At 45.2% G+C, this 288,358-nt stretch overlaps 2 protein-coding genes and 2 long non-coding RNA genes across 5 annotated transcripts in view; 2 read left to right on the forward strand and 2 right to left on the reverse strand.

Annotated features, from left to right (window-relative positions):
- Positions 1-13,264: 13,264 nt before the first annotated feature.
- On the forward strand, positions 13,265-61,278 carry FABP2 (fatty acid binding protein 2). 2 transcript variants are annotated; one of them, XM_068270366.1, is made up of 4 exons: positions 13,265-13,324; positions 51,945-52,117; positions 55,578-55,685; positions 61,064-61,278. In XM_068270366.1, the coding sequence occupies exons 2-4, from the start codon at positions 51,956-51,958 to the stop codon at positions 61,115-61,117; spliced, it is 324 nt and encodes a 107-aa protein (XP_068126467.1). In that variant the 5' UTR covers positions 13,265-13,324; positions 51,945-51,955; the 3' UTR covers positions 61,118-61,278. The 2 variants fall into 2 exon arrangements, with proteins under 2 accessions (XP_068126467.1, XP_068126460.1); XM_068270359.1 differs by lacking the exon at positions 13,265-13,324 and adding an exon at positions 51,383-51,673.
- On the reverse strand, positions 48,844-110,622 carry LOC137547136 (uncharacterized). Its single transcript, XR_011026500.1, has 3 exons — positions 110,592-110,622; positions 61,001-61,082; positions 48,844-48,907 (listed from the first exon to the last, which is right to left on the reverse strand). It is a non-coding gene; the product is annotated as an uncharacterized lncRNA (long non-coding RNA).
- A 6-nt stretch (positions 110,623-110,628) lies between these two features.
- Positions 110,629-137,212, forward strand: LOC137547140 (uncharacterized). The gene is made up of 2 exons (XR_011026502.1): positions 110,629-110,953; positions 136,915-137,212. It is a non-coding gene; the product is annotated as an uncharacterized lncRNA (long non-coding RNA).
- A 71,285-nt stretch (positions 137,213-208,497) lies between these two features.
- Positions 208,498-288,358, reverse strand: part of USP53 (ubiquitin specific peptidase 53) — an 83,016-nt gene continuing 3,155 nt past the window's right edge. The window contains exons 2-15 of the mRNA XM_068280505.1: positions 263,890-263,982; positions 262,327-262,461; positions 256,410-256,523; positions 256,237-256,319; positions 247,484-247,589; positions 245,957-246,103; positions 244,174-244,323; positions 239,214-239,397; positions 236,871-237,020; positions 235,991-236,131; positions 234,367-235,117; positions 224,502-224,566; positions 217,434-217,530; positions 208,498-212,892 (exon numbers count right to left, since the gene is read on the reverse strand). Of these exons, the coding sequence (XP_068136606.1) occupies positions 211,998-212,892; positions 217,434-217,530; positions 224,502-224,566; positions 234,367-235,117; positions 235,991-236,131; positions 236,871-237,020; positions 239,214-239,397; positions 244,174-244,323; positions 245,957-246,103; positions 247,484-247,589; positions 256,237-256,319; positions 256,410-256,523; positions 262,327-262,461; positions 263,890-263,982 (3,111 nt within the window). The 3' untranslated portion in view covers positions 208,498-211,997. The remainder of the gene's footprint in view (positions 212,893-217,433; positions 217,531-224,501; positions 224,567-234,366; positions 235,118-235,990; positions 236,132-236,870; positions 237,021-239,213; positions 239,398-244,173; positions 244,324-245,956; positions 246,104-247,483; positions 247,590-256,236; positions 256,320-256,409; positions 256,524-262,326; positions 262,462-263,889; positions 263,983-288,358) is intronic.

A 288,358-nucleotide genomic window follows, 5' to 3' on the forward strand; every position in this document is an offset into this window, starting at 1 on the left:
CTCCTTGGGATGAGTTGGAAGGTTAGGTAGGGACTGCAGGTCGGCTACCTGAAGCTGCTGTAACACGCTGGGTGGGCTGGGACGCCGGGATGGGATGGGGGTTTTGGCTGGGCTGGGGTAGCCGGGATGAATGGGGTGGATGGATGGGACTCACAGGGGCCGCCTGACGCTGGGTGGGAGAGAGGCCTGGCGAGCCCGGGATCAGCTTAGTATGAGATGAGGGGGGCTAGTTAGGCACTGCAGGTCGCTGACTGCAGCTATCCACCGGAGGAAAAGGCTGCTGTTGTTTGGGCCTGATGCTGGGAGATGGCTGGGGAGGAATTTCTGGCTAAGGCCTAGTAAGAAAAACTGCACTTACCCCAGCCTGAGCTCCAGCGAAGTTTGCTGTATCCACACGATCCCAAAAGGAAGGCTGCCTGGCCAGCCCCCTGGTCTTATAGTGTCCTGGCCCTGGCCAGGACACTCCACCTTTCCTTCACACCTGGCGACCCTATTGTTCTTGGACAGTCCAGCTCAGAGCCCACCCGGTCACGCCCCTTCTCGCCCTAGCTTCGCCCAGCTCTCAGGTTACTCTACTTGTGATGGAAGTTGCTGGTGAGCGGTTAATATTGCGGGAGAGTCTGCTGTGTTGACACATTGCTTGAATCACGCATGCATCACTTTTCACCCCGGGAGTGTGGTCAATTGTTTATTTGCAGTAATGCACTATGTGCAGTATGTTTGAATTTTGCAGATACAAAGATTTTTAGAAGAGGAGAGCCATTCATCATTATATATGTGATTCCTGTAGGACTTACGATAGCAAAAAATCGGAGTAATATGAACTTTTAGGTGTGATTTTGAGTAGGGCAGGCATTTTCCAAGATAATCACATCATTAGCTTTCCTATAAATTTTACCTAAAACTGTAGTTTGCAGGATTTTTAATTTCCTGATCTGGCCAGTACAATACTGTTCACAATTGTGATTTACTCAGTTCCACTGAGCTGTAGAACAGTGGTAAACACTAGAGGGCATCAGTAATCCAGCAAACCTAGATTCGATTTGCAAAAAAAAGTGTTTGCTATCAGGTGGGAAACATTGGTATTGTAATTAATGTGCATACTGTTGCATGAGTACATGCTCAGCACAAGCTCAGTAAGAACTTATTTTTAATAACTTTAAGACATACAGAATTTTTTTTTTAAGTTCTCTGACATTGTTCATTTAGTAACCTTTCAGACAACTAGGAAAGCAAATTATCACACTGGTTTGCAAGATTACTGATGTTCTCCACTGCTCTCCATCGTAGAAGAAATAGTGAATGAACATATCTCTGCCTCCAGAGGTCTGACCCAGATACCTTGCTTAATGGCATGTTGCTCCAGTGAAGGTGCAGTGCAATGAACGGAAAGATCCTATGATCAGGTTGAGATTTGGAAGATTTGTATTGTAGGGATCTCATGAGCTCCTCAAAAACTGTTCAGTACAAAACTGATGGTACATATGGCACCATTATGCATTCCAGTCCCTCCCAACATTTAAAAATAAAAAGATGGGTCATCTCTGTTTTGTGCCTGAACCTGTCTGTTCCTCACCTAGTCTAGCTGATTCCTCATTGGACAATTCTCAATAAATTCCTGTGGTAAATAAGCCATTAAAGTTGCTTGTTCATACCATTTAATTAAATCAAAACAACAAGTAGATATTTCTAGCATGTGACCACCAAAGACATTAACTAGCCAATAGCCTAGGGCTGGGCAAACTTTGCTGCGGACCACGGGCCACGTTCCTTAAATTCCTTTCCCCTCCCTCCCTGCAGAGTCGCGAGCAGGCGAAAACAGGGGAACTTAAAGAGACTCCGTAACAAAAATTGCATCCTGTTTTTTATCATCCTACAAGTTCCAAAAGCTATTCTAATGTGTTCTGGCTTACTGCAGCACTTTCTACTATCATAGTCTCTGTAATAAATCAATGTATCTTTCCCCTGTCAGACTTGTCAGCCTGTGTCTGGAAGGCTGCCAAGTTCTTCAGTGTTGTGGTTCTGCTATGAACTCCCCTTTCCAGGCCCCTCTATGCACACTGCCTGTGTATTATTTAGATTAGGACAGCTTCTCTCTTCTCTCTTATCTTTTACAAGCTGGATAAATCGTCCTCTGAGCTGGCTGGGCTTTCACATACTGAGGAATTACAGACACAGGCAAAGCTGTTTGCAGGAAGAAACGAGCAGCCTGAAACTTCAGTGCATGAGAACTGCAGGGGGAAAGAAACACACAAATGATCTCTTGAGATTCAAAAGGAAGGGTGTATACAGCCTGCTTGTGTATGGATGTATTTTCTATGTGTGGACATACTGTACATCAACCTACTTCCTGTTTTGGTGGCCATTTTGTTTGTTTATAAACAAACTTTTTAACAACTTTTAATGCGGCGAGGAGCGGCGAAATTGTGACAGAGGGAAATAGGAGATGTCCCCTAACGCACTGGTATTTTTACTTTTGTGCGATTTTAACAATACAGATTCTCTTTAAAACTCACCTGAATACTGAATCCAGCGTTGCATCTCCATAGCAACAGGGCATCACATAACACGACCTGTCAGCGGGCCAAATTAACAGCACCCACATGCTGTAGTTTGCCCAGCGCTGCAATAGCCCATCATCCAACTACGGTTTGTTTGTTTGTTATGTACGCTGAATGTTCAGCATATGAATGATAGTAACCTCCCCTACAATATAAATGCATTAATCACCTGAAATAGTAAAACAACAGTAGCTTGGAATGTGGTGATCTAGAATTGTAGCCATGTGTATAATTAATTGTTATCCATCATTTCAAGGGCACACTTTACAACGCTGTGACACTATGAAGCCTCTGTCTAGTAGATGTCTTTAGGCAAACCATGTGATGCCTGGCCTCAGGTCTCACCAACTGTGAATGTTTTGTTGATCTCCATACAAGAAAGTCTACTTTAAGCGGATCCGAGATGAAAAACTAACTATAACAAGTAACTTGTCTATATATCTTATGTGCAGTTTAGATGGTTTAAACAGCAAATCTGTCTGCATACAGTTTTAATAGAATATGATTATTTCTTCCTGTGATACAATGACAGCAGCCATGTTGTTTGTAAACATTACACACAGCCAAGCTTATCTGCACCATCAGCACTCAGCCTAATCCCCCCTCCTCCTCCCTCCTCCCCTCTGCCTCTGAAATCTCTGGCTAGTAACCTCCTCCTCCTGTCCAGACTGAGCTCCCATGAGCCCTTGCTGTTGCCAAGGCTCTCTGAAAACTGTGAGCTGGGCTTGTTTAGTTTACAGGGAATTAGAGTATTAAAACAAAAACAAAAAAGTATTTGGCTTGAGGAATGCTCTATAAACAATAGGAAAGGAACTATGTAATGAGTAAAAGTTCATCTCGGATCCACTTTAAATAATTAAATCATTTATAACCTCCTCTGTGTTCCTAAAGAAAATCCTCAAAGCATGCATTTTCCTCCCTGTAGTGCACTCTACTAAGAATGATGTTTGAAAGACAGCCAGAACTAATTTAATTTATGTCACTAGCTGAACCACCTTCTACATTACACTCAACAATTTAGGTGGAGCTGTCCTGATGGCCACCGCTCCCCATGTTTTCCACTGACACCCCTTTCTCACCTAAAGACACCTCTCCACTCCCCGCGGAAATGTACTTTATATAGAACTTTGTTGATAACTTATCACTTAAAGAAGATAAAGACAACTTTATTCAAGAATGGTGCATTTTACACTTGGAACAATAAGCATGACCAACAACCCAACAATAGCATTTGATTGAGAGGTTGTAATACATAAGATGTGTGGATTTTTTATAGTATATATTTAGAACATTTTTGTAATAAAATGCTCCTTTTATATTAAGTGAAATAAACCCATAACCAAATCATGTAAATATTCCCCAGGACATAACTACGCCAGCGCAAACTAAAATGGAGAGCAGTTACCGTACATTATCTGCCAGTCTGTAGGTAAAAGCATATTCATGTATATTTATGAGTTCTTGCACTTTTTTTATCTAGCCAAGCAGACACCTGCACATTCTGCTTGTTTCAGAGATACTATATTTCATGCTTCTGTATGGTTTATTACATGGGCTGAAGATTGCTGGATTAGGAGCAAACATAGTGCTAGCTGGTATATAAGCCACATACACACCACAGTGTTATCAGCAGTATTCCTTAACTGTATGGTGAGAAAAACACAGTTCCATCTCTTATGTCATGGTGATCAGGAGAAACTTTATTAACAAGGTCAACATTTACTGTAAACACCTTGTATATTTTAAGCAACTGGTATATTTAAAACATTTGGGTGCATTTTGAACTATGCGTTAGTTGCATTGGTTACTTTTCTATAAGGTCAGGTTTTCCCTTTATTTAGATTTTTGTAAGAATAAAAAATAATAATAATTTGTATTTAACACATTTCTCTGGGTTGCAGTTTTGTAAGGAGTTTACCATATGGATTTTTGCCCATAACTTTTTAAGGCTTTTGTTAAAATGGCACCTTCGTGATCTTTTTTGGTATTTGACTTTTTCTAAGATTTATTTTCCCTTCTTGTCCTAATGGGCCCAGATAGGCGCTAACTCTCCTAAATATTTTTGACCACCAAAAAGTAGTGGTGGCACTCCTTTGTGTCATGCACTTCCTGTGTTTCATGCACTTCCTGTGTTTTATACAATTACACAGACCTGGGAAATAGGGCATGATGCACCATAGCTGCCTATGGAAGGAAGTTGTCTTGTGACCATACTTTGCTGGAAAAACATATTCTGTGTCCAAATAAGTTCTTGAAACTTTTGCAAGATTGTTTAGTTTGTCCTGCATCATTACATACTCTCAGTTCTTCTAATACTATACTACTGGAAGGCCTTTTTATGGTAATATAGATCTCCTACGAATTGCAGTGCCTAGACCTCAGGTAGAATGGCAGAATCAGCCTAATGGTGCCTACTTAGTAAGAATGGTCATTAATATGCTAACAATTCTGAGGAGATTCAGATTTAATGCAGATGGGTGCAGCTTGGAAATCAATCAATCAAATGCAACAGCAAAAGCCATGTATGTTTACATAAAATTAGCATCCACTCATAATTATTAGCATCTCAATGATCATCCCTACTCTGTATATTCTTGTAGGGAAACCAATAGGAAGTTAGTGAGTGGTGTAGGCTCTAGTGGATTCTAACCACTTTACAATTGAATCAAAGCATTACACAGATAATGCACTTCAAAAAAAAGAAACAGGAAGTTCAACCCAAAGCAGTGCCTTCTGGGGGAAGAAAGTGAGAGGAAATCGGCACAGTCACAACAGATGATTGTACAAACTGATAGAGATTCTTAAGGCAAATCTGAAGATAAAAAACACTTTTAACTAATAGTATGTGTGGTACAGATAATGAATTAAACATTAGTGGCAAAGGAAAGAGCCTCATATTTTTATTTTCAGTTGTATAGCTTTTTAATAACTTTGCATCATTCTGTCATATTTGCAGTTTAGAAACCACACTCTGTATTTTAAAGGGGCACTATGGTGAAAATTATGCTGTTCCATTATTCCCACATTGGTTATTTAATATGGACAGCATAAATTTCACCATAGACCATGTGTTAAAAATATAGCTCCTAACACTAATTCTGCCCTCCTACAGAGCTGAGCTGCATCATTACCATGCTCTTTGAGATGGACTACACTGCTAATAGACACTCTAAACAGCTAATTATAACTTGGCTGGCTCACATACACACTACAGAGCTGCTATTGTTTTCACATATAATTAGCTAAGTAAATAAATAGGCTGCTAAGTAGGTAACCATTTAGCAGCCTGTTTGTTTGATTATTTGTTTACTTAGTTAGTTAACATATGAAAAGCAACAGCACAGGGCTCTGTAGTGTGTGAGCTAGCCATGTTACAATCAGCTGTTTAGAGTGTCTGTTAGCAGAGAGCAGTCCCATGCTTTCTTATCAGGAGATCTGCTATAACTACACAGCTCAGCTCTGTTGGAGGGTAGAATTAGTGTTGGGAGATATATTTTTAACACAAGGTCTATGGTGAAATGTATGCTGTTCGTTTTAAATAACTGATGTAGGGATAATGGAAGAGCATAATTTTCACCGTAATGCCCCTTTATACTATAAAACAAAGCAGAGCTAATGACCCTTTGAACTTTCCTGCAGTAAAACTGTATCTGAAGCTGCCTCTGACTGTTTCTTGGCTGTTTAAGTATTTTAGAAAACAGGAATGTATTTGACCCAGTGGGTCGAAATAGCTCAGAGAAGCTCTTTTGCATAGATAACAACTGAAGTGTTTAACTCTTCCTGCACTGTAAAATAACAGGAGCCTCTTTCCTTTGCTGCTAATGTTCTATTTCTTAGCTGTACTACACATACAATTCATTATCTCATAAGTTTATTTCCGCTTCAGGTTTGCTTTAAATCATTCTGCCATAGACTAAAAAAATAGTTTTAGATGAAGGTCCATCTTATTGTAGCCTGTGCATTTTACATTCCACATCCTGCCATGACAAATGTTGCAGTCTAAAGCCATACAATGCGTAATGCAAGTCAGAAGTCGCAGTCTGCCCAGCTTCTGGACTGTTGTCAGATGAACACAGAAAATGCTTTTGTGTCAGATAGAGTTTATGATAATAACATTAATAAAAACAATGCATTCCTGTCCTTTCCATGTTTACCTTATTTCTCCAATCTAAATGCACACTTATATTTTGTACATAATGTCCAATGACTGTTTATTTAATGATTTATTGCATTAAACTTTTATAGCCTGTTTTATGTTTTACATCCCTGTACTATACATCCTTTTGGGAGTTATTTGCACAAACACAGTTTTTGTCACTTTTATTTCTGTTTTGTGTGACAGATTTGAGAGTGGAGAGTAACTGCACACACACTCACACTAACGCACACACACTTACAGTGATACTGTTTGTAGAACTGATACGACAATAGTCTTATTTTAGCCTTTGCTGTATATTTTATGATTTTTGACTCTGTAAATAAAGAAACATGGCAATGAGTACTACACTGTGTATGCATTTTATTCTGTTTGTAGCTTCAGCATTACAGTCAAGAGGACAGAGCAAGTTGTATTGTAATCCAGTGTTTTTCAACATTATTACAGGATATATCCCTTCCTGCATGATGATATTTACCGAGCACCCCTTCTGGGGTAACATCTCAAGTATGCAGAAATAAAAGAGGAGCTGATTTCTGTCTAAAGAGCCATGGTGTATTGTTGCAGCAAAACCAGCAAGTGCATGCTGTCAGAGCAGGCACGGTGTCAGTTGATGACACAGAAGCGGTGTGATTTAGGGTTGGGCACCAAACACAAGGTGGGCCACCACAATGGCCATTTTGCGCCAAAAGACACTTACTCACATGTATTTTGGGTCGGTCATTTGAGGATTATACTGAAATCTTTGTAATGAAGATGTGACATGCATTAAATTTGAAAATTTTCTCACCATCATGTCGGCCATAACGGTGCATGGATGTAAAATTATTGTGCACACACAGCTGTGCTACTTGCGCAATGCCCACTTCGTCAGTGTCATAAATAGCAATAAAAGTACCATGTGCTGTGTGTGCATGGTAAGTTTACAGTCACTTACTGAATATGCTCCATTATGTCTTTAAATTTCAATCCTAGAGACCAAGCATGCTGTCTCCTCCCATTGCTCTGTGCCCAATAACCCACCTGATACCACCAGGTGCTGAGAAATGGTCAGCACATCCCCTTTGACATTTATGCAGCCTTTCACCAGATCAGTCTCTTAGTACAGATATATGGGCACGGTCTACACCTCCACCAATCAGTGTCTTTTTAATGTGGCTTCTGTGAAACTGATAGTCCATAAATCTTTGTAGTTATCATTCACCAGTGCACCACCAAAGAACTTGTGAACCACCAGTTTATAAGGACATACTGGTTTTCTGGAGTGATGGTAATCGGGAGATTAAAAGTCCATAGTGGAAGTCAACTGCAACTGGGAGAACTGTCACTAGCCAAGCTGATAGCAAAATGTATTGCTTTTTGAAATTCTTAGCAATCCTAGGAACCTATTTTCCTTGCCAGAACAAGAAAAGTAACTGACACACACAACTTTGCTGTGACCTGCACAGCCCGAAACCCACTACCCGCAAACTGACACACCACCGTTTAATGTATGAACCCACAACTCAACCTACAACCTGAATCTGCTTTTGTCTTTTTTTACTAATATACAGTCTGAAAGTCTAATGGGAAAGCTACAAATTGGACATGTATCAGTCCTCAAATAATTCACACTCAAACAAGGCATCCACATCCCTGTCCCTCTCTGCTTCAAGGTGTGGTGAGCAGAATTAAAGCCTAAGTAATCCCTATAATGAAAACAAGTTAGCTTCTGCAATGCTCATCCCTTGCAGTGGCTCTATAAATCATCTGGCCAGGGAAAAGCCTCCTCTTTGCCACATGAGCAGCTTTCTGTGTGAGTCGGACCACAGCCAGGAGCAACAGGTAAAAAAGTGCTGCATATTTTTGTACTACATCAACCAGTATGTAGATAGTAATTGGACACTTTTTATAAATTTTTAATAAGATTTTTTTTCTGAATTATGGCAGACATCAAGTAGTACAAGTTAGTACACTTGGGCGTCAATTCATCAAGTGTTACCGCATTCAGTAATGCTGAAAACAGCTGAGTTTACAGACCTTTTAGTAAAATGTCAATTCATCAAGGCTGTTAAAGCATGGCAAGTTGAAATTACCGAGCAGTGAGGTAAATTACCGACAGTAAACACCTCCAACACATGACAGCAAATGTCAATTCATGAAGATCAGAGCATGTGGTAAAGCCCAGGAGCATGTTCTCTAATTACCGGCAGCTCTTATCTGTTGAAAACCAGCTTAGAATGCCTTCTGTGTTGATATCCCCATGAGTGACAGGAGCGGAGAGCCAAGGAACAGCTTCTGTCTCCCGCAAGTCCCAGTGATAGGACACAATGCCCTCTCTGGAGGGTCCAGCGTTTCTACCCCCCAGGCAGCGAGCAGAGAAATTGGAACAAAAGAGGTTTCCCCTGCGACCGTTCGGTCATTTAACCCCTTAGGTTCCTGTTTGAAGATGCAGAGGAGCTAGTGGGGCAATCACCTAAGCATGGCATGTGTCATGTCTCTTGGAGTGCATCTAAGCTATGGCAATTAAATACAATGTTAAGAAAGACTAATGGACAGATTCATAGGGAGCAGAGGCAGTATAACAAACATGTACATTCTAAAGGGATGTAGAGATGCCTGTTACTGTTATAATGCCCTCACTGCACAGAACAGCTTGTAACAAAACAGAGACAGCTCCACACTCTTCTGTTGTTACTAAACAGGTTTTTGTGAATTGAAGAATAGTATTTTGGCAAATTACTGAACTTCTATCGCACCTGTGAAAATATTGATGAATTAGCAAAAAAGTCTAAAATACCGAATGCAGTATTTGACCGACTTCTTTTTTTTTATTTTATCGTACTGCCTTTGATGAATTGACGCCTTGATCTGGCAAATGATACAGATGCAATTTTTTAATCTTTCTTCGCGAAGATATTGAATGCCAGGCAGGGGCGGACTGACAACTCATGGGGCCCCCGGGCAATAGGAGATTATAGGGCCCCCACACCAGTGTTTCCCACATTTCACGTTATATTTTTACAGACTAAGATATAATAATTTACTGTAAATATTTTATATTGTGATATTTTATACTGATAAAAACCCGGCACGCCAAAAAATGGGTGTGGTAACGCAACAGAATGTGGGCGTGGTCATGGGGGGACAAAATATACATGACCTTTGCAGTAGTGTAAAAGGTCTGCCGGGGAAGTTTGAACTCTGCCATAGTGTTTCCCCCAAAATACATGTAATCTGACAGCATTTCACCAAAAATCCATGCAATTTTGTAGCGGTTCCTCCAAAACACAGATAATATGGCAGTCGTTCCCCAAAAATAGATGTTAATTGGCAGCAGCGGTTCCCCCAAATACATATAATTTGGCAGCGGCTCCCAAAATATGCGTTATCTGGCAGCAGATCACCAAAAATACATGTAGCAGCATTGGTTCCCCCAAAATACACAGAATCTGGAAGCTGCGGTTCCCCCATTATACACAATCTGGCAGTTATTCCCCAAAAATACACACAATCTGGCAGTTATTCCCCAAAAATACACATAATCTGGCAGCTGTTTCCCAAAATACACTTAATCTGGCAGCAGCAGTTCCCCAAAAATAGTTAATCTGGCAGCAGTTCCCTCGAAATAGATGCCCCCAGTATAGGTAACCAGGTCAAAAGGTATCCCCAGTGGAAGTAACCAGGTCTATAGGTTTTCCCAGTGCAGGTATCCAGGTCTATAGATGTCCCCAGTTAAGATAGCCAGGTATATAGGTGTCCCCAGAATAGGTAGCCAGGACTATAGGTGTCCCCAGAATAGGTAGCCAGGTCAATGGGTGTCCCCAGTATAGGTAGCAAGGTCTACAGGTGTATCCAGAATAGGTAACCAGGACTATAGGTGTCCTTAGTACAGATAGCCAGGTCTATAGGTGTCTCCTGTATAGATAGCCAGGTCTTTAGGTGTCCCCAGTATATGAAGCCAGGTGTATAGGTGTTCCCAGTATAGCCAGGTCTATAGGTGTCCCCAGTATATGTAGCCAGGTGGATAGGTGTCCCCAATATATGTAGCCAGGTCTATAGGTGTCCTCAGTATATATATCCAGCTGTATAGGTGTTCTCAGTATATGCAGCCAGGTGTATAGGTGTCCCCAGTATATGCAGCCAGGTGTATAGGTGTCCCCAGTATAGCCAGGTCTATAGGTGCCCTCAGTATATGTAGCTAGGTCTATAAGTGCTCCCAGTATATGTAGCTAGGTCTGTAGGTGTCCCCAATATATGTAGCCAGGTCTATAGGTGTCCTCAGTATATATATCCAGCTGTATAGGTGTTCTCAGTATATGCAGCCAGGTGTATAGGTGTCCCCAGTATATGCAGCCAGGTGTATAGGTGTCCCCAGTATAGCCAGGTCTATAGGTGCCCTCAGTATATGTAGCTAGGTCTATAAGTGCTCCCAGTATATGTAGCTAGGTCTGTAGGTGTCCCCAGGAGGGGAGGCAGCCAGTGAAAGAGGGCGATGGGTATAGCAGCAGAGAAGGGGGGAAGTCTCCCCCCCTTCCCTCACCTTGGGGCCCCCCTTCCTGGCTCTCCCATCCGGAATGTGTAAGTGTCGCACAGCGGCTGACAGCGGGCGGGGACTTACCGCTGTTACAGTCACCGGAGGGAGCGCTGATCTGTGTGCCGCTAGTCTGGTCTACTCAAGACCAGACTAGCGGCACACAGATCAGCGCCTCCTTCAGTGGCTGTAACAGCGGTGAGTCCCCGCCAACTGTCAGCCGCTGTGCTACACTTACACATTCTGGAGGGGAGAGCCACGAAGGGGGGCCCCAAGGTGAGGGAAGCCCTTCTCCGCTGCTATGCCCATCACCCTCTTTCACTGGCTGCCTCCCCTCCTGCTCAGGGTTCTCTGGCGGGCCCTCGGTCCGTGCCCGAGGGCCCGAATGGTCAGTCCGCCCCTGATGCCAGGTCAAGTGTATGATTCATAGTACCGTGGATATAAAAATGTACAGACACCTGTTAAAGTGCCAGGATTTTGTAAAGTACAAATAGACCACAGTGAATATGCCATCCCAAACTATTCCCACCTTTAATGCGACCTCAGCCTGTCTCTAGACTCTGCCTAGCTTGCTGCCAGGCCTAACCTCACCTTGTGACATTGGCTTCCCTGTGCTATATTCTCATTGCAATGTAAGCTGTCCTCCCTGTCTCCAATGGGCCAACCTGTTAAGGTGCCAATGGACTATGTGATATTCCTCTGCAGTTTCAATCACTATGATCAAATCTGCTGAGGACTAATACGCCTGCATGACGCCCGATAGTAATTTCGATCGATTTCTGTCTGAAAATGACCAATTGTCGCTTTGATATCTCTGTGGCACTAAGGTATCTGATATTATAGCATCTTTGGCGAGTCTATAGACCAGGCCAGTGTGGTCCCTTGCCAGAGCGCAGGGCCGGATTTACCATTAGGCACTGTAGGTTTGTGCCTGATGATTGGAAAGGCAGCACAATCACCTTGAGTGCCTCCCACCTTCCCTATGCAGAGTCCCAAGTGGAGCATAAATGAAAGGTTACTCTATCTGATCTCGGCATTCCACTGATGAAATCTCTCTTCTGTCGTGGGTACCTCTAGCTATCTAATACCAAGGGAAACCTCTAGCTACTTAGGTAGCCAGACGTACACTCAGTATTAAGGGACAGCGGCTACCTACACCGGGCAGGGGAAGTAAGGGAGAAGTGACAGCAGTGCCAGTTAGCACATTTGGGGTGCAGCTCTGCAGGGGTTTTCGTGTTTGTGGAGGGCCAAGTGTAGGGTGCCTATAGGCTCTTGCGATGTAAATCCGGGCCTGCCAGAGCGCACAGGTATGTTAGAGGAAGCCAACCACAACTTAGGACATTAGAGTACATTGACATTAATGTGCCAACTTGCCAACAACACAAATTGCGCTAACTGCACAACATGTGCTACTTGACTGTCGTAAGTACCAGTAAAATTTCTGTCTGTGGCCTGCACACAGCAATTTTAACATACTTTTGTAAATCAACCCATTGTCCTTTGGCCATTTTTTCTTATTCCTGAAGGCATTTACCTGGATGTGGTGAGAACTACAAAACGATGGTGTGCACTTAGACCAGACTGATGTATGAGATGAACCAGACTAAACTAAACTCCTGGACATCTGCTTCTGGACAAACATACCCACCAATGATTACATGCAAATTGTGGCAACCTATAGCAACCAAAAATTACTTTTTAGCTGATCTGTCTTCAGTGCATGGAAATCTGGTTGGTGTTTACAGATCACTACCCTTTACTTATCTTTTGTCTTCTCGACAGTATTTATAAAATAAAGCATAAATGTGTGTAAGGTCTGGTTCACACTACTAGTGCTTTTTAAGCGGCAGTGTTTTGAAAAGCTCTTGCTTGCTATGATGATTTTTAAAAATAATAATATTTCTAAAGTGAGAAGTGAGAACACGCACATTGCATTACATTACATTAGCAAGAGCTTTTAAAATCACTGGTGCTTAGAAAAGCGGTTGCCGTGGGAACCACCAGCCTAAGTGTGCTGTCTTTTATTCTTTGCACTACCAGATCTGAAAGTAGAAGGAGCAGGAAGCACCTCTTGAACATTCCTGGAATTCAGCTGTAAGAAGCCTATGCTGTATTTTTGAACACCCATTTGAGTGCAAACAGCATTATTTGATGTGTAGTAAGCCACAGCAATTGCGCACAATGGATTTATTAACTGAACATTACGTCACATGAAAAATATGGTTGCTATGGGCTACTGAAATGTGCAAATTATCATTGCTTTTTCTGTTGCTTTATTTAATCTAAGTATGTAGGTTTATGCAGTGTTAACTACATTATGCTACCACTTTTCTAGAAACCAGATAGTGACCTCTATACAACTTTATCGCACTTCAAAGTCCAAGGTTCTAGCAGACAAGTATACCACTCACAAATTTATAGTACCTGATAAAACTAAAAGCTGTACTAAAACGGCCTTCAGAAACGCAGATATCATGCTATATGAGATAAATAATTATCTGACGGATCAATGTTCATCTGGTAATTTGGTTAAAGTGCTTTGATAATGTTAGTTAAAAATGACCTTTTATTGCAGGTGCTTTTTTATTTTACAAGTATCTTGTGGACATTTCAGAATCTTTAGTTAAAGGACAACTACAGGAACAAAAATGTACCTAGTCCCCTCTAGGCACTCAGTAGTGGAGATTGTACTAAAAAGGGTACAAGATCCTTGATTAACCAACATCATGAGCATGCGCTCCCCCATCCTCCAAAAAGATTAGCCCTTATCAGCACAGCAGTGGGAACACGGCTCCTAAATGGAATCATAGCTTGGTGGGCACTGCTGTGCTCACAAACCCACTGGTTCGGTTGGTTGCCTAATAGGCAGGGTTGCTCTCCAGGACTCCCGAATGCGAATTTACCCGTTGCCGAAGCCGAATGCGCCGGACCCAAAGCCGAAGGCGGCCGAATATGCGCATTTGAATTCGGCCGGATGACGCGTTGGGTTCGGCTTCGGGATTCGGGAGTGACGCGGGCCAATCAGAATTCATCCTGCCGAGTCCCTGGCAACGGTAGCAACCAATCAGAGGAGGGGAGCCTGGCCCTCCCCTCCTCTATATTAGGCGGTGGCCATTTTGCGGAGCTACGCACTTGTGTGACTGAGCTGGTACTGAGAGCATCTCCAGTGCTGTGTTGCGTGTCTGATCAAGTGTATTCTGTGCTAAACCTAGCGTTTTGCTTCCTAAACACCTCCTAAACACATTGATTGTACTGTTGTATAGATAGATAGTAATTTGATTGTTTGTAGTCAGCTAATGTGTACTGTATACTGTGCTAGGCTAGTGTTAGTCTGTGTGCAGGCTAGGGGCTTGATTCACAAAGCGGTGCTAACCTACTTAGCACGTCTAAAGTCTTTAGACGCGCTAACCAGGGTGCTAAGTAGGTTAGCACCGGATCTCTCAATCAGATCACGCGCTAACTTTGCGCGCGTAAAGTTTTACGCACGCAAAGTTTTACGCGCGCTAAGTCCCATAGGCTTTAATGGGCACTTCGCGCGGTGCGCCCTGCGCTCTGTGCAGTACGCACGTAAAGTTTTACGCGCATAAAGTTTTGCGCGCGTAAAGTTTTATGCACGAAAAGCTTGTTTAGACGTGCTAAGGGGGTTTTCACAGGCATGCTAACAGTTAGCACCGCTTTGTGAATCAAGCCCTAGGCCTGCTAGCCTAGGGCAGCCTTAGCCTACTACTAGCTTAGGTAGGTTAGAGATTCTAGTTAGTTGTGTACTATAGTAGTTTAGTTAAATTGTACTGCTGCTGTTTGCTGTAGTCTGTTAGTTTATAGCTTCAGTACTGTTAGTTAATACTAGTTAGTTACTGATTGACTGTGTACAGGCCAGCATCCCTTGTTGTCACCTGCTGTGACTGTCATTTGCTGGCGCACCCTATTGATTGCGTCTGACCGTGTGTGTGACCGACCGACTGTAATTGGTCACCCACTGTCTGGCCGTTAGTTATATTGTTAAGGAAGAGATCTGCCCTTGAGATATTTAAAACCCATGACCAAGTCGCTGATTCATTGGTTGTTCTTCTTTGGACCACATTTCATAGGTACCAACTCCTGCATGCTGGACACACCCCATACAACCGATATCTTCTGACCCAGTTGTTTAGCAATCACAATATGACCCTTGTTAGAATCTCTCAGATCCTTATCCTTTTACATTTTCCTGCTTCCAACACATCACCTTCAAGAGCAGACTGTTTACTGGCTGTCTGATATAGCTCACATTTTCATAGGTGCCATCGTAACAAGATAATCAATGTTATTCCTGTTACCTGTTGTAGGTATTAATATTGGGGCTGATTCAACAGATGTATGCACATGGGGTGTATGCAATAAACTGCATCAAGCAGAATTATGTGCGTAAAATCTTAGGCATGATGAGGAGAGCATAATGCATTGCATGTAATGTATTTCATTCTGCTCTACTAATGTGCGATAAAACTCTGTGCATGTTACATAGTTACATAGTTATTTTGGTTGAAAAAAGACATACGTCCATCGAGTTCAACCAGTACAAAGTACAACTCCAGCCTGCTCCCTCACATACCCCTGTTGATCCAGAGGAAGGCGAAAAAACCCCCACAAGGCATGGTCCAATTAGCCCCAAAAGGGAAAAATTCCTTCCCGACTCCAGATGGCAATCAGATAAAATCCCTGGATCAACATCATTAGGCATAACCTAGTAATTGTAGCCATGGATGTCTTTCAACGCAAGGAAAACATCTAAGCCCCCTTTAAATGCAGGTATAGAGTTTGCCATAATGACTTCCTGTGGCAATGCATTCCACATCTTAATCACTCTTACTGTAAAGAACCCTTTCCTAAATAAATGGCTAAAACGTTTTTCCTCCATGTGCAGATCATGTCCTCTAGTCCTTTGAGAAGGCCTAGGGACAAAAAGCTCATCCGCCATGCTATTATATTGCCCTCTGATGTATTTATACATGTTAATTAGATCTCCTCTAAGGCGTCTTTTCTCTAGACTAAATAAACCCAGTTTATCTAACCTTTATGGTAAGTGAGACCTTCCATCCCACGGATCAATTTTGTAGCTCGTCTCTGCACCTGCTCTAAAACTGCAATATCTTTTTTGTAATGTGGTGCCCAGAACTGAATTCCATGTTCCAGATGTGGCCTTACTAGAGAGTTAAACAGGGGCAATATTATGCTAGCATCTCGAATTTTTATTTCCCTTTTAATGCATCCCAAAATTTTGTTCGCTTTAGCTGCAGCGGCTTGGCATTGAGTACGATTATTTAACTTGTTGTCGATGAGTACTCCTAAGTCCTTCTCCAAGTTTGATGTCCCCAACTGTATCCCATTTATTTTGTATGGTGCTAGACCATTGGTATGACCAAAATGCATGACTTTACATTTGTCAACATTGAACTTCATCTGCCATGTATGTGCCCATATAGCCATCCTATCCAGATCCTGTTGCAATATGACACTATCTTCCTGAGAGTTGATGATTCTGCACAATTGTGTATCATCTGCAAAAATAGCAACATTGCTCACTACTGCATCTACTAGGTCATTAATAAATACATTGAAGAGCACTGGACCCAGTACAGACCCCTGTGGGACCCCACTGCTAACAGTCTCCCATTTTGAGTACGATCCATTGACCACAACTCTTTGTTTTCTGTCCATTAGCCAGTTCCCTATCCATGCACACAAACTCTTCCATGTAATTTTGCTCAACGCAGTTTATTACATACACCCCATAGTAGCAATCCAACTACAACCATAGTAAGAGGAAAACAGGTTGACACGTAATTGAACATTTAACAAAGCAAATTCAGCCAATGTTTCAAGACCACAAAGTGCGCTTAGCAGTTCGTCATACTCCACATTGCTTATGGCAAGTGCATTGATGCAAGATGCTTTTCCATGTTTTGCATTGAAAAGGAGACCCAAGCAGTGTCGAAACATTGACTAGATTTTCCTTAATTACAATAAATATTAAATAAAGTGCCAACTTGTTTTCCTCTTTTATTTTTTAGAGGGGCATCATCCACTTGAAGTGCCTTAAGCACCCATAACACTAGTCTTATGGCCACAGTCAGTTGATTCTGTGAAGCTACCTGCTACATATTAGGGATTTGTGTCATACAATTGTCACAAAAACCAAATACCACCACATACTGACTACTACTTAGTACAGCCTACCTTTAAGTACACACACAACAACAACAAACAAATAACATCGAGCTTTTCTCCTCCCGGACTCAAAGCGCCAGGGCCATTAGGACGTGCTCTTTAGGCAGTAGCAGTGTTAGGGACACTTGCCTAGGATCTCCTACTGAATAGGTGCTGGCTTACTGAACAGGCAGAGCCAAGATTCAAACCCTGGTCTCCTGTGTCAGAGGCAGAGCCCTTAACCATTACACCTTCCAGCCACCAGCCAAGTACCACCAGCCAAGTACCATTATACTATTTAGTATACTGGTAGATACAACAGTAAAGCTAAATAAAGATAAGGCAGTTTGTAGGCTAAATTGCACCCAGGGCAAGGGTGTAAAAATTGTGCCCCCTTCCCTCCACCCCTGTGGACATGCGAACCCTTACTCTTTAGGGACAGTCACACAGTGACCAGCCGCTCATCCAGGAGGAAGCAGGGACCTGGAAGAGAGCCCGGAAAGCTGACTCCTCCATGGGTGCTGTGCAATGACAGCCTGCAGTACCGCTACAAGACATCAGGTGTCATCATGCGGTGGTGATATGATGATGACTAGACGTCGTACGCAGGCAGCCCAGGAGGAGTCAAGGAAGGTGATTGTGCTGGTAATCTTCCTTCTTCTTCCATTTGGCTGCACCACGTGTCACCAGCTCCCTAGTGGTTATGTCCTTCTGCCTGTGCCTAGAGATGGCTTGATCCTCCCATTTTCGGTTTACGGACCGCGAACTTCCACAAAAGTTCGCGAACCGGCAAAGTTTGCGAACTGCAATCATGGGCAGGCGAACTTGAAAAATTACAAACACTGTTTTGTCCATAAAAGTGATGGAAAAGATGCTTTAAGGGGTCTAACACCTGAAGGGGGGCATGGCGGAGTGGGATACACGCCAAAAGTCCCGGGGAAAATTACAGATTTGACGCAGAGCAGGGTTATAATCCCTAAAAGGCAGAAATCACATTGCATTCCTAAATTGGAGGCCTAAAGTGCTTGAATACATCTTGCGTGTGTATACATGGATGAGGTAGTGTAATTAGTGTACTGCTTCCCACTGACAGACCAAACTCACTGTGTAACGCACTGCAAACAGATGGCCGTGCTGGTGCACATGTTGGAGAGAGTGCAGGTGATGGCGGCTTTCCAGCCCAAATGGTCGGGCTGAGGTAGCTCAATGACAGAACAACAGTGACTGTCCAGCTGATAGAACTTGGTCTGTCCACGATGAAGCAACAACCTTATTTTCTTGGGTGTGCCCCCCAACACACTCATATAGGTCATTGCTTCATTGTGATACGCAAGCCCCTTCACTGCGGCAAGGTAACAATCACGAAGGGGAATTGACACATGTACATGCCTTTTGTTTTGTTGTTGCAGCCGCAGTTCAGACAGAAAAATTAGGCATGTACACGCACCAGAAAAATTATTATTTTTGTTAGCGGCTGCTGCTAGCAGCGGCCTTAAAAATTCAGGAATCCACCTGAAATCCTGGACCCTGTTGGTGGTGGTGGAGAAGGCAGTCAAGCGGCCTGCAGGCAGAGATGCTGTGTGGGGACTGACTTAGTCTTGGGGCAGGCAGCAGTGGCTGGCAGGCAGACAGGCAGAGATGCTGTGTGGGGACTGAGTCTTCAGCCAGGCAGTCACACGGCCTGCAAGCAGAGATGCTGTGTGTGGGGACTGACTTAGTCTTCGGGCAGGCAGTCACACAGCCTGCAGGCCGAGATGCTGTGTGTGGGGACTTACTTCTTCAGGCAGGCAGTAGCCCTCCGGGATCCATGCCTCATTCATTTTGATAAAGGTGAGGTACTGAACACTTTTTTTACATAGGCGACTTCTCTTCTCACTGACAATGCCTCCAGCTGTGCTGAAGGTCCTTTCTGACAGGACACTTGAGGCAGGGCAAGCCAGCAGTTGGATGGCAAATTGTGACAGCTCTGGCCACAGGTCAAGCCTGCGCACCCAGTAGTCCAAGGGTTCATCGCTGCTCAGAGTGTCTATATCCACACTTAAGGCCAGGTAGAGGCATTGGTGGAGGGTGGATCCGGAAGGGCTAAGGCGAGGCGTTGGAGTAAAGAATGTCCGCATGTCCGACATGACCATGACATCGCCAGAGCGTCCTGTCCTTGCCTGCGTGGACATGGGAGGAGAAGGAAGATTACTGGCAGTGGCACCTTTATTCCATTATGCTGTGACATCACCCTTAAACGCACTGCAAAGTATACTTGCCAGCTTGTTGTGCAAGTGCTGCATCCTTTCTGCCTTCTGGTAATTTGGTAACATCTCCGCTAAGTTGTGCTTATACTGAGGGTCTAGTAGCGGTGCCACCCAGTACATGTCATTTCCCTTGAGTTTTTTATATGGCGGTCCCTCAACAGGCTGAACAGGATGAAAGACCCCATCTGCACAAAGTTGGATACCGACCTACTAGCCATCTCCTCTTGCTCTTCCTCCGTGATGTCAGGCAAGTTCTCCTCCTCCCCCCAGCCACGAACAATACCACAGGAAACGTGAGCAGCACAAGCCCCCTGCGACGCCTACTGCAGTTGTTCTTCTGCCTCCTCCTCAAAGCCACCTTCCTCCTCTGACTCCTCTTCCACAGACGACTCCTCCTCCCTCCTCCTCTGTGATGCCACAGGTGTTGAAGAAGCCGCAGGTGATGTTTCCAACAAATATTTCTCCTCCTCCTGTTCACGCTCCTCTACAGCTTGATCCACCACTCTACGCACAGCACACTCCAGGAAGAACGCATGTGGAAAAAAGAGAGAATTTATTTTTTTCCTACATCGCTTGTCTCTCTTCCAAATTAATTTATCCTAGGTGATGCAGAGGTTTTTCCATATCATCCACATAAAGTTGTTATACTCGTCCTACTATGTTAAATGTTCTCTAGGTTTTATTGTAAGATGGATAATACCCCCATGTTTATCTGTGCAACACGGGGCGGCGGAGCCCGTTCTTGGCCTCCCTCTCATTACAGGGACACCACAAGTTAGTTTAGGTACTGGTGTCTCTGTTACTCAAGTTTAGTAGGGTGTAGACACCTATAACGTCATTTGACGTATGGTGTAGGGTGGGGGGTTTGGAATAAAGACTGTATGTTTTATACTGCCTGTATGATCTTTTGGGATTTTTTAACGGCAATGCAACTAGACATTGCACGCAACTTCTCTTCTGTGCTCTCTCTTTTTTTTTTCTTTTCTTTCTCCCTTCCTCTCCTTATTTCTCTTTTCCTCCCTTCTCCGGTGTCTCCTTCATCAACCGCAATGTATCTGATGTTATTCTTACGTTTCTACAATCATGACAACCCTTAAATGCTTGTCTTGGAATGTGAGAGGCCTTGGTTCCAAAATTAAAAGATCCTTAATTTTTAATCATCTTAAAAAATACAATCCACACATTTGTATCCTCTTAGAGACCCACCTAATTGGTAATAAGGTTATGGCGCTTAAACGCCCTTGGGTTCTTCATCACTCCCACGCCACCTATTCCACATACTCAAGGGGTGTCTCGGTACTTGTACACAAATCCCTTCCAATAATAATAATATTAAACACTATTACTGATGATAAGGGAAGATATGTACTGATGCGCTTCCAGTTATATGGATTAGAATATGTTTTGATAGGCCTATACCTCCCTCCCCCTGCAGACAAACAATTACTTTATAATATTCTCCTTAAAGCTGCAAATTGGCATTTTGATAAAATATTGATAATGGGGGATTTTAATATGGTATTAGACCCATCTAAAGATAGATCGACCTCTAATCCTAGGGATAATAGAGACCTGGCTAATTGGGCAGATTGCCACCAGTTGCAAGACTTGAGGCGGTGGAAATGCCCAACACTTTCTAACTTTACTTACTACTCGGCCGCTTATAGGTCAATGTCCAGAATAGATATGGCTTTTGGATCTCCCTCAATACTACCGTGTGTACAATCAGTTGAAATCTGTCCCCTTGGTATTTCCGACCATTCACCTATACTTGTTAACCTACTGTCGCACCCAACTCCAAAAGATAAACTCTGGCGTGTGTCTAGATACTATATTCAGGAACCCAACATACAAACGAAAATAAGTCAACAAATTACTGAATACTGGAATCAGAATATAAACTCAACCTCAAATGCTATGATATGGGATGCTGGGAAAGCGGTAGTTAGGGGTTATTATATGTCAGCAATTAAAGAACACAAAGCTGAATCTAGGAAAAAATTAAATGACCTTGAGTTAGAAACCTCAAAATATAAACAGATCTTTAACCAAACTCGTACGATGGAGGCTTGGCGCTCCTGGCAGTGTGCCCTGAGACAGTGGAAACTGGCCCTGATAGATAATACAAAAAATACACTTCTTTGCCAATCTCAGAGAAACTTTGAATATGGGGACAAAAATAGCCGGCTACTAGCTTGGCTGGCTAGAGACAACAATAGTGCTCCTGCTATTCCTAGCATAATGAATGACAATGGGGTTCTCTTAGTAGAGCCGGAGGAGATCAATAACACATTTGTTTCCTACTATAAAAACCTATACTCATCTAAAGCAGACTATGATTTTAATCTTTTAACAGACTACCAACATAACATTGACCTTCCTTCCCTATCAGAAAAGAGTAGTAAAATGTTAAATGCCCGCATTACACTAGAGGAAGTCCAAGACGCTATTTCTGAACTCAAGCCAAATAAAACTCCAGGTCCTGATGGGCTTCCAGCTGAATATTTTCAAACATACTCTAATCAAATCGCGGACAAACTTTGCTCCTTATTCAACAAAGTACTTGAAGGGGAAACCCTACCGCCTACTTTTAGTGAAGCCATTATAATTGTTATATTAAAACCTAATTAAGCTCCGGAGTATTGCGGCTCTTACAGACCGATCTCACTCTTAAATGCTGATGCTGCAAAGATTTTAGCAAAAATACTAGCAAATAGACTTAAAAAAGTAATTGCAGAAATAGTACACTGTGACCAAACTGGTTTTATGCCAGGACGTAGTACTTAGAAGGCTCTTTACCAATATTTCTATCCCTCCTCAGGACTCCGGAAGACGTACGGTGGCCTCCCTAGACACGGAGAAGGCCTTCGATTCAGTCGAATGGCAATACTTATGGCAACTGTTACAATTATATGGCTTGGGCAACAACTTTGTTTCTTGGATACAGGCTCTTTATCGTACACCAGTTGCCAGAATTAAAACAGGGAATAACATATCGCATCCATTTCCGCTGTCAAGGGGCACACGCCAGGGCTGTCCGCTATCACCATATCTATTTGCTCTTGCCATCGAGCCATTAGATATACAAATACGGGAGGCTGGGAATATTAAGGGAATACTGGTGGGCTCTTTAATCGAAAAAGTTTCTATGTATGCAGATGATACTTTACTTTACTTGGGAAATCCTGAAGCCTCTCTATCGGAGGCGTTAACTCTTATTTCCACCTTTGGCAAGTACTCCGGTCTCAAAGTTAACTGGGACAAGTCGGTCCTAATGCCGTTAGATCATTTTGATGTTTCTAAATACCCCTCTGCTTTGAAATGGGTTAAACAGTTTAAGTACCTAGGTATTAACGTAACCAACAATCCAGCAGATTTCCACCGCCTCAATATACAACCTGCGGTCGATGTTCTTAAAACTAAATTAATAATTTGGAAAACGCTACCCCTAACTCTTATAGGCAGAATAAATATATTTAAAATGCTTTTTCTGCCCAAATTTTTGTATATCTTTCGACAGACTCCGATTATCATCCCCAAAGCCTTTTTCAAAAAAGTGCACTCACTAATATCTGGCTTTCTCTGGGGTGACCAGGTTCTGAAGGTGGGTCTTCCCACTTTGCAACTACCTGCTGACCAGGGAGGCTTGGCTTTACCTGACCTATATCTATATTATTGTGCGGCGGTTCTGGTGTCAGTGAGATGGTGGTTCTCTCAAGATAAATCTAATGCTGCGGTGGCAGTTGAAGCAGCAAGACTAGGTTCATACGAAAGACTAACACTATTGCCTTTTCGTGGAGCCAGATCCAAGAATAGATGCACTATTCCTATGGTCACTACGGTTAAAGTATGGAAAGACATGATTAAATATACAGGAGACAACGATAAAATGTCACCCTATACTCCTTTATGGGACAACCCACTGCTGCCACACTTTTCGCAGATACCAGACCCTTTGGGCCAGACACGATATTAAAGCACTTCATCACATAACAAGCAGCGATGGCCTCTTATCATTTAATCTCCTTAAACATACATATAACCTACCCAACAAGATGTTCTTTCGATACCTACAACTGCGCCACGCATATAATGTACAGTTTGAACGCAATACCCCAACTTTGGTGTCTCCTGATCTTGAAAAAACATTAATGGTAGCGCGGTTAGACAAACCATTGTCAGTAATCTACTTCGCACTAATGAATAATAATTCACACAGCTTATCCAGATGCAAAGCCTGCTGGAACAAAGATATTGAGGGATTGGATGATACAGATTGGCAGGAAATTTTGGAAGAATTTGTTAAAACCCCTATTTCAGCAAAAGAAAGGCTAATCCAATTTAAGTTTCTACATAGAACATACCTAACACCCCTCCGTATGTGTAAAATATCAAACACAAATAGCCCTAACTGCCCAAGATGCATAGTTAATCAAGGTACCTTTCTTCATATGTTTTGGGACTGTCCCAAGGTACATACATTTTGGCAAGAGATTATTTCATTAATTAATGAAATTTTAGAAACTCATTTGATACTTTCTCCCAGATTAGTTCTGTTAAGTCTCCTGGATGGCACTCCTGCAAATAAACATGCCCAATACTTAGTTAAAATCCTATGTTTTTATGCACGAAAAGAGATACTGAGAACGTGGACATTTTTTTCCCTCTTTCAATTTTTGGAAAAGGACTATTATTAAAACTTTACCTCTGTACCGACTAACTTATAAGAGCAGGAATTGCCCTCAACGGTTCGATAAAATCTGGGCCCCCTGGTACAACAATGTAGACGCCCTCCCTACTGGTCCTGATGATTGAGCTCTAACCTTAAGTGACCTCTCACTAAAGACTTCAAGACGATCTGAATTAATAGGTTGCCTTATATAACGCGTGATAAAGACTTAGGTGCTGGAGACACTGGAGAATTTCTCCCCCCTTTTTCTGCCTTTCTCTTCTTTCTTTTCTTCTACTCTTCTTTCTCTTTTCTGTTTCCTCCCCTTTCAGGTTTAATACAGCGATCTAATACTTAATCCGTTTAATGCTGCCTGAACAATATCCAAACTTTACATACCCCATTAGCAGTATGTATAGCCTCCGGATTTACATCCACATATTTGTATAGGTATGTCTTCATATGTTACCCTGTTCTACACAAGTTAGATATATATGGTGCATTCTAATTCATATGTGTATCTATTTCTGATACGTATTTGGAAGTGTATGATCTTATGTAACCATGATTCCTGTTTGATCACTGTATTCTTCACTCTTGTTTGTACTGCATGTGTTAAAAAACAATAAAGTGATTTGTTAAAAAAAAAAAAGAAAGCATGTGGGATCAAGTCGCTAATGGCGCCTTCATTGCGACTCACCAGGTTTGTCACCTCCTCAAACGAACGCATGAGCCTGCAGGAATTACGCATAAGTGTCCAGTACTTCGGCCAGAAAATGCCCAGCTCCCCAGAGCCTGCCCTAGCACTGTAGCTGTACAGATACTCATTGACGGCTTTCTCCTGTTGTAGCAGGTGGTCAACCATGAGGAGCGTTGAATTCCAGCGAGTCGGGCTATCGCAAATCAAGTGCCTCACCGACAAGTTGTTTCTCCACTGAATATCAGCCAAGCGCGCCATGGCCATGTAGGAACACCTAAAATGCTCACACACCTTCCTGGACTGTTTCAGGACCTCCTGTAAGCCTGGGTACTTACACACAAATCTTTGGATTATAAGATTGAGCACATGTGCCATGCAGGGTACATGTGTCAACTTCCCCAAACTCAAAGCTGACAAGAGATTGCTGCCGTTGTCACACACCACTTTGCTAATCTCCAGTTGTTGCGTGGTCAGCCACTGATCCACCTGTTTGTTCAGAGCAGCTAGGAGAACTGCTCCAGTGTGACTCTCGGCTTTGAGGCAAGACATGTCCAAGATGGCGTAACACTGTCATACCTGGCATGCGGCATAGACCCTGAGGAGCTGAGGATGTGTCGTTGAAGTGGAGATCGCAGCACCAGTAGAGTGGCAACGCCACTCAGCCGAGGAGGAGGAGGACGACAGTGAAGAGGATGTAGAAGGAGGAGTAGGAGGAGAAGTAGAGGTGGCAGCAGGCCTGCCTGCAAGCCGTGGAGGTGTCACAACTAGGTCCGCTGCACAGCCACGTACTCCCTGCTTGCCAGCGTTCACCAGGTTGACCCAATGAGCTGTATAAGTAATGTACTATTCAAGCTTGGCAGTGAAAAATTCTAAGCGGTGGGACATACACTCCCAGAGACCAATCTGAATGACAACTCAAGGAAAATATCAAAATGTATTTATTGAATCCACAATCGGTACTAATAAAAAGTGTATATATTAAAAATCACATGGGATGGCCACCCCGTTACGACTCACCCATTCAAACCACCATACCACGCCAACAGACACACGCCGGCATCTAGCACTAATGGCAGACCTACAAACATATGCCACATCTAATATTGTAATCACGGTAAGCAATGTCCCTACAGCAAATAGGGAAAAAAAGGGGACAAAAAAGCAAGAGGGCTGATGTCATGCACAGTCCAGCATCATATATGTGCGCAAGCCTTGAAGTTAATATTGCAGAGTGACATACAGAAAAAAAGCAGTTCATCCATCAGCAGCAGCATAGCAAGGAAGATAGTGATAGGTCACCTCAGCCAGGTTAGTTCATCAAACAGGCGTTTCCATAGACATAATCACAAAGCTTCACAGCATCAGAATCAAGTACAGTGAAAGTTCATCTCACCGGATCATGACAGGGCTTTATTGAATACCTCACCATGCTCTCAGGCTGCATGAAAACTGCCACTCCAGACTCACTGGCTGTATCGACTGTGGGGTGATGATTTGTACATCCAGTATGGGATGAAGTGCAGGATGCTGTAGGCTGATGTATTTGCCCAGGCTGTGTTCAGCCACCATCAGCGCTGAGGTTGTCCTGAGTGTGGAGCCGGGTGGTTGGGGGAGGCTGATGGCAAAAGCCTCATATCAGTGTCAGAGCGGGGGTCGGGGTGGCGTGGCGTCCCATGCAGAGGCAGAAGGCTTCCCCGACGTTTCGCCGGCTTCCGGCTTTCTCAAGGGGCGTTGCCAGCATTGCCTACAACTTCCTCTACTTCTACAGAGTTGCAGCCAATCATACGCATGCTTCACTCCACCCATCTTCAAACCACAACAAAGTCACATGTGTGCAGAGTCTGAGGGCGGGGCCATACATCATGACGGGGACTGAGGAGGCGGCATCCAGACGGGAACACGGGAGGGGAGGTCAACAGAAACAACAAAGATCCTAAACGATAGCACCCAACAGCAGTGCTTGGTCGCATACCATATGAGCGACCGCACCAGCGCAAAACAGCGCACTTGCCCTAAAGGTGAGCTTAATCACTGCTGTCAGGGGTTCATGACCCCCCCCCCCACACACACACACGAAATGGCCCCATCATCACCACCGTAGACCCATCAGATGTATATGTCAAAAAAAGGTACTCCAAACACTGCACACATAAAACAAAATGTATAACTACTTAAATAAGTGTATATATTAAACATTGACTAAAGAAAAAACGGCCCATTATCAAAATATAATACTGTGACCTCGTGGGTAAAACCGCTCCAAGGAAAACAAAGAGGATCAGACCTCCTAAAAAAAGAAATACTTTATTACTACTAAATAGGGCTGATTTGACCAAAGAATGCTCAGGGTGCAACGGGGGCACAGGCCGAGGCCCGGCGACAGTACTACGGGCTGCTGGGTGCCCGGCGGCGACCCCTACACAGGCAGGAAATGGGCATAACTTGTCTGCTCATTAAGGCCAGGCGCCTCACAAGCTTGCAAGTTATAAATCCACCTTGACTCACAACGGAGGAGGAGTCTATCCAGATTCTCTCCCCTTATCGTGGGATGGATGCGATCCAGCACCATGAATCTGACCCCATTGGTGCTGCTGTCATGTTCAAGGGAGAAATGTCTAGCGACAGGGGTGCCCAAGTCCCCCTTCTCAATACTCTTAATATGCTCTGACATCCGCTCTTTGAGAGGTCGCTTTGTTTTGCCCACATAGAAGGAACCACAATGGCATAGCAGTATACAGTATAGACAACTAAAGTCGTCTTACAATTGCCAAAATGGGACAATGTAACCCTCCTGCCGCAAGACAAGGTAAAAGCCTTACCCACCCGAATGTATTGACAGAAATCGCACCCCCCACATGTATAAGTCCCTGTTGTAACACAATGTCTCTTGGGGGCAACATCGTTAAAGTGACTCCTTACCAGTCCATCACGCAAAGACCTTGCTCGACGGAAGGTGAGGTCAGGTCTGGTCGGTACCACTGGTCCGACGACCGGGTCATTTTGCAACAGATAGCAATGTCTGTTTAAAATTCCCCTTAGTGCAGGATGCTGCGCACAATATCTAGTCAAAAAACGCAGGGACCCAGTATCTTTAGTGGTAGTCCCGATCCGTGGCCGGAGCAGATCCTCTCTTCTGCTTCGCCATGCTCTATTAAATGCCTTACGCAAACATTCATCTCCATAACCTCTTTCCCTAAATCTATCACGCAGATCAACTGCTTCACGCAAAAACGTATTGTCGTCTGAACAATTACGACGGGCCCTCAAATATTGGCCAAAAGGAATGCCCCTGATTGTGTGCGGAGGGTGGAAACTGTCCGCACACAACAGGGCGTTTGTCGCTGTCGTTTTGCGATATAACGTCGTGGCTAGATGCCCACCGGAAGTAATTAAAATACTGATGTCTAAAAAGGAGATGGATATAGGTTGTACTTCTACCGTAAATTTCAAATTACGGTCATTGTGATTAAGTGCTGACACGAATTCAGTCACCTGCGTCACAGGCCCCGTCCACAAAATCAAGATGTCATCTATGTACCTGTGCCACGATAAAACGTGGCACAGGTACATAGAGAGGGTATCGTCCGAAAACAAAAATCTCTCCCAGTCCCCCAGGTACAGGTTAGCGTACGACGGGGCACACGTAGTCCCCATTGCCGCCCCCTGCACCTGGAGGTACCGGTCCCCATCGAACGTGAAAACATTGTTTGTCAACAAAAAAAACAATAAATCCAAAATGAAACCATTATGCGCAGCATCCTGCACACCTAGTTCTCCCAAAAAACTCGCCACTGCCTGAACCCCCAAGTCATGGGGGATGCATGAATATAGGGACTCGACGTCGAGGGATACAAGCAACGTGCCAGGTGGGACCACAACATCCTCGAGTACCCTCAAAAGGTGTGTGGTATCCTTAATAAAAGAAGGCAACCCCTGTACATGGGGTTGCAGATGTTTATCCACATATACGCTAATTTTTTCCGTCAGAGCACCCCTACCCGAAACAATGGGGCGTCCAGGTGGTCTCTGAAGGCGTTTATGCACTTTAGGTAATGCGTAAAAAGTAGGCAAGACTGGATCTGCAACCCTCAGATAAGATGAGACCTCTTCATCAATGATACCCTTTAATCTGGCCACTTCAATCAGGGAAAATAATTCACTCTGGCACCTCTCCGCCCTCGACGCCGAGACCCTCAGGTCCGCTGCACAGCCACGTACTCCCTGCTTGCCAGCGTTCACCAGGTTGACCCAATGAGCTGTATAAGTAATGTACCTGCCCTGACCGTGCTTTGCAGACCAGGCATCCGTGGTCAGATGGACCCTTGACCCAATGCTGTGTGCCAGGGATGACACCACTTGCCTTTCAACATCACGGTACAGTTTGGGTATCACCTTTTAAGAAAAATAATTGCGGCCTGGTATCTTCCACTGCGGTGTCCTAATCGCCACAAATTTTCGGAAGGCCTCAGAGTCCTCCAGCTGGTATGGTAACAGCTGGCGAGCTAACAGTTCCGCCAAGCCAGCTGTCAGATGCTGGGCAAGGGGGTGACTGGCAGACATTGGCTTCTTCCGCTCAAAGATTTCCTTAATGGACACCTGGCTGCTGTGGGCAGAGGAGCAGGAACCGCTCAAGGTGAGAGGTGGAGTATAGGAGGGTGGCTGTGAAGGTGCAAGGGATAAAGTGGCTGAAGATGCTGCACCTGAAGGAGGAAGAGGAGGTGGAAGGTGGCTTTGCGTATGTGTGCTGCTTTTCCTCAGGTGGTCATCCCATTGCTGTTTGTGCTTCTTCATCATGTGCCTTCGTAAGGCAGTTGTCCCTACGTGGGTCTTGGTCTTTCCATGACTCAATTTTTTGTGGCAGAGAGTACAGATGGCATTGCTCTCATCTGAGGAAGACACACACAAAAAATTCCACACCGCTGAGCCCTGGGATAATGGCACTTTGGTGGTGGTGGCAGCAGCAGCTGACCTTGAAGGGCATGTTGGCTGGCTGTCCATAGGTGGCGATACATTCCGCCGGACACTGCCACGAGCTGTTTCTGATGACGAGCTCCCCCTGCTTCTTTCAGAAACTCGTCTCCTCCTACTTCTCTCTGACTCTCCCTCTGAACTGTCCCCCTGTTCATCTTGTTTATTGGGAACCCACGTGACATTCATGGCAGTATCATCATCATCAGTATCATCATAATCATCCTCCACAGCTTTGCTTGTATCAGACACCTCCAAAACTGCACCAACAACAGGTACTTCATCATCCTCACATCATATGTCCATACTGACGCCTAACTCAGACATATGAGGTGGTGTAACATGCTTAGCGCTTTCATCTTGTAACAATAATGGCTGTGAATCAGTTAATTCTTCACCAAATAACTCCTGCGAACTGTCAAATGAAAAGGATGTGGTGCTAATAGTAGCAGTGGTGGCTGCCAGCTGGGAGTTAAGTGGGGTGCCAGAATCAGAGCAGGAGGAGGAAGATATGTCATGGTTCCGTGCAGAAACTGAGGAAGATGAAGTGTTCTGTGTTAAATAGTCAACTACGTCTTGACAATCTTGGGAGTTGATGGCACGTGCCTTCTGAGCACTGTACTTTGGTCGAGGGCCACACGAAATCACGTCAGCACGACCTCGAACAGACCTGCCGGGTGGCCTGCCTCTGGCTCTGCCTGTTGTTATGTCCATATTGGGGGGGGGGGGGGGAGTGAAAGGTATGCACTGACTTGACTAATACAATGTTCAGTCACAGATGCAGTGAAAGGTATGCACTGACTGCTGGTATAATACAATGTGCAGTCACACAGATGCATAGAAAGATACTGACTGCTGGTATAATACAATGTGCAGTCACACAGATGCAGTGAAAGGTATACACTGACTGCTGGTATAATACAATGTGCAGTCACACAGGTGCAGTGAAAGGTATACACTGACTCCTGGTATAATACAACGTGAAATCACACAGATGCAGTGAAAGGTATACACTGACTGCTGGTATAATACAATGTGCAGTCACACAGATGCAGTGAAAGGTATGCATTGACTGGTGGTATAATACAATGTGCAATCACACAGATGCAGTGAAAGGTACAGTATACACTGACTGCTGGTATAATACAATGTGCAGTCACAAAGATGCAGTGAAAGCTATTGACTGCTGGTATAATACAATGTGCAGTCACAGAGATGCAGTGAAATGGTATGCACTGACTGGTGGTATAATACAATGTGCAGTCACACAGATGCAGTGAAAGGTATGCAGTGACTGGTGGTACAATACAATGTGCAGTCACACAGGTGCAGTGAAAAGGTATGCACCGACTGGTATATAAAACAGTGTGCAGTCACACAGATGCAGTGAAAGGTATGCATTGACTGGTGGTATAATACAATGTGCAGTCACACAGGTGCAGTGAAAAGCACTGACTGGTATATAAAACAGTGTGCAGTCACACAGATGCAGTGAAAGGTATGCATTGACTGGTGGCATAATACAATGTGTAGTCACACAGGTGTAGTGAAAAGGTATGCACTGACTGGTATATAAAACAGTGTGCAGTCACTCAGATGCAGTGAAAGGTATGCAGTGACTGCTGGTATTATACAATGTGCAGTCAAACAGGTGCAGTGAAAAGGTATACACTGACTGGTATATAAGTCACACAGATGCAGTGAAAGGTATGCAGTGACTGGTGGCATAATGCAATGTGCAGTCACACAGGTGCAGTGAAAAGGTATACACTGACTGGTAGATAAAACAGTGTGCAGTCACAGAGATGCAGTGAAAGGTATGCAGTGACAGGTGATATAATACAATGTGCAGTCACACAGGTGCAGTAAAAAGGTATGCACTGACTGGTAGATAAAACAGTATGCAATCACACAGATGCAGTGAAAGGTATGCAGTGTGTGCAGTCACACAGGTGTAGTGAAAAGGTATGCACTGACTGGTATATAAGTCACACAGATGCAGTGAAAGGGATGCAGTGACTGGTGGTATAATACAATGTGCAGTCACACAGGTTCAGTGAAAAGGTATGCACTGACTGGTATATAAGTTACACAGATGCAGTGAAAGGTATGCAGTGACTGGTGGTATAATACAATGTGCAGTCACACAGGTAGAGTAAAAAGGTATGCACTGACTGGTATATAAAACAGTGTGCAGTCACACAGATGCAGTGAAAGGTATGCAGTGACTGGTGGCATAATACAATTTGCAGTCACATACTGTAGGTGCAGTGAAAAGGTATGCACTGGCTGGTATATAAGTCACACAGATGCAGTGAAGGGTATGCAGTGACTGGTGGTATAATACAATGTGCAGTTACACAGGTGCAGTGAAAAGGTATGCACTGACTGGCATATAAAACAGTGTTCAGTCACACAGATGCAGTAAAAGGTATGCAGTGACTGGTGGTATAATACAAGGTGAAGTCACACAAGTGCAGTGAAAAGGTATGTACTGACTGGTATATAAGTCACACAGATGCAGTGAAAGGTATGCATTGACTGGTGGTATAATACAATGTGCAATCACACAGATGCAGTGAAAGGTATACACTGACTGCTGGTATAATACAATGTGCAGTCACAGAGATGCAGTGAAAAGGTATGCACTGACTGGTGGTATAATACAATGTGCAGTCACACAGATGCAGTGAAAGGTATGCAGTGACTGGTGGTACAATACAATGTGCAGTCACACAGGTGCAGTGAAAAGGTATGCACTGACTGGTATATAAAACAGTGTGCAGTCACACAGATGCAGTGAAAGGTATGCAGTGACTGCTGGTATTATACAATGTGCAGTCACACAGGTGCAGTGAAAAGGTATGCACTGACTGGTATATAAGTCACACAGATGCAGTGAAAGGTATGCAGTGACTGGTGGCATAATACAATGTGCAGTCACACAGGTGCAGTGAAAAGGTATACACTGACTGGTAGATAAAACAGTATGCAATCACACAGATGCAGTGAAAGGTATGCAGTGACTGGTGGTATAATACAATGTGCAGTCACACAGGTTCAGTGAAAAGGTATGCACTGACTGGTATATAAGTTACACAGATGCAGTGAAAGGTATGCAGTGACTGGTGGTATAATACAATGTGCAGTCACACAGGTGCAGTGAAAAGGTATGCACTGACTGGTATATAAAACAGTGTGCAGTCACACAGATGCAGTGAAAGGTATGCAGTGACTGGTGGCATAATACAATGTGCAGTCACATACTGTAGGTGCAGTGAAAAGGTATGCACTGGCTGGTATATAAGTCACACAGATGCAGTGAAAGGTATGCAGTGACTGGTGGTATAATACAATGTGCAGTCACACAGGTGCAGTGAAAAGGTATGCACTGACTGGCATATAAAACAGTGTTCAGTCACACAGATGCAGTAAAAGGTATGCAGTGACTGGTGGTATAATACAAGGTGAAGTCACACAGGTGCAGTGAAAAGGTATGTACTGACTGGTATATAAGTCACACAGATGCAGTGAAAGGTATGCAGTGACTGGTAAATAAAACAGTGTGCAGTCACACAGATGCAGTAAAAGGTATGCAGTGACTGGTGGTATAATACAATGTGCAGTCACAGAAGTGCATTGAAAAGGTATGCACTGACTAATAGGCAGATAAAATGTGTGGGTTTTATGTATAGTAGCAGTGTTTATATTAAAACCATAGGGGATGAAATTGGAGAAATTGTATTTCCCTTTAAAATGCATAGAAAATAAAGTAGTCAACCCCAAAAAGCCCAATTGGTAGTGAAAAAAAACAAGATATAGATCATTTCATTGTGATTAGTAGTGATTAAGCTATAGGCAAATGAAAGGGATGAGCACTAAAAGGTGAAAATCGCTATTGTCTGTTAGGGTAAAAAACGCCCTGGGGCGAAGTGGTTAAATATCTCATTCCCCCAGAGGATCTTCAAACCTTAGTTCACGCCTTCATCACATCACGGCTGGACTACTGCAATGACCTCTATGCAGGCCTCCCAAACAAAGACCTGCACCGCCTGCAACTAGTACAGAATGCTGTTACCAGATTATTGACAAACCAGCCCCGCCACTGTTAAAGTACACCGATTCTTCACTCACTGCACAGGCTACCAGTGAAATGGAGAATACTCTTCAAGATTGGAATGTTGACATTTAAACCCTAACATAATTTGGGCCCTGTATATGTGCTTTGAGTTGTTGCTTTCACTTTCCTCCTTTCCCCAGCATCTTTTAATAGCTTCCAGACCTCGTTGGTTGAAATTTACGCCCTGTAGGTGGCTGCGCAGGTTTGACAGGACATAGATTTCACCTTCTTCACCTCGTGCTCCGGACGCTTCCGCCGATCTCGATGCTGTGCACCCACCACAGTTCACTCGCCCTGCCATCTATATGACAGCAGAGCTCTGTGAGTCAGTCAGAAGCCGCTTTCATTGGCTCCTGACTGTGTGATCATTGTGAGGTAATCACATTGGCTTGGCTTGCATTAATGGACAGGGTCAGGAGCCAATGAAAGTGGCTCCTGACTGGCGCACAGAGCTCTGCCGTCATAGCACTGGCAGAGAGAGGGGCCTGCGGTGATGGCAGAGCATTGTTGAGGGGCGAGAGTGGCGGGTATGTGTGGTGATTCATTAGTAAGGGGCCAGAGATTGCTGGTATGCAAGGGGTTAAAGCCTCAGTAGACATTCATTTATGCCTTCTTAATCTTGTGATGTCTGTGTGGGAAGTCTTCTAATTTGTTGTTGAAATAAGGTATTTGTTATGACCAACGAGCTGTCTTAGCAAAATTCTATTTGTCTCTGCCCTGCTTGTTACACTTTCCAAAGCCAAGCTTGCCTGTTATCCCATCTGTTTTTTCACTGCCAACTTCATGCATGTGGTGTCTTTCTTGGTTTTGTATCTAGAATCTGTTGCAAATCATCATAAAACTGTACCACTTCCTTTTCATCAGCTTCAGTTGTTGGGGCATAAACCTGAATCACTGTAATGTTGAATGGCTTACCCAGTGGTACACACAGCCAACACTGGGCCTCTGGGCCCCATGCGGTAAACAGTGGCTGTAGTTATAACAGGCCATGGGTGGAGCAAATTAATGGCTATAACATAAGTTACATAATAAGTAGGTGAACACAGGCTACCTGCTGTAGGCACTGTATTAATGTGGCACCATTGTTTTACTCATACATTATGTCCCATGCATGACTGAGCCACAAGAAAGCATCACTGTTCCTTATGTAACACATGTAACAGTGTTACACATGCTATTAAAGAAAAAATACACAGTTTACTAAGCAAGCAGATATTACCATATAAACAGTGGCGTAACAATAGCCCCCCTCAGAGGCCTGGTAGCTGAAAGGGGGGGCGGTGTCGGAGGCAGTGCTGGAGGGAGTCTAATACCTCAACATAATGCAGAAAGTGCAGCGAAAGCATTATACATTACCTACTCTGGCAATCACGTTTCCTCCTCTTCCTGGTTAGTTAGCAAGTGCCGTGCAGTCAGCCAAACATTATGCGGCTTCAGTCCCTACATGGTGATTGGCTGGCTGCACTGAACTTGCTAACTAACCAGGAAGTGGAGGAGTTGCGATCGCCGTAGCAGGTAACGCATAAGATTTCTGGCTTCCACTGTGCTTTCTGCAAAGTTATAGTGGGCACAAGACCAGCCCCCCCAGCTCCCCCTAGATCCTGGCCCGTGTCACCCCCGGGGAAGGGGCTGGGCACTGACAAATCTCTGCAGGGGGCCCAGCGATAGATAGCTATAGTTATGCCCCTGCATATGAAGGCAAATGTTCAAAATATAACAGAAAAAAGTGAATATAGTAAGTACAAACTATACAATGGGTGCGTCTCAGTTTATATGTTTACATATTCACCAACCATCTATGCAAAGGTGCCAAAAGGCAATATAAACAGAGTCCAAGACTGAACTGCACAGTTTTAGTCCTATGTTCCAGAGACCAAAGGTTGATCTATAAGACTTTAAGTCTTAGAATCAACTCTTTTCAGTAAAGATTATTGTAACAGGTACAGAAATGGAGGCTGCAAAGGAGGAGTCCACCAGACACTGATCCACATGAATTGGTTCAAATTGGATTTATTAAACCCAAACGGGTTGGAAGAATTAAAAGTAAATGAACAAGATAAATCTACAATATCAATAAACAACCCTCAATAACACTCTTCTTAGCTTTCTTCTTCTTCGTTACAATCAATCTTAAATAGTGCTGTGAGGGTAAAAAGGTTAATTCACAGTAATAATACACTACATTCTTCTGCCTGTGAATTAAAATGGGGTTAATAAAGATCCTTCTCCAACATTATTATTTATGTACACCCTTCTATTCTTGAATCCAAACAAGAACCAAATGGATTGTACCAGGGAAAAATAGCTCAAACACTGATATCTCAGTATCGGCTCTCCGCCTTGGAGATAGGCGGAAATAGCCGATCGCTGTCGGGCCACTCTACTGTGCAGGCCCAAGTCTCCTAACGGAGATTGGCTATTTTCACCTACTTCCATGCTAAGAGCCGCAACAGCGCCCCTGCTGGAGCCAGGAAAGGTAAATAAATCAGCGCTTATCAGCGCTTGTCAGGCTTGTCGAGGGATGATTCCGGAACACTTCTGGGAGCCAGCGCTGGACTGCCTGCAGCTACAGGGGTGGGGGAAGCCTCTTTGAGACCCTGAGGCTGTCCCCTCCCGAGGTGAGTACCCCCCAGGGGAACTTTTTTTTGTTCCAGATTCTCTTTAAGATTCCTGACAATGTTGGCATTTCATCTGTGTTGCTATTGATTAACCACTTGAGGACCGTGGGCTTTACCCCCCTTAAGGACCAGGCACTTTTTTTCCATTCAGACCACTGCAGCTTTCACGGTTTATTGCTCGCTCATACAACCTACCACCTAAATGAATTTTGGCTCCTTTTCTTGTCACTAATAAAGATTTCTTTTGGTGCTATTTGATTGCTGCTGCGATTTTTACTTTTTATTATATTCATCAAAAAAGACATGAATTTTGTCAAAAAAAATGATTTTATTAAATTTCTGTGCTGACATTTTTCAAATAAAGTAAAATTTCTGTATACATGCAGCACGAAAAATGTGGACAAACATGTTTTTGATAAAAAAAAAAACCCATTCAGCCTATATTTATTGGTTTGGGTAAAAGTTATAGCGTTTACAAACTATGGTGCAAAAAGTGAATTTTCCCATTTTCCAGCATCTCTGATGTTTCTGAGCACCTGACATGTTTCATGAGGGGCTAGAATTCCAGGATAGTATAAATACCCCCCAAATGACCCCATTTTGGAAAGAAGACATCCCAAAGTATTCACTGAGAGGCATAGTGAGTTCATAGAAGATATTATTTTTTGTCACAAGTAAGCGGAAAATGACAAAAAATAAAATCTTCTATGAACTCACCATACTCGGAATACTAACGGAATACCTTTGGGTGTCTTCTTTCTAGAATGGGGTCATTTGTGGGGTTCCTATACTGCCCTGGCATTTTAGGGGCCCTAAACCGTGAGGAGTAGTCTTGAAACCAAATGTCGCAAAATGACCTGTGAAATCCTAAAGGTACTCATTGGACTTTGGGCCCCTTAGCGTACTTAGGGTGTAAAAAAGTGCCACACATGTGGTACCGCCGTACTCAGGAGAAGTAGTATAATGTGTTTTGGGGTGTATTTTTACACATACCCATGCTGGGTGGGAGAAATATCTCTGTAAATGACAATTGTTTGATTTTTTTTTACACACAATTGTCCATTTACAGAGAGATTTCTCCCACCCAGTATGGGTATGTGTAAAAATACACCCCAAAACACATTATACTACTTTTCCTGAGTACGGCAGTACCACATGTGTGACACTTTTTTGCAGCCTAGGTGCGCTAAGGGGCCCAACGTCCTATTCACAGGTCATTTTGAGGCATTTGTTTTCTAGACTACTCCTCACGGTTTAGGGCCCCTAAAATGCCAGGGCAGTATAGGAACCCCACAAGTGACCCCATTTTAGAAAGAAGACACCCCAAGGTATTCCGTTAGGTGTATGGCGAGTTCATAGAAGATTTTATTTTTTGTCACAAGTTAGTGAAAAATGACACTTTGTGAAAAAAAAAACAATAAAAATCAATTTCCGCTAACTTTTGACAAAAAATAAAATCTTCTATGAACTCGTCATACACCTAACAGAATACATTGGGGTGTCTTTTTTCTAAAATGAGGTCACTTTGTGGGGTTCCTATACCGCCCTGGCATTTTACAGGCCCAAAACCGTGAGTAGTCTGGAAACCAAATGTCTCAAAATGACTGTTCAAGGGTATAAGCATCTGCAAATTTTGATGACAGGTGGTCTATGAGGGGGCGAATTTTGTGGAACCGGTCATAAGCAGGGTGGCCTTTTAGATGACAGGTTGTATTGGGCCTGATCTGATGGATAGGAGTGCTAGGGGGGTGACAGGAGGTGATTGATGGGTGTCTCAGGGGGTGGTTAGAGGGGAAAATAGATGCAATCAATGCACTGGGGAGGTGATCGGAAGGGGGTCTGAGGGGGATCTGAGGGTTTGGCCGAGTGATCAGGAGCCCACACGGGGCAAATTAGGGCCTGATCTGATGGGTAGGTGTGCTAGGGGGTGACAGGAGGTGATTGATGGGTATTCCAAGGTGTGATTAGAGGGGGGAATAGATGCAAGAAATGCACTGGCTAGGTGATCAGGGCTGGGGTCTGAGGGCGTTCTGAGAGTGTGGGCGGGTGATTGAGTGCCCTAGGGGCAGATTGGGGTCTAATCTGATAGGTAGCAGTGACAGGGTGTGATTGATGGGTAATTAGTGGGTGCAAGGGGCAGGTTAGAGGCTGATTGATGGGTGGCAGTGACAGGGGGCTGATTGATGGGTGGCAGTGACAGGGGGTGATTGATGGGTGATTGACAGGTGATCAGTGGGTTATTACAGGGAAGAACAGATGTAAATATTGCACTGGCGAATTGATAAGGGGGGGTCTGAGGACAATCTGAGCGTGTAGGCGGGTGATTTGGTGCCAGCAAGGGGCAGATTAGGGTCTGATCTGATGGGTAACAGTGACAGGTGGTGATAGGGGGTGATTGATGGGTTATTAGTGGGTGTTTAGGGTAGAGAACAGATGTAAACACTGCACTTGGGAGGTGATCTGACGTCGGATCTGCGGGCGATCTATTGGTGTGGGTGGGTGATCAGATTGCCCGCAAGGGGCAGGTTAGGGGCTGATTGATGGGTGGCAGTGACAGGGGGTGATTGATGGGTGATTGACAGGTGATCAGGGGGATAGATGCATACAGTACACAGGGGGGGTCTGGGGGGGGGGTCTGGGGAGAATCTGAGGGGTGGGGGGGATCAGGAGGGGGCAGGGGGCAGGGGGGGGGGATAAAAAAAAATAGCGTTGACAGATAGTGACAGGGAGTGATTGATGGGTGATTAGGGGGGTGATTGGGTGCAAACAGGGGTCTGGAGGGTGGGCAGGGGGGAGTCTGAAGGGTGCTGTGGGCGATCTGAGGCAGGGGGAGGAAAATCAGTGTGCTTGGGTGCGACATAGGGTGGCTGCAGCCTGCCCTGGTGGTCCCTCGGACATTGGGACCAACAGGGCAGGAGGCAGCCTGTATAATACACTTTGTAAACATTACAAAGTGTATTATACACTTTGTATGCGGCGATCCGGGTGCTAGTAACCCACCGGCACTTCCGAACGGCCGGCGGGTTACAGCGCGAGGTGGGCGGAGCCAGTCCCCGGCGGCCGATCGCGTCACGAAAGACGTGATTGCGCCGCCCATGCCCGTAAAAGAACCGCCGCCATTTGTCAATACGGCGGTCCTTGCGGGGTCCACTTCCCGGCCGCCAATTGTCTATACGGCGGTCGGGAAGTGGTTAAGCAATAACTTTTTAGTACTTATGCCATCAAAGTGATACATTTATTGTTTTTATTTCATGGCCTTTGTGCCCACAGATATCAGTATGGGTGACCTCTGTACCCCCTCCCCCAGATATTGGTATTATGTACAGTGAGGGAAAGAAGTATTTGATCCCGTACTGATTTTGCTTGTTTGCCCTCTGACCAAGAAATGACAAGTCTACAATTGTAATGGTAGGTTTATTGTGATTTGAGAGACAGAAAAACAAAATAACCCTCAAAAACCCAGTGCTACAAAGTCAGAGCTTGATGTGCATTGTAATGAGTGAAATAAGTATATGATCCTCTTTCCACCAGAAGGATTTCTGGCTCCCAGGTGTATGCTGGTAATGAGCTGAGTTTAAGAGCACCCTTAGTAAGGCAGAGCTTCTAGTCAAAGCTTCTTACAGGACCTATATAAAAAAAAAATACCTGACCACAGAAGCAATCAATCAGACTTTAAACTAGCCACCATGACCAAGAGCTGTCCAAGGATATCAGGGAAAGATTTTAGACCTGTACAAGGCTGGACTGGGTTATAAGACACCAAGAAGCTTGGTGAGTTTGTCCTACAGCTGGTGCGATAAATTGCAAATGGAAGAAGCATAAAATAATCATCAATCTCTTGTTCTCGGACTAAATGAAAGACTTTAGCTCCTGGACTTTATCTCTAGGAAGCTGGGACCATAATCACCAAGAAAACAATTGGTAACCCACTATGCCATGAAGGACTCAAATCTTGCAGAAACTGCAAGACAGGCCTGCTCAAGACAGCACATGTACAGGCCTGTCTGCACGTTGCCAATGCACATCTAAATGTTCCATCAAAGGGACAGTGGCTGGCGCCATGTACCGTCAAATCTATCAGTCAAATCGTTGAATGAGCATGCTTGTTGCGATACCGATTTTCATCCAATTCAATTATAATAATCGAATCGAATGTCCGACTGGCCGCAAAATCAACAGATATGTATGGCCACCTTAAGCATTGGAAATTTGTATCTCTCGTCCTCCACTTACCCTGCACTTTAGATATTTTAAGGGTGCTATTTTCACTTGCACTTTTTTCATTGGCTAATAGCCTTAGGACTCCCTAACTCATACGTAATGTCTCACAATTGAAACCTTATCATACTAGAATTAACATATGAACATTCCTAACATGTGACCAGACTCCTGCCTAGTGATTGGTGGAATGTCTTACGCAGGGAGGTGGAGACCTACCATCCACAGCCAGGAAATGGACTAACAGATCCCACATGATGCCAAACGAGACATCAAACTGGATAAGTTAATGTTACAATGAGCATGTTATGATGCCTTCTGTATTTTCTGCAGCTACTATAACTCATTTTTCTATTTATAATCACATCAAACAGAATATTCTTCACAAGCATGTACTATGGTATACATTATTTTTATACAGTCCTGTTGGATAGGTAATAATTATGTACATTCATGTCATACTATGGCACATGGGCATAGCAATCACCCCTGAGACCCCTGCCATCCCAGGGAGGGCCAGAGGCCCCTTCTCCCTCTCCCCCAACCCCAAGTGCTGCCAATTAGCAATAAAAACCTCCCATTTGCTCGCAAAAAAACATCCCTGCCATCTCCTCCCACCATGCAGAGTAGCAAGTACCGGAAGCGTCTGTAATTTTATCCTGCTTCACAGCAGAACACTCTCTGCTGCCATTCTCCGGCTCCCAATCATGTACTCTCATGGGGTTCAGGGACAAAGGGGGCCCCATGCTATCATTTTTGCAGGGGGGGGGGGCTATTAAGTCTAGTTACGCCACTGCTGCGGCAGCATGATTTTAGCAAGCTGGACACTTCTAACCTTTCTCACAACTAACCTGTCTGTTCTTTTTACTGGTGCAATATTTGCAAAGAAGTTGCTTAATTCAACCTGCAATATACTGATATCTCCCAGACAACTATTAATCTGTCCTCCAGATGGTTTTATTGCTCTGTCTCTCTGGACTTGGACCTACATCGCTACCAGTCTCTGATGATGACAGAGTTCACTAAAGGATGAGTTCCTTTTAAATAAACATGGCTGCACTGCAATTTTCATATGCTCTCATACATGTGTAGATTCATTCTCAGTTTACTAAATAGGCGTAAAATGATAAAGTATATGAATATTACGAACAAAGCAAAAATCTTTGATCAACCAAAGTCTTTCTTTACATCGGTGTCCTCACTAATTTTTAAAAAAGAGGAGATGGGTTAACTATAGACCCCTTAAAGGGATACTGTAGGGGGGTCGGGGGAAAATGAGCTGAACTTACCCGGGGCTTCTAATGGTCCCCCGCAGACATCCTATGTTGGCGCAGCCACTCCTCAATGCTCCGGCCCCGCCTCCGGTTCACTTCTGGAATTTCTGACTTTAAAGTCAGAAAACCACTGCACCTGCGTTACCATGTCCTCGATCCCGCTGATGTCATCGAGAGCGCACAGCGCAGGTCCAGTATGGTCTGTGTCTGCGCAGTACACTCCTGGTGACATCAGCGGGAGTGAGGACACGGCAACGCAGGCGCAGTGGTTTTCAGACTTTAAAGTCAGAAATTCCAGAAGTGAACCGGAGGCGGGGCCGGAGCATTGAGGAGTGGCTGCGCCAACATAGGATGTCTGCGGGGGACCGTTAGAAGCCCCGGGTAAGTTCAGCTCATTTTCCCCCGACCCCCCTACAGTATCCCTTTAAATTCTGCATATTAAAATATATACACAATACAATAATAGTATAATAACATTTGTAAAGGGCTTTTCTCCCATAGCACTCAAAGTGCATAAATATGTCTCAGATCAATACATACTGTAGTTGCAGGGTGGACTGTGTTACACAGGAAATAGTCAAGTGTTTATAAATGCCAGATTAAACAGGTGGCTTTTCCATTTGGACTTAATAGCTTCCAGGAATGGGGATATCCTGATGGGGTATGGCAGGTTGTTACAAAGTGTAGGGACAGCATGACAGAAGGCTCTGGCTCTAAAGGTTCCGAAGTGGACTCTGGGGTGATCAAGTCCACTTAGTACATTAGTACACTAAGTTTCTAAGTAGGACAATGTTTGTAGTATATTTCCACCTCCACAGAAGTGCCTTTTACAGGCAGGGTCTGATTTAGGCCATGGCCTAGGGCGCCACAGGAGCTAGGGCACCAAAGCAGCAGGCTAAAAAGCTTTCAAATGCTGCAATGCAGGGAGATCAGGCGAGCGCCTGACCGCGGTACTCTGCTACCAGCCGCCTGTGCAGCAGCCACCTTGATCTCTGTGCACGTTTGCATTGTGGCCGGCGGCTGTGGACTTGTCAGCATTGGAGACAGAGGGGAAGAGGAAGCTTCGGCACTGGAGATGAGCTGAGAAATGTCTGCTGTGATGTGAAGGCAAGCTGGCTACCTATACTGAAAGGGGGGGAGTGAGCAAAGGAGGGATTAAGGGAGTCATCTGGCTACCTATACTGGAGGGAAAGGAGGAAGGGGTCATCTGGCAACATATACTGAAGGGGGGGTCATCAGGTTACCTATACTAGAGGGAAGAGTCATCTAGCTACCTATACTGAAGGGGGCGGCCTGGTGGCAGTGGTCTTGGGCGGTAAAGAGTACAAATATGGCCGTTTACAGGAGTGTAATGCTGCCCTACTTGCTCCTGTCCATATGTTGCATTCCTACAACAGCCCATATAACCCCATGGGGTCGGCAGTTTGGTTATTCCCCTGACATTACTTCTGGGCTCAAGGAAAACTGAGAAGGGGGGCTGTTATGAACAGTTTTAAAGGTAATTTAAAATGTGATTAATTCAATTCTTGAAAAAATAAAACAAAACCATGCATGCAATATTTACCTATGAGATCCAGAGCCATACAAACACTACTCTAACCTTTGAGATCCAGAGCCATACGCACACTAATTTAACCTCTAAAATCCAGTCATACACATACTACTTTAACCCATGAGATCCAGAGCAATACACACACTACTCTAACATCTGAGATCCAGAGCAATACACCTACAGTACTACTCTAACCTCTGAGATCTAGAGCCATGCACACCATACGCTAACCTCTGGGATCCAAAGCCATACACACACTACTCTAACCTCTAAGATGTTAAGCCATGCACACACTACTCTAACCTCTGAAATCCGGAGCCATACACACACTACTCTAACCACTAAGATCCAGAGCCATGCACTCACTACTCTAACCGCTGAGATCCAGAGCCATGCACACATTACTCTAACTTCTGAGATCCAGAGCCATGCACGCACTACTCTAACCTCTGAGATCCCTAGCCATGCACACTCTGCTCAAACCTCTGAGATCTAGAGCCATGCACACACTACTCTAACCTCCAAGATCTAGAACTATGCACACACTACCCTAACCTCTGAGATCCAGAGCCATACACATACTACTTTAACCTCTGAGATCCAGAGCCATGTACACACTACTCAAACCTCTAAGATCTAGAGCCATGCACATACTACTCTAACCTCTGAGATCTAAAGCCATGCACTCACTACTCTAACCACTGAGATCCAGAACCATGCACACACTACTCTAACCTCCGAGATCTAGAACTATGCACACACTACCCTAACCTCTGAGATCCAGAGCCATACACATACTACTTTAACCTCTGAGATCCAGAGCCATGTACACACTACTCAAACCTCTGAGATCTAGAGCCATGCACATACTACTCTAACCTCTGAGATCTAAAGCCATGCACTCACTACTCTAACCACTGAGATCCAGAGCCATGCACACACTACTCTAACCACTAAGATCCAGAGCCATGCACTCACTACTCTAACCGCTGAGATCCAGAGCCATGCACACACTACTCTAACTTCTGAGATCCAGAGCCATGCACGCACTACTCTAACCTCTGAGATCCCTAGCCATGCACACTCTGCTCAAACCTCTGAGATCCAGAGCCATGTACACACTACTCAAACCTCTGAAATCTAGAGCCATGCACATACTACTCTAACCTCTGAGATCCAAAGCCATGCACTCACTACTCTAACCACTGAGATCCAAAACCATGCACACACTACTCTAACCTCCGAGATCTAGAACTATGCACACACTACCCTAACCTCTGAGATCCAGAGCCATACACATACTACTTTAACCTCTGAGATCCAGAGCCATGTACACACTACTCAAACCTCTGAGATCTAGAGCCATGCACATACTACTCTAACCTCTGAGATCTAAAGCCATGCACTCACTACTCTAACCACTGAGATCCAGAGCCATGCACACACTACTCTAACCACTAAGATCCAGAGCCATGCACTCACTACTCTAACCGCTGAGATCCAGAGCCATGCACACACTACTCTAACTTCTGAGATCCAGAGCCATGCACGCACTACTCTAACCTCTGAGATCCCTAGCCATGCACACTCTGCTCAAACCTCTGAGATCCAGAGCCATGCACATACTACTCTAACCTCTGAGATCCAAAGCCATGCACTCACTACTCTAACCACTGAGATCCAAAACCATGCACACACTACTCTAACCTCCGAGATCTAGAACTATGCACACACTACCCTAACCTCTGAGATCCAGAGCCATACACATACTACTTTAACCTCTGAGATCTAGAGCCATGCACACCATACGCTAACCTCTGGGATCCAAAGCCATACACACACTACTCTAACCTCTAAGATGTTAAGCCATGCACACACTACTCTAACCTCTGAAATCCGGAGCCATACACACACTACTCTAACCACTAAGATCCAGAGCCATGCACTCACTACTCTAACCGCTGAGATCCAGAGCCATGCACACATTACTCTAACTTCTGAGATCCAGAGCCATGCACGCACTACTCTAACCTCTGAGATCCCTAGCCATGCACACTCTGCTCAAACCTCTGAGATCTAGAGCCATGCACACACTACTCTAACCTCCAAGATCTAGAACTATGCACACACTACCCTAACCTCTGAGATCCAGAGCCATACACATACTACTTTAACCTCTGAGATCCAGAGCCATGTACACACTACTCAAACCTCTAAGATCTAGAGCCATGCACATACTACTCTAACCTCTGAGATCTAAAGCCATGCACTCACTACTCTAACCACTGAGATCCAGAACCATGCACACACTACTCTAACCTCCGAGATCTAGAACTATGCACACACTACCCTAACCTCTGAGATCCAGAGCCATACACATACTACTTTAACCTCTGAGATCCAGAGCCATGTACACACTACTCAAACCTCTGAGATCTAGAGCCATGCACATACTACTCTAACCTCTGAGATCTAAAGCCATGCACTCACTACTCTAACCACTGAGATCCAGAGCCATGCACACACTACTCTAACCACTAAGATCCAGAGCCATGCACTCACTACTCTAACCGCTGAGATCCAGAGCCATGCACACACTACTCTAACTTCTGAGATCCAGAGCCATGCACGCACTACTCTAACCTCTGAGATCCCTAGCCATGCACACTCTGCTCAAACCTCTGAGATCCAGAGCCATGTACACACTACTCAAACCTCTGAAATCTAGAGCCATGCACATACTACTCTAACCTCTGAGATCCAAAGCCATGCACTCACTACTCTAACCACTGAGATCCAAAACCATGCACACACTACTCTAACCTCCGAGATCTAGAACTATGCACACACTACCCTAACCTCTGAGATCCAGAGCCATACACATACTACTTTAACCTCTGAGATCCAGAGCCATGTACACACTACTCAAACCTCTGAGATCTAGAGCCATGCACATACTACTCTAACCTCTGAGATCTAAAGCCATGCACTCACTACTCTAACCACTGAGATCCAGAGCCATGCACACACTACTCTAACCACTAAGATCCAGAGCCATGCACTCACTACTCTAACCGCTGAGATCCAGAGCCATGCACACACTACTCTAACTTCTGAGATCCAGAGCCATGCACGCACTACTCTAACCTCTGAGATCCCTAGCCATGCACACTCTGCTCAAACCTCTGAGATCCAGAGCCATGCACATACTACTCTAACCTCTGAGATCCAAAGCCATGCACTCACTACTCTAACCACTGAGATCCAAAACCATGCACACACTACTCTAACCTCCGAGATCTAGAACTATGCACACACTACCCTAACCTCTGAGATCCAGAGCCATACACATACTACTTTAACCTCTGAGATCTAGAGCCATGCACATACTACTCTAACCTCTGAGATCTAAAGCCATGCACTCACTACTCTAACCACTGAGACCCAGAGCCATGCACACACTACTCTAACCACTAAGATCCAGAGCCATACACATACTACTTTAACCTCTGAGATCCAGAGCCATGTACACACTACTCAAACCTCTGAGATCTAGAGCCATGCACATACTACTCTAACCTCTGAGATCTAAAGCCATGCACTCACTACTCTAACCACTGAGATCCAGAGCCATGCACACACTACTCTAACCTCCGAGATCTAGAACTATGCACACACTACCCTAACCTCTGAGATCCAGAGCCATACACATACTACTTTAACCTCTGAGATCCAGAGCCATGTACACACTACTCAAACCTCTGAGATCTAGAGCCATGCACATACTACTCTAACCTCTGAGATCTAAAGCCATGCACTCACTACTCTAACCACTGAGATCCAGAGCCATGCACACACTACTCTAACCACTAAGATACAGAGCCATGCACTCACTACTCTAACCGCTGAGATCCAGAGCCATGCACACACTACTCTAACTTCTGAGATCCAGAGCCATGCACGCACTACTCTAACCTCTGAGATCCCTAGCCATGCACACTCTGCTCAAACCTCTGAGATCCAGAGCCATGTACACACTACTCAAACCTCTGAAATCTAGAGCCATGCACATACTACTCTAACCTCTGAGATCCAGAGCCATGTACACACTACTCAAACCTCTGAGATCTAGAGCCATGCACATACTACTCTAACCTCTGAGATCTAAAGCCATGCACTCACTACTCTAACCACTGAGATCCAGAGCCATGCACACACTACTCTAACCTCCGAGATCTAGAACTATGCACACACTACCCTAACCTCTGAGATCCAGAGCCATACACATACTACTTTAACCTCTGAGATCCAGAGCCATGTACACACTACTCAAACCTCTGAGATCTAGAGCCATGCACATACTACTCTAACCTCTGAGATCTAAAGCCATGCACTCACTACTCTAACCACTGAGATCCAGAGCCATGCACACACTACTCTAACCACTAAGATACAGAGCCATGCACTCACTACTCTAACCGCTGAGATCCAGAGACATGCACACACTACTCTAACCTCTGAGATCCAGAGACATGCACACACTACTCTAACCTCTGAGATCCAGAGACATACACACACTACCCTTGTTGATGTACCCTGCTGGCCACAGTTAACGTCCAAGGAGTGGGACATTAGGCATGTGAGATACACTTGCAATTTCTTGAGATCTTGTACGTCCATTTATTTAGCAATTTGCACACTGAATTAAAGGTATTGTACCATAGAACTGTACAGAAGTGATGTTTACTTCAGAATTTCCTTCTGCATGCCTCTCCTTTCAGTATTTCACTAATTTCTTCAGACACTGTGAAATGGCTAAAAGTTTTTGCACTTGAAAACTGAGTGTCAAAATGTTTCATTTTTTGCATTTGTCATTCTCTTAAATAGTTATTTTACTTTGTTCTCTGTTTGTTGTCCTTAGTCCAAACTTTGTTCTTTTATCTACTGTGTTGGTCAATCTTTGCTTGGAATAGAAGTGAAAAAGAAAAAACACAGGCACAAACACCAATAGATAAAACTGAGTAATGGAGGCAGCAGACACTAAAATATATACGGTACTTAAAGCATGGGAGTGATACAATCACATAAGTAGTGGTAATGGAGACAAATCCAGGTATCGCCGTGGCCTGTGGCAGATAATAAAGTTACCAGTTAGCATGATACAAGCAGACCGCCAATGATGTCCACGCTCCCTCTGTATTTCCTGTACCATGTCATCACTTCCACTTATGTGTTTCCGGGGTCCCACCCCCTTCCTCAGAGTGTGAGCTCAGGGAGTCTGAAGTGAAAATAAAAACAAAAAACAGATACTCACCTAAGGATAGGGAAGGCTCTGGGTCCTATAGAGCCGTCCCATTCTCCTCACGGTCCCCGTGTTCCAGCTTTCTCCACCACTGCCGAAGCTTCAGAAGTCTTTGGGAGCCCGAGTGCTCCTGAAGATGGGCCGCTTCATACTGCGCATGCGCAAGCACTCTGTCTTGTGCACTTGCATTAAAGAGGAGCTGTTAGGTATAAGGTCTCAGAGAAAATAAACACATATATCAGTAGCTAAAGATTGGCTGTACTTACATTACATATGCATTTCACTGTCCACGTTTGGATTGCACAGAATTTGTATATAGTATATGCAGAGATAGATGCTCCTGACAGCTCATGGCAGGCTCCATGTTTTTCTGTCAAATGTGTCGTCATGTCCTGCCTGCTTCCTGATCACAGATAAGCTGGTACTAAATAACACAGTGTGCAGTGAATATTAATGAGCCATGTGGCTAGGAACAATAGCTGACTCCTGCAGTGTACTCTGCCCGAGATTTATCAGTGCTACACGATTACAAGCTGCTGTAACGTCTCATTAGCAGCCGAGGGGAGAGCCCCAGAATGCTTTGCAGTATGGTATGCGGCTTGCGTCTTCTTAAGAATAACAGACTTGCTGATAAGCACACATCAAAGGTAACTGAGATTTTTATCTTCACTAATTGCTTTTGGGCTTCCTTCTAAACTGTTTAACACAGGAGAATAGAGGTTTAAATTAGCTTCTGCAGCCTGACAGTTACTCTTTAACTCAGTACGGAACTGCCATCATTGGGAACATGCGGGCTCCCGAAGACTTCCAAAGCATCCAGCAGCGGGGGATTTGAACCAGAAATCCAGAGATGGAACGTAGGGACCGTGAGGAGAATGGAAAGCTTCTATAGGACCCAGAGCTTTCCCTCTCCTTAGGTGATTATCTGTTTTTTGTTTTTTTCGCTACAGATTTACTTTAAACAAATAAATACTGCACACCTATACTTGTGCAGCTGCACTGCTGCGCTCGTGCCAGAAGAGCAGTGTGGCCCTGAAGAAGGGTCTGCGCGTCGCAATGGGGGACCAGAGGATGCCATGGAAAGCTTAACCCCCTTGCCGTTACAATTCTGGCGGCAAGGGGGCAGCACAGTACTTGAAAAAAAAATTTTTTTAAATCATGTAGCGAGCCCAGGGCTCGCTACATGATAGCCACTGACAAGCGGCATCCCCCTATCCACTCCAATCGCCTTCGGCGATCAGAGTAAGCAGGAAATCCCGTTCAGAACGGGATTTCCTGCTGGGCTTCCCCGGCCGCCATGGCGACCGGGCGGGATGACGTCATCGACGTCATGGATGTCGGGACGTCACAGGGAATCCCGATCCACCCCTCAGTGCTGCCTAGCACTGATTGGCCAGGCTGCGCAAAGGGTCTGGAGGGGGGGGGGGCGGGCGGCGGGTAGCTGCAATTCGGCGGCGAGCGGCGGCGATCGGAAACTGCACGCAGCTAGCAAAGTGCTAGCTGTGTGCAGTAAAAAAAAATTTTTTAAATTGGACCAGCGGGGCCTGAGAAATCCTCCTACGCAGGTTACCCCGAGCTGAGCTCGGGATAACCGGCAAGGAGGTTAAAGAGACACTGAAGCGGAAAAAAAATGATATAATGAATTGGTTGTGTAATGTGGATAATTACTAGAACATTAGTAGCAAAGAAAATATTCTCATATTTTTATTTTCAGCTATATAGGTTTTTTTTTTTATAACATTGCATCATTCACTAAAATTTACAGTTTACACACTACTCAGCATTCTAAATGATTTTACAGAGCAGGCTAGTGAACTTTCGAACTGTCCTCTGCAGGGAAAAAAACAATACAGTGACTGACACTTGAGATAATAAGCTTCAGAAGACAGAGCTCTCTGCGACTTTGAAAGTCGTGGAGCTCAGTGACTCTTTTGCATAGATAACAACTGGAGTTTCTTAACTCTTCCTGTACTGGAAACAATATTAGACTTATGTCTCTGCTCCTAATGTTTTATTTCTTAGCTGTACTACACATACAAATCATTATATCATAATCTTTTTTTTTAGCTTCAGTGTCTCTTTAAATAGGATCTAGCGGCTTTTGCTCTCCTTAGGTAAGTATTTACTTTTTGATACTGAAAATGCCTCATGTTCTCTTTAAGTAACAAAGCCTATGTTTGGATTAGGTTTTCAACTGCCTACCAGCAAATGAATATTGTATGTCATAAAACACTTATAAACAAATAGCTTTTACAAGTGTAAAACCTAATGTACTTTTTTCTTTAGGCAAGCAGTTCCTCACTGTGTATAAGAAAAGGGGCAAAGTTTAACTCTAACAGGGCGAGTCATTTTGGGAGGAGAGTATTGCTAACAACTTGCTCTTGGAACAGACTTTAGACAGCCACATCACATGGAGATCGGATTCTAGATAATGAAAGAAAATAAATTGGACTGAGCTCTCCAGCCGGGCATCTTAGGTTGACCAGTCTGTGCTACCTTACATTTCACCACACAGCGGACATCATGGCATTCAATGGGGGCTGGAAAGTTGACAGAAGCGACAACTATGACACATTTATGGAAGTTATGGGTATGTTTACTTGCATTTGTACACTACTTCTAGGCTTTCACTCTAAATTTAAAATTGTCACTGTGATGCCATCCAAGCTGGTCAACATGATCAGATGTAACTGAATTTGTACATGTCTCAAAGCAGACCTTGATTTAACAGTTTTAAATAATTTGTTACTCGGTAACAGAGATGAATAGTGCGGTTTCACATGTCATGGAATTGATTGTGGAGTGTCATGTGTTTGTTGGCAGTCTACTCTCCTAACAAAGAATTCCTCTTTCTCCTGCAGGTGTGAATATAATGAAACGTAAGCTAGCTGCACATGACAACCTAAAGATCACAATCGAACAAGATGGGAACAACTTCACTGTAAAGGAATCCAGCACTTTCAGGAGCATTGAAATCAAGTTTACCCTTGGAGTCACATTTGACTATTCCCTTGCAGATGGGACAGAACTGACTGTAAGTTTGATAAAGCTGTTGCACAATGTATTGTTTGTGAATATGGTATGCAGAACAAGGTAGTTAGGTAAAGCGATTGGACAGAACTGTCTGTAAGTTGATAAAGTTGCTGCACAATGTTTTTTTTACCTATGGTAAGGTAGTCAGCTCTAGTGTTTTAGAAGTTGTGAGAAATCACCATATGGGCTCTTATTCCATTCACTTGTTTTCTCCCAGGAGATCATTTTTCATCTTCTGTTTAAAATAACTCTTCAGCACCAGTAGGTTAAAGTGTACCTGAGCCAAAGCAAAATTAGATATTTACCTTATTACAGGAAAGCCTCAGGATCCTATTGAGGCTTCCCTCAGGGCTGTAATGTGAAGTAGCTGTGCAAACGCACCCATGCAGGCTTATTAAGCCGGAGGCGCTTATACAAGCATACGCAAGTGCAGCCGTACTCAAGCGGCTACTGCATTCCCGTGTAATAAGAGAGGAGTGTGTGTGCCCGGATGTGGAGGGGGGCCATGCCAACTAAGGAGGAACATCAGAGCACAGACTCAATAGAATCCTAAAGTTTCCCTCTGTTTAGGTAAATATCTCTTTTTGAACCCCGAGCTTCTGGTTGGGTTTGCTTTAAAAGTACTATCAAAATTATTTTAAGCATTTTCTTGCTAGCTGGTGGTTTAAAAGTCATTTTTGGTCAAACTGTAAAACTATCACATAGGAGAAACCTCAAGAGAAAAGGTCAATTGCACATGGGCTTTGTTTCTTTTGCAGAGAAAACATTTTATTGGGTATCATATATATAAAAGGAATTTCTCATTTTCTCTGGGGAGAAAAGAACAATTAACCTGCTGCCATAAATACTCTCTATTAGGGCTTTTTTACACTACATGCGATTCCGATTTCTGTGATTTTATACGTGATTCCGATTTTTGATGCAATAAAAAAAAGTCCCGCATGCTCAGTTTTTTTGAAAATCGCGAATCAGAATTGTGATTTGCAGTGTAAAAGAAGCCTTACAGATGCAAATCTTTGTGACCAAAGTTGCAGGCTTGTTTTTTCTATTGTCTCTATCTGTCATCTACCACAAGAGATGGGCATTGCATGACTATCAAGTCAAGTGCCAGGTTAATATTTGAAAAAAGCTTCAGTAATGTTGTTGGAAGCCGCTCATTGCAAAATGAGAGCAGAATTCAACAGATTTCCTATAGCCAAGCAGCTCCATTTATAAATCTCTGCCCTGTCTGCCTGCTATGGCCCACATGCATTAAAGTAAGTGTCCAAGCAAAAAAAAAAAAAGATCCACTTACCTGGGGCTTCCTCCAGCCCGTGGCAGCCGTTCTGTGCCCTCGCCGCAGCTCCGGAATCTTCTCCACTGCAGAACCCGACCTCGCCAGGTCGGCATCTTCTGCGCTCCACCGCACATGGTCTGGCCGACATCATCTGGTCTGTACTGCGCAGGCACAGTAGCTCTGCGCCTGCGCAGTACAGACTTGATGACGTCGGCGGGACCGCGTGACCGGCGCCGTGGAGCGCGGAAGACGCCGACCTGGAAGCCGACCTGGCGAGGTCAGCTTCTGCAGCGAAGAACACCGGGAGCCACCGGAGCTGCAGCGAGGGCACAGGACTGCTGCCAGGGGCTGGAGGAAGCCCTAGGTAAGTGGATTTTGATTTTATTATTTGCTTGGATGTTTCCTTTAAGGCCAAGCTGCAAGGCCGCACAAGACACCACACAAGTTATTCCCCCCCCCCTTTTCTCCCCACCAACAGAGCTTTCTGTTGGTGGGGTCTGATCGCCCCCCAGTTGTTTATTTTATTTTTTTTTACAAATATTTATTCTCATTTTTTTTTAAATAAATAAAAACATTTTTTTTTGCAAGTTTAAAAGTGGCATTAAGGTAATGACACATAAACATGCAGTCAGGGTGGTAACTAGAAATCACCGGGCCCCACTGCAAAAGTTTGGATGGGGCCCCCCCCTTCAGGTATCCAATTAGGTGCCCAGGGGATGCAGCACATGAGGTGGGAGCAATGCAAGCATACAGCAGCGAGGAGGGGGGCCCCCTCCCCCCCTCCCTCACCTTTAGCTCCCCGTCAGCGCTTCCTCCTCTACTCTAGCAATGTACAGCAGCAGCGGGCATAGAAAAGAGAACGCAGACACTTACGTCTGCGTTCCACTCACTGGAGGTTCTGCTTCTATCAGTGCCTGAGCTCCTGAAAAAACGGAAGTAGCTTCAGGCACTGATAGAAGCAGAACCTCCAGTGAGTGGAATGCAGAAGTACCGTAAGTGTCTGCATTCTCTTTTCTATGCCCACTGCTGCTGCCCATTGCTAGAGTAGAGGAGGAAGCTCTGCCGGGGGATCTGAAGGTGAGGGGGGGGGACGGGGCCCCCTCTCCCCGCCGATGTGTGCTTGCATTGCTCCCCTCTCATGCGCTGCGTCCCCTCCTTTCCCCCAAAATGGCCCTGGGCTGGCACCAGGGTGGCCCCGGGCCCCCCTGCGGGTGTAGGGGCTGCAGCCCCGAATGTTACGCCCCTGCATGCAGTTAATTAATACTTACTAAAAAGTTCCTATTGTGTTGCTAAATAACCCTAACAAAACTGCAGATTATGGAGGAATAATCAAATAGATGAAAACATAAAAAACAACTTTCATATTGCTTAAAGGACAACTGTAACAAGAGGGATATGGAGGCTGCCATATTTATTTCCTTTTAATCAATCCCAGTTACCAAGCAGTCCTGCTGATCTATTTGGCTGCAGTAGTGTCTGAATAACACCAGAAACAAGCATGCAGCTAATCTGACAATAATGTCAGCAACACCTGATTTGCTGTAAAGCATACAGGTGTCTGTGGCTAGAAGTATTAGAGGCAGAGGATTGGCAGGAGAGGAGAGCCAGGCAATTGGTATTGCTCAAAAGGAAATAAATATGACAGCCTCCATATCCCTCTTATACAGTTGTCCTTTAAATTCCAAATCATTATGGTCTATATAGTACACTCATGAGTACAGCTAAATATTCAGCAGTACAAAGATTAATGAACTGCAATAACTCATAATAAAAAAAGGGCTAGACTTTAGAGTCAGAAAAAATACTAACAATAAAGCAATTAGCTTGATTTATACCAATTTCAGAATGATTAATCCTCATATGACATATGTACTTGTAATGACCCTTAAGGCCCATACACACGTCGGATTTCCGTGAACGACGGGTTGTTTGAACGTTCAGTCGTTCGCCTGCTAAATCGGGCGTGTGTACAGACTGTCGTTCGCTTGATAAGAGTGAGTTTGAGCGATCCGCCGGGCGGATCGCTCAAACTCACTCTTATCAAGCGAACGACAGTCTGTACACACGCCCGATTCAGCGGGCAAACGACTGAACGACGGGACGTTCAAACGACCCGCCGTTCACGGAAATCCGACGTGTGTATGGGCCTTAAGTGTAATGATTTCTCTCTCTTCCATCCTCTTAGGGCTCCTGGGCTATGGAGGGAGATAAGCTTGTAGGGACATTTAAGAGAAAGGACAATGGAAAAGAACTGAAGACACACAGAGTAATAGTAAACGATGAGCTTGTACAGGTGAGTCTTACTTCTTCAGCTGTGAATTTTTTTGTATCACAATGCATTCTCTATTCCAATATATTACCTCGAAAAGGAATCTTGGGCTATGTTCACAAATATGCAGTAAGATTTTGCACAGGCAGCGCACTGCAACTTCACCGGTAATCAAGCAAGTCATTATTATTATTGATTTATAAAGTTCCAACATATTCCGTGGCGCTGCACAAAGTAAGAAAACAACAAGGGGTACATAATGATAAAGACAATGATATACCAATGTATATGTAATGTAAACGCACATTCCACTAATAGCGCAATCTGCATAGCGTGCATTATAGTAGCAACATGTGTGTTGCATGCATATTGGCAGTTGGGCTATGTACGCAACGTGCACTAGATCATTTACTAAAGTACCATGCACCATGTGAATGGCAGTCTTGTGAATGTGCCCCACTGTTCCATTTAACAGCTGCTCTGAGGAACTGCTCAAATTGTGACCCAGTGTTCGTTGTATAGCTGGATCAGATATGCTCAATGAGATGCAGAAAAATTCTACAGTAGAGTCCCGGTTATCCAGAACTCTTCTAACCAGCAGTCTCAACCAACCAGGACAAATTGCCTGCAGTACTCACAGTGGCCAACTTCTTAAGCTGTTTGTAGGCTCTGCTGTACTTGAAGACGGGGTTCCAAGGCTCCCACAATTTAATATACTTTCAATTACTGTTATTTTAACATTTAATACAGAGTTCATGGTATGTACAGTATATAGAGTGGTGTATACTGCTGTATTAGCTGGACCTATTTTTAACATTGAGTCTAAAGCAACCAGTAAGCACACGTATACGGCATCAGCTGATCCCCATAGGTACCGGATAACTGAGACTCTGCTGTACTAGCATTCAAATGTCATGCATATTGTATGCAGCCTGAACTTGTACCGATCAAAACAGACAGGAAGTTATTATGATTGGTCCAGTATCGAGCTGCATACAATTTACATGACATTTGAATGCACCATATAAGGCAAGACTTCAGCAGAAGTTGTTCAATATTAATAGTGCCACTTCCACCACTAGCGTTGTACTGCTTGATGTAGGACACTGTTATGAGAACCTTGCCCAGTAATGCTGCAGCCCAAGGCCCATAACGAACCCATCCCCCCAATTGTTGTTGTGTTTCTTGTTTTTTTTCCCCCCAATATTTTGATGAAATATTAGGCCATATGTACTAAATATTGGAAAAGTTGCCATGCACAGGTATCGCACAGCTTTTTACCATAACTTACACCGACTACGTATCGGGCTGTACAATTCATAATGCTGCCCTAGCAATGCACACGTTGCCTAGGTAACATGGCTTGTGCTAACTGAGCAATGTGTGCTACAAAGTCAGTGGTAATGCACAGCAATGTTACCCATATTTAATGAATATGGAGTATTGATAGAGAAGTACAACATTTTCAAAGAATTTCATTAAATTTTATGTTTTTAAAAGTTTTTTATGAACTGGGGGACTTTTTTTTTATATATTTGTTTCTCTTTTTTTTTTTTTTCAAAGACTACACATATGCAAAGTGGCTAGACATCAAGAAATGGATTTAGTGTATGAGAGAACAGTTAGGCCTCTTTCACATTACAACGCGTGCAGGAGCCGTTCTCCTGCACGCGTTGATAGCCTGCGGTGTGTCGTCTGGAATCTGCGGTGCGACACTGAGTAGCGGCGGTAGTAATTAATTAACCCGACGGGGAAACGCCGATTCCCGATGTTAAAATGCTCCCGAGTGCGTCATACTGCAACGCATCGAAATGCAGCGTGTGAAAGGTAAAATAAAAATCTATGGACTTTCATTTTATCTTGGTCAACGCAAAGTTTTGACTTGAAACGCTTAAAAAGGGCTGTAGTGTGAAAGAGCCCTTAGGGTTAGGTGATCATCAGGGGAGTTGAGTAAACAGTAACACCACTCTACTCAACGGGGTATCGGGCACCCAAAAAATTCACCATATCCATACACACTGCTACTCTTCAGTCACTGTATGGGCGCGTACACACATCCAATTCTGCAATCATGAGGCAATGGCTAGAAGCAGGGCCACCATCAGAAATTTTGGGGCCCCTCATACATCATCAGGCGTGGCCCCCCTAGGCCCACCCACTGGTTGCTGTTCCCGCCCACTAGCCACCCCACCCCCATGTCCGTGCGTGAAGTGCACTGCGGCAAAAAATGTGCATGGTTTGGAGACTGAATAAAGTGGCATGTTGTAGGTGGAGCCAAATACTAACAAAATACAGGTAGTCCCTGGTTAACCAATAAGATAGGGACTTGTAGGTCTGTTCTTATACTTTATCTGTTCTCTTTTGTGCCTCTCTTTTTCCCTGTGCCTCTTTTGTCCTCCTTTGTGTCACCTCAGTTTGTGCCTCTTTTGAGTCCCTCTGTGTGACCTCATGTTCCCATCTCATCTCTTTTCTCCCTGTGCGTCTTTAGTCCACCTCTGTTTCCCCTGTGCCTCTTTTATCCCCCTGTGTTACCTCTTGTCCCCTTCTGTCTCAGCTCGTAACCCTGCCCTAGTCAGGTATAGGTGCCCCCAGTATAGGTATCCAGGCATGGGTGCCCCCAGTATAGGTAGAGAGGTATAGGTTCCCCCAGTATAAGTAGCCAGCTAGAGGTGGTGCCCCAGTATAGGTAGCCTGGTGTAGATGCCCCCAGTATAGGTAGCCTGGTATAGTTGGTGCCCCAGTATAGGCCAGCAAGATACAGGTGCTCGCAGTATAGGTATTCAACTATAGGTGATGCCCCGGTATAGGTAGCCTGGTATAGTTGCCCCCAGTATAGGTAGCATGGTATGGGTGGTGCACCAGTGTAGGTTAGCCAGGTACAGGTGCCCCCAGTATAGGTAGCAAGCTATAGGCACCCCAGTATAGGTAGCCAGGTATAGGTGGTGCCCCAGTATAGGTAGCTAGGAAAAGGTGGTTCCAGCCCCAGTATAGGTAGCCAGATATAGGTGGTGGCCCAGTGTAGGTAACCTGTAGCCGGATATAGGTGGTGCCCCAGTATAGAAAGTCCGCTGTAGTGGACTCACTCATCTGCTCCCCACGTTCAAGCGCTGATGTCACTCTTCTCTCAGTGCTGGAATGCAGTGTGCTGGTTAGTGAGCCACAGGCCCGCAGCAAGCACATGCGGCCCTTCCAATGGTTTGGGGAGGGGGAGGGTCAGGGCCCCTAGAAGCCCTGGGCCCCTCACTGCAGAGTCAGTTGTCGTCCCCCCCCCCCCCCCCCCCCCGATGGCTGCCCTGGCTAGAAGTACAGATTGTCCTGTGCTGGGCAACAGTGCTAGAGAGTTGATAACTGTAAGTGGATAGCAGTGTGAGATCCAAGGATCAGGAAATCTATCAGCTGTCAGGATATTTACTACTCTTCACCTCTACAATTTTTTAAAGTGCCCAGTGGCCTTTAAGCTTGATTAGTATTTAAAGTGAACCTTAAACGAGAGGGAAAAAAAGTTTCACTTTCCTGGGGCTTCCACCAGCCCCTTGGAGACGTCCTGTGCCCGTGCCATCTCTGAACAATCCTCTGGCGCACAGCCAGCCCAGAAAGTTTCTTTTTGGCAACTGGCCAGTTGCCGGGCCAGTACACCTTCGCGGCCCTAAATTGCACTTTTGTCGCTGTGACCATCCGGCGCATGCACAGTATGCCTGCGCATGCGCAGGACGGCTATGGCGATGGGAGCTCAATCGAGAGACGTTCGAGGCCAGGCCAAAAACTAGCTGACTGCGAGGGGTCGGATGATCGTTCAGATACGGCGCGGGCACGGGATGTCTCCGGGGGGCTGGTGGAAGCACCAGGTAAGTGAGACTTTTTTCCCCTCACAGTTAAGGTACACTTTAAGCTTAATCAGTATTTGGTCAATCAAAAAATGACAGAGCCTGGGCTGAATGCTTATAGCAAATTAGAAATTCCTCTCTGCTCTAAAAGATAAGCAACAGTATAATAACCTTTAAAGAAAAAACATTTCTTTGTTACAGTTGATACAAATCTTGCAATAAATCTGCAGCGTGTCTACTTCCTGCTTTCATGGTTAACATCCTGCTTTTAAAAATTAGCTGCTCTGCTGAGGCAGCCAGCTGACATTGTTGAGAGATCAAATTACAGTTGTAACTATTCAGAAATGAGGGGGAATTAGATAGGTCAGTGATGGCTAACCTTGGCACTCCAGCTGTAGAGGAACTACAAGTCCCATGAGGCACTACAATACTCTACTAGCTGTAAGCATAACTTGGGGAGGCAAAGGCATGATGGGATTTGTAGTTTTGTCACAGCTGGAGTGCCAAGGTTAGCCATCACTGAGATAGGTTAAACTCTCTAAATAGATTCAGAGTGCATTTCTTCACGGCATAGATGACACTCCGCCCCCCTCCTCAGCAGTGCAGTTGTGGCCACGTTTCCAAAGCCTGCTAAAAGCTCTTTGGAAATCTCTGCTTGTGTTGCCATGGCCCACCCCCAGATCAGCAGCCACCAATTAGGCAGTGGCTGATGAGCTGGGGGCAGGCCACGGTAACGCAGATAGGGGTGGCCAGAGCTTCGCCAGGGCCCATCCTCCAAGGAGGGGGGGGCGAAGTGATCACCTTCCTGCAGGGATGACGCCAGAACAGGTAAGTGTTTAACTTTGCGACCCCCCCACCCCCATTAAGAAAGAACCTGTCGTGGCTGGCTCTGTCATTTTTAAAAAGTCTGTATCAAAATTGCTACATGGGAATGCCAGCCTGCTTTAAACACTTGATCACTGCCAAGAATGTAAAAAGTAAAGACAATCTAAAGGTGGCGCAACACGATACAATAAAATGATCCAATTTTACAGTAATTCGCTAAAAACGATCGGATCTCCCAAACAAATCGAAAGGTTTCTTTTCATTCAACTGAAAAATCCGATCGGATTTCCCATTTTTTTAGATTTTTATTGATCCGGAATGCCAGATATTTTTTTTCAATCTTTCTAAAGATTGTATGGTGTATGTTAGATTGTCAATTTATTAATATACACAACCTAGCAATTTTGTCAGAGTTTCCAATCATTGTTATCATAATTGGGGAAAAATTGAACATACGTGTGCGGTACATTGTTCATATTTTTGAAATGTTACAATCAGTCAGAAAAATTGATTGCAATTCTTAAATTGAACAGATATTTAAAAAATTGTATGGTGTGTGGCCACCTTAAGGTGTGTACATAGTTTACAGTTAAATTTCTGAAATCTATTTTTCAGACAAATATGATGTACACAGTACAGTCATCCTTGTGTGCCATCGCATTCTAGCCATTTGGTACAGATCATACATACCTTAAATATGTTAACCGTTACAGCTCAGGCATTTAAATCCATTTTTCATTTGGTCTTTTTCAGACATACCTCTATGAAGGAACTGAAGCAAAGAGAATTTTTAAGAGAATTGCATAAAAATAAAAGAATTCCCTGTGACAAGTTACTGATGTTCCAGCTGCATTACAACTGAACAGTAATACACACAACCAACAAAAGCAAACGCCTATTCACAACTGTACATAGCAGATACTGTAGTTTATCTAAGACTCATATTATTGTTTTTCATTTTGTCAATAAAACACTTGTTCAGTGCTGCTTATCATGTGAGTTTCAGCATCTTTATTATGGTAGTAATTATTTCATCTAGCTCAATAGAAATCTTGCAACATATTAAACAGTCAGTGAGTGGGCACGTATATGCAAATTGGGCGCTGGGGAAATAGCCACTAGTAGAATATTGGTAATTAATACTGATATTTTACTATCACTAAACTTAACCCTATTCTCATACAGAGCCCTTACTCTACCGATGCCTAATCCTAACCTACCCCACCCCACCCCACGATGCCTAATCATAATTGTCCCTCCCCCCCTCCCCTTGTGCAAACCTGTTAAGCGCTAGTAATGGTAAAATTTCTGTGCGCATCCAGTGCATGGCCCCTTTACCACAGTTTATTGCATCAGTCCCCATATGTAAGGCACTTGAAAGTGCCCCTGTGGTGAATTTGAGTTATAAGCTCTGAATATGGAAATGTACATGATCAGATCATGATCTATTCAGACCTTACCATCAGTGAAAGCTGTATGGCAATGTTTGTGTTCTAGAGCTACACCCAGGAGAAACATATGCAACTGTTACTGTTGCTAGGAGTATCAGAAGGAAGTCATGCAGTGTTGGGAAGAACTCCCACCATTTAACATTTCAGATCCCCCCTATCTGACCATGAATTTATTGTTTGGCTTCGATGACCAGCATGCCTCCCAACTTTTTGAGATAAGAAAAAGGGACACACCCCTCATAACGCCCCCGACAAACCCCTAGTCACGCATACCATAGCAACTTAGTTATAAGTAAAATATATTATTTTATAATTCAAACCACACTGGTCCTTTATATCCTAGTTCATTTTTCTTCATATTAACACATAAAAATAAGAAATATATCAATTTAAAGGATAAGTTTAGAGTCAATTAAACACATTTCCAGTAGAAAAATACATATATTTACCTAGATCAGTACATCAGTCCTGAAAGAGGAACAAATGAGGAAGAAAGAGGGATGGAGGGATTGGGTCACCAAAGAGGGACAGTCCTTCCAAAAGAGGGACAATTAGGAGCTATGGACAGGTATATGTTTTAGATTTGATTTTATCTGTATAAAATGAAGCAGTGTGTGCACTTGTACTTAGCTTTACGACCAAGTCTAAATAATTGATAGAACCGTTATAGTGCAAATATCAAATCTAATTTAACATTAGCTATAGTAACATTACTACTCAAATATAGTAGATGTAAAAATGGGGTACAGGTCTACAACCTAATATTATCCAAGTGAAAAAGACACAAAGACAAAGAGGACTCCGATAATGATTTGTAAAAGTAATACAAACATCCGCTATGCTGATTAGAACATTCTTTATTTAAACAACCTGATTCCAAACTAAAAACAATGTCCTGTAAAGCCAGAAGATGGCGCTAAATCACTTGAATATGCATGATCTGGTAATATCATAATACTCTCAGAAATAATGGCACAATTACAGTATATATAATGTGCAACTAAATCTGAATGTGTTACCAAGAAGTGACCAATAAGTGTATGGCCCTGTACCAAAAAACATTAAAAAATTTCTGTGTCAATAATATACAAACGATCTTAAAGTGAACCATAGATGAACGACATCTCAGGTCATATACTTACCTGTGGCTTCCTTAACCCCCTCCCCGAGTGAACAGGCTATTTTTTACAATTAAGTGCTCTGCAGCTTTAAGTTTTTGCTGCAGAGCCATACAATGAATCCTCCTCCCCCCCCCCCCCCCCCTTTTCTGCTGGTGGGCTCTGATCACTGCTGGCAGTGTTTTGTTTTACATAGTTACATAGTTATTTTGGTTGAAAAAAGACATGTTGGGTTTTTTTTCCATAAAAAAATTGCTATTTTTTTATTTACAGTATTTATTTTCCCCTCCTCACTCCCTCCCTCCCCCCGCCAGCCAATCAGGGCCATCCTCTCTCATAGGCATTAGCCTATGAGAGGGGATCGCGATTGGAGCCTCTCCACGGGACAGCCGAGTGATACGGCTGTCCCCAGTACAGTGCTGCTTTAGATCGCAACGCTGTACAATGTAAATAGATGCGTTTTCTCTGTCTAACAGTCTCCTAGCGGCGATCGCCACAGGTAGACTCAAGCGGGGATGCGTGCGCATCGGCGCGCAATCCCCTGTAAAACCCCGCCCCAGGACTTGACCCCTTTCGGTGTTAGGTGGTCCTGGGGCTGTCACCTTCCCAACACCTATCGGCGTTAAGCAGTTGGGAAGGGGATAAGGCCCCTTGGTTCCTTGCCATCTCCACGGGTGGCTGCTGTCCCCCGCAGTACGGCCCAATCGCCTGGCCGAGTCGCGCACGTGCAGCCCGGCAATGTACGCTCCCCGCCGTGTTCTGCGCCTGCGCAAGCATGGAATGTTCCTAGTCTCAGGAGTGCGCGCAGTCGGGCCGTGCATGCGCGACAAAGCACAACTCGACCAGGCTACCAGGCTGTACTTCGGGAGACAGGAGCCACCCTTGTAGATGGCGAGGGACCAAGTGGGCTCAAGGGGGCTTAAGGAAGCCCCAGGTAAGTATGGTACCTGAGATGTCTTTCATCTCAGGTACACTTTAAGTCAAGTAAGCTTAATAAATCAAAACATAACCAGCAGCAAGATAGTATCAAAAATGTATAGTTACAATACTATATATTGGCAGTAAACATTGGAAATAAAGGGCAGCATGCATAGGCTTGTATTCAATGAAAGTCCCCATTTATTGCACAAAAGTGCAATCATGCATCAGAGCAGCTACTCAGCCCCAGTCTGCCCCTAAACGCAGAGTGAGGCAGGTTCCTCAGGCGGCGGAAGTCTGGGGGCGGCACTAGGCAGGACCAGGAAGTGTGCCACCCAGCTTAACGCCTGACCGTTGGGGGGCCCTCCGTGAGGTAAACCGGAGGGGGGTAGCAGCCAGGAAGGGGGGTGGTGGTGGGCACAGTGGTATCCCCCCCATCCACACTCCGCCTCCAGATAGCAGGCCAGGCCGCGCGATCTCTGATGCAGCAGCGGGCAGGGAATTAACACACCTCCTCTTCCGTACGTCCCAGGCTTTGGAGCGCAGACGCTACAACCCACAAGTCTCCTCTTTCTTTAATGCCCCCACCGAGACAAGAGGTGGTCACCACCATAGCATAAACATCAAAAACAATGTATATAATCATATAAAGGTGGGTTATGGACCTGTCCTGGAGGTTACTGAAAAGAATGTCACTGGGTAACTACAGGCAACTAACATTGTTTTTCCCAGTAACCTCCAGGACATATCCACCATGAGAAGATAAGCAAGAATCTTACCAACCTTAGGGTGAGCTAGCTGCCTGCAGAACATTTCTTCCAAAGGACTGTTTTTTTGCAGACATCTGATTCACCATGTAGTGTCTTGCAAAGGTATTGGGGCTCGTCCATGTTGCTGCTCTACAGATTTCTTCTGGCGTAGCTCCCGCTCTGTAGGCCTAAGACGTTGTTGATACACTGGTAGAATGGTGCCAGCTAACTTGGAACCTGACACTTTATAAGCCTCTTCTATACACATTTTGATCCCCTTTGCTATAGTTCTTTTGCACATTGTCATACCCTTAGTAGCACCTGAGGAATTCACAAATGAAGCCCTAGATTTTCTATATTCTCCTACCCTCTCTAAGTAGGCTACAAAACACCCAGAGAACGTTCTAAAGTATATGTTGGTAATATTATCTCCTGTGTACGGTGGAAATTTGTGGCAACTTTAGAAAGAAAATCTTCACATGTTCTTAGTATAACTTTATCTTCATGAATTAGATAAAACTAGCCGACCCGCGGCGTAGCATACGCCGCATAAGAGGGTAGAGGGCAGGAAGGGGGTATTGGGCACAGCAGTGGGGAGGGGGGTTGGACCCCCCCTCAACTGGGTCCCCCATGTGTGCTCTACCTCCAGCTTAAGCTCGGCAGGAACCCCCCCTCACCTTGGACCTCCATGTGCACTCCCCCTCCAGCTTAAGCTCAGCAGGAACACCCCCCCCCCCGCACCTTGGTCCCCCATATGCACTCCCCCTCCTGCTTAAGCACAGTAGAAGCTGCCACTATTAGTAAGAGGTAGTGTTGTCCAGATCATGAACGATTCGGATCTTTGATCCGAATCTCTTTTGTGAGTCGAATCATCCGAATCATCAAAATGAGTGATTTGGATCGCAAAAGGGGTGGGGCCAGGAGTGACACGCCCCCTCTCAGCGGGCTGCGGGGTCCTGGAAGCAGGGCAGAGATGGATCGCTCTGTTGGAGGGGAGCCAGGGACAGGTAGATGAGAGAGAGAGGGGACATCGGTGCCACTGCCAGATATGTGTAGAGCACACATACTGGCTATAACGTGCTGCTCATTATAGGCTGTCTGTTCCGTAGTTGTGCACAGTGAACACATTGGAAGCTTTTGGCTCAGTAACTTTGCAGGCACTGTGATTGCAGGGCAATATGATCCTCCTGCACTGCTCTAAACAGCTGCACTTTACTTCCGGGATTGCTTTGGGGAATGCTTTATTTAACTGTGCGACGTTTGATTTCAAAGTATACAGATGAACATATAGGTGAAATATATGTAAAGCATATGATTGCAGCAGCATGTGGGTATTGTGTGCAAACAAACATTTCTGCTCTCTGCTCGTCCCTCCTTTTTTCTCTGTCCACTCCCTGCCCTCTGTCCATCTTCTCCCCTTCTCTGTGTATCCACCCCCCTCCCCTTCTCTGTCCACCGCAGGGAAAGTCCTGTCCTGCTATTCATTTCACCCCGAATGCTTCCTTAGTAAAATGATCCGAGATTTGGATCAAAGATCCGGTTCTTTTCAATGATCCGATTCAAATCATCCGGATCATTGAAAAGATCCGAACTTCACATCTCTAGTAAGAGGCAGCAGGCGGGGATGACTCACCTCTACCGTATTCCATCGTGCGTTCCACTGTCGTCACTTCCTGCAATGCCGCACACTGTATTGGTGTAATTTGCCTTTTTAAAACAGAAGGAAATCTGCAATAATTCAGCTATAAATGAACATTTGTGGTTACCCACAATGCACTGCTACTAAATATGAAAATTACCCCTTTTTCCCCTTGGTAAGCCAAGCAAGAATCCAGAGCCGTTGGTGTATAGCAAGCATATAGCTTTAAATTTTACACAGTCATATCAAACCCACATTAGACAGGCTGTTTCAGACTTTTGGTCCTCATCAGTACATGGCAGGGATTGTTACGGCTGTATGAGATAGGGCTTGGACCAGTACAACAGAGTAACCAAGTAGCTCAGGGTAATCCAAACCACTCGTAATGTATAGGGGGATAAAAGGGACCAAAAAGACCTCCTACTAAAAAAAGCAAAGCTTGGTGTAATTTGCCTTCCTAAAACAGAAAGAAATATGCAATTATTCAGCTATAAGTAAACATTTGTGGTTACCCACAATGCACTGCTACTAAATATGCAAATAATTTATTTTTCCCCTTAGTAAGCCAAGCAAGCATCCAGAACCACTGGTGCATAGCAAGCCTATAGCTTTAAATTTTACACAGCCATATCAAACCCACATGTGACAGCCTGTTTCAGACTTTTGTTCCTCATTAGTACATGGCAGAGATTGATACAGCATTATGAGATAGGGCTTGGACCAGCACAACAGAGTAACCAAGCAGCTCAGGGTGACCCAAACCACTCTGAATGTATAGGTGGATAAAAGGGACCAAAAAGACCTCCTACTAAAAAAATCAAAGCTTGGTGTAATTTGCCTTCTTAAAGGACTTCCGAGGCCAAAATCTGCCCCCAAAACGTAAAAAAAGTTAACTACCTGCATGACTTTGTAAGGCACGGAGGACGCCGTCCGCGCCCTCCATGCCGTTCCGCCTGGTCCCCTCTGCTCAATAGCCCCCCGAAAGGCTGTGACCCCACGGTCCGGGTCGGTATCTGCAGCCTGCATAAAGATGGCCACCGGAGCTGGCCATGGCTGCGCAGTCCGCCTAGCCGCTACTGCGGCTGCGCAGCTCTAGGGCCAACCCCCGATCCATGTAACAGGCAGCGTGGATCGGAGGGTTGCAGATACCGACCCGGACCGTGGGGTCACAATCTTTCGGGGGGCTATTGAGCAGATATCAGGCAGAACGGCACGGAGGGCGCGGACGGCGTCCTCCGTGCCTTACAAAGTCACGTAGGTAGTTAACTTTTTTTACGTTTTGGGGGCAGATTTTGGCCTCGGAAGTCCTTTAAAACAGAAGAAAATCTGCAATAATTCAGCTATAAGTGAACATTTGTGATTACCCACAATGCACTGCTACTAAATTTGCAAATTAATCCTTTTCACCCTTAGTAAGCCAAGCAAGCTTATAGCTTTAAGTTTTACACAGTCATATCAAACCCACATGTGCCAGCCTATTTCAGACCTTTGGTTCTCATCAGTACATAGCAGGGATTGATATGGCTGTATGAGATTGGGCTTGGACCAGTGCAACAGAGTAACCAAGCAGCTCAGGGTGACCCAAACTACTAAGAATGTATAGGGGCATAAAATAGACCAAAAATCCCTCCTACTAAAAAAAGCAAAGCTTGGTGTAATTTTCCTTCTTAAAACAGAAGCAAATCTGCAATAATGCCGCTATAAGTGAACATTTGTGGTTACCCACAATGCACTGCTACTGAATATGCAAATTATCCCTCTTTGCCCTTGGTTTGATAGGACACTACTTCTTCTTCTTGCTTGGACCAGCCCCTTCTTCTTGCTTGTACCGGCCCTGGGGGCAGGGCGCTACTTCTTCTTCTTGTTTGAAGGTTGAGGCACTTACTCTATTATATATATAGATGGCTCATCACAGGCAGCATAACACTTCTTATCCACTCACTTTTTTGGCTGAAGTCACCACCACCTAAAATATTATCTTCATGGTCAACCACCATAACTGAATCTCTGAAATAGGCTCAAATGGCCCTCTCTTTAAACTTTTCAAAGCTAAAGATAAATCCCAACTCTGAATTCTTTTTACTATTAATGGGCTTCTTTCTTTCAATGGCTTATTAATTGAATAGTAAGGGGTTCCCCTACTAACCTTATATTCAAAAAAGTAAATAATGCTGATACTTGCACTTGCATCGTTTTTGCAATACCAGAGGTATTAGTTGTATTGGTGGAAATGCAGATGCCTTTTTGAACATCCAGCCTCTTCTCCTTCCCTGGGATTAGGGGAGTAGAACCTTCTGCACTTGGTGTTTGCTTTGCCCATGAAAAGATCTATCTATGGTCTTCTATTTTATCTTTTTGAAAACCATGTCTGACATTTCCAACTCTGCGTTGGCCAGTTTAGGTCTGCTCAGGAAATCTGCCATGGTATTTAAGGAACCCCTTAGATGTACCACCGATAATGAAAGTATAGTCTCTTCTGACATCCTTAGAATTTCCATCGACAGGTCCAGTAAACTTTTTCATCTTGTTTCTCCTTGTCGGTTCAAATAAGCCACTGCTATCATGTTGTCGCTCCTAACCTGAATATGATGGCCTCTCAGAAGAGCCTGACTTTGAATCATGGTTTCCTTTATTGCTCTTAACTCTTGGGAGTTGGATAATTGAATTTTTATTTGTCTGGACCAGAATCCTTGAAATGTTACTCCATCCACATGAGCTCTCCATCCCAGCAGACTCTCATCTGTTGGTATTAGTTTTAGCGTTGGGGTCGTCCAAAGTTGACCCTCCATCAAGATCTGTTCTGATAGCCATCATTCCAATGACTCAAGGATCTGTTATGGGACTTTTAACACCATCTCCAGATCTTGCTGATCCTTGCTCCAATTTTCTATCATCCAAAATTGAAGCTGTCTTGTATGCATCAATTCCCACTGAACTGCCAGGGTTGTGGATGCGAGAAGTCCCAGAATCTTCATGAATTTTCTTATCAATTAGAATCTGACCTTTGAGACAATTCAGAACGATAGGTTTTGCCTTTTGTATTCTTTCCTCTGTCAAATACAATCTCTGCGCCTCTGAGTCTATCCAAAAGCCCAGAAATGGTATCTTCTGTGATGCTTGTAGTACTGACTTGTCCCAATTTATTATCCAACCTAAGGCTTTCAGTTGTTCCAGTACCTTCATCGTATTGGTTGTTTTTTTTCCTGGTGGGTCTCTGCCAACACAAGCATTTCGTCCAGGTAGGGAATTGCTATGATCCCCTGGGAGTGTAGATTCATAATAACCTTCAAAAAATACGTGGGGCTGATGATATGCCGTGGGGAGAACATTGAATTGAAGATGCTGAATCGATTTCTTTCTCCTTATTGCAAATCTTAGGAACTTCTGAGATGTTTTTCTTATGGGTATGTGCCAATAGGCATCCCTTAAATCGATATTCATCATGTAGCATTTGAGGGTTAACAAGTTTCTGACAGAGACGATTAATTCCATCCTAAATTTTAGATAGGTTACAAATGGGTTTAACGGTTTTAGGTTCAGTATCAATCTGAACTTTCCCATCGGTTTCTTTACAATAAAGATCGCAAAATAGAATCCCTTGCCATTTTGACCATGAGGAACAGGTAATACTACCTTTTCCTAGATCATGCCCTGAATTATATTTTTCAAGGCTTGATTTCTGTCGTTCTTTTGTCTTGGCCACGGAGTCATGATGAATCTTTTCTTTGGCAACGACTGAAATAGAATTTTGGATCCTTTCTCTATAAGGTTGAGGATGAAATTGTTTTTGCATATCTTTTTCCATTGACTGTAAAATCTTGTCAGCCTTCCTCATCTTTCTCTCTGGTGTTATTTCTTTTCCTGAAATTCTGTGTTCCGAAAAAAAAGAAAACTTTACTTTCTGCCTTCTCTATTGATAGCCCAAGGCTCCCTTTTTGTGTTAATCTATTTCTATTATCCTGTCTATTCTAACAGAATTTTTTTTCGTTCTGGACAAACTTTTGTTTCTGTGGAAAAATCTTCTTCCTGTTGGAAGTTCTTTCCAAGATTTCATCCAGCTGGGCTCCAAAATGTAATTCCCAATCAAATGGAATGTTACATACCCTGGCTTTGGAGGCTTGGCACCATGCCAATTTTGTATCCATACATTTCTTCTGGCTGTATTTATTAAAGCAGGTGTTCTAGGGTTTACTCTAATATTCTCTGAAGCTGCATCTGTAATATATGCTGATGCTTTTGATACTACATTTAGTGACTCTAATATCTTTTCTTTTGGTGCCCCTCTCTCTACTATTATCCTTCTTTATCCATAGAGTGAGTTTTCTGTATACACAGGTTGTGGCAGCTGCTGAATGGAAGTTTGCTCCTGCAGAAGACCAGGCCTTTTTCAGGGCAAATTCTACCTTTTGAGCTTGTGGATCCTTAAGATATCCTAAGTCCTCAAAGGCTAGCTCTTTATCCCTGTAAACCTGTGAGACAGCTGCATCTAATTATGGACAACGATCCCAGACCTTAACATCTTCCTCTGCAAAAGGAAATCTTTTCATGGAACATTTAGACATAAACAATTTTCTGTCTAGATACATCCACTGACTCAGAATTGTGTTTTTTGTTAATTTGTGTATGGGGAAGACTAACGGCTCCGTAGGTTCCATCCCCTGGTATAATTTGTCATGTATAGACACCTCTTCCGTTTTTTAGGTTCAATTTTAAGTGTATTATTTATGGCCAGGATTAAATCCTCAATTTTGTCAGCCAAAATTCTAAACCTAGATATCTTTTTGTTACTATATAGAAGATGATACATCAGAATCATATTCACATTCCTCTTCATCTTCAGAAGATGATGCAATACATCTTTTAGCAGGTTTAGACTTTTTTTTTTATTAATTTCTGCGCTAGTAGAAGCAGATGCATTAGTCGTAGCTGTAATAGCCTCTGCCACTGGAGCTGGCGCAGCAGACAATACATCTTTAAATGATGTAATACTATCTGCCATTTCATGTCTCATGATTAACATTAATTCTTTTTGCAAGCCTCCCGACTGTTTATGAATCATTTTAGTTATGCAGGGTTGACTTAGAATTGTTTAGTGGAAGTTTGGGATAGTTTAGTTTCACAGAGAGGGCAACGCCTTCTAGGCTTTGTAGCATCCGAAGGCTCCACGCCCTAAAAATAAGTATACAAGAATCATCAATCAGAATCTTTCTGACAGTATATGCAAAGAAATCACCCTGGTGCAACACTCTTTATATTGGCATATGATTGGCAATAGAGCTACTCTTAAAACACTGTGAAAGATAGTCTAGCACCAACATATTATCAACTTACACCATCTGAAAAATATATAGTCAACATAATTCAGTAGGTAAGGTCGAAGCAGGTTATTTAGGCGCGCTTCGCTGGGCGCCGTCATAGCAGCAATTCTATGGTGTGTGCCACGCATAACGGTAATTCAGTGAAATTCGGGGCTGTGGTGGTTGCCAGACCACGAATTACATCTCCCTCCGAGTAGCGACAACTCGGAGGGGGAATAGTATTTAATGCCACTGGGGAGTTTAGCGGCAGCAGGGAGAGCCATCATTCAGCTCTACCTGCACCGAACTGAGCGACACCCAGATGACCTGCACTCATGTAAGGTGTGGATGTATATATAATGCAACAATACCATCCATAGATCCTTTGCAACCTGAGTAGTATGCCCAAAACATAATGCATATAATCACAATATCAGCCAGCATATATTATTATTTATTGGATGTATATAGCGCCAACATATTACGCAGCGCTGTACAATACATAAGATTACAGACAATGATAACAGGGGTAACTGACAACACAATACGGGTAATAAGCAATAAGATACAACAACACAGTACAGGTAATAAGCAATAAGATACAACAACACAATACAAGTAATAAGCAATAAGATACAACAACACAATACAGGTAATAATACAATGCCAGATCATATACCGTATTTTTCTGAATATAAGACACTCCGGAATATAAGACGCACCTGGGTTTACAGGGCAAAAATCTGGGAAAAAAATATATACACTAAACCTGGTGCGTCCATGTTCTAGGAGCGTCTTATACATGTCCCCTCCCCCAATGTCCTCCTATGTTCACTATGTAACCCCTTCTGCCCCCCTGTGTAGTCCTTCTGACCCCATGTGTCCCCTCATGTCCTGTGTGTGTGTGCGTGTCCCCTTCAGCCTATCTGTGTGGTCCTCCAATCCCTGTGTCACCTCCTATGTGTGTCTGTGTCTCCTCCTGCTCCCCTGTGTGTTTCTGTGCCCCATTTAGCCCCCATGTTGTCCTCCTCTATGTCTGTTCTACCCCCCCCCCCCATGTCTCCGCTCCAGCCCCCTCCTAGCATGTCTCCACTCCAGCCCCCTTCCCCCCCTCCCTCCCCGCATGTCTTCACTCCAGCCCCCTCACTCCCCCTCCCCACATGTCTCTGCTCCAGCCCCCTCCCCCCACATGTCTCCGCTCCCTCGGGTAATAATAAATGCAGAGCGACTCACCTCCCTAAGGATTCCTGCGCTGGGTGCTCCTCTCTGTGTCCATCTTGTCAGCGCTACACCTGTAAAAAAAATCGTTAGTGGCAGAGCGGCTCACCTTCCTCCAGCAGCACCGATCTGCAGTCATCTTGCATACTGCGCAGGTCCCCCTAATGACGGCTCATGTTAATGAGTCATGGGGAATGACTCATTGAATCATTAACATGAGCTGTCACTAGGGGGAGCAGCGCGTCTCCCCCTAGTGACGGCTCATGTTAATGATTCAATGAGTCATTCCCCATGACTCAGTGAGTCATTAACATGAGCCGTCATTAGGGGGAGCTGCGCGGTACACAAGATGACTGCAGATCGCTGATGGAGGAAGGTGAGCTGCTCTGCCACTAACGATTTTTTTTTTACAGGTGTAGCACTGACAAGATGGATGCAGAGAGGACCACCTAGCGCTGGAATCCTTAGGGAGGTGAGTCGCTCTGCATTTATTATTACCCGAGGGAGCGGGGGCCGGCAGACCACACAGGGGGACAAGGCAGGGAGTCCCCGACATAGCAGCGGGTCGGCGGTTCATATCGGCAGGCGTTTTTAATTTGGGGATTCCCTGCCTTTGGAATATAAGACGCAGGGACTTATTCTCCCCATTTTTTGGGGAGAAAAAGTGCATCTTATGTTCTGAAAAATACGGTACATGGGATAAACATAGGATCTTGATGCTGATTCTGAAGTGTATTGAGAAGTCGTGGAGACAGAACAGTAGGATGAGTAGATTAGCCTGGCTGCTGCGTTCATGATGGATTGTAGGGAATTGATGGGGTTCTGAGGGAGGCCTGACAGGAGGGTGTTGCAGTAGTCCATGTGGGAGATGATGAGGGCATAGACTAGGAGTTTAGCAGTGTCAATGGTCAGGAACAGTGGCGGCGCTACACTGGGGCTTGCCGGGGCTGAAGCCCCAGCTGAGAAACTGTAAGCCCCTCAGAAAGCCCCCCCTGAATCAAGGGCCGGTGTTCCAACACCGGCTCTAGCGTGGGGCGAGAGACTTATCATTCCCTCACCTCAGGGAATGATAAAAAAGAGGGGTCCTTTTATGCGCGGCGCCGAGCGGGAGATACAGCTAGCTATATTCTCCGGGAGTCCGGGCTGCAGCAGACACTAGAGCTTCAGCCGCCTGGTCCACTCCTGTCTCCTTCTCAGCAATACCGCTCGCACTACTTCCTGATTCAGTGCGTGCAGAGCGGTATTGCTGAGGAGGAGACAGAAGTGGACCAGTCGGCTGAAGCTCTAGTGTCTGCTGCAGCCCGGACTCCCGGAGACTATAGCTAGCTGTATCTCCCGCTCGGCGCCGCGCATAAAAGGAGGGGGGTCCACTGAGGTGAGGGCATGATGGGGCCCCCCTCCCCAGCCTCTGCAAATAGTCCCCCACCCTCCTGACCAGGTATAATATTATGTGCATTTACTGGGGTAACGCTGTCACTTATGTACATTTACTGGGGTAACGCTGTCACTTATACTGGGGTAACGCTGTCACTTATGTGCATTTACTGGGGTAACGCTGTCACTTATACTGGGGTAACGCTGTCACTTAAGTGCATTTACTGGTGTAACGCTGTCACTTATACTGGGGTAACGCTGTCACTTATGTACATTTACTGGGGTAACGCTGTCACTTATACTGGGGTAACGCTGTCACTTATGTACATTTACTGGGGTAACGCTGTCACTTATACTGGGGTAACGCTGTCACTTATGTGCATTTACTGGGGTAACGCTGTCACTTATACTGGGGTAACGCTGTCACTTATGTGCATTTACTGGGGTAACGCTGTCACTTATACTGGGGTAACGCTGTCACTTATACTGGGGTAACGCTGTCACTTATACTGAGGTAACGCTGTCACTTATACTGGGGTAACGCTGTCACTTATACTGGGGTAACGGTGTCACTTATGTGCATTTACTGGTGTAAAGCTGTCACTTATACTGGGGTAACGCTGTCACTTATGTACATTTACTGGGGTAACGCTGTCACTTATACTGGGGTAAAGCTGTCACTTATGTGCATTTACTGGGGTAACGCTGTCACTTATACTGGGGTAACGCTGTCACTTGTACTGGGGTAACGCTGTCACTTATACTGGGGTAACGCTGTCACTTATGTGCATTTACTGGTGTAACGCTGTCACTTATACTGGGGTAACGCTGTCACTTATGTACATTTACTGGGGTAACGCTGTCACTTATACTGGGGTAAAGCTGTCACTTATGTGCATTTACTGGGGTAACGCTGTCACTTATACTGGGGTAACGCTGTCACGTATACTGGGGTAACGCTGTCACTTATACTGGGGTAACGCTGTCACTTATGTGCATTTACTGGTGTAACGCTGTCACTTATACTGGGGTAACGCTGTCACTTATGTACATTTACTGGGGTAACGCTGTCACTTATACTGGGGTAAAGCTGTCACTTATGTGCATTTACTGGGGTAACGCTGTCACTTATACTGGGGTAACGCTGTCACTTATGTGCATTTACTGGGGTAACGCTGTCACTTATACTGGGATAACGCTGTCACTTATACTGGGGTAACGCTGTCACTTATGTGCATTTACTGGTGAAAGGCTGTCTGTCATTACGTGCGTTAGCTGGTGAAAAGCTGTCTCTTATGTGCATTTACTGGTGAAAAGCTGTCTCTTATGGGCATTAACTGGTGAAAGGCTGTCTCTTATGGGCATTAACTGGTGAAAGGCTGTCTGTCATGTGCATTAACTGGTGAAAAGCTGTCTCTTATGTGCATTTACTGGGGAAATGCTGTCTGTCATTATGTGCATGAACTGGTGAAAAGTTGTCCCTTATGTGCATTTACTGCGGAAACGCAGTCTGTCATTATGTGAATTAACTGGTGAAAAGCTGTCTCTTATGTGCATTTAATGGGGAAACTGTCTGTCATTACATGCTTTAACTGGTGAAAAGCAGGCTCTTATGTGCATTTACTGCAGAAACGCAGTCTGTCATTACGTGCATTAACTGCTGAAAAGCTGATTCTTATGTGCATTTACTGGTGAAAGGCTACCTGTCATTATGTGCGTTTACTTCATTTTTTTTTCCATGTAACTACGTTAGCTGGTACAACTACATTACAGTTAGCCCCGCCCACATGACATCATGACCACGCCCAATTTTTCGCCGCGGCGCAAATTCCCCCCCCCCCCAAGCCCGGCCTGCCAGCCCTCGTGCCCCCTTTGAGCCCCCCCAAAAATCTGAAGCTGGAGCCGCCACTGGTCAGGAAGGGCAGGATTGTAGACAGGATGTGTAAATAGAAGATGCAGGTCATAGCAATGGTTTGAATGTGAGGGGTGAAGGAGAAGACCGAGTCCAGGGTGACACCCAGGCAGCAGGTTTGTGTGGTTGGGCGGATGATTGTAATGTTGACAGTGAAACAGATATCCGTGGGGGTGAGACTGCACGGGGCAGGAAAATTAGGAGGTCTGTTTTATCCAGGGTTAACTTTAGAAACCTGGCTGATATCCAGGTCCAGGATGAGATAGCTAATGAGATGGCTGAGAGGCAGGAGGATACGTATATACTGTATGCATGAAAGTCATTCATATAATAATATAATCAGCCTCAGATCAGCATGGTGTGAGCTGCATAATAAAATAATATCATACCAGGTGAAACATCTGCAACTATGGCGGCTGCGGACACGCAGGGTATACCCGCAGCCGCCTTTGTTCCCTGTTCTCAGGCCTCATCCGTTCCGTCGGCGTCTAGCACGCCGGGAACGGTACTGTCTTGTGCTGATAGGGTCGCTGTATCGCACGGGCGCGCGCGGAGACAGGATCTTTATGGTGGAAGAAGGCGTGTCAGCTGACCTGCCAGTCGGCTGACGTCAGAGGTGACTCACGCCGCTCGGATTGGCTGATTGGTAAGGGGCGTGGCTGTGAGCTCTCCTCGGCTTCTTAAGCCTTCACTGGTCATTTGCAACTTGTCTGCTGTTGCGAATACACTCGTGTTAGCGCTCAGACCTTAGACTAGTATCCGGTGTGCTTTGATCTGGGAGGAAACCAGGGATTTCACACAAGACTGGGACTATTGTTATATTGTATTACTGATTACCTCTGTATGATTCTGGCTATTGCTATTGCTCATCGATTCTGTACTTCTGCCTATCTGACCTTAGTTGCTGAACCTCTGCCTGATAACTCACTATTCTTCTGCCTCACGTTTCTGTACTGTATTCGCCTCTCAGTTGCCAAACCTACTGGGCCCTTGCCACCGGTGAGGTGCTCTTTTGATTAACCAGCTCCTCTGGTGAGGTTTAGTTTATGTTATACAGCTCCTGTGACTGATAGTACCTTACCAGCTCCTCTGGTAAGGTCTAGTTAAACTATTCAGTCGCTTGTGCTGATAGTACCTTACCAGCTCCCCTGGTAAGGTTTAACCAAGCTTTGTTGTCACTCCTGTTGTTAGTACTTTACCAGCTCCTCTGGTAAGACCTATTATTTATACTACTGTTGTTGCAGCTAGTACCCACCAGCTCCCCTGGTGAGGTCTAGCACTGTTGTTTCAGATAGTACTCACCAGCTTCTCTGGCAGCTTCTCTGGTGAGATCTATCCATTTAATCTACTGTTGCACCAAACACTTTACACCTCTTTTTCTCAGCCGTCTATACTTGCATTATTGGTGATACTGCAGATCACCACATAATCGGGTATAGAGTCTGTATTATTGGTTATTCTGCAGATCACACAATAATCAGACATCTGTGTGCTACACCAATCATTACACCAGGATAGTGTAAATACAAATAAAAGAATGCTTCAACTTATCCAAATAACAGGCCGGTTTCACACTGAAAACTGGCGGTGCGGCAGCTGCGCCGATCCGCACCACCAAAAAACAGGTCTTCGGGGAGTTTCAGGCAATACCCTGTTACTACACCATATTCCAAAACTGGCATTAGGCAAAGCAGGAAGTGACATACGCTTGCGGTCACTTCCTGCTTTGTGGTATGTGGAAGTGCATGGAAGCAAATTGTAAAAATACGCTTTCTCGCATGCGTGCTATGACGTCGAGTCAATAATTATTTTAAAATCCACACGTCACCATAGACTAACATGACTTCCGGACCAAAGCAGATCACCACAGCTCACCGCAGAAGATATGCAGTAATGTAGTTGTGGACCTGTGTCAGGGGTTCGGTGAAAACGTCACTCCGCCGTACCTCGGCGCACCGTCCAGCCAACCCTTTGGAGTCCGTGGGACTGCCCACAAATGTCACTCCCAGTGCGCAAATGGCCTCAGGCACGTGGGGAGTCATGGACACTGCCTGTTTCCATCGGGATCCACCAACGAACAGAGTGGCCATGGAAGCAACGTGAAGGTAGCAATCCTCCACTTCTGGGACACAGATCCACACTCTCCAGGCTGGTTCACCATGCGTCGCCAACCCAGTCACTGGCACATCTGGCCTGACGGACTGGTGAATGACATACAGCACTCTGGTTCCCTGGAATAGGAAATGGCAACTGGTAAGTGGAGATGTCTATGTTTAATCTATAGAATACTCTACCTGAACGTTTCCTGTTCCTGGAAGGAGCCTATGTCATCTCATGGTGGACTTTTCCTGGAGGTTACTGGTTACTAGAAAAACACTGCCCATACAAAAATGAAAGGAGTCCATAGGCTGCAAGAGTAAAGGTAGACTGTCAACCAAAGGAGACCGAGTGGAGAGTGCCTGGTGGCCCTACCCAGGAGAGCAACTCTAAATAATTGTTTTGCTTATTTTTAAACACTGATGTTAAGGAAATCCACAAAAGCAGTGTCACAATTTATCATTTGATATTAAACTCTTCATGGTCTTCATGGTGTGCAGTGTATAACTGGAGGTTTGGTGGGGGAGGGATTGAAGATGTGATGGGGACATGACTAGAAGGTGTGGCCACAACTGATGATGTGATAAAGGCCTGACTGGAACTGTGATATTGGCATGGCTGGTGGTTAGAGTTGGGCCGAACGGTTCGCCTGCGAACGGTTCCATGCAAACTTCAGTGGTTCGCGTTCGCGTCCCGCAGGCGAAGTTTTGCGGAAGTTCGGTTCGCCCCATAATGCACCATGAGGGTCAACTTTGACCCTCTACATCACAGTCAGCAGGCCCAGTGTAGCCAATTAGGCTACACTAGCCCCTGGAGCCACTCCCCCCCTAATAAAAGGCAGGCAGCGGCGGCCATTAAGCTCACTCGTGTGCCTGCATTAGTGAGAGTAGGGCGAGCTGCTGCAGACTGTCTCTCATAGGGAAAAATTAGTTAGGCTTAGCTTGTTCCTTCCTGGCTGCATACCTGTTCTGTTCAGTGAGCCCACCATACCTGTTCTGTTCAGTGAGCCCACTGCATACCTGTTCAGTGAACCTGCCACTGCATACCTGTTCTGTGAACCCACCACTGCATACCTGTACTGTGAACCCACCACTGCATACCTGTTCAGTGAACCCACTACTGCATACCTGTTCAGTGAACCCACCACTGCATACCTGTTCAGTGAACCTGCCACTGCATACCTGTTCTGTGAACCCACCACTGCATACCTGTACTGTGAACCCACCACTGCATACCTGTTCAGTGAACCCACCACTGCATACCTGTTCAGTGAACCCACCACTGCATACCTGTTCAGTGAACCTGCCACTGCATACCTGTTCTGTGAACCCACCACTGCATACCTGTTCAGTGAACCCACCACTGCATACCTGTTCAGTGAACCCACCACTGCATACCTGTTCAGTGAACCCACCACTGCATACCTGTTCAGTGAACCCGCCACTGCATACCTGTTGTGTTCAGTGAACCCGCCACTGTATACCTGTTCTGTTCAGTGAACCTGCCACTGTATACCTGTTCTGTTCAGTGAACCCGCCACTGTATACCTGTTCTGTTCAGTGAACCTGCCACTGTATACCTGTTCAGTGAACCCGCCACTGCATACCTGTTGTGTTCAGTGAACCTGCCACTGTATACCTGTTCAGTGAACCTGCCACTGTATACCTGTTCTGTTCAGTGAACCCGCCACTGTATACCTGTTCTGTTCAGTGAACCTGCCACTGTATACCTGTTCAGTGAACCCGCCACTGCATACCTGTTGTGTTCAGTGAACCTGCCACTGTATACCTGTTCAGTGAACCTGCCACTGCATACCTGTACTGTTCTGTGAACCCGCCACTGCATACCTGTTCTGTTCAGTGAACCCGCCACTGTATTCCTGTTCAGTGAACCTGCCACTGCATACCTGTTCTGTGAACCCGCCACTGTATACCTGTTCTGTTCAGTGAACCCGCCACTGTATACCTGTTCTGTTCAGTGAACCTGCCACTGTATACCTGTTCAGTGAACCCGCCACTGCATACCTGTTGTGTTCAGTGGACCCGCCACTGTATACCTGTTCTGTTCAGTGAACCCGCCACTGCATACCTGTTCTGTTCAGTGAACCAGCCACTGTATACCTGTTCAGTGAACCCGCCACTGCATACCTGTTGTGTTCAGTGAACCCACCACTGTATACCTGTTCTGTTCAGTGAACCCGCCACTGTATACCTGTTCTGTTCAGTGAACCCGCCACTGCATACCTGTTCTGTTCAGTGAACCCGCCACTGTATACCTGTTCTGTTCAGTGAACCTGCCACTGTATACCTGTTCTGTTCAGTGAACCAGCCACTGCATACCTGTTCTGTGAACCCGCCACTGTATACCTGTTCTGTTCAGTGAACCCGCCACTGTATACCTGTTCTGTTCAGTGAACCCGCCACTGCATACCTGTTCTGTGAACCCGCCACTGTATACCTGTTCTGTTCAGTGAACCCGCCACTGTATACCTGTTCTGTTCAGTGAACCCGCCACTGCATACCTGTTCTGTGAACCCGCCACTGGATACCTGTTCTGTTCAGTGAACCCGCCACTGTATACCTGTTCTGTTCAGTGAACCCGCCACTGCATACCTGTTCAGTGAACCCGCCACTGCATACCTGTTCTGTTCAGTGAACCCGCCACTGTATACCTGTTCTGTTCAGTGAACCTGCCACTGTATACCTGTTCTGTTCAGTGAACCCGCCACTGCATACCTGTTCTGTTCAGTGAACCCGCCACTGCATACCTGTATCACAATGAAGCAATGACCGGCGCCTAGATGAGTGTCTCTGGGGGCACACATAAGATAATAAGGTCGTTGCTTCATTGTGGTCAGACCAAATTTGATCAGCTGGACAGTCACTGTTCTGTCATTCAGCTACATCAGCCAGGCGACCATATGGGCTGTAAAACCACCAAAACCTGCACTCTCGCCATGGTGCGCACCAGTCCAGCACGGCCGTCACTACACAAACAGCTGTTTGCGGTGCGTTACACGGTGAGTTTGGTGAGTCAGTGTGAAGCAGTACCTTAATTACAGTACCTGATTGATGTATACACATGCAAGATGTTTTAAAGCACTTTAGGCCTGTCATTTACCATTCAATGTGATTTCTGCCCTTAAAACGCTGCTTTGCGTCAAATCCAGATTTTTCCCGGGGACTTTTGCCGTGTATTCCACTCCGCCATGCCCCCCTCCAGGTGTTAGACCCCTTGAAACATCTTTTCCATCATTTTTGTGGCCAGCATTTTTTTTTTTCAAAGTTCGCATCCCCATTGAAGTCTATTGCGGTTCGCGAACTTTAACGCGAACCAAACCTTCCGCGGAAGTTCGCAAACCCGGTTCGCGAACCTAAAATCAGAGCTCCAACTCTACTGGTGGTGTGATGGGGCCCAATTGAAGATGTGATGGAGTGAGACAGGAGGCCTGATGTGATGGGGCATGACAAGAGATGTGTTGAAAGGAGGTTTGGTGTAGGTGCGACTGGAGCTGTGGTAAGGTGACTGAAGGTATGGCAATGGCATGACTAGAAGTGTTATGAGGCATATCTAGAGGTGTGATAGGGTGACAGAAGGAATTGAGGAGGGACTGAATCTGTTATGGGGAGACTGAAGGTATGGCAATTGCATGACTGGAAGTTTTATGAGGTGAGATGGGGGTGACTGTAGGCATGACAGTGGCATGAATGGAGGCATATCTAGAGGTCCGAAGGGGGCGATTGGAGGCATGATAATGGCATGACTGGAGGTGTTATGAGGTGTGACTGGAGGCATGGCAATGGCTTGACAAGGAATGTTATGCGGCATGACTGGAGGTGTGGTGGGGGAATATCTTTTACTCATACACATTTATTTTTTACTAAACAGTATGGAAATGTTGCGCAGTTGTCAGTGCTATATATATATATATATATATATATATATATATATATATATATATATATATATATATATACATAATAATTTGGTAGGACACTAGACAGCAAATAAAAGGGGTGTGGCCATGCACTGGAACATGGGGTCATGATCGGTCATGGGCCGATCCAAAAATACATGAAATAAGTAGCGGTGCTATCCACAGAGTGTGGGTCTGCCCAGATAAACTTTAGATAAAATAACCAAGTAGATACATGCTTAAGATAATTCATCAAGTAGTCACATGCCGCTAAATAAAAATATTAAGTAGTCACACACCTGCAGATAAAATAATTAAAGTAGGGGCCGCACATGCGCAGAAGAGCCGATTGGCCTGACTGAGCCAGATTACCGGCACTGATATCAGGCAAACGGAGCACCTTGGGAGGAAGGCAAGGGTCGCATCGCTGCTTATGGGACTGGAGGAAGCCCCAGGTAAGTAAAAAAATCTTTTTATTTGCCCATCTCAGGTTTACTATAAGTAGCCATGTGCCTTTCAATGAACAAACTAAATAGACAGGCGCAACAAAATAAAATAATTAAGTAGCCAAGTGGGCCTTGTATTCATAAATTAAGTCGCCAATTTCCTCAGAAAACAGAATTAAGTAGCCAGCTGCCCATGTATATCAGTATTAGGTAGCCAGTGTTGACTGGGGAGGACTGGGTGCTTCCCTGGGTGCTGGACTGGGCGCTTTGCTGGGTGCTACTGCCTGCTATGCTGGGTGTTCCCTGGGTGCTGGGCTGGGAAGGATGGGCGCTTTACTGGGTGCTACTGCCTGGGGGCTTTGCTGGGTGCTGGGCTGGAGGCTTTGCTGGGTGCTGGGCTGAAAGCTTTGCTGGACGATTTGCTAGGTGCTGGTGCCTTGGCAACTGGCATCTGCTCCATTTTAAAAGAACAACAGTGCCCACCAGGGATCTTCCCATCTACCCGGCGGTCCAGTCTGACCCTGCAAGTGCTGAATGGGCTGTGATTTGTTACACTAAAAGTTAAAGTTATGAGGCACACAGGTGACTGAATTTTACAGCAGGGCATCCAAAGCTACAAGGAACCCACTCACCAATGTCTGGTATTATCTATTGCTTTGTGGAGTAATTAGTAATTATGGGCTATTTATAAAAATACCGGAAAAGGAAAAGACTTCCGGTTCCGGCGCCCGGATGGTGGTTGGGTAGGAGAAGAGCTCCGCAAGCCGATCCCTCCCTGCACGGCTGAGGCGCAGATAAAGCACCCCTGACTCACCCACATCAGAGAGGGAAGAGACCGGAGCACGTCGCCGCAAACACCGCCGCATATGGAGCGGTACCTGCTGAGATCGGTCCCACGGAAGAAACAGCAGGCGGACCCAGAGCAGGCAAAGATGGCCGGCGCGGCCTCCCCTGAAAAAATGACGCAGTCTCAGTCTCTCTCAGAGGACAATGCATCACAGCAGGAGGCAGACTGGGGCTCAGAGGAGACAACGACAATCCAGCAGTCAGGTGAGGGAGAGCGGCTGGCAATAGATTATAAACTATTAGCCACAGAAGTGGCAAGGCAACTAGCCCCAGAGCTACAGGCCACGCTGCAGGCAACACTTGATAAATCAATACAGGCCATCAACAGCAACATTCAGGCCCATGCCCAGAGACTGACACATGCAGAGCACAGAATTCAATCTTTGGAGGACGATATGGCAAAGGGGGGCCCAGGGTACAACAAGCTCCTGGAAGAGAACAAAAGCATTAAAGATAAATTACAGGATCTGGAGAATAGATCACGCAGGAATAATCTGAGAGTAGTGGGGGTCCCCGAAAACATATCAGCTACAGCACTCCGAGAGTTATGTATGGTTACCATACCCAAGATGTTAGGTTTCAAAAGGGCCTTAAAAGTGGAGCGAGCCCACAGAGTCGGACCACCCCGCCCTGATCAGAGCTCAAAACCCCCCCGTCTAGTGCTAGCACGGTATCTGGATTTTGCCGAAAAGACGGATCTGCTGCGGGCCTTTAGGGAACTGGGACATCCGATGGATTACCAAGGGGCAAAAGTCCGTCTGTTTAATGACTATTCGGTGGAAGTATCCAAAAAAAGGCAGTCATTTAAATTGGCTTGCGAGATGTGCATTAATAGGAAGTGGAAGTTTGCCCTACAGTACCCAGCTACCATGAGGATCACAGATGACAAGAATGAGGATCATATATTCACTTCAGCTTCGGAAGCCGTGTCATACTTAAAATCAATCCCTGATAATGAAGAGGGATAACTTTCAAGATTTTACATGATGCTCTATTACGCATCTGATCCAGTAGGGGGTGCTGCTATACAAGCATGGGAATTAGAACTTAATTCAAAGCAGAAAGTCACTTACAAATGACTGATGTATTATATTTGAGATATAGAGTGAATTTGGTTATATTCTGTGCAAATTTGGTTCATTTTATAAGCCGGTATAAGTAGGGGGGGGGAATCGTCTTTGAAGACTGAAGGAGGTCATCCGGGAAAGAAGTGGAGTCACATTATGACATGATGGGACGCTTAAGGTTTCTATATTGCATTCTGTTTGTTGCGGGGATAAGGTTTGGGTGGGGGAGGGAAAGGGTGGAGGGAGAGTTTTTTCTGCCATTTCTGACCATATATTACTACACGTATAAGGTTTTAAAGCTGTCAAGTGTTCTTTTACCTGATGATCAATGGCCTTGAGAATAACGACGTGGAATGTTAAGGGACTTCGATCACCGGGCAAACGATCCATAATATTACGACATTTAAAGAAAATAAAAACTGACATCGCGCTACTACAGGAATGCCACCTAACGAGGGATCAATTTAATTTTATGCGAAAATCCTGGGTGGGGCAGGTGTTTGGCTCGCCGGCTAAGGGAAAGAAAGCAGGGGTTTTAATACTGATACACAAACAACTCCAGGGCAAGATTTTAGAGGAAAAATGTGATGGGGATGGGAGATGGGTGAGGATCAGATTGCAGTTAGCAGGCGAAGAATTGTCGATTTCAAGTGTCTATGGGCCTAATGAGGAGGATAAAACTTTTTTTACGGATTTGTTGTCCAATACTTTGAGCACAGGTGCTAATAAAATAATACAAGGCGGAGACTTTAATGCTATGGCCAGTCTCTGTAAAGATAGATCTAAGAAAAACAGAGCCAGTGCCCATACAGCAACCAAATCTCTATTATTTCAAGATTATATGCAAATGTCCCAGCTATGTGATGGTTGGAGGTCTCTAAATCCAGACACAGAGGAGTATACTTTTTACTCACGCCCCCACGATGTTTGGTCTAGGTTAGACTATTTTCTGCTATCTCAACATATCATGCCCCAAGTCACATCTATTGATATCCTAGATCTGATGATTTCTGATCATGCACCTGTTCAAATGGTGTTTTCCCCGTCCATCCCTAGAGGGACCGATATTATCTGGCGATTCCCAACGTTCTTATATGGAGATGAAGGCTTTGCTAGCCTACTCCAACAGTGGTGGTGGGAATATAAAGACGATAACCGAGCTCACATGAAAGATATATTCCTTTTCTGGGAAGCAGCTAAACCTACCCTAAGGGGAAAAATCATCGGTTACCTAGCATCCAAGCGAAAAACATCCCATGACCATTATATGAAGTCGGTAGATATCCTGCGGAAAGCACATAAGAGCTTTTTAGATAAACCCTCCCCCGAGACAAAATTACTCTGGCTTAAGGCAAAAGGGGAAATGGAAACCAAATTGAAATCCAGAGATATGTACCTAAAATCCTACAAAGATTTATATTTCTATAGACATGGCAACAAGGTGGGCACCTTACTGTCAAGGATGTCGAGACCTCCATTCCATAACACAATTATTACCTCACTTAGGACATCGTCGGGCCAGATCCAACATAATCCCAAAGATATTAATTCTATTTTTAAGGATTACTATAAACAACTGTATGCGGATCCTATTACACCTAGCTCCAAGGGAAAGATACAGAGCTGGCTAGCCAAAATATCTCTTCCAATTCTCTCGGAAGATGATCTAGCAGAGCTGAACTCTCCAATAACTGAAAATGAAATCCATACTACAATAAAGGGTCTAGCTAATGGTAAGGCACCGGGTCCAGACGGCTTGTCTCCCGAATTTTTTAAGATGATACGACAAGACCTGGTGCCTCACCTACTATCGCTGTTTAATAAGATACTAAAAGAAGGAAGATACCCGGCGTCAGCAAACATGGCCTATATTAAACTACTCCCTAAAGTGGGGAAAGATACCACGCAACCGGGCTTATTTCGGCCGATATCACTGATTAATCAGGATATAAAGATACTATCCAAGATAATGGCAGACCGACTGGCTAACTTACTACCTCAATTGGTTAGTCCCAATCAAGTGGGGTTCATAAGAAATCGCTCTGCGGTTTCCAACATCCGTAAATTGCTCCTAGTTCAAGATTATGTAAAAGCCTATCCCAAGACGTGCAAAAATTATGCAATCTTAATGATCGATGCTGAAAAAGCTTTCGATAACGTGTCTTGGGAGTGGCTTGAGGGGGTACTGGACAAAATGAACATCACGGGTCCCTTAAGGAAATTAATTAACGCTATGCATACTGATCCGCGGGCCCGCATATTCACCCCAGGCTTCCTATCAGAACCCTTTACGTTAGAAAAGGGAACGAGACAAGGATGCCCGCTGTCCCCCCTGTTGTTTAATTTAGCCCTGGAACCCATGACTCGCTATCTAGAAGCGAATATACAAGGCATAGAGGTTGGTGAAAGCAGAGTTTCTCAGGCCATGTTTGCGGACGACATTTTACTATTTCTAAAAGACCCATTGATCCAGTTGGAACAGGTACTAAAAATAGTTAAAGAAGTTGGCAGCCTAAGCGGATTTAAAATTAACATCGCAAAATGCGAACTAATGTATCTATCTACACAGGCCCCTCCACAAAACTTGACTCATCTTCAGGTAAAAGTTTGTTCACAGGTGACTTACCTGGGAGTAAAATTCCATAAAGACCCGGCTCTCTTGTATTAAAAAAATTACTACCCACTAATAACAGACATTAAACGTCAATTAGCTAACTGGGAAAAGTTACCTATAAATCTGGTGGGGCGGGCAGCACTAATAAAGTCAGTGTCGTTTGGTAGATTGTTGTACCCTCTGCAGACAATTCCAGTGCTTTTAAAACACTCAGATATAAAAGATCTTTACAAGGCATTTTCCCGCTTTCTCTGGAAGGGGGGGAAGACAAGAATAGCTCTTTCCAGGTTACAATTACCCAAAATTCTGGGAGGCCTAGCTATACCTGATATAAGAAGATACAATTTGGCTTGCATTACGCGCCACATACGAGACTGGCTTAATCAATCAAATATTTATTCAAATTATGGGCTTGAGTCCTCGTTCTCGGAACCATGGGCACTTCCTGGCCTGTTACATACATCTCGTAAGCACCTTCCTCCCAAGGTTAGAAGCAGCAAAATAATTAATGACACCATAGTAACCTGGAGAGAGCTATGTAAAATCTTTAATAAGCCTTACACGGTTTCCAAATACATGCCACTATGTGGTCTGCCCGAATTTCGAGCAAGTTTAGCCCACGGGGGTTTTATTGACTGGCGGGAAAAGGGGATCAAATGCCTGGGACAATTGATAGACCTGAACAAGGGTAAATTGTTAACATTTTCGGAAGTGAGATGCAAGTTTCGCGTTCCACAACAGCATTTTCTGTATTATGGCCAACTGAGGTCCTTTGTAAAAAGCAAGAGTGAGCAATTCAAGAAGATAGCCTTCTTGAATAACTTAGATGAGTTTCTAGCACCGCATGTCCCTAAAATATCACTGTCAATGATCCAGACAGACCTCCAAAAACTGTCGGCCCCTAGAAAAGCATCTATCAACTTATCGAACTGGTCCAAACATATACCAGGGGAAGATATACCCAATAAGATCCTAGAAGGCCACAAGAAATTTCAAAAATTAGTAATTGGGGAAAACTGGAGGGAATCTCACCTTAAATTAATACATAAAGCAAAATATGCTTTTAACATTAAATACAAGACTCCCCCGGTATATTACACACCAAATTGTCCCAAATGTGCATACCCTAATGCGGATTTATTTCATTGTATTTGGGCCTGTCCAGTAATAATTGATTTTTGGAAAGGAATACTGCTCTATATTAAACAAATGTGTAAAACACAATTAGAAATGCTCCCCCTGCTATTATTGTTCAACTATGAAGAACCTAAATTGGAAGCAGGGGGAGAATCTCATTCAGTAGCGAAAGGCATAAGTAATCTAGCCCATTTAGTACTGATAGCGTCCCGGAAAACAATATTCAATAAATGGATCTATCAGAGTCCACCAACAACCTGGGATGTGAAGGAGGAACTTACACATTTATTTCAATTGGACAAATTGGATGCGATTATTCATAAGGACAAAAAAACAAAGTCCTTTTTCAAAAAATGGAAGCTTTTTATTTTGATGACATATACAGGACAGGAAATTAGAGATTTGATAGAGCATTTCAAATACACTAAGTGGTACCTTACAGAACATCTATTGGGTACTCTAGGAAAACTAGATATAACAGAAAGACAGTGAAAAGCAAATGGTCGGAAATGGCAAGGGGAGGGGGGAGGAGGGTGGGTTTTGAGGGTGGGTCACAAAGAAAAGAGTATTCACTCAGAAGTAATTATGTACAGCTTGAATATCATTAATGTATCATACCATTCTGAATGTTCATATACCACAAAATGTCATTCTTCTACTTTGTGAACTTGGGGTGTTAATGTGTAAAAAACAATAAAAATTTGTTGGAAAAAAAAAAATACCGGAAAACAAGCCAGATAACTAAGCTGACCTAGAATCACGGCTGTCTGCCTGGCCCATGACCGCAAAACTTGCTTCCTGTATGTTATAGGATGTTATTTTATTTTTTAACCATATTTTATTAGGTTGTTAATTTTAAACAAAAATAACAGTGTTTCCAAGCAGCCAGCTTAGATATAAAAAACAATGCACATTGTTGTGGCAGTGGCATAGGGAAACCTTATGGAGTCCCATAGCAAAGCTTTCATAGGGCATTCTTGAGCAATGCCACCTGCACCTACTTTATGAATAAGAGTTAATTGAGCAATTTACATTCTCATGCAATGAACACTGCATATAGTTAATGTGCACTGAGACAAAGCCAGAGGGTGGAGGAACACAAGAAAGTTAATAGTCATTACATCAAGTACCACCTACTCCCAGGGCCCCATGGCAGCTGTTCTGGCTATTGCTAGCTAGGCTAGATTACCTCCACCTGAGTTTCCAGATGCTTCTCATTGTCCTCAGGGTCCCTCCCATTCCACTTGCCTGGTCCTCTTATCTCTGCAGCCTCCCATAGTTTAGAACTTGCACCTGCGTAGTTCTGAATCATGCAGTGCAGCTTGAGGGAACTTCAGGGAAACTATTCCACAGAAGGTTCCTGTCTAAAAATACTTAGAGGACTGGGTGCAGGGAACAGTAAGGACTCGAGGACAATGAGCAGCATCTGGACACGCAGGAGGAGGTAATCTGGACCACCATGAGGAAACAAAAAGAGAAAACGAGAGCCCCAATGGTGTGATATCGCAATTGTTTTATGTAATGATAATATTATGAGGAATGTTACTCACAAATATGGGTTGCCGATTCCAGGCAACCACTATTCGCGCAGTCGGGGAGTTTAGGCCTGTCCCCGCTCAGGCTAAAAGGTCGCTCTCCGTAGATAGAAAGAGGTGTTCACAAACATCCAGCCAGTGGATACAATTATATTCGAAATTGTTACAGAGGCGTCCAAAGATTTAAATCACTATAGCTTAAAAAACTTAAAAATGGGGGGTACTGGATGACTTACCTCCCCAAAGAAAACAGTTTGTACTCGTTCAAAAACGACATAATTTATTCTTACTTCACAACAACACTTTGCAACGCGTTTATCGGGTCTACTGCCCGCTTCCTCAGGCAACATAAAATTGGGAGCGCTAAAAACAAAACCATATATACATAGTTCATAAAAACCCTCTGTTTCTTTAGATTGGAACATAATATAAGTGTATAAGAGTTTTAACATATATATCTCTATACATTGCACTATAAGCATTCTACACCAAAAACACCTCATAGTCAATGCAATCACTAATACCTATCAATCATTAATACCATAAAAAAGCATTAAAACATTATATGAAAAAAAAAATCATAAAGAAAATCTTAGACCATGATAAACAAGGGTCCTCTCAACCTATGAATCAATCCCAGCATGAGCCATACGATTAATATACATCTGAGGGTGCCATCCTACCCATAATACATGTCACCCCTTAACAGTGTTTTATAATAGCATATTTCTGAGCTATAGCTTATCACTGGGCTATAGCTGCCATCCATGCATCACATCATTGGTGCAGAATGACTGTCTGACAGTCCGCATGTGATGATCCGCTCAGCTGGCTGCACAGGCAGACAGCTGTTTGTCCATTCCTCTAGTCTGTGGGCTGCAGGTCTCTGGAACAGAGACCTGTCTTTACATTGCAAGTTTCTGGTCTGTTCTCTTGCTGGGGAATTTGCATTCATTCGTTATGCAAATCCCCTACCTGCCTTCTTTGATGACTGGCACTATAAGAGCTTTATGTTTCCCAGAAGGCTTTGCTGGTCATTTCCTTTCCATGGTCTGTTCCTGATGGACACTGCTGGAGTGTCAGCCATTGCTATCTAGTATAGTTAATTCCTGGGGGTTGCTTTAGGCTCCCCTTCTAGCCCAGTCAGGTTGTATTATCTGTATTGCCTGTTCTGTCTTGTCTTGCCTGTTGCCATTGTCCTGCCCCAATGGTGGTCGACAGGAAATGGTTCTGATCTCTGTTCTTGGAGTATAGCTGGTGCAGCGGTTGCTACCAGCTATCTCTTCTGTTCTGTCTCCTGGGATCGCGCTAGCTACTTTTCGCTAGCGCTGTGGATCCTCCTGTTCTGTCTTCTAGGATCGCGCTAGCCACTTTTCGCTAGCGCTGGGGATCCTTCTGTTCTGTCTTCTGGGATCGCGCTAGCCACTTTTCGCTAGCGCTGGGGATCCTTCTGTTCTGCTACTCTGTACCTGGATCACGCTAGCCACTTTTCGCTAGTGCTGTGGATCCTACCTCTCGTTTGTCCCTGTTTTCATGTGTCTGTCTTGTCCGCTAAGCTTGCTGGAGGCTCGGTGAGGTAACCGTTAAGCAAGCGCTCGTGTCCTCTGTTTCATGTTTGTCTGTTAATGGTTAGTTAGGTGTGCTTGTCTCTATTGTGCTTATCACGTGGAGATCGCGCATAACCGCGTGCACTGTTGCGAATGAGTGCGGTGTTCGCGGTTAGCTAGCGTTTGTTATTTTCCGTATCTCCTTATTGTATTATTTGCTGTGCCTTTGCTACCCTCGTATTCTATTCTGATCTGCCTTGTGTCACGTCTGGCGATCGCACCTCTCGCGATCGCGTTCCTATTTCGTATCTGCTGTTGTGTGTGTGTGCGCGGTCGCGGGGTGGCGACTGGATTGGCGCACACACATACAACCTGTCCCTTTGCTCAATCTCATTCGCAATCGCCTCTCTTGCGATTGCGTTCTGCGCTTCGTACAATTCCTGTCTGGCACTTATGGAGGTACAGAGGATTGGTTCCTCTGCACTCCCCAGCGCCATCTGCCGACAGGAATTTCCCTCTACAGGTGCGTAGCACCTTTTGCTGGGTGCCTGCAAATATACGCTTGTGGAGGATTTCCGCCGTGTCAGCGCACGCGTTGTGCGCTGATCATGGAGAAAGTTCCACAATCGTTACAGAATGACCAGCCAAACCCAAAACCCCAGTGTAGACGGAATTTCCGATTTGTACGATTTTGTCGAATATGGCTCTTGTACCTTTAAGAGATTTAAAAAACTTGAACCTGAATCAGCAGACGAATTTTTGTCTGAGTGTACGAAACTGTTAGCGAACCCGGAATTCCAATGCACCCCAGTGTCTACCTGGGCCCCCCAAATGGTCTACATTCTGTTGGGGGGCGAAATGTCAATGTGGGCTTATGATGTGTTAGATCATACCACCCTGAGTCAAAGACCCCTGGAATTCTTGGCCTTTTTAATTCACAATTGGCTGAGATTACTTCAATTACCATACCCCCTTAATGAGTTGTTGTCAGCAGCTCAATCAGCTGTTCCATCTACTCTTTCATCCATAAAGCAGCCATCCAAAGCCTCTAAGTCTAAACGTAAAAGATCTAGGAAGGCTTCCCAGCGGAAAGATCCGTTGCCCATGGCAACCACAGATAGAGAGGTTATTTCTGTCAAGTCTGAAATGGGCAAAACCATGCAGTATGATAATGATGTTTATAATGCATCTGCTGATCAGTTTCCAGGTTTTTTGCCCCCATCCAAAGCTTATGTGGATCCTGCTATAGGTAGGATCGCACACTACATTAAAGCAGTTAAAAAATCTGTTCTTGTTCCTGAACTCCACCCCTATGGAGATTATCTGGATACTGGCCTGTTTGAACCCCATTTGCTTCCTGGGATGTTGGGGCCTTGCTGGAGGAATTCGATTTTGATTGGAAAGCCTTTTGCGATTTTTACATCGCAAAAAGCGAAGATGTCTTGAATGCTTGTCTTGATTCTATGTACCTTCTGATTGATTCCGATGAATGTGACAAGGATGATGTGGATCTGGTGATCTATGTATGGCAAACGATTTTGGATGAGTTGCACAAACACCAACCAATTGATTCCAATAAAGAGACATCGTTGTCGGATGATTGTTCCTGCCTTTCTGGGGTAAAGCATGAGAGTCTTGACTTTGTGCAATCTGAAATGAATGAGTGTGACGCTGTGGTTGATTCCTGTGCGAATCCTGAAGGATTCTCTCCTGACAGTGTGCAGTTTGAATCTGTGCGATCTGATGCCTGTTTCTCGGATGTTCCTGCAGATTGTGATCGGCATGAGTCTGCCGGTTTCCTCAAGGATGTGTGGGATCCTTTGTCATTTAGTAACAGATCTTTGAGATCTTCCGTCTGTGACCCTGCTATGGGGAAAAGTTCTCGACTATGCAGCGTCAAAAGTAAAATTAATATGCCTAATAAAGTTTGTCCTGTTGATGTCACTATTTCTTCTGCAGATGAGTCTCTGTCTCACCCTGTTCACACCTGTAAGGGCCCGTTGCCTGGGGACAGTTGCTCCAGTGTTTCGGTCCTAGATGCTTGCAGTCTGCTCCGCAGATCGCGGAGGTTTGCGCTATAGAAGCGTCAGTTTCACAACCTAAAGTGAATTTTGATTCGCAGGTTTTGCGTTCTGATTCCTCGGATTCAACATTGTTAGCCGAATCTAAGAGTGAGACAGCGCTTCGGTTTTGCGAATCTGATGCTGAACCCTCTTTGCCTTATTCAGAGACGCTTTCTCTGAACCTGCCCTGTACCATGAATAAAAACATGTTGTCCTTTCACACTGACGTTTGTGAGCCCCTTTCTTGCTCTGAGGGAAGTTCTGACTCTCCACCCTGTACTCTGGATGAGTCAATATTGCCTTGTACAATATCTCCTGCCCTGCCCCTAGAGGCTCGTCTAGGTATTGCTGCTATTTTTACCTGTTTTTCTGCAGTTTTGGAATTGCAAGCTAGTTTGACTGCTATGCAGAATTCCGGGTGCAGTGAGATTGAAGTTAGGGAGTCAGTGTGTGTTCCAATAAATATACCTGTACATTCCCCTCATGATGATGAGATCCAGTCTCAGTTTGTGGTGGAATCTTCCCTGGGACATCTGCCCTGTTCACAAAATAAAGTTCCAGTTTTGCCCTGTAACATGGATAGTACAGAATCCTTCTTAGAAAACATGAAAAATGATGTTCTGGAGGTCTCCGAGTTCCTCCCAAAGGGTGCAGAACTTGTAGGAGATGTCTCCTGCCCCCCAAGTCCTTCTGAAGTGTTGCCCTCTTCCGTAGGCATTGCTGCCTTGCTGGCTACCTTTTCAGCTCTGATGGAGCTTCACTCATATGTAGTCAATGATGATATTATTGTCACAGAAATTTCTGAATTAGTATCCGAGTCTTCTTTTGAAAGTCCAGTGCCTGTGACCTCCACTCATGATGATTCTCTGCCCGGTACTGGTTTTGGTCTTGTCGTGCCGGACTCTGAGGTTGGCAGTTCCCCGACATGTCCTGAGGTTTCTCCTGTACTAGTGTACCCCGATGTGCTCTGTGACCCAGAAAGCCCAAGTGTGCCTCGGTTAACAGCGTACTCAGATGCTTCCTCAGTGGAGACATGTTCCGATATAGCCTGCCTGCTCATGCCCAGAAGTGGTCCCTGAAAGTCCTGATCTTGATAGGTGTCCTGCTAATTTTGAGTCTGGAATGATCATAGGTTCCATAGGGGTTCTTGGTGGTTCTCCATGTGAGCCTGATGAGCGTTCTGGCTTCTTGGGATCTCTGCGGAGCTTCAAGGCGTTCTGGGAGATTCCGGGAAAGGTTTTGCTTGGTGCCCTGAATACGATCAGCAATGGCTTTGGTGTTGTAAGGGACACTTCGAACAGGTATTGCGGCAGGTTTGGTATTCTTGGACGCTCCTTGGAAGGTGGTGGGTATTGTCTGGAGGGTGTCGATGGCTTCTTCTCTGGTGTCCACAGTCCTGATGGGTGTTACGCTGAGACTTGTCGTGCTGATGGGCATGTTTCGGTGGCTTCTGCTTCCGATGAGGTCGGTTTCGGATGGACTGACTCTGGAATTGGGCCTTGTCGGGCTGCCCCGACCTTCATGAGTCTTCAGTTAGAGTTTTGTGATGATACCAGTTTTGAGGGATGTCTGGAATCCATCCCTAGAGGGGGGGGGGGGTACTGTGATGATCCGCTCAGCTGGCTGCACAGGCAGACAGCTGTTTGTCCATTCCTCTAGTCTGTGGGCTGCAGGTCTCTGGAACAGAGACCTGTCTTTCCATTGCAAGTTTCTGGTCTGTTCTCTTGCTGGGGAATTTGCATACATTCGTTATGCAAATCCCCTACCTGCCTTCTATGATGACTGGCACTATAAGAGCTTTATGTTTCCCAGAAGGCTTTGCTGGTCATTTCCTTTCCATGGTCTGTTCCTGATGGACACTGCTGGAGTGTCAGCCATTGCTATCTAGTATAGTTAATTCCTGGGGGTTGCTTTAGGCTCCCCTTCTAGCCCAGTCAGGTTGTATTATCTGTATTGCCTGTTCTGTCTTGTCTTGCCTGTTGCCATTGTCCTGTCCCAGCGGTGGTGGACAGGAAATGGTTCTGATCTCTGTTCTTGGAGTATAGCTGGTGCAGCGGTTGCTACCAGCTATCTCTTCTGTTCTGTCTCCTGGGATCGCGCTAGCTACTTTTCGCTAGCGCTGTGGATCCTTCTGTTCTGTCTCCTGGGATCGCGCTAGCCACTTTTCGCTAGCGCTGGGGATCCTTCTGTTCTGTCTTCTGGGATCGCGCCAGCCACTTTTCGCTAGCGCTGGGGATCCTTCTGTTCTGCTACTCTGTACCTGGATCACGCTAGCCACTTTTCGCTAGTGCTGTGGATCCTATCTCTCATTTGTCGCTGTTTTCGTGTGTCTGTCTTGTCCGCTAAGCTTGCTGGAGGCTCGGTGAGGTAACCGTTAAGCAAGCGCTCGCGTCCTCTGTTTCATGTTTGTCTGTTAATGGTTAGTTAGGTGTGCTTGTCTCTATTGTGCTTATCACGTGGAGATCGCGCATAACCGCGTGCACTGTTGCGAATGAGTGCGGTGTTCGCGGTTAGCTAGCGTTTGTTATTTTCCGTATCTCCTTATTGTATTATTTGCTGTGCTTTTACTACCCTCGTATTCTATTCTGATCTGCCTTGTGTCACGTCTGGCGATCGCACCTCTCGCGATCGCGTTCCTATTTTGTATCTGCTGTTGTGTGTGTGTGCGCGGTCGCGGGGTGGCGACTGGATTGGCGCACACACATACAACCTGTCCCTTTGCTCAATCTCATTCGCAATCGCCTCTCTTGCGATTGCGTTCTGCGCTTCGTACAATTCCTGTCTGGCACTTGTGGAGGTACAGAGGATTGGTTCCTCTGCACTCCCCAGCGCCATCTGCCGACAGGAATTTCCCTCTACAGGTGCGTAGCACCTTTTGCTGGGTGCCTGCAAATATACGCTTGTGGAGGATTTCCGCCGTGTCAGCGCACGCGTTGTGCGCTGATCACGGAGAAAGTTCCACAATCGTTACACCGCATCCATAAATCTACCATGGCTTACCTTAAACAGTCCAGGAGTGGGTTTGGCGCCTCTGTAGCTTGTCTGCGCCCAACCTCGCTCCTTATGTTCATTGCGGGACTGCGGGGAATGGTCAGTGGGGCGTGCATGTGTTCCCACGCTGGAGGTTGCGTTCTTCCAGCAGATGTAACGCGTACGTCACAATCGCGCCGTCACGCGTTCCCATAGCAACCTCCCGTCACAGTGACTCTCTGCGCTCCAGAGTCCAAACACTAGCTGGAGCGCAGAGGTACGGTGGCCCTGTGCAGTGGGGGCTGGCTCTACTTTAGGAAAGAAAAAGAAAGAAAGAAAAAAAGAGAGAAAAAAAAGAGAGAAAAAAAGGAAGAAGAAGAAAATAAAAACAAGAAAAAAACAGGAGGGGGGAAGAAGATAGATGGAGACAATAACCCATAAGAATGAAAATGAAAATAATAATAAATTAAACTAATATAATGAAAATGATAATAGTAATAGTAATAGTGATGAATAATAAAGAAGTTAATAAACTCGAAAAATAATAAGTAAATAATCAATCATAATAATAATAATAAATAGTGATTATACATAAAAGTTCACTTGAAGGGTTTTCAAACCCAATTCAGACATAATTCCTCTCAGTCAAAGGGAGAGTCAAAGGGAAAAATAAATAATAAAGGAATGAACTATGAATCTAAAATACTAGTCTAATAGTAGTCTAATAGCCACAATAATAATAATTATAATTCCTTTATTATTTATTTTTCCCTTTGACTCTCCCCGCCCATCCCCCTGTCCCTTCCCTTCTTTTCCCTCCTCCTCTCTCTAAATATACCCCCCAAATACATCCACACACAGCAAAATAGGAAATAGGGATTATATATGAGTGTGTAGGTTTAAGAAAAAGGATGCACATATCTTATATGTATTTTATGGCCTAATGATCATTGCAGATTGTACCCTGATGTATTGTTTTTAAAAATAGTGTAGAGGAATTATGTCTGAATTGGGTTTGAAAACACTTCAAGTGAACTTTTATGTATAATCACTATTTATTATTATTATTATTATTATTATTATTGATTATTTACTTATTATTTTTCGAGTTTATTAACTTCTTTATTATTCATCACTATTAGGCCTGGAACCCACTGAAAACCGCAAACGCAAAACGCAACCGCTAGCGTTTTGTCTGAGCGGTTTGCAAGCGGATTCATGCGCGTTTTTAGTCGTGTTTTGCAACATTGTATTTTTTTCCCCAGCGGGTGCCTAGCGTTTTGCGTTTTGCGTTTTTATCCTGATTGGTCCTGTGAATTATTTTTCATTTTGTTACAGTGTGCTTAACCGCAAAACGCTAGCAAAACCGCTCAGTTTAGGTTTTGCTGAGCGTTTCTGCTAGCGTTTCAATACTTTACATTGAAGCGCTAACGCTCCCAAAATGCTGCAGGTCCTGCGTTTGCGTTTCTGGGAAACGCAAACGCTCCTGTGGAAGTTGCCCCATCCATTAACATTAGCCCAGCGTTTTGGCAAACTGCTAGCGTATCGCAGTGCTGCCAAAACGCTGCCAAAAGCGCTCCTGTGGGTTCCAGCCCTGACTATTACTATTATCATTTTCATTACATTAGTTTAATTTATTATTATTTTCATTTTCATTCTTATGGGTTATTGTCTCCATCTATCTTCTTCCCCCCATCCTGTTTTTTTTTCTTGTTTTTATTTTCTTCTTCTTCCTTTTTTTTTTTCTCTCTTTTTTTCCCCTTTCTTTCTTTTTCTTTCCTAAAGTAGAGCCAGCCCCCACTGCACAGGGCCACCGTACCTCTGCGCTCCAGCTAGTGTTTGGACTCTGGAGCACAGAGAGTCACTGTGACGGGAGGTTGCTATGGGAACGCGTGACGGCGCGATTGTGACGTACGCGTTACATCCGCTGGAAGAACGCAACCTCCAGCGTGGGAACACACGCATGCCCCACTGACCATTCCCCGCAGTCCCGCAATGAACATAAGGAGCGAGGTTGGGCGCAGACAAACTACAGAGGCGCCAAACCCGCTCCTGGGCTGTTTAAAGGGATACTGTAGGGGGGTCGGGGGAAAATGAGCTGAACTTACCCGGGGCTTCTAATGGTCCCCCGCAGACATCCTGTGTTGGCGCAGCCACTCCCCAATGCTCCGCCCCCGCCTCCGGTTCACTTCTGGAATTTCTGACTTTAAAGTCAGAAAACCACTGCGCCTGCGTTGCCGTGTCCTCGCTCCCGCTGATGTCACCAGGAGTGTACTGCGCAGACACAGACCATACTGGGCCTGCGCTGTGCGCTTTTGATGACATCAGAGGGATCGAGGACACGGCAACGCAGGCGCAGTGGTTTTCTGACTTTAAAGTCAGAAATTCCAGAAGTGAACCGGAGGCGGGACCGGAGCATCGGTGAGCGGCTGCGCAGGCACAGGATGTCTGCGGGAGACCATTAGAAGCCCCGGGTAAGTTCAGCTCATTTTCTCCCGACCCCCCTACAGTATCCCTTTAAGGTAAGCCATGGTAGATTTATGGATGCGGACTGTCAGACAGTCATTCTGCACCAATGATGTGATGCATGGATGGCAGCTATAGCCCAGTGATAAGCTATAGCTCAGGAATATGCTATTATAAAACACTGTTAAGGGGTGACATGTAGAGTTGGGCCGAACCTCCGATTTTAGGTTCGCGAACCGGGTTCGCGAACTTTCGCGGAACGTTCGGTTCGCGTTAAAGTTCGCGAACCGCAATAGACTTCAATGGGGATGCGAACTTTGAAAAAAAAAAATAATTATGCTGGCCACAAAAGTGATGGAAAAGATGTTTCAAGGGGTCTAACACCTGGAGGGGGGCATGGCGGAGTGGGATACACGCCAAAAGTCCCCGGGAAAAATCTGGATTTGACGCAAAGCAGCGTTTTAAGGGCAGAAATCACATTGAATGCTAAATGACAGGCCTAAAGTGCTTTAAAACATCTTGCATGTGTATACATCAATCAGGTAGTGTAATTAAGGTACTGCTTCACACTGACACACCAAACTCACCGTGTAACGCACCGCAAACAGCTGTTTGTACTAGTGACGGCCGTGCTGGAGTGGTGCGCACCATGGCGAGAGTGCAGGTTTTTGTGGCTTTACAGCCCATATGGTCGGCCTGGCTGATGTAGCTGAATGACAGAACAGTGACTGTCCAGCTGATCAAATTTGGTCTGACCACAATGAAGCAACGACCTTATTATCTTTTGTGTGCCCCCCGAGACACTCATCTAGGCGCCGGTCATTGCTTCATTGTGATACGCAAGCCCCTTCACCACGGCAAGGTAATGATCACGAAGGGGAATGGGCGCATGTACATGCCTTTTCTTTTGTTGTTGCAGCTGCCCTCAGTGCAGCCAGAAAAATTAGGCAGTCATGTACACGCACCATAAAAATTATTACAGCGGCCGCTGCTAGCAGCGGCCTAAAAAATTCAGCAATCCGCCTGGAGTCCCGGACCCTGTTGGTGGTGGCGGAGAAGGTAGTGAAGCGGCCTGCAGGCAGACATGCTGTGTGGAGGGACTGGGAGCGACTTAGTCTTTTTGGGGCAGGCCAGGCAGCCAGTCACACGGCGTGCAGGCAGAGATGCTGTGTGTGCGGGGACTGACTTAGTCTTGGGGCGGGCAGCAGCCCTCCGGGATCCATGCCTCATTCATTTTGATAAAGGTGAGGTACTTAACACTTTTGTGACTTAGGCGACTTCTCTTCTCTGTGACAATGCCTCCAGCTGCGCTGAAGGTCCTCTCTGACAGGACGCTTGCGGCAGGGCAGGAGAGAAGTTGGATGGCAAATTGGGACAGCTCTGGCCACAGGTCAAGCCTGCGCACCCAGTAGTTCAAGGGTTCCTCATCGCTGTTCACAGCAGTGTCTACATCCACACTTAAGGCCAGGTAGTCGGCTACCTGCCGGTCGAGGCGTTGGTGGAGGGTGGATCCGGAAGGGCTACGGCGAGGCGTTGGACTAAAGAACGTCCGCATGTCCGACATCACCATGAGATCGCTGGAGCGTCCTGTCTTTGACTGCGTGGACACGGGAGGAGGATTAGTGGCAGTGGTACCTTGCTGGCGTTGTGCCGTCACATCACCCTTAAAGGCATTGTAAAGCATAGTTGACAGCTGGTTCTGCATATGCTGCATCCTTTCCACCTTCCGGTGAGTTGGTAACAGGTCCGCCACTTTGTGCCTGTACCGAGGGTCTAGTAGTGTGGCCACCCAGTACAGCTCATTCCCCTTGAGGTTTTTTATACGGGGGTCCCTCAACAGGCAGGACAGCATAAAAGACGACATCTGCACAAAGTCGGATCCAGTACCCTCCATCTCCTCTTGCTCTTCCTCAGTGACGTCAGGTAAGTCAACCTCCTCCCCCCAGCCGCGAACAATACCACGGGAAGGTTGAGCAGCACAAGCCCCCTGCGACGCCTGCTGCGGTTGTTGTCCTGCCGCTGTCCCCTCCTCCTCCTCCTCCTCCTCCCCCAAAGAAACACCTTGCTCATCATCCTCTGAGTCTGACTCGTCTTCTGCACACGACCTCTCTTCTTCCTCCTCCTCCCCCCTCTGTGCTGCCGCAGGTGTTGAGGAAACAGCTGGGTCTGATGAAAATTGGTCCCATGCCTGTTCCTGCCGTAACGGTTCCTGGTCACGCTCATTCGCAGCTTCATCCGCCACTCTACGCACAGCACGCTCCAAGAAGTACGCGTAGGGAATTAAGTCGCTGATGGTGCCCTCACTGCGGCTCACCAGGTTGGTCACCTCCTCAAACGGCCGCATGAGCCTGCATGCATTTTTCATCAGTGTCCAGTTGTCGGGCCAGAACATCCCCATCTTCCCAGACTGTTTCGTTCTACTCCAGTTGTAGAGGTACTGGGTGACGGCTTTCTTCTGTTCTAGCAGGCGGGAGAACATGAGCAGGGTCGAGTTCCATCGAGTGGGGCTATCGCAAATGAGGCGTCTCACCGGCATGTTGTTTTTACGCTGAATTTCTGCAAATCGTGCCATGGCTGTGTAAGAGCGCCTCAAATGCCCACAGAACTTCCTGGCCTGCTTCAGGACATCCGCTAAGCCAGGGTACTTTGCCACAAATCTTTGAACCACTAGATTCATGACATGTGCCATGCAGGGTATGTGTGTCAGCTTCCCCATATGCAAAGCGGCAAGCAGATTGCTGCCGTTGTCGCACACCACGTTGCCTATCTCCAGGTGGTGCGGGGTCAGCCACTCATCCACCTGTTTCTTAAGAGCAGCCAGGAGAGCTGCTCCAGTGTGACTCTCCGCTTTGAGACAAGCCATGTCTAAGATGGCGTGACACCGTCGTACCTGGCATGCAGCATAGGCCCTGCGGAGCTGGGGCTGTGTAGCTGGAGAGGAGAACTGCCACTCAGCCAAGGAGGAGGAGGAGGACAGCGAAGAGCATGTAGCAGGAGGAGAGGAGGTGGCAGGAGGCCTGCCTGCAAGCCGTGGAGGTGTCACAATTTGGTCCGCCGCTTTCTGCTTGCCATCGTTCACCACCAGGTTCACCCAATGGGCTGTGTAGGTAATGTAGCGGCCCTGCCCGTGCTTGGCAGACCAGCCATCCGTGGTCAGGTGTACCCTTGACCCAACGCTCTTCGCAAGAGATGACACCACTTGCCTCTCAACTTCACGGTGCAGTTGGGGTATGGCCTTTCTCGAAAAATAAGTGCGGCCTGGCATCTTCCACTGCGGTGTTCCGATGGCCACAAATTTACGGAAGGCCTCAGAGTCCACCAGCCGGTATGGTAACAGCTGGCGAGCTAACAGTTCCGCCACGCCAGCTGTCAGACGCCGGGCAAGGGGGTGACTGGCCAAAAGTGGCTTCTTCCGCTCAAACATTTCCTTCACGGACACCTGACTGCTGCTGTGGGCAGAGGAGCAGGAACCGCTCAAGGGCAGAGGCGGAGTGGAGGAGGGTGCCTGTGAAGGTGCAAAGGAGAAAGCGGCAGAAGCAGATGATGCACCTGAAGGAGGAAGAGGAGAAGGAGGGTGACTTTTCTTTTGTGTGCTGCTGCTGCTTTTGCTCAGGTGGCCATCCCATTGCTGTTTGTGCCTTTTCTCCAGGTGCCTTCGTAAGGCACTTGTCCCTACGTGAGTGTTGGCCTTTCCACGGCTCAATTTTTGTTGGCAGAGCGAACAGATGGCTTTGGTCCGATCTGAGGCACACACATTAAAAAATTTCCACACCGCTGAGCCACCCTGGGATGTGGGCACTATGGGGACCTCAGCAGCTGATGCTGAAGGGCAAGTTGGCTGGCTGTACATAGGTGGCGATACATGGTGCCGGACTCTGCCACCAGCTGTTTCTGACGAAGAGCTGCCCCAGCTTCTTTCAGCAACTTCTCTCCTCCTACTACTCTCTGACTCCCCCTCTGAACTGTCCCCCTCTTCATCTCCTCTATTGGGAACATACAGAGGATCCCTATTACCGTCATCATCGTAGTCATCCTGCCCAGCTTCGCTTGCCTCAGACAAATCCAAACTTGCACCATCAGTAGGTCCTTCATCCTCCTGACACGTTACATCCATAGTGTTGCCGCGTAACTCAGACATATTAGCTGGTGAAAATTCATCTGGCTGTAACAACAATGGCTGTGCATCAGTGATTTCAACACTAAATAATTCTTGCGAAGTGTCAAATGCAGCGGAAGTGGTGCTAGTAGTAGCGCTGGTGGCTGAGCAAGATGAGGTGTTCTGTGTCGCTAAATACTCAACCACGTCCTGACAATCTTGGGAGGTGATGGGACGTGCCTTCTTCCGAGCACTGTACTGTGGGCCAGATCCACACGAAATTACATTTACACGACCTCGCGCAGACCTGCCGGGTGGCCTTCCTCTGCCTCTGCCACTACCTCTTCCTCTTCCTCTACCTGTTTTGTCCATATTGGGTATGCACGGAGTGGTATATCACACTGCGTGCACTCACGTAGGTAGGTGGGTTCACTTAACTGCACAGGTATGCGCACTGATGCGGTGGGTTCACTGAACAGAACAGGTATACAGTGGCGGGTTCACAGAACAGGTATACAGTGGCGGGTCCACTGAACAGAACAGGTATACAGTGGCGGGTTCACAGAACAGGTATGCAGTGGCAGGATCACTGAACACAATAGGTATGCAGTGGCGTGTTCACTAAACAGGTATACAGTGGCGGGTCCACTGAACAGAACAGGTATACAGTGGCGGGTCCACTGAACAGAACAGGTATACAGTGGCGGGTCCACTGAACAGAACAGGTATACAGTGGCGGGTTCACAGAACAGGTATACAGTGGCGGGTCCACTGAACAGAACAGGTATACAGTGGCGGGTTCACAGAACAGGTATGCAGTGGCAGGATCACTGAACACAATAGGTATGCAGTGGCGTGTTCACTAAACAGGTATACAGTGGCGGGTCCACTGAACAGAACAGGTATACAGTGGCGGGTCCACTGAACAGAACAGGTATACAGTGGCGGGTCCACTGAACAGAACAGGTATACAGTGGCGGGTTCACAGAACAGGTATACAGTGGCGGGTCCACTGAACAGAACAGGTATACAGTGGCGGGTTCACAGAACAGGTATGCAGTGGCAGGATCACTGAACACAATAGGTATGCAGTGGCGTGTTCACTAAACAGGTATACAGTGGCGGGTCCACTGAACAGAACAGGTATACAGTGGCGGGTCCACTGAACAGAACAGGTATACAGTGGCGGGTCCACTGAACAGAACAGGTATACAGTGGCGGGTTCACAGAACAGGTATACAGTGGCGGGTCCACTGAACAGAACAGGTATACAGTGGCGGGTTCACAGAACAGGTATGCAGTGGCAGGATCACTGAACACAATAGGTATGCAGTGGCGTGTTCACTAAACAGGTATACAGTGGCGGGTCCACTGAACAGAACAGGTATACAGTGGCGGGTCCACTGAACAGAACAGGTATACAGTGGCGGGTTCACAGAACAGGTATACAGTGGCGGGTCCACTGAACAGAACAGGTATACAGTGGCGGGTTCACAGAACAGGTATGCAGTGGCAGGATCACTGAACACAATAGGTATGCAGTGGCGTGTTCACTAAACAGGTATACAGTGGCGGGTCCACTGAACAGAACAGGTATACAGTGGCGGGTCCACTGAACAGAACAGGTATACAGTGGCGGGTCCACTGAACAGAACAGGTATACAGTGGCGGGTTCACAGAACAGGTATACAGTGGCGGGTCCACTGAACAGAACAGGTATACAGTGGCGGGTTCACAGAACAGGTATGCAGTGGCAGGATCACTGAACACAATAGGTATGCAGTGGCGTGTTCACTAAACAGGTATACAGTGGCGGGTCCACTGAACAGAACAGGTATACAGTGGCGGGTCCACTGAACAGAACAGGTATACAGTGGCGGGTCCACTGAACAGAACAGGTATACAGTGGCGGGTCCACTGAACAGAACAGGTATACAGTGGCGGGTTCACAGAACAGGTATACAGTGGCGGGTCCACTGAACAGAACAGGTATACAGTGGCGGGTTCACAGAACAGGTATGCAGTGGCAGGATCACTGAACACAATAGGTATGCAGTGGCGTGTTCACTAAACAGGTATACAGTGGCGGGTCCACTGAACAGAACAGGTATACAGTGGCGGGTCCACTGAACAGAACAGGTATACAGTGGCGGGTCCACTGAACAGAACAGGTATACAGTGGCGGGTTCACAGAACAGGTATACAGTGGCGGGTCCACTGAACAGAACAGGTATACAGTGGCGGGTTCACAGAACAGGTATGCAGTGGCAGGATCACTGAACACAATAGGTATGCAGTGGCGTGTTCACTAAACAGGTATACAGTGGCGGGTCCACTGAACAGAACAGGTATACAGTGGCGGGTCCACTGAACAGAACAGGTATACAGTGGCGGGTCCACTGAACAGAACAGGTATACAGTGGCGGGTCCACTGAACAGAACAGGTATACAGTGGCGGGTTCACAGAACAGGTATACAGTGGCGGGTCCACTGAACAGAACAGGTATACAGTGGCGGGTTCACAGAACAGGTATGCAGTGGCAGGATCACTGAACACAATAGGTATGCAGTGGCGTGTTCACTAAACAGGTATACAGTGGCGGGTCCACTGAACAGAACAGGTATACAGTGGCGGGTCCACTGAACAGAACAGGTATACAGTGGCGGGTCCACTGAACAGAACAGGTATACAGTGGCGGGTTCACAGAACAGGTATACAGTGGCGGGTCCACTGAACAGAACAGGTATACAGTGGCGGGTTCACAGAACAGGTATGCAGTGGCAGGATCACTGAACACAATAGGTATGCAGTGGCGTGTTCACTAAACAGGTATACAGTGGCGGGTCCACTGAACAGAACAGGTATACAGTGGCGGGTCCACTGAACAGAACAGGTATACAGTGGCGGGTCCACTGAACAGAACAGGTATACAGTGGCGGGTCCACTGAACAGAACAGGTATACAGTGGCGGGTTCACAGAACAGGTATACAGTGGCGGGTCCACTGAACAGAACAGGTATACAGTGGCGGGTTCACAGAACAGGTATGCAGTGGCAGGATCACTGAACACAATAGGTATGCAGTGGCGTGTTCACTAAACAGGTATACAGTGGCGGGTCCACTGAACAGAACAGGTATACAGTGGCGGGTCCACTGAACAGAACAGGTATACAGTGGCGGGTCCACTGAACAGAACAGGTATACAGTGGCGGGTTCACAGAACAGGTATACAGTGGCGGGTCCACTGAACAGAACAGGTATACAGTGGCGGGTTCACAGAACAGGTATGCAGTGGCAGGATCACTGAACACAATAGGTATGCAGTGGCGTGTTCACTAAACAGGTATACAGTGGCGGGTCCACTGAAGAGAACAGGTATACAGTGGCGGGTCCACTGAACAGAACAGGTATACAGTGGCGGGTTCACTGAACAGGTATACAGTGGCGGGTCCACTGAACAGAACAGGTATACAGTGGCGGGTTCACTAAACAGGTATGCAGTGGCAGGTTCACTGAACACAACAGGTATGCAGTGGCAGGTTCACTGAACACAACAGGTATGCAGTGGCGGGTTCACTGAACAGGTATACAGTGGCGGGTCCACTGAACAGAACAGGTATACAGTGGCGGGTCCACTGAACAGAACAGGTATACAGTGGCGGGTCCACTGAACAGAACAGGTATACAGTGGCGGGTTCACAGAACAGGTATACAGTGGCGGGTCCACTGAACAGAACAGGTATACAGTGGCGGGTCCACAGAACAGGTATGCAGTGGCAGGATCACTGAACAGGTATGCAGTGGCAGGATCACTGAACAGGTATGGAGTGGCAGGATCACAGTACAGGTATGCAGTGGGCTGAGGGCTCACTGAACAGAACAGGTATGCAGTGGCAGGATCACTGAACAGGTATGGAGTGGCAGGATCACAGTACAGGTATGCAGTGGGCTGAGGGCTCACTGAACAGAACAGGTATGCAGTGGCAGGATCACTGAACAGGTATGCAGTGGCAGGATCACTGAACAGGTATGCAGTGGCAGGATCACAGTACAGGTATGCAGTGGGCTGAGGGCTCACTGAACAGAACAGGTATGCAGTGGCAGGATCACTGAACAGGTATGGAGTGGCAGGATCACAGTACAGGTATGCAGTGGGCTGAGGGCTCACTGAACAGAATAGGTATGCAGTGGCAGGATCACTGAACAGGTATGCAGTGGCAGGATCACTGAACAGGTATGCAGTGGCAGGATCACAGTACAGGTATGCAGTGGCAGGATCACAGTACAGGTATGCAGTGGGCTGAGGGCTCACTGAACAGAACAGGTATGCAGCCAGGAAGAAGTTAAGCCTAACTAATCTTTCCCTATATGAGAGACTGCAGCAGCTCGCCCTACTCTCACTAATGCAGGCACACGAGTGGCCGTAATGGCCGCCGCTGCCTGCCTTATATAAGGGGGGGTGGGGCTCCAGGGGCTAGTGTAGCCTAATTGGCTACACTGGGCCTGCTGACTGTGATGTAGAGGGTCAAAGTTGACCCTCAGTGCATTATGGGGCGAACCGAACTTCTTCCGCAAAAGGTTCGCGTGCGGTACCCGCACGCGAACCACCTACGTTCGCGCGAACCACGTTCGCCGGCGAACCGTTCGGCCCAACTCTAGTGACATGTATTATGGGTAGGATGGCACCCTCAGATGTATATTAATCGTATGGCTCATGCTGGGATTGATTCATAGGTTGAGAGGACCCTTGTTTATCATGGTCTAAAATTTTCTTTATTATTTTCTTTTTTCATATAATGTTTTAATGCTTTTTTATGGTATTAATGATTGATAGGTATTAGTGATTGCATTGACTATGAGGTGTTTTTGGTGTAGAATGCTTATAGTGCAATGTATAGAGATATATATGTTAAAACTCTTATACACTTATATTATGTTCCAATCTAAAGAAACAGAGGGTTTTTATGAACTATGTATATATGGTTTTGTTTTTAGTGCTCCCAATTTTATGTTGCCTGAGGAAGCGGGCAGTAGACCTGTGAAACGCGTTGCAAAGTGTTGTTGTGAAGTAAGAATAAATTATGTCGTTTTTGAACGAGTACAAACTGTTTTCTTTGGGGAGGTAAGTCATCCAGTACCCCCCATTTTTAAGTTTTTTAAGCTATAGTGATTTTAATCTATGGACCACCATGAGCTTCATTAATTTTTGTACTGATTCAAGGTACTTAAAGGACTCCCAAGATCAAAGATGAAATCTATCTTTACTTACCTGGGGCCTCTTCCAGCCCCTAGAAGTCTTCTGGGTCCCTAGCCGCAGCTTTGGTGATACCAGAGTGAGTACTGCACCTGAGCAGTAGTCTGCACAGATGCAGTACGCGCCTGATGATGTGGGCACGTTTGCGCACATGCAGCAGACCCACCGGTGAGCTTTACGGGTGGCCAGCGAGACACTGGGGAGCACCAGGGCTGCGGCAATGGTCCCAGAAGAATTCTAGGAGCTCAGCTCGGGATAACCGGCAAGGAGGTTAAATAGATCATCAGTGGGGTTTGTATGGCTAATATACTGGTGAAACCCCTCCCACAGTATGATGTCATGACCACAGTCCTGACAGTTTGCTGTGTGTGAACCTTATTGCATTGTGGGAAATAATGGCTTTTCCCAACTGCCAAGCAAGCCACATCTCCCTCTGTGAATAGAACTCTCAGTAAATGAACATTCTCCACCAGAACTGCGAGGCATAGGAACTCCTCCCCCCTCGCTGTCAACCTCTTGAACTTCCTTTAGGCCATTCCACTGCCAGTGCCCACCTGCTTCACTTTACACCCCCCCCAAAGCTGCAGCTGTTGCTCAATGGATCAACCTATGTACACTGTGTTTCGAACTGTAATCTGTTTATTTTGTTTTAATTTGAACTACTGTTTATAACTATTATTTTGCACACCTGTCGGACAGGATTGACTTATCCAGCATTACTATGTATTCAGAACTGTACCGTTTACATAATTTAATTTTATTTTGCACTCCTGTTATAATAAGTCATTTGCAATGCTGTTTATGCTTGTTCTGTTATCTACATTTCCTATCCTTACTCTTAGTAATTGCATGTGCCAAACCTAATTCTGTGCACGATGCAGTCATACTTGGCGTTGGCGATTACAATACTCCTGATTCTGATCAGATCACCTGGCAGAACTAAAGTTGTGGCCACCAGTGATACATTTCAGAATGCAAATCAGGAAGAGGAAAGATTTTACAATGGGCAAACACCGACTAATTAATCTACCAGGCCCCATTCCATAGCTCCCAACTGTCCCTTTTTCGGAAGGACAGTCCCTTTTTGGGAGCTCTGCACCTCTGTCCTCCTCATTTGTCCCTCTTTCAGGACTTTGTCCCTCTTTCTATGTAAATATATGTATTTCTATACTAAAAATGTGTTTGATTGACTCTAAACTTTATTCCCAACCTTTAAATTGATATATTACTAATTTTAAAATGTTACTATGAAGGAAAATGAACCAGGATAGAAAGGACCAGTGTGGTTTGAATTATAAAACAACATATGTTTCTTATAAAAATCTTTATGGTATGCGTGACTAGAGGCGTGGTGAGGGTGTGGCCAGGGTTGTGGCAGGGCGTGGCTTAAGTATCCCTTTTTCTCATCTCAAAAAGTTGGAAGGTATGCCATTCACACCTAAAACTGTTTTTTCCCGCCCTCCCGGCGCCCTACAGTGTGCTGCGTTTTTGTAAAAAGTGCTTTTCTAAGTGCTTTTTAGAGCGGATTTATAAATCACTCCTAACGCAAGTCAGGAAGTGAACTCTTTGACCCGGAAAAGAATAAATACAATGTATTTATTCTTAAAAACGCTCACGCAATCACTGCACAAAGCGATTTTGAGAGCTTTTTGCGTTTTTATTATACCTTCCATTATAGCAAAAACGCCTCAAAAATGGTACAGGCACCACTTTTCTGAGCGGATTGGAACTGTTCAGCTGTGAACTCTCTCATAGGGGATCCCGTGGGCGATTTAAAAAAACGCCCCTAGTGTGAACTGGCCCTCAATTAATATTGTAAAGTATAAGCAATTGTATTCAATAGGTTATTTTCACGGAGCTAGTCTACTTTAGGGGACCCACCGCAAATCCCCATAGACACTTTCAGCTGGTCTGCAGAAACGGAACAAATGTCCGCTTTCACCTTGTTTAAACCCCCACAAGCCTTATACCCACGGATAGGTAAGCATATCCTGTAACGAACTGTGAGGTTTTCGGTCAAAAAAAAGTTGAAATGGGCTGTGTAGGAGCCGCCGAACGGCCTTCATCTCGGTTCCGTCGGCCATCTTCCTTCTGCTGTGCAGGTCCTTTCTTTCTCCTCATTGGAGGGTTCGTTAGCTGCCGACAGAAGCTGGCACGCCCCCACCTAACAATTCCCTCCAATGAGGAGGAAGAAACGACCTGCAGAGCAGAACAAAGATGGCTGACGGACCCGAAATTGCGGCCGTTCGGCGGCTCCTGTACAGTCAGTTCCAACTTTTTTTTTGACCGAAACCGCAAAATTCGTTAGAGGACCTGCTTAGCTACCCAGGGATATAAGGCTTGTGGAGGTTTAAACAAGCAAACGGAAGACATTTGTTCCGTTTTGCAGCCCAGGTGAAATTGTCTATGGGGATTTGCGGTGGGTCCCCTAAAGTAGACTAGCTCCATTTTCACTACAGTTCCTCTTTAAAAATTACTGTATATCTATCATCTGACAGTAGTGACCCCCAGCGGCCAAGCCAGAATTTGCGCTTAGTCACCAGAACACACCATCCTGTGACGCGTCCTCTTCCCGTCTGACTCTGCAGCAGCGCTGAGAATTGTTGTCACGCCGCTCACCGTAGAGATAAGTCACATGATAAGGCGAATCCCGTCACATGACACTTCCTTGATCACGTCATGCCAGCCACCGCCTAGCCGTCACAGTAGCATTGCGGGTCATGGAGAGCCGACAGAGGACACAGCCGGGGGAGAGCGGCAGCAGTAGCCCGGTTCCAGCAGATCTGGTGGAGCGGAGGAGGGAGGCGAAGGGCTGCCTTGAAGCTCTGTCCCACCATTCATACTGGTTCGACCTGTGGATCTTCTTACTATTTGACCTGGTGCTGCTGGTCTTCATCTATCTGCTACCCTGAGTGAGTAATACAGTATCGTCAGACATCTTCCAGCCAGCTAGTGCACATAGCTGTGTACTGAGGGAGCTGGGCTCCTGTATGCGCCTAGTTTTTTTGCGATAAGAAAGACACAGCAGTGAAACTTGACAAAGTTATAACAAAAGTTTTTACTGTTGCTTACTCTAGTGCCTAAAAGCACTAATTAAGAAATCTGGGAGGTGACATACTTTTTTGTTGTACTGTAATTTGGTTTTAACCACCCTGGCGTTCTATTAAGATCGCCAGGGCAGCTGCATGAGGGTTTTTTTTAAATAAAAAAAAAACTATTTCATGCAGCCAACTGAAAGTTGGCTGCATGAAAGCCCACTAGATGGCGCTCCGGAGGCATTCTTCTGATCGCCTCCGGCGGCCAAAAGTAACACGGAAGGCCGCAATGAGCAGCCTTCCGTGTTTGGCTTCCATGGCGACGAGCGGAGTGACGTCATGGACGTCAGCTGACGTCAGCCGCCTCCGATCCAGCCATTAGCACTAAACTATTTGTTCCGGCTGCGCAGGGCTCAGGCGGCTGGGGGGACCCTCTTTCGCCGCTGCTCGCGGCGGATCGCCGCAGAGCGGCGGCGGTCGGGCAGCACACGCGGCTGGCAAAGTGCCGGCTGCGTGTGCTGCTCTTTATTTGATCAAAATCGGCCCAGCAGGGCCTGAGCGGCACCCTCTGGCGGTAATGGACGAGCTGAGCTCGTCCATACCGCTAAGGTAGCTCACAATACATTTTGCCAGTCACAGCCGGCTTCTTCAGGATATCACTGTATTTATATAAAGTGTATCAAGTGCATTCCTAAAGTAGTAAAAAAAAAAAAAAATCAGTATAACTTGCCTATGGCTTCTACTGCCCCCCTGCAGCTGCCATTTCCCTGCGCTCACTTTGGATTTCCCACAGCGACTCACTTTGGTTTTTGGGAACTTAGCCAGTCAATGGCCATTGCGCCTGGCCATGTGCATCCTTGACTTTGATCATGCTTCCATTGCCGGGAGTGTCCTGTGCAGCGCAGTATGAGATTTTCTTGTACTGCACATGCGCAGGACGCTCCCTGAAATGGGAGCATGATCGAGGATCTGTGAGGGAAGTGATGCAATGGAGGGGACCAGGAGGATGCCTGGGGACCTGATAGACTACAGGGGTACTGGAAGGAGCCTAAATAAAAAAAAAATGTATTTTGTTTTTGGTCAATTTAATATTATTAGGTGCTTTAAGGCCTCGTTCACATCATACGCGCTTCCGTGCGCATTAGGAAGAGCATATGACATGGTGACACAGGATAAGGGCATAGACAGCCCTTCTGCCCTTCACACCTACTGCGCTGCGCAGCAGTACGATGTGCTATGATGCGCTTGTGTACCGCTGCCTGCATTTTGCCCGCAAGCGCAGAGCTGACCCATTCACTGTCAGTGGATGGAATCAGCAGCTCAGCGGGTAGCAGCTAGTGTTGCAACGGTATGAAATTCCATGGTGTTAAACAATAATTTGGACCCGCCCCCCCTTACATTAATGTCCCCCCCCACCCCAGTAGTAGGTGGCTGCAGCATATGTAGTCAGGGATAGGTGTAGCCAGAATTGGTGCCCGCAGTATAGAGAGCCAGGGATAGGTGTAGCCAGGATTGGTGCCCGCAGTATAGAGAGCCAGGGATAGGTGTAGCCAGGAATAGGTGCCTGCAGCATAGGTAGCCAGGATTGGTGCCTGCAGTATAGAGAGCCAGGTATAGGTGTAGCCAGGATAGGTGTCTGCAGCATAGCTAGCAGTGTTCTCCCCAGAATTATTTTCCAGCCGGGTGGCATGAAAAAGTAGCCGGGTGGCATGAAAAAGTAGCCGGGTGGGGCGAGATGAAAATGCAGGGCAACTCTGCTTACAGCATAGGAGGAGGTGAAAAGGTGAGCCGATGACAGCCGTGTGGTCACCAAATCTAGCCGGGTGGAGCACCCGGCTAAAAGAGCCTGGAGAGAACACTGAGCTAGCCAGGGATAGTTGTAGCCAGGATTGGTGCCCGCAGTAGAGAAAGCCAGGGATAGGTGTAGCCAGGATTAGTGCCCACAGCAGAGAGAGCCAGGGCGAGGGGTAACCAGGATAGGTGGATGCAGCATAGGTAGCCAGGAATACAGTGGCTTGCAAAAGTATTCAGCCCCCTTGAAGGTTTCCACATTTTGTCACATTACTGCTACAAACATGAATCAATTTTATTGGAATTCCACGTGAAAGACCAATACAAAGTGGTGTACGCGTGAGAAGTGGAACGAAACTCATACATGATTCCAAACATTTTTTTACAAATTAATAACTGTAAAGTGGGGTGTGCGTAATTATTCAGGCCCCCTGAGTCAATACTTTGTAGAACCACCGTTTGCAGCAATTACAGCTGCCAGTCTTTTAGGGTATGTCTCTACCAGCTTTGCACATCTAGAGACTGAAATCCTTGCCCATTCTTCTTTGCAAAACAGCTCCAGCTCAGTCAGATTAGATGAACAGCAATTTTCAGATCTTGCCACAGATTCTCGATTGGATTTAGATCTGGACTTTGACTGGGCCATTCTAACACATGGATATGTTTTGTTTTAAACCATTCCATTGTTGCCCTGGCTTTATGTTTAGGGTCATTGTCCTGCTGGAAGGTGAACCTCTGCCCCAGTCTCAAGTCTTTTGCAGTCTCCAAGAGGTTTTCTTCCAAGTTTGCCCTGTATTTGGCTCCATCCATCTTACCATCAACTCTGACCAGCTTCCCTGTCCCTGCTGAAGAGATGCACCCCCAAGCATGATGCTGCCACCACCATATTTGACAGTGGGGATGGTGTGTTCAGAATGATGTGCAGTGTTAGTTTTCCGCCACACATAGCGTTTTGCATTTTGGTCAAAAAGTTCCATTTTGGTCTCATCTGACCAGAGCCCCTTCTTCCACATGTTTGCTGTGTCCCCCACATGGCTTGGCTTAGGTTTACATTTGTGCCATACTCCTTCCATTTCTGAATGATCGCTTGAACAGTGCTCCGTGTGATGTTCAAGGCTTTGGAAATCTTTTTTTGCAGCCTAAGCCTGCTTTAAATTTCTCAATAACTTTATCCCTGACCTGTCTGGTATGTTATTTGGACTTCATGGTGTTGTTGCTCCAAATATTCTCTTAGGCCTAGTGCACACCAGAGCAGTTCGGCTGCGTTTTGCGATCCGCTTGCGGCTGCGGATACGCTTGGGTAATGTATTTCAATGGGGTGGTTCACACCAGAGCGGGAGGTGTTTTGCAGAAACGCATACTCCCGGGGTGAGGCATTTTTTTGGATTGTGGATGCGTTTCTGCCTCAATGTTAAGTATAGGAAAAACGCAAACCGCTCTGAAAAACGCCTGTTCAGAGCGGTTTTGCCGGCGTTTTTGTTACAGAAGCTGTTCAGTAACAGCTTTACTGTAACAATATATGAAATCTACTACACCAAAACCGCTACACAAAACCGCAAAACGCTAGCTGAAACGCTACAGAAAAAGAAGAAAAAGCGTTTCAAAATCTGCTTGCTTTTTGCGGATCTGCTATCGGTTTTTGGTGTGCACCAGGCCTAAGACAACCTCTGAGGCCGTCACAGAGCAGCTGTATTTGTACTGACATTAGATTACACACAGGTGCACTTTATTTAGTCATTACCACTCATCAGGCAATGTCTATGGGCAACTTACTGCACTCAGACCAAAGGGGGCTGAATAATTACGCACACCCCACTTTGCAGTTATTGATTTGTAAAAAATGTTTGGAATCATGGGACAACTATTAGTCATGCACTGTACAAAGTTGGGCTTTATGGAAGAGTGGCAAGAAGAAAGGCATTGTTAACAGAAAGCTTAAGAAGTTCCGTTTGCAGTTTGCCACAAGCCATGTGGGGGACACAGCAACCATGCGGAAGAAGGTGCTCTGGTCAGATGAGACCAAAATGGAACTTTTTGGCCAAAATGCAAAACGCTATGTGTGGCAGAAAACTAACACTGCACATCACATCACTCTGAACACACCATCCCCACTGTCAAATATGGTGGTGGCAGCACCATGCTCGGGGGGGGGGGGGGGGGGGCATCTCTTCAGCAGGGACAGGGAAGCTTGTCAGAGTTGATGGAAAGATGGATGGAGCCAAATACAGGGCAAACTTGGAAGAAAACCTCTTGGAGACTGCAAAAGCCTTGAGACTGGGGCGGAGGTTCACCTTCCAGCAGGACAATGACCCTAAACATAAAGCCAGGGCAACAATGGAATGGTTTAAAACAAAACATATCCATGTGTTAGAATGGCCCAGTCAAAGTCCAGATCTATATCCAATCAAGAATCTGTGTCAAGATCTGAAAACTGCTGTTCACAAACACTGTCCATCTAATCTGACTGAGCTGGAGCTGTTTTGCAAAGAAGAATGGGCAAGGATTTCAGTCTCTAGATGTGCAAAGCTGGTAGAGACATACCCTAAAAGACTGGCAGCTGTAATTGCAGCAAAAGGTGGTTCTACAAAGTATTGACTCAGGGGGCCCGAATGATTACGCACATCCCACTTTGCAGCTATTTATTTGTAAAAAATGTTTGTAATGATGTATGATTTTCGATCCACTTCTCACATGTACACCACTTTGTATTGGTCTTTCAAGTGGAATTCCGATAAAATTGATTCATGTTTGTGGCAGTAATATGACAAAATGTGGAAAACTTCAAGGGGGCCGAATACTTTTGCATGCCACTGTAAGTGTAGCCAGGATTGGTGCCCACAGTATAGAGAGCTAGGGATAGGTGTAGCCAGGATAGGTGGATGCAGCATAGGTAGCCAGGGATAGGTGTAGCCAGGATTGGTGCCCGCAGTAGAGCCAGGGATAGGTGTAGCCAGGATTGGTGCCCGCAGTAGAGAGAACCAGGGATAGGCATAGCCAGGATTGGTGCCCACAGAAGAGAGCCAGGGGGATGCAGCAGCAGGGGGTACAAAACAAATACATGTTGGCAGCTGGGTTGTCCTGCAGGCTGTACTAGCTTCATTCTACTTTTTGTTCTTGCATCATCTCCTTGTAATAGCGCCCAGGGGGCATTGTTTCATGGAAATAGGACAAGAACAGGAAGTAGAATGAAGCTAGTACAGCTTGCAGGACGACCCGGGTGCCTGCAAGTGAGTATTTGCTTATTCTCCGCCGCTGCTCGTTCGCCCGTCGCTACGTCGCATCCCAGCCGCTAAGTCGCTCCGCCCCCCCCCCTAAAAACCGGTAAAACGAGATTGTGCATGGTATGATCACTAAGGTGACACTGTATAGGTACTGGGGTACGGAGGCTATAAAAGCACAAGGCAGTTAACAGAAAGTGAACACAAAACAGGCAAGAAAAGGAAAATGTACTATTTCAGAAAGCTGCATCTGTGGTTCAGCTGAGATTGAAGCTGTTGGTGCAAGGTGACGCAAAGCTGTTCTGTTAAATTCCTACTTCAACTTGTGCACAATACAGCCACAGGACATCAGAGATGCTCGTAGGATTGCTCACTCACACACTGGATCAATGGGCGGAGTCACAAGTCCTAAGAAGACGAGAGCGAGCACTGACTCGCATGCTCCCCTGCACACTGATCCCTTTGCTCACTCACTGCACTGCATATGTAGACTGGCAGATCCTCAGTGGTGCCGGTGGCTGACAGTGGTGAGAGCGAGCCGTGCCCAGTGACTGCGCCATGTAGTTCAAATACAGAAAGTGAGAAGTGATGTCCCTTCATGTATATGGCGTGGTCACTGGGCACTGATCGCTCTCGCCACTGTGAGCCATCTGCTGGTCTGCTTGTGCAGCGAATGAGGGGATCATTGTGGAGGAGAGCATGGCTCTCATTAACATTGTGTGCGTGCAGGTGAAATGGAGCGGGCAGGCAGCAGTGTAGCTCCACACACAGAGGGGTAATAATGAAACAGCTGACTACCTGCAACAGGGCCCCAGACAATTTGCCATCAAAGGCCACGGCCTTTGCGGCCTGCCCTAAGTCCTTCCATCGGTGACCATTTATCTAGCGATACATGGGCAGATCAACCAAGAGACAGATATCTCTCTGGCCCAGTGCACACCAAAAATCTCTAGCAGATCTGCAAAACACTAGAGGTTTTTGAAGCAGGTTTCACAGCGATTCTAGGCATGTTTAAAGACGTTTTCTAAACATGCCTAGTGTTTTTTGGAGTGTTTTTGTGTAGCACATTTCAAATATTGTTACAGTGAAGCTGTTACTGAACAGCTTCTGTAACAAAAACGCCTGGAAAAAACGACCTGCTCTGGTGTGCACCATCCTATTCACTTTCATTTGCCAAGCGGTTTTCCCCCTGCAAGCGTTTTGAAAAACGCTCCAGAACCGCTTTGGTGTGCACCAGCCCTCTCTCTGATCAGAGAGAACTGTAGACTGCCCATATCCTGCAGGCTGAAGGAATTAGCCCCATGATGGAGCCTAGCTGCTGTCCACGTCGCGATATCGCATGCACTTACCGCCGTGCACCCTATTGACCACGTTTTAACTGAGATTTTCCAGCCTGCTCAACTGATACATTTGATGGACTTTGGCCTGAAATTGATTGAATCATCAATCGGCACACTTGTTGCACACTTGTTGCAGCACAGATTTTGATTAGATTTGATAATAATTCGATTTTGATCAGTTTTGGTAATCGGCTGCAAAGTCGCCAGATATATATTTAAGGAAATTCTTTACCAAAAAAAAAAAAGTTCCACTGGGGGATACTCACCTCGGGTGGGGGAAGCCTCCGGATCCTATCGAGGCTTCCCCGTCCTCCTCTGTCCCACGACGGCAGCGATAAAGCTCCCCGAACAGCAGGGATGTAAATATTTACCTCCCGGGCTCCAGGTCAGGCGCATTATCGGCTCTCCAGTCGGAGGTAGGCTGAAATAGCCGATCAGTGTCGGTCTGCTTTTACTGCGTAGGCACAAGTCTCCTGCACCTGCGTAGTAGAACGGACCCGACAGAGATTGGCTATGTTCGCCTATTTCCGAGCGGAGAGCCGCAACAGCGCCCCCGCTGGAGCAAGAAAGGTTAAGTATTGCACAGCCTGACAAATTGTCGGCTGTGTGTTCCGTGGGCTGCAGCGAGACCACCGTGGGATGGAGGAGGACAGGGGAAGCCTCGATGGGATCCAGAGGCTTCCCCCTACTGAGGTGAGTACCCCCCAGGGGAACTTTTTTCGTTAGTCTCTTTAAAGGGGAACTGAAGTGAGAGGTGTACGGAGGCTGCCATATTTATTTCCTTTTAAGCAATACCAGTTGCCTGGCAGCCCTGCTGGTCTATTTATCTGCAGTAGTATCTGAATAACACCAGAAACAAGCATACAGCTAGTCTTGTCAGATCTGACTTAAAAGTCTGAAACACCTGATCTGCTGCATGCTTGTTCAGGGGCTATGGCTAATAGTATTAGAGGCAGAGGATCAGCAGGGCTGCCAGGCAATTGGTATTGCTTAAAAGGAAATAAACATGGCAGCCCCCATATACCTCTCTCTCTCTTCAGTTCCCCTTTAAGTGTGCATTTTAATACTATTGTACAATCACTGCGTGATCCAAGTAATATTTTTTCAGTAACCCTGCAGGACAGGTACATTTTGAGACTTGACTTCTCCCAGCAAACATCCAATGGCCTCTGTGACGGACGAGCCGTCAGTGCGCAGAAAACGCAGCCGCAATCGACTTCCTGCCTCGGTTGTCGTTGCGCTGCCCAATCAGAATCTCATGTGGACACCAGGCAGTCCAGCCTGGGGGGTCTCTGCTGTCTTTAGGGGAGTAGTTAGCAGAGTTCTTTTCATGAAGCCTGTGCCCTGTGACTTGCTAATGAAGCCAGAGGGGTAACACTCAGGTGTTAATTAACAAACCAGGAGTCTTTTCAGAGCCAAGGAAGCTAATCACAGCGGGGGGCTATTCAAAAACCTGCTTTGCTCTAGACTGGCCGGAGCCATATAGGCAGAATAAGAAAGCATGGAGTTTAGGATTTTTAGCATATTTAAGCAATACCGTTCAGGTCAGAAATGTGAAAGTTATATCATTCTGCTGGTCCGGATCTTGGAGTATTTTGATATTAAATTTGGGCCACTGGCATAACCAGAACTCTGGGAATTCCACCGGTTTTTAACCGGGCATGCAAACATGCCCAAGTTTGGTATCATATGAACTGGCCTAGTCTGAGAAATATGAATATATGATGGTCATGTGTGTGAGGAAAGCGTAAGCCGAGATATGACAAATGTCATATTTGGTGGGCAGAGAGCACCCAGCCAGGGGGCTCACCGCCCCTGTCTAACCCCTGGGCTGTACTTGAGGCTCCACCCAAAGGTGGGCATTGTTCAAAAGTGTTTGGAAGGAACCACTCAGGCATTCCTCCATTTTACATCTTCATGAACACACGGCCACCGTGAGGAACAAGTGGTGGCCATCTTGCCGGAGCTGAAACAAAGGGCACATGGCTAGCGGCCATCTTGTCTGAATTGAAACAAAGGACATCCTCCATTTTGTTTGGATTTTAAAACTTGCTGAACTTTGGATGTATCTCTGGAACAAAGAACTTTGCAGAACTTGAAACCGTTTTGCTTGGACTTGATGATTTTCCTACAAAAGGACATATTTCCACAAACCCTAAGTATTTTCTCCCTTTTATTTTTCATACTGGCTATTACTGTTTTAATAATTGTTGATTTTAATAATTGTCTGTATATATTATTTATATTGCTTTCAATAAACCGACGCTATCGTCAGTTGTTGTTCTAGCTACCCTACTATTCAGCACGCACACAACTGAACCAGACCTCTGAAGAGACGTTACTATTGGTTGTTTTTGGCTAGACAGAATACAGCGTGTTTTAACCGTTTTTATTCGCAGGATCAGTCAGGCAGTCGGGTCCACGGGCCCCTACCTGTGGTGGTGGCAGTTATACCCTGAATCGTGTGTGAGTTGTAATTACCCGTATCTCACAGGCTCCCTTCTGGTTTGTCTGCGGCTAATTCCCAACGGTTCCTGCGCATTGACTGCGACCAGAGTTCGCACGATCCGTGCGCTGACACCATTTGGAAGGCCATTTGCGGTCTGACCACCAGGGCTCCTGTGACAGCCTCTCTATAAATAACAGCCAACAGATGCAGTATGGATGTTTCCTGTTTTAGGGACAGGTCTCTCTATACTTGACACTTTAGTCCTGGAGAGCCTGGGAGGCTAGAGGCTGGTGGCGCTGTGGGGCATGAGGACATTAGACAATGATCCCTGGATGTTATCAGTCTTGCCTCAATTTGTGGGGCTTGGCTGGTGGTTCTGGTGGCCCTGGAGAGGGAGGGTTGTGGCTGCATTTTCTTTGTGGTTGTAGTATTGTGGAAGTAGTGTGCTGGACAGAGCAAGAGTGGATAGAGGTCGGAGACCGCCGCACGCTCGCATTCCAGATTCCAAGATTGCAGCACGGACGTATCCGGTTGCTGCGTGATGTCACTTCCAGGTGCCGGAATGAAAGAGCTGTGACATCCCATGGTCTTAGCATTTTGTGGCTGGGGCAGCATGGAGGGGGCAAAGAGTGCGGGTAAGCCAGAAATCAATGTATGTACATAAAAATTGGGTATAATCCTTTATAGAGTTAAAGGGAACCTTAACTGGCGAGCAAAAAAAAATTCACTTACCTGGGGGCTTTCCCAAGCCTCCCGCAGCCGTCCGGTGCCCGCGCCGGTCCTTCGGTGCCCTCCGGTCTCCCTCCGCCGCTAAGTTTCGTTTTCGGACGACTGCCAGTCGTCCTCGGGCCACTTCCGCATTCCTCGTCGTAAACTGCAGTAAAGCGCGCCGCATGACGCGTTTGGCGTCATGCACATGACGCGTTCGGCGTCATGCGGACGCGCTTTACTGCAGTTTACGACGAGGAGTGCGGAAGAGGCCCGAGGACGACTGGCAGTCGTCCGAAAACGAAACTTAGCGGCGGAGGGAGACCGGAGGGCACCGAAGGACCGGCGCGGGCACCGGACGGCTGCGGGAGGCTTGGGAAAGCCCCCAGGTAAGTGAATTTTTTTTTGCTCGCCAGTTAAGGTTCCCTTTAAGGACCTCCACCATAGCAGCGTTCTTCAGTTTATTACGCCTTGGGAGAGCTGTGGTGTGCATCTGGTGAGCTCAGATGCCCATTCTATTTTCCTGGCTATTATATATGCTTTTTGACTTGAGCCATACAGAATTTTGTGTTATGGCCTGATGAAGGGCACATATGTTATGTAAAGAGCCCGAAACGAACATGTGTCGTAGCCTTTTTAAGACACCTCTATTAAAGATTACGATCAAGTCAAGCCAGAATACAGCACTCATTAGTTCCATTAGCCTCAGTCATTGGTGTTTTTGATATATCACCGATTATGTGGAAATTTATTATATGGAATTGAAGAAACTACTTTTTAACGAGTCTTTTTGATGTATGTGTTAATAAAGTTTTTTTCTAAAGTTTTTGATACCATAAGATTGCACTCCAGTTCCTCGTTTTTTCATTTGAAAGTTCTTTTTCTGTAAAGTAATATAAGCCAGAAATCAGCCAGGCAGCCGTTAAGGAACCAGAACGCAAAGGACAGGAGCATAGACAAAACCATGGGAAGATAAGGTGTTCACTGCTGCCTTTGACGTCCAGTATATTTGGGCTGTGGTGGTTTGGCTTTCTCTGAGACACTAGTTATGTCTCCGTGCATGTGAGATGCTGCTGATAGTGGTTGCCATGAGTGGGCTGGAGTCATTGATGCAATTTAAAGTGGATCAGAGATAAACCTTTACTCATTGCATAGTTGTGTTCTTAATATAGGGCATTCCTTAAGCCAAATACTTTTTTTGTTCTAATTCGCTATAAATTAAACAAGCCTCACCCACGGCTTTTCCAGAGAGCCTTGACATTGTAGCAAGGGCTTATGGGAGCTCAATCTGGGCAGGAGGAGGTTACTAGCCAGACATTTCAGAGTCGGAGGGGAGGCTGAGGGCTGGAGAAGCTATCAGCTTGTTTGTGTAATGTGAAAACAGAACATGGCTGCCTTCATTGTATCACAAGAATAAAATAATCATAAACTGTTGAAGCTGTTTGCAGCTTATTTGCTGTGTAAACTATTTAAGCTTTAGAAAAGATATATAGACAAGTTACTTGTTAGAGTTAGTTTTTCATCTCAGATCCGCTTTAAGTAGTTCTGTAGCAACAATTGCCAGGTGGCTTTGTTATTAAAATTGTATGGTTTATTCTAGTTTTATTTCAGAGCGCTGCTACTGCTTCATGAGAAGCTGTTAAGCCCAGGAAGCGGTGTCCTTCTTGTAATTCTAGATTTCCAATTCCTTGGAATAAAACATTGTCAGAAATGCATACTTGAGAGTATTGAATGAAGAATCTGCAAGTTCTTATAAAGATTTTCTGAAGTTAATGAGAAGTAAAATGTCTGACTCTATCAAAGGGACACACTAGGCAGAATCGCATATGCATTTTCCATAGCACATGGTGGAAAACTCATGAGATTCTGCCTAGTGTGTTCCTACCCAAAGTATTCAGGGAAGCTATGTCAAGTTCAGCTGTTCAACCAGTTGCTAATCGCCACCTGTAGCACTTATTCAATCACCTGATACTACTGTGATTACTTAGTCACCTGTTCCTGCTTCTCAACAAATTACTCAGTTGTCAGTACTGCAGATAAGGCTGTTGCTTCCGGGTCTACTTATACAGGGTGATATTGAGCAATCCATTCCTATACATGTACATAAAAAAAGCAATTGCTAAGACATTACGTTTAGTATTGTCAGATTTGGAACCTGAAGAATTTACTGATGATGTATCAGTGTGATTCTGAGGAAGATATGTCAGATAAGGATAAACCTTCTAGATCAAGTTTGTTGCTAATGAAACGAATTGTTGAAAGCGATTTTCAGTATAATTCATTAGGATTGAAATCAGAAGTCTCTGAGACTGTATCTACTCACAATGCTTTATATGCTGGCATGGACTCTTATGGTATTTCCAGTTTATACTTCCACTAAAAATATTATCAATAATCAATGGAAAAATTCTGATAGGAAAGTCTATTTGGTACTTATCCGTTAGCCGGGCGCATCCTCTAGGTGGCGACAAAACTCCACCAGAGTTACATCTTTCCCTACTATCCATGTCGGCATGGAGGGGGAATAGTAATTAGCGCCACCTGCCGGATGCGCCCGGCTAACGGATAAGTACCGTCTATTTTATCTAGGGGTTTTAAATAGGGCTGTGGAGTCGGAGTCAGAGCAATTTTGGGTACCTGGAGTCTGAGTTGGAGTCGGTCGTTTCATAAACTGAGTAGTCTGAGTCGGATGAGTTTTGTACTGACTCAACCAGCCCTGGTTTTAAGGGCAGCTGTAGCGAGAGGTACATGGAGGCTGCCACATTTATTTCCTTTCAAGCAACTTGAATACTGCCTGGCTGTCCTGCTGATCCTCTGCCTCTAAAACTTTTAGCCATAGACCCAAATCTGACTAGATTAGCTGGATGCTTGTTTCTGGTATTCAGACACTACTGCAGCCAAATAGATCAACAGGGCAGCCAGGCAACTGGTATTGTTTAAAAGGAAATAAATTTGGCAGCCTCCACATACCTTTCGCTACAGTTGTCCTTTAAAAGGAAATTCCTGTTTGCAGAAGAAGTTTGCAAGTATTGGCATAAGTGTCCTAAATTGGATGCTGCCTTTCCTCAGGTACATAAGGATAATGCATTTGCCTTCGAAGACCTAGGTTACCTTAAAGATCAGTCGGAAAAAGAAAGCAGAGTTTTCATTAAAGGGAGTCTGAAGCGATACTGGGGGAAAAAAAATAGATACTCACCTGTACCCAGATACTCTGGGTCCTATAGAACCTTCCTATTCCTCTCCTGGTCCCCGCACTCCCCCACAGGCTCCCCCGTTAGCGGACTCTGACCGATCGGAGACTGCTCTCTTCCACTTACAATTAACTGTGATTAATACAATTATTAAAAAATATATAGAACACACTCTGTCTCATGGATAAAGGAGTAAACAGTCTCACGATAAGTTGCCAATATTGTCCTCAGACAGGCTTCCCAAAGTTCACTGTTGTCCAAAACTTGGCTCCTTAATCCAGGGCAATCACCTCAACATGTAAAAAATGAAAAAAAGGACATATAGCGTAATACTGCGTTCACACAGTTGCTCCGTCACCAGGAAGCTTCCAAACCATGCAAAATTTTAAGGATCACCTTGCAACACCAGTGCTAAGGTACACCCCCCATGTGCCCGTACTCACCCCAAAAATCCTTCCAAATCTCCGGAGGCAGGAATGATCGTGTATGGGGGCGAACAGCCAAATCCCTCTTGGACTTTATCACTAGTTCAGCTTCAAATAGCACTGTAACTTAGAAAACGGCAATATAGTGTCAAACCATAAGTTTTTAATATAAATGATAAAATAGGTGTGCACTCACAAGCCAATGATAAAGATAAGCATTTAGGCAAACAGTGCTGGTCCCCGGGAAACCACTCAGCAGATGCCACATCAGATCCCGTTCAGCTCAATCACACCGCACTTCTTCTAGCGTCCACTTTTGGTCATGTATACTGTTGCTCCGCCCTATGCATTTCGTCATTCAATGACTTATCAGGGGCTAACAGTGCATGGATGACCGGCTGTTAAATAGAATATCCCTCCCACCTCTATTTCTCTCGGCATTTTTTATCCTGCCGAGAGATAGAGGTGGGAGGGATCTTTTATTCTATTTAACAGCCAGTCATCCTTGCTCTGTTTAGCCCCTGATGAGTCATTGAATGACGAAATGCATAGGGCGGAGCAACAGTACACGTGACCGGAAGTGGACGCTAGGAGTGCCATGATTTCCGCCGGTTTCCGCCGCCTGATCGTTAAATTTATGAATGGGAACAAAGTTCCCTTTCATGAATCTCCCCACCGCCACTGTGATCGGAGGCTTCCGATGGAAGCCTACGTCACTTCCCTAGTTACAATGTAACATCCTACACTAGGGGTATAATTTTAACGTTGCAATAACCGGGACAAATGGCCAGAGAAAACGTGTGGATTTTAATTATGGCAACATGAATTATTTTAGAACTGTAATGGCTGAAAACTTAATTATTTTTTTCCATTTTTTTTTTCTTATTATTCCCATTATAATGCATTTAGAATAAAATAATCCATAGCATAATGTACCACCCAAAGAAAGCCTAATTGGGGGCAGAAAAAAAACAACAAGGTATAGATCATTTTGTCATTGTCATTTTGCGGACTGAAATGGTTGACGCTCACTGGCATGTCCCGTTGGAGATAAAGTCACAGACTTACCTCAGGTTTGCAGTTAGAGACCAGTCGACGGAAATGCATTATCCGTTCCGTTGCCTCCCTTTTGGGATAAAATTCGCTCCAAGGATTTTTACCAAGGTAGTGTCGTCTCTGCACAATAAGGGCATTATGATTGTTCCATATTTTAGATGGTCTACTGATGGCAGAATCCAGACAGATTTTACTGTGACAGAGAGAGGTAGTGTTGACAGAACTCCAGCAGGCAGGATGGATAGTCAGTTTGGAAAAATCACAGCTACGACTGGGATGATAGAGTTCTTGGAGTTTCTAATAGATTCCAGGGCCCATATGCAATTCACTTTTTCACCTAGGAGTTTTCTCCTAGGAGATCATTTTTTTCATCTTTTATTTTAAAAGTGCTGGAAAGTTATTTTAAATAGGAGTAGCAAAAAGTACGGTAAATGAAAAAGTACTATCAAAATTGTTTAGTATTTTCTTTCTTTCTGGTGGCTTAAAGGGCATTTTGACAAGTTTAAAAATATCACCTAGGAAAAAAACTCCAGAGAAAAAGTGACCTGCATATTGGCCCAGGAATCAGAAGATTCTTCTGCCAGATCAAAAGATAAATAATTCAGCAAATTGGTCAAATCAGAATCATGGTAGCTATGAGCTTATTGGGTCTTCTAACTTCAGTAGCACCAGTGGGCCATGAAACACACAAGGCTGTTACAAGCATGGATCCTAAGGCATGGATGTGCTCGTGAGTAATCACGAGTAGCTAGCTACTCAAATTTGTGATTCTGAGGCTTAATAGCTTTGGGCGTGTGCATGGGAGACAGGGGGTAAGTTACCCAGCTTCCCGCCGCTGCTATGCGTATCACAGCCTCACACGCGTCCAATGGGATGCATTCCACAACTCAGTACTGCGCACTTCCTCCTTTAGCCGGAAGGAGGAAGTGCGGGGTACTGAAAAAAAAAATGTTATCGACCTCTGCTTTAAAATTGCTTACAAAAACTTTATTGACGGTATAACATATTCTGCACACTGCTATGTATCAAAGTTTAAAACCATAAAACACGCTGCAGATGGTAAATAGCACAGCCGGCTGGGCTCATGCACTCAGCACTACCACACCTCTGCCACACACGGGATCCCAGCAAGCGTAAATCTACTCTATTGGTAAACTTCAACACTCTATGACTCGAGTAACGATTCCCCCCAGCCTATTGGGGATTGACTTCTCATATTCAAGTCAAATGATTCATGGGTATGTCCTGCCACCTCAATTACAGTCCCAAATGCAATGGCCCGCACTGGGCACCTAATTGGCATTCATCTATGTATTTAGGATAGAGTACTTGCTGCCTCAACAGAGGCCCTCACCACTCCATTCTGTCGTTCCCCGCAATGTATCGTGAACGTCTTATGTGGCATTCCAAGATATTCATCCCAGTGACTGTGAAGTCCCAGAGCTGATGCCGCTTTGTGGTCTTCCCTGGTAGTGATTCTCAGATGGGTGTGTGCCTGCATAGGCTTCCAGCCGGATTCAGGTCAGTCCTGTGCCCCTTCATGTAACCAGCCCCTGAGTCTGTCCGGCGCCGGACTGCTGTGTGGGCTCCAGCAGGGAGAACAGGCTGGCGTGTGCTGTAGTGCGTTTAGCCGTGGGATAGTGTCGTTTTAGCAGAGGCACACGTGCCCCTGCTAACAGTGAGCTCTGAAGCGAGAATTATTCTCGCTTCAGTGTCTCTTTAAGCCTCATTAGAATCACGGATTCGAGTAGCTAGCTACTCGTAATTACTAGTGAGTACATCCCAGGTATTTTAACAAGTCCGTTCACTCTCTCTAGATCAAGTGATAAAGATTTCAAGAGAGGTAAGACAATTGCTTTTCTAAGGGAAATTCTGGCAGTTTCCAGTAGACTTTAAAGGGATTCCGAGCACCTCTTATAGGCATGCCATGGGACAACTTCCAACAAAGTCATGTAATGACCCCTCTGGAGGAGCCTCTTGCAATGGCCATTCGTGTTACTTCCTCTTCCTGCTTCATTCAGTGATGCACTTTATTATTATTATTATTATTATTATTATTATTATTTAGTATTTATATAGCGCTGACATATTACGCAGCGCTGTACAGTGTGTATATATATATATATATATATATATATATATATATATATATATATATATATATATATATATATATATATATATATATATATATATATATATATATATATATATATATATATATATATATATATATATATATCTATATCTTGTGCACTTCTCTAATAAAGAAGACAGGGGTGACCCGGAAGTTATAACATAGCAGCCTGCGATTTTTAAATTGAAGTCTAACGCAGACTATTTGGTGTAGAACAGCGGTTCAGGCATCAAATGAAAGAGGAGAGCACAAGCTACAGAAAGGTATGCATCTTTAAGTACTTTGCAGTACTGGTTGGAGTCTTAAAGGCATGCCCATGAGTGCTCGGAGTCTCTTTAAAGGATACCCAAGGTGAGGTGACGTGACATGAGATAGACATGGGTATGTACAGTGCCTAGCACACAAATAACTAGGCTGTGTTCACTTTTTTCTTTCTCTGCCTGAAAGCAATAACTATTAGGTATGTAAGTGGCTGACTCGGTCCTGACTCAGTCAGGAAGTGGCTACAGCGTGACCCTCACTGATAAAAAATTCCAACTATAAAACACACTCCTAGCAGAAAATGGCTTCTGAGAGCAGGAAAGAGATAAAAAGGGTCAATAGTTCATAAATTTTAGCTCTGGTATACTTCAATGAATGTGTCATTGAGCAAAAACAATAAATCAATTAAAATGTAAAAAGTAGATTTAAACATAAAATAAAACTGTGGAATATCTGAAGTCCTTTTAGGAGAAGGAAGATAGACACAATAGTTACATTAGTCTATTTTTGCTTTGGGTGTCCTTTAACCACTTAAAGAGACACTGAAGCGAAAAAAAATATGATATAATGAATTGGTTGTGTACTATGAATAATTACTAGAAGATTAGCAGCAAAGAAAATATATTCTCATATTTTTATTTTCAGGTATATAGTGTTTTTTCTAACATTGCATCACTCTATAATATGTCCAGATTACACAACACTCAGCATTCAAAATGAGTCTTTCAGAGCAGTCTGTGAAGTAATAAACTCTCCTCTGCTAGAGGAAAAGTAAACAGTTCAATTACAGTTGAGATAATAAAAGTCAGATAACAGCCCTCTCCACGACCAAGTTGGTCGGAGAGCTTAATAGCTTTTTTGCATAGAGATAACAACTGGAGTTTCTCAACTCTTCCTGCACTAGAAACAATTAGACTGATGTATCTGATCTTAATGTTTTTTTTCTTAGCTGTACTACACATACAAATCATATTATCATCATTTTTTTTTCGCTTCAGTGTCTCTTTAAGGACTGCAGTAAACCCCTTAAGGACCAGAGCCTTTTTTTCCATTCAGACCACTGCAGCTTTAACTGTTTATTGCTTGGTCATACAACCTACCATCTAAATGAATTTTACCTCCTTTTCTTGTCACTAATACAGCTTTCTTTTGGTGCTATTTGATTGCTGCTGCGATTTTTACTTTTTATTCTATTCTTCAAAAAAGACATGAATTTTGTCAAAAAAAGATTTTTTTTTTTTTTTTTTACTTTCTGTGCTGACATTTTTCAAATAAAGTAAAATTTTAAAATACATGCAGCACCAAAAATGTGGACAAACATGTTTTTGATAAAAAAAAAACAAAAACAAAAAAAAAAAAACATTCAGTCTATATTTATTGGTTTGGGTAAAAGTTATAGCGTTTACAAACTATGGTGCCAAAAGTGAATTTTCCCATTTTTGAAGCATCTCTGACTTTTCTGACCACCTGTCATGATTCATGAGGTGCTAAAATTCCAGGATAGTATAAATACCCCCCAAATGACCCCATTTTGGAAAGAAGACATCCCGAAATATTCACTGAGAGGCATGGTGAGTTCATAGAAGATTTAATTTTTTTGTCACAAGTTAGCGGAAAATGACACTTTGTGCCCCAAAAAAAAAAAGGAAAAAAAAAGTTTCCATTTCTTCTAACTTGCGACAAAAAAAATGAAATCTGCCATGGACTCACTATGCTCCTCTCTGAATACCTTGAAGTGTCTACTTTCCAAAATGGGGTCATTTGTGGGGTGTGTTTACTGTCCTGGCATTTTGGGGGGTGCTAAATTGTAAGCACCCCTGTAAAGCCTAAAGGTGCTCATTGGACTTTGGGCCCCTTAGCGCAGTTAGGCATTTGGTTTCAAGACTACTCCTCACGGTTTAGGGCCCCTAAAATACCAGGGCAGTATAGGAACCCCACAAATGACCCCATTTTAGAAAGAAGACACCCCAAGGTTTTCTGTTAGGAGTATGGTGAGTTCATAGAAGATTTTATTTTTTGTCACAAGTTAGCAGAAAATGACACTTTGTGAAAAAAAAACAATTAAAATCAATTTCCACTTACTTTGTGACAAAAAATAAAATCTTCTATGAACTCACCATACTCCTAACAGAAAACCTTAGGGTGTCTTCTTTCTAAAATGGGGTCATTTGTGGGGTTCCTATACTGCCCTGGCATTTTAGGGGCCCTAAACCGTGAGGAGTAGTCTTGAAACCAAATGTCGCAAATGACCTGTGAAATCCTAAGGGCTCATTTCCACTATAGCGAATTCGCATGCGTTTTTCGCATGAAAATTCGCATAGCAATACAAGTGAATGGGACTGTTTCCACTTGTCAGGATTCCTTTGCGTTTTTCTGTGCAGAAAAAATTCGCATGGCAGAGCCATCAGAATTCGCATACCGCATACCGCTATGCGAATCGCATACAATGTATTTAATAGGAAATTCGCATGAGGTTTGGGCATGCGAATTTTCATGCGAATTTTCATGCGAATTCGCATAGAAACAATGGAAAAGCACACCAGCACTGCCATGGTTAAATTCGCATACATCGTCATCCATGCGAATTCGCATGCGAATTCTCATGAAAATTCGTATAGACCCGCATGCGAAATTCGCATCCGCATGCGAATTTTTACCACGGCGATTCGCACCGCACAAGTGGAAATGCAGCCTAAAGGTACTCATTGGACTTTGGGCCCCTTAGCGCAGTTAGGGTGCAAAAAAGTGCCACACATGTGGTACCGCTGTACTCAGGAGAAGTAGTATAATGTGTTTTGTGGTGTATTTTTACACATAACCATGCTGGGTGGGATAAATATCTCTGTAAATGACAATTTTTTTGATTACACACACAATTGTCCATTTACAGAGAGATTTCTCCCACCCAGCAATGGATATGTGTAAAAATACACCCCAAAACACAATATACTACTTCTTCTGAGTACGTGTGACACTTTTTTGCAACCTAGGTGCGCTAAGGGGCCTAACGTCCTATTCACAGGTAATTTTGAGGCATTTGGATTCTAGACTACTGCTTACGGTTTAGGGCCCCTAAAATGCCAGGGCAGTATAGGAACTCCACAAGTGACCCCATTTTAGAAAGAAGACACCCCAAGGTATTCTGTTAGGAGTATGGTGAGTTCATAGATTTTTTTTTTTTATTTATTTTTTTTTTGTGAAGTTAGCGGAAATTGACACTTTGTGAAAAAAGCAATGAAAATCAATTTCCGCTAACTTTTGACAAAAAATAAAATCTTCTATGAACTCGTCATACACCTAACAGAATACCTTGGGGTGTCTTTTTTTTTTTTTTTTTTTTTTCTAAAAAAGGGGTCACTTGTGGAGTTCCTATACTGCCCTGGCATATTACGGGCCCAAAACTGTGAGTAGTCTGGAAACCAAATGTCTCAAAATGAATGTTCAGGGGTATAAGCATCTGCAAATTTTGATGACAGGTGGTCTATGAGGGGGTGAATTTTGTGGAACCGGTCATAAGCAGGGTGAGCCTCTTACATGACAGGTTGTATTGGGCCTGATCTGATGGATAGGAGTGCTAGGGGGTGACAGGAGGTGATTGATGGGTGTCTCAGGGGGTGGTTAGAGGGGAAAATAGATGCAATCAATGCACTGGGGAGCTGATCGGAAGGGGGTCTGAGGGGGATCTGAGGGTTTGGCCGAGTGATCAGGAGCCCACACGGGGCAAATTGGGGCCTGATCTGATGGGTAGGTGTGCTAGGGGGTGACAGGAGGTGATTGATGGGTGTCTCAAGGTGTGATTAGTGGGGGGAATAGATGCGAGGTGATCAGGGCTGGGGTCTGAGGGTGTGGGCGGGTGATTGGGTGCCCTAGGGGCAGATAGAGGTCTAATCTGATGGGTAACAGTGACAGGTGGTGATAGGGAGTGATTGATGGGTAATTAGTAGGTGTTTAGAGGAGAGAACAGATGTAAACAGTGCACTTGGGAGGTGATCTGACGTCGGGTCTGCAGGCGATCTGATGGTGTGGGTGGGTGATGAGATTGCCCGCAAGGGGCAGGTTAGGGGCTGATTGATGGGTGGCAGTGACAGGGGGTGATTGACAGGTGAACAGGGGGGATAGATGCATTCAGTACACGGGGGGGGGGGGGGGGGTCTGGGGAGAATCTGAGGGGTGGGGGGGGGGGTGGGGGTGATTGGGAGTCCCCAGGGGGCAGTTTAGGGACTAAAAAAAAAAATAGCGTTGACAGTGACAGGGAGTGATTGATGGGTGATTGGGTGCAAACAGTGGTCTGGGGGGTGGGAAGGGGGGGTCTGAGGGGTGCTGTGGGAGATCAGGGGGCGGGGGGGGGGGCAGATCAGTGTTTGGGTGCAGACTGGGGTGGCTGCAGCCTGCCCTGGTGGTCCCTCGGACACTGGGACCACCAGGGCAGGAGGCAGCCTGTATAATACACTTTGTAAACATTACAAAGCGTATTATACGCTTCCTATGCGGCGATCATCGGGTTAACAACCCGCCGGCGCTTCCGATTGGCCGGGGGTTGATGACGCGGGTGGGCGGAGCCTATTGCCGGAGGAGCATCCCAGCGTGCGATCCCCGGCAACACAGTGTCCCAGGACCCGACGCCTATCTGTGTTACGTGGTCCTGGGGCTGCCACTTTGCCGCCGCCAATGTGCAGTGGGCTGTCGGGAAGTGGTTAATTCTAACAACCGATGCAAGTACAACAGATTGGGGTGCATATGCACAGCACTTCAGGATCCAGGGTCTTTTTCAAAGGCGTATTAAGGATCAATCTTCAAACTACAAGGAATTGATAGCAGTGAAATTAGCTCTCATAGCAACCAAGCATGTTCTGTCTGGAAGACATGTCCAGTTGAGGACTGACAATTCAACTGTAGAAACTTTTATATAAATCGACGAGAAATGAGAATGCGAAAGTTACTGAGTCCGTCGTTTGAAATCCTGAATCTAGCAGAACAAAAGTTATCACTCACGCAGTCCATCTGAAAGGATCTATGAATGTTCTAGCACAGAGTTCCACAACCCTGTCCTCAAGGCCTACTAACAGTACATGTTTTTTAAAGAAAACCACGAACATGCACAGGTGGGATAATTAGTGTCTCAGCAGAGCTGATTACCTCTGTTGATTTCCAAAAAACATGCACTGTTAGTGGACCTTGAGGACAACAGACCGAACACAGTGTCAGCCAAATTGATTGAGCAAAAGGCATAAAAAAGACCATAGCAAATTTGGAATAAGTTGTATATCTTAGAAGCCTATAAAATTATCCTCCTAAAGGTCTTAGGACTCATTCTACCTGTGGGACCGCTACAGCCTGGGCTTTCAGAGCTGGTGCTTCACCTCTGGAGATTTGTAAAGCGGCAATATGGAAGAATCTGGAGACCTTCATGTGCCACTACAGACTGGATCAGATGTGCGCTTCAGATCAGGACATTGAAAGTCTTGCAGACAGTGAGCCCACCTTAAAGAGAATCTGAAGCAAAGAAGAAGAAAAAACTTGCCTGAGAGGGCAGGCTCTGGGTCCTATAGACCCATTCCCCCTGGAGCCACCGTTAGCAGTCTCCGACCAATCGGTAGGAGACTGCTCTCTTCTGCGACAGGCTTTGGCAATCTTCAGGGGCCAAAGTGCTCTCGAAGACAGCTGCTCCGTACTGCACATGCGAGAGCACACAATCTTGCACATCCGCATTATGAAGAGGCTGTCTTCGGGAGCACTTGGGCTCCTGAAGATCGCTAAAAGCCTGTCACATTGGCAGAAGTTATAGAAGATAGCAGTCTCCTACCGATTGTTTGCAGACTGCAAATGGGGGATCCAGCGATGGAACGCGTGCTCTGTAGGTGGAACGAGGTGGCTCTATAGGACCCAGAGCTAGAGGCCTGCGCGGGTCCACTTTTTCATACCCAACTCGCTACCCGACCCGCGACCCGCTTTCTGGAGAATTTGATACCCGCAGGCCCGCGACCCGCTTTTTTACATTTTCTTCTAAAGTGCACATTTTAAAGTAACATTGAGTTGTAAAATTAATAAAACCTATTTGTATACACAAACCAAAGCTAAAGAAGGTTTAGATGCTTGCTTTCACTACCCGCGACCCGCAGACCGCTACCCGCACCCGCAGCTTAAATCAATTCGGGTACCCGAACCCGACCCGCATTTCGGGTTACTCGCGGGTACCCGACCTGCTGCAGGCCTCTACCCAGAGCATTCCCTCTCCTTTGAGTATGTATTTATTTTGTGGCTTCAGACTTACTTTTGAAGCAGATGGGTCAGCCATATTATGCCAGGAAAAATACACATATACAGTATATGTAGATAAAAATACTTGATCTACTTGCATAACACATGTATTGTACTGTCCATGGTTTGATTTCAGTGAATTTTATATAGTAAATGAAGAGAATTCTGTTCCAGGCAGTCTCCATGTCTTTTCCCCCACACTCTGAAGCTTAAAGAGAACCCGAGGTGGGATTTATTTATGTTACTGGGGCACAGAGGCTGGTTGTGCACACTAAGACCAGCCTCCGTTGCCCCATGGTGTGCCTCCATGTCCCCCCTGCGCGCCGCTATACCCCCGCAGTGCTGGCGACACGCAGCGCGTCGCCAGCACAATGTTTACCTAAGCGCTGTCAGTCAGCGCCGCTCCTCCGCATCGCCGCTACCCGCCCGCGTCACTTCCCTCCTTTCAGCGGGAGGGAAGGGACACGGGCGGGTGCGCCGATGCGGGGGAGCGGCGCTAACAGACAGGCATAGGTAAACATTGTGCTGGTGACACGATGCGTGTCGCCAGCACTGCGGGGGTATAGCGGCGCGCAGGGGGACATGGAGGCACACCATGGGGCAACGGAGGCTGGTCTTAAGTGTGCACAACCAGCCTCTGTGCCCCAGTAACATAATTAAATCCCACCTCGGGTTCTCTTTAATCCTGGTGTCCTTTCTTCTTAGTTCTCCAATCTGCTGTGTCATTCTGGCTTGCTTGTAACCACGTGTGAGCACAGGATTAGATTTCAGCCAAGCCTGTCACACTGCAGTGTGCTCAGCTTAATCAGAGAGAAGCAGGAATGTGGGAGGGGAGATGACAAACTTCCCTTTCTCTCTCTTCGGCAATCGGCGAGATAATAGAGCCTGGTATACTGAGATAAGATGATTACAGCAGAGACCTTTCTGAATAGATTGGAGAGCTTGTACTGCAGAGTGAGATTTCTGGCAGCATTATGTGCAGTGTTTTAAATGGAATTTGATTTTGTGGTTGATAATCCCGCTTTAAGGTTGGTGATGTTTTGTTTCTTGTTCATTCTCTCAGTGTACCTGTCCTGGAGGGTTACTGGAAAAAGCAGGGATAAGATTACCTGGTAATGCTGTTTTAAAGAGAACCAGAGACGAAGCACCCTCATGTATTTTCAGTGGGAAAATGACAGTAAACACCTACCCTGTTATCAGCTTTGATAAGAATTCTCGACTGAGCATTCAGTCTAGGTTTGACCTGGAATCATTATAGCTGAGTCAGTCTTCTGTAAAGTCTTTTCAGAGTACATTTGAAATCGGCGCCGGTAGACTTGGGCGCAGGATACAGCGCTATATGGCTGATCCTGCTTCTGCACAAGTCCGGGCCGATTTAATTACTATTCCCCATCCGGGCCGCCATGGATAGTGGGGGAATGAAATAATTCGGCTTCCAGCGATTGCTGGAAGCCAAATTATTGTGTTTTTAAGCAACTTCAGCTCAGTCTTCTGATGGAGCCGACGTTACTCACTGAGCGCCGCTATAGACTAATTCTCATTACAGTCTATGGCGGCACTGGCTGCACCCAAATCTAGCAGCGCTGAAAAGCACTGCTCCGTCTTTTCAAGCCTGCCACCTCCTGGCCCAGCTTTCCTGCTTTGCAGAGCTCTGATGACATGGGAGGGGCTGCTCTGCTGAGAAAGAAGCTCTGAAACAACTGACAAGTGTGGCTGCAGTGTGATCTGTGTGCACTGTGCAGTCATTATCTGTGCAGTTTAATTCCTATGAGGGACACTTCCTACAGGTAGCCACACAGCATACCAGAATAATAAAGTTGAAAGCACACAGATAAAAGACTTTAGCAGCAGCCCTGCTTGTCTATAGTTTTAGAGCCTACACCGCTCATCCAGAACAACTCATAACCCGGAAGCAAAAGGGATATGAGCCGGCGGTCTTCCTGGATTTTTCCTGGAGCAGTAATGGATATAAAAACACTCAAAAAGGCACACCAGAGCGGCGCAATTATCGGGTAGAGCATTTATTTTTTACAAGCTATCGACTGACACGTTTATTTTGTGGGAAACGTTCATCTCTGGTTCCATATAAGTAACCAACCCTATTGCTTGTACACAGTTAAATTCAGATATCATTTTATGACCATGATGTAGTGTTGTTTTTATATTATACTCTATTATGGTAGGATGTTGGTGTAGGGAGTTATAGACAGGCAGTATTTATGCAAGAAAAAATAATCCAGAGACCTGACAGTTTTAATTTATAGAGATGCCATTGGATGTTTCTGGTAGGTGTACCTGTCCTGCAGGGTTACTTAAAATGGCATTACCAGGTAAACTAATGCCAGGTTTCAGTGGTATGCCTGCTTTGTCACACCCCAAGGCAGAAAAACTGGAAGAACAGGTCTTAGGAGGTATGCAGCAGTACAGGTGAAGGCATTGCTCCATAGTTAATGTATATTAGCCTCATTGGCAGGACGCAGTTTCAGAGGCTGTGTCCGCGGGAGGATTTTTTAAAAAATAAAATGTGATTTAAATGCTTTAGCTAGCATTTCGCTAGCTAGCTGTCTGCCAAGCCCCGCCGCACCTCTCTCATCCCCCCGATCGCTGCCGGCAATATTTACCCCTCTGCGAGAGCCGCAGCTTCAGCAATCTGCTTCACTCGTCGCTATGGCGACGATCGGGATTGACGTCATGCGCAGTCCCGTTCCTCTCCATAGTGAAGCCTGGAGCTGTTCTGGAGGCTGCGCCATCGCGGGATCTCTGGGGGTTACGTATAACGGCGGTGATCGCAGGAGAGCGGAGGAACTTGGAGGGCATGGTTAGCTAGTGAAGGGCTAGCTTAACCATATAATTTTTATTTTTTTAAAAATCTTCCGGTGGCTAGCCTGAGTGTAGGTCTGGCTTACTGCCGGGGAAGTTAAAATGAAGATTGTTTGTTTTTGTACTACATAGCCTTCTGTACTTTCTAGTTTACAAATACATGTTCTTTCTGTTGTTTTTGTAGGATCTTCAGGAACGTTCCCAAGAAAATGTTCTCCTGTAACCTCTCCCTTAATCCTGAGGAGACAGGCCTTGCTGCTGCTGCTGCCGCCTGCTGGAGTCGTGGTCACAGCGGAGTGCAGACTTTACTGCAAGACTTCAGGACCTGGAAGCCTGGACACTGAATAGACTGCTTTACCAAGCAACAGCAATGATACATTCCTCCCTCTCTACAATATTTATTTTCATTTCTGATGATTTTTGAGAACTATTTCATAAATAAATAATTTGTAATATAATGGAACTAAAGCAATTGCTCAAAAGGGCTTGGGTGTTTATTTTATGATGTGATTGATTAGTTTTTCAACCTGCCAAATGGTATGTGTACAAAGCCTACTCAGCAGTTAGTTGTACGTTACTGCTGTCACTGGCACGTGTGTGCTGCAGACATCATAACCGTGCCAGTGAGGTTATCTCCATTGCAATAGCCTGCAGTGGCTAGTCATTGCAGGTAGATGGTACTACAGGAAGTATTTTGTGACATTGCAAACCTATGTCAGTGTGTGTGTTAGAGAGAGCATTGTATTGAAACATTCATCCATCTTTCACTCTGAGGGAGCTTAGTGTGGAATATTGTACAATAAAAGCTTTATTTGTATTTTCCATATTGCTTTACAATGGGGAATATGAGCATGCCATAGCAGTATCTTGCATACTATTTCAATGGAGACTGTATGCAGCTTGAAGCTGGGACAATGAAATATACTTTCCGCTGATTTTGAGTGGCCCAGTTCCATTCTGTATACAGTATGTGTGAAATCTGCATGTAAGAACTATTAGTATTTCATTAAGCATCTTTAGCAAATAACCGTCAGGTCCCTGATTCTGTGTTTTGTTCCACACTGTAGACAGCCTAATTGTGTACAGATTGCAGCTCTGCAAACTCCACTTTCTATATCTTCACACTGCTCCATTTACAGGGTGAACGGCTGACTGAAAAACTGGCCTGCACACAGGATATTCCAAATGTCGATAGCATGGGGGTAGAGCATTGTAGGTCCTGCCACGGCTCCAGTACTTAAGTATAGTGTTTCCCACTGACAGATTCCTGGGTCTGCTCTGAAATCAACCTTGGAAAAAAAATCCAAGCCCTAAGGCCTTTTTTCAGACAGGCAACTGACTGTTAGCTGCTGTCCTGTACCGGCGCTAGAAAGGCGGCCCTCATAGGCCTCAATTCACCAAGGGCAGTTCTGTAATAATTTAGGTAGGTAAAATACCACATTCTGTATTTTACACTTTTTTTTTTTTCACTAAGATTTCCCTGATGCGGTAGAAGTTTGGTAATTTACCAAACAAATATACTTCTATTCACTAAGTACTGCTCAGTAAGTCTCACCAGCTGTGGAGCAGGTCAGGCAGGAAGCTGTGAGTCTGTGCATGAGTTGAACTTTTTCTGTCCAGTGCATCCCCGACATCCTGTTATATGTGCTGGAGCCACCAGAGGGAGCGCTTCTGTATCCTGGTATACAGATGTTCACATCTAAAGCCCAATCTACACGACATAATTATTTATACGATTTGATTATGATTCTATTTATGATCCGATTAAATCCGACATGTCCGATCAGGATTCAATTCGATGGCGAATCGAATCCTGATCGGACATGTCTGATTTAATCGGATCGTAAATAGAATTGTAATCGTATCGTGTAGATTGGGCTTTAAGGGATACAGAAAAGCCTTTTAAAATGTATCCTTCCACTGCTCTGTGTTCTGAAGTCTAGCCCTCCAGAATATCTGTCCAAAAATCGGGTGAGAAGCAGGGCTGTGTGGCTCTCCCTATTGGCTGCAAATAGGGAGGGTGATAAAAAGCACCTTAAAGGGGAACTGAAGAGAGAGGTATATGGAGGCTGTCATGTTTATTTCCTTTTAATCAATACCAGTTGCCTGGCAGCCCTGCTGGTCTATTTCTCTGCAGTAGTATCTGATTAAAACCATTAACAAGCATGCAGCTAGTTTTGTCAAATCAGACTTATAAGTCTGAACCACTGAAACACCTGATCTGCTGCATGCTTGTTCAGGGGCTATGGCTAATAGTATTAGAGGCAGAGGATCAGCAGGGCTGCCAGGCAACTGGTATTGTCTAAAAGGAAATAAACATGACAGTCTCCATATACCTCTCTCTTCAGTTCCCCTTTAAGGCTGCTTTCACATTGGGACATTACAGGTGCACGTTAGAGCAGCCTGTAATGCAGCCCAACTCACAGTAATGAAAAAATCAATGGGCTGTTCAGTGCCCATGTTGCGTTAGTGTAACGCTGGACGTTCAAAGAAAGTGCAGCATGCTATGCGTTATAGGTGGTTTTTAGCTGCGTTAGACTGTTTGCACATGCTCAGTAAGGGGAGAGTCCGCTATTGTTCCTAGCCGCATGGCTAATTAATATTCACTGCACTGTAGTGTTGTCCAGATCATGAACAATTCGGATCTTTGGATCTTTTTTTGTGAGTCGAATCATCTGGATCATCACAATGAAGGATTCGGTTCACAGTGGATGTCTGGAAGAAACAGGAACTGCAGCTTCTGTGCACAAGCACAATCTTCCTGCTGCATCTCTCCCTTCCCCATTAGCACCCTCAATGTGCCTTCATTCTGCTGCACCTCTCACTCTGCTGCACCCCTGCTTCCCTAGTAAAATGATTCAATGATCCAAATCATTGAAAAGATCCAGACTTCCCAGGATAGCACCAAGAGCCTCATAACGTGGCTCAATCTGACGTCCAACTTCAACACCACCATGCGTTGCGTTAGGGGCACATTATGCGACCTTAATGTCCCCTAAAACGCAACGTCTTGGTGTGAAAGAGGCCTAAAAGGAAGAAGCACAGAGATTACAGGAGCCTCGAAGGTGCAGTAACGATAGTTGGCAATATTTAGTTGCGTAAAATCTCATAGTAAACCTCTGGATATAGAAAACTTATTCCTCAGGTCCCAGCAAATGTGTCTGTATAAATATACAATGTATTATCAATTCTGATATAGTAAACTTCTGCTTTAGTAAATTACTTTACTTGAAGTTTACTATAAAGCACAGGTGTTGAACTCCAGGCCTGGAAGGCCAGATCCATGCCAGTGTTTAGGATGGACTGAGAAACAGAGAAATGTGTTCTACCTGATGGATCACACCTTTCCTGATTCAGACCCATCAGTTCATTTGAGCTGTATCAAAAATGCGTATTTTTTTTTTTCATGTACCCGATCACTGTGTTTTTTTTTTTTTTTTTTTACCACCGTTTTAATGAAAGTGAATGGGAGCAATTTTTTAACAAGCGCTCCCAAGAGCGCTTATAGTGTGGATCAGTGTAAGAATGGCTGCAGTTTACATTTTTCCCAGTGACATTTGTATTTGTTTCCGCCCACTTTTTGGTTATGGGGATAAAAAGTATCCTATATTTTATTCCAGGTAATGTACTATGTGTGCCAAACTTCATTCAAATCCGTTCAGCAAGTTTTGTGTGATCGAGTAACAAATATCCAAACGTTCACATTTACAATATTCGTAAGATTATGATAAATGCATATACTAGATGTCTTGGGCTAAAATACAGACAGAATCAGAAAACTGCAATGATAATGTATATGGGGTATACATATGCAAGGAGTGTGTTGGTAAAGGGTCCACTGCAATACACTAAGGCCTGGAACCCACTGCAAAACGCAATCGCTAATCGCAAGCAGTAGCGTATTGTATGAGCAGTTTGAAGCGATTTCATGAGCGTTTTAGGGAGCGCTTTTAAAAAGTGTATCAATTTGCCAGCAGTTGTGTAGCGATTAGCGGTTTAAAGTCTGATTGGTCCTTTCAATTAATTTTAATTTAGTGTGCAGTAACTTTAAAACGCTAGCAAAATCTCTCCGTGCAGGTTCTGATTAGTGATTACGCCAGAGATGATATACTTTACATTGAAGCGCAAACGCTGATAAAATGCTACATGTCCTGCGCTTGCGATTTTCCAAATCACAAACGCTCCTGTGGAAGTCCATTAACATTAGCTGAGCGTTTTGGGAAAACGCTAGTGGTTTCAAGCGCTCCCTAAATGCTCACAATAATGCCCTTGTGGGTTCCAGCCCTAAGGCTGGGTTCACATATGACATAGCGTAAAAAAGGAACGTGTTATGCAGGTGCGTGTGCAATTTTGTAATGCGCTTTTACTGTATTTGTGGTTTTTTTTTATAACCCAGATGTGTTTTTGTGTGTTTTAATGCATTTATGTTTTGCATATGTAAAATGCATGTGCGGTTTGTATGTGATTTTATATTTACATTCATGCAAATCACTAGGAAGATATCAGGAAGTGGAAACACATCACAAATCTTTATTTACAAAAAAAAAAGCATACAAAACGCAATACATTGTGCTTCCATTACTTGCGCTTTGGCAGCTATCCTGCATAATATGCAACAAAAGTGAAACACATCCTTTAAATCGCAATTCTCTGTGTCCCATTGAATAACATTGCTGCATAAACCGCAGCGGTTTAGGCAACGCTATCGTTTCTGCTATGTGTGCACCCAGCCTGATAGAGATGGAATGAGCATCACATTTTGGGGTGTATTGTGCTTCTATACATGGAGTCACTAGGAGTGTGCTGATGTGCAGCTCAATATACACTGCACACTGGGTGCTCAGTCAGGACACTACAAACACAACCTATGTCTACCAGTACCAGCCCTGAGAGGGGGCCCTTTAATGCTCAGTCAGAAGTCTGTACAAATACAACCTATTTGTGTATACCAGTACTGTGAGAAGGACCCTTTGATGCTCAGTCAGGACAGGAGTCTGGACGCTATATAAACACAACCTGTACCAGTCCTGAGAAGGACTCATTTTGCCTGTTCAGGACGCTGTATAAACGGCTAGAAAGGCAGTGGTGACAAAGAACACATTGTTTTGAAAAACTGTAGTGTATTCTAAGACAGGAAGTAATATGCAGCAAACAGACAAACAAGGTTATTATCAAGATATCACGTGACTGGAAGCTAAAATATTTTATGCAGTAACACAAATCAGAGACTGATGTAGCAGATTGTAGTGTGTGCAGGAATCTATAAATAGCATATTGCCAAACCAGACTGGGAGCAGGAATGTTATATGTATGCAGGTGTATGCTAGGGTGACCATATTTTGATTTCCAAAAAAGAGGACGATCACAACAGCATGTGGGCGTGGTCATGGGTGGGGCCAAATATACAAGACCTTAGCAGTGTGCTGTTCAACTTCGTGGACATGGAGGGACGTTTTTTTTTTTTTCCAGACCACATGGTGGAGGTCCGGCCAACCACAAAATGCAATCAGATTTGCAGAAGAATTTCCCACAAAATGCAATGAGATTGGCAGCAGATTTCCCCACAAATGTACGGACAAGGTATATGTCCGCAGTATAGGTTAGATAGGAATATGGCCCCAGTATAGGTTAGATAGGAATATGGCCCCAGTATAGGTTAGATAGGAATATGGCCCCAGTATAGCTTAGAATCTCAGACCCTTATGCTCCCACAGGCCGCCCACACAGCAGAGTGACTTCACTGCTAACTCAGGCCCTTATGCTCCCACAGGCTGGCCACACAGCAGAGTGACTTCACTGCTAACTCAGGCCCTTATGCTCCCACAGGCTGCCCACACAGCACCAGCGTGACTTGAATCAATTCACTGACACTGACAGACTGAACTCAGGGCTCAGGCTGTGCTGCTGAGCTGCTCCCACAGGTCACACACAAACAGCACCAGTGATCAGCCCAGTGTGAGTCCCACTGAACACAGGCTGTCTCTGGCTGTCTCCACCCCTCTGCTCTGCAATTTGCTCTGTCTCAGTGGATGGGGGCGGCTGGAGGTGGAGCAGAGCAACAGGAAGGGATTGACTCACTGCCTAGCCCGAGGAAGAGCCGTTTGAGTCAGGAGCTGAATTAGATGAGCCGAACACTGGGAGCCCAAGCTGCAGAAGAACAGCTTGCAGAGAGAGAAGATCCACTGAGGCTGAGATGAGCCAAACACTGTGAGCCAGCGACAGAAGAACCACTTGCAGAGATCCACTGAGGCTGAGATGAGCCGAACACTGCGAGCCCAAGCAGCAGAAGAACCGTTTGCAGAGAATCTCTGCAAATGGTTCTTCTGCCTTGGGCTCGCTGTATTCGACTCATCTCAGCCTCAGTGGATCTCTAAGCAGTTCTTCTGTCGCTGGCTCACAGTGTTCGGCTCATCTCAGCCTCAGTGGATCTCTGCAAGCTGTTCTTCTGCCACTGACTCGCAGTGTTCGGCTCATCTCAGCCTCAATGGATCTCTGCAAGTGTGTTCGACTCTCCGGACAGATCAAATATCCGGGAGGACAGCCCGAACAGGTCTGAAAAAGTGGACCTGTCCGGGCAAAAGAGGACACATGGTCAGCCTAGTGTATGCAAAAGGAGCTGGCAGCTTACCCGAGTAGTAAATGAGTCAGGAAAAAGGCACCTCTCGTCTGCGCGTGGATGATGGCAAATGTAGATAACTTTCTTAATTGGAGAGCGTCTCGTTTGGATGAAAGCGCAGCCATAGCCACTGAGAGTCATGAGGTCACTGCACATGATGCTGGCGCATTAGGATGATGGTGGCCATTTTGGAGTCTGGCATACTATACAGGACTTAAGGGTAGGCATGAACATTTGCAATAGCTGCCACCAGGGGGAGCTAGTATACTCTATAGATAGTGAAGGAAAAGCATTTAAAGGACACCTGTAAGCACTTAAGAAAAAAAATCTACTTACCTGGGGCTTCTACCGGCCCCCTGCAGACATCCTGTGCCCACACTGGGACAAAGTGATCCTCTGGTCCCCCGCCGTGTCTATGCTGCTATAGCATATATCATATACCATATAGCAGCACCCTCTGTGCTGGTATATGGTATATGCTATAGCAGCATAGATGGCGCTATTGTGGCCAGGAACGCGAAGAATCACTCGAATCCCCAGCCTGTCAGCTCCTGTCACCAAAACAGGAAGTGGCTGCCGGCGGGGCCAGGAGGATCGGAGGGAGACGGTGAGCGCACCGGACAGCTGCAGGGGGCTATTGGAAGCCCCATGTGAGTAAAACTCTTTTTTTTTACTTAAGTGTCCCTTTAAGTATCACTAAAGCATTATATGGTTTAAACTTTTATTCCTTCACTTCAAGATTTGATTGGCACTTTTTGGTCGCCATGTGCAAGAAAAATTGAGTCTAATATTAACTTGCTATTCTATTATTGACTGTTGCTCCTCCCTTCTTGTTCCCCCAGGAGCGCCAATTTTTCATTAACATTGCCCTGTTAACTTGGATTGTTGCTCCTCCTTTCTTGTTTATCCAGGAGCGCCAATTTTTCCCGCTCTAGCCAAACGGCTGGTAGGCGGAGCCTCTGTTTATGCGCACCTCAATCACCTAGCTCATTCCGGCACACAAGGACTTCCAGCCCTACAGTACTAACTCATTAGCCCCTCAGTTTCTTGTGTCTCAACGAGTTGAACTATTCTTCCCCTACAATAACAATACCATTGTACCCGTCCCTATGAATCCCATCTTCATTCAGTCGGAAATCTTTAGACTACTTTACTTATGCGCTGAGTTTAACCCATCTTTTTTGTCATGCTTACAGCATACCGGTACCAATATTACCCATCCTACTCATATATGTTCATTCAATTTGGTTTTCCTTATACTACATGCTAGTGTGGCTATATATGACATTATTATTTGGTAATAGTAAAACGATGTCTCACTTATAATCTGTTACTAGAAGTATTTACCCTGATAGGGTCCTATGGTAGGAATCACAGCTTGTTTGAATGATTTAATGTTTGATATCTCTCCTAATCCTCTTTTAGATGATTAATCTACTACGTGCAGATGGGTAATACATAACTGTCTTGTACTACTGAACATTGGCACAATAGCATCCTGCAGAAAGATAATATTGAACCCCCTCCCACCCTGATTCAAATTAATTGGCAATCACTGACTCTTTATTGTTATGAAATTCTCGAGCCCACACTACCCCATATCTTAACCACTTGCCAACCGCACACTCATACCGTGCGGCGGCAAAGTGGTAGCTGGAGGACCAGCGACGCAGATCTGCGTCGCCAGGTGCCTCCCTAATTAATCAGGAAAGGCTCCTCGCGCGAGCGGCCGTTTCCTGTTAGATCACGAAGCGGGTCTCCGTGAATAGCCTGCGAGCTGCTGATCGCGGCTCGCAGACTAAATGTAAACGCAGGAGACGTTTGTCTCCTTTGTTTACATTGTACGGCGCTGCAGTAGCAGCAGCGCCGTAAGGCAGATCGGCGATCCCTGGCCAATCAGCGGCCGGGGATCGCCGCCATGTGACTGGACAGCCTGTCACTGGCTGCACAGGACGGATAGCCTCCTGTGCAGCCCAGATCACCAGGGAGGAGAGGGAGGGGGGGGAATTTCGCCACGGAGGGGGGCTTTGAGGTGCCCCCCCTGCAACACCCAGGCAGGCAGGAGAGATCAGACCCCCCCTGCGCGTACATTTGAATACGGCGCTGGTAGACTTGGGCGCAGGATCCAGCTGTTAAATGGCTGGTCCTGCTTCTGCACAAGTCCGGGGCGTTTTAATTACTATTCCCCCTCCAGGCCGACATGGATAGTGGGGGAATGAAATAATTCGGCTTCCAGCGATTGCTGGAGGCCGAATTATTGTGTTTTTTAAGCAACTTCGGCTCCGTCTTCTGACGGAGCCGACCTTCCTCACTGAGCGCCGCTATAGACTGATTCCCATTACAGTCTATGGCGGCGCTGGCTGCGCCCAAAGCTAGCAGCGCTGAAAAGCACTGCTCCGCCCCCTGCACATCAGTCCCATAGGGGGGAAAAAAGGGGGTCGATCTGATCCCTCTGCCTGCAACCTGATCTGTGCTGGGGGCTGCAGAGCCCACCCAGCACAGATCATAAAAAACAGTGCTGGTCCTTAAGGGGGGGTAAAGGCTGGGTCATCAAGTGGTTAAACTCAGCTAGCAATAACTCATTTCCCATCTCCCTATTAACAAGCAAAGGCACTTTACCTTTTCAGCCCACCAGAGGGTGATATTACCACATATAAACTACTACTGTGAAAACACACTGCTTGAATATTCTCCCAGCACATAAACCTTTCACAGCTGAAATGCCATTGTACTAATTATCATAGATGACATATAATGTGGCTATACAAGTGAATTATACCTTTTTATGATATACTGCATAATATTATGCCATCAATTTGGGTAAGTTCTATGGCACCCTTCTTAAAATCTCTTTACGTTAGCACTCTGCCCCGTACAGATATGTACTGCATGTTCGATCTATTTTGTGGACACTAATGCAATGACATCTTGCAAGTGCTTCTAATGGACCCTTTCCAGTTATGACCTCAATATTTTTAGTAACCATCACTCTGTGTCTCCCTCACAACGGCCATAGGCACTCTATCCTTATAGTCCAAGGGAGGGAGCCATTACTCCATTATCTTCATACCTGCGCTCTAGATAAGTAAAACTTTATCTGTGCCTAAACCCTTCTCACTGCACTGCCATTGTATTGGTTACCACTCATGTCACAATGTGTGCCTATGTTATTCAAGTGTACCCCACATATATAGCACTACATAGCAATGTGTTCCTACTGTTGACATTTAGAGTTGGGCCGAACCTCCGATTTTAAGTTCGCAAACCCTGTTCGCGAACTTTCGCAAAAGGTTCGGTTCGCGAAAAAGTTCGCGAACCGCAATAGACTTCAATGGGGAGGCGAACTTTCAAAGTTTAAAAGTTTCTATCAGCTGGAAAAATGATAGAAAACATGTTTCAAAAGCTCTAATACCTGGAGCCACACCTAATTGAGTGAAATACACATCTCTGCTGGAGGACCCACCCCCCCCCTCCAAGCAAGGTCCTTTATACCATTTGCCTATCTACACTAATTAGTTATGGGACAGCTGCTACACACTCTGCTAGGAAGATTTTAATCTCCCACCTCCCTCCGGAGGAGGGTCTCTTCTGGCAGGGAATTATACTACTTTAAAAGCCAGTATACATCATACCATAGCTGGGAATCGAACCCAGATCTCACTGTGTAGTGGACACGTCACCCTAAGCACTGTACCACTACAGTAGTAAGTGAAGCTAGCCGAAAATGTACCATTAATGCTCAATGCAATAGAACCATTAGGTTGCTTAAAGGAGAACTGTAGTGAGAGGTATATGGAGGCTGCCATATTGATTTCCTTTTAAGCTATACCAGTTGCCTGGCAGCCCTGCTGATCTATTTGGCTGCAGTAATAATAATAATAATAATCCAAACATTTGTATAGCACTTTTCTCCTGTCAGACTCAAAGCGCTCAAGAGCTGCAGCCACAGGGACACGCTCAAGAGGCCACCCTGCAGTGTTAGGGAGTCTTGCCTTGAACTCCTTACTGAATAGGTACTTGACCTAGCCAGGATTCGAACCCTGGTCTCCCATGTCAAAGGCAGAGGCCTTAACCAGTACACTATCCAGCCACTGTAGTGTGAATCCCACCAGAAACAAGCATGCAGCTAATCTTGTCAGATCTTACAAAAATGTCAAACTGTTGTTTGTTCAGGGTCTAGGGCTAAAAGTATTGGAGGCAGAGGATCTGCAGGATAGCCAGGTAACTGGTATTGCTTAAAAGGAAATCAATATGGTAGCCTCCATATACCTTTCACTACAGTTCTCCTTTAAAGGGAACCTTAACTGAGAGTGATATGGCTGTTTCCTGTAAACAATACCAGTTGCCTGGCAGTCCAGCTGATCTTTGTGACTGCAATAGTGGCTGAATCACACCCTGAAACAAGCATGCAGCTAATCCAGTCTGACTTCAGTCAGAGCACCTGATCTGCATGCTTGTTCAGGGGCTGTGGCTAAAAGTATTAGAGACACAGGATCAGCAGGCGATTCAGGCAACTGGTATTATTTTAAAAGGAAAAATCCATATCCTTCTCCGTTTAGGTTCCCTTTAAGGATTTGTAGCATAAAAGCCAACTCACATTGGCTGGGATTTGAACCTGGGTCTCAATGTATGGTGGACAAGCACACTATCCACTATACCAACTGAAGCTGGCCTGAAATTGCTGGCCTGAAATTGCTGGTTCAGGCCAGCAATTTCAGGCCAGCTTCAGTTGGTATAGTGGATAGTGTGCTTGTCCACCATACATTGAGACCCAGGTTCAAATCCCAGCCAATGTGAGTTGGCTTTTATGCTACAAATCCTTAAAGGGAACCTAAACGGAGAAGGATATGGATTTTTCCTTTTAAAATAATACCAGTTGCCTGAATCGCCTGCTGATCCTGTGTCTCTAATACTTTTAGCCACAGCCCCTGAACAAGCATGCAGATCAGGTGCTCTGACTGAAGTCAGACTGGATTAGCTGCATGCTTGTTTCAGGGTGTGATTCAGCCACTATTGCAGTCACAAAGATCAGCTGGACTGCCAGGCAACTGGTATTGTTTACAGGAAACAGCCATATCACTCTCAGTTAAGGTTCCCTTTAAAGGAGAACTGTAGTGAAAGGTATATGGAGGCTACCATATTGATTTCCTTTTAAGCAATACCAGTTACCTGGCTATCCTGCAGATCCTCTGCCTCCAATACTTTTAGCCCTAGACCCTGAACAAACAACAGTTTGACATTTTTGTAAGATCGGACAAGATTAGCTGCATGCTTGTTTCTGGTGGGATTCACACTACAGTGGCTGGATAGTGTACTGGTTAAGGCCTCTGCCTTTGACATGGGAGACCAGGGTTCGAATCCTGGCTAGGTCAAGTACCTATTCAGTAAGGAGTTCAAGGCAAGACTCCCTAACACTGCAGGGTGGCCTCTTGAGCGTGTCCCTGTGGCTGCAGCTCTTGAGTGCTTTGAGTCTGACAGGAGAAAAGTGCTATACAAATGTTTGGATTATTATTATTATTATTACTGCAGCCAAATAGATCAGCAGGGCTGCCAGGCAACTGGTATAGCTTAAAAGGAAATCAATATGGCAGCCTCCATATACCTCTCACTACAGTTCTCCTTTAAGCAACCTAATGGTTCTATTGCATTGAGCATTAATGGTACATTTTCGGCTAGCTTCACTTACTACTGTAGTGGTACAGTGCTTAGGGTGACGTGTCCACTACACAGTGAGATCTGGGTTCGATTCCCAGCTATGGTATGATGTATACTGGCTTTTAAAGTAGTATAATTCCCTGCCAGAAGAGACCCTCCTCCTAGGTTGAAGGGAGGAGGGAGGTATTAAAACTCTCTAGCAGAGTGTGTACCAGCTGTCCCATAATTAGTGTAGGCAGACAACTGAGTCAAATGGTATAAAGGACCTAGCTTGAAGGGAGGGTGGGCGGGTCCTCAAGCAGTGTGTTTGACCATAACATGGCTGCTGACAGTGAAATGGAGGGTAAAAATTTTGTTTTTTGATGCGAACTGAGCGAAGCGAACTTCCGCAAACGTTCGCCTGCGGGTGGCGAACGCGAACCACCGAAGTTCGCCGGGAACCGTTCGCCGGCGAACCGTTCGGCCCAACTCTATTGACATTATGCACAGTTATGCTTTATACTTCGTTACTGATGTCAAGCTTTAGTAAGAATATAGTTTACTTTGATACGATTCTATGACAAGAGATTACAGCTCGCTCAAACGATTTAATGTATGACACCTCTTAACATTTCTTTAGGCCACTAGTTTGCTCCATCTAGATAAATTAAGTGTGACTATCTGCACTCCCAGACACCAGTACACTGGCACTTTGCAGAAATTAATGTTCTACCCGCTTTCATTTAGGTACAGGGTAGTGAAGGATCCAATATATGATATATTGTTCAGCTAAAATATAGTTACTAATACTCTCCTACTCCTCTCCCTACCTCCCTATTAATGGTTGTAAGCACCTCTCTTCTGTAATCTACTAGAGGGTGCCAATACTTTATCTTATTTTTATGATCCCAGATAAAATTTAGCATAATCTTTTAAACATCCTACCTACTTCGAGATTCTTCTCCCTGCAAAGTTACTAAGCCATAGTACTGGTCACTATTTATGACATACATAATGAAATCAATGGGGAAGGTATATCCTACCCACGGTACACTACCCAAGAATATGCTAGCTACTTTTTTGATACTTGTAAAACAAAAGAAAAAACAGGGCACCGAGAGCCCAATAGTGCAATATAGTTTTAACAGAGAAAATCTGTCTAGATAGTTCGTGCAGAATTATACTCACAAAAAAAGGGTCACCAGCAGGCAACCACTTGAAAGGCAGGTGGGGAGAATTGGTACCCGACCCCACTCGGGTATAAAAGTCGCTCTCTGTAGATAGGAAAAAAAGGGGGCGTACCTCTCCACCAAGGGTGGATAAGTAATATGTATCAAACGCAGATAGAACAGAGGCGCCAAAAAGAGTAAAAACACTATTACTTAAAAACAGTAAAAAGAGGGAAGGTAAGGTGGACTTACCTCCCTCTAGCAGTGGACAACAAGACTCTGAGGTAGAGTAGAATGCATTTATTAAACAGTGTAACTCCTAAAGATGCAACGCGTTTCGCGGGCCACAGCACCGCTTCCTCAGGCTATACAGAGACAGAGGCGCTCATTCAATACGTGGATTGGATACATCTTTTTGAACTCCTGTATAGCCTGTATATTACTTTTTTGATACTATGCATATTACTACTGCACTTTTTCTGACTGGCATAAATACGACACCAAACCTATAATCTTTACCTTTAAGTTATTTAAGGGAGCCTAATCATTGGTTTGTCTTCACCCCATTACCTACTTACCCCCTTACATATAATTTATTGCTTATGAAACTTTTGGTTTTAATCAACATAGCATAATCACATCCCACTAGCTAGTGACCCACTCAATTATTCACTCATAAGCATAAGGTTGCTCTGTGTTAGATCCATGCTCCGCCACCGTTCCCTGACTGACTTTTCACTTGGGGAACCCAACACCTAGATACCTTCAGGTATTTAAGACCTAACGTTAGGGTAGCTCCTATTGGAGTTTAATACCCCATGATACCTTTTAAAGAGGGACTGTCCCCTCATTTTCTCTTTTCCTCTCTTCCTTCATTTCTCTCCTATACTGCTTCTCTTGGGACGTGGAGTGATCCTATGGCATACTATTTCCAACCACCATGACTCATCCTATTAAACTTCTCTCCATAAATGTCCAAGGCCTTAATTCCCCTCTAAAACGTTCAAAAGTCTTTTTACACTTCCATAAACTTCAAGCTGATATTATATGTGCTCAGGAAACAGATTTTATCGCCACTAAAGAACCTAAATTTCTACATAAAAATTACAGACAAATATACTATGCTAGTGCTGCAGTTAAAAAACGTGGAGTTCTTATTGCTTTAAAGAACACACTCAACTTTACACATTCCAAAACTATTAGTGACTCAGAGGGTAGATACCTCTTAATAATAGGCACTATTCAGGACGAACAAATTACCATTGTATCTTACTATGCTCCCAATGCTAAACAATCCCCCTTTCTTTCACACCTCCTGAAAGTTATAGATACCCATTCTAGAGGGTTAACTATAATCTGTGGCGATACGAACCTCAATACCTATTGGGATAAGCAATCCAATAAATCTTCAAGCAATACCTCGGAGACCAAACAATCTGAACAAATTTGCAATCTTTTCCACTCCTATAACCTCATCAATATCTGGCGAGAATGTAATCCATATAAACGAAATTACACATACTATTCCAACTCACACTCCTCTTTTTCTAGGATCCATCATTGTTGGGCAAAGAATACTGCTATCCCCCTCATACGATCTGCAACAATCCTGCCAATCCCGTGGTCAGACCACGATATGAATGTTCTTCTCATTCATATTCATTTAATACAGCGCCCTTCGGAATATAGATGGACCCTCAACCAATATCTTCTTACAGATGATGCTATCACTCAACAAATAAAAGAAAAACTAACTGACTACTTTAAACTAAATGCTCAAAGCGAAGGTCTCTCAGATTTAACTATCTGGGAAGCACACAAGGTGGTAGTTCGGGGTCTCTTGATACAGATTGCATCTAGGTGAAAGAAGGATAAACGGAAAATTCTCACAAAATTAGAAGAAGAGCACAAAGCCAAATATGACCAATTCACTGCCTCTCCTAATTCAACAACCAAACGTGAGCTATCCAGAGCAGAGGAGGCACTTAATTTGTGCTTAACTGAACTAGCAGACAGGCACTTATCCAGGACTAAGCTAAAATTTTACTTAAAGAGTAACAAACCCAATTCTCTTCTAGCAAAACGTCTATGTCAATCAGATACTACTTTTAAGCCAATTAACCTTCAAATAGGGAAAAATCAGTGCTCAGTGAACCCAATCAAAATTGTAGACACATTTCGAGTTAATCTTGAACGTCTTTACAATGCCCCAGAATCAGCTACAGCCACACAAATAAATGACTTAGCAAATATTCCCTTCCCCCCTTTCCCACCAGGCTTCAATGAACGATTAGAAGCAGAGGTAACCCTCCCGAAAGTGCAACTGGCGATCAAATCCCTTAAAATCAATAAACAGCCTGGACCTGATGGCTTCCAAGCCATTTACTATAAAAAAAATTTGCAGATGTCCTAGCTCCTGAGCTAGTAAAAGCTTTTAATAGTATACTCCGTGATACACATTTTCATGCAGACTCCACTACAGCTAGTATAACCATGATTCCCAAACCCGGTACAGATCAATCTCTTTGGTCCAACTTCAGACCAATCTCACTACTTAACATAGATCTCAAACTCCTAGCCAAAATACTAGCCTCCCGCCTATCATCAGACATTACTAGCCTAATATCAAATGATCAAGTGGGCTTTATGCCACACAGGCAAGCAAGCGATAGTATTAGGAGATTAATACATTTAATACACCACGCCAAGATCAGCCATCAACCATCTGTGCTTTTGTTCTTGGACATAACAAAAGCTTTCGACTCGGTTTCCTGGGCTTTTCTAATACAAACACTGAGCAAATGGGGCTTTGGTAAACATTTTCTCACTTGGGTTAAAGCCCTATATACCTCCCCCTCAGCTTTTATCAAATATAACTGATTCAAATCCTCCATCTTTCCGATCACAAGGGGAACCCGACAAGGTTGCCCACTATCCCCATTCCTATTCGCTCTTGTAATTGAGCCACTAGCAATACTAATTAGGAACTCCCCAGACATTAGTGGAATAAATTTAGGAGGAAAAGAACACCATATTGGCCTCTTTGCTGACTACCTGATAGTATGTCTGACACGCCCCACTAAGTGTCTTTCCACATTGTTTAGCCTACTTAATCACTACGGTCTTGTCTCAGGACTTAAAATCAATGCAACCAAATCCGAAAGCACTAAACATTAATCTTCCCTTTCGTCTGATGCAAGCTCTTCAGGACACATTTGAATTCCACTGGGAATAACACAGACTCCCCTATCTAGGGATCTTCCTTACCAACGCCTATGAGACCCTATTTCAGCATAATTATTCGGTACTCCTTAAAGGAATACTATCGATTGAAACGACTTTTTTTTTTTTTTAAATACTCTATATTAGTGTACACATTACCACTAGTGCTAGGGGCACTTTATTTATTCACCCAGGTCTCTCTCTTGCTATCCCTGCTTAAAAATTCATTTCTCACACAGCTCATAGTAGTTTGGGTCACCCTGAGCTGCTTGGTTACTCTGTCACACAGCTCACAAATATATTTCACTGTGTCACTCACAGCATGCAGCAGACATGAGGAGAAATAGGCTGATCTGAGGTGGTAACAGGTAACTAAATGAGCTGGAATATAACTTGCTATACCACGAGACTGTGTTTACACTCAGACTGGCTGCCTGCTTGAGGTGATTCACTCCAGGCTGCATCCACTTTACAAGCTGCTGAGAGGGGCAGACCACTGTCTACAATTAGCATTATTAGTATCTTTATCAGTCAAGAGAAGCAAAAATAATAAACACACATTGCTAGAATCTTTAACCCCTTACCACCATATCAATAAGATTCTTTCAGCAAGGTGATAATTAAAGTATAAACTGAGGAGTTGATAGCAACTCCCCTGTGCAGAGATATGGTCTTAGCCCTCTGGGAGCTCAGTATTTAGATACATTTGTATCCAACACTGACGCCAAAACTGACGGAGGATTTTACAGCTGAGAGGAACAGCTGTGTGAGGAATCAAATTGCTCCCAGTACTTGCCCTAATGTGTGCTACAATATACAGCATTTAAAAATAAATGCATACATCGATAGTATTCCTTTAAGGAACTTATCTCACTATTAGAATGTTGGAAAAGATATTCAATTTCTTGGTTTGGGAAGATAGCGGCGATAAAAATGACATTTCTACCCAAACTGCTCTATGTCTTTAGAGTTCTTCCAATCCCACTTCCCTCCCCCACTCTGGCTGTTTTTCAGAAAAAGGTACTTGACTTTATCTGGCACCCCAGAAGACCAAGAGTTAATAAAAAATATCTATACAACCTGAAAACTGAAGGTGGTTTGGGTGAACCAAATCTTCTTCATCACTATCAGGCGGCTCAAATCGCCCAACTGACCTGCTGGCACTCAGAAAACCCTGCTCCGTCTTGGGTAGACATAGAGAATCACCTAACACAACCAACCAATGTAAGTAATCTCTTATGGGTCCCTTCCCATCTCAGGAAAACAATAGAAAATCCTATAATCAGACATTCCCTCAAAATGTGGGACTCTTGTAAATACTCCGCTAGACTAATCTCCCCACATAGGCCGTTAGTGTCCTTTATGGGCAACCCGGAATTTCCTGCAGCAATTGCTAACCCGAAACAATATCTCTGGTGGATAAATAAACATTGTTGAATATATGAGCTATCATCGGCTTCAGGCCCCATCACACTTGCAAGCCTCCAGGAACGACACCAACTCCCTCACTCTGAAACTTTTCATTATATGCAGATCACCCACTTTGTTAGACAACATCTCGCATTTTCTGATTCTCCCCTCTCACGGACAGCATTTGAAAACATATGTGCCACAGACCCGCTATCCCCTGGAACTCTTTCTCTAATCTCCAAAGAACTGACATCAAACCGTAGTACAACCAAGCCAGCCTATATCTTAAGTTGGGAAAAAGACCTTAATATCTCAATTGATAATGAGGATCTTCTAGCTATCTGGAATAATATTCCTACTACTTCTATCAATGCAGATTTGCTAGAAATCAACTACAAGACACTCTTTCGCTGGTACTTAGTACCATCTAGATTGGCCAAATTCAAAAGGTCTGATTCTCCTAATTGCTTTAGCGGGTGCTCCTCTCTAGGCACTCAAGGTCACATTTGGTGGTCCTGTAAGATAGTTAGGAGATTATGGATGAGGATATGCACCTGGATATCATCTCTACTTCATGTCCACATACCTAAACACCCAGCTAATGCCCTTTTGAGTCTTCCCTACACAGATTTAACGCATACTCAAAATTCCTTAGTTAATTACGTATTTATAGCTACCAAACTCACTATAGCCTCCGCCTGGAATACTAGGTCATTGTCCATAGACCAAGTTAAAAACAAACTTGGATGTATCCTATTCTTTGAAAAATTAAGAGCCAGAGTGGAAGACAAAATGGAGAAATTTATTAAAATTTGGCACCCCAATAGAATATCTATACGGCCCGGACTACGAAAAATGGATTGAAATGACTTGAATGTACAGTATCTTGGTTGGACGTTCCTAGATGCTTCACTGCCTTTCAGAGGAACACTCCACGCCCCCCACCTCCTATCTCTTACCTCTCTCTCTTCTCTCCCATTAGTTTCCTCTGTTCCTTCCTTTCTATGCTCTTACTCTCTATGACTGCTATCCCATTCACTATATGACTAAAGCCTTTGTTGGCTTCTTTCTCCTTACTACAAACAGCCAAGCAAAGCCATAACTCTTCCTTAATATACCCTCCTCCCCGATGCATATACTAAGTTGTTAACTCCTAATCACACTGGTGATTAGGCCAATTGAGCTTACAAACCACTAGCCTTAGGAGGTCTGACCCCAACCGGCCTATTAGGTTTTATGAGCGGGTGGCTTCTGACTCCCCTTATGCTGCACACAAAAAGTTAGCTACCGTACTTCTCATACCCAAATGAGGAGACAAATGTCGGTTGCCTTTCTATAAGATTATTAACATGCAACTTCTGTTTCTATGGAAAACTATATTCTTATGTTCTTGGCTGCTCTATTTTGTTATGTATTCGCTGTTACAAACTTATAGCCTTCATCTTTAGGCACTGTTATCAGTTTCTTTTCTCACAAATGAATGCCAACTTATTTGTCATTTGTTACACTACCTCTTACAAAATCGTTGCTGTTCTATATGCTCTGTTATAAACCTAAAACTTCAATAAATGATTGAAACACAAAAAGCATGTGCCACTGCATATGCAAATGACATATTTATGTGAAATGGGTTCGCTGTGATCATGGATAGAGTTGGGCCGAACCTCCGATTTTAGGTTCGCGAACCTGGTTCGCGAACTTCCGCGGAAGGTTCGGTTCGCGTTAAAGTTCGCGAACCGCAATAGACTTCAATGGGGATGCGAACTTTGAAAAAAAAATAATAATTATGCTGGCCACAAAAGTGATGGAAAAGATGTTTCAAGGGGTCTAACACCTGGAGGGGGGGATGGCGGAGTGGGATACATGCCAAAAGTCCCCGGGAAAAATCTGGATTTGACGCAAAGCAGCGTTTTAAGGGCAGAAATCACATTGAATGCTAAATGACAGGCCTAAAGTGCTTTCAAACATCTTGCATGTGTATACATCAATCAGGTAGTGTAATTAAAGTACTGCTTCACACTGACACACCAAACTCACCGTGTAACGCAGCGCAAACAGCTGTTTGTGTAGTGACGGCCGTGCTGGACTGGTGCGCACCATGGCGAGAGTGCAGGTTTTGGTGGCTTTACAGCCCATATGGTCGCCTGGCTGATGTAGCTGAATGACAGAACAGTGACTGTCCAGCTGATCAAATTTGGTCTGACCACAATGAGGCAACGACCTTATTATCGTGTGTGTGCCCCCCGAGACACTCATCTAGGCGCCGGTCATTGCTTCATTGTGATACGCAAGCCCCTTCACCACGGCAAGGTAATGATCACGAAGGGGAATGGGCGCATGTACATGCCTTTTCTTTTGTTGTTGCAGCTGCCCGCAGTGCAGCCAGAAAAATTAGGCAGTCATGTACACGCACCAGAAAAATTATTACAGCGGCCGCTGCTAGCAGCGGCCTAACAAATTCAGCAATCCGCCTGGAGTCCCGGACCCTGTTGGTGGTGGCGGAGAAGGTAGTCAAGCGGCCTGCAGGCAGACATGCTGTGTGGAGGGACTGGGAGCGACTTAGTCTTCTTGGGGCAGGCCAGGCAGCCAGTCACACAGGGCGTGCAGGCAGAGATGCTGTGTGTGCGGGGACTGACTTAGTCTTGGGGCGGGCAGCAGCCCTCCGGGATCCATGCCTCATTCATTTTGATAAAGGTGAGGTACTTAACACTTTTGTGACTTAGGCGACTTCTCTTCTCTGTGACAATGCCTCCAGCTGCGCTGAAGGTCCTTTCTGACAGGACGCTTGCGGCAGGGCAGGAGAGAAGTTGGATGGCAAATTGGGACAGTTCTGGCCACAGGTCAAGCCTGCGCACCCAGTAGTTCAAGGGTTCCTCATCGCTGTTCACAGCAGTGTCTACATCCACACTTAAGGCCAGGTAGTCGGCTACCTGCCGTTCCAGGCGTTGGTGGAGGGTGGATCCGGAAGGGCTACGGCGAGGCGTTGGACTAAAGAACGTCCGCATGTCCGACATCACCATGAGATCGCTGGAGCGTCCTGTCTTTGACTGCGTGGACACGGGAGGAGGATTAGTGGCAGTGGTACCTTGCTGGCGTTGTGCCGTCACATCACCCTTAAAGGCATTGTAAAGCATAGTTGACAGCTGGTTCTGCATGTGCTGCATCCTTTCCACCTTCCGGTGAGTTGGTAACAGGTCCGCCACTTTGTGCCTGTACCGAGGGTCTAGTAGTGTGGCCACCCAGTACAGCTCATTCCCCTTGAGGTTTTTTATACGGGGGTCCCTCAACAGGCAGGACAGCATAAAAGACGACATCTGCACAAAGTCGGATCCAGTACCCTCCATCTCCTCTTGCTCTTCCTCAGTGACGTCAGGTAAGTCAACCTCCTCCCCCCAGCCGCGAACAATACCACGGGAAGGTTGAGCAGCACAAGCCCCTTGCGATGCCTGCTGAGGTTGTTCTCCTGCCGCTGTCCCCTCCTCCTCCTCCTCCTCCCCCAAAGAAACACCTTGCTCATCATCCTCTGAGTCTGACTCGTCTTCTGCACACGACTTCTCTTCTTCCTCCTCCTCCCCCCTCTGTGCTGCCGCAGGTGTTGAGGAAACAGCTGGGTCTGATGAAAATTGGTCCCATGCCTGTTCCTGCCGTAACGGTTCCTGGTCACGCTCATTCACAGCTTCATCCGCCACTCTACGCACAGCACGCTCCAAGAAGTAAGCGTAGGGAATTAAGTCGCTGATGGTGCCCTCACTGCGGCTCACCAGGTTGGTCACCTCCTCAAACGGCCGCATGAGCCTGCATGCATTTTCCATCAGTGTCCAGTTGTCGGGCCAGAACATCCCCATCTTCCCAGACTGTTTCATTCTACTGTAGTTGTAGAGGTAGTGGGTCACGGCTTTCTTCTGTTCTAGCAGGCGGGAGAACATGAGCAGGGTCGAGTTCCAGCGAGTCGGGCTATCGCAAATGAGGCGTCTCACCGGCATGTTGTTTTTGCGCTGAATTTCCGCAAAGCGTGCCATGGCTGTGTAAGACCGCCTCAAATGCCCACAGAACTTCCTGGCCTGCTTCAGGACATTCGCTAAGCCAGGGTACTTTGCCACAAATCTTTGAACCACTAGATTCATGACATGTGCCATGCAGGGTATGTGTGTCAGCTTCCCCATATGCAAAGCGGCAAGCAGATTGCTGCCGTTGTCGCACACCACGTTGCCTATCTCCAGGTGGTGCGGGGTCAGCCACTCATCCACCTGTTTCTTAAGAGCAGCCAGGAGAGCTGCTCCAGTGTGACTCTCCGCTTTGAGACAAGACATGTCTAAGATGGCGTGACAGCGTCGTACCTGGCATGCAGCATAGGCACTGCGGAGCTGGGGCTGTGTAGCTGGAGAGGAGAACTGCCACTCAGCCAAGGAGGAGGAGGACAGCGAAGAGCATGTAGCAGGAGGAGAGGAGGTGGCAGGAGGCCTGCCTGCAAGCCGTGGAGGTGTCACAATTTGGTCCGCTGCGCCCTGCTTGCCATCGTTCACCACCAGGTTCACCCAATGGGCTGTGTAGGTAATGTAGCGGCCCTGCCCGTGCTTGGCAGACCAGGCATCCGTGGTCAGGTGTACCCTTGACCCAACGCTCTTCGCAAGAGATGACACCACTTGCCTCTCAACTTCACGGTGCAGTTGGGGTATGGCCTTTCTCGAAAAATAAGTGCGGCCTGGCATCTTCCACTGCGGTGTTCCGATGGCCACAAATTTACGGAAGGCCTCAGAGTCCACCAGCCGGTATGGTAACAGCTGCCGAGCTAACAGTTCCGCCACGCCAGCTGTCAGACGCCGGGCAAGGGGGTGACTGGCCGAAATTGGCTTCTTCCGCTCAAACATTTCCTTCACGGACACCTGACTGCTGCTGTGGGCAGAGGAGCAGGAACCGCTCAAGGGCAGAGGCGGAGTGGAGGAGGGTGCCTGTGAAGGTGGAAGGGAGAAAGCGGCAGAAGCAGATAATGCACCTGATGGGGGAGGAAGAGGAGAAGGAGGGTGGCTTTGCTTTTGTGTGCTGCTGCTGCTTTTGCTCAGGTGGTCATCCCATTGCTGTTTGTGCCTTTTCTCCAGGTGCCTTCGTAAGGCACTTGTCCCTACGTGAGTGTTAGCCTTTCCACGGCTCAATTTTTGTTGGCAGAGCGAACAGATGGCTTTGGTCCGATCTGAGGCACACACATTAAAAAATGTCCACACCGCTGAGCCACCCTGGGATGTGGGCACTATGGATATTTTATTATAAAAATCAAATTCAGCGCATACAAGATGATAAATAGAAATAAAAAGTATGCAAACGTTACAGAAACAAAAAACTGTACAGGAAACAGTTGTATACAAACATACTCCTGAAAACAGAAAAACTTATTGTACAGATGATCCCAAAACAGGGAAAAGTATAAACAGTTGTTTACAAACAATATCAAGAACTATATACACACAAGAAGAAAGAGTCTAGATCAAAAGACTCCAGAAACACATTAATACTGATGAAGAGGTATCATTCACTAAAAACTTTCACTCAGACTAAGACAACCAGACAAAAATCAAAGGAAAAACGTGTAACATGAAACCACCCAAAAAGGAGACAGTGACATCACCTACACTACACCATTCAAAAACAACAGGACATAAAATAAAGAAAGAAAAGCAAAAACACATAACATATACCACCACCTAAAGTGAGAGACAGAACCTACATTACACCATACACTCCACATACACACCGCGAGACTTTTACGCTCGCAAAAAACAATAAAACTTCACATAGGGACTAAGGACGCCACATAAAACGGGACAAGAAACAAAATTTTAAAACCCCATAACGAGACAAGAACCACACCAACAGGTAAGAAGAAGCATAAAAGGACACTCCTTTCATGTCTGCGGCCAGACTTCAAAAATGGTTAGTGAAAAAGTCAAAATCTACAGTGAAAAGAGAAAGAGACAGGAAGCTTACACCCAGAAAAGGCCTCCACCAGTTCAAGGGGGCTTGATGTTCTGCCACGCCAGAACCCAAGCTCCTCTCCCTAGCTTCTTCCTCTCCAAGAACCGAATTTTCCCAACCTCACCGAGAATGCCGTTCACCACCACCTGGACAGGCGAGATTTTCTGCCTAATCACTACGTCACACCGTGCCAACCATACGTGTCTCCTAACCACTAGGCTAACTACGTATAAAGTGCATAAATCAAAACCCTGGCGTTGGTTGAAAGCTCCATAAGCCCACTCAGCATAACTTAGATGCTCCAGAAATGGGATACCCAGGGCCCTCCCTACCTGTTTGTACACTTCTATATTAAAGGGGCATGCTGTCAGAAAGTGGTCCATGTCTTCCTCAACAGAACATTCCTGCCGAGGACAGCCACGAATCTCAGCTCTCCGACCCCACATGTTCCCTCTAACATAGAGTTTGCCCTGGAAAGTTAGCCAGGCAATGTCCCAGAATTTGTTCGGAACGCGCGGTGAATTAAGTAACCGCAAACCCTCCTCCAAAATCGGGCCTGGGCAATCCTTCAAGGCCAATGGGTCATGGAAATAAGAATCCACCACTCTAGTCAGCAGGACTTTCCTGCCGACCGATCTGATGTCCTCCACTCCCAATCCCCACTGCCGTAGTTTCTTCATGCAAGGCAAAACGTAGGCCGGAAGGTAGCCATGACGTGCGTTCAGACTCTTCACTGAACCACCACTCATCCAATCCCTGAGAAAAGGTCCACACCAGGTCTGAAAGAGACTTACCCAAGTAGGCGGGCTCTCTGCTAACAGACTACCAATATTAAACTTAATAAACATCAGAGAGAAAAAGGCGATCGGGTTGACCATTCCTAAGCCACCCTCCCGTCTGGTTCTGTAAGTGATGTTCCTTCGTACCGGGTTCGTTTTGTTCCCCCACAACATCAGGAAGAACAAAGCGTTAATCCTGGTGTACAGTGATGCTGGCAAAATTGTAACGTAGCTAACATATAACATTATTGGCACCAGGTAGGTCTTAATCAAGTCAACCCGTTCCCTGAGAGTCAAGTGCCAACCCTTCCAGCGAGCTACTTTAGTGTCGACATCTTTCAGCTTGCTTTCCCAATTTCGCAGGCCGTAATCGCCTGGGCCAAACTTGATGCCTAGAATTTTGATCTCGATCTGAGGCACGGGAAAAGAGCCAGGAAGTGTAAAAGATTCTCCTTCTTTACCCAACCAGAAAGTTTCGCACTTATCCGGATTAACTTTTGAACCAGATGCCAACGAGTACAGAGCAATCTCTTCGGCCACCACCAACGCCTCCTCCGCCTTCGAGATCACAACTGTAACATCGTCAGCATAAGCCACCACCTTTAGAGGCGAGACACCAGAGATGCCCACAGGAACCCCACTGAGCGTGCTACCCTCTAACCTTCTCACGAAGGGGTTGATGGCAAAAACGTACAGTAAAGAACTCAGCGGACAACCCTGGCGGACCCCCGAGCTCACCTCGAAAGGCTGGCTGACCCATCCGTTGATAAGCATAAAACTCTCAGCCTCTCTGTACAAAGTCTGTAACCAATTGATGAACCTCCCCTGCAAGCCGTACACACTAAGTAGCCGCCATAGGTACTTATGGTTGACTCGATCAAAGGCCTTTGACTGATCCAACGTTAGCAAGAACTTTCCCCAGCCCTCAGCCCTGCACCGTTCCAGGACTTCCTGGACAGCTAACAGTGCTGAGAAAGTACTCCTTCCTGAAACCGAGCAGTGCTGGTGGCGAGAAAGCACATCCGTTACCTGGGACAGACGCCAGAATATTTTTGCCAAGATCTTCCTGTCGACATTGAGAAGGCTGATGGGACGCCAATTCTCAATCATCTCAGGATTACGACCTTTTGACAGCAAGATTACCGCAGATTGCCTCATGGAGGGTGGTAAATGACCCTCAGCAAGGCAGTCATTAAAAGCACCAGCCAATTGGGGGGCCAAAACAGACCTGAAAGCCTTGTAAAACTCGGCCGTCAGGCCATCCGGGCCCGGGGATTTTTTAGGCGCGAGACCATCAATGGCCCTCGTTACTTCATCTGTGGTAATCTCAGTTGCCAAATCAATACCAGAAACATCAAATTCTCCCAGACCTGGTATGGAAGCCAAGAAATCATCCATCCTTGCCTGGTCAAGGGGCTTCTCCCCAAGCAGTTTAGCATAAAACTCTCCAGCGATGGACAAGATCTCCGACCTGGACTTTGCCAGAGACCCCGATCCATCCCTGAGACCGTGGACCGTCCTAAGCGCTGAACTTCGTTTAAAACTCTGGTAAGGGTCAGGCGAGTGGTACTTACCATGATCCCTCTCCAGAGTCAAAGAAGCCAACCGGTCATACTGCAACTGCTTGAGGCGGAGTTTGACCTCAGAGATCTCCCCCGGATCTCCGCCCTCAGAGACAAGGATGTTTAATTTCCCCCTCAGTTCTTGGTAAGCAAAATCTCTATCAATACTTTTTCGAATAGCTAGGCCCTTGAAGAGTCTGGCAGCACGTTTTTTAACTTCCTCCCACCACTCAGACCTATTGTTAAAACAGTCCAGGATGGTAACCTGTGCCTGAAAAAACTCCTCAAAAGATTGTCTTACCTCACTTTCCAGCAGCAAGGCCGAATTCATCCTCCAGATACCCCTACCTCTGGGAGGAGCGTCTAGAGCATTCAAACACACCGATAGAATAAGGTGATCAGAGAATTCCACCGCCAACAGCTTGGGGGCTGAAGTGATGAGATTCTCTGAAACAAAAAACCTATCTATTCTAGACCTACTGCTACCACTATAATAAGTGAAACCCGTGAGACCTGGTGAATGTCGAATGTGTACATCCACCAGATCAGCTTCTCTAACTACTCTGTCCAAAAATCTACCATCACCGCTTATCCGGACCCGGGCACTCGCCCTGTCCTTGGCCCTAGTGACGGTGTTAAAATCACCACCCAGGATCACAGAACAAGCTGAAAAAAGGAATGGCCTGATCTGTGTGAAAAGGCGCTTCCTCTCCCCCTTAATTGAGGGGTGAGCATAGGCGTTGATAAGCCTGAGGTCCTGCCCTTTCACACAGACGTCCAAAACCAGACATCTACCCATCTCCACCTCAATAACTCGCCGGCATGTTACCATGTCGGTCCTAAACAGGACCGCCACACCACTTCCAGGCTCTCCCGCAAGAGACCAGAAACTCTGACCAGACACCCAGTCCCTCTCAGCTAACCAAAGGTCAGCCGTAGAGGTGAGCCTGGTCTCTTGTAGGAAAATGATGTCAGCCTCCAGGCTGGCCAGAATTGTAAACGCCAATTTTCGAGCTCTGGGAGTTTTGATGCTAGCAACGTTGATCGTTGCCAACATTAGTGGTGGGGGAGCAGCCATCAGAGTGATTGAAATTTCCTTTCATGCTCCTTTGGACAAGGATACTGAAACTGAAAGAAAAAAGACAACATTGACAAAGGAAAAAACAAACACAAGGACTATACCCCTTCAATCAGCGGCAGGATTGCCTACCACCATGTCCTCTTCCTCTGATGACAGAGGACCCTTGCCAAAAAGGCTAAAACGGTTGGCCAGTTTAATGTTCTGGCGTTTCTGCTCCAAAACCTCCCAATTCTTTTGGGAGGCCTTTGACACCAGAGGCCCAGCTTTGGGTCCCCGTCTAGTTTTTAATCTTTCTTTTAAGAACATTTTTGCATCTGAAATCAGGGGTTCTTTTTCCCTGGGCTGAGGACCAACACCCGCAAGTGGAGTAGGCCGGACAGGACCCGTATCTATTAGCACAGGAGAAGACGAAGGGGGTAGGGAGTCAGAGACTGTATCATCTGGGGGGGAGGAGGGAGAGTGATGACAAAGTCATCAGGAGGAGGGGGGGGGGGGAGATCGACGACAATGTCATCAGAAGGAAGGGGGGGGGAAGTCAATGGGATCACCATCAGGAGGGGGGGAAGGGAAGGGTCTGACATGGGAGGGGGGGGGGGAGGGAGGTCAGAGGAGGGAGGGGGAATGGGCAAGTGGGAGGAAGAAAGGCTAGGACCCATCTTGGTTTTTGTAGACCTTGGAGGTCTTGCACGTTGTGCCTTGGGAGGAGAGCCTTCCCCCCCATGAGCAGCATCCCTGAGACGACTAGACCTCCTGGGCTCAGACTGCCCCTTTCCAGGGGCCACGTTGACTCCAACAGGACGAGAGGAAACAGCGGGAGAAGCAACAGGAGGAGGGACAACAATAGACTCAGGTGCAATAGGAACTGGATCAGACTGGACAGACACACTGGGAGTTGGTAGAGGGACAAGCTGATTCCCCTCGTCCATCCGGACCAACATGGCTCTCCTGAGATCCTCAGGCATAGTCGCCCAGGAGATCGGGCATTCCGTGTATGGGTGACCATATTCAAAACAGAAATTGCATTTAATCTTGCGGCAACTACCCGAGGAATGCCCGAACTCCTGGCATTTGCTACACCTGGGATCGGGGCAGTTACTGGCGAGATGGCCCTTTTTTCCCGCATCTATTGCAAGTCCTGGGCTGACCGGGATAATACACAATGATCTTGTCACGCCCTATGAGGGCGGATCGGGGAATATGGGTGACGACACCCTCCTTAGTATGGAGCTTTATCGCCACCTCATTATCCCCCCACCAGATCCCCAGGTTGTCCAGGACCCGCTGCGGAGGGGCCATCACGTCAGCAAAATGCTGAACCCAGGACATCAAGTCTCTTACAGGGATGCTCTCATTTTGCACCACGACGTGAGCCTTCTTTTCCAAGGACTGCCGGGACAGAGGGAAGACTGAGAAACCGTGCCATAAATTGTTAACAGACATTCTCAGCCTCCCCTCTAGGAAAGACTCCATCCCATGCAGCGACAGAAAGCTCACATCGTAGTACTGGGGGGGATCCCCTGGAGCTATAATCGCATATAAATCACACGGCTTTATCCCCAGATCCAGGAGGAAACGGACAAACTCTTTTTTACTTGGGATGGTGGAAGCATGCTCCCACTTGAGTCTGACCACATTCCTCCTGCCGGGGACAAAGGTTTCGGACTCTAGCTCCAGGGGAGCTAGCACTCTCCTTCCAGAAGTGGCACTTCGTAGCGCACGGGAGTATGATTTAGGATGGGCAGCAGACGCTCTCTGAGCCGGGGCCGCCATGGAGGCAAGGGCTCTCGGGTTGGAGGCAGGGCCCAGGGCAGGGAAATCAAAGCCCACCCTGGTCACGCTCTCCAGCCCTGGCAACTCCGACTCAGCAGCCGCTCCAGTAGTCCCAGCATCATCCAATTTGTCATCAGGCACCACAGCAATCACAGGGGTGACCACAGGGGGCACAGGGGGGGGGGCCTCATACCTAGGGGCATTGGGACCCAGACCAAAAATAGCTTCACCAAATTCCATTCTGCCAGTATAATCAAATCTCTTGATCATATCGTTTTCTACCAGGAATTTCTTGCCCTTGGCCCTAAATTCGATCTGGCGTCCACAATTTGGATCACCCTTGCCCACTAGGTGGAGACCCTTGAAATCCCCCCCCGATTCCACGGGATAGATCTTAGTTTCCCCTGAGTGACCCTCTATTATTATTAAGCGCTTTTTCTCTAACCTATAGAGGCAGTCCATTGTGTGGAATTCTGTGATTAGATCTTCCATCACAATGGGCGGTGGCTCCACATGTTTTTCCTTAGCTTTTTTCTTTTTCCTTTTATCATTTGACTCTGAAATTTCCTCATCAGAAAGAGAGTGAAAACTGTCACCAAAAATGGAGTCCAACCCGTGACTGGCTTGACCATTTTTTATCATAATTATTTCTCCATTTTCCTCTCTGTAAAGGACGGAAGCCCTTTCTCCCTCACTACCATCAGAAAGAGGGGATGAAACCTCTACGACCACTTCAGAATTTATGGCGAGATCTGCGATGGGAGCGCCAGGAAGGGTCTCATCTGCATCTTTCTCCCCTCCCCCTTGCAGACTTGACCCCACCCCAGCACCCCCATCCGAGTCACCAACAGTAACCATATGTATTCCACCAACACCAGTATAATGGACTTCTTTGGCACCACCCACATTCATGTTTACATTTATATCTTTTTCCATGTTTGTGCTTTCTTCCTCCATTGAGGATAATTCAGCACTTTCCACCTCAATCATGTTATCCTCAGACTTTTTCCTCCCTCTACCCCCACCCGTCACAACAAAACTAGATCGCTTTAACTTATTTTTTCCTTTTTTTAATTTTTTGGAAAAAACCCTAGGAGTAGATTGTCTCTCACCCGTCTTCTTTTGTCTGACTCCGCCTCCGGGAAAGTCCTGTCCATCAACTGGAGCTTGAAAATCTTTTTCAGATTGGCCAGAGTTAGGGACCCCTTTTTCCCCCTTCAGAGGCATCTCTTGCCTATTTTGACTTAAAGGCACATCCCCTGATGCAGTGTCTGCATTTTTCTGCGCTCCAACAACATTCACTTCTTTTTCCTGGCGTGCCCCATTGTCCACCTGAGACACCCCAACTCCTTGTAATCCATTGGCTCCAGATTTCGCATACAGATGCGGTTTTCCGTTCGCATCAGCTGCAAGCTTTGTATGCTGATGCGGATTATCGCCTCCAGTGGCCGCACTGAAACCTCCAAGCGTCCCACCGGCCGCATCATGAACGCCTATCTTCAAGGCGTCATGCGTAATAGCGGCCGCGTGGGGAACGCCTGCCGCTTTCTCATGCGGCTGATTGGCCGCCTCAGCTCTGCTCGTCACTTCCGGTAAGCGGTCCGGAAGTTCCTCCGGCGTTTCTTCAATAGCGCTTGGCGTCCCAGCGCCATCTTTACTCATAGAGGCAATGCTGTCGGCGCCATCACGGACCTCCGCGCTGAGAGCATTGCCAAACACACCACAGGTCTCCATCTTTTCAACATCTTCGGCACTACTGCGGATCTCCTCCTCCATACCCACAGATGCAATAGGGCCAGTGCCACCACAAAACTCCGCACCCACAGCAGAAGGTACAGTACTGCCATCACTATCAGGGACCTCAGCAATTACATTGCCAGCGCCATTTTTGACCTCCGCACTGACATTGCGGATAGGCTTTGGGGAACTTTCCCTAAAACCCTGGGTGCACTCCCCACCCCCCGCAGCATCCCCAGACACCACCAGAGGACCAGGTAAGGCTCTGCTAGCAGCATCCAGGGGAGCAGGGGGGGGTTCTGTGCGGACACCCGGGGAGGCCATCACAGCCCCATCAGCCCCACCGCTAGATAACATAGCAGGGGGCACAGCTTTTGCAGCCTTGGTGCTAGCAGCACCCACCCCACCACCCACTACCACTCCAGGGGCCCCAGCAGCAGTTATACCACTCGGACCCCCGGCAGCAGGGGAAACAGGGCAGGCACTACCCATACCCTCCCGGGCACCCACCACAGGGCTAGGTACTCCATCCCCCTCACCTCCTTCATCTTTGATCCAGCTGGGCACCTCCGCAGGCGTGCTACCAGACTCCACCACCATACACTCCTGATCTTCCTCACTGGTATCGATTTCCGAATCTGGGCCTAACATGCTGCGGAAACCCCGTCTATGTTGATGGTTCTCCGCTAGGGGCCCTCCGATCATCTCCAGGCTGTGCAAAATGTCTTTCTGCTCCTTCAGCTCTCTCCTTAGCTGGATTAGATCTCCATTCGTGTGGGACATTTCTTTCTTCCAGGATGCCCCAAACCTGTATTTGATGGTCTTGTACTTCCTTTTCAGGTCCTCCACTAGCTCCATCCTCCATTTTACCTCCCTGAACCAAGTCACAGGATCCACTTGGCCAGGGGCATCCCCCAGGTAAGTTGTTGAAGTGTTAGGGGGGGTATGAGCCGGCCGCTCCATGACTGGAGCGGCCGGTTAGCACAGGCAAGGCCCCTGCTAGGCCCAAGCCAAGCAGGGACCTCAAGTGAAAATGATGCCCAGGAAAATGCTCCAAAATCGGCTACAAGAATCAGCAAAAAGACCCTCCTCTGGAAGTCCGGGAGCTCCTCAGCACACGTCCTCTCACTATGGGGACCTCAGCAGCTGATGCTGAAGGGCAAGTTGGCTGGCTGTACATAGGTGGCGATACATGGTGCCGGACTCTGCCACCAGCTGTTTCTGACGAAGAGCTGCCCCAGCTTCTTTCAGCAACTTCTCTCCTCCTACTACTCTCTGACTCCCCCTCTGAACTGTCCCCCTCTTCATCTCCTCTATTGGGAACATACAGAGGATCCCTATTACCGTCATCATCGTAGTCATCCTGCCCAGCTTTGCTTGCCTCAGACAAATCCAAACTTGCACCATCAGTAGGTCCTTCATCCTCCTGACACGTTACATCCATAGTGTTGCCGCGTAACTCAGACATATTAGCTGGTGAAAATTCATCTGGCTGTAACAACAATGGCTGTGCATCAGTGATTTCAACACTAAATAATTCTTGCGAAGTGTCAAATGCAGCGGAAGTGGTGCTAGTAGTAGCGCTGGTGGCTGAGCAAGATGAGGTGTTCTGTGTCGCTAAATACTCAACCACGTCCTGACAATCTTGGGAGGTGATGGGACGTGCCTTCTTCCGAGCACTGTACTGTGGGCCAGGTCCACACGAAATTACATTTACACGACCTCGTGCAGACCTGCCGGGTGGCCTTCCTCTGGCTCTGGCACTACCTCTTCCTCTACCTGTTTTGTCCATATCGGGTATGCACGGAGTGGTATATCACACTGCGTGCACTCACGTAGGTAGGTGGGTTCACTTAACTGCACAGGTATGCGCACTGATGCGGTGGGTTCACTAAACAGAACAGGTATACAGTGGCGGGTTCACAGAACAGGTATGCAGTGGCAGGTTCACTGAACACAACAGGTATGCAGTGGCGGGTTCACTGAACAGGTATACAGTGGCGGGTCCACTGAACAGAACAGGTATGCAGTGGCGGGTTCACTAAACAGAACAGGTATACAGTGGCGGGTTCACTAAACAGAACAGGTATACAGTGGCGTGTTCACTAAACAGAACAGGTATACAGTGGCGGGTTCACAGAACAGGTATGCAGTGGCAGGTTCACTGAACACAACAGGTATGCAGTGGCGGGTCCACTGAACAGAACAGATATGCAGTGGCGGGTTCACTAAACAGAACAGGTATACAGTGGCGTGTTCTCTGAACAGAACAGGTATGCAGTGGCGGGTTCACTAAACAGAACAGGTATACAGTGGCGGGTTCACAGAACAGGTATGCAGTGGCAGGTTCACTGAACACAACAGGTATGCAGTGGCGGGTCCACTGAACAGAACAGATATGCAGTGGCGGGTTCACTAAACAGAACAGGTATACAGTGGCGGGTCCACTGAACAGAACAGGTATGCAGTGGCGGGTTCACTAAACAGAACAGGTATACAGTGGCGGGTTCACTAAACAGAACAGGTATGCAGTGGCGGGTTCACTAAACAGAACAGGTATACAGTGGCGGGTTCACAGAACAGGTATGCAGTGGCAGGTTCACTGAACACAACAGGTATGCAGTGGCGGGTTCACTGAACAGGTATACAGTGGCGGGTCCACTGAACAGGTATACAGTGGCGGGTCCACTGAACAGAACAGGTATGCAGTGGCGGGTTCACTAAACAGAACAGGTATACAGTGGCGGGTTCACTGAACAGGTATACAGTGGCGGGTCCACTGAACAGAACAGGTATGCAGTGGCGGGTTCACTAAACAGAACAGGTATACAGTGGCGGGTTCACTAAACAGAACAGGTATACAGTGGCGGGTTCACAGAACAGGTATGCAGTGGCAGGTTCACTGAACACAACAGGTATGCAGTGGCGGGTTCACTGAACAGGTATACAGTGGCGGGTCCACTGAACAGAACAGGTATGCAGTGGCGGGTTCACTAAACAGAACAGGTATACAGTGGCGGGTTCACTAAACAGAACAGGTATACAGTGGTGGGTTCACTAAACAGAACAGGTATACAGTGGCGGGTTCACAGAACAGGTATGCAGTGGCAGGTTCACTGAACACAACAGGTATGCAGTGGCGGGTTCACTGAACAGGTATACAGTGGCGGGTCCACTGAACAGAACAGGTATGCAGTGGCGGGTTCACTAAACAGAACAGGTATACAGTGGCGGGTTCACTAAACAGAACAGGTATACAGTGGCGGGTTCACTAAACAGAACAGGTATACAGTGGCGGGTTCACAGAACAGGCATGCAGTGGCAGGTTCACTGAACACAACAGGTATGCAGTGGCGGGTTCACTGAACAGGTATACAGTGGCGGGTCCACTGAACAGAACAGGTATGCAGTGGCGGGTTCACTAAACAGAACAGGTATACAGTGGCGGGTTCACTAAACAGAACAGGTATACAGTGGCGGGTTCACAGAACAGGTGTGCAGTGGCAGGTTCACTGAACACAACAGGTATGCAGTGGCGGGTTCACTGAACAGGTATACAGTGGCGGGTCCACTGAACAGAACAGGTATGCAGTGGCGGGTTCACTGAACAGGTATACAGTGGCGGGTCCACTGAACAGAACAGGTATGCAGTGGCGGGTTCACTGAACAGGTATGCAGTGGTGGGTTCACAGAACAGGTATGCAGTGGTGGGTTCACAGCACAGGTATGCAGTGGTGGGTTCACTGAACAGGTATACAGTGGTGGGTCCACTGAACAGAACAGGTATGCAGTGGCGGGTTCACTAAACAGAACAGGTATACAGTGGCGGGTTCACTAAACAGAACAGGTATACAGTGGCGGGTTCACAGAACAGGTATGCAGTGGCAGGTTCACTGAACACAACAGGTATGCAGTGGCGGGTTCACTGAACAGGTATACAGTGGCGGGTCCACTGAACAGAACAGGTATGCAGTGGCGGGTTCACTGAACAGGTATACAGTGGCGGGTCCACTGAACAGAACAGGTATGCAGTGGCGGGTTCACTGAACAGGTATGCAGTGGTGGGTTCACAGCACAGGTATGCAGTGGTGGGTTCACTGAACAGGTATACAGTGGTGGGTCCACTGAACAGAACAGGTATGCAGTGGCGGGTTCACTGAACAGGTATGCAGTGGTGGGTTCACAGAACAGGTATGCAGTGGTGGGTTCACAGCACAGGTATGCAGTGGTGGGTTCACTGAACAGGTATACAGTGGTGGGTCCACTGAACAGAACAGGTATGCAGTGGCGGGTTCACTAAACAGAACAGGTATACAGTGGCGGGTTCACTAAACAGAACAGGTATACAGTGGCGGGTTCACAGAACAGGTATGCAGTGGCAGGTTCACTGAACAGGTATACAGTGGCGGGTCCACTGAACAGAACAGGTATGCAGTGGCGGGTTCACTGAACAGGTATACAGTGGCAGGTCCACTGAACAGAACAGGTATGCAGTGGCGGATACACTGAACAGGTATGCAGTGGTGGGTTCACAGAACAGGTATGCAGTGGTGGGTTCACAGCACAGGTATGCAGTGGTGGGTTCACTGAACAGGTATACAGTGGTGGGTCCACTGAACAGAACAGGTATGCAGTGACGGGTTCACTGAACAGGTATACAGTGGCGGGTCCACTGAACAGAACAGGTATGCAGTGGCAGGTTCACTGAACAGGTATGCAGTGGTGGGTTCACAGCACAGGTATGCAGTGGTGGGTTCACAGCACAGGTATGCAGTGGTGGGTTCACAGCACAGGTATGCAGTGGTGGGTTCACAGCACAGGTATGCAGTGGTGGGTTCACAGCACAGGTATGCAGCCAGACAGGAACAAGTTAAGCCTAACTAATCTTTCCCTGAGAGACAGTCTGCAGCAGCTCGCCCTACTCTCACTAACGCAGGCAGCACACGAGTGACCGTAATGGCCGCCGCTGCCTGCCTTATATAAGGGGGGGTGGGGCTCCAGGGGCTAGTGTAGCCTAATTGGCTACACTGGGCCAATTAGGCTGTCAAAGTTGACCCTCCATGTGCATTATGGGGCGAACCGAACTTCCGCAAAGGTTCGCCTGCGGGACGCGAACGCGAACCACTGAAGTTCGCATGGAACCGTTCGCAGGCGAACCGTTCGGCCCAACTCTAATCATGGATGTATGTGGTTTCAGGCCCAGTGCACCCCAAAAACCTCTAGCAGATCTGCAAAATGCTAGAAGTTTTTGAAGCAAATTTCAGAGCGATTCTAGGCATGTTTGGAGAGGTTTTCTAAACATGCCTAATGTTTTTTGGAGCATTTGTGTGTAGCAGATTTCATATATTGTTACAATAAAGCTGTTACTGAACAGCTTCTGTAAAAAAAAAAACGCCTGGAAAACCACTCTGATCTAGCGTTTTTCAGAGCTGTTCTCCACTTCCCTATACTTTAACATTGAGGCAGAAACGCCTCAGAAATCTAAAAAATGCTGCAGCCCCCGAGTTTGCGTTTGTGGAAAAAACGACCTGCTCTGGTGTGCACCATCCCATTCACTTTCATTAGCCAAGCGGTTTTCCCCCTGCAAGCGTTTAAAAAAAACACTTCAGAACCGCTCTGGTGTGCACCAGCCCTCACTTAGTAATTGCAGTGAGTCTGGACTTCACTCTAGAGACACCCGATGGATTTATGTAGTAGCAATTACTTCTGAATACCCCTAGTAATGCTAAAAGGCTTTTTGTGAAGCAATTAATAAAAAAAAACTGTTTGAGGCTGCTTTCACAGTGGGATGTTACAGGCGCATGTTAGAGCAGCTTGTAACACAGCCCAACTCTCAGCACTGAAAAATCAATTGACTGTTCACAGTGCCCACATTGCATTGGAGTATAACACAGCACGGTAAATAAAAGTGCAGCATGCTGTGCGTTATACTCGTGTGTTGCTGCGTTAGACTGTTTGCACATGCTCAGTAATGTCTTTTTTTTTGCCACATGGCTAATTAATATTCACTGCACTGTGGTGTTTAGTTCCTGGAGCGGACTCTTTGTGCTACGATTGGCTGGCGGGACCACGTGATGCGGAGTGTTCCGATCACGTCTCCACAGTCTTTTGTCGCATGCACAGTTTTCGTCCAATAGTATGCGTCAAAAAGTACACATCACGAACGCATAACGCGGCTCTATATAACGTCCAACTTTAAAGCTCACATGCGTTGCGTTAGGGGCACGTTATGCGACCTTAACGTCGCATCTAACGCAACGTCTTAGTGGGAAAGAGCCCTGAATGCATGTACCTAAACTGGCATTGAGTTGCAATGCAAAAAGGAGGAGCTTCCTGCTTAAGAGGAGTCTTTGGAGAAGCACACTCAATTTCCTCCTTTTAGACAAGTTATAAAGCAATAACACAGAATGCATCATTATGTGCGGTTTCACTCAGTAACTGTAGTGAATCTGGACTTTGCCCTATAGACACAGATGGATTTATGTACTAGTAATTAGAGATAGAGCGACCGGTTCGCCAGAGAACTTGTTCACACGAACCTAGCTGGTTCGAGTTTGCGGTGAACCGCGAACACTTAGCGGGTTTGACCAGCCCTCTATACTACATCATTGGGCTAAACTTTGACCCTCTACATCACAGCAGGCACATGGCAGCCAATCACGCTACACTCCCTCCTGGAGCGCCTCCCCCCCCCCTCCCTTATAAAAGGCAGCAGCGTCGGCAATGTTCTCACTCTGTGTGCTGCTGTATTAGTGAGAGAAGGGAGAGACATAGGAGAGATAGGGAAAGCGATAGGAGATCTGTTAGCTTGCTCCTTGCTGATATTTGTTGATGAAAAGCACCCCAAAACTGCTCCTTTGAGAGCTAATGTTCTGATGGTTTTTTTTTTTGTGTGTGTGTGTGTGCCACTGACACTGCATATACAGCCCTGTCTGTCGCAGCTGGACCTTGCTAATTGCTGTATAGTGTCAGGCCCAGCACATTCAGTGCATACCTTTCACTGCCTCTGTGTGACTGCACTTTGTATTATACCACCAGCAGTCAGGTCAAAAAAGTGTTCAGTATCTCACCTTTTAAAAATGAATGAGGCATGGATCCCGGAGGGCTACTGCCTACCCGAAGACTAAGTCAGTCCCCACACACAGCATCTCTGCCTGCACGCTGTGTGACTGCCTGCCCGAAGACTAAGTCAGTCCCCACACAGCATCTCTGCCTGCAGGCCACTTAACTGCCTTTTCCGCCACCACCAACAGGGTCCAGACCAGGACCTCCAGGTGGATTCCTGAATTTTTGTGGCCGCAAACAAAAACAATAAATAATTTTCTGGTGTGTGTACATACCTGCCTAATTTTTCTGGCTGCACTGCGGCTGCAACAGCAAAACAAAAAGAATATACATGTGTCAATTCCCCTTCGTGATCGTTACCTTGCTGCGGTGAAGGTGCTTGCGTATCACAATGAAGCAATGACCGGCTATATGAGTGTGTTGGGGGGCACACCTGACCCAAGATAATAAGGTCGTTGCTTCATTGTGGACAGTTCTGTCATTGAGCTACCTCAGCCCGACCATATGGGCTTGAAAACCGCCACCATGTGCACCAGTCCAGCATGGCCATCACTACACAAACAGCTGTTTGCGGTGTGTTACACAGTGAGTTTGGTCTATCAGTGTGAAGCAGTATACTACTTAAACTACCTTCTGATCCATGTATACATACGCAAGATGTTTTCAAGCACTTTAGACCTCCAATTTAGCTATGCAATGTGATTTCAGCCTTTTAGGGATTATAACCCTGCTGTGCGGCAAATCCATAATTTTCCCTGGGACTTTTGGCGTGTATCCCACACTCTGCCATGCCCCCCTCCAGGTGTTAGACCCCTTGAAACATCTTTTCCATCACTTTTGTGGCCAAAACCAGTGTTTGTAGTTTTTCAAGTTCGCCTGCCCATTGAAGTCTATTGCGGTTTGAAAAGTTTGCAGGTTCACAAACTTTTTCAGAAGTTCGAGGTTTGCAAACCGAAAATTTTCGAGCCATCTCTACTAGTAATTACTCCTGAACATTCCTAGAAATGCTATTAACATGCTCTCTTAAACAATGAATAAATAAGCTGGTTGGATATATGCACATAAAGCTGGCATTGATTTACAAGGCAAGAGGAGCTAACGATATAAAGGAGTCTAAGGAGATGAAGATTCATGTCACCTGTCATCTTAAAAAAAGCCCCGTGGGTGGGGCGAAACGTGTGCGTGTGTGTGTGCAGAAATGCACCACCAGGGAGGTTACATCACATGGGATTGTTTTTAATGTGATCATTACCAACAATCAAACTCCTTGATAAAGCTATAAGCACAGTTTCTGTCTACATGCTGTGTGAATTGGTCTCATTACAATTTGAGATGCGGTTGTGAAACAGCGGTTCAGACGCATAGGAGGATTCTAACCACATGGGATTGCATTCTAATGTGACCATTACCTATAAACAATCCCCTGGATAAAGTTATAAGCACAGGCTCTGTGTACATTCTGTGTGAATTTGCATAAGTGTTGCATCCGTAACAGTGTATGTATTAACTTACTTTACGGCCGGCTCACGCCAATGGGCATGGCCACAGCAGCAGCCCCAGGACCCTGTCCTGGGGCTGCAGTTTCCCAGGGAACGGCCGCGCCCATGCACAATCGTTCCCTGCCACTTCACGGAACGAAGTTCCATGATTAGCCTGCTAGCCGCCGATCGCGGCTAGCAGGCTGCTTGTAAACGAAGAGGGAAAAAAATCCCCTTTGTTTGCATGCGTACAGCACTGCAGTCTCCAGCAGCGCTGTACAAGATCGGGGATCGCCGCCCTCTCATAGGCTGATGCCTATGAGAGGCGGAGAGCAGGACGGATCGCCATCCTGCTCAATTCTTTAGGCAGGGGGGAGGAGGGAAGGAGAGGGGCAGTGGCAATGAGAGCCTCTAAGAGGCTGAAGAAAAAAAAAAAAGTGACCGCGTCGATTGGACCCCACCGGCAGCATGTCCCCTTAGGGACAAAAATAGGAGGCGAGTCCGATCGCCATACTCCTTAGCTGGGTTGTGCAGGAGGCTGAAAAGCCTGCACAGCCCAGTACAGAAAAAAGTGGCTGGTAGGGGGGGAGGGGGGGTTAACACTACAGTCATCAAGTGGTTAAATGACAACTGAAGAGAGGTATATGGAGGCTGCCATGTTTATTTCCTATTAAGCAATACCAGGTGCCTGGCAGCCCTGCTGATCCTCTGCCTCTAATACTATTAGCCATAGCCCCTGAACAAGCATGCAGCACATAAAAGGGAAAGAGGCACCCTGGTGTAATAAAAGCATCTAAAATCAGCTTAAAATCGAAAAGTGATAGGAGGTAGCTTACCTCAATGACGAAACCTCTGTAGTTAATACAAGGGATTTTTATTAGCACAGGCAACGCGTTTCGCCGGTCTCAGCCCGCTTTATCAGGCCAGTAAAAGTGCCTACAATAGCAACAAGAACTCCTCAATATACTTGTACATGTATATCAAACATAATAGTAAAAAATGTTCTACCAAGATCATAAACATTGCGTCATATCATATTGATCAAATTTTTAGATGCGTTTTTGTACATACATAATGTTTTTTTTATAAATTATTATTATGTAAGAAAGAGTAATACTGATGATAATTGTTAGCAGCAAAAGATACTAATCGCAATTAGTGATGGGCCGAACAGTTCGCCTGGCGAACCCCCCTGGGGCCCCCACCACCCCCGGGCCGCAACGACCCGGAGTAGCGTGCCCCCGCCACCGGGCACCCCCCGCGCACGATCGCGACACCACTCATGACGTCACGCACACGCGCAGATAGCGCCCAGCAACAGGAGCGCTATCCAGGACGCGTCCCGCCGGGCAGCGCAGGCGCACCACCCCGGGCCACCGCGACCCGGCAGTAGCAAGAGGCCCACGGATTTACAGATGCTCGCCGGCGAAAGGCTCGGGAACCGCTCGCCACATCTCCAATCGCAATAAAGGAGGAAAACTTAATGTCTCTAAAAAGAGAAGAAGAAGAAAAAAAAAAAAAAAAAAGGAGTAGATTGAATAAAAATAATAATTATAATGATAGTCGCTGCTTTATAAAAATAAATAATAAGTATCAACATTGTTGGTAACATTAATAATCCATAGTAAAAGTATATCGCTCATAAAATCATAGTAAATCTACTATGAATTTATAAAGACACAAATAACAATTAAGACTTGGCCAGCTATTGAATATAAATATACACATAAGTCAGACTAAGGTGGTATCTCATAGCTACATAAGCTATTCGATCACAGCGCTAGTTGCTCTTTAAAAAATAGACTAGTCACAAATAGGCTAAAAGAAAAGACACAGCATTTCATTGTGCTAAGTTTAAGTATGGTGGGTGAACAGCAGGGGGAGCATTAGGTGGTCTGATGGAATGAGAGTCTGAGCACTTACCAAATAGAAAAAGATCATCTAGCATAGGGAGCCTCTGTAGGGGGCTCTGCAGAGCTGTGTTAAATAACTTCTGTAGTGTTTGAACAGCATGCTCGCTGGAAAAGGGGCGGTACCAGAAGTTATTGATGATGTCATCACACCGGAAGTACTGGCGGCACCATTTTGGCTCTGGGCGATGTATAGGGAAAGGCTATTGAATGCCAGCACTTTGCTGTTCTAATAGAGAACATCCAGATGCTGGGGGAAAAAGATTTAGTAAATGGACACTAGATGGCAGCAGTGTTAATTCTTCAGTATAGATCAGTGGTTCCCAACCTTTTATGAGGTATCGCCCCTTAGGGGAAGACTACTCACCCCTGTCGCCCCCCTTCTCTTAGTACGGTATACCCTTAACGCCAGGTGGTGGTGCCAGTTAGTGTTGGGCGAACAGTGTTCGCCACTGTTCGGGTTCTGCAGAACATCACCCTGTTCGGGTGATGTTCGAGTTCGGCCGAACACCTGACGGTGCTCGGCCAAACCGTTCGGCCACATGGCCGAACTAAGAGCGCATGGCCGAACGTTCCCCGAACGTTCGGCTAGCGCTGTGATTGGCCGAACGGGTCACGTGGTTCGGGCCCGAACGCGCTCTGATTGGCCGAACGGTCACGTGGTTCGGGTAAATAAATACCCGAACCACTTCATATCTCCGCCATTTCTCTGTGGGTTTAGCTTTGGGTAGGCAGGCAGGGTAGTTCGCTCTCCAGCCACGCTAGCCAGGGTCCCCCCCAGTCATTGTGTGTCGCTGCTGGGAACAGTAGTACACCGCTCGCTCAGCCACACTATATATATAGCATTGTTTACTGCCACTGTGTACCTCGCTCAGCCACGCTATATATAGCATTGTGTTTTCTGACACTCTGTGTACACGGCTTAGCCTGACTATATAGCATTGTGTGTACTGCCACTGTGCACCTCGCTCAGCCACGCTATATATAGCATTGTGTTTTCTGACACTCTGTGTACACGGCTTAGCCTGACTATATAGCATTGTGTGTACTGCCACTGTGCACCTCGCTCAGCCACGCTATATATAGGATTGTGTTTACTGCCACTCTGTGTACACCGCTCAGCCAGACTATATACCATTGTTTACTGACACTCTGTGTACACCGCTCAGCCAGACTATATAGCATTGTGTGTACTGCCACTGTGCACCTCGCTCAGCCACGCTATATATAGCATTGTGTTTTCTGACACTCTGTGTACACGGCTTAGCCTGACTATATAGCATTGTGTGTACTGCCACTGTGCACCTCGCTCAGCCACGCTATATATAGCATTGTGTTTACTGCCACTCTGTGTACACCGCTCAGCCAGACTATATACCATTGTTTACTGACACTCTGTGTACACCGCTCAGCCAGACTATATACCATTGTTTACTGACACTCTGTGTACACCGCTCAGCCAGACTATATACCATTGTTTACTGACACTCTGTGTACACCGCTCAGCCAGACTATATACCATTGTTTACTGACACTCTGTGTACACCGCTCAGCCAGACTATATAGCATTGTGTGTACTGCCACTGTGCACCTCGCTCAGCCACGCTATATATAGCATTGTGTTTTCTGACACTCTGTGTACACGGCTTAGCCTGACTATATAGCATTGTGTGTACTGCCACTGTGCACCTCGCTCAGCCACGCTATATATAGCATTGTGTTTACTGCCACTCTGTGTACACCGCTCAGCCAGACTATATACCATTGTTTACTGACACTCTGTGTACACCGCTCAGCCAGACTATATACCATTGTTTACTGACACTCTGTGTACACGGCTCAGCCTGACTATATAGCATTGTGTGTACTGCCACTGTGTACCTCGCTCAGCCACGCTATATATAGCATTGTTTACTGACACTCTGTGTACACGGGTCAGCCAGACTATATAGCATTGTGTGTACTGCCACTCTGTGTACACGGCTCAGCCAGACTATATATCATTGTGTGTACTGCCACTCTGTGTACACCGCTCAGCCAGACTATATAGCATTGTGTGTACTGCCACTCTGTGTACACCGCTCAGCCAGACTATATAGCATTGTGTGTACTGCCACTCTGTGTACACCGCTCAGCCAGACTATATAGCATTGTGTGTACTGCCACTCTGTGTACACCACTCAGCCAGACTATATAGCATTGTGTGTACTGCCACTCTGTGTACACCGCTCAGCCAGACTATATACCATTGTTTACTGACACTCTGTGTACACGGCTCAGCCAGACTATATAGCATTGTGTGTACTGCCACTCTGTGTACACCGCTCAGCCAGACTATATAGCATTGTGTGTACTGCCACTCTGTGTACACCGCTCAGCCAAACTATATAGCATTGTGTTTACTTCCACTCTGTGTCTGCTGGGCCTGGGAACAGTAGTACACCGCTCACCTGCTACTGTATAGCATTGTGCTCTGTGTCGCTGCTGGGAATAGTGGTACACCGCTCACCCGCCACTGTATAGCATTGTGCTCTGTGTCGCTGCTGGGAATAGTGGTACTGTATAGCATTTCTGTACTGCCACTGTACTGCTGCCAGTCAGCGTGTACTGTAAGGATAAGTGAAATGAGGAAGAAATCCGGTGAAAGAGGAAGGGGCAAGGGAAGAGGTGTTTCCCCTGACGGTTCACGTACAGGCCACAGGGGAGCACCCAAGAAAACCCACTCAATACCGCCCATGTTGTCCAGGACAACAACCCTCACAGATCCAAAAGAACAGGACCAGATAATTACTTGGATGACCTCTCAAGCGTCCAGCAGTGGGTTAAGCAGCACCAGCACATCACGCACGAGGTCCGAGTCCTCAGCCAGTTACAAGGAGCCAGTGGGCACAAAGCTGACACAACCGGCAGCGACACCACGCACACAACTGCCAGATAACCAGTCCGATGAATTACCTCAGGACACAATGGGGTATTCGCAGGAGCTATTCCCAGCCCAACAAACTTCCACCTTTCAAAGGTCAATGGAGGAACAGCCAGAAATGTTGTGCCCGGATTCACAACCATTAACTGTGGGAAATGCACCGCGCACTGAAATACAAGGCGAGTCCGAGGAGGACTCGGAAACCCAAATCCCAGAGCAAGTTGGGCAGGAGGGGTTGCAATTGCAGGAGGTCGGCCGACAAGATCTGGAAGACGACGTTGGAGTGAGCTGCGCAGAGGTTGTTCTGGGGAGCTCTACTCCACGGCGGCGGCCCCCCACAATGACATATGACGAGTTTGAGGAGATGGAAGAGGAGGGTATGGACAATGTGGACATAGACCCAGATTTTGTTTCTGAACGAGAACATCGCCGTCGTAGCAGCGGCACAGATGAGTCTGTTGAAGAACCCACTGCTGCACGAGTTCGCCTTGTGCCACAAGGTAGGCGGCGCGCAATTTCAGGCACCACAAGCGTGGAAGTTCAAGTGAGAGGCAAAAGAGGAGCAAACAGAAATCGCCAGCAAGGAGGCAGGTGCTCCAAAGTCTGGGCTTTCTTTGAAGACTGCACTGAGGATGTTACCATGGCGATTTGCAAGGTGTGCAAGACCCGCCTGAGCAGGGGGAAAAGTATTAACAACCTCTCCACCACCAGCATGAGCCGCCACATGCTATCCAAACATCCCACTCTGTGGGCAAACGCGGCAGGACAGGGTACCAGCAACACTGTCTCCCTTGGGTTCACCAGACTCACCACCAGACCCGCCTCAGCAGCAGCAGTAGCCCAGCCATTGCGTGGTTCACAACATTCACAAACATCAGACGACGCTGACACTGTCACTTTCCGGAGTAGTGCTCTTGAGGTCTCCCAGTGTTCATCAAACACAACAACCAACAGCCCTTCCGTGTGCAGCGCTACGGTTCAGTTGTCTGTGTCGGAGATGTTTGAGCGCAAGAGGAAATTGCCAGCAAATGACCCCCGGGCCGTAGCAGTAACAGCCAGCATAGCCAAGCTTCTGGCCTGCGAAATGCTGCCATATCGAGTGGTGGAGACAAACCGCTTCAAGGGCATGATGTCAGTGGCCATCCCACGTTACGTGGTTCCCAGCCGCTACCACTTTGCGCGCTCTGCAGTGCCTGAGTTGCATGAGCACGTGGTCAGCAAAATAACCCGAAGCTTGAAGAATGCCGTTGCCTGCAAGGTTCACCTCACCACTGACACTTGGACGAGTGCGTTCGGACAGGGTCGATACATCTCCCTTACCGCGCACTGGGTGAACCTTGTGGAGCCTGGCAGCGATTCCTCACCTGCTACGGCGCGGGTGTTGCCCACGCCGCAAACAGCTGCACCGCCGTCCCTCCCACTAGATAACAACAGCAGCACCTACCTCTCTGACTCCTTCTCCTCCAACGCATCTCAAAGCTGTACCTCATCCGGAAACGCTAACCCAGCAGCAGTAGGATCGTGGAAGCAGTGCAGCACAGCTGTTGGCATGCGTCAGCAAGCGTTGCTGAAGCTGATCTGCCTTGGGGATAAGCAGCACACAGGGGAGGAAATTTGGAAGGGAATAAAGGAACAGACGGATTTGTGGCTGGCACCGCTGGACCTGAAACCGGGCATGGTTGTGTGTGATTATGGGAGTAGTCTCATTCGCGCTTTAAGGTTGGCTAAGCTGACACACATCCCTTGCCTGGCGCACGTGATGAACCTAGTAGTTCAGCGGTTCCTGAGGACATACCCAGGCGTGGCCGATCTTCTGTTGAAGGTGCGTCGAGTGGCCAAACATTGTAGAAATTCCAGTACTGCTTCGGGGGCACTCGCCAAGATGCAGGAGCGCTTCAATCTCCCCCACCATCGCTTGCTGTGTGATGTCCCTACGCGCTGGAATTCTACGCTGCACATGCTAGCCCGCTTTTGTGAGCAGAAGAGTGCAGTGGTCCAGTACATGACGGCGCAGTACCGAGGCGCATCCGGACAGCTGCCAAGCTTCTGTGGATCCGATTGGGCCAACATGTTGGACCTCTGCCAAGTCCTCCAAAATTTTGAGCAATCCACGTTGCTTGTGAGCAGTGACAACTCTTCAGTCAGCATTACCATACCACTGCTGTGTTTACTGAAGAGGTCAATGTTGAAAATCAAGGAAACAGCTGTCATGATGCAACTGGGGGAATCTGAAGGAGAAAACGATCAGCGTGATGGTACCAACATCAGGCCATCCGCCTCAGGGAACGCTGGCCCCAGCAGCTATGACGAAGAAGAGGAGGAGGAACAGCTGGAGTTGGAGCAGGAATTTCATGCCACCACTGACGAGGGCCAGAGTGGTGCACGTTGGACTTCCACAATTCAGCGCGAATGGTCAGCAGAAGCAGACCAGGAGGAAGGTGACGACTATGATGCATCACAACAACTATCACAACGCTCACAAGAGGATGATGAGGATTCTGGTAGGACTCTGGCACACATGGCTCAATTCATGCTAGACTGCATTGAACGCAACCCACGCATTGTGCGCATTCTGGACAACACCAATTACTGGGTTTATACCCTTCTGGATCCACGGTACAAACACAATGTTCCAAAACTGCTTGAAGAAAGAGTCAGACAGGTCAAAATGGAAGAATACCAGCAGGCCCTTGTGGAGACTTTAGAGAGGAGATTGACATCCTCCCCCTCCTCTAGCCAGTTGTACGCCGACAGACTGACTTCCGCAAACCCAGGACGACCAGGAGGGCAGCAAACAACGCAAGCCGCAGCTAGTGCCCAAAAGGGAATGGTATCGGCAGTGTCCTTGGAGTGGGAAAATTTTCGACACCCATGCAGCAGCAGCCCACTGAACAGCAAGCGTGCAGATCCACCTCCAACACCGATCGCCTGGAGAAGATGGTCAAGGACTACATGTCAGATGACGTAGCTGTGTCGAACAATCCATCTGCACCCTTCAACTATTGGGTATCGAAGCTAGACACCTGGCACGAACTGGCAATGTACGCAATAGAGGTGCTGGCTTGCCCGGCAGCCAGCGTTATGTCGGAACGCTGTTTCAGTGCTGCCGGAGGCATCGTCACAGATCGGCGTATCCGCCTCTCCACAGAAAATGCAGACCGTCTGACTCAAATTAAAATGAATCAATCCTGGATTGGAAATGACTACGCAACACTCCAGGACCCCAACCAAGTAACATGACCAATGAACATCTGGAATGGTGTAGCGTTTCCGGTCCCTGTTTATTGAACCTCTCATCTGTATTACATTTCTGACTGCATGGCGGCAAAAAGCATTGCTGCTATATCCGCACGCTTTTTGTCCTCATGCAAGGCCTGGGTTGTTGTGTCTCAAAAAGCATGGCCTTCTCCTCCTGCGCCTGCTCCTGTTCCATCACGTGTGCTGCTGCTGCTGCTGGGTTAGCGTTGCCGGTCCCTGTTTATGGAACCTCTTATCTTTATTACATTTATGACTGCATGGCGGTACAAAGCATGCTATCCGCACGCTTCTTGTCCTCATGCAAGGCCTGGGTTGTTGTGTCTCACAAAGCGTGGCCTTCTCCTCCTGCGCCTCCTCCTGTTCCATCACGTCTGCTGCTGCTGGGTTAGCGTTGCCGCGTGGTCCCTGTTTATTGAACCACTTATCTTTATTACATTTATGACTGCATGGCGGTACAAAGCATGCTATCCGCACGCTTCTTGTCCTCATGCAAGGCCTGGGTTGTTGTGTCTCACAAAGCGTGGCCTTCTCCTCCTGCGCCTCCTCCTGTTCCATCACGTCTGCTGCTGCTGGGTTAGCGTTGCCGCGTGGTCCCTGTTTATTGAACCACTTATCTTTATTACATTTATGACTGCATGGCGGTACCTCATGCAAGGCCTGGGTTGTTGTGTCTCACAAAGCGTGGCCTTCTCCTCCTGCGCCTCCTCCTGTTCCATCACGTCTGCTGCTGCTGGGTTAGCGTTGCCGCGTGGTCCCTGTTTATTGAACCACTTATCTTTATTACATTTATGACTGCATGGCGGTACGTCATGCAAGGCCTGGGTTGTTGTGTCTCACAAAGCGTGGCCTTCTCCTCCTGCGCCTCCTCCTGTTCCATCACGTCTGCTGCTGCTGGGTTAGCGTTGCCGCGTGGTCCCTGTTTATTGAACCACTTATCTTTATTACATTTATGACTGCATGGCGCTACGTCATGCAAGGCCTGGGTTGTTGTGTCTCACAAAGCGTGGCCTTCTCCTCCTGCGCCTCCTCCTGTTCCATCACGTCTGCTGCTGCTGGGTTAGCGTTGCCGCGTGGTCCCTGTTTATTGAACCACTTATCTTTATTACATTTATGACTGCATGGCGGTACAAAGCATGCTATCCGCACGCTTCTTGTCCTCATGCAAGGCCTGGGTTGTTGTGTCTCACAAAGCGTGGCCTTCTCCTCCTGCGCCTCCCTCCTCCTGTTCCATCACGTGTGCTGCTGCTGGGTTAGCGTTACCGGTCCCTTTTCCTGGAACCTCTTATATGTATTACATTTATGACTGCATGCCGACAAAAAGCATGTTACCTGTGCAAAGAAAACAGACATTTCCCGCATTTAAAAGACAGTTTTCCCTTTGAAACTTTAAAATCGATTTTCTCAAAAACTATAAGCTCTTTTTGCTAAATTTTTTTCCTCTTGTACCCACTCCCAAGGTGCACATACCCTGTAAATTTGGGGTATGTAGCATGTAAGGAGGCTTTACAAAGCACAAAAGTTCGGGTCCCCATTGACTTCCATTATGTTCGGAGTTCGGGTCGAACACCCGAACATCGCGGCCATGTTCGGCCTGTTCGGCCTGTTCGGCCCGAACCCGAACATCTAGATGTTCGCCCAACACTAGTGCCAGTGGAGGGGGTAGCGCTGTGACCTTGCCAGCTAAAAATAACCGGTGACTCAACTACTTTGCGCCAATTCCCTTACCGGTGTAATGTCAGCTATTGCAGCCCCACACGTTGTGCAGCCCCGCATGCGCAGTAGGAGCCTGCGTCCCATTAAATTGTGCAGCCACGTAAAACGTCCTAAATATCTTTGCTTCCGCACCACGTACACCCCCGAAATTTTCAGGGTAGGGAGGGGACCCCCAGATCTAGCTCTGTGCCGAATTGCAGCCCCCGAGCCCCGCTGGTTCCCGAGACTGATTGCAGCAAACCTATCTCGGGAACTAGCGGGGCTCGGGGGCTGCAATTCGACACAGAGCTAGATCTGGGGGTCCCCTCCCTCCCCTGAAAATTTCGGGAGTGTACGTGGTGCGGAAGCGGAGGTATTTCAGGTAAATATCTAACTTCCCACTGAGCATGCGCGATACTCAGTGAGGAAGGCTGCTTCCGGGCTGCAATATCTGACATTACACCGGCGCGTGACCAACGAGCCCTGAGGAATTACGCAACTCTATTATGCACACTTGCATATTTTATACAGATCATATTTTTTGCCCATAATTTTCTTAAAAACTAGTGACACTGCAACACTTTATTTTTTTCTGCCTTTTCATACTGATCGCCCCCCCACAAATTTACCGCCCCCCTTAGAACCCAAATCGCCCACCTGGGGGCGATCACCCCCAGGTTGGGAACCACTGGTATAGATAGTGCTGGAGAAATATTTGGTATTTGTGCTTGTTATAAAAGCTATTCTTTAAACATAGGCGATTGTTAGTAATAGGTGGCTTACAGTGAATTCTCAAGATTGGTCTGAACTTCACTATCTCAATTGGAACCAATTTGACTAATTACATTATATTAATAATACTAAAATAGTGAATAATAATAATTATTATGCTAAATTATTACAAAATGCTATAAGTGCATATTGTTGGTATCAGGTGGGGTATCATAATTTTCTCATAGATTTATTAACAAATGTGCATGAAATAATATTTTTGTTATGAAAAATGATAAAAATTTAACCATTTCACCACTGAGGGGTTTTACCCCTTGAACACCAGAGCAATTTTCACCTTTCAGCGCTCCATCCATTCATTCATTCGTCTATAACTTTATTATTACTTATCGCAATTAAATGAACTATATCTTGTTTTTTCCGCCACCAATTAGGCTTTCTTTAGGTGGGACATTATGCCAAGAATTATTTTATTCTAAATGTGTTTTAATGGGAAAATAGGAAAAAATGTGGGAAAAAATAGTTTTCAGTTTTCGGCCATTATAGTTTTCACATAATGCATGCTACTGTAATTAAAACCCATGAAATGTATTTTCCCATTTGTCCCGGTTATAAAACCGTTTAAATTATGTCCCTATCACAATGTTTGGCGCCAATATTTTATTTGGAAATAAAGGTGCATTTTTTTCAGTTTTGCGTCCATCCCTAATTACAAGCCCATAGTTTATAAAGTAACAGTGTTATACCCTCTTGACATAAATATTTAAAAAGTTCAGTCCCTAAGGTAACTATTTATGTTTTTTTTTATTGTATTTTTGTTTTGTTTTTTTAAATTACAAAAAAAATAAATAAATTGGGGAGTGTGGGAGGTAATGAGTTAATTTATTGTGTAATCCAATGTAATTGTATGTGTAAAATGCTTTAGGGTGTAGTTTACTATTTGGCCACAAGATGGCCACAGTGAGTCTGTTTACATGCGACCTGTAAGCGTCCGGAAGGACGCTTACAGGAAGCAGTAGGAGGCTGGGAGAATCACAATGATCGCGCTGTTTCTAATAGAAGCAGCAGATCATTGCGGGGGCTTAGATCAACGAACGGGAATGCATTTTCCCGTTCATTGATCTCCGGGCGAGCGGGCGGCGGCGTGCACGAGCGGCGGGTGCGCACGCACGAGCGGCAGTAGCGCGGAAGGTACGGATTTCTCTGTCCCTGGGGGTGAAAGGATGGAAAAAGGGACAGAGAAATTCATACCGCCGGGGGTAAAGTGGTTAAATGTATAATAATAAATAAATATGTTTCAGAGACATCATTATAGTGTCGTCATATATGCATAGTGCGTGTTGTGCTTGTCATTTAATAGCTACTAGCTCATAAGGGTTACTATTGGGGAAAAGCAACTGGAGAGGTGGAGGAGACAGTTGGAAACTAGGAAGTGTAAGTATCTGGTCCAATGGGAAATTATGTATGGACAAAGTTGGTAGATAGTGCAGCAGATCAGGTGTTTCAGACTTTAAAGTCAGATCTGACAGGACTAGCTGCATGCTTGTTTCTGGTGTTATTCAGATACTACTGTAGAGAAATAGACCAGCAGGGCTGCCAGGCAACTGGTATTGATTAAAAGGAAATAAATATGGCAGCCTCCGTTTTTCTCTCACTTCAGTTCCCCTTTAGATACTGAATACACCAGGTTTAGTAACTTAGAAACAGGCACAGCGTGTGGTGCATGGTGGAGGAAGTGGGCTTGCATATTCAGTGGCACATGCTTTTTGCATGAGCTTTGGCTTGGTGATCGTAATGTGTATGATCTGCAAAGTAGCCCCTCAGACCTAGACTTTTTGAACACTCATGGCCAGGTTGTTCCATGTTTTTAAATTGTATATTGGATTTTAACCACTTGCCGACCGCCCACAGCCCATGGGCGGCGGCAAAGTGGACGCCTAAAGGACCGCAATACGCCTTCAGGCGGCGCGTCCTTTAGGCATGCCGGGGGAGCGATCGCGTCATTGATGACGCGCGCTTCCCCCGGCAACTGGCTCCGCCCACCCGCCGTAACATCCCGCCGGCCATACGGAAGCGCCGGCGGGATGTTAACCCCGCGATCGCCGCTACAAAGTGTATAATACACTTTGTAATGTATACAAAGTGTATTATACAGGCTGCCTCCTGCCCTGGTGATCCCAATGTCCGAGGGACCACCAGGGCAGGCTGCAGCCACCCTAGTCTGCACCCAAACACACTGATCTGCCCCCCCCCGCCCACTGATCGCCCACAGCACCCCTCAGACCCCCCCCTGCCCACCCCCCAGACCCCTGTTTGCACCCAATCACCCCCCTAATAACCCATCAATCACTCCCTGTCACTATCTGTCAACGCTATTTTTTTTTTTATCCCCCCCCCTGCCCCCTGCCCCCTCCTGATCACCCCCCCACCCCTCAGATTCTCCCCAGACCCCCCCCCCCCCCCCCCGTGTACTGTATGCATCTATCTTCCCTGATAACCTGTCAATCACCCGTCAATCACCCGTCAATCACCCATCAATCACCCCCTGTCACTGCCACCCAACAATCAGCCCCTAACCTGCCCCTTGCGGGCAATCTGATCACCCACCCACACCATTAGATCGCCCGCAGATCCGACATCAGATCACCTCCCAAATCCATTGTTTACATCTATTCTCTCCTCTAAACACCCACTAATTACCCATCAATCACCCATCAATCACCCCCTATCACCACCTGTCACTTTTACCTATCAGATCAGACCCTAATCTGCCCCTTGCGGGCACCCAATCACCCGCCAACACGCTCAGATTGCCCTCTGACCCCCCCTTATCAATTCGCCAGTGCATTAATTACATCTGTTCTTCCCTGTAATAACCCACTGATCACCTGTCAATCACCTGCCAATCACCTATCACCCATCAATCACCCCCTGTCACTGCCACCCATCAATCAGCCCCTAACCTGCCCCTTGCGGGCAATCTGATCACCCACCCACACCATTAGATCGCCCGCAAACCCGCCGTCAGATTACCTCCCAAATGTATTGTTTACATCTGTTATCTTCTCTAAACACCCACTAATTACCCATCAATCACCCATCAATCACCCCCTATCACCACCTGTCACTGTTACCTATCAGATCAGACCCTAAGCTGCCCCTTGCGGGCACCCAATCACCCGCCCACACGCTCAGATTGCCCTCAGACCCCCCCCCCCACCTTATCAATTCACCAGTGCATTAATTACATCTGTCCTTCCCTGTAATAACCCACTGATCACCTGTCAATCACCTGCCAATCACCTATCACCCATCAATCACCCCCTGTCACTACCACCCAACAATCAGCCCCTAACCCGCCCTTGCAGGCAAACTGATCACCCACCCACACCAATAGATCGCCCGCAGATCCGACATCAGATCACCACCCAAGCGCAGTGTTTCCATCTATTCTCTCCTCTAAACACCCACTAATTACCCATCAATCACCCCCTATCACCACCTGTCACTGTTACCCATCAGATCAGACCCTAATCTGCCCCTTGCGGGCACCCAATCACCCGCCTACACGCTCAGATTGCCCTCAGACCCCCCCTTATCAATTCGCCAGGGCATTATTTACATCTGTCCTTCCCTGTAATAACCCACTGATCACCTGTCAATCACCCCCTGTCACTGCCACCCATCAATCACCCCTGTCACTGCCACCCATCAATCAGCCCCTAACCTGCCCCTTGCGGGCAAACTGATCACCCACCCACACCAATAGATCGCCCGCAGATCCGACATCAGATCACCACCCAAGCGCAGTGTTTCCATCTATTCTCTCCTCTAAACACCCACTAATTACCCATCAATCACCCCCTATCACCACCTGTCACTGTTACCCATCAGATCAGACCCTAATCTGCCCCTTGCGGGCACCCAATCACCCGCCTACACGCTCAGATTGCCCTCAGACCCCCCCTTATCAATTCGCCAGGGCATTATTTACATCTGTCCTTCCCTGTAATAACCCACTGATCACCTGTCAATCACCCATCAATCACCCCCTGTCACTGCCACCCATCAATCACCCGCTGTCACTGCCACCCATCAATCACCCGCTGTCACTGCCACCCATCAATCAGCCCCTAACCTGCCCCTTGCGGGCAATCTGATCACCCACCCACACCAATAGATCGCCCGCAGATCCGACGTCCGATCACCTCCCAAGTGCAGTGTTCACATCTGTTCTCTACCCTAAACACCCACTAATTACCCATCAATCACCCCCTGTCACTGCTACCTATCAGATTAGACCCCTATCTGCCCCTAGGGCACTCAATCACCCGCCCACACCCTCAGAATGCCCTCAGACCCCAGCCCTGATCACCTCGCCAGTGCATTGCTTGCATCTATTCCCCCCTCTAATCACACCTTGAGACACCCATCAATCACCTCCTGTCACCCCCTAGCACACCTACCCATCAGATCAGGCCCTAATTTGCCCCGTGTGGGCTCCTGATCACTCGGCCAAACCCTCAGATCCCCCTCAGACCCCCTTCCGATCACCTCCCCAGTGCATTGATTGCATCTATTTTCCCCTCTAACCACCCCCTGAGACACCCATCAATCACCTCCTGTCACCCCCCTAGCACTCCTATCCATCAGATCAGGCCCAATACAACCTGTCATCTAAAAGGCCACCCTGCTTATGACCGGTTCCACAAAATTCGCCCCCTCATAGACCACCTGTCATCAAAATTTGCAGATGCTTATACCCTTGAACAGTCATTTTGAGACATTTGGTTTCCAGACTACTCACGGTTTTGGGCCCGTAAAATGCCAGGGCGGTATAGGAACCCCACAAGTGACACCATTTTAGAAAAAAAGACACCCCAAGGTATTCTGTTAGGTGTATGACGAGTTCATAGAAGATTTTATTTTTTGTCAAAAGTTAGCGGAAATTGATTTTTATTGGGTTTTTTTCACAAAGTGTCATTTTTCACTAACTTGTGACAAAAAATAAAATCTTCTATGAACTCGCCATACACCTAACGGAATACCTTGGGGTGTCTTCTTTCTAAAATGGGGTCACTTGTGGGGTTCCTATACTGCCCTGGCATTTTAGGGGCCCTAAACCGCGAGGAGTAGTCTAGAAAACAAATGCCTCAAAATGACCCGTGAATAGGACGTTGGGCCCCTTAGCGCACCTAGGCTGCAAAAAAGTGTCACACATGTGGTACCGCCGTACTCAGGAAAAGTAGTATAATGTGTTTTGGGGTGTATTTTTACACATACCCATGCTGGGTGGGAGAAATTTCTATGTAAATGGTCAATTGTGTGTAAAACAAATCAAACAATTGTCATTTACAGAGATATTTCTCCCACTTAGCATGGGTATGTGTAAAAATACACCCCAAAACACATTATACTACTTCTCCTGAGTACGGCGGTACCACATGTGTGGCACTTTTTTACACCCTAAGTACGCTAAGGGGCCCAAAGTCCAATGAGTACCTTTAGGATTTCACAGGTCATTTTGCGACATTTGGTTTCAAGACTACTCCTCACGGTTTAGGGCCCCTAAAATGCCAGGGCAGTATAGTAACCCCACAAATGACCCCATTCTAGAAAGAAGACACCCCAAGGTATTCCGTTAGGAGTATGGTGAGTTCATAGAAGATTTTATTTTTTGTCAAAAGTTAGTGGAAAATGACACTTTGTGAAAAAAACAATAAAAATCAATTTTCCGCTAAGTGTCATTTTCCACTAACTTTTGACAAAAAATAAAATCTTCTATGAACTCACCATACTCCTAACGGAATACCTTGGGGTGTCTTCTTTCTAAAATGGGGTCATTTGTGGGGTTCCTATACTGAACTGGCATTTTAGGGGCCCTAAACCGTGAGGAGTAGTCTGGAAATCAAATTCCGCAAAATGACCTGTGAAATCCTAAAGGTACTCATTGGACTTTGGGCCCTTTAGCGCAGTTAGGGTGCAAAAAAGTGCCACACATGTGGTATTGCCATACTCGGGAGAAGTAGTACAATGTGTTTTGGGGTGTATTTTTACACATACCCATGCTGGGTGGGAGAAATACCTCTGTAAATGACAATCTTTTGATTTTTTTACACACAATTGTCCATTTACAGAGTTATTTCTCCCACCCAGCATGGGTATGTGTAAAAATACACCCCAAAACACATTGTACTACTTCTCCCGAGTACGGCGATACCACATGTGTGGCACTTTTTTGCACCCTAACTGCGCTAAAGGGCCCAAAGTCCAATGAGTACCTTTAGGATTTCACAGGTCATTTTGCGGAATTTGATTTCCAGACTACTCCTCACGGTTTAGGGCCCCTAAAATGCCAGGGCAGTATAGGAACCCCACAAATGACCCCATTTTAGAAAGAAGACACCCCAAGGTATTCCATTAGTAGTATGGTGAGTTTATAGAAGATTTTATTTTTTGTCACAAGTTAGTGGAAAATGACACTTTGTGAAAAAAACAATAAAAATCAATTTTCCGCTAACTTTTGACAAAAAATAAAATCTTCTATGAACTCACCATACTCCTAACGGAATACCTTGGGGTGTCTTCTTTCTAAAATGGGGTCATTTGTGGGGTTCCTATACTGCCCTGGCATTTTAGGGGCCCTAAACCGTGAGGAGTAGTCTGGAAATCAAATTCCGCAAAATGACTTGTGAAATCCTAAAGGTACTCATTGGACTTTGGGCCCTTTAGCGCAGTTAGGGTGCAAAAAAGTGCCACACATGTGGTATCGCCGTACTCGGGAGAAGTAGTACAATGTGTTTTGGGGTGTATTTTTACACATACCCATGCTGGGTGGGAGAAATAACTCTGTAAATGGACAATTGTGTGTAAAACAAATGAAAAAATTGTCATTTACAGAGATATTTCTCCCACCCAGCATGGGTATGTGTAAAAATACACCCCAAAACACATTCTACTACTTCTCTTGAGTACGGCAATACCACATGTGTGGCACTTTTTTGCAGCCTAACTGCGCTAAGGGGCCCAAAGTCCAATGAGCACCTTTAGGCTTTACAGGGGTGCTTACAAATTAGCACCCCCCAAAATGCGAGGACAGTAAACACACCCCACAAATGACCCCATTTTGGAAAGTAGACACTTCAAGGTATTCAGAGAGGGGCATGGTGAGTCCGTGGCAGATTTCATTTTTTTTTGTCGCAAGTTAGAAGAAATGGATTCTTTTTTTTTTTCTTTTTTTTTGTCACAAAGTGTCATTTTCCGCTTACTTGTGACAAAAAATAATATCTTCTATGAACTCACTATGCCTCTCAGTGAATACTTTGGGATGTCTTCTTTCCAAAATGGGGTCATTTGGGGGGTATTTATACTATCCTGGAATTCTAGCCCCTCATGAAACATGACAGGGGGTCAGAAAAGTCATAGATGCTTGAAAATGGCAAAATTCACTTTTTGCACCATAGTTTGTTAACGCTATAACTTTTACCCAAACCAATAAATATACACTGAATGGTTTTTTTTTTATCAAAAACATGTTTGTCCACATTTTTCGCGCTGCATGTATACAGAAATTTTACTTTATTTGAAAATTGTCAGCACAGAAAGTTAAAAAAATCATTTTTTTGCCAAAATTCATGTCTTTTTTGATGAATATAATAAAAAGTAAAAATCGCAGGAGCAATCAAATAGCACCAAAAGAAAGCTTTATTAGTGACAAGAAAAGGAGCCAAAATTCATTTAGGTGGTAGGTTGTATGAGCGAGCAATAAACCGTGAAAGCTGCAGTGGTCTGAATGGAAAAAAAGTGGCCGGTCCTTAAGGGGTAGAAAGACTGTGGTCCTCAAGTGGTTAATGACATATTAATGTGAAATGGGTGATTTATGCTCTGAGCAATAAAACATTTTTTTTTTTACGCGCTAGGGTCCTCTGCAGCTATTTTTTTTACCGTCTACCTGAATTAATACCAGCATCGATGAGCAGAGCTCGAAATACGGGCAAAATTACACAACTTGCATTCAAAACAGGTACAGCAGGACGTTAACATCAGAAAAATGTGCACAAATTATTCCTTACTAAACTCTTCCACGATGACATGCCCTCATGGAAGAGACCTAACCACTAGTCTAACAGTTAAAACATAATTTTTACCTGGTGCTGCTAGCCATAAATGGTATATGCATTTTAAAAAAAAAACAGCAAACTATTGACAGTTCTCCTAGGCTGCAAATTAAATGAAACCAGCAGAGGTGTGCAGAGCCTCCTGGGGCTTAGCAAGAATAATTCCAGCTTTTACCTGTTATTTAGTTTAAGCAGTATGAGGAGAGGTGAAACGCTGCATTTCCGCGGGAAAAGGAGGGCTTTATACCCCCAAAATCCCGGGTCAAACATCCACGACTTTCAAAGTCGTGGCTTTTGCTGCCTGGGGAGGCAGAGCTTTGAGCTGTAGCTCTGCCTCTAATGAAGTCAATCTGTGCACCAATCTCCACCTCTCCCCACCCCTCTCTGAAAGAAAACTGAGAGGGGTGGGGAGAGGTGGCGATTGACAACAGTAGAGGCAGAGGTACAGCTCAAAGATCTGCCTCTCAGGAAGCACGTCCCGCATTTTGCCCTGGGGATTTGGGGGGCATAAAACCCTCGTTTTGCCACAGGAATGGTGCATTTTACCTCTCATACAGCTTAACCACTTGATGACTGTAGTGTTAAACCCCCCTAAAGATCAGGGACTTTTTTTCTGTACTGGGCTGTGCAGGCTTTTCAGCCTCCTGCACAGCCCAGCTAAGGAGTATGACGATCGGACTCACCTCCTATTTTTGTCCCTAAGGGGACATGCTGCCGGAGGGGTCCGATCGCCGGGGTCACTTTTTTTTTTTCTTCAGCCTCTTAGAGGCTCTCATTGCCGCTGCCCCTCTCCTTCCCTCCTCCCCTCTGCCTAAAGAATTGAGCAGGACGGCGATCTGTGCTGCTCTCCGCCTCTCATAGGCATCAGCCTATGAGAGGACGGCGATCCCCGGCCAATCAGAGGATGGGGATCGCCGATCTTGTACAGCGCTGCTAGAGACTGCAGCGAGGACGCATGTAAACAAAGGGGATTTCTTTCCTTTTGTCTACAAGCAGCCTGCAAGCCGCGATCGGCGGCTAGCAGGCTAATCACAGAACTCCGTTCCGTGAAGTGGCAGGGAACGATCGTGCATGCGCGGACGTTCCCTGGGAAACTGCAGCCCCAGGACTTGACGCCAATCGGCGTTAGGTGGTCCTGGGGCTGCCGCCGCGGCCACGCCTATTGGCGCTCCGGCTCCTGCGCCCCCGTGCCGTCGCCCAGTAGCCCTGGGATCAGTGAACGGGAACATGGTTCCCGATCACCGATCCGTGTCCCCAGCAGAAAAACCGAAGTGTTCTTACTAGAGGCTTCAGTCTTTCTCCCAATACAATTTTCCGCATCCCCCTTGTGCTTCTGGTTAGCGAGAAAAAAAAACTCAAGGTGGCCATCTTGTGGCCAAATAGTAAAACTACATCTACATATTTTTTACATTACAATTTACACATATAACATTAAAAATTAACTGTATTTCCCACACCAAAATATTACCCAAATAAAAATTTTTATGGAAAAAAAAATTACAATTAAAAAAAAAAAATCATAAATAGTTATCTAAGGGTCTGAACTTTTTAAATACGCACTTGAAGGGGGTATACTACGAACATTTTTTAAATTATAAAGCTTGAAAATAGTGATGGCTGCAAAACGGAAACAATGCACCTTTATTTCCAAATAAAATTTTGGCACCATACGTTGTGATAGGGACAAAATTTAAATGGTGTCGTAACCGAGACAAACAGGCAAATACAATACAAATGTTTTAATTATGGTAGCATGGATTATTTTAAAGCAATAATGGACAAATACTGAGAAATAATGAATTTTTTCCATTTTTTTTCTTATTAATCCTGTTAAAATGCATTTATAAAAAAAAATAATTCTTAGCAAAATGTACCACCCAAAGAAAGCCTAATTAGTGGCAGAAAAAAACAAGATATAGATCAATAAATTGTGATAATTAGTGATAAAGTTATTGGCGAATGAATGGGAGGTGAAAATTGCTCTGATGCATAAGGTGAAAAATCCCAGCGGGCTGAAATGGTTAAATACAAATCAGCTCAGATCTAAAAATTTGAATGCAAACTGAAGCACTTTCATTAAATGCAATTTTGCATGCAGTAAAACGTCTGATACCTTAAATGTAAAACCTATGCTATTGGCTGCCAGTGGACCAACTGACATGTTTATGGATCCTATTCAGATCTGTTCAGACATGTCCTTTGGTTTAGTTCCAATGGTTGTATCCGCAGGCCTGTGTGGTAATAATTCTGGACACCACAAATGCTGACAGGATCAATGAAAGCCTATGAGAATGGACAATGTCAGTTCTCATTAGGCTAATTACCGTAAAAGTTCATGCATTCCGTCACTGTTGTCTTCTGTCACTCTACCACTACCACCACTTGGATCACCAATTCTGCTGCCACCGGCGACAAGCACCACTAAAGCGATGGGAGTCTCACTGCATTGAAACAGATCAATAGGAATCCTCCCTCCCTATAGAGATTCTCATTGACTTAATGCACCAATGAGAATCTTCCCTAAGGGCCCTTTCCTACTAGCTAACACGCGTTACGATGCACGGCATGGCGGCGGAAAGTTGCTTTCCATATTGCACCCTATGTGTGGTGTGTCAAAACAGCGGACACCACACATAAATGCCAAGGGCCCTTAGGAGGAAGTATTTCTTTTGGTCTGGTTTTACTCCCAGCGGTATTGCATCGCTTGTCTCCGGTGGCAGGAAAACCTGAGCCATTGCAGAGACAGATGCACCACGATGCTAGTGTGAGCGACTGAGATGGTACAAATGTATCTGCACAGGTTATGCTGGGAACACACTCTTGTGCCTCCTTCCGACACGTACGAGAGGTAACGGCGCTGGAGACTTGGGTGCAGGATATAGCCGGTACCGTATATGGCTGATCCTGCTGCCGCACAAGTCCCGGCCGTATTAAATACTATTCCCCCTCCAGGCCGCCATGGATGGTGGGGAATGAAATAATTCGGCTTCCAGCAATTGCTGGAAGCCGAATTATTATGTTTTAAAAGTAACTTCAGCTCCGTCTTCTGACATCGCTGAAGTTACTCCCTGTGCCTGCTATAGCCGTAATTCCTATTACGGCCTATGGTGGCGCCGGCTGCGCCTAAAGCTCCTGCGCTGGTTTCAGCGTGTTCGCTTCCGACTGCTGCTGTTATATCATTTGTGTGTTTTATTTCACTAAATAGAAAAATAGTTTTTGTATTGCTTTACTTTAAGCTGCAGAACAGCAAAATGTGATTCTTTTCTGTACCCTACCGTGTACTGGAATCTGCTGAGTGCGATTTGGCATTCCCCCCCCCCCTTCATTTTCTTGCTTTTTCTAGGGGGAAAAAACCTGCCTGCATTCATAAGACACCTATTTCACTATGCAAGCCAAAATGCAAATGCAGTGAAACGTGACTTTGCAAAGTTTTAACAATTTTACACAGCTCACGTTTGAACCCAGCCTTAAGGCAGGGGTCCCACTTGTCTTACAGTTTTCTACACTTTTTAGAAGACTGAAAGACAAGTGTGACCCCTGCCTTACCGCAGATATTGAATTTATAGAGAAAACTAATGCACAAGAGGTCACATGAGTTCTCAGTTAAAATCAGTTTTTCTGTGCAGAAAACACGCACAAAAGCCAACAAGTGTGACCCCTGCCTAAAGGATACCTGAGGTGAGTGAATTTTCAGAACCGGGGAAAGCAGGAATGTATGCCCACTTCTCCCCTCTCCCCGTTCACCTCTGTCCCCCTCCATTACTTTACAAAAGCCCCCCATACCTCTTACCTGGTCAGCAAGGTCATGGACAAGTGTGCAGGTGCTGGCATGGCAGTGAGCGTTCTGCGCTCTATGTAACAACTCGTAGTGCAAATGCGCAGTGCTCCTGGCTGCAGGAGCACAATCCTGCTCACAAGTACACAAATTGGCTGGCCAGGCGAGAGGTACGGGGGCTTTTGTAAAGCAACAGAGGGGAATGGAGATGTCCCTCTCCCCCCAGTGCTACAAACTGACTCACCTCTGGTATCCTTTAAGCCTTGTACAAACCTTTAATTTTGTTTAGGCAATTGACCAATTCTACCACCTCCATGTAATATCTGTTAACCTACACAATCTGTAGATAATATTTAAGTTCTGACCCTGATATTGGATGAGGCAAAATTTGATAATCAAAATTGAAGGCATGTACCAGGCTTCAGGGACAATTTTATCACTTCCATGCAGTATGAGAGCTTACCTACACAATCTGTTTATTGTATTCAAATCTTGTTATTACTGCATGGTACAAGTAGTAAAATTGGATTTGTTAATGCACACTTATGCCTAATACACACCACTCAATTTTCTGTTAGATTTTCTGTAAAGTACTGGTAGAGACTGGCCATTATCTCTGGAGCATTGACTTCTGGTTATCTCCTGCTGAGTAGAACTGCCTAATTGCTAGGTAGATAGATGGTTAGGATAGATCATTTCCAACATGTTGGAAATTATCTATCTAGGAGGTAAATCTAATGCCGGGAATGTACGGGACGTTTCCACTGCTCGATTATGCCACCGGATAGACTCCCGCTCGGCCCCGCAGGCGAGTCTTATCTTCTGTTCGGTTTCCTTATCTTTTTCTATTCTCCCGCCCGCGGTATCGAGCATGGAATTGATCCGGTGGGTGATCAGACACGTCAGAAATGAACAATCGAGCCATCTAATAGCTCGATCGTGCCGCGGAAACGCACCGTGTATTCCCGGCATAACAGAAAATCTAGATCTGCCCCTATGAAGGAGCCGCGGCCAGCAGCGCTCCACAACTTTGCAGTCAAACCAGGAAGTCTGTCTCTAAGCTCCATGTTATCCTACCACTCAGGTCACAGGGTCACAACGTGTTTTGGGGGAGGCCCTCTTCATCAGGTGACGTCCCTTAGGTAACACTGTATAAATTTACATAGCAAACTAAGGCTCCCTTGCACACTGCAAATCCGTTTTGCAATTCCAATTTTCCCTGAATGCAATCAACAGAAAAACGGAGGAAAAACCGCAGCATGCAGTAACTATTAAAAATCGGATGTAAAAACCGATGAAGAATCTGAATCACATGCAGTGTGCAGGGAGCCTCAAGGGCATCACCTAATGTTGTGACCCTGTGACCTGTTGTATGTGTGGTGGGATAACATGGAGCGTACAGACATACTTCCTGATTTGACTGCAACGTTGCAGAGTGCTGTTGGCCACGGTGTCCGCTCCAGAGCCTGATCTCTACACATGCACACTCCACCCTTCATAGGGTTGGCTTTTTTTTTGATACTCCGCCATGATGGCGCTTAAATTTGTTTTTGTGTTTTTTTAATAAGTGGTAAGTTTGCACAATCAAGATTGTATAATTAATGGCACCTAGAAGCCTTGTACACACATCCAATTTTTACTAGCCAATGACTGACCAATTTTACCACCTCAATGTAGTATACAAGCTGCTCATAGTATTCAAAATATGTTAGCCCCTCAGAATACATAGAGGTGGTAAAATTTGATGAATGTACACACCCTCAGACTCCGCTTTAGAACACTGGCAATAGGGGACGTTACCACTACTTAAGGGGAAAAAAAAGATATATTGGCTTGTTTTTTTCAATAAACAGTGTACCTGTTTGGGGCGTAAGCTATCAGACTTCAATCTGCTAACAAGAAACTAGTCACGCCTGACCATAGTGTAGCCCATACAAAATAAAACTTTTATACATACCTGGGGCAGCATTTTTGCTGATTCTGCCTCAATGTTAACCTCTTGAGGACCATGGTGTTAAACGCCCCTAGTGACCAGTCCATTTGTTTTAAATAGGCCACTGCAGCTTTAATGCCAAGCTGCAGGGCGGCACAACACCGCACACAAGTGATTCCCCCCCCCCCCCCCTTTTCCCCCCACCAACAGAGCTCTCTGTTGGTGGAGTCTGATCACCCAGTGTTTTTTTTTCCTCAATATTTTTCCTTTTTTTTTTTTTAAATAATAAAATATGACTTGTTTTAATTTCCCTCCCTCCCCACAGCCGGCCAATCATGGCGATCGGCTGTCATAGGCTTCTGCCTATGAGTGCCAATTGCTCTCTACTGTCCCAGGGGGACAGCCCTGTCACATGGCTATCCCCAGTACAGCGCTGCTGCAGACTGCAGTGCTGTACAATGTAATTGTACAGCACTGCAAACCACCTTCAGTCTCCGCTCGGAGACTGAAGGCGGAGGTGATCTCCTGCACTGCGAGCCCCAAGGACCTTACGCCGATTGGCGTTAGGCGGTCCTGGGGCTGCCGCCGTGGCCACGCCCATCGGCGTGACGCAGTCGGCAAGCAGTTAAGTATAGGAAAGTTAAAAATCGCTCTGATAAACGCTAGTTCAGAGCGGTTTTCCAAGCATATTTTTTTTACAGTAGCTGTTCAGTTACAGCTGTACTGTAAAATATAAAACCACTACACAAAAAACGCTCCAAAAACCTCTAGGCATGTTTAGAAAATTGCTCTAAACATTCCTAGAATCGCTCTAAAAACCGCTTCAGAAACCACTAGCGTTTGCGGTTCTGCTAGTGGTTTTTGCTGTGCACTGGCCCTGAATCATGTCCTTTGTGGTGAATGCCATAGAGAACAATTTCATGAGCTCTCAACTCAATGAAGTACCAGTACACAGCTCATTTGGCTGTCAACTGCTAATACTTCTGGAGAAAATCAAAGGTTGCAGCGTGGGATCCATTATGCCATTCAAGTTAGGGGAGCTGCAGATCACCACTTTAAACTAAAGCTGGCCAAACAGATTTCTACCTAATATTCCAAAAGCATCGATTCATTTCTGAAATAAATCAAATCCTACACCACATCAATGTTTAATAAATTCCAGCAGGTAATCTATTAAAAAAAATGATCAAACTACAGCATTTCGCTGTTCAATGCAGCGCAACGTTATGGGCCATTTATTTTACTGCCGTTTCTACCCCACCCCCAATCAACAGCTTTTGTGTCCTGTCCAATCAATACTTTAGATAGATTTGTTAAGATCAATCGAAACCCAATCCATTTGACATTTAAAGGACTCAATTCCCATATGATTCGATCAGAGTGACCTAATCTGCAGGCAATCAAAAGGGAATATTTATTTTTGTATGGGCACCTTTAGTGGGTAACAGAAAAATGGTGGTACATTAAGGCTTGGGGCCCACATGCAGCAGTGTTCGACGATTCCCAGCAATTTGGAAATCACAGACTATTTCCGAATTGCCCGGAGTGCTTGTGATTTGGCCCTGGCTGGCTTGAGTGCAATTGCTCCGAATCAATCGCAAAAATGCTGCAATGCGACGACCCGTGATTGTGATGGGCTCACACCCATAGCCTCTCAGTAGTAAAGCGCTTTCTAGAGTCCTAGAAAGCATAAACGCTACTGAAAGCACTCCCAGTGGGCCAAAAGCCAAATAGGTTGCCACTTATAGATCATCTCTGTAGTGCGATTGTACCCTGGGTGCTTTACTCATTGTAAAAACAGAGGTCAACAAGTTCTGCTTCAACAGGAAAACTAGGTCAACTGTTTAACCACTTCCATACCAGTAGTCTCTGCCCCCTTAAGGACCAGAGACTGCTGGCACGGTAAAATGCCATGTCCTGAAGAATTGCTGCACATACCCGCCACTCTCGCTGGTCACGGCGCTGCCCCATCGCCACTTTCATTGGCTCCTGACTCTGTCTATCAATGTGAGCCAATGTGATTGGCTCTCCATGATCATGCTGTCAGGAGCCAATGAAAGCAGCTCCTGACCTGCTTACAGAGCGAGCGAATTGCAGCAGGTTCAGAACGGCGAGATTGGCTGTAACGCGTCATCAATCAGGATGTTGAATCTACGTCCAGAGCGGCAGCACCACCTGCTCGACGTAGATTCAAACTACGTAGGTCTAGAACCAGTTAAACAACAAAACTAAATATTCACAAAGAAAAGAACAATATATTTATTTTGGTAGAAAACCAATTTATTTAAACATTTGTTCATTGATTGTCTTCACATGAGGGCATTGTCATATAGTTGTACACAGAAGAGATGAAATCCATTTGAGAAATTCACAACAACTAGACATTAGAACTCTTAAAGTCATGCCTACTATCTATGGTAAATTCTTTAGCTTCCTTAGGTCAGTCTCAGTTGTGTAGCACAGGATAAAGCACTAATGTGGACAAATGTCATTTCCTGGATACAGCCACACCTCAGCTGTGTTTGCAATCTTCCACTGTGCAGCTAAACAGCGCCTTATCATATATACCTCTTCCCAAGTCTGTAGTGCAAATGTCTTTTGCGTTCACTTAAAGCTCATTCACACATTGGTATCCCTCCAGCAAGATCACACAAGCAGGAAATTTACACAACTTTGTACCAAGATTTATCAATGTAAAATATTTCCACACTATTCATGTTTATTTTACATTTTATAATGCACAAAAGAAAATTATTCAGATGCCCAAAGAAACCAAGCAAAACTCTACTTAAATGTTAAAATCTTGGTTTTGTTTTAGATTTGATAGCCAAATGCACTTCCCAGCCATGTTGTTGCGTGTCTACCTGATGAGGTATAACTAACAGAATAGCGCCCTGAGGTTTTCACGTGGTCAAACTACCAGTATTGAATGTTCTCGTCTAGAGACCAAACCTGGCTGTTTCTTTGATTCCTGGATCCATTCATTTTAGTGGGAGAAGGATCCCCAACTAGAATGCAATGTTTAAAATATCAATGGCCAGTCCACCTATCTAAATGTAAGTTTTGCAGATGGTGAAGAGATAAATTACCTGGGAGGGTTTCCCAAATGTGTCCTTGTGTGCCACCATTTGATTTTTACCTGAACTGGTAAAATAACAGTGGAAGCTTGAAGAAGTTTTAGCAAACACATATCACCATGTGTGGCCTTTAGTGACCTTCCGTTGCCCAATTCTGTGGATTTATTCCACTGCTGGGCAGTGTATTTCTGCCTTCTGGAAGAGCCAGTAGCCACATATGCACTAGGCATGCACCTGTTCACAAACTGCACATGCCCAGTAAAAGATATTCCTTTTATTAGGCATGCATGGTTTGTGGACGTAAAATGCACAAGCTCACAGACACATCCAGTGCAATGGAGAGCTATAACACCATTTAGCTGGGAATGAGAGGAACAACAGAGGCTGCAAAAGGTGGTGAGTGCTTGCTAATCCAGCAGCAATATTAATGTCAGTATATCTGCTGCAGCCATTACAGGAAGTTCCCATCCTAGTGCAGTTTATGTATTTCATATCAACAAAGCAACAGGAGGAGAACTATGAATACCCCAAACTCCAAGGCTAGCCAGATAGGAATTAGTGAGAAACAGAACAAAACATCTCAGGCTTTTATAGTTACTTTGGGCTGTCTTGAAATGTTGTGCAACTAATGCTCAAACTCTGTTCTCCGTTTTGTTCTGTCGCTGAGCTTACCCTCTTGTGAACCTCTTTGGAAGGTGCCAAACTGAGGATACTGGACTGAACTGTGAATTTGGGGGAATGGTGGTGGAAAGCTGGGCAAGTCGTAAAAGCAAGTAAGGCTGCCTGCAGCCATCTTAGAGCTTCCCACTGCATAGGCACAATCCAACCCCCCTCCCCCAAGCCAGAATTACACCTCATAGCAGAAACATAAATACAGTTATATAAATGAAGGGGCAAGTTAAAGGGAAAGAGGCAGACAGCAGTTGCTGCTGGCATCTCATATCTGAGCAGAATAATCATGGAAATTCCAAAAAGGTAGCCATACATTGGTAAACTGTGTCCTAATAAAGTATTGAATTGTTGCCATGCTTTTATATTGCTTGATGCAGTACTAAAACTTAGCAGCGGTCAATTTACCACAACTTCTAATCATACTTCCACTTGGCAATCTTTTGAAAAAGTTGTGTATGGCCACCTTTAAAGCCAGAAGGCGAGATACTAGACTCCAGGGATGGTCAATAACCTGTAAATAGTTTCAAGTTGATGCAGCATTATGCAAATTTATGTAGCTTGAAAATGAACCAATCAAATCCTGCTGAGGTAAAATTCTATTGCTCCATGTTCAAGCTGCATAAATTTACATATGAAATCTACATAATCCTGCATCAACTCAAAATAATTTGCATCCTATTGACCATCCCTACTAGGCTGTGCCTAGAAGTGAAGTCTCACATTTTATGACAGGAACCCTGTGAAATCAATACGCATCCCTAGTAAATTGCACGATTACTGCAAGACAACTGCAGCGCAATCTCCATCACATTCTCTCATCGCCACACAATTGTACTCCATAAATGATAATCTGTTTTGATTCAGAATAATCCATACAAAAATAATTGTAGTTAGGCTCATATGGTTAGTAAGTAATTCACTATAAAAAGCATTTCAAACATTAAATATTGCACATTAAAACTTCCTTGTGATATGAACACAATATTAACTGTCTTATCCAGACTGTACAAAAGTTTACAAAAGGTGTAACAATTAACAAAATTCAAACACATTGCAAAGTCAACAGAAAAAAAAAACGTTCCATTAAAATCCCCAAACCCGGCACAGAAAACAGAAGAAATGTTATGACGTGTAGCTTCTATAATTTACAAGCGGTCTCAAAATATATATATGTCCTTTTTGTACAAATCTTCATGTCAATGCACATAAAATATATATTAAATAGGCACAGAAGCAGAGCATACAAAGATTAGAGAGGTCACACTAGAATTTCTGAGGAATTTCATTAAGGGAATAGGTCATCTGTGAACAAAGGAGGACGGAGTGTAATTTTCCAGGCGTGGCTCTGGCGGTATCTGCCGCTATCACTGAGGTCATGTCCTTAAAACATAGTCCAAAAACATAGTAGCAAGGCTTCTGTTCCAAACATAGGATATAGATTTTAGAACCACATCATATACTATAGAACAACCACAAAATAAAAAGGATTCCAATACTAAAAAAAAATAAAAATCCAAGCAGATATAGTAAAAATAATTTCTAGTCAAAAAAACCCTTAGGAATTGTTTAACCTGGAGTTTTAAAGTAGTCTTCCAGGAAAACTGAAGGCTTAAACCCTGTAGAAACCCCTTGCATTTCAACAGCAGAGTGCAGGCCCTTTGCTTCTTTGGGAACAGCAATTTCAGAAGGAGCGGCAGTGCCATCTGCAAGGGAAACCTGGCACAGACATCCAATCCCTGAGAGATAATGACTCTCCTCTTTCTTACAATTCAGGACAGACAGAAGCTGAGTCAGACATTTTGCAGTTTTCATACACAATGGCAATTAACTCTTTAACCTTTTCTGGACGCTTTAACACCAGAGACGCCCATGACCTTTTAGACGCTGTGATTGTCTCACAGCAATCACGGGGTCAGGAGAAAAAGAAATTGGCTCCTGCTCGATATACGGAAGCTCAGCTGTCAGCGTGACAGTAGAGCGCGCTGGTATAATGAAACGGACAGCGGCGGGAATGGCAAGGGCGAGCGGCAGGCATGATCATAATCGACTCGCTGGCAGGGAAAACAGCTCCCAAATAGGGCATAGATTTCAATCTACAAGGTCTGGAAACTGTTAAAATAAATGTAAAAATACATGTTCAGACAGCAATGTTAAATGATACACCTGTGTACCATGTGCCATCATTTATCTATGTGAAGATGCCAGACTAGACTTTTAAAACCTGATCTGACTGAATACAGCATAGTACAGCTGCACATTGTTTTCTGCCCGTGTTGGTCTAAGGATTGCTTAACTAATGGACTTGTTTAATATTTTTCAAGATTATCTATCGAGTATGCCTAACTCCACAGATATTCTGGAAAAGGGTCTGAACTAGTGTTGCGCCTCAAATTACATTTCTTGCTAAAAAAAAACAAGTGATGACAGTGCTGTTCATAAAACCCCATTTTGAATTTCTTCGTACATTGCCCGTGCTAACTTTAGATTAACATTAGTGTTAAAAATAGCCCACATAATGGCATACTTGGCAAACAGTGATACTAGTTAGAAGTACTTTTGGACTGTATGTGGTCCTCAACTTATCTTACAGAATTTCTCACTTACTGTGTGTGCCCAGGAACTGAAGAAACCTTTCCAAGAATAACAGCAACAAGTAAAACATTTTGTGTAAGCCTCTCCAACAAGGTTGTATTGCTGTTCCCCATTTCCTGTTCCTGTGGGGTTTGGCTACCACCTTATATAAAAATCATAAAACTGCATAGAGGCCCCAGAGACATGAAGAGGGGGGAAATCTTCACAGTGGGGACTCCGATAGCATAAAATCTCAAACATTATAAACTAGTTTTAAAAATGTCTAAGACTGATACAAAGATTCCTTGGACTAGGTTTTTAAAATAAATTCACACAATGCTTGTGGCTGCTATTATGTCCAAGTCTATGAGTAGTTTAAGCCTATCTAACAAATGGTTACAGCAGAACCAGGGTCCTTTGCTTATGAGTACACATACACACAAGGCACTGCCTTTGCAGCACTACATATTTAGGCCGCGTTCACATTACAAACGCGGACGGGCACGCACGCGGAACGCAGCGTGCATGAACGCACGCCATCCGTGTTTGTATGCGTTGCATGGCTGATCCCATCACTGAAAAGTGAATGGGACAGCCACGCGTTTTGGCAAAAAATGCGTGCAGCATGCGTTCCCGGACCGCACAGGTCCGGAACGCATGCAGTGTGAACATCAGACAGTGCAGTCTATGCACTGTCTGATGTCGCGCGTGTCGGCCACCTGCACGCGTTTCCAAAATGCGGCTGGAAACGCGTGCAGTGTGAACGGGGCCTTAATCTTCCAGCAGGATTTACGTTTCAGCTTGCCCCGGGAAAGCTAAAGAAATACTCTGGCAATGGCTCCATTCATATGTAAGCAACATGTTTTCTTTGTCTGATCTTCTAATTGCATAGTTGCAGCAAGCATAAAAAAACACTAAGTTGGTAAACCCCATTTTTATGCAAATATGCCAGGGTTTGCACGTTTCCTTAGGGCTCTTTCACACTAGAGGCTGCGGTAGAAAAGGCTGAAACTCAACCTTTTGCTTAATGCCAATGTATAGCGTTTTCAAAGCGTTCTACAGCTCATATGAAAACGTCTTTTTTTTCTATAAAAATAAGTGAACAAGTCAGCTGTAAAACGCTTTGAAAACGCTGAAGTTGGCGTTTTCCATTGACTATCATTGAAACGCCAACAGCCAACTTCGGCTGTAAACAGCCCTGAAAAAGCTCCAGGGAGCTTCAAAACGCAACGCCCAAAAAAGCTGCTTTAGGTGTGAAAGGTAAAATGAAAGTCTATGGACTTGTATTTAACCTTGGAGAACGCCAACTATGGTCTTGGCTGTAAAACGCCAAAACTAGCCTCTGGTGTGAAAGGGCCCTTAGGGCTCTTTCACACTAGAGGCTGCGGTAGAAAAGGCTGAAAGTCAGCCTTTTGCTTAACGCCAATACATAGCGTTTTCAAAGCATTTTGAAAGCGTTTTACAGCTCATATGAAAACATCTTTTTTTTTCTATAAAAATAAGTGAACAAGTCAGCTGTAAAACGCTTTGACAACGCTTTGAAAACGCTGAAGTTGGCATTTTCCATTGACTATCATTGAAACGCCAACAGCCAACTTCGGCTGTAAACAGCCCTGAAAAAGCTCCTGGGAGCGTTGAAACAACGCTCCAAAACGCCGAGTTAGATGTGAAAGGTAAAATGAAAGTCTATGGACTTTCATTTTACCTTAGAAAACGCCAACTTCGGCTGTGGCGTTAAAACGCAATAAAGTCCTCTGGTGTGAAAGGGCCCTTAGGACTATCAAAATTCACTTTGTGGGAAACCATATGTAGTGGTGAGGTATCTATATGAAAATAGATGTGATTTTTCACTTGCACATTGGATTGAGTGCATTGTAATATTTACAGTATTACACTATGCATAGCATTATTTTGTAGGCGATAGTGAAGCCACATCTAAAGCCCAATCTACACGATACGATTCTATTTACGATTCGATTAAATCCAATATGTCCGATCCTGATTCAATTCAATTTGCCATTGTTTTGCAATGGCAAATCGAATTGAATCGAATCAAGATCGGACATGTTGGATTTAATCGAATCGTAAATAGAATCGTAATCGAATCGTAAATAGAGTCGTATCGTGTAGATTGGGCTTAGGAGTGCAGTGGACCTTTAGTTTTTGATCTTTTAAAAGGGAACCACCACAGTGAATTCTGATCCATATACCCATTTTGGACTTTAATTTTGATGTTGATGAATTGTTCTAGGAAATGGTTTTCATATATGTGCATAGGAGCTTAAGGGTGGTGCAGCATATATTCAGATACAACAAGATGATAACTGCCACTGTTTACATTACCATTACTACATCAGCAGTCACTGCATGCAAACACAGATCAGCTCACACTGCTGTCTGCTGACTTTCAGAATCAGCATCTTCTATTACACATAAGAGGTTTCCTATGCTGGCACCTTCTATAAGAGGTATTTTAAGAGGATTATAAATATACTGTAAAGTCTCCTGTAAGTGGTCTCAAAAGCCGACGCTGTGTAAAAACAACTAGTCCTTGCACCAATTATCTGAAATTACGCTCTGTCAAATCCACAAATTGCAGAAGAGCCGGTCCCACCATCATCTGACTACTAATGCAACCCCCAATCCAGCACAAGGCTTAATTCACCAGGACATCTCAGAATACCTTCAAGCATCTCTAGTGGAACATCACAAGTGATCCAGCAAGCCCGGAAGTTTTAAAAACTGCATAACAATATTTGGTCGAAGACTGCAACCGTTTCCTGTATACCCTCATATTGCTGCTGAAAGGATAGTAAAGTGGGTGTAGTGCGAGTGTCCTGCAGGTACTCGCTCCGAGCATTGTGTTTGAATAAACACATCCTATCCTGGAGTAAAAAAAGTAGATGCTGCATGCAACTACAACCAGTCAGTTATTCACAAACCCTTCAGTGAAGATGGCCAATCCAAAACAAATACACAATTTTTAATTTACCAAATTCAGTTTTGCTGGATTACTTAGGTTATCCCCACTGAAGATGCCTTAGAAAACCACGCCCCATAGGCCTGTGTGTATGACACGGGCGGTGGCTGAGTCATAAGATCTAAAAGTCAGAAGTATAAGGGAAATCCCTATGGCTCACCGAGGCCCATTTTGGATAATGAATGCTGGGAGTAATGTCATACAATCAAAAAACGCCACACCTGGTGCCATTTTTTTGGGAAGTCTTTAGGAGGTTGCCTTAATGGAGGCAATGGAAAAAATATTGATAAAACAAAATTCCTGGTAGTACATGTGCTTACCTGTTGCACTAACCTGCCCCCTCGCTGAAGCAGCAGAAAAAAACAAAACAACAACAAAACAAAAAAAAAAACACTTACCAATCTTCTAGGCACGGTCTTCTATGCATCCTGCAGCTCTCAGAGGCTTTCCTGCGTCCTCTGTCTAAGTGCCCCAGTGTGTCACCTGACGCACATGGGGTCAGGTGAAGCCTCCGGGAGACGTGCATGGATGCCAGAAAGCCGTTGGGAGCAGCAGGTTGCATAGAAGACGGTGCCCACAGGATTGGTAAGTTACTGCTATGCAAACTGCAAAAGTTCCACCCCAGTCATCCCCCTCATTTATGCCAGTTAGTTGAAACTTCCGGATGACTTAATTCCATATTTTTCTGTATAACTTTTATATGAATGTTGTTAATGTAGATATACAAAACCAATGATTACTGCCCAAGTGCCCCCCACGTACCCTGAGTTATCAAAAGCCAAACGTCTTTTTGCCCACCAATTTTAAAATATGTTCAATACTACACTGCTATGTACGTTGTTTGCAGCTGCCTTATATAATAAGTATATGAAGCAGGGCTACCGAATAGCAAATAATGCTTACAAAATTTACTATAAGAGACTCAAAAGTAAAAAACTAAAGATAAGAAAGGATAGGCCTGCCATATCAGCTGGTGGGTCAGAATCAGTCTGGCTAATGAATTTGATCTGAGAGGCAATGGCCAACACTGTGCTGGAGATCTCGGTATGCTGCAGAAAGTGGTAAGTGTACCGTCTACCACCATTAGAGATCAAGCCCTTTTCAGGGTACAAATGGACTATTATTCAAAGACTCCATCAAGTATCTGTCAATCGTCATAAGGTATAAGAAGAATTGCCTCGGGGGGGAATTTATACAGGATTTTTAGTTAGGAATTAGTGCATTAACATTATTTTAAGACATTTTATTTATTTTTTTAATGAAAAATGGGTATCGGCATTAATATTACTTTAAAGGGTACCTGTTGTGTCTACATGAATAGGAAGCCAGAATGCAGATGATGCCATCTCTGCCTGCACTGCATTCAACCATCTCACAGAATATAAAGACTCATTATAGGCAGTTTTTATGAAGCAACAACAGGTTCTCTTTAAAATCTTTGTTTACAAATCTGTACTTTGTATTTTATATTCCCTTGCTTTAATGTATAACTGACCATCTACTGTTAAGATTTACTGTCATAAGACATCAAAGTGTGCTTTTAATAGAATTTTCAAGATCAAGTAAAAATATAAAAAGTCTTTATTAAAAAATTAAAACGGAGCTGCTTCTATACCTGGATTTCGTTTGTTTAGATCAAGAACTCTGAAACGCCTGGTTAAAGGGAGCCTAGTACACTAGATTTGTGCAGTTTCCATGAGCTCAGTGCCTTCTATCAAATCTGATCTCCACTTGGGAGAAATTAAGTTGCCCTCCTTGATACATATTAACCGGAAGGTAAAAAGGGAAAAAAATATGACCTCTCTTAGAACTTTGACTTCCTACAAAACGTATACAGATATACTATATTTCCAAAACTAGTGTTAAGTACAAGACACCATTGTACCTAGACAATGTGCAAAAAATACCAACATCTGTTGTTCTGTGTCATGACAGACGCAGGATGATTTGTTTCCAACTGAATGGTCTGTTCACATGGTTCAATTATTTCCATTCCCAACTTTAAATGTCTGTTAAGGTAGATTCAAGGCTCATTAGATACACTGACTCTGTCCCGGATAACATCCAGGAAAGCCATATAGTTGTGAAACCTCACATGGAGTGCTGTAAAGTCATAAACATGAGGCAGGCTAGTCTATTACAAAGGTACACTTCCATATGCCATTTTTGATCGTGCAATTGTATGGGGATTTTCCAGGTTTCTGTGATAAGGTGGATCCATGATGGGTTCTGTAAGCGGTAAGTGACCAGGATTCCTGTGAAATGCAGTGCTTTCAGTCATATACACCTTCGGCTTCTGGTGGTATTTTAGCCTGTACGTGTCAGTCATACAGTTATCCACAGAAAAGTAGGTTGTGGGCGCAATAGCATCATTTACATGGGAAGCTGGATCTAAACCCAAGGGCTGCTGAACCATCTTCGACCGGCAATCATGCATTGAGCAACCAGCCAAATTTGGGCTGTTCAAGTTTAGGTCACTACTGTGAAATGTTTCTTTCTTTGGGTAGTAGTCTACATCAGAATTGGGTCGCCCAAAATCTTTGAATGAGAGTCTCTCAGCACTGACTGAACGAACATGTGGTAATGTTTCTGAATGAGCTGCAGGGACAAAATGTTGCTCAGTTCTTGGCGCAGCACTTCGGTTGTACTTCTTCGGGGGCAGAGGTGGTGGTAAACTGTTGAAGTCCCGGTTATCTGTACAGCAGTTGTCATCTCTGTGGTATGACAAATTTTCTTCAGATGCAAAAAATGGAGCGTTCATGTATTGCACTCTACTGCTCTGTGGGATGGGCTGTGAAGAACTGACGGGTGGAGGGAGAAGCAGAGTAGTAGTTAGGTCCTTACGCTGGGCCAAGGGTGAACGGTCATGGTGCAAGCAGCTATTTTCTGAAGACCAGGAAGTCAAACGATGGGAACATTCTTGGGAATCTTCCTGTTTATTCACCAACATTTCATTCATGTTGTAATCTTTTTTACTGCGAGAAGAAAGTTTTGGTGAACGAGATTCTCTTTTCAAGTCCCCAGAATGTTTCCTTAAGCAAAGTAGAAAATGAAAACAGTTATTAGATTTCAAATAAGGCAGTAAGCTATATACAGAGTGCCAGACTTTAACCCCCGGCCCAACCATAATTTTTATTAAAGGATAAAAAAATACCCAACATTTTCCAGAAACCCCATTGGTATTAAACCATGTTTTTTCCTTTTTGTCGCTCAGGCATGCGCGTGTCAGCACCGATTTTTATCCAGTTCGATAATCATCAGATAATCGATTGGCTTCCAACTCGAGTAATGTATGGGAACCTTAAAGAGAATCTGTACTGTGAAAATCTTACATAAACAAACATACCAGCCTGTTTGTTGTCTTCTCCTAGCCCCCTCTGACATTTTTGCTGCTCCCCGCTGCTTTCTTAGTGATAAAATCACTGTTTTATTCATTGTTTTTGTAAACTATGAATATGGGCGCCAAACAGGAAATACATCATCAGAGCAGGTGCCTGTTTGCAGAGGCTCCTCTCAAACATGATTTGATTTGCTGGAATGTTACACCACTTGTTGTCTTAGCTGCTTGTCTGAGCTCTGACCTGATCTTTCTGAACTCGCAGCTATTCACAAGGTCACAGCTCCTGAGCCTGCAGACGCTGGCTGTGAGCAGAGACCTTTTCTGACTCATACACACACCACACACAGAGCCTGCAGGGGGCGTGGAGGAGGTGTGTATAACTTCTCCCTATCACAGCAGAGCAGTGCATTCCTCTCTGCCTCAACAAGGCTTGACAAAGGAAAGAAGATTAGATTTATTACAGAGACAGTGTAACTAGAAAAGGCTGCAGCAAGCCAGACCACATTAGGACAGGTGTAGGAACTTATAGCATAGAAGAAATAAGACCGAAAATTTTGTTACAGAGTCTCTAACTCCCAGAGCCGACATCATCAGTATGTTAATGGCACAACATTTGTCAGGCAAAAAAACCCAAAACTGTCCTACCCCCACTTTATTAAACGCTTTCCACTCACTGTTAATTGGATATCTCCAAAAACAGTGTTGATAGTCCTACTTTAACCACTTCCGGATTCTCGGTGCGTATATACACGCCCCAGAATCCTGAAGTGTATACCATGGAAACGGCCGCTCATGTCAGTTCACGGAGGATGTCTCTGTGAACACCCTGCGAGCCGATCGGCGGCTCGCAGGGTAAATGTAAACACACGGGGAAGATCTTCCCCGGTGTTTACATGTATACGGCGCTGCTGCGCAGCAGCGCCGTAGAGGAGATCGGCGATCCCCGGCCTCTGATTGGCCGGGGATCGCCGGCATCTATTAGGCTAAAGCCTATCCCATCAGGCGCAGGACGGAAATCCGTCCTGTGCCGCTCACAGGGGGAGGGAAAGGGAGGGAAGGGGAAGGAGGCCAGGAAGCGCTGCGGAGGGGGGCTTTGAAGAGCCACCCCCCGCAAGCGCAAGCAGCCGGCGGCGATCAAACCCCCCCAGCAGGACATCCCCCTAGTGGGGAAAAAAGGGGGGGGGGGGGGGAAGTCTGATCGCCCTGGCTGCTAGCTGATCTGTGCTGTGGGCTGGAGAGCCCACGCAGCACAGATCAGCACACAATTTCATGGTGTGGAAGTGGTTAATCCCACAGCAGCTGCCACCCACCCCTTCCCAGGAGACTAGTAAACACAAGGAAAAAAGCTCCCTAAAGGTAGCCATGCAAGTAGCGATGTATGGGCAGATTCGACCAAGAGACAAATCTTCATCGTAACTAATAAGAGAGATGTCAGCTGCCCCATACACCACAGGCCGAATCTCAAACAATTTAGCATGACATCTCTTGGGAATCGGCCCTGTGATGCCACATACAACCGCATTGCCGTCCCGACGCTGTCCTTTCTATTGATAATGCACCCCCCCTCCCCCCCCGATGCAATGTATACATTGCCTTTTCGTCACCCACGGCCACACTCTGCTCATCATACACACGCGCCACGTGGTTGCCGAGTAACGTGGGCGTGTGTATTATGTCTGACGTCATATGCACGCCCCTTGCTAGGAAACCACGTGAGGAGCATGTTTATGCACAGCGGAATACAACCAGAGCCTGTGTGAACAAGCGGAGGCAGCAGAAAGGTGGTGTATACAGTGCGCCTGGGCACCAGGGGGACATTCATCATTGGGAGGATAGCGCGGGGGGGGGGGGGGGGGGGGTTCTGCGTTTGCCGAGAAATTCCCGCCGCAAAGCCGATTAAGCAAGCCAGCCCAACATCTTGCAGCATGCACGATCGACTGAGACCAATTGTGGGAGTAGAAATTGGTTGCATTGGCGGTCATGCATGTACTGAGTGGCACAGATTTTCATCCGATTCGATTATAAGAATCAAATGGTTGATCAGCCGCCAACTCGCCTGATGTATGGCCACCTTAATTGTGATGCGAGTCGCTGCAGCCATTTGCCCACCCAACCCCATAGATTCAGAATCCCAGATCTCCCATGCAGTGTTGTGTTCTGAGAGAGAGGCTGGAAACATTTTAAATAACATGCACATTGTGGGAGTTCTCGCCCCAAACAATGTTTTATTATTATTATTATTATTTATTGTATTTATAAAGCGCCAACATATTACGCATCGCTGGACAATAAATATATACAATGATACAAGGATGACATACATAGGGTTATACACATAGAACAAAGTTATACATACAAATTGTACAAAATACATGATCATGCAATATGGGCTGGTTAGGTAGGCCCAGTAATACAAGTACAGGCTGTCATAGGACAGGAGCACATGATCCTGTAGATTACACCAGGGAGTGGAGGACCCTGCCAGAGGCTTACAATCTAAAGGAAGGGGTGGAAACACTAGGGGGGGCTGTTAAATATTCCTTAGAGAGTTACTGTGTGGTAGGAGGTGGGTAGGCCATCATAAAGAGGTGGGTTTTGAGGGCTTGCTTGAATGTGTTGAAAGAGGGAGCAAGTCTGATGGGTGGTGGAAGGGCATTCCAGAGGGTGGGGGCAGCTCTTGAGAAATCCTGCAGGCGGGCATGGGAGTGTGAAATGCGCGGGGTGGTGAGGCGAAGGTCGTTGGAGGAACGGAGGGGGCGACCTGGTGTATACTTGTGAACAAGATGCGAGATGTAGGTAGGGCATGTTTTGTGCACAGATTTATACGCCAGGCATAGAATCTTGAAACTTATCCTGAGACGGATAGGGAGCCAGTGCAGGGATTCACAAAGGGGAGATGTGGATGCAGAGCGGTCTGAAGAATGGATGAGTCTTGCAGCCGCGTTCATTACTGATTGAAGGGGGGCAGTGCGTTTCAGGGGGAGGCCAGAAAGGAGTGAGTTACAGTAATCAAGGCGGGAGATGATGAGGGCATGGATGAGCAGTTTGGTCGTGTCCGGGGTTAAGAATGGGCGGATCTTGGAGATATTACGGAGGTGGAAATTGCAGGCTCTTGTGATGTTTTGGATGTGTGGGATGAAGGAGAGGTCAGAGTCCAAGGTGACACCCAGGCAGCGGGCCTGGGAGGTAGGGAGAATGGTTGTGTTGTCGATTGTGAGGTGGAAACCTGGGATGGGTGCAGCAGCATGGGGTGGAAGGATCAGGAGCTCAGTTTTGTCTAGGTTAAGCTTTAGGAACCTAGCTGACATCCAGGAGGAAATTGCTGAGAGACACGAGGAGACCTTGTTTATGGTGGTGGCTGAGAGATCGGGGGTATGGAGGTAAATCTGAGTGTCATCTGCATAAAGGTGGTAATTGAAGCCCAGGGAGGAGATAAGCTTGCCAATTGAGGAAGTGTATATGGAGAAAAGAAGGGGGCCTAGAACAGAGCCCTGGGGGACCCCAACTGAAAGGGGGGCAGGAGTTGAGGAGGAGCCATTGAAGGAAGTGGTGAAGGAGCGATTGGATAGGTAGGAGGAGATCCAGGCCAAGGCAAGCCCATGGATGCCCATGGACTGTAGTGATTGGAGGAGGAGGGAGTGGTCAACAGTGTCAAATGCTGCAGAGAGGTCAAGGAGGAGCAGGATGGAATAACTGCCTTTGGCCTTGGCAAGGGTAAGGTCGTTGACCACCTTGGCGAGGGCTGTTTCAGTTGAGTGCGCAGGTCGGAATCCAGACTGTAGGGGGTCAAGTAGGGCATTGGTGTTGATGTATTGGGTAATGCGCTGGTGGACTAGGCGTTCGAGGAGTTTAGAAGCATAGGGAAGGAGGGAGATTGGGCGGTAGTTTGAGGGTAGGGATGGGTCGAGTGAGGGTTTTTTCAGCAGGTCAATAGTTCATGCATTTTCATTTATCTCCCTCTGCTCTCATAAGTTGTATTCTGCAAGGAAAAAACTTTTATGGCTGTAATTTATTGATCAGTGATGTTTACTATATTCCCAAAAAACTTCCATGCTTAAAATGTAACCCCTTCAGGCCACAAAATAAAACAGCCTGGTTATTAATGTTTTGCACTGTACATACACTTTACTCTCACCATGTCACCTCGGATTAATTTCCATGCATACATATTAAACATTCCATGCAGTATTTGTATTCTTTTTATACATATTTGCCACACTTTTTGTAAAATACCTTTGACCAGACGGGCTAAGTGAAGGTTCCCGCGGACCTGGAGACAGCCTGCCTTCATATCTACTGCGTTCCATACTACTATACTCTTTGCCAAAACCTTTAATAGAAAGGCAAACAAGATAATATTACACGTTAGCCATCTACACATCACAGGATATACATGGTAAAAAGCTTAGAAACATCTTGCCTCTCAAATGTAAGCAAATGATTTTGTTATGCTTTTACAATAAATGGGCAGCACAGTAGTGTAATACAGTAATTATCAATCTTGCCAAGCAGTGCTATATACAGTGGTGTGAAAAACTATTTGCCCCCTTCCTGATTTCTTATTCTTTTGCATGTTTGTCACACTTAAATGTTTCTGCTCATTAAAAACCATTAACTATTAGTCAAAGATAACATCATTGAACACAAAATGCAGTTTTAAATGATGGTTTTTATTATTTAGTGAGAAAAAAAACCTCAAAACATACATGGCCCTGTGTGAAAAAGAAATTGCCCCCTAAACCTAATAACTGGTTGGGCCACCCTTAGCAGCAATAACTCCAATAAAGCGTTTGCGATAACTTGCAGCAAGTCTTTTACAGCGCTCTGGGGGAATTTTGGCCCACTCATCTTTGTAGAATTGTTGTAATTCAGCTGTATTTGAGTGTTTTCTAGCAAGAACCGCCTTTTTAAGGCCATGCCACAACATCTCAATAGGATTCAGGTCAGGACTTTGACTAGGCCACTCCAAAGTCTTCATTTTGTTTTTCTTCAGCCATTCAGAGGTGGATTTGCTGGTGTGTTTTGGGTCATTGTCCTGCTGCAGCACCCAAGATCACTTCAGCTTGAGTTGACGAACAGATGGCCGGACATTCTCCTTCAGGATTTTTTGGTAGACAGTACAATTCATGGTTCCATCTATCACAGCAAGCCTTCCAGGTCCTGAAGCAGCAAAACAACCCCAGACCATCACATTACCACCACCATATTTTACTGTTGGTATGATGTTCTTTTGCTGAAATGCTGCGTTACTTCTACGCCAGATGTAACGGGACACGCACCTGCCAAAAAGTTCAACTTTTGTCTCGTCGGTCCACAAGGTATTTTCCCAAAAGTCTTGGCAATCATTGAGATGTTTTTTAGCAAAGTTGAGACGAGCCTTAATGTTCTTTTTGCTTAAAAGTGGTTTGCGCCTTGGATATCTGCCATGCAGGCCGTTTTTGCCCAGTCTCTTTCTTATGGTGGAGTCTAATACTTCTAGCCGTAGACCCTGCACAAGCTTCATTGTCATATCTGACAAGATTATCTGCATGCTTCTTTGTGTTATTCAGAGAATACTGCAGCCAAATAGACTAGCAGGGCTGCCAGGCAACTGGAATTGCTTAAAAGGAAATATACATGGCAGCCTCCATGCTCTTCTCACTTCAGTTGTCCTTTAACGATGATATAGTTGGGAGGTAAGAGGCGCCTCAAAGGAAAGATGACTTAGGTGAGAAATAATATGAAAACAAATGAGCTTACCTGATAGTAGTAAGCAGGGATGTGGAGTCGGGGTTGGAGTAATTTTGGGTCCCCGGAGTCAGTGGTTTCATAAACTGAGGAGTCGGAGTCAGAAGATTTTTGTACCGACTCCACAGCCCTGGTTGTAAGCCACTTTAGGAGCACCTGTAAACATCAGGTGCTCCTCATATTGATATTTTAACAACGGTCTTCAAGTGAAATTTCATCTGACTGTCTTCCTGTGACATGCATAAAGCCATATTACATGCACAGGTGTGTCTGATGTTTGCGGGCCTTAAACTCAGATTACTAAATCTACAAAAATCCTCCACCAAAATGAAGTTAAATCGAGGCCTCGCTTAGTCACATATCAAAAATGACTTTATTGTAGAAAAAACACAGCAATCACAGACTGAATCAAAGGACTTCTAATAAAAATATTAAAAACACTTAGAACTTAAGGATTGACCTGACAGCCCCTGCGTCCCACGCACGCATTACATCCATCCATGACATTCATCCGATGAGAAAGCAATTGCATGCATTTGTAAACAACCACAGAGCTCTGGGTAAAGGACCAATGTCAGCAAAACAGTCCAAAGCTAAACCCAATCTGTACTGACACAAGGCAGATGAATAGCTGGCCAGCTTTAAGGCTTATTTCCGTGCAAACTTCATAAGAGAGAAAAAAACAATCCATTGCATATGTGGGTTCACAGATTCCACAGATCCACCAATTGGAACAACAGCAATAGCCAATGATATGCAGCACAGCAGCGTTCTAATATTCAGCTGGCATCTCTCATCAGCGCAAGTTGTAAAAAGCGGGTTAGCAAGCGGTTATAGCAATAGCATTAGTTCCACCAGCCAATTTGAGCAATGCATGATGCACTCTATGCTGGCCGAAGGGGAAAGACCCCTATCTCTTACGTGTCCCAGTAGGTCTGTGCCGGGTATCCAGACCATATGCATGCAGGCTTGATCATTTCATCAATGCTTGTGATGAACGCCACTAGCGCTGGATCAGCGCATCCACACAGCAGCAGCGCCGGTGGCGGCAGGGAGCGGCAGAGAACGCTCTCAGAGCGGCGTGGGCGAGGCCGGCCTCCTGTAGCTCCTCCCACCTACATGTTTTGCCCAATGGGCTTCATCAGGGTGTGGCTTTATTAGAAGTCCTTTGATTCAGTCTATGATTGCTGTGTTTTTTCTACAATAAAGTAATTTTTGATATGTGACTAAACATCAGGTGCTCCTACAGATTGCTAACTTTGTTTTAGAGACACTGTTTTAACCTGATGAAGCGGCAGCAACCCATGAAACGCATTGTTTTCAGTGCTAATAAAGTAAACTGAATTTATTAGTTTTAGTGGTTAACTACTATCAGGTAAGTGCTTTTGTTTTCATATTATTACTCATCCAACTCATCTTTCCATTGGTGCGGCTCTTACCTCCCAACTATCTTCTGCAACACTTTGCCAATAAGTGAAGCCTAAAAAAATATACTACAGAGAGACAAGATACCAAAGAATGAACAGAGGATGAATGGAAGCAAGTTCTATAAATCAACAAATACAAGCATAAAGTTCTAAAGTCAAACATGGAAGTGGAAGTCTTATGATCTGGGCTCGTTTTGGAGCAAAGCTTGTGACTTGAATCGCATCAAAAGCAAAACGTATAGGAATGGCAAAGACCCTCATTCCATGTAACACAGGAGGAAATATACCACAGGTAAGCAACTATAGCTGCTAAGGGAGGGCACTGGAAAGGATGCACAAGGAATGATTACTTCTAACTCTCGGCCCAGCGACCGGGTCATCAAGAACCAGAACTGCAGAAAAATGTAACCAATGATGGATACAGGTTAGGGCAGTGTTAAAGAGACACTGAAGCGGAAAAAAATGATGATATTATGATTTGTATGTGTAGTACAGGTAAGAAATAAAACATTAAGATCAGATACATCAGTCTAATTGTTTCCAGTACAGGAAGAGTTAAGAAACTCCAGTTGTTATCTCTATGCAAAAAAGCTATTAAGCTCTCCGACTAACTTAGTCCTGGAGAGGGCTGTTATCTGACTTTTATTATCTCAACTGTAATTGAACTGGTTACTTTTCCTCTGCTAGAGGAGAGTTCATTACTTCACAGACTGCTCTGAAAAACTCATTTTGAATGCTGAGTGTTGTGTAATCTGCACATTATAGAATGATGCAATGTTAGAAAAAACACTATATACCTGAAAATAAAAATATGGGAATATTTTCTTTGCTGCTAATTTTCTAGAAATTATTCATAGTACACAACCAATTCATTATATCATATTTTTTTTCGCTTCAGTGTCTCTTTAAAGCATCTGAAGGTATTCACTATGCATCTCTCCAATAAGGAGTTCATCACAGTATCTACTGTCTAGGGATGGGTAAGGAGAAACTAATAATTCTGCTTATTTTTATGGCAGTTTTCTGAAAATCTAAGCTGCTTCACCAGATTTCTGTTCCATAAATTAAGAAATAATCTATGCCAAACACTCCGAAATAGAGCACAGAACCTTTGTGCATTTATTTCTATATTAGAAATGGTTAGCCGATTTATGGAGCGCTAAATGAAATACGTGTGTGTGCTCAGCCTTTTGACATTAGTGTACCATGTAGTAGTAAGGCTGTGATGTAAAGAGGATGCCATCTGGAGTTTGTTGTAGATGCTGGGGAACTTGGTGATAAAGATGAACATGCTGCTCTGCATTCCCAGCCACAGTTCTTAGGCTCAATGTTCCATGTAATCTGGCTAAACTACCGTATATACTCAAATATAAGCCAAGATTTTAGGACCATAAAAGTGGTCCAAAAGTGGGGGTCTCGGCTTATACCCGAGTCACTACCCCTTGAGTGTGTGACACCTGTGTCTGCTGAGTGCCCCCCCCCCATGCATGGCATGAAATAAGTGTCCCCCTAAGTGCCCCCGAGTGCAGGGCATCGGTGTTCCCCAGCGCGACTACAATGTATTTGAGCGCAGCCTGCAACGTCCACTCCCCCTCGAGCGCGCGCACACACACACACACACACACACACACGGAGCAAGATGTGTTGGCTTTGGCAATAAGAAGTAGTGCACAACAATGACAGCATTCACTCACTTGTCCACGGTGATGCGAGCAGAGCGATGTGTGTTGGTTCTGTATGAAGAGCAGTGCACAGCGTTCTCCCTCACCGGTTCACGCCACCTGTCAGAATCTCATCTCTATGCTGCCTTTAATTATGCGCGACAGCGCAGGACATCATACAGATGAGACTCCCAACAGACGGCATGTATCAGTGAACTACTCTTCATCCGGCACAAACACATATCGCTCTGCTCTGACAAGGGGGAAGAAACTCGCATAGGTTTTAGCTGCATCATTATTATTATCATCACCGTGGACCGGTGAGTGAACGATATGCACTTATCTCCGTATATTACTCTGCTCTGGCGGGGGGAGTGGAAGATGCAAGCGCTGCTTACATACATTGTAGCCATATCATTATTCCACCAGCACATTACGGAGGATGCAACCGGGGGACACAGATGCAGTGCACTCAGGAGCACTCTGGGGACATGACTGTATGTAACACATGGGGGGAGGGGGGACTTGGAGTACACAATTGCTCACATAAAACAGCCTCACCATAATACTACCAGTATATGGTGGAGGGGGCACTTGGGAGACACAGATGTCACTTACATGCAGTATGGCATACTGTACTTGCTCATGAGGTGAAGAGGTTTTTACGCTGTGAAGTGCTCAGTAAAATGTATACATGATATTTTCTGCAATTACTTGTCCTTCTCAGGTGACAGTCACTGTGATTAGTTGCATATGTTTACCTGCCATGGTTTTGGCCTTTATATAGTTAACCCATTTACAGCTTCTGAATATGTTTATGGTCTTACCATTATTGCAATCTGCTGATTTTATGCTGCTGTGAGTGGTGGTGTGGCATTTCCTACCCCTGGCTTATACTCGGGTCAGTCAAATTTTCCTGGGGGGGGGGGGGGGGTCGGCTTATATTTAAGTATATACAGTATACTCTGCTTTGCTGAGCTATAGTAACAGTGAGAATTTTCAACAAGCTTTATTGCAGGACCTTACATGCTTCCGCTGTGTAGTTACTGACTGTACCCGCCACTGCAATGTGTTCCTGACACTGCACACTAAATGTCATGGTTTACCTGCTATCTGGGTTTAAAGTGGACCCGAACTCTTGCACAGGACAGAAGGAAAATGCACCCTGTATGTATTTAGAGAGTTTAGCCTGTCTAAAGTCTCCCTCATATGTGACTAATCACAACTTTAATTTGATCTCTCAGCTGTGCCTGCTGGTTGCCTCAGCAAAGTTGCTAATTTGTAAACAGAATGTTTACATGAAAGCAGGAAGTAGACACTGCATAGCTATTGCAGGATTTGTATAAGCTGTAACAAATAAAGGTTTTTCTTTAAAGATTATTATGCTGTTGCTCATCTTTTAGAGCAGTGAGGAAGTTCAGAGTTCAGGTCTAATTTAATGGATACACAGAATTTGTGTGTGTTTATGTTCCCTAGTCAGTAAAGAAAATTTCACTGCAGTAAAGCTGAAAAAACCTAACTACACAATTTAAGGAAGTTCTGTCATAGAGTATCGGCATGGTGGCAAAGATGTGACATTTCTGCAAATTTATTAGAATATAAAATGGCTGTGCTTATAGCAGCATTTAAATCGAATGTATTGTTTAAGGCTACTGCACCATAAACTAAAATATCAATAAGGACCAAAACAAGTTAGGAAATGTATGTACTGTATTATGCTGTGGAGAAACCCATAGGCAATTACACGAGACTCCCAGCAGATGGCAGCAGTGATCCACCAAGCAGGTTTGATTACGCGTGTGGCATGCCTTCTTGAAAGCAATGTCCGCTGACACCAGGAGGGTTTGTCTTCAGGATTCCAGCCCATGTAAAAATAGAAGCGTTATTTTTCTCTTCTGCTGACACAGAGAGCCATGCATGGCTAAAACAAGCAGTGCCTCGACTGAGAAGCTTGGCCCAAGGCTGTTTGCAAAACTAAATATGGCAGACGTACATGCTCTGGCCTGCACAATCACTACAGCATTAAAAGAAGAGGTACTCAACCAATCTGGCACTTCACTTCTAGAATTTTACAATAAACACCGAATACAGAGTAACAAAAAGTCAATCTTTACAGTTCCAAGTCAAATAGAAAACAATCGCCACAAAATGTCATTTAGTAATAAAAACTGAAAAATAAAAGCTATATATTTGCCTCCAGTCATACTAGTCTTGTAATTACACTGCTGTCTGCTGGAAAAGTAACAGTGACAGTCAGGGAACAGGACTGCAGGCACCTTATATAAACCAAAGCTCTTGGAACTACAATAAAACCTGCATTAGGAAAAGCTGAGCTCTAAGTACAAGTGTGGAGGAGAATTTCAATCCCAAGTGATTCCCTTCATGGAAGAAGTTACCTGGTACAGAATGCGTAAAGCAAGAAAACCCTTTCAGTTATATCTATTAGCTCTCCATACACACAAGCAAGCTCATCAATAATACCTTACCATTCAAATGACTGCGGCTGCGTGGGGAGGTAGAAAGGAGCCCATGTCCTGAAAGCTGTTGATCACTGGAAAAACATAATATTATTTAGCACTTTCAAATAATATTACATAAAACAGCATTTCAGCATGTCAGTCATTTTTATACTTTTATTGTACATCTGAAACAGTTTAGCAAACTTAGCCATTATCTTGAAATATAAATATATCAGGGCCAGAGAAATCTCAGAAAACAGGCAGCCAGAGCGCCTTAAAGGGAACCAGAGAGGAACGAGGGGTAAAAAAGGGCAAAGATTTTATACATACCTGGGGCTTCTTCCAGCCCCATAAGCCTGAATCGCTCCCACGCCGCCGTCCTCAGCTTCCTGGATCCGCCGGTACCGCCTGTCACTTCCGGCGGACGCGACCAATTGTCCGCATCACAGGGGCTCCCTCCATACATGTACGCATGCGGCTGCGCAGTAAGCAGCCACATGCGTATCTGTATGGGGAGAGCACCCTGTGATGCGGAGAATTGGCCGCGTCCGCCCGCCGACTTGCCGACTCGCGGCAATGACGGGACCCGGTGGTGGCGGATCCAGGCGGCGTGGGAGCGATCCGGATCCAGGCGGCGTGGGAGCGATCCGTGCGTATGGGGCTGGAGGAAGCCCCAGGTATGTATATCTCATCCTCTCTGGTTCCCTTTAAAGGCAAGGTCCGAGCACATTAAAAAGAAAAAAATCCACTTTCCTGGGGTTTCTGCCAGCCCCCTGGCATCCGTCCTGTGCCTTCGCTGCAGCTCAGGTGGCTCCCGGTCCCCTCCGGTGGAGATGCCGACCTCGCCAGGTTGACTTCTCCTGCGCTCCAGCATGCGGCTCACTAGTTGCACTGACGTCATCCGGACTGTACTGCGCCTGCGCAGTACAGTCCGGATGATGCCAGTGAGACTCAGAGCCACTCGCGCAGGTGCAGTGGACATCCTGCGCCGGACAGGACCCCGGGGCCATCAGCGGTGAGCGGAGCTGCGGCGAGGGCACAAGACCGCTGGCAGGAGCTGGAGGAAGCCCCAGGTAAGTGGATTTTTAATATTCATAAAGCTCAGACGTGTCCTTTAAAAAAATACAACAACCACTAACTTTTGAGAGGTTCCCTAATTGTTACAAATGGAGCTGGCTCCTAATAATACCCATATAAAGAGTCTACCTCTTTCGAACCCAAGCTAAACTTAAACCTGACTCACAGTTCTGGACAGATACAAAAAGGTTTAATATTACCATTGCCTCTCTCTGCAGCCAGTAAGGGCCTTTTTCCACTAGCCTGAAATTTGCGATTTGATTCTGATCGCAAATCGCAAGGTACATTAAACTAATGGAAACTGCAGCAGCATTTTCCATTAGTGCGATCCGATTGCGATGCGATTTTGGTCAAAGCGCAATCGTTGTCCTGCCGCGTTTTGTATGTGATTGAGCTTTACTATAATGAGTATAGTAGCTCAATCGCAATCGTAATCGCATGGTGGAAATTAAAACGCGATTGCGATCGGAATCTCGATCGCATTTCATAGTGGAAAAGAGCCCAAAATGGGTCTAAAGCTGGCCATACACTGGCCCGATTTGCGCCCGTTTCGACAGCAGATTCGATCACTGGGATCGAATCTGCTGCCAATCGTTCACGCTACACGCCGAATTTCGATCCATTCCGTCCGATCCCGTCGATCGCGCCGTGCGGAAAATAACAGTCGATCGCCCGCGGGTAAAGAACGCATCGCTAGCGGCGCTCGAGTGCCCGACGACCGACGCAATAGAGCTGCAATACATTACCTGCTCCGCCGGCACGACTCCCGGGTCTCCGCTCTTCTTCTCCGTCTCCGCTCTGGTCTCTGGCATGCTTCCCTTCTTCCTGTCCCAGCAGGAAGTTTAAACAGTAGAGAGCGCTCTACTGTTTAAACTTCCCCCAGACAGGAAGAAGTAAAGCATGCTGGACCTGGAGACCAGAGCGGAGACGGAGAAGAAGAGCGGAGACACGAGAGTCGTGCCGGCGGAGCAGGTAATGTATGCGGGATGGGGGGAAGCGGCGGCACCACCACCACCACCGATTGTGAACGGTTTCAGGCTGAAATCGGTTCACAATCTGTTTGCAGTAAAGGTAGCCATACGATCCCTCTCTGATCAGATTCGATCAGAGAGGGATCTATCTGTTGGTCGAATCTGATGGCAAATCGACCAGTGTATGGCCACCTTAAATCTTTATCCACAAAGATCAGATAGTCAGAGCTATAGTCTACCCAGTAGTAACATACGGTTGTGAAAGTTGTACTATAAATAAGGTAATGTGTAGAACTGTGCTTTTGAACTGTGGGTGTGGAGAAAGCTACTGAGAGTTCCTTAGACTGCTAGAGGATCTAACCAGTCTATACTTTAAAATAAGGCCAAAGTGTTCGCTAGAAGGACAAGGATGGTTCACATTAGGCTGTTTTCAGCCTACATTCTGCTCCGATGAGCGGAACGCAGCAGCCGCAGCAATGCTTTCCCGATGGGAAAGTTCACATTGCTACGTTCTGCTACGTTAATCGGAGTGGACGTTCCCAACATGTCGGAAGCTTGCGTTCCCGCTCCGCGCACGGAGCGGAACGCAAGTGTACGGGCGGATGCGTCCTAATGTGAACCCGGCCTAATACTACTTATTAAAACTCAAATACTTTAGTAAGAGTGAGTCGACGAAACAAATGAGGAGGGAGGAAGAGGGTCTAGAAAACCTTAGCTCAGCCTTGCAGATTTGCTATAGATGATCAATGAGATGCTATTAATTCCAAGCTGATGCAAATATTATGCTCATTTTATCCAACTTGAAAATAGGCCACTTAAAGGACCTCTGTTGCAAAAATCTTAAAATGTAAACATATATGTAAACATATACAATTAAGAAGTACGTCTCTTCCAGAGTAAAATGAGCCATAAACTACTTTTCTCCTATGTTGTTGTCACAATAGGTAGTAAAAATTTGACAGAACCAACAGGTTTTGGATTAGCCCATCTCCTCATGGGGGTTCACAGGGATTTCTTTATTTTCAAAATGCACTTAGTGAATGGCAGTTGCTCCGTCCACCTCCCAAAAAAGTTTAGGGTGAGCAGGGAGGCTGCTCTGCATCTTTGTGTAAATCTTTTTCAAGCAATGTCTTTATAAAGAATAAAGGCCATGCTGAGAATCCCCTGTGGAGACATAGACTAGCCCAAAACCTGTCAGTAATGTCAGAATTCTACTACTTACTGTAAGTGACAGCAACATAGGAGAAAGGTAATTTATGGCTCATTTTACTCAGGAAGAAACGTACTTCTATGTATGCGTTTTAAAATTTTAAGATTTTCGCGATAGTTCCTCTTTAAAAAGAGAAACCGTGATCAAAAATTGAACTTCATCCCAATCAGTAGCTGATACCCCTTTTTACATGAGCAATCTATTTCTTTTCACAAAAACTTATCATCAGGGGTGTCTGTATGGCTGATATTGTGGTGAAACCCCTCCTACAGGAAACTGTGAGGACCGTGGTCCTAGCAGTTTGTCTGTGAACCTTGTTGCATTGTGGGAAATCGCTGTTTACAGCAGTTTCCAACTGCCAAAAAAGCAAACAGCAGCTACTTCCAGTGACATCACCTGCCAGCAGTAAAAATGTCACCATGTGATAAATGTCAGAATGTAAATCAGGGAGAGGAAAGCTTTTACAATGAGCAAAAACTGATTAAATAATTTATACATAATTATTGTAAAAATGAAGATTTACCCCAGGTAAGTCCATTTTTTTTGCCACTGCTCAGGGTCCCTTTTAGATACTGGGCGTGAAGCATGAAGCAGCTGTAAATTTGACAGGTGAGCAGCGACCAATACCCCATTAGCACAACACACTTTATCGTGGTAGCGTGTAGTGTACTGCATGTTACCATAGCATAAGGCATGTTACCCTAGGTCAGTGATGGCGAACCTTTTGGGGACCAAGTGCCCAAACTGCAGCCCAAAAGTTACTCGTCTATCCCAAAGTGACCCCCCCCCCCCCTCCCAGATGGTTAATGACAGACTGGGCAACAGATTAACACCCCTCTTCCTCCAGACAGCTAATGACCTATTGGGCGACAGATTACAGTCACCCCCACTCCCTCCCCTCCCTCTACAGACAGTAACTGGCAAGATAATTCAAGGTAACTCCATGATCTACTGTAAGGGGGTGGGTGGGCTGCACCGGTTGCTGTGGGGTGGGTGATGGGCTGCTGCTACATGGCCTGCTGTGAGGCAAGTTGGAGGGTGGCTACATAGGCTGCTGAGGGGTGTGTGGGTGAGCGGACTCCACTGGCTGCTGGTGGCTGCTGTGGTGTGGAAAACTCTTATCGGGGGCCCCCCTCCCGTCACCATGCCCCTCCACAGTGCTGTATCTGCGGAAGAAACCGATTCACACTCACTTTCCCTGGCTCCATCAGACGCTAGAGCTGCAGGTCCACTCTGTCTCCTCTGCACTGCCGATCACATTGAATTAGGAAGTAGTGTGAGCGGGAGCTTTAGCGTATGATAGAGCCCGGAGCCAGGGAAAGTGAATGTGAAGCAGTTTGTTCTGCAGCTGCAGCAATATGGAGGAGTACGGTGACATGAAAGTCACACCCTCCTCCCCCCGCTGCAAACATTCAGGGCACTCCATACCCTGACAACCTCCTGCTCCAACCCCTCCAGGCATGCGGCCGGATCATCGGCGGTGGTGATGGGACACAGCACGCATGCCCAGAGACTGCTCTGCGTGCTGCCTCGGGCACGCGTGCCATAGGTTTGCCACCGCTGCCCTAGGTAATGCCAGTACTAAAGTCAGGGAGCAGCACATGCTTGCCCTATCTGTGCTGCTACCTGGCTTTAGTACTAGTAAAATTGATGTGTGCTTTCTGTGCACTACAAATTTATAGCAGCTTCGTGCATCAGGCCACATGTCTGACAGCTTAGCAGGTAGTGTGCCCAAATGTTTACTTTTTGAGGGAAGGTAGCTAGCCAAAAATCCTTTATAAAAAATAGAAAAAAAAAGGGAAATGGTTGGTTATGTGACTGGAAGTATTGCAGCTGGAACAGTTAGTCTAGCAACGCTGACTACAGAGTTAGAATGTGCCAGGATTACCAGCGGAATTTTGTTTGCCGAGCCAGGCAGAAAGGCAATAATGCAGTTCTTCAGAACAGAAACAGACAAGGTCCAAAAAAGGCAAAGCACCATGAAGAAGACATCATCTTTCCTCCACCTGTGCATGAGCTACCACACAATTAGGCTACATGCACACTGCAAATGCGATTTGGGATTCTGATTTTCGATTCCGATTTTCCCTGAATGCCATCAACAGAAAAAACGCAGAAAAACACAGCATGCAGTAACGATTAAAAATCAGAAATCAGAATTGCATGTAAAAAACGATTCAAAAATGGAATCAGATTTGCATGCAGTGTGCAGGGGTCCGAAGGGCCGGTGTACACAGAATGTGCTGCGTCAGTGCAGATCCCATGCCTTGCCCCCGTGCACACTGCATGTGATTCCGATTTTTTACATGCGATTTCGTGCTGCCATTATATTACACTAGCATCACATCTGTACTGCAACTCATGTGCAGACACTGCTCATTCACTGTAAACTGGCCTTAATCCACAACAATACATGTTCAGGTACTGCACCTGCAGCAGATTGCACCTGCTTGCCACAGGCCACTTTTTTGTAGATGGAAATAGAACACCTTAAGCTAACCCAATTCTTGGCTGAAAACATTTATTTGGACAAATTACAGAGCTAGTTGCTTGTTTGGCATCTGTTTCAACCAAAGTATCATGTCTATGAGCACTGGCGTCGGAACCGCGGTTGCAGCCGGGTCCATGCAGTGCCCTGGCTCTAGTGCCCAATCTGAGAATAAGAAAGTACAGAGCAGCGGTGGCGTAGAGCAGATAGGAACTTCAGCGCCTGAAACCTGTAGGTGGTGAGTGTGTGCCGTCTTTATTCCTCCTTGCTGCGCTCCATAGCCTGGCGGAGTGGGGGTATTCGGGCACATCTGGCCTCTATAACCAGGAAAGAGGGGGGGGGATTTGGACTGGCTGGGGGGGAGGGAGGGGGGGGGGGAGCGAGAAGTGCAGCTGGCTTCCATATTGGGGTGGGGGGAGAGCCCATCTGGCTACCATACTGGGGTCGGGAAGCACAACTGGCTACCATGCTGGGGTGGGGGAGCACATCTGGCTACCATACTGGGGTGAGGGGAGGTGGAGGGAGGAGCCCATCTGGCTACCATACACGGGAGAGTGGGGGGGGGGGGGAAGCACATCTGGCTACCATACAGGGGGAGTGGTCGCTAGGGGCACATTTGGCTACTATACTTGGAGGGAAGAAGCACATCTAGCTACTATACTGAGGAAGGAGGTGGTGTCATTAGGGGACAAATCGGTGGGCCTTTGGTCAGGTCCAAATACTGCATTGGGGCCCCAAGGTCTGTAGCTACGCCACTAATTTATTTGGTCTTGGGCAGGGTTTGTTTGGCACAACGTACTAATTATGACCAGTACAAAAGGGATATTTATTGTATTAAGCTGTCTCACTCCCATGCCAGGTTTGCACTGCTTGCTGGGCTCCAGACATGAAAAGATTTCTATTGTAATCATGGTGAATGTACTAGTCACAGCAAGGGGGGAAAAAAAAAGTATTAAAGCTTACTATACAGAAAAACCTTTGAAAAGTCTCCAAAAGGCTTATTTAGTAAAAGTGGTTTGAAATGTGGCAATTCAAGATGAAAGTCTGGCATATGCGGTTCCACAGTTTGATATCATTTCTGCACAATAAACAGGATGAACCAACAGATTTCAAAGTCTCCACATCACAATGAAGCCCAGCTTTATTTGGTTTTAAACATCCTGAATCAGCAAGTGCAGTAGGTAGTTGTTTTGGTGTGTAAGTCAGTGGTTCTTTTGTATGGGAAGAATACTGCCTGGCAAGCTTTAATACAGACATGCAAAGAGAAACTCCAGTTGATTATTTTAGTACTTATACTGTTAGGCCACTTTCACATGGGAGGCTGATGGTATTCTCTGCCTGTCAGCTGCTCCCTTGCAACAGTTGTATGCTAGCGCCTAGCACGAATGGTGGATAGCTCGCCTCCCCACTGAATTACATCTTAGCGTGGCAACAGCCATGCTCAGACACAATAGGTCACCTCTTTTTGCCACACGTGCTGCCATTTGGCTGCATGAAATTGCAGCTGAAAGGTGCTTGTGGCCAGCAGCCTGTACCCAACAAGCGCGCATTTCATCCTATCGTGTGGAAGAGCCCTTCTGGAGAAGCAATACCCCCTGCCATGACTGACATGCTGTTTACACAGTTATCAGAAAAATAAAACACTTGAGATAATCAAATAGGTCTGTGGTTGGAACATACTCCTAGTTACATTCACTTTTATAACCATGACTGAACCAAATATTCATAAGGACTAGGGCTTGTTCACATCATACATATGGTGTGTGACACGTATGAAAGGCAGAAGTGCACAGACAGCATTTCTGCCATTCAGATCGTAAGCGCTGTGCTGCACAGCAGTGCAATGTGCTATCGCACTGCTGCTTGCATTTTTTGGCCAAACGTAGTGCTGACCCATTCGCTACAGTGAATGGGATGCACGACACAGGCAGTGTGCGATCGTACGTGTGGCGTTCAGATTGCACGGCCATGCTGCACTGTAAATCTGATTAAGCCCTAATGGTCAATGAGATATGAACAATTACAACTTGCATGCAAATTTTATGTAAATTGTATGCAGCTTAGACCTATCATGAGGCCATATAATCTGCATTACATTTGCATGCAGGTCAAGATTCTCACCTCTAATATGGATGTTTAGTATAACATGTTCACAGTGATGCATTTTTCTCCTTTTAGAATATTCGGCTCCATTTTGTATTATGTACAGTATTTTTCTATAAAATGTGCATGTAAAATTAAAGAGGGCCATGTAGTAACTAGCGTTATTTGTCAAGCAGGATTTCTATAGAAGTCATTAGTTGATTTAACATTCAACAAGCAAAAACATAAACAACATATTTATGAGGGTATCCTTCATCTGGAGAAACCGTGACCAAGAATTGCACTTCATCCTAATCAGTAGCTGATACCCCCTTTCCCATGAGAAATCTTTTCGTTTTCACAAATGGTTCATCAGGGGGCTCTGTATGGCTGATATTGTGGTGTAACCCCTCCCACAGTGTGATTTCAGGAACATGGTCCCGACAGTTTCCTGTCTGGGAACCTCATTGCATTGTGGGAAATAACAGCTGTTTACAGCTGGGTCCAACTGCCAAAAATGCAAGCAGCATCTCCTTCCACTGACATCACCTGCCCACAGTAAAAATGTCACTATGTGGTAAATGTCAGAATGTATATCAGGGAGAGGAAAGATTTTTACAACTGGAAAACACTGACTAATTTATACATAATTGTTGAAAAAATTAAGCACTTTTTATTACATTATTTTCACTGGAGTTTCTCTTTAAGGGAAATAAGGTGAGATGGAGTATCTGATTTACTACAGAATTGCCTAGTTCACAGGGAAGAGTGACTCAAATGTATTGAAAACAATATGCTATTTAGCAAAATCTCATTCAGATCATATTGGAGCACAGCAAGGGTTGCTGTAACGTTAATAGCTAGACAGTTGGCATACAGAGAATGTTAGTAAAATAAAACTGAACCCTCTCTCTACCAATGCCTAACCTTATCCCCCCCCCCCCCCCACAGCTTACCTTAACCACACTCTCCCCCCCCCCCCCCCCATGCTTGCCCTCAACCCCCATCCCCATGGCTACCCTTGACCACCAATTCCCCTCCCTGCCCCCACACCTCAACTGTCCCCCCCCCCCCCCCCCCCCACTGCCAGCCTCCTATAGTTGTCACTCTTTGGCAGCCTTTTTTTTTTAGGAATCGGTTTATTAAACTGCATTAGAATAGGTCTAAATGCAAGCACTCAAATACGGATGTCCCTTCAGAAACAGTTCTGTAGTAATGGCCACAATATTGAAGGTCTGAACTTCTAAACACACAAGAATGTACTGTATACTGTACTGCAACTAACACGAAGAGACCTGGGAAAGCTGTTGCCAATAGAAAGGCATCATAACCATATACTTCTACCAATGGCTAAAAGTGCAAAACATCTTATATCCTGAGATGTAATAATTATCACCAATAAACAGATGGGCCTCGATTCACAAAGCGGTGATAACCCAGTTATCACGCCTAAAAGACTTTAGGCGTGATGACCTTTTCACCACCGAGTTATCACCGATTTTTCCTGCTCTTCGCGCGAAGTTACCGCGCGTACGCGCGTGAGAGCGCGCGCAAAGTCCCATAGGGCTTAATGGGAGCTTCGCGCGAAGCGTCGGGTGTTGCGCGCGCCCTTACGCGCGTACGCGCGGCAACTTCGCGCGAGTTTCTTCTTATCACGCCTAAAGTGACTTTAGGCGTGATAAGGGCCTTTTCACCACGGTGCTAACACTTTGCACCGCTTGGTGAATCGAGCCCATTGAATGTTAGAGGAAAAGATATACTTTGAAAACACTTGTAATTTCTAATTATACAAACTTTTCCTCAGGCACAAATAATGCTTTTGTTCCTCTTGATATTATAATGCAAGCCAAGCTGATAACATGTCCCCATCAGTCTGCCGATGTTTTAAATACCTACAAGATGGCTCAGCAGAAATTACAGCAATTTTGTAGTTCAGGAAAGTAAAAAAAAAAAAAATGCTAATGGTTCCGGGTCAACTTTGATACAGAAATCTCTCGTCGTGACTTTCTATGAACCACAGAACAACAAAGTTGATATTTAATAACCAGTAAACATTAGGCTTACCTATAAGGGTTGGCTTCTTGAAGGCCCTTCATATCAGCAAAGCTAGTTCCTTCAATTACAGGAGAATCTAGATTACTTGAGCCGTTGCTGATGTGGTCGCTGCTTTCATATCCAGACTCTGCTCTCTGCATCTGCCAACTGTCAAGATGGTACATCTTGGAATCTGGATTCAATTTGTTTCTTTCAGCCTGGCTTTTTCCTACAGATTCCAAAGAGCTTCTGCTGCCAGATTCCTGTTTTACCTCATCCTCATAAATAGTCATCAAGATTTTTTTCTTAGGACTCTCCTTTGAGCTGTGGTTAACATGTTGATCCTTTGCAGTGTGAGTTTTACCATTGGTGTTTGCTGAATGTCGTGGACTCTGTCGTGGACTCTGTTGGTTCTTCTCACGATCATTAAAAATGCTATCCACATTAAGAGTTTCCCGATTAGGCTTCCAAGGCTTTTTGCTTCTGCCAGTGCCCTTCTCCCGGTATTCCTGGCTACTGTCCGTATCAAAGCCATTTGGGGCACTGTTTTTTACTCGAGCTATCTGCCTTGACTCCGGTATGGCAGCCTGTCCTGTGGATGAATTGGAAATGTGTCGAGGCTGTTGGTCAGACCTCTGTTGCTTATATGGACCTTTTCCTTGGCTACTGAAGAAGTGAGGATCTGGATACTGTCTGAAGCCATTTACCGGAGTTGAAGATCCAGACCTGAGCTGTGTTCCAGAAAATGACTGAGAATGGTATGGAACAACTCCAGGTGAGCCTTAAGACAAAAAGAAATGGAAATAAACCAGCTGAAAACACACATCCTGAATGGATATGTAGGTTTAGATAATCTACAAAGGGTAATTATTCAGGTAGAGATGCATAAATATGGCAAATGAGGAAAAAACTAAATCAAAAACCACAAACTGCTATTGCAAGAGCAGAATTATCTCCAGATGACAAGCAAAGATAGTACAAATAATCATTAGGCAATAAAGCAAAATGTTCAGATTTAGCAATGAACAACAACTTTTTTATTGTGCTTAATACCTGTCACAATAAACAGTGGCATTCTACCAGAAAGATATTGATGGCTTGAGCCTTAACTGGACAGTGGACACCACACCACCATGCTCACTTGATACTGCTTTAAATGTCTGCTGAGATCGGATATATATCAATCTGACTGGTCCTGCCCCTGCCTTTGTAAAGCTCGATACACTACATTGGGAGACCTTTCACACAAATATTTATAGATCTGCTTTGGGCAAAAACAACAACAAAAAAACCCGTAGAGGTCTTCAAAGATTCACTTTATGTATTTTGGGGAAACAAACGCTCAGATCCCTTTAACTCCACCCAAACATAAAACACTACACAAAAGAATACACAGTTTCCCCAACTATTTTCCATTAGATTTCACACACATGGCAAACATGCAGAAAATAAAGGCAGGAGCTGGGAGGAGAAAAGCTCCACACTGAAGTCCCTGAGAGCTTCAATAAACAGGTAGAACACCAAAGCCACTGGAGTAAAGCCAAACAAATTACAAATTTGCTCATCAGTGCAAGTATGCTTTAAAACAGGGACAACTATAGAAGTAAAAAGTATGAACAAAAGCACAGAGCAACTGACAAACATGTTCTATTACCTTTTGGTTTTGAAAGCTCTTTCTTCTGTGATTTTTCCACAATTTTTCTCTGTGAGGAATTTGCACTTTTTAGGTTATTTGCTCTTTGGGCACATTCTCGAGACAAATCTCTTAACTTGTCCACTGGATCATTCCGACCTACTTTGTGGAGAAATAAAACATATTATATTGCTATGCAGTTTAAAAAAAAATCCCAAATGCAGGACTATAGTTACAGACATGCACTGCAGTGGGCCAGGGACGCGCGACATCACTGCAGCCAATTCAGTATGCTTAATCTGTGACTTAGGGAGAAGGAAGATGAAAGCCAGCATATAGACTGTGGGCAATGGAGCTCAAAGGCTCCAAAGGTAAATAAAGGGTGTCGCTTGCCACCCGTTGAAAAGACCACAACTTTTACAAACCTGCCTTACGGTGTTTCTCTAGGCGTTTTCCTATTATGGTACTCAGATACCTTTAAAAAGACTAAAGCTATGTACACTCTGGCTTTGAACTCAGGCATGGCTGACGATAAAGACCACCTTGGCCAAGAATCATAAGTCAATCAAGCGCATGTATAGTGGCCGCAAGACGCCTGGTAAAGATGCTGAATCTTTAGCAATTCTACACCTGAGCACTGCCCGATCACATGATTCTCCCATCTCCCCTGCCCTCAAGAATCCGTTCCGAGGTATGCCGCTCATTAAACATGTGCCACCCCCCTCCTTTCTCTCCCGGCCTTAGCAACAGATGTGTCACTAGAACGGAGATTGATGACAGTGTTGGGACTGCACTGTTGCCCATGGGATCATGTACTAATCCCAGACGGGCACCAATTCCCCCATTGTGTTTAAGTGTCAACATGTAAACTGCAGTATCAACAATAGACAATGCTACTTACTGGGTCCTCTGCCAGCACTTGACTGAACCCCCCCTCGATTAAATCCTGAATCTTCTGATGAATATCTATAACCGCTGTTCTGATAAATATGTTCTCCAACCTCAGCATTTCTGGTGTATTCTGCCTTTTTTGCTGGCACATTATCATTACCTGTTAACAATTAGATATATTTTAAACAATTTTAACCATAAAATTAAAGTAAAAACAAAAAGTAGTTCACTTATAAGACATCAATTCAAAGCAACAAAACATACACAATGTAAATTCTTAAAATGACCACATACTATTATATTGGCATCTCACACCTTACAAGATAAGAAATAGAACAAAACACCAATCGTTTTTTTCAAGACTATGCAAGACTAGATTCCACCCAGTCTTACCTCTCATACCACGTGCTACACTGAACTCTGCCATAGTGGTGAAGAGCTGAAGCTGCTATAACTGCAGAGGGTCGGCAAACTCAATATTAAGCTTATAGATTAGGAATTAAATGCCATTTAAGATCTTTCTACTAGTCAAGGCTGCAGTTCAATAGGCATTAAAGGACTACTGTAAGGGGGGGGGGAGACGTCAGGGGAAAATTAGTTGAACTTACCCGGGGCTTCTAATGGTCCCCCACAGACATCCTGTGCCCGCGCAGCCACTCACCGATGCTCCGGCCCCGCCTCTGGTTCACTTCTGGAATTTGACTTTATAAAGTCGGAAAACCACTGTGCCTGGGCCTGCGCAATACACTCCCGGTGACGTCAGCGGCAGGGACTGCGCGGCTGCGCAGGCGCAGTGGTTTTCCAACTTTAAAGTTGGAAATTCCAGAAGTGAACCAGAGGCGGGGCCCGGAGCATCAGTGAGTGGCTGCGCAGGCACAGGACGTCTGCGGGGGACCATTAGAAGCCCTAGGTAAGTTCAACTCATTTTCCCCCCGATGCCCCTACAGTAGTCCTTTAAACCCTAATTTTGAGAAAGCCACATAACTGTAATGATATAGATTTATCTCATTCAGGAGGGCCAGAGATAAAAACAAAAACAAACTCTTAGCAAACTGTTCACACACTATAAATAATAATTATATTTACTGCAACAGTAACAATCATATGTAGAGGTATATCAAACCGTGCTCGTTGGAAACTCTGCAAGCCATTACTTGGATAAAAGTTTTTGTCTAAGATATTCATATGATTAAATGGGATTTCCATTTTCAGAGCTTTTATTTTTAATGAATCAGGGCCCCCTCTGGTGTACGTAATTGCAGTGTGCACGGTTTTTAAGCTATTTCCCCCAGCATCTACTTAGTCTTTACTGTACAGCTGACACTTTAATTACATGCTTTGCTATAGTTCTAATCCATTAAGCTGACGTCCTGTGTGGTGCCTTATTTTTTTTTATCTCTTTGAAACTGACTGGCTACAGTACCAAAAGAGGTAGCAGTCACTGCATAAATCTAGACCAGCTGGGAAAAAGTGATCAGGTGTCAAATTCCTTGCTGAAAAGTATTTTATATGGTGGGATAACTTTAGCAGTGCACATATCCAAAAAGCCTTAAAGTTGCCATTCTGCTTTACGTAGCAATAGGACCAACTGTATGGAGAACCTAGTCACCTACTTCTACATGAAGTCTCTCCCATCTCCACTGCTTAATGTTTACCTTAATATATTATTCATTACTGCAATGTTTATAGCCATAGTCCAAACCTGGCAACTAACTTCAACTCTTTACTTGATAAAAAGGAAACCATGCCTATATGACCATTAACCTAACCCTAGCTCTATTTCACTTAAAGGATTGCCAAGGTAACATGATGAGATAGACGTGTATGTACAGTGCCTAGCACACAAACAACTAAGCTGTGTTCCTTTTTTTTTTCCGGTCAGGACTGGGTCAGACCAGAGTGTGACCCTCACTGATAAGAAATTACAACTATAAAACACTTTTCTATCAGAAAATGGCTTCTGAGAGCAGGAAAGAGATAAAAATTGTCAATAGTTCATAGATTTTAGCTCTGGCATACTTAAATGACTGTCATCGAGCAAAAACAAAACAGTAAATATTTAAAAAGTAGATTTAAATATAAAATAAAACTGAAATGTTAAAATGTCATTTTTAGGAAAATGAGGGTAGATGCAATTGTTTATTTAATTTGTTTATTTTCACCTCGGGTGTCCTTTAAGATTGTACCATTAGAATGGACACTTTTCAGAACGCCCAACCCAACCTGCACCACAGACACAGAAGTCACATTTGCTAGCATCCCAAATTTTGTTTTTGGCCTATTGTTATCAGATCAATGAAAAGCAATAACCAATTATTTTCCATAGGTTAATGCATGCACTGGAGTGCCTTACCAATTTCCTTTTCTGCACTCAAGTTATCCATTTTATCCATCTTGTAGTGATTCCAGTGGAGGACTCGCCTCAGAGCATCATCTGTGGTCACCGCTGTGCCATCAGGATTGGCATAAAACAGAAGTAAAGGCTGGTAATGACACCGAATGCACTTGGTGACAACATCTTTCCATTTGGTACCAACCTTAAAAAAAATAAAAAAAAAATGTGCAGGTTACATATACTTCAACTCCAGGAAATGATTAAAATGTTAATTTTATTTAAGATCTTGCAGACATTTTTGTCCTTCAAGAGTTACGCTAAACAAGAATTTAATCATCTCTAGTCCATTTGTATGGTACCTTGCCATCCAGGACCTCAGCCCAGAAATGAGACCTATGAAGGCTGCCGTATTTATTTCTTTTTAAACAATACCAGTTGCCTGGCAGCTCTGATCTATTTGGCTGCAGTAGTGTCTGAATCCCATCAGAAACGAGCATGCAGCTGATCTGCTCAGATTTGATAATGTCAGAAACACTTGATCTGTATATGCTTGTTCAGGGTCTTTGGCTAAAAGTATTAAAGGCAGAGGATTAGCAAGATTAGCAAGGCTGCCAGGAATCTGGTATTGTTTAAAGGGAACCTGAAGCGAGTAAAATTATTTAAAATAAACACATGACATACCTGAAAATGAATATTACATACTAACCTCGCTATCACTTCCTCTCAGAAGCTCACCATTTTCTTCTTACAGTGACCCCTTCCAGTTCTGACAAGATTTTGTCAGAACTGAAATATACCAGTTGCTGTCAGTTATATATCAGCAGCTGTCAGTTACAACTGAATGTGCAAGGTAATGTCCATGTTTCCCTATGGCTCAAGTGGGTGATATTACAGTTTAACTGTGTGCTGACCAGGAAGCTGTTATGGGGTAATGGCCACTTTTAGAAAGGAGGACAGAGAATTCCATTGATCACAGTGGCCAAACAGGACGCAGGAGAGGAGAAAGAGATTGAGGAGTAGACTACACAGGAGGTAAGTATGACCTGTGTGTGGTTATTTTGACTTTTTATTTTCAGTTCAGGTTCTCTTTAAAAGGAAATACATATAGCAGCCTCCATATCCCCTTCACTGCAGTTGTTCTTTAAAGATGAGAAGGAGAGCGAGGCTGCCATATGTATTTCCTTTTAAACAATACCAGTTACCTGGCAGTCCTCCTGATTCTGTGTCTTTAATACTTTTATCCATAGACCCTGAACAAGCATGCAGCAGATCAGGTACTCTGACTCAGATTTTACTGGATTAGCCATATGCTTGTTCCAGAGTTATGACTCGCACTACTTATGACAGAAGATCAACCGGATTGACAGGCAACTGGCATGGTTTACAAAGAAATAAATATGGCAGCCTCCATATCTCTCTCACCTCGGGTTCCCTTTAAGTCTAGGTTTCAGTTGTAATTTCAGGGATTCAGTAGTTGAGGAATCACTCCTTGACAGGAAATAAGCTTAGTGAACTGTGGCCAATGCATGCGGTCAAATGTTTCAACATTACACAGGTAACAGAATTCTGCGTAGAGAAATGAGAAGATTTCTCCCAGGTAGAAGAAACCTTAGGCCCGGTTCACATTAGCGTTCGCTATCCGGATTTTCCGGATCTGATCCGGACCGCATACTGTACAAACGGAACGTACGTTCCGCATAGCAATGTAAAGTCTATGCGGACGTTCACACGCGTCCGTTCCGTACAGTACGGAGCCGGATCGGGTCCGGACTCCGGACACTTTTCCAACATGCGCTATTTTTTGGGTCCGGATCTCCGGCACACGCACCCGGACCTGAGCCTGACAGCACCATCAGGAACACAGAAACCAAAGGGGAACGGAAGGCACAGAACACACTGCCTACAAAAACCTGACGTTCTACCCCACTTCCTATGCGTATGCAAGCGGCCATTTCGGATGGGGACACATGGGCCAAGCATGTCTGGAGTGGAGCAGCAGTGACAGACGTGCTGGAGCTGTTTGGCAGAATGTCGGAGGTGGAGGTGAGGCCTACAGCGGAGGAACCTGATTCTATAGGTGCACCAGGTGCACCTTCTGCTGACCCCAACATTTTTTTTTTTCAAATATCGCTATTTTTTGCCCACGGATCCGGATGGCAGCCTGATGCATGCCTGATACAAACGGACTGGATCCGGATCGGAACCGTACGGTTCTGATCAGGATCAGGTCAGGATCCGATCAGGATCCAGTCCGTTTATTTGCCAAAACGCAAGTGTGAACGGGGCCTTACTTGGGTTGGTTTCTGTCCTAGGAGGCAATAACAGGTGATAGATCCAAGAGTTTCCCACAGAAAGAAAGGCATATCTGTTAAATATTTTGCTGAACAAATAACCAATATCACAACTTTAACACACACACAAACACTTGCTTTCCCGGGGGACATATTGACTCTCACATGCCTACTATCACATATCCACACTCGCATACTGTTGTCTGTTCTTCTGCAGCAGTCACTAAAGCCCATGTAAAGTTGTGCAGCCTCCTCATCTCCCCAGCACCCTGAGTTTTCTACTGGAGCTCGAACCAAGAACCAGTACTACTCTGCAGGTAGTACTGATTGGCCAGTAGAAGGTATGTTCTAAGACAGTGTTTCTCAACATTTTATTGTTATGTACCCCTTTTAAAACCTTGTACTCACCAAGTACCCCCTAGCATAGTACATATTAGCACAAGTACCCCTGGACATATTGATATCTATTCAATCGTAGTACATAATTGGTTCTAAACAATTTCCAAGCATTTACTATTGCTAAAATACGAATTTGATGTTGTTTAAATAAGATTTATCATTTTTTAAAAACTCTAAATTTAGTTTCTAAACTCTAAATTCATTGGTTAAGTTTATCAAGCTCGAGTACCCCCTGGAACCATCAGAAGTACCCCCTGAGGTACGCATACCACACGTTGAGAACCTAGGTTCTAAGAGATGCAAAGGATTCCAAGTTGATACAGATTTATTTCATTTAAGCAAATGTATTCAGCTTGGAAATAGACAAATCAAATGCAGCTGCATAAATAAGCATCAAAATTTAAGACAACTCTGAATTATTTGCATCTCATTGACCATCCCTAGCCAGCAACAGGAGCAGAGTAATGGTGAAATGATAGCCTAGCCCTTAGCATAGGAGGAGGCCCCACTTCCACTAAACTACAGAAATATGCTCTTCTCAGAGGTAGGACAGGCAGGACAGCGCTGTACTAATCTTGTTTTTAATCAATTTTGACTTTATGTGGGGTTAAGCTCAGAAATTCTATATATTCACAGGAAAAAAAAAAAAAAAAAAGTATAAACACAACTTCAAAACGTTATGGAAAGATCTTCAATCAGACCAGAGATCTGTAAACAGGTTCTAGAGCCCTTGGGATACTGCTGTATGCATTTCAGTTATTGTAGATGGAAGACTGTTAGGCTAGTTACACACCAGGATGTTGCATTTAGGGGACGTTATAAGGCACATAACGTGCCCCTAACGCAACACCTGGTGCTCTCTGTGGTGTGGACGTCGGAGTGAGCCGCGTTGTGCAGCTCACTCTGGCATCCGTGATGCGTACTCTTGGACGCATGCGGCATCACGTGGTCCCGCCCGGCCAATCGGTGCACAGAGCGGCCGCTCCAGGAAGTAAACACTGCACGTCACTGAGTGCAGTGAATATTAATTAGCCATGTGCCCGGCCGCTCTCCCCTCCTCCCCAACATGACTGAGTATGTGCAAACAGTCTAACGCGGCTTAGTCGGGTAGAACGCACAGCATGCAGCACTTTGCTGCGTTACAATGTAACGCAACGTGGGCAGTGTGAACAGCCCACTTGTGTTACATTGCTGTGCATTGGGGGAGCGTTACAGGCTGCACTAACGTGCGCCTGTAACGTCCCTGTGTGCAAGAAGCCTTAAAGTAAACCTCTGCTAAGATACTATTAAAGCTGCTATTGCTGACCTAATTCTAAGAAATACTTACAGATATTATTAAAGAGGAGCTGTAACACCATATAGTAGAATCCAGTAAATTATTCAGGATACCCACTTTTATATTAAATATTCTGGCCTGAGCATCAGAAACCCTTTCGATAGCTATATTTATGCTATATGTATAGCTATATGTATGTAGCCTTATCCTCCCACTGTGGTTTAGCCTAGGCTGTATATTATGCAGCGAACCCCCCCCCCCCCCCAAGCATTCTGAGAGACCAGAGGCCTTTTCCATTGGCTTTAAAGAAATCATCAGGCCCCTGATCTACTTACCCATGGCTCCCTCCAACTCCTTTCCGGCAACATGTCCCACGACGCAGCTCCACTTGCAGCCCGGTGTCCCCGCCGGTACTGAGGCCGACTTCAGGGTCGGTCCCATACTGCGCCGGACAGCGGTGCTCGTGCATTCAAGGCCACGTTGTCCGCGGTGTACTGCTCAGACGTAGAACTACTGCGCCAGCGCAGAAAACGTGGCCGTGATTGACAACGGTGCTCGCGCAGGCACAGTACGAATCGGACCCTGAGGTCGGCCTCAGTATCGTCGTGGGACATGCAGCCGTAAAGGAGCTGGAGAAAGCCATGGGTAAGTAGATTGGGGGGGGGGGGGGGGGGGTCAAAGCCTGATTCCTTTAAGGCTTTCAGTAAACAAACATTCCACAGGGATCAGTAATCAGTGCTAAAGATGTTGCCGCCTGTGATACATTTCAGAAAGTAAATCAGGGAGAGGCAAACACTGACCAAATCATTCATAAATTATTATTGTAAAAAAATAAGCAATTTTGTTCATCAAGTCCTTTTGATTACAGTTCCTCTTTAAACAAAGCTGATCAGTACACAACCAGGGAAGCAGTATTTTTCCAGTTCCAAGGTCAGCAATGGCGGCTTTCATTATCTCTCAGTACAAATCAACTTCTATAGCACAGAGAGTATACCGCTTGACACAAGCTTACCTCTTTTACTGAAGCGTCATCAAATAAAATCCATCTGGCACTTTTCGTGTGATAGGCAAAGGCACAATAGTGTCGGCTTGTGTAGCAGATCATACCCACAAGGTAAAGTCTACTTTCTTTAGCTTGTTCATCAGTCACTCTGAAGAATAACTGTAACAAAATAGATACATATATCATATGCAGGTTTTCTTCAATTTTGCGCAGAACAGGATAGGTGCACATTAGGGCGGTAGTAAGTGTACTTTGTTCTTTTAACATGACTACTTAAAGTGTACCTGAGACGGTGATGGAGAGACATTTTATACATACCTGGGGCTTCCTCCATCCCCTTATGGGCAGTTCGCTCCCTTGCCGTTCTCCACCGCCTACTGTGTCTTCCGCAATCGGCTCTGGTAAGATGTCCAGTTAAGGCCAGTCGGCACAGGCGCAGTCTTCCACAGACTGGCGGACTTAGCGGAGTCGATTGTGTGGGAGCGATTGTGTGGGAGCTGGAGGGAGTCTCCATTGCCATCTCAGGTTTACTTTAAATGGGGACAGCTACAAATCACACAATCTTATCAATTAGCTTCAGCGTGAAGTGGAACTGAGTTATGATCCCTTGCAGTAATTTTATACCAGTATCACTTGAATGCAGGTTCAGGTGCCTGGTTAGAAGCCTGTGCACCAGACATTTCTTGCACCACAAACTTCAAGAATGCAATCTTCTCAGAGTATTTATTATATGCCCGGTTCTCTCAAAATCTTAGGGCAATTTTATACCTACACCGTTGCATCGCTTCGCAAAAAAATGCCACATCCAGTCACAGAAACATGTATAGTCCTATGGTGCTTCACATTGATCGCGTTGCGACTGTTGCCATCTTCACGACTCAAGAGCTGCGTGTTGTGCATGTTTAACCCGGAAGTAAAGCTTACTTAATAATAATTCTAACATTTATATGGCACTTTTCTCCCGTTGGAAAGCACTTGAGAGCTGCAGCCACCAGGGGGTGTGCTCAGTAGGCCATAGCAGTGTTAGAGAATCTTGCCCAAGGACTCCTTACTGAATTGGTACATGATTCCTAAATAGAAAGGGCCAACTTTGATGGAGTATGCTACACTGTATGGTTGCACCGCAGTGGTACCATGCAGTGCAACCTTTCGGGACTATTGCAGTGCAACTGCAGAAATATCGCCTAGCCGCAAACTGTGTAAAGTGTAAAAGGGACCTTAAAGAGGCTCTGAAGTCTCATTTTTTACCTTGTTTTTTCATATAATCCTGTTGTACATGAATGTCCCACTAGATTCACCGCATTCCCGCGGCAGATGAATGATTTATTCCCGTGTAACAGCCCTGCAAAGGTTCTTTCAGTTCTACACTCGATACCAAGTCTGTGGAGTCGGTACAAAAATCATGTCGGACTCAGACTCCTCAGTTTATGAAACCACCGACTCCAGGTACCGAAAAATGGCTCAGACTCCTTAGTCTAATATTTACCAGGGCTGTGGATTTTGTACAAAAATCCTCCAACTCCTCAGTTTATAAAACCACTGACTCCAACTACCCAAAATTGCTCCGACTCCACAGCCTTGCTCGATACTAACAACTTTTGGTTGAAAAAATTTAAGAATCAGTAGTACAATAGACTTGCAGTTTTGATGAAAGAATTGAATAGAAAGCTTGCAAAATGAAAAAAAAATAAAAATACCTGTGTATGCCAGGTTATGCAAGGAAGATTTAAAAACAATACCTCACAAACCATACTAATGTAAATATTCAAACAGATAAAAAGAAAAGAATTACCCCTGGCAAATAAAGCTGTGTAGCCAAGTTCCGGACAACATCTTCTGTCAAATCAGAATTCTCAGAATCCCAAACCAGACCAATAGTGACTATTTCGGGACAGTTCATCAGCACCCTGCGGATTTTAATCTTCTGCCCACAATTGCTCTACAGAAAAAAAGTTAAATATAGAAACATTTATACTTTATATACACAAACTGTTCAAAATAGTCAGAATAATACAAAATTACATCAGTACCACTGTGGACCCACATTAGCCATAGGAACATCTGTCAAACACTATGGCAGTCACTCTAGGGGAAATTAGCCCCTTATACTTTGCTAGTGGTTCTGAGTCACCATTAACTATCTGGGTACTAAAAACAAAACCACAAACTTGTAATTTACTTGAGTCACTTTGAACCTACAATTTTAACTTAATACAAAATAAGAAAGGGATTGCAGGAAAGTCTTAAGGTAGCCATACATCTAATGATGATGGGCAGATTTGACCAAGAGACAAATCTCTCTGTATACGAATCTGATTAGAGAGAGATCTGTCAGCTGCCCATACACCACAGGCCAATTACCGATCAATTTCAGCAGGAAATCTCTTGGGAATCGGCTGAGCCAGCCGACAATGCCGCTGTTCCCTAGTGTACAAATGCATATGTATGTGCATTTATACATTACCTGTCCTGTGTCGCGGGTGACCGTCCTCTTCCGAATCCACCTCTCTTCCCTATACACGCCGGCTGGTGTGGCTCGCATGACGTCACGCATGCGCCTATACATATACATTTATACATTGGGGAACAGCACCGGGAGTTTCGTCGCTTGTCCTGATATCACTCCTTGTTACCGCTGTGCACCCGACCGACCACGATGGCCCAACATCTTGCAGAATGTTCATTAATGCGACTAATTTTGGCCAAAAATTGGTTGCATTGTCGATCGGGCATGCACTTGGCAGCACGTATTTTCATCCAATTATAATAATAATCTAATTATAATTTAATAATAAATCGGATGGTCGATCGTCGCCTGATGTATGGCCACTTCTACTGTATATAGGTTAGGACTATAAATACAATTGTTTTAGCTCACCAGCATGCTTTCACTTTAGGTGTGCTTTAAAATTACACAATCTTTTGACAGAAGTTATTCAGATATTGTTTATTTTTAGGAAAATCAGCAGCTTCAAATAGATAATTTTGTTTCTCAAAATGTCTTATAAGCAATGCTGATCTATAATTATAGGGGTCTACATAAGCACAGCACATATTCCATGTGAATGTAGCATTAGCTGGAGGTGCTTGATGCAATGATTGCTAGTAATCTGCACTGACTTCAAAATAATGCTATTTTTACAATCTGTAAATGCACACGAGAAGCAGAAAGCGCTCCTGTGATAAGGGAAGACAATGGTAAAATAGCAGTACAACCGTTTATATGTCAGCACACAAATGTGTTCTACAAAAAGGAAAAACATGGCTTGCAACTACTGAATAATATCACAATAACTAGGTTAACCCTAACGTTACTCACTGGACATTTTCTATAGTCATCTGCAGTGTTTGCCGCCTGCAACAACTCCGCAAACATCTCAGGCTTCAGGCGCTCATGTCTCTCCAACATTCTGTCAACTTCATTACTGCATTAAACAGAGGAGATACAGGTGTTAAAGTGACACAGAAGCAAAAAAAACAAAAAACATATTATATAATGAATTGTATGTGTAGAACAGATAATTAATAGAACTTTGGTAGCAAAGAAATATAGTCTCATTTTCACAGCTTTTTTTTTTATAACTTTGCATCATTCTATCATATTTGCAGTTATAAACCACACACTGTATATTAAACTATGAAACAGAGCAGAAGCTAATGTCCCGTTGAACTCCCCTGCAGTAAAACCTTGTCTGAAGCTGTCTCTCACTGTTTCTTTGATGTATAAGTGCTTCAGAAAATAGGACCGTCTCCGACCTAAGTTCGGTCGGAGAGCTCAGAGCAGCTCTTTTGCATAGAGAACAACTGTACTCTTCCTGTACTGGAAACCAGGGCTGTGGAGTTGGAGTCTAGGTCGAATAATTTTTGTACCAAATCCACAGCCTTTGTAAAAAATGTAAAGTAATTTTGGGTACCTGGAGTCAGAGGTTTCATAACCTGAGACTGAGTTGGATGATTTTTGTACTGACTCCACAGCCCTGCTGGAAACAATACGATACTCTGTTCTTTGCTACTAAATGTTCTATTTCTTAGCTGTACTACACATAAATTTCATTATATCATATGTTTTATTTTCACTTCAGATTCCCTTTAAACAGGTCCCAGTAGAGACACAGAACAGGCTCAGGTGTCCTTCTGCCCTTCATGCAAATCAAAAACACAAGGAATGATAATCGCTAGAGGTACTTCATTTCCTCTTCATTTTCTGCTGCTGTAGAAAGCCAACATTCAAGTTGTTCAGCAAAACTTTTTTTTTTTCTTTTTTTTTTTAGACTAATGTAAGTGAAGAGTGACACTACAAAAGCCAAATTTATGTAATGTAAATCTCAGCTGTGGGGGACTAGATTTCTGTCTATTTATTACACTGCTCAGAAATGGTGGAAGATTTTGGGAATTAAGTGAATTGTTGAGTATGGAGAGCTCAGAGAGAGGAAATCAGGGCTTGACACATTCCATGCAGCTGATTTGCATTACTTATTAACTAATGTCCTGTAACTAACTTGTACTAGAACTTGCAAATATGTGTCTGCTGAACACAACACTGTTCAGAGAGTGAGAAAGTGTAGGGCAGGAAAACACTGGTATGGGAAGATAGGTGAGCAAAGAATGTAAGTAATGTTTGGAGGGGGAGAATCTAAAAGTGGCCATACACTGGTCAAAATTTTCCATCAACATCCAATGGATTTGATCTCTAGTGGTTACATAAGGTATGTGCCAGTGTCGCTAGTGTTTGGTCACTAGACACAGGGAAGGAGGAGCACCCAGCAGCGGAGAGAAGACATGCTTCTGTGGACAGGTGAATGTATGCTCTGCTCCGCTGCCTACACTCTGAACGGCCTGCGGTGGGAGAATGGGGACAGATCCCTCTCTAATCAAATAATGATTGTTTTATAGATTGAACATTGATGGTTCTAGCACACTTATGTAAGCAAAGCACAGCAGGAGCACGTGGCCGTGACAGGTGACCTACAGATGCACAGCATTGTCCTGTATCCTGCAGTACAAAGCCAGCAGTGGTTACATTAATACTTTAACAGATTTCTGATGAAAGCTGATTTATTGTTCAGTTGTGCAATGTTAAGAACACACGGAGCATGAGTGTTCATCCTTAAGACACTGAAGACTGATGGTGGAGTTTACTCGAAATCATGGGAAAGGGATAGCTGAAGGGTAGACAGGCTCAGACCTGCCAAGAGGTGGGGGGTTTTGTTGGAAGAACTAGCTGGTAGAATCACCTGCTAAACATGGGCTGGTAATAACACTATTACTGCCAGCATAAATGTTTTGTAGGTGATGAGGTAAGACACCTGGATCTTGAGTTACATTTTTTTCATTCAAACAAAATTGTCTACACGTACAAAATATACATGACATTTTTGCGGTTACATAATACAGTATTGTATAAACTGTTGTAACTCGTTTACAACAACAAATTAAAACCACATTAACCCCTTCCCAACTGCCTAACACCGATAGGCGTTGTGAAGGTGGCAGCCCCCAGACCGCGTAACGCCAAAAGGCTTCAAGTCCTGGGGAGTGGTTTTATAGGGAATCGCGCGCATCCCTGCTTGAGTGACTGAGCTCCGCTCAGTCATCAGTTTACTAGAGGCGATCGCCGCTAGCAGACTGTTAAGATGGCAAAACCGTTGTCTATTTACATTGTACAACGCTGCGATCTACTGCAGCGCTGTACTGGGGACAGCCGTGTCACTCGGCTGCCCCCTAGAGAGGCTCCGACCGCGATCCCCTCTCATAGGCAGATGCCTATGAGAAAGGATCACCCTGATTGGCTGTCGGGGGAAGCGAAGTACTATAATAAAAAAAAAAAAAAAAAAAGAGAAAATGGGGGGGTACGGGGGGGGGGGGGGGGGGGGGGGTTGGAAATCGGTTTGTGTGCTAAGTGATATGGCTTTGCAGCAAGCTATTAAAGCTGCAGAGCACTACATTGTAAAAACATTGCCTGGTCACTAAGGGGTGTAAGTCTATGGTCCTAAACTGGTAAAAAAAAAAACGGTACTTATCCGTTAGCCAGGTGCATCCTCTAGGTGGCGACAAAACTCCACCAGAGTTACATCTTTCCCTACTATCCATGTCGCCCTGGAGGGGGAATAGTAATTAGCGCCACCTGCCAGATGCGCCCGGCTAACGGATAAGTACCAAAAAAACAACCAGAAAGCAAATCATTTATCTAGGGATAAGCTTCCCTATATAACAACACAGGATTCAACGTACAAACAAACTCCTGGGAACATAACCGGTTCGTAAGTAGGGGACTGCCTGTACTACCTTTGCTTGCGAAATACAGATGTAATGCTCAATGGAAGACAGCAGTGCTATGATGACCAAATATAAACTGTACAGAATGCTGTTGAGGTTTCCTAGAGATAAGTTCCATGGCATTACCACACCTTGGTGTGGTTTCAGCTGTATACACTGGCAGAGAATGCAGCAAAATGAAACAAGACACCTCTGTGTCTGCATACACATATACACTTGTGCTGAAGGTTAGATTATAAGCGAATGCTTTCAGTCTCTAAATTATAGAGCGCTCATGCTCTAAGTAGCTTGTGAAATGCCGACAGTAAAAGTGATGTGGCGGTAAGGAGTTATAAGCTAACTGCTCTTTTGTATTTCTTACAGCACATTAAAATAGGAACACAATAAGGCGATATGGCAGCCTGAAGAAAGAACATCTGCTTGTGTCTGGAACCCTGGGCCCAAATAATATGGTGCACTTTCAGACTGAGTCACAATTCAAAAAGACTGCAATTTAAATAAAACATTAAACATGCTAAAAACCTCCCACGCTGTGCATTATTTATCTGAAGATTGGGAAAAAAAATTTTTTCCCAACAAAAGCTTATAAAGCCTGTGACTCACATGAAATAAAAATATAGAGTGAAATCATTGCCTGCCACTCACGGCTGAATTACAAAAGGAAATAGGTTTTTGACAGAATTTGAAAATTCTAGAATGAAGAAATACGCTTAGCCTTAGAAAACGCTTGTATTACTAAGAAGTCCTATCTCCTACAGCTGGCAGAGTATTTGAGCTATTCACAGACACGTTCATGCAGACATCATTAGAATAGACACATGTGCATTTGAGAAGGTTTTGTGCATATACTACATCTGCTGAGAACAGAGTTCGTCACTTCATGAAATGTAGGCAGAGCTCAAGGATGTAATGGAAGGAGTGTTAGCAGGAGGAACACTTCAGACAGAACATAAGTCAGACTCTCAGGGCTCTTTCACACTATTGCTGCTGCTGTGTTGGATCAGAGCAGTGCAAACGCAATGATAACCCTAGAGCAGGCATGCCCAAAATGCGGCCCGCTGAGCCATTTCTGGTGGCCCCTAAAGGTCTGCAGTTGTTAATTCCATGTGACCACATGCATAGGCCAGCAGCAGTAACAGCCACTGATTAGCAGCTGTCACTGTGCTGACTGCACGTTATTTGGGTTATTTCCCGGGGAAATGTTTTATTTGACAAAATGTCACAGGCATAGTGTACCTAACGGCAATCATAACAAATTGTGTTTCATTTTGCTAGTTCAGACCCCTAGCAATAAAGAATGGCGATATGGCCCTTGGCCTAAAAAGTTTGGACACCCCTGCCCTAGGTGGGGATATCACATTATCTGTGGTGTGGTTGGTAGCGATGCAGTAACTTACTGCATGCAGTGCATTAACAGGATGACGTGCACATTTTAATTTGGAAGTGAGGCATACTTGAATAGTACTGTGTGCCTCACTGTATGGGCACACTACCACCAACAAGGCTCATTGATCCTCTTTTTAGCATTAAAGGCCAACTGAAGTGAGAATATGGAGGATGTCATATGTATATCCTTTTAAACAATACCAGTTGCCTGGCAGCCCTGCTGATATATTTGGCTGCAGTAGTGTTTGAATAACACCAGAAACAAGCATGCGGCTAATCTTGTCAGATGTGACAATGTCAAACACCTGATCTGCTGCATGCTTGTTCAGGGTCTATGGCTTAAAGTTTTAGAGACAGGATCAGCAGGACAGCCAGGCAACTGGTATTGCTTAACCCTCCTGGCGGTTTAATTATTTGCGCCAGGAGGCAGCGCAGCAGTTTTTTTTTTTTTTTAAATCATGTAGCGAGCCTAGGGCTCGCTACATGATAGCCGCTGCTCAGCGGCATCCCCCCAGCTTCGATCGCCTTCGGCGATCTCCGATCAGGAAATCCCGTTCAAAGAACGGGATTTCCTGGAGGGCTTCCCCCGTCGCCATGGCAACGGGGCGGGATGACGTCAGAGACGTCGTGACGTCATTGGGAGTCCCGATCCACCCCTCGGCGCTGCCTGGCACTGATTGGCCAGGCAGCGCACGGGGTCTGGGGGGGGGGGGGCGCGCGGCGCGACGGATAGCGGCGATCGAGCGCAGGGGGCGGCAGCGATCGGTGTGCTGACGCAGCTAGCAAAGTGCTAGCTGTGTCCAGCAAAAAAAAAAAAAATATTTAAGTAAATCGGCCCAGTAGGGCCTGAGAAAACCTCCTGCGCGGCTTACCTCGAACGCAGGAAGGTTAAAAGGAAATTAACATGGCAGCCTCTATATCCCTCTCGCTACAGTTGTCCTTTAAGTATGAACATTATTGTGGAGCAGTAACTTCTTTGTAATCTCCTCAGTTTATAATTGCCAAGGTAGTTTACATTTACAGTGGTAGTTACACTTTTGTAAGGAAAAAGGGAACTCCATAGAGCCCAGCTCTACAAATTGCTAGAATCAATGTCACATTATTTCAAATTCTTCACCTTGGATTTTGACTTTAAAATGCGGAGCTCCACTCTGACCAAAACAGTCAGTCAAAAGTGGTGAAGTCACAGCTTCCTGTAAGTTGGTGGAGGATGTGAGAGACAAGCAGCAACTGTTCCTGGTCTGTGCAGCTAATTATTCTTGCAGGAAGAGGGAAGTAACTGGTCTATTTGCATTGAAAATTAGTGCAAATAAAAAAACTGCTGATTCCAAGCTAGGGAACATACCAACTTGTGCACATTGTCAGTTCTGGAAATTTATAGCCAGATTAAAATAGAAAAAATAAATTGTAATCAACATTAAGCTGCAGGGTGACTAAAAATTGACAGTCCAGACATATTTCATCATTTGATCGGCCTGGACATGTCTAGATGTATTAAAAAAAAAAAAAAAAAAAAAGGAAAGGAAAAGTAGCTCTTCTAATAATGGAATGTTATCTGAGATAACAAGACTGCCATAGAAATTACTGAAGTAAAAGAAGGCAAGTGAAAATCGCAACATTCATTCTTAAGGTTACTAACACACTGTACCAGGGGAAAAAAAGCACAATGAAAAACAAAATTGTAAATGCTGGCTCATGTACAAAAATGGTGCTAACCCCGTAAGTACTTCTGAGTCAGAGCCAATTCCGGCAACATACTGCGCACCCCTGTGTAACAGCAGAGAAAGGAGATCATAAAGATGGATAGAGCTAGTTGACTGGGGAAAAGCTGCCACTACCTCCCCACCGAATCAACGTTCTAACAAGTTGAAGATTATTAAACGGCAGAGCTGGGACCCAGTGGGCACTGAATGGTGAGGTATGTGATGTGACATATGTCACAGGACTAGCAATAAAAAAAATAAAAAAATATTTATCGATATAATTTAAACCCTGCACTCTGATCAGGGGTACTTTAACGGTTTTTTCTTTACAAAAGATCTACACATTAGATCTACACAAAGATGTCAGCCAGTTTCCCTATTTGCTGCACACCATTTTGGCAGTTGCACTGAGCAACTGCCATTCAGCAAGTGCTTTCAAAAAAAACAAAAACAAAACAATCCTTGACAATCCCTCATGAGGAGATGGACTAGTCCAAAACCTGTCAGATCTGTCATTTTTACTACCTTCTACAGGTGACAGTGACCTGTAAAATTAAATACTGAAAACCCGCCATGATGAGACGGACTAGTCAAAACCCTGTCATTTCCATCAGATTTCTACAAACTTCCGGTAAGTGACAGCAACATAGGAGAAAAGTGATTTATAGCTCATTATGTCAAGAAACACTTATTCTACTGTGTGCGTTTACATGTATTTTACAGTTTTTCACAATAGCAGTCCCTAAAGGAAACCAGAGACAAACAAACATCGAAGATTAATACATACCTGGGGCTTCCTCCAGCCCCATCCGCACGTATCGCTCCCATGCCGCTGTCCTCAGCCTTCTCCATCGCAGGTACCGTAACTTCGGCCAGTCGTGGCCAGTTTTACACATGAACAGTGCGCTTCCTCCGGCGGAGAATAGTACTGCGCAGTAGTAGTCTCTTCCGGAGAGAGCGCACTACGCTTGCGTCGACTGGCTGAGGTTACGGGACCCGGTACCGGTGCAGGAGAAGGCTGAGGATGGCGGCATGGGAGCGATACATGCGAATAGGGCTGGAGGAAGCACCAGGTATGTATAAATCTTCTATGTTTGTTCGTCTCTGGTACACTTTAAGCTCAAAGTGATGTATGCATAAATCCAAATGCAGTTATAAGGTTTTACTTACATTTTCAGCAGACAAATAAAATGCCAGAAAAGAATGGGTGGAAGCAATCACATAGTGTGACCACTCAAATGCTTGGATATTCCTTCAGGGCCAGTTTCCACTTTTTCGCACAACCAATACAATTTAATTAGCCTGTTTCCACTTGTCAGGAAAACAGAGCATTTTTCTGTGCAGGAAAAATCTGGACAGCTGAGCCATCAGAAATCGATTAGCATACAATGTAATTAATAGGAAATTCGCATGCGTTTTCAGATGCGAATTTTACCGCCAATTCGCACAAGTTTTTGCTTAAGATCAATGTAAAAGCACACAGGCACTGACATTGTTAAATTTGCATACTTAAAAAACACGAAAACGTACGTGAATTCGCAGTAAAATTCGCATCCGCATGCGAATTCGTTTTCGCGTTTTCCACAACGAATTCACACTGCACAAGTGGAAAGGGGAAATTACAGTAATTGTATAACTGAGAAGTGGATATCTCCTGGATTACAAAATGTGTGTGGGAAAAAAAACAAAAAAAAGCGATTACTAGCCTAAACAAGCTGTTGGTAATTTGTTATATGCCTCATATTTGGGAAGAAGTATGCACAGAAAATAAAAGCAATATGTAAAGTATGTATGATAAAAGCAATAAGTATGTCAGATTTCCTAAAGCTAGTCCTAGAAGAGACTGGGCTTAGTTACAAGCCAGGGAGAAGTTTAAGTTCTAAAGTTCCTGTGATGATTACAATTGGTATTTGCATCAACACCAACAAGGCATCTACACTCTACCTATAACGTTTGGTCACTTGTTTGAGGTCGCTGTTAAGGTGCATACACACATCATCGGTCGGAAGATTTTGACATTGCTGGCTGGCCTGTACAGACACGTGTCAAGATATGTAGCTGGCAACGCATTCTGTTGCTATGCAATGGGGGGGGGGGGGGGAGGAATGGGGGTACAGAGGGCGTGTATGTGACAGCAGCGCAGACAATGCGATCAGCCATCGTGGAGGTGAGTTGATCAGCCAAGCGGATCACTCGCAGATTGGTGGTCTGTGGCCTCTGTACACATGTCCGGCTATTGGCGGAGGCAGTTATTGGCCTCCTTAGTCAGGCGTGTGTACGGTCCTTTAGGCAAGAGCTGTATTATGGACCTTATATTACTACACAACACTATCTGGTCAGAAAAGAAGTATGGAATCTGCCCTGGCAGTTCCCTTTCTACACTCCTGGCTATGGCGCTGATGCTCTGGCTAGAATAACTAATGAGTTACACGTCTACAACAAGGAAGCAGATCAAAAAGTCAGGACACTTGACCTCCATAAGTATTCCAGGTATGCAATTTAGAAAGTGTGAGGAAATGGACCTGTACTAATATTAGAAAACAAATTATCCAGATTGAAGTCAGCAGCAGCCTCCCAACTAATTACCACCAAGATTGTAGCACACTAGACATTTCCAAGTGCTATGAATGTAGACAGGTAGGTGTACACCATTACCAAGTGCTCTGAGTACAGACATTTAACAGGGAACCCAACAACACACACTCACCAAAGTGCTGTAGTGGAAATGTAACGCACAAACTCTGTAAAAGGCAAAGGATCAGATGATGCTCCGCAGCTCCGGCAAACACACTAAAAAGAAAGCCGATATCAGTTTACAAAGCAAAGGTGAAAATGGCAAACGCTTGCAATCCAATTTGGAGAACACAACAAGCTACCTACCTGCTCATACAAGGTCATTGCAAACTTTTGGTGAGTAATGCAAGACTTTGATGTGCACAAGTCACCTTCACTATTTGGCACAATATGGAAGTGAATTCTCTGTAGTATATTTTCCTGAAAAAGAAGCATTAATAAATTAAGACACTAGAAATTGAACTTCAAAAAAAAAAAACTAAAGTAAAAAAAGGTCTAGTGTAATATGCTACAAACCACAGTACTGCAATGTTCCTCCATATTGTTTCACATTTCAAATGATGCTGGAAGTGAATGGTGAAGCATCCATATATGTCATAGTACTGGAGCGATTTACGTGTGGCAAAACTGAGGCACACAGCCGATATAAAAGGGATAATCATTTGTGTAGTGGTCAAAGTCATGTAAGTAATACTGAACAGCTGCCAGAGATCCTCAAAAATGTAGCATAAATTGCACATAGCTAGGAATAGGCCCAATTAAATGCAGATGCAGCAGATTGGAAATCGCCAAATCCAAGTTTCACACAAGTTATAAAAATGAGCATCTCATTCCCTATCTCTTAAAGGACAGGTGTGAAGAAAATAAAAACCAAGATCTACTTACCTGGGGCTTCCTCCAGCCCCCGGCAGCTTATCTGTTCCTTGCCGCAGCGCCAATGTTGCAGGAACCCCTCTGTTCCTCTGTTGCAGATGCTGTGATCTCGCCAGCCTGCATGAGTGTGCGGCCACTCCGCTTGTGATCATGTGGCTGGAAGCGTTCTGCGCAAGCGCAGTAGTACTGTGCAGAACGCTCCATGCCACATAAGCGTAACCGCGAGCGGCATGGCCGTGTGCCTGCGCAGGCACTGAAGATGCTGACCTGGCAAAGTCAGCATTTGCAACAGAGGGGATCGCGGGATACTGGAGCTGCGGCGAGGGACAGATAGGCTGCAAGGGGCTGGATTAAAGCTCCAGGTAAGTAGATCTTGTTTTGATTTTTTTCTTCTTCTCTCACCTGTCCTTTAAGGCCGTCAAGTAAATTATCCACTTGGCTATGAAAACATCTCACTCTTGTACTGTGACTGGTGATGCATTCAGCAACAAATGCATCCAAGGGTTCCAAAGGGGTGGAATCACTATAAAACTTGCTTCCGTTTTAAGTTGTAACCATAGTGACAACTGTGCAGAGCAGTTCATTTGTGCACCTCCCTTAGTAGCCACGTAATAGACCGCAATGTAAATTGTGGCTGTACGACACTGAGGCAGCGAGTTGGGCACCCGATAGTAGACAATTGGTTAGTAGTTGTGGGCCATAGGGGGGGTTGGTGTTAGGTTTTTCAGGAGCGGGTTATTGTTGGGCACTAGGAGGGATGGGATAGTGTAAGAATAGATGGCGGGTAAGTCAATAGGAAAATATAACAGATTACAGATATTTTCATGGCGCTCCCATGGGGTTTCTCATCTTGGTACATATATTTTCACTATCGGCATCGTTCGGCACCCAACTCACTAGGCAGCACCGTGTGACTATGTAATAAGTTTCTGATTGGACTAGAAAACAGGTAAATTACGTGTGCTGCTGTGAAGTGGAGGATGTGGACTTGGGGTGAATGTGAAAACACCCTTATGAAATAAAAGTACAATCGGTGAACTGTGACTCCATCTAGGAAAAAAAACTACAGCACTGCTGAGGCCAGGAAACCTAGTCTGCTAGAAAAAAATGGTCAGTACGGAAGGACTCCTGACTTATACAACACAAATATTACTGTTCTCAGCTTAGTGACTCAGGGAACAGGTTTGGCTTCACAGCCTGAAACTAAAATGTGCTACGTTTCAGGAAATGGACACTTTCACCAATTTCTCACAAAGCTCTTATTAATGAGTCTATTTAAAGAATATTTATATTTAAAAAAAAAATAATCATAATCATAAGCAATTTTGCAGTAAATGGCTCATTACACATTACACAATGTGTACTGCAGACACATTATCGCATGCAGGGCTGTGGAGTCGGTACAAAAATCCACCGACTCCTCAGTTTAGGATTCCACCGATTGACTCCGACTCCTCAATTCCGACTTCTCTAATTTGCATATTAAAATCTTGTTGATTGAAAGTATGTAACATGAAATTCGTCTCTTCACTGCCAACGCTTAGGAATTTTAAAAGACAACTGAAGTGAGAAGGATATGGAGACTGCCATATTTATTCCCTTTAGTCATAGACTAAAACTAGTCCTTGGTAAGAGTACTTGTTCTTTGTTCCGGTCTGTGCCTTTTACAACTTTACATCTATCAGGCCCTAGGCAATGTAAGTGTGGGTACATGAAAGAGTGATGTGCAGCTACTCTGCAGGAGAATGAGGAGATTCTTCCTGTATTACACATTCTTCATGCACAATCTGAACCAGGTTTATGGGTGATAGACAACACCTCAGTGTGTCACTGATAAAGATGAAATTAAAGTTGTATACATACCTGGGGCTTCCTCCAGCCCCCTTCAGGCTAATCAGTCCCTTGATAACCTCCTCCGCCACCTGGATCTTCTGCTATGAGTCCAGCTACTTGAGCCAGTCTGGTGTAGTGCGCATGCACACACTATGCCGCCGGGAGCGTACTACACCCGCGCAGCACTATTGCGCAGGTGCAGAACGCTCCTGGCTGTGGAAGCGGCATGCGGCCGGACTGCGCTGACTGGCTGAATTACCAGGACTCATAGCAGAAGATCCAGGTGGTGGAGGTGGACAGTGAAGGACTGATTAGCTTGAAGGGGCTGGAATAAGCCCCAGGTATGTATAAAACTTATCTTTTCATCCTTCTTAGGTACCATTTAATTCGTAGTCAACAAACCAAATTTTAACATATCAAACTATTTGATTTCAAAAGCATACATTTGCATAAATCAGAATCAACGCAGAATTATTTACATCTCATTGACCATCTCTATTAGTGACACAGCTACACATCAGGCTTTATACTTATGGCATAGAAGTTATTTAGTATATATAAGAGATTCCTGTGTACACATCTTATATACAGTCACAATCAGATGTGTATATCTGACTTTAAAAATACCTGGACTGCTTTATTGAAGCAGCACAAGTACCGGTAACTCATTTTGATTGGTTTATTTCATTTTTGTGGACTAAGCACAGCTATTCCTGTATGTATAAATTTATGGAGGACTATTATCTGAGAAATATATTTTTTTCATATTTTCTATTTTAATTACAGTTTAAATTCATTAGGAGTCGGTGCATTTTTTGCCAACACCGACTCAGACTCCAGGCACCCAAAATTGCCCCGACTCCGACTCCACAGCCCTGATCGCATGTAAATACACTGCTTACACAACTGCATGGACAGAGTCACTTCTAACTGCGTAATTCTACAGAGCACTTCTGGATAATGCTTGCATAAAATGTGTGCATACCATAGAAAATGACCACACTACAAAATAATGTGTGTTATGCAGCACACAATGTGAATGAGCCTTAAAGGAAAATTGAAGTGAGAATATGGAGGTTGCCATATTTTTTTCTTTTAAACAATACCAGTAGCATGGCGGCCCTGCTGATCTATCTGGCTGCTGTAGTGTTTCAATCACACCAGAAACAGGCATGCAGCCAACCTTGACAGATCTGACAATAATGTCAGAAACACCGGATCTGCTGCATGCTTGTTCAGGGTCCATGGATAAAAGTATTATGCCGGGCATACACGGCACTTTTATGCGCCGTATACCGGTGCATCCCCGCTCGTCCGCGCGTGCGGGCGGATCGATTGCCGGTCGTCCCCGCTGTCGCGTCCTTATCACCGCTCGATTCCCTGCCATTGTCCGCCGGCGGGAATCGAGCGGGCGTGGGTCGAGCGGCATGATCGGGCCAGCTGAATATTATCAGCTGGCCGATACACGGTACAGAAACGTACAGTGTATCCTCAGCATTAGAGACAGAGGCGGAGCAGGACAGCCAGGCGGCTGGTATTGTGTAAAAGGAAATAAATATGGCAGCCTCCATATCCCTCTCACTTCAGTTGTCCTTTTAATTGCTACGATTACATTATAAATTGCAATTCCTTTTTAATCCTTTTCTAAACAAGCCAAATGATTCAAAATGTCATCATTGCCATGGCAACCGTACTCAGTTTGGTAAATAGACCTCCCCTGAACTCGAAGTCTTCTGTTTTTGTAGTCGGCAAAGGGTTCCTGTTTTGCAGCGAGTGTTTCTTTTATATGGTAGACAAGGGGGACATATCCACAATCATACCAGAATACAAAAAATAAAAATAAAATAAAAATCACAACCCTAGGGCAAGCGTATCAAACATGGAATACAATAAGCTGCCGATGAAAACGCAGTTTCAAAACATGTGTAAACACTTAGGTATCCAATCTTTGGATGTAGGCATTGTGCTACAACACATCTTAGCAACAAATGGCAAAGCAAACTAAGGGGCCTGGTTATGAGGAGGGGCAATCTGAATTCAGAGCTATACTTTCTATTCTTCGTTTGAAAAATAGTGCTAATTTGTAACAAGGTTTATAAAAGGGCAGTTATAGTTTGTTCAAAGCTGGCTGCTACTTAAAGGGATACTGTAGGGGGGTCAGGGGAAAATGAGTTTAACTTACCCGGGGCTTCTAACGGTCCCCCGCAGACATCCTGTGTTGGTGCAGCCACTCACCGATGCTCCGGCCCCGCCTCCGGTTCACTTCTGGAATTTCAGACTTTAAAGTCTGAAAACCACTGCGCCTGCGTTGCCGTGTCCTCGATCCCGCTGATGTCACCAAAAACGCACAGCGCAGGCCCAGTATGGTCTGTGTCTGCGCAGTACACTCCTGGTGACATCAGCGGGAGTGAGGACATGGCAACGCAGGCGCAGTGGTTTTCTGACTTTAAAGGCAGAAATTCCAGAAGTGAACTGGAGGCGGGGCCGGAGCATCAGTGAGTGGCTGCGCCAAAACAGGATGTCTGTGGGGGACCATTATAAGCCCCGGGTAAGTTCAACTCCTTTTCCCCCGACCCCCTACAGTATCCCTTTAATTGCCAATATTATTCTTGTTAACTGATGATGCACTGCTTCATTCACCTGACCATTACACATTGCTAGAAAAAGTGGTAGTAAGGGCCCTTTTCCACTAGAGCGATTGCGTTTGCTGAATCGCAAAATCGCAAACCGCTAGAGATTTTAAAATCGCTAGGGTTTGCCAAATAACATAGGAATCGTGGTAGGTTATTTCCACTACCGTGATTCGATGTAAACAAAAAACACGATCGCACGGCGGAGTGATTATTGCCGCGATTTTGCTATGCCCTGCAGTGCATAGCAAAACCACAAACGCAATCGCCGGGAAAAAAGTATTTTGCTGAATCGCAATCGCTAGCCTTTAGCCTCGATTGCTAGTGGAAAAGGGCCCATGACTAGTTGTGGCTCTGTGTTGAGTACCTCTTAATTTTTAAAATAGCGAGCTGTAGCAACCTGACTCGGAGTCAAACATCATTGTTCTCCATAGTAGACTAGATCACTTACTGCTATAAAAGTGGTAAATGATAAAGTGGCCATTGATGTGATCACTTTAAAAATACATCTACTGGAGTAAAGTGTGAATTCCAGCAACCCTATAGAGGAGTATTAGGCAGATCAGCACATTTATAAATATTGCAGAAGTTATTTTTTTACTGGTGATCAGCCGATTGTAACCAATAAATATGTCCCAAAATGTCGGAGGCAACAATGATAAAGGTTCCTTCAAGATGCTTTGTGAAGATCTGATCATCTACCCTGAAATGGTGCACCTGCTTGTATCTCTCTAGGTATCTGTGTACACAAGCATGAAATATGTAGCTCAGTAATTACACAATGGTGTTATGGCAATGAGGTAATTGCTTTCCCTTCTTAAAATGAATAAGATGATCATGGATTGCTGTAAAAGCAAATGGAAGATGAATCATAAGATTATACTCACAAAACATTCTGCAGCATCATCCATGAGGCCAAGCTGGAAGCGGTGCTCATCTTTAAAGCTCTCTGCAAGGGCATGCCTCATGGCATCCGATGGCAACACTTTCTCACGACTGGTTTGGAATTGTGCAAATATTGACTGTGGGCAGCACAAGTAAAATAAAGTCAGTGGCCTGATACACTATACGGTAATTTACTATGAATCAACACCAATCCAATACAAATGCCTTTACAAAGACCATTAATGCACTCTGTGTGTGTAATAACAGTATTTTGAGGAAATGAGCATGAACACTACTCCTTGTGACAAAGAATAGGCAAGCTAGGAATAAACTATCCACTAATGTTTGCTTGGAATTAACACGTTCCATATATTCCATGGCCATTGTACTTCCTCATTAGTGGTTGTAACCACCAGCAGCACACATGCACCACTCTGATTACAGGACAAGTATGATGGCCACGAGGAACGGAGGACCTGGAGCTTACCTTTTTAGTGGCAGGTGGCTTCAGTGTACGGGATATTGCCAGCAGCTGCAGAAGAGGAGCTCATGTAGAAACAGGACTAGTGTGAGAGGAAGAGGAGCACAGAGGCACGATCAGGGAATATAGCTTCCCCACACACTCTGCACCACTTGCCTATTGTATCTTCTGAATATAAGACGCATCCACTTTTTTCCCAGTTATGGGGAAGAAAAAGTGTGTGTCTTATATTCACAAGAATACAAAAAAACTTTTACCAGTTCCAGTGCACTGGCTTCAAACTGCCTTACCATGCACACTTAAAGGGAACCTGAAGCAAGAGGGACATGGAGGCTTATTTCCAGTTGCCTGGCAGTCCTGCTGATCCATTTTGCTGCAGTAGTGTCTGAAACACACCTGAAAAATCATGTGGCTTATCTTTACAGATTTTTTTTTTTGTCAAAAACACACGATATGCATTTGTTCAGGGCATACGGCTACAAATTTGAGAGGCAGAGATCAGCAGGACTGCCTGGCAACAGGTATTGCTTAAAAATAAACAAAAATGTCAGCCTTTATATTCCTCTCACTTTAGGTTCCCTTTAAAAAAACAACAAAAAACACCAAACTAGATGTGTTTTAATAGGCAATTCTAGGTGAGTGACAAGACAGGATTTTTAACAGCTGACCCAGCATGGGGTGAGATGGCGCTGCTGTCCGTTTTGCATTCTGACCTTTGGGAAGAGGATGGAAGTTGCAAGGCACAGATCAGCAGCATCCAGAGGCTCACCATGTCCTCCTCAAGACAACCGCCACTGCTCAGGACACTCTGATAGTTTGCTACTGTATTCCATTTTGTGCACGAGAATGGCCGTACTGTGCCTGCGTGAGTACAGCCACACCTGCGATAATAAAGTACTGCACAATGCATCAGTGGGAACACATGTTGCTTCAATACATACAGCAACCTATGCAGTGGGTACGAGCCCAAATCCATTCTGAGCAGGTCTGTTCAAAGAAAGATCTCTCAGTGGCATCTTTCTGCAGTCAATCGTTGTGCCCAAACATGCATAGTAGTCTATATTTGTTATACAATGTCAATTACCTTTAAAGCACAAAATATGCAAGCTTCTCCTAAACAAACATGTCCAGTCAGTCCTCGTAAACTGCGTCGAAAGATGTCCAGCTGCCATAGTACCTGTAGGACAGACAGATTTCAATTTATACTTAGCACAGATAATCAAATACAAACTAATTATGCATCAGATGCTGCAAAAGTATGAAATATGGGATTAAGCCTGGGTTCACAGTGGTCCATTGCGGTAGGTACTTGAGAACCGGTGCGGGTCATTTACAACCCCCCCCCAAAAAAAAAAACCAGGAAAGGAGTGTGACGCATAGCACTCTACAGCGAAAAATGGGTGTGGCCATATCATAACCTGGGTGGAGCTAACTCCAAAAACACAGTTAAGCAAAGTGACCGTAAAGGTAATAGGACAACGTTACCCAAACACATAAGAAAGCAGCGCTTCTCCCATGATGGGGTGAAACTGGAGATTCTCATGGATGGGCAGACAATAAATCTGCAGAAACTGCATGATGCTATCATGTCAATGTGCACCAAAATCTGAGAAATTCCATGAAGAATAAGGCAGTTCGAAAGGCAAAAAAGGTGTCAAACTAAGTACTAGCAAGATGTACCTAATAAAGTGACCAACAAAATATATCAATTATCCTGTCAAAGTGTTTCTTTTGCTTCCTTTATTAGCATACAATTTAGTAATCATGAGCCCCAAAATGCCAAATTCTGCAACAATAACCCCAAAGCAGCAAATGTCACCATCAAATAAATGCAGCAAATGTTCCCTCCGACACGCGTAAAGAGGCAAACGTTACCTCCGACACGCAATGAACTAAACGTTACTTCCATTACCTCCGACACATGAAATGCAGCAAACTTTACCTCCTACACAGGCAATGAGGCAAAGGTTACCTCCGAAACATGGAGAGGGTGAAACTGGGTGGAAGATGTGCGACACTGGGTGGGAGCTGGGTGACACTGGGTGTGAAAGGTGAGCGATACTGGGTGTTAGTATAGGTAACCTGATGACCTCACCATTATAGTTAGGTAATCAGATGACGCCTCCCCCCCAGTTTAGGTAGCCAGATGATCCCCGCCAAGTATAGAGGGTGCCCCCAACCCCCAGAGTTTGCAGCTGAAGCAGAATTCCCCTCTCCAGAATCCTCTTCCTGCTACTAGGCTCTCTGTCATCACATGCATCATGCAGAGGCCCTGGAGAGGTGACTTCCCCCTAATGTGCACTGCACTCTGCTCAACGGCCCTCCTGGCTGTGCAGTACAGTGAACAGGCCCATAGAATTACATGGGCAGGTGAGTGGACATGCACATTATGAAACGCAATTGAGCAAATATGAACTAGCCTTTAATCTTTCCCATTCTAGAGACCACTCCATTGATAGCAATCAGAGAGGAATTCATAGGTTAGATGCCAGCTGTGACTTTTAAAGCCCTAGTACAAATGTAATTGTTTTAATGCATATAATAGAATATTTTCATCAATCAGCAATTCACAGGGTTTTGTAAAATACGCAACTTCACCATTTGCAATGATGTTAAAAAAAAAAAAAAACCTAGCCAGCTGCATCCTGTAGCTCCTTACTGTCGGAAGAGTAGGTGTTGATTTCTCAACTTTAAAGTGTAACTGTCAGACATAACATCAAAAATCAATTCTTTAATTTTTATTTGGTAAACAAGTAATAAAGATGCTAACCAGGCAATCCAAAAGTTAAAATCACTATTACTTTTCATTCTCCAGTTTACTTGACTAATTTGGTACACACAAAATTTGGTACTCAAGAAAGGAAGTTGCAGGGCATGCTGGGTTGTCCTTTTTTGCTGCTGTATGTCCCCTCATACTTAACTAATGCTGTCTGATTGGCTTAAAGGGAAGGTCCAAGCAAAATAAAAAAATGAGTTTCACTTACCTGGGGCTTCTACCAGCCCCATGCAGCCATCCTGTGCCCTCGTAGTCACTCACTGCTGCTCCAGTCCCCTGCTGGCAGCATGCCGACCTGGGAGGTCGGCGAGATGCATTGCATACATTTTTACGCATTCCCGCTAGTGCAGGAACATTAACACATACATTTTACGCATTAGTTATTCAATGCGTAAAAATGTACGCATGGCACCACTAACGCGTAAAAATGTATGTGTTAATGTTCCTGCACTAGCGGGAATGCGTAAAAATGTACGCAATGCGACCCACCGACCTCCCAGGTCGGCATGCTGCCAGCGGGGGACTGGAGCAGCAGTGAGTGACTACGAGGGCACAGGATGGCTGCATGGGGCTGGTACAAGCCCCAGGTAAGTGAAACTCTTTTTTATTTTGCTTGGACCTTCCCTTTAAGACCCTTTCCTCCCGTTTTCCCCTCCCACACCTCTGTCTTTGAACAGATCACCTGACCACCACCTCCACTCTCTGCTGAGAGTCATCACAATTTTATGACATGTACAAAAATGACATTACCAGATACACAGGCATATAGTAAAACAGTAACAGCACAAAAAAAAAAAAAAAAAAAATCTGTTGAAATTTATATTGCTGAGGTCCACTTTGATGCCCATTTACAATGTTATATGCACTTAAAATGGGAGGTTGAGCTAGACATAAATGGCATACATAATTTGCAAAAGGAATTCTGTTTTTATTTACATTTTGCATAGAATCATATTTTTGGGGGGGAAATAGGACTAGTTTTGTGGCCTATTTTCTGATAAAGTTAGCACCTTATCCTCATACAGTTATTAGAACATACGGTGCATTACATCATAGTGATCATTTGCTACATCACTAGCTCCTTTTTTTTTAATACATACAGTATTTTATTATTGATTTTTATAGTGCCAGGATCTTCAGTGGTGCTGTTCAACAGAAAATACACAGATGGCCTATAGCATTGGTCTGAATTGAACAGAGCAATGCTGCAATTCTTTTCATCCTGAGATCTACTAAAAATCCATGTCTAACCCTGGAATGAAGTGCTATGTGCAAAATGGCCATCAGGCTTTCAGTGCCCTGCACCCGCCACCTGCATTTTTTTGCATGGTATGTCTATTCGACACACTCAGTTGCATTTCAGCGGATCTGGAGGGTTGTTTAGCTTACATGGACAACAATGGGTGATTTGCATATTTCAGCAGTGATGCATTGTGGGAGACATCTTGGAGCTTACGCCAACCTGAATTATTGCAAGTACTTTTTTTTTTTTAAAGAAAGCAAACTTGTTTTCTATAGCAGTTTAGTAAGAGGGCTTTTTGGTCCATTGTAGCCCATGACACACTCCTGGGAGTTCTGGTTTACCATGAGCTTGCTGGGTACTCTGCACACACCAATAAATAGTTTTCCGCAGTGATGGCCAACCACTTTCCATTTTCTTTACTTTCAAATGTTTCAGCTGTTAGACTGCCCAGACAGACTGACCATTTATAGAATCCTAAGTTAAATTAGGAAAAGCAAAGAACTTTTGACTTTAATCTCTTAAAGGGGAACTGAAGAGAGGTATATGGAAGCTGCCATGTTTATTTCCTTTTAAGCAATACCAGTTGCCTGGCAGCCCTGCTAATCCTCTGCCTCTAATACTATTAGCCATAGCCCCTGAACAAGCATGCAGCAGATCAGGTGTTTCAGACTTTAAAATCAGATCTGACAAGACTAGCTGCATGCTTGTTTCTGGCGTTATTCAGATACTACTGCAGAGAAATAGACCAGCAGGGCTGCCAGGCAACTGGTATGGATTAAAAGGAAATAAATATGGCAGCCTCCGTACACCTCTTACTTCAGTTCCCCTTTAAAGGAAATGCAGTTTGGAGTTAGAGTTCAAAAACCACTTCCTTCCTTGTTTTACAAGTCCCTTGGTGCATTTCATTACCAGATCAACTTTTAAGCGTAATGGCACGTTTCCACTAGCGCGGAAACTGGGCCGAATCCGTAGAGATTCCCCACAGGCAAATCGCTCTGTCATAGGAAACTCTGCCAAAGGAAATAATGGCGCCACCGGCCAAATCGCTTGCCCTAGCGATTTGGCCGGCATTGCCCCCAGTTTTCGCACGGGAGGCAGCGAATTCCATAGCCGTGCATGGCACGGCTTCTGGGATTCATCTGTGTTCCTGCAGACCTGGAAGTGCCGCCGCGCGTCTCCCAGCCGTGCGCGGTGGCTAGTGGAAACGGGCCCTAAAAGCCTCTCTTTTAAACAGGAACCTTGTATATGACAAATTATGTGGCATTCAACTTAAAATTTGCACACAAATGTTAAAAAATAGATACCAGTTCGACCACTATATACCATAAACAAAGCCTTGAGATTATGAAGCTCAGTCAAACTCCTACAGTATAATTTCATGATAGTAAACTCCTAGGGACCAGGAAAAGTGGGTTACTATATCAGGAATTGTCCTAGAAATGACCCAGCATGCCCTGGTGTACATTCTCTGCTGCAAAGGAGCAACTCTATCCTCCCAATGGAGGTGCAGTACAAGCACTTATACATTTGGTGGACTACAAGGTTATGTATATATTATGACTGCATAGCCAGGCTGGTCAAATTGCTGATACAGTATTCAGGGATCCTTAAAAATGCAGCAGTCACTGAATAGAGGAAGCCACTTGCTTTCTTGTGAGTTGCTCTGATACTTCCATGGGTGGGACTTGCAGCACATGTCCAGCAAAACTTTCTGCTCATTACTGCCATTACCAATCAAGAAGCAAATTAATGTTTAGTAGGATTGCATTTTTCCCAGAACCAGTGAGGCTGGAGTCGCGCTATTTTTCTGTGCGTTTCGGCATAGGAATACTGAGAACCAATGTTAACCAATGGGCTAGTTCACACTTGAGTGTGTTTTTCACATGCAGAAAAACAACCGACAGAAATACAGCACAGCTAGAAAACGCATGCAGAAAACGGACAATCCAGCCTAAAAGTGCAGCCGAGCACAGCCGCAAGCGGGTCTTGCCATCTGAATTCTGCGTAGCTACTGGATGTTACTCCCAGCATGGGCCTGTGTACAGCGACCCTAGCCAAAACTGTACAATGCTATGCAGCTAGCAAACTCCAGACCACTATAATGGAGTTTGTAGAGCATGCCAGATCAACTTTCAACTGATAAACTACATGAAATCAACAGAAAGTTTATCAATCAGGTACTTTCAAGTTAATTGATTCCTGCCAGATTTAAAGTGATTGAATCGGCAGGAGAAATGTTAAATCCCATATACGGTATACAGAAAAAATAAAATATACTAGTATGGTCACCTTAAATGTACTTGTAAAAAGTCTCAAGATGGGGACCTGGTCAATATACTTGAATTACTATCTAGAACAATGCCACGTCAAATCCAGCATATACTGGTACCAGCAAAAGAGATTGCGCTGAGTCTGTACAGATAGAAATTATCTCTGTGTTACTTGAAGTGTGCTTCTAAAATGTTCCCTTACACCTTCTTATTAGTAATGTGTCCGTTTACATTGATTTTTCATGTAGAGATGGTTATTCATTAAAAAGAACAAAAATGCTAAACTTATGTACACTCATGGGATAAATACTATATGGAACCATCTTTCTTGTTTACTTTGGTTGACTTTTAGAGCTAGTTTACATTGCTCAGTTGTGTTGCCGAATAGTTCTGCATGTCAACTCACTGTCCATATAAATTCTATGGGGCTGTTCACAGTACTGAGTTGTAATGGATCGCGTTATTCTAACTCGCTCCATACTGACTTTGTTAAGTCTATGTCCAGTCTCTATTGCATTTCACACTCAGACCACTGTGAATCCAGCCTTAAAGAGAAACCGTGACCAAGAATTGAACTTCACCCCAAACAGTAGCGGATACCCCCTTTCCCATGAGAAATCTATTCCTTTTCACAAACGGATCATCAGGGGGCTCTGTATGGCTGATATTGTGGTAAAACCCCTCCCACAGGAAACTGTGAGGACCATGGTCCTGGCAGTTTCCTGTCTGTGAACCTCGTTGCATTGTGGGAAATAGCTGTTTACAGCCGTTTCCAACTGGCAAAAAAAAGCAAGCAGCAGCTATTTCTACTGACATCACCTGCCAGCAGTAAAAATGTCACCATGTGATAAATGTCAGAATGTAAATCAGGAAGAGGAAAGATTTTAAAATGGGTAAACACTGACTAAATCATTTATACATGATTATTGTAAAAATAAAGCACTTTTTTATTACATAATTTTCACTGGAGTTTAACCTCCCCCTACACTGCACAGAATAGCAGAGGAAAGAGAACAATCCAGTATCCTGCTGCAGTGCGCAAGTAGAACCTACAACAGCGTATAGCTGAGCAATACCTAATTTTGGATTGGAGAAGGGAAGGCTGCTGACATCATGAACTATCTAGAGTACAGACGTTCCCTGATCTTTGTGGGCTACACAAATCTACTGTGCATCTGCTGTGCGTGTGCATAGCTAGCGGACACAGTATGGTACCTCAGGAGTTTTACTGCGGGCACTAGGAGTAGCATATTGCATCTAACAATTTGGCTAAAACCAATCATGCAAGTATGTTAACATTCATCAGAGCCCCACTGTAAGCCATTTTAAAACACACATTAGTACATTAACATGTTAAAGAATGAATGCAGCTTGTAGAAAGAAGTGGGATGGTCCCGGAGGTAGTGGGGGTCGAGAAGCGTGAGCATGACATGTAGCAGGCAAGGGAGCCGTGTCTTCAAAGGAGTTGGCCGCCCGTTGGCTGAGTAGATCCACTAGACTGATCACATATGGGTTGGATCCAGGGCTGTGGAGTGGGTTGGATCCAGGGCTGTGGAGTTGGAGTCGGAGCAATTTTGGGCACCCGGAGTCGGAGTTAGAGTCGTTGATTTCATAAACGGAGGAGTCTGAGTATTTTTGTACAAAATCCACAGCCCTGTTAAGTATTAGACTAAGGAGTCGGAGTCAAGGAGTCGAAGTCAGAGCTATTTTGGGTACCTGGAGTTGGAGTCAGAGTCGTGGTTTTATAAACTGAGGAGTCGGAGTCGGAAGATTTTTGTACCGACTCCACAGCCCTGGTTGGGGCTGCCAAACACGTTTGATTATCAGCTGAGGCAGTTATCAGCCGCCTCAGACGACTTTAGTCAAGTATGTGTGAGCCTCAACTCGCCGAGGTGAGGTGCATGCATGCCAGTGACAGCAGGAGACATTAGATTGGAAGATCTAATTCACAGACTGCTTATCCATTGTACCCCTACCCCACCCCATTCCATGTCCCCCTATTCCCCTTGTTTTGGCGATACCTGTATGAATCTTGGTGATGCCAATTAAGCTATCTTTGATTTGATATTTACTTGTACTGCCATATACCTGTGTCTGAGCACCTCCCCGGAGTTCATCAATGCCTATAAAATGAACAAACAATGCAGAGCGACACTTGGAACAATTCTGTACAGATAGGCTATCAACCACAAATTATTGTATCAGACAGTGTACAAAGTTTAATCACTGGGAATGAACCTACTGACACAGTAGCCAAAATGAACCTTTGAGACAGTCATCCATCGGGCTCATGCTCGTACATGCATTCCCCTTTTTCACCCAAAATCATGCACAGGCAACATGCAACTGTAACTGTCTGCCAATTGTTATTACTCCAGGTGATGCATGAAGCCTCAAGCTTCTCCCTCCTTCCCCTGACACCTGTCAATACATGCATCTCAGCCAAGCTAAGCTTTTATGCATGGTCATAGGTTGACAGGACACTGTCAAAATGATTATGAACAATTGTTCCTGCTTGCAGAGAACAGTTTCCAGAGACCTTTTATGCCTTCTCAACGTATGTTTCAATTAAAGTGAACCTCCGGACTAAAAATATACTCAGCAGAACTGAAAAGGCTTGGTGTTTCTTTAACAGTTTCACAGCATCTTTGTTTTTCTTACCAGACAAGACAAACAACATTTATATCGCGCTTTTCTCCCGGCGGACTCAAAGTGCCAGAGCAGCAGCCACTAGGGCGCACTCTATAGGCAGTAGCAGTGTTAGGGAGACTTGCCAAAGGTCTCCTACTGAATAGGTGCTGGCTTACTGAACAGGCAGAGCAGAGATTCGAACCCTGGTCTCCTGTGTCAGAGGCAGAGCCCTTAACCATTACACCATTCAGCCAGCCAGCCAGCCACCCACCACCAGCCATCCAGCCACCACCAATGCATCATTTTTAGCTAAGCTCCACCCATCAAATAAAGCTGCCCAGGCTTTTTTTCCCTGATGCTGTGCAAAGCATGATGGGATTTCCTATGTTATTGTTCACATTGCCTAGCAACTGGGAGGGGTGATCAGCACACAGGACAGTTGGAACTGTGCCTCATGCTCCCTGTCACCTCCTTTCAACCAAAAAGATGGCTGCTCTCATGAAATCAAACATTTGCCTGTTCTTTTAAAACAGGGTGGGTAAGAGATTATATTACCTATTTTAATTAACATAACTAATGTAACTTAATGGCAGTATGTTTGTTTAGGCCGAAGTTCCTCTTTAAAGAGAGACTGAAGCGAGAATAAATCTCGCTTCAGACCTCAGAGTTAGCAGGGGCATGTGTGCCCCTGCTAAAACGCCGCTATAGCGCGGCTTAACGGGGGTCCCTTCATCCCCAAATCCCCCTCCGTAATGTGGGGGAGCGCTTCCTGGTTGGGGCAGGGCTAACCGCCGCAGCCCTGCCCCACGCGCGTCTGTCAGCGCGTATCTCCGCCTCTCCCCCGCCCCTCAGTCTTCCTTCACTGAGAGGGGCGGGGGAGAGGCGGCGATGCGCCGCTGACAGACGCGACTGGAGGCAGGGCTGCAGCCGTTAGCCCTGCCTCCAGGAGCGACCAAATGCACGACCAAGTCGTGCTGGGGTGGGTTTGGGGGTGAAGGGACCCCCTTTGTGCGGCGCGATAGCGGCGGTTTAGCAGGGGCACACGTGCCCCTGCTAACTGAGCTATGAAGCGAGATTTATTCTCGCTTCAGAGTCTCTTTAAGGTCACCTAATTATGCTATGCTCAGAGGCCTACTTACAAAGTAAGTTGCAAAAAGCTGCTGCTTAAAACCGTGCATTTTCACTGATTTTCTTTTCTTTTTTTCCTAAAGGACACCTGAAGTGTGAGGTATATGGAGGCTGCCATGTTTACTTCCTTTTAAACAATGCAAGTTGTCTGGCAGTTTTGCTAACCCTCTGCCTCTAATGCAGGGGTAGGGAACCTATGGCTCGGGAGCCAGATGTGGCTCTTTTGATGGTTACATCTGGCTCACAGACAAATCAGTAGGGGTCGATTCACTGCGCTGCTCAAGCAGCGCAGCTTAGTGTGGCAGCGCAAGTACAATTTTCAAAGTAGTGCACGCTACTGCTGTAGCATGCACTAACTTACTCATGCTGCCCCAAAACGAACAGCTGCTCCAATTGTCCCACTATGGACCCTGTCAGGTCCAGTAACTTTGTAGAATGAGATCCCCGCACTTTGGTTGGCCCAATAGGGTGCCCGTCACTTGACAGGCAGCCTATTGGGCCAAAGTGTGGGGGATGTGATGCTACAAAGTGAATTAACCCCCAAGTCAGCTAGCTAATTGTACAAGCTGTTAGTTGGTATTTCTCCTGTCTGGCTCTTGGGGAAATTGCTGATGATGCTGAAACCCAAGAGAAGCTGAAGACGTGTCTGACACTGTATACACATCACCATGGCAACAGGGACGTGAGCCCTACTGTCCCAATTTGAAACATATTGTATGGCTCTCACAGAATTACATTTTAATATATGTGGGGATTCTGGCTCTCTCAGCCAAAAAGGTTCCTGACCCCTGCTCTAATGCCTGGTACACGCCACACAATTTCACATCACCTAGACAGGTCGAACCGATTATTTGTGACAGGTCCAATCTGATTTCTTGATTTTCTGATCAATTTTGTATAGAAGTGATCGGAAAATTCACCAGGAAAATTAAAATCATAAGGGACCTGTGGGAAATAATTGATTTGACCCATCTGATGGGAAATTACATGGTGTGTAGCATGCATAATATGTTTAGCCATAGATCCTGAAAAAAACATGCAATTAGAGCACTGACTGGATTTTGACTAGATTAGCAGCTGCTTGTTTCAAGTGTGAAATTCAACACATCTCATGAAAGAAATAGCAGCATGCCAGGCAATTAGTATAGTTTAAAAGTAAGCAAATATGGCAGCCTCCATATTCCTCTCACTTCAGGTATCTTTTAAAGGTTTGTGGTACCTGTTCCGACAGAGGCCAATAGAAAACTCCCTGGGGTCTATACATAAAGCAGCTTGTCAAGCTGAAATCAGCTGGATTGTGTCCATTTAGGTCTATGTACACCATTAGTCTTCAGAGCAAGTACAGAAAAGAGCAGGAGTACTGATGTATATAAAGAAAACCACATTTGTGAAATGTGATCCACATTTCAATGTGACTTGTGACTACAGGAAAATTAGGACACTTCTCACTTAGGGCCATGGCTCAGGGTAACTTCCATACTCACATTACTGCAAGCAGGGAATGGCCCACAAGCATTTACATTATAGTGGACAGCTTGCTAGAAACTGCAGCAGTGATTCTACAGCACTAGGTGAAAAGTAACTGATAGAATATATGAGATAGCAATGAGCAATGGTTCAACTTCACTCCTGCTGCTAAATGAAAAGAAGCCACAAGACAACCGATCTTCACTATGCTTTTCATTAGACCATAGCCATATACTGTATAATATCATGAATTTGGATATAGTAAACTACCTCTCCAAGTCCCAGACAATCTCCATTATAAGTCTATGGGAGCAACTCCTGGTATAGTATACTGTAGTATAATAAAACTTCTGTTATAGCAAACATGTTTTTTGGCCCCAACATGACGCTGACTCTGGATATAGTAAACAATGGGTGGCTCATGTGTCATATGTCAGTGTGAAATCCATGGTTGGCTGCTCTCTTCAGGCTGGTTGCAAGCAAGTTGATGCCGGATAGATTTGTAAGACAAGAAGAATGGCACAAGCGCTGGAGCCCCAGTGAGTGACAGGCCCACTTTACTACGAGGGTCGTAAGTCTGAGCAGATACATTCCACCGCGCACCACATCTCCCACACGGCATATCCAGGGGACACCAGGTATACGCAGTTTCCAAAATAGTGCAAGGAAATACATATGTTGCCTCTTAATTCCACAAGGATGGTCAACAGGAGCCGTTTTAATACAATATACTTCTATACAACAGTCCAGGTTGGGACTTTGTGTTTACAACCAGGGCTGTGGATTTGGTACAATAATCATCCAACTCCGCCTCCTCGGTTTATGAAACCACTGACTCCAACTCTGACTCCAGGTACCCAAAATTGCTCCGACTCCTCGACTCCAACTCTACAGCCCTGTTTACAACTCAAGTTTATACCCGATTAGGAATGTCAGTCAGAATCAAATTTATTTGACACCTCTTAGATCTATTCAGCTAAAGGAAATAGTACAGCTGAAGGGACAACATGCTGAAGTATGAAGCAGTGACCAGCACAAACATAAGAGCATATTGCTAGGCTCTGCGGTTGATGTGTACAGTGGTGTGAAAAACTATTTTCCCCCTTCCTGATTTCTTATTCTTTTGCATGTTTGTCACACTTAAATGTTTCTGCTCATCAAAAACTGTTAACTATGAGTCAAAGATAACATAATTGAACACAAAATGCAGTTTTAAATGATGGTTTTTATTATTTAGTGAGGAAAAAAAAAAACTCCAAATCTACATGGCCCTGTGTGAAAAAGTGATTGCCCCCCTTGTTAAAAAAATAACTTAACTGTGGCTTATCACACCTGAGTTCAATTTCTGTAGTCACCCCCAGGCCTGATTACTGCCACACCTGTTTCAATCAAGAAATCACTTAAATAGGAGCTATCTGACACAGAGAAGTAGACCAAAAGCACCTCAAAAGCTAGACATCATGCCAAGATCCAAAGAAATTTAGGAACAAATGAGAACAAAGTACTGTAATTGAGATCTATCAGTCTGATAAAGGTTATAATGCCATTTCTAAAGCTTTGGGACTCCAGCGAACCACAGTGAGAGCCATTATCCACAAATGGCAAAAACACGGAACAGTGATGAACCTTCCCAGGAGTGGCTGGCCGACCAAAATTACCCCAAGAGCGCAGAGAAAACTCATCCGAGAGGCCACAAAAGACCCCAGGACAACATCTAAAGAACTGCAGGCCTCACTTGCCTCAATTAAGGTCAATGTTCATGACTCCACCATAAGAAAGAGACTGGGCAAAAACAGGCTGCATGGCAGATATCCAAGGCGCAAACCACTTTTAAGCAAAAAGAACATTAAGGCTCATCTCAATTTTGCTAAAAAAACATCTCAATGATTGCCAAGACTTTTGGGAAAATACCTTGTGGACCGACGAGACAAAAGTTGAACTTTTTGGAAGGTGCGTGTCCCGTTACATCTGGTATAGAAGTAACACAGCATTTCAGCAAAAGAACATCACATACCAACAGTAAAATATGGTGGTGGTAGTGTGATGGTCTGGGGTTGTTTTGCTGCTTTAGGACCTGGAAGGCTTGCTGTGATAGATGGAACCATGAATTCTACTGTCTACCAAAAAATCCTCAAGGAGAATGTCCGGCCATCTGTTTGTCAACTCAAGCTGAAGCGATCTTGGGTGCTGCAGCAGGACAATGACCCAAAACACACCAGCAAATCCACCTCTGAATGGCTGAAGAAAAACATAATGAAGACTTTGGAGTGGCCTAGTCAAAGTCCTGACCTGAATCCTATTGAGATGTTGTGGCATGATCCTAAAAAGGCGGTTCATGCTAGAAAACCCTCAAATAAAGCTGAATTACAACAATTCTGCAAAGATGAGTGGGCCAAAATTCCTCCAGAGCGCTGTAAAAGACTCGTTGCAAGTTATCGCAAACACTTGATTGCAGTTATTGCTGCTAAGGGTGGCCCAACCAGTTATTAGGTTCAGGGGGCAATTTCTTTTTCACACAGGGCCATGTAGGTTTTGAGTTTTTTTTCTCACTAAATAATAAAAACCATCATTTAAAACTGCGTTTTGTGTTCAATTATGTTATCTTTGACTAATAGTTACCAGTTTTTGATGAGCAGAAACATTTAAAGAGAAACTCCGACCAAGAATTTAACTTTATCCCAATCAGTAGCTGATACCCTCTTTTACATGAAAAATATAATGATTTTAACAAACAGACCATCAGGGGGCGCTGTATGACTGATTTTGTGCTGAAACCCCTCCCACAAGAGGCTCTGGTACCGTACGGTACTCTGGGCAAACTGCCACAATGTAACAATGTTCACAGACAGGAAATGGCTGTTTCTAGCTGTTCTGGCCTTGCAGACAGTTGTAAACAGGTACATAACCTGCCCACAGTAAAAATGTCACCATGTAATACATGTCAGAATGTGAATCTGGGAGAGGAAAGATTTTACAATGAGCAAACCCTGCCTAAATCATTTATACATAATTATGGTAAAAATGAAGCACTTTTTTTATTACATTATTTTCACTGGAGTTCCTCTTTAAGTGTGACAAACATGCAAAAGAATAAGAAATCAGGAAGGGGGCAAATAGTTTTTCACACCACTGTATGTGTGAGGCCTCAGTGTGAGTCGGTGGTGGGGCCACACTTGACCAATCTAGATTGTAGGATCATCCATTATTGCATAGGCTGTGTGCTGGGCAATTTGGCATGATCTTATGTAGCAAATGGTCTGTGGTGCATTATGAGCTGTGCCGATGCTCGTTTTTATACTTTTGAGGTCTATGACCATTTTGTACCTATGTATTTGTCACACAATAAAATGTATTGTTTTCTATGCACATGTAGCCTCACTGGTTGAAATTGGTGGATACGGTACTGTACAAATAAGCAGCCTGGGGAAAATGAGGAATAATGTGAATGTAAACAAGAGGATGCTTTAGTTTTGCAATCACTGATAAAAGTACCATCATACTCCTCCCACGGGATTGTACGCACTCCTGGGCATCTCTTCCCTTGTAAGCAATGACGCTCCCGATAGAATGAGGAGACCTGTACTACACATGAAAGTAGCCTGTACTGATCAGAGTGGGCCTACTGGCTGCAAAACTAAGGAGAGCGGAGAAAAGAGTGCCTAGTCCGGCCCGCGGAGGTCTCAGAGTCACTTGCTTTACAGATGGTAATGGCTCATCATTGGCTGCATTGTGAACAGAGGCTTCATGATTGGCTCAAGTGTGAGCAGAATGTTTTGCAGGACACGTGCTGCAAGCCCCGCCCACAGAGGTATCAAAGCCACTTTCAAAAAGTGAGTGGCTGCCTCTATACAGCGACAACTAAACATTTTTAAGCAGCCCTGGATAATGTACCAGCAATTTGTCTAGCCTAGCTATGTAACCCTAAGGTATACTTAAAATTGTAGTCCACCAAATGTGCAAGTGCTTGTACTGTACCTCCAATGGGAGGACATAAATGGTAGCATTGTCGATCGGGCATGCACGGATTTTCATCCAATTATAATAAATCGGAATAATATGGTCAATCAAGTGCCAAGTCGCCGGATGTATGGCCACCATTACGGTGGCCATACACTGGTCGATTTGCCATCAGATTCAACCAACAAATAGATCCCTCTCTGATCGAATCTGATCAGAGAGGGATCGTATGGCCACCTTTACTGCAAACAGATTGTGAATCGATTTCAGCCTGAAACCGATCACAATCTGTGGAGCTGCCGCCCCCCCCTCCCCCCCTCATACATTACCTGTTCCGGCTGGCGCGAGTCCCCACTGTCTTCTCCGCTCTGGCTACTAAACTTCCTGTCCAGGGGAAGTTTAAACAGAGAGCGCTCTACTGTTTAAACTTCCTGCCAGGACAGGAAGTTCTGTGTAGCCCTGGAGCCCGAAGCGGAGAAGAAACGGCCTGGAGCTCGAAGCGGAGAAGAAGACCAGGGGACTAGCGCCGACTGGAGCAGGTAATGTATTACCGCTGTATTGAGTCGGTGGTCAGGCATTCGAACGCCGCTAACTACGCACTCCCGACCCGCCGGCGACCGAAAAAAATCTTCCACACGGATGGGTCGACGGAAACGATCGATTTCGGACGGAAATCGATCGTTCTGTCAGCGGTGTGCGCGCCGATTTCACAGCCGTTTCGATCACTGTGATCGAAACGGCTGTATATTGGCGGGAAAATCGTTAGGTGTATGGGCCCCTTTAGGAGAGTTGGAAGAATTCAGTCCAACAAGAAATGGGAGAGTACAACTCAATGCTGCAAAAGAGGCAGTTTAGATTTTTATCTGCAGCCTTCACTACTGTGATAAGACAAATGTGTTGTACCTAGATACTAGAATTAAGCAACTGGGTTACCCAAATACCAGAGTTTAAAATGCCCCCAGGATACATAAATTCAGAAGCTTTGGTTCCCTAGATATTAGAGTTAATTAGCCATGTGCCTCAAAATTACACACACATTACACATGCTGCTGATAAAATAAAAGTAGTCACATGCTTCCAGATAAAAGAATCAAATAGTTCCATGCCTCCAGATAAAAGAATCAAGTAGTCACATGCTTCCAGACATATCATCAAGCAGTCATGAGCTGCCCAATAAAAATAAAGTCACCATCATCCAGATAAAATAATTAAGTAGTCACACACCTCCAGATAAAATAATTAAGTAGCCAGGTGCCTCACAAACAAATTTAAAAGGCAGGCGCATCAAGATAAAACAATTAAGCAGCCAAGTCCGCCCTGCATACATAAATTAAGGAGCCATGTGCCCATATACTGTATATCAGCATTATATAGCAAAATGTACCCCTAGATATTAGGTAGCCATAGCCCTCCCCCAATTGCTGGCTGGGTGCAGGGTGCTTGCTAGGTACAGGCACCAGATTAACACGACAGCCAGGTGCCTCAAGTGACCAATGACATCACTTCCGCATTTGGAGTACACCAGGTGCGGGAGTAGTGTGTGAGCCCTTTTCTATTTCTGCTGTCACCGCTGATCTGAGGTCTGCTACTGTCACAGAGAGGGGGGGGGGGGGTTCAGGCAGCGGCGGCAAAAGCAGCACTGTGGGGAGGGGGCAGAGAGCGCTGCAGTGGCATTGGGGCAGGCTACCATAATAGCGCTATGCCCATGGTGCAGTGGTGTCAATGGAACTAGCCATGCCTGCACCCCTCTAGATACGCCATGGTGGCCACCTCATCAGTGCTTTTCACTGTGGGGGCGTGGCTTAGTTTGGGAGGTGTGACTTAGTTCAGGGCAGGGCTTAACCAGGGGCATGGCGCCCCCCCAGGACCAATGGCACATCAGACAGTGGTCTGGAATGCCTGTGCCTAAAAACACCCGTCAGGTTGGAGTCCATTCTGCACTGTAGAGGGGAATGCAGGGCCAATATTATTAGCATCTCAATTTATTAGTAGCTAACCGTGTCAAATAATCAAGTATGTAAAGAAAATAAATACATGCAGCATTCCAGTTTAAAAAAAAAATTAAAAAAAATCACATTTATACAGACTGACACCTGAATATACATACAAAAAACATGCATACATTTACTATATGCAATTTATATACAAAGCCATCTATCTTTAAAGTGACAATGAAGCGAAGAAACACTTATGATAGAATGAATTGTATGTGTAGTATGGATAATTCATAGAACATTAGTAGCAAAGAAAAGTCTCATATTTAGTAGTTAAATAGCTAAAACAAAAACAAAAAAACATTGCATCATTCTCTAATAGATGCAGTTGACAAAGTACACACTGTATTTTAAACTATGCAAAACAAAAATTTGGCTTCTTAACCTCTTGAGGACTGCAAGGCTAAACTCCCCTAGTGACCAGGCCATTTTTAGTAAAAGTGGCCACTGCAGCTTTAAGGCCAAGCTGCAGGGCTGCACAACACATAACACAAGTGATCCCCCCCCCCCTTTTCTCTGATCGCTCCCCCCATGTTTATTTTTAAATAGATATTTTCGTTTGCGTTTTATTTTTTAAAAAAAGCCTGTTTCTTTAAACTGCTTCCCTCCATCCCCACAGCCAGCCAATTACGTCGATCGGCTGTCATAGGCTTCTGCCTATGAGAGCTGATCGCTCTCTTGTCCCCCAGGGGGACAGCCGTGTCACACGGCTGTCCCCAGTGCAGCACTGCTGCTGATCGCAGCGCTGCACAGTGTAAATGTACGGTGTGTACAGACTATCGTTCGCTTGATAAGAGTGAGTTTGAGCGATCCGCCCCGCGCCGTTCGCGGAAATCCGACGTGTGTATGGGCCTTAAGGGAGGAAATTATATCAAGATTGGCTTCAAGTTAGAGAGGGTAAAAATGGAAAATCCAAAGAAGGATTTTCTCCTTGTTTACTGTAGAAAATCACTAAAATCAAAATGTTGACAGTGCAATACACGTTATGTAAGTAGAACAAGTATTTATCTACATGTTTTTTTCTGATATAGTATGGCTGACAGCTCCACTTTAACAGAAGGTATTTGTGATAATTCAAGTTGCAGGGGTGTCTAGACTTTGTCAACCCCCGCTCCCACCCAAAAAAAAAAACATATAGGGTGTATGCATAATACAGAAAGTCCCTGAGATACAAACAACCCGCTGACCCTGTGGCATTTCTTTGCACATCCCCAGCTTAGTGTGTAAATGCTGAGTATAGTGCAGCAGAAGCCGTGCTCTCACCTGTCCGCTGAAGTCCAGTGCTGTGCTACCGCCTGTCCGCTCATCACTCGCCGTAGTGCCCAGCATCTCCTGCTGCCTGTAGCATAATTACACACTACATGGAGAGCGAGATGCCAGCAATAGAGAGAGAAGAAAGACAGGCACAGCACTGGTCTCCAGAGGGGAGGTTAGAGCACAGCCTCTGCTGCACTATACTCTGTCTTTACACACTGGACTGTGGGAGTGCAGGAGGGGGACGGGAAAAGATAGTGGGAAAAGGGGACAGAAGGAGGCACAAAGGGGGAAAGGAGGCACAAAGGGGGAAAGGAGGCACAAAGGGATGCACAGAGCCGGATCAACCATTAACTTAGGCAGGTGCCTAGGACCCAGAGAGAGTTTAGGGGCCTGGTTTATGCAAGCCCCCAACAAATCTAGAGAAAAAAAAAAAAAAAAAAAAAAAAAAAAAAAAACACGGTGGCCATCAAGGGTAGGCACAAAGTCGTTGCTTGCCTAGGGCACCATTTCACCTTAAAGAAACACCGTAACCAAGAATTGATCTTCATCCCAATCAGTAGCAGATACCCCCTTTCCCATGAGAAATCTATTCCTCTTCTCAAACGGATCATCAGGGAGCCCTCAATGGCTGATTTTGTGGTGAAACCCCTCCCACAGTGTGATGTCGGCGCCTCACAGCACTGAGGTACTCGCATCCCACTGTGGGAGCGTTGTTGCATTGTGGGAAATAACAGCTGTTTCCAACTGCCAAAAATGCAGGCAGCATCTCCTTCCAGTGACATCACCTGCCAGCAGTAAAAATGTCCATGTGATAAATGTCAGAATAGGTGAGCAAAGATTTTACAATAAACAAACACTGACTAAATCATTTAGGCCCGGTTCACATTGGCGGTCGCCGTCCGGAATCGCCGTGCCGGAGCCGGACCGCATGCGGAACGGACGCACGGCATAGCAATGAAAGTCTATGCGTCCGTTCACATGCGTCCGTTCCGTCCGGACCAGATCCGGACTCCGGCGTAAGACCCAACATGCGCTATTTTTTGGTCCGACTCCTCTGGCTGACATATCCGGGGCGGAGCCGGACTGTTGCATCTGGCCAATAGAAACCAATGAGAAACGGAGAACGCACAACACACTGGCTATAAAAACCGGACGTTCTAGCCCACTTCCTATGCGTATTGTAGCGGCGATTTTGGATGGGGACACATGGGCAAGCATTTTGGAGTGGAGCAGCAGTGACTTTAAAAGTGCTGGAGATGTTGGCAGTATGTCGGAGGTGGAGGTGAGTGCTAAACAGAGGAGGGCCTGATTCCACAGGTCCACCTTCTGCTGACCTCCCAGACCCCAACATTTTTATTTTATTTCTACTATCTTTTGGCAAACGGATCCGGGTCGCATCCTGATGAACACCTGATGCAACCTGACCGGATCCGGATCAGAACCGTACGGTATGACACCCATCATGTTGGAGTGAACATATCATGTCTCCCACGATGCATCACTGCCGAATATAAAAAAAATCATTATTTGTTGTCCCTGTAAGCGAACCACACCTCCAGAACCGCTGTAATGCAATGATGTGTCAGCTTGTACAGAGCCACAATAATCCAACATGCATACAGACTATTTCATTGGTTGATCCTCATCAGTGCATGTATTTTAAACTATGAAACGGAGCAGAGTTAATGACCCTTTGAACTTTCCTGCAGTAAAACCTTAAACAAGAAACAGAGACAGGTTGAGAAAAGTGCTTCAGAAAACAGCACTGTAACGGACCAAGCTTGGTCGGAGAACTCAAAGAAGCTCATTTGCATAGATAAGTAAAGTTTCTTAACTGTTCCTGTATGGAAAAAAAATATGAGACTCGTATCTGTGCTACTAATGTTCTATTTCTTAGCTGTACTACACATACAATTCATTATATCATAAGCTTTTTCACCTCAGATTCCATTTAAAAGGGAAACCAAAGTGATAGTAAGGCCCCCAGTTTAACTTAGGGCTGGTTCAGATGGACGTTTGGAGGCGTTGCGTACGTTGGCATCGCGTTCGTGGGCTTTCAGCAGCGTTCATGTTGCGTTTGGATGCGGTCGCGTTTTTTCTTCCTCTAGAGAGACATTAGCCATCGCGGTTAACCGCCCCTGGAAGCTACATGTAGCTTCCAGGGGCTCCTTGAACGCCAGCGAAAATTGGGACCCAAACGCCGCGTTTGTAAGCTTGGTACAAACGCTCCCATTCACTTGAATGAGAGCGTTTAACACCAAGCCCTGAACGCTGGCTGTAAACGCTCTGCAAGCGTCCGTCTGAAGCAGCACTTACATGGGGCTTCTTCCAGCCTCCTACAGTCTTCCTGGTCCCATGCTGTCTTTCTACTCTTCTCCCTTCAGCCGCTGTGCCCCTCTGAAATCTGGCTGACTCAGTCAGTCTCTGGCTACTACACATGCGCAGTCCCAGGTCATGCGCCTCTCCTGTTTCCTGGAGCGCTCATTGCATGCACAATCAATTTTTTCCCGAACTGCACAAGCGCAGAATGCTCACGACCATGGAAGTGCAATCGAGATGCGCGTAGCCCGGGGCACACATGGAGCTTTCAGAGGGGACAGTGGCTGAAGGAAGAAAAGTGGAAATATAACGATGGGACCAGGATGACTACAGGGGGCTGGAAAAAGCCCTAGCTAAGTTAAACTTGAGATCTTACAGTCACATTAGGTTCCCTTTAATGGGATCCTAAATTGAGAGGTATATGGAGGGTGCCATATTTATTTCCTTTTAGACAATATCAGTTACCTGGCTGTTCTGCTGAGCCTCTGCCTAATACTCTTATCCACAGCCCCTGAACAAGCATGCAGATCAGGTGCTCTGACTGAAGTGACTGGATTAGCAGCATGCTTGTTTCAGGTGTAATTCAGACACTACTGCAACCAAAAAGATCAGCTGAACTGCCAGGAAACTGGTATCGCTTAAAGGGAACCTAAACTGAGAAGGATATGGATTTTTCCTTTTAAAATAATAACAGTTGCCTGACTCTCCTGCTGATCCTGTGTCTCTAATACTTTTAGCCACAGCCCCTCAACAAGCATGCAGATCAAGTGCTCTGAAGCCAGACTGGATTAGCTGCATGCTTGTTTCAGGTCTGTGATCCTGCCACTACTGCAGCCAAAGGCATCAGCAGGACTGCTAGGCAACTGGTATTATTTAAAAGGAAACATCCAGTCTTCTCAGTTTAGGTTCCCTTGAAAAGGACAAAAAAAATATTGAAGCCTGGTTTTAGGTTCCCTTTAAAGGGGTAAGAAGGGGAGCAGTGCACTCTGCCACCAACTATAGATTCTCATGAAGCTTCCCCCATCCTCTGTCCCGGGGATCCATCGCTGGAAGCCCCCGAAACCACACATGTACAGTCTAGCATGTGTACCCAGCTTAGCCTTGAAGCATACCCATTACAGTTTTGCTTTGACGCAATACTAGAATGCAGATTTTATACTGTACTCATTTACATACATCTCTGGCACTAATCTTTATTGATGTAATTTCTTATCGGAGATTGTTGGCCAAACAGGTCTACGCTTTATTAAAGAGAGTCTGAAGCCTCCCTAAATCTCTTTTTATTTCACAATCCTGTTAGGCATGATTGCCCTACCTGAAATGCCACATCCCTGCAGCTGCAGTCACAATTAATCCCCCCAAAATCCCTGGTGGAAGATTAGGGGAGTGCTTCCGTATAGAGACAGAGCTTTGGGCTGTATCTCTGCTTCTACTTTGTCAATCTGCGCGGATCGCTGCCTCTCCTTGCCCCCCTCAATCTTCTTTCACAGAGAGTGGCGGGTAGAAGCAGCGATTAGTGCAGATTAGGAAGGAAGGAAGGTCCGCACCCGTCCAGGATTCCGAATCTTTATTTAGGACATATCCAATTAATAAACATAGTCACAAACTTCAATCGCTGACATGTTTCGAGCTATCCTAGCTCTTAATCATATCTGAGTGCAGATTGACGGGCATGGAGGCAGAGCTACAGGCCAAAGCTCTGCCTCCCCTGGGCAACAAAATGCACGACCAGGAAAGTCGTGGATTTTTGCCCCAGGACTTTGGGGGGATTCATTGAGATTTCAGCCACGGGGATGCAGCGTTTCAGAGGGGCCATTCATGCTTAAAAGCATTGTGAAGTAAAAACAGTGATTTAAAGAGGCTTCAGAGTCTCTAAGTAAAATGTTATGGTAATATAAAACTTCCGCAGATGGAAACCTAGTGTTGTGTAGTTCAGAGGGAGAGGCAGGCTAAGCGGCGTGTCTATAGGCACTGAGGAATAAGAAGTACATTACTGTGCAGGAGGCAAGCTGGGTTTAGTCAGCTTATAATTTATAAATCCACTTTTTTTTTCTATTAAACATAAGTATTTAGAGCTTCTCCGCTCTTTGCTGAAAGGCCAATTCTGACCTACAGAGAGGAAGTGTCCTGCTGCAGAACTCAGTCACAGAGTCTTATCCAACTCAGCCAACTGAAAGGAAGGCCACACAACCAGAGAACACCCAGACTCAACATTCTGGAACAAAAATGATCACGAACGATGATCAGTGCAATACAAATCAAGTGGACATACATAGCTTTTGTCAGACAACGAAAACTGTGCTGACAGAACAGGCAGGGACCATATTACTCTCTATGAAATGTTTCTCTTTCAGGATTTATCCCTGCATACTTCAGGGTCAATTGTTCTGCAAATGTTAACACAACATGGTGCCTCATTGGCATTACAGTATAGGCTACACAGAAACCAATTAAAGAAAAAATAAAGAATAAAAGCAAATCAAGACATAAAAACAAAACAAAAAAAGGCTTTAGGCTAGTTTCACAGCGGTCAGTTGCATAACATGCATTACAATGGGTGTGAACTGCAATGCAGACTGGCCAAAGCCTGCATGCAGAATAACGTGATCAGTTACAATGCAGCACTGTGATTAGCCCCATAGAATTATATGGGCAATGAGTTAACATGCAGAATTATTCTGCAACACAACTGACCACTGTGAACAGGGCCTTAAAGGGAACCTGAAGTAAGGAGGAAACTTATTTCAGGTTAGTTACCTACCCAAGTAGAGGGAAGACTCTGGATACCATAGAGCTCTACTGGTCCTCTGTTCATCCCATTGTTTCTGTGCCCTCACCCACTACGGCTTTTTGGCACTCCTCAGACAGCCTTCGGAACTACCCCATCCCAGGATATTTCTAAAGACAGTACAGATGTGCACGTCTTTGGAACCCGGGGAGGCTGTGTCAAAGCACTAGGATTGAGCTCTGACCCCAATGCTTTGAAATGTTCCGATTACAGGGAAGAAAAAAAAACACTTTAGATATCCCAGTTTCATTTTATATTTAACTCTAGTTTTTACTGTTTTGTTGTCTCTGCTCAATGACACATGCATTGAAGTATGCCTGAGCTCAAATCTGAACTATTGACCATTTTTCCTGGTGTCCGAAGCCATTTACTGAGAGGAAAGTGTTTTATAGCTGTAATTCCTTATCAGTGAGGGTTACGCTATAGTCTGACGCATACAGAAACGGTCACATGCATACAGGTAGTCCCCGACTTATGTACGACCCGTTGATACGAACGCCCGCCAAATCGCCGTGATGACGTCTCCAAGCCGCTTGGAGAATTCTTACCTGTTCCATGGGGGTGAAAGGTCTAAGCGTGCTCCCGGGAAACTGCGCGGCCCCATCCTCTATCCCTTCACTGTTCACCCGCGGCTCCTCTTGCGTCGCATAATGACGCAATCAGGAAGAGCCACCACAGTGAAGGGAGAGAGGATGGGCCGCGCAGCTTCCCGGGAGCACGCTTAGACCTTTCACCCCCATGGAACAGGGAAGAAGTCTCCATGCGGCTTCCGCTGCACCTATTCTGAGTAAGGGGACATAGGAGGCAAAAGGGGTATATAAGGAGGCAAGAGGAGGATGTAAGGAGGTACGAGGGAGACAGAGGGGAATACTGGAGGCACAAGGGACAGGGATAGCACAATGTCCCAGACTTAAGAACGGATTCAGGTTAAGAACGAACCTACAGTCCCTATCTCGTTCGTTAACTGGGGACTACCTGTACTTGATTAACTCTCAGACAGAGAAAGAAAAATAGGAACACAGCATAGTCATTTGTGTGCTTGGCACTGTACATACACGTCTATCTCATTATGTCACCTCGGTTGTCCTTTAAAGTACACCTGAAGTGAGAGGTATATGGAGGCCACCATATTTATATTCTTTTGGACAATACCAGTTGCTCGTCAGCCCTGCTAGTCTATTTGGCTGCAGTAGTGTCTGAATAACACCAGAAACAACATGTGGCAAATCTAGTCAGATCTGACAATATCAGAAACACCTGATCAGCTGCATGCTTGTTCAGGGTCTAAAAGTATTAGAGGCAGATGATCCGAAGTACTACCAGGCAACTGGTATTGCTTAATAGGAAATAATGGCAGCCTCCATTTCCCTCCTGCTTTAGTTGTCTGACAGCTACTGGTCACTTTGCTGCATACTTACAGATTTTATTTTAGATATCTGCCTGACCAAGAGGTACCAAAAGCCAAGAAGTGTCAGGAGTTTGCATAAACAATATATGCCTACTAACATTGAATCTGTCCCTTGTTATACACAGGGGTTTTACTCTTGTGGACTGTAAGTAGCATTCTGCAGGTCTAATTACATTCAGAATGCTTGATTGATCAGCTGTCAACTTCCAAAACCTGATAAGTCTTGTGCAAAATTACAGTTCTGCCCATAGGAATTTCCCTTCTTGTTGCAGCTACTCATCTAACACAGTAGGAGAAGAATACAATTTCTGCCTC

Source organism: Hyperolius riggenbachi, chromosome 1 (assembly GCF_040937935.1).
Source record: "Hyperolius riggenbachi isolate aHypRig1 chromosome 1, aHypRig1.pri, whole genome shotgun sequence".
Taxonomy (NCBI): Eukaryota; Metazoa; Chordata; class Amphibia; order Anura; family Hyperoliidae; genus Hyperolius; species Hyperolius riggenbachi.

What these genes read in the sequence shown, in the direction of transcription:
- FABP2 (XM_068270359.1), top strand. Translation starts at nt 51,607, where the DNA reads ATGGCATTCAATGGGGGCTGGAAAGTTGACAGAAGCGACAACTATGAC. An exon ending in CACATTTATGGAAGTTATGG is followed by an intron (nt 51,674 to 51,944) that starts GTATGTTTACTT and finishes TTTCTCCTGCAG; the next exon opens with GTGTGAATATAATGAAACGT. An exon ending in CAGATGGGACAGAACTGACT is followed by an intron (nt 52,118 to 55,577) that starts GTAAGTTTGATA and finishes CCATCCTCTTAG; the next exon opens with GGCTCCTGGGCTATGGAGGG.